The sequence below is a fragment of the Schistocerca serialis genome, chromosome 4 (genome assembly GCF_023864345.2).
Source record: "Schistocerca serialis cubense isolate TAMUIC-IGC-003099 chromosome 4, iqSchSeri2.2, whole genome shotgun sequence".
In the NCBI taxonomy this organism is placed as follows: Eukaryota; Metazoa; Arthropoda; class Insecta; order Orthoptera; family Acrididae; genus Schistocerca; species Schistocerca serialis.
The window spans coordinates 56,871,213-57,122,552 of NC_064641.1; the positions used below are offsets into that span (position 1 = coordinate 56,871,213).

The following is a 251,340-nucleotide window of genomic DNA, read 5'->3' on the forward strand; positions in this document are numbered from 1 at the left end:
GAATGAATGCAGGCCACCTAACAACTGGCACGCACTTCCTCCTTCATGGCAATCCTCAGCCGCAATCTGCAGGGGCAGCGAAGACGCTCCTGCAGCCTTTTCGATGGGAAGTGTTCGATCACCCACAACACAGCCCTTATTGGCTCGTCCTGAGTGTCATCTCTGTTCACATGGGACGCTGGAAACTAAGACAAGACTTGGGCGCAGGATACGCCCTACAGATCAGCGTAGGGAATTATCGGAAAGCACAGGCGGCTGCCTTCCATGATGATGGTGTTGGAAATTTGTTATAACGCTCTGAGAAATGTCTAAGTTGGAGCTGCAACTATGTAGAGAAATATCTGGGAAGTGTAGCTAACTCTTGCAAACAAAATGTTTCTGACTTTCACTGTGGTTTCCATTTGGCCATCGATCGGAACTCACTTTCTGGACAACTCTCGTACCTTGTGCTCGCGGTACTACCGTCATCTGTATATGCACATATCGCTATCCCATGACCTCTTTTTTCACCTCAGTGAGTATTACAGAAACAATGAAACAGTTCCTTGTTTATTCCTCATAGTCGTCATAATAAAGCCAAGCGTCATTTGAATGACGAAAACAACCATTTTTCTTACACCAGGCACACCTGACGGAAGAAAAATTAGTGATATCAAGCACATCACAGTAATTATTAGTTCTATTTAGATAGAATTACGGTAGAGTAGGAGATGGTCCTGGCCTTTGCTCTGCTGAATACCAAGCATACTTACAGCAGTTCGTAAAATGTGTCGATGCAAACTGATAATGCCCAAATGATTGAAATTTAAGAATACTGTTCTAATGAACCTCAAATGACACGGAAATATGGGAAATTATATTTTCCAACAGTTTACTTAAAAATACTTTCCACAGTCGAAAAAATTCTGTATCGAGAGTCACACTTGTTGCTCTGGATGAAATCTGAGTTATATCAACCGTCTTTTCGTCGCCCAGTGAAAGACACAGTTATTATGCCCATGCCAAGAGTCGAACAAAAGCAATGAATTAATTTCTGAAACTCTAGAAACTGTTTGGAATGAAATGGTAAAAATTGTCGTGTTTATTTTTCTAGATTTTGATGGGTAAATTATAAGACTTTTGCTACTAAACAGTTCTCTAAATTTTTGGTTCTAATATCTGAAGACAGATATAAAGCTGTGGAAACAACAATCCATTCATACTTGTCACTTTCATTTTTGTATATGAATGTGTCATAGCATTAATCTATTGCACAACAGAATCTGTTCCTATTCTCCTGGAAACGATAAAGTGTGGTTTGCTCGCAGTTCTTTCACGACACCTGACTGATCGGCGTTAGACGCAGCAGATGTGGGGGACAACGAGGAGCTCCGTCTTCACGTCAGCTACGAATTAATGGCATCTCTTCTACACTTTTGCTTTATATAAATTTCGTGGTTTTTCGACCTCCTATACTGTATGATTTCTTCAATCTGCTTAACCAGGTCGAAGAAGACCAGAAATTAGCAATGTTCAACTCAGCTGCAATTCGGGGGGTCCAGTCTCGTAGCTCTCCATCGGTAACGGTGCATTGTCTCTCACGAGCTGCTCTACATGGATCATATCTAAATAAAACTCCTCTAAAGAGCTACAGTTCTTATTTATTCGAGTTTAGGCGTTTATGTTGGTTATGAATTTTGGGGGGGTGGGGGGGGGGGGTAACGGGACTTCTTAGCCAGCCTGTATAGTAAATATTTATGATAGTTTTACTTTTACAGTCATTTTAGCATGCATTTATTACTCTGTCTAAGACATTCTTCCATTTGCACAGATTGCTGTCAGATTTTATGAAGCAAAACAGGATTCACGCATTGCTTAACGTTAAACGTAGTGAATAATAATTCAATTTTGTATCCATCGTTAACACTTATGCTGCAGCAAAAGCAACTTGTAATTGTTATGAACGCTACATGAGTTGCAAATTGGAGTGAAACGTAACTATAGACAATTCTTTCAGAGGAACTGTTAACGAAAACTGAAATTAACTTTAGAAATTACGATTGCGCCGAGTCTTGTTATCTGTTTTGCGACGCACCGTCAACCAAGGATGTGCACCTGCTTAAGTTGCACAGTCATCTACAGCTCCGGTAGGGGTGTACATTTCTCCAGCCGCCTGGTGAGATATGAATTTGACAGCATTTAACATGTTTAAAAAAAAATTCTTGCAGGTCGTCTTAGAAGCTGAAATTTTGAGAGAGCTTTTCTTTTGGTGTATTTTTCCTGCATAAAAGAATTCAGGGCATGTTTTGACATGTCGGATTGGCCTACTCCCTTGTAAGACACATAGAATGAACATGGGGACATTTTGGCCTAACTAACGTGGAAAAATAGCATTTTAGAGCAATTTTAGAGTTAAAATTCTATAATGTAGCATGTAAAGGTCAATATGTAATTGAATAAAATTTTACGTTAAAATTTATGATTTAATGTATTGCTGAAACTAAAAAAAAGAAAGTGTTCACTTTTAAATGCCCCCTTTTTTATAGCAATTAGTTTATAACTTACGCCAGTCAACAGTAATACATGACACGGAAAAGTAAAAAAGTTTTATTACAGTGAGACCATTACTTTGCTAACAGATTATTGTTATTCGTCTGTAATCAAAGGAACAGCCACAGTTACGGGTAAAAACGTCATAATGTTGTAGTATGGATGTTGGAAATTTGTGGAATCACTCATAATTGGTAATAGTGTAACTATTATGATTTTTGGCAACTTTTTGGCAAACGGCGATCTTGTAAGCTACGTAAAATCAATGAAAAAACAGTTCAAATCGCTATGACTAGGCCATCTTCAAAACAGCACCGTCAGCTGAAGTTGCTGATGTCTAGAAAACTCGGTTGATCTCTGTCGCTGAAACTGCTGAGCACATTCAGTGACTGAGATCAACTGACTGTTATAAACATCGTTAACTTCAGCTGATGGTGCTGTTCTGAAGATGGCCAAAGACTAGGCCGAAACCGGTCATTTAATAAAATAACCACCGCGATCTGGACTGTTTTTTCACCGATTTAATTATTAAGATCCACAAAACGAATTTATATAAATACATAGATTCATTTGACTTTTGAATGTAAGGATACCTCTAAAACGATCACGTAGAGATAGTGACCTTTCAGTGGCTTAACGAGTTTTTAAGCTGTCTGTTAAACGCTATGGACATTAAGACCGCTCGTACGTTTCCTACAACATCTCGTTAAAGAACAAAGTGACTTGGAACAAGTCTTACCTGTTTTGACAACCAAAGTAGCACTTGCTTAATCGGCTTCCACTGGGAATTTTGGGCGAGAGGGCGTGAGATATGAGAGGCGAACGCTGACTTGTCTGTGTCGTCCATTTGAAAAGTCAGTCAAATATTAATTACGTCCATGTCTTACGATTACAAGAGATTTGCAGTAAACACGTTTTGATTCTAAACTTTCGTTGCGCGGGCGCCTGGCTAGCCTGCTAGTAAATGCGACGCCGACACCCGCCACATCCTGTTGTTATTCGATGATTCTGTGACGCCTGCGGTATGTCACATCAACCATTTCCTTCTTCTAGTCATGTTACGTCATAACGGTCTTTTCTTCCCGGTTGGATACAGTATCTCTTCATTAATTACTCCAGTCTGCCCAATCTGTCCACCTAATTTTGAGCACACTTCTGTGCGACATTTCAAAAATTTTTAGTCGCGTGTTGTCTGGATCGATTATTATCCTGAGATTTCACTAATAGGTAACTCTACGCTCCAACTTCACTCCACTTAAATTTACATTCGACGTTAAAAGATTTCTATTGTTTAGATAATATTTCCTTGCTATTGGAAGTCTACCTTTTTAAATCGTGTTTACTTCCACCCCTAAGTTATCTTGCTGCCCAAATGGCACAATTTATTTACTTCTTTAACTGCCTCAGCGTCAACTGATTTATTTGGAATACATTGCGCTACCCTTGTTTTACTTATCTTATAACCTCTTTTCTACACACAATGCATTGCGTTCAGCTCATGTTCCAAGTCCTTATCCGTCTCTGATGGAATCTAAATGTCATTGGCAATCCCACAAGGGTTTATTTCCTCTCCCATAATATTAGATTTTCAAATTTCTCATTCGTTTCATATTCTACTTGCCCGTTGTACAGGTTGTGCCGACCTTAGGTTGTTACTTACATTTCTACGTGTGCCTCGGCAATACAATATATCGATATCTATAAGCATCGATATATCGATAAAACTATCAGACCATCGTGGAAGAAATATCGACATACCTGCCGATAAAAATTTCAGCTGCACATTGTAAATATACCGTCGGTTTTAGAGCTGCATATTGAAGTACTGATTTATTGTTAGATATTCTGTAAATCAACAAACTGGCAGCCTGCCTACCCCCCCCCCTCCCCCCCCCCCCTTACAGCAAAAATTAAAACGAAAACGATGCACATTCACACTTTGCGATAACCACTTTGCTAACAATGTTAACTGGATGTAAGTGGCACAGTAAAAAGTATAATAAACTTTTTTCACTAACAGTGTTTTTAAGGGATTTTGTATCCTTTAATGTTGCATGGGTTATTTCCTCATCACCGTTACTTTACATAATATTATCTATTATATGAATTTATAACCATATCGTGTTTAACACAAGATGTGACGGAGCTCTGTATAGCTAAAACCTTATGCTGCCCTTTGTATCTATGTTCCTTCCTACATATTACGCAAGATTGCTTGTTAAATAACGCCCCATGTTTCGCTATTCTGCCTTTCATATTACTATGAATAATCTTTAACGACTATTATATTCACTACTATATTTTCTATTTATTTTTGATGTGTCACATCGATAGAGGACGCCATCCTTACGGCAACCCTTAACATCTACATACATCGTCCTTGCTGTCGTTACAGCACTAGCTTTTCAGAATGTCGCACCGATAGAGGACGCCGTTTCTACGGAAACCCTTCAACGTCTATATAGATTATCTTTGCTAGTAGCTTCTCTATCGCTTTAGCAACCTGTGGCAGCTATTCCGTATATCTTTGCCAACAGCACGTATTTTACGGAACGGATAACAGAGGGCAACCTAGACTAGTTTATTTTAAGGTAATTATTTACTACAGTTTATATTTTTGACGAATAGCTGTTTCATACCAACTTCACGATGTATTTTAACTATAACTTATTTCTGTATCCCGCCTGGAAGGCGGCATGTGGGTCTGCTCCTGTAAACTGGAGGTTGGCCGAATGAAGGAAGCGAGTAGGAGCAGGTGAGGTAAAACATGTCGGTACTGCAAGTAAGTAAAAGTTGTGCATGAATATATGCAGAGGCATACATAACCTCCCTTTAGAAAAATTTATGAATGCTTGTGCTTATAAACCTCTACGTTACTTGATTTTCAAACAGCTGAGCAAAACTGAACGTGCACCTACATTTCTCTCTTTGCTTATTCAGATCAATAAACTGACACACAATATTTTTAGCACAACGAAGTCAGACTTTCAATAATCCCTACAAAAGAATGGCCCTCACTAACAGTAACTTATACCTTTCATGAATCACTTACCTCACAAAAATCTTCGTTAGTCAAACTACTGCAATACAGCGAGCTCCAATACTGCCAGCTAAATACAAGATTCTAACTACGTAAGTCACTAAGTACTGATAGGCATAGTTAGCAAATTAAAGATTTTGATAGAGAACAAACAATGTATTTACCTTACTAGTGTTCAAAAGTCATAATATATATATAGAGGGTGAGTCACCTAACGTTACCGCTGGATATATTTCGTAAACCACATCAAATCGTGACGAATCGATTCCACAGACCGAACGTGAGGAGAGGGGCTAGTGTAATTGGTTAGTACAAACCGTAAAAAAAATGCACAGAAGTATATTTTTTTAACACAAACCTACGTTTTTTTAAATAGAACCCCGTTAGTTTTGTTAGCACATCTGAACATATAAACAAATACGTAATCAGTGCCGTTTGTTGCTATGTAAAATGTTAATTACATCCGGAGATATTGTAACCTAAAGTTGACGCTTGAGTGCCACTCCTCCGCTGTTCGATCGTGTGTTTTGGAGAGCACCGAATTACGTAGGCATCCAAAGGGAACGGTGATGGACCTTAGGTACAGAAGAGACTGGAATAGCACAACGGAAACCACGTGTGTACCTTTACCTCACCCCTCATGGTAATGTACATGTGCGTCAGTGAAAAAGACCAATAAAAAGGTGTTAGCATGTGGACGTAATGTGCTGTTCCAGTCTCTTCTGTACCTAAGGTCCATCACCGTTCCCTTTGGATGCCTACGTAATTCGGTGCTCTCCGAAACACACGATCGAACAGCGGAGGAGTGGTACTCAAGCGTCAACTTTAGGTTACAATATCTCCGGATGTAATTAACATTTTACATAGCAACAAACGGCACTGATTACGTATTTGTTTATATGTTCAGATGTGCTAACAAAACTAACGGGGTTCCATTTTAAAAAAACGTAGGTTTGTGTTAAAAAACATACTTCCGTGCATTTTTGTATGGTTTGTATTAACCTCTCCTCACGTTCGGTCTGTGGAATCGATTCGCCAGTATTTGATGTGGTTTACGAAATATATCCAGCGGTAATGTTAGGTGACTCACCCTGTATATATCAGTTCATGACATCGAGTCTTACAATTTTGCTGTCTCTGATGGACACAGATCCAGATCATCCGCTCTAAAAACTCCGCCATCTCTCCCCCGTCATACACCACTGCTGGCGGCTCACCTCCAACTGCGCAACGCTACGCGCTGTTAACAGCCAACAGCCCGACACTACAATAGCAAACCCCAACAATGCAAACAAGCCACAGACTGCACACAGCACAGTCAGTGATTTTCATATAGAGCGCTACATGGCGTTACCAACATAAAAACCTAAACAGCCCACTTACAGTAACTTTGTACAGATGAGCATGTAGGTGCGGAGCCTTAGACCCGTCGTAAGTAGTGCAAAGAGTGTACAGTGTGTAAACTTTTAGATGGCAGACCTCTCCCTAGTCCTGAATCGGTAGAAGTCGGTAAACGTCGGGAGGCTTCGGTAGGCACGCAGTTTCGACTGCTACCAACATTACGTAGCTGACTAGAGATGGGTCGAACTCGTTCATTCCCGTGAAGTACTTCATTCATTTCACTCTTTGCCGTGAAGCGTTCAAATGAAGTAGTTCATTCATGAAGTACGGAAGCCTGGCGAAGTTGCCCAGTTCGCCGTTCAGCCGCGGCTACGCTCGCTTCGCCTCGCTCGTACAATAAAGCTTCGTAATACTTTATATTTTTACCAACAGATGGCCGAACTATGCAGTAAAGTGCACGCAACGTTTTGCGTCTTACGGCGTCTGAGTTAACTTAAATACAGGATGGTCGAAGGGGACAAAGGAAAGAGAAACAGAGAAGCCTGTCACATATAAAGGAGGTATTACGTTTAATCTTGCTCGACATTTTCTCATGAAGCGCCAAAAAGAGTCTTCATCTTCCAAGTGAAACCTTATTTGTTGTATTTATGGACTGAAAACTAGGGCTACCAACGAAATGCAGTCCAAGTTTATGTTCCTTTTAAAATTTAATCCAAAATAGAATGAGTATGTTTACCACTGTCACAAAGTCTATATACCTACGTTAACTAATTATTCAGAAGTTTTCCTGGAGATTTTATTTTTATTGAGAATAATAACCTTCTGAATTCAAAACATAAACTGTCACCTGTAGTCATTGGTACGATTTCAGGTAAAATCCCTCTTTATTTTATTCGAAAGCAGTTTTTGTGTCTGTTCACGCTTATACAATGGCTAGCAACACGCGATCACGTAAAAGTAGTGAAATTTGGGGTTTCTTCGCCGATTTAGGTTATGTGAAAGGAAAGTGCAACTGCTGTTCTAAGTGTATTTCACCGCGCGATTCGTCGACAGGCAGTACAGGGAGGATTGAAGTGAAGGGAGAATGAGTGACGTAGCGCCAATGTAGTGGGAGAGGGAGAGGGGAAGAGAGTGAGTGAGTGAACGAACGAACTAGAAAAAAAGTGTGGAGTGTACTATCTGTGGAGAGTTTGAAGTACCAGTTCATTGAAATTGAGTGGTTAGTTCACACTTCACTGGAGTGAAGCGTTCATTTAAACGACTCATTCACGAGCTCCCCATCACTATAGCTGACTGTGTTGTACAAGGTAGCCATTGTCGTCTGCTCCGTTATTGTTTTGCGCTGTACTGTTCTGCGTGTTTTTGTTGTGCAGTTGTGCTAAACATTATCAAAATGAGTGAAGAGGCAGTTGCTGGCCCATCTCGGGAGTCGCCAGCAAACCCTACGGGTAGGCCTACGGTTAGCAGGAAACCAGTATTACGTAGCGATGCTCGCAAAATTATATTGCGTGTGATTGAATCTTCAGTGAGAGCTGCTACATACACAGGACAAAGCATTCGTAGCATTGGAAGATTCAAACAGTTTTCCAAGAATCATCCTGGCGTATCACCACAAACGCCTGGGATGAAAAGGTTAGTTTCCATTTCAGATATTTTGTTCGCGATCACTTTGAAGGAGCCCCCTATTTCGTCCGAATTACCTTATATTTCATTTTTCCTTGCTACTGTATTGCTTTGTATGGAAACACCACTGGTTACTGTATTATTTCGAAACACATTCATATTAGTACAGTTCCAAATTCAAAAAAATACATGCAGTGCAGAAGGCCTTTTTCTTATAAATATTTCTCTCTCTTTTAACTTAGGAAAAGAAGTGGAGTAATCGAAGTAATGATCGATGATTTCAACCAGCGTGTCATTCGCGACACGACAGCGGAATTTTATTCAGTGCGGAAAATTGTGCCGAGCCTGCGAACACTGCTTCCAGTTTTGCACGACAAAATAGGCTGGAAGTGAAGTATTGTCTCGCTGAGAAAAGTACTTTTGTCTATGGGATTCACGTGGCGTAAGGTGGAACACAAGTGGAATGTGTTGTTAAAACGTCCAGACATTGTGCACTGGCGATCTCGTTTCATTGTTGACATGAACTTCAGGGAAGCACGCAGAGAAATATTTTATCTCGATGAATCGTGGATCGATAATAACGTAACGTTTAATAAATGTTGGCAGAGGAAGGGTGACTTACGTGAAGAGAGTGTCGGTGTCACTACATGGGGGAGCGCATAGTAGACAAACATACATGCATTCATTTTTGTATGTATAGATTTTAATGTACATGACGATTTCAGTTTAGTTTACGAACAACATTTAAAGCGAGTTTTACTTCCAAGCATTCCGTCTGCTTTCGTGTGAGCATGACGTGCAATTTGTAGTGCCAGCACTGCAACTGGTAGGCGTGCCGCCCCCAACGGCTCCTCTCACCTCGCCAGCCAATGCTTGCTTCCACCTCTCCCCGCACTCCCCTCAACTCTGCCGTCTTACAGTAAACACACTGTATATGAAGCAAACCTGAAGCAAAGTGTCCTGGCCGTCTGCTCTTGATCGAATGGGGTGAATCCTGAGCGACGCTCGCAGAGCTCTACAGCGCCAGCTAGAGGGTGCTGTCATCTGTGTCTCTTGTAGTGCCAACCTAAGAACTTTCACCTGTGCCGCGGCATCGTTGCTATCGATACCACATCCCTCCCCCCTGAAACGACGCACCGTCGCTGAGTATGGCTTCCGACGGCGGGTGGAGTGACTCAGGGGCGGCGCAGCTGAGGGGGTGTACAGCCGAACTGCCAGGGCACGCTGTCCACCCGCGACTCTGAATTGCTCTCGAGGGGGCGAGGAAAACGCCCCATGGAAAACCTGCCCAGGCCGTGCACCACCACCAGGTATGCTAGGATGAGGTGGAGCAACGACCTCCATGGGCGGCGGTGGCGGCATCCTCAGCGTCCATCGGTTCCGGCACTGCGGTGTAACACGGCGGCGGCTGCTGGAGATGGGGCCGTGGCAGCGGCGAGAGACGCCTGTCCGGTGCAGGTGACCAGACCGGCGGCGGCGACGACGACGGCAGGCGCGCCCGCGGCGGAGGCGCGAGCGGTGGGGGCGCTATCGGTGGAGCCGTGGGCTGAGGCGGCGGAAGCCGCGAAGCCTCCAGTTCTGCTGGAAAACAACCAGCGGCAGAAAACCGAGGACGGCACATACGGATCTGGTTCCGGTGTCGCTTGACGGGGCCTGGGGCTACCAGAAATGAGAAATAAGGTGCGGCCAAGCTGGCGAAGAATGCGGCCCTGGTCCCAGCGCCGCCTGCCAGAGAAAACGCGATGGAACACCAAATCGTGCGGCGCCAAGCCAGAACGAGGCGAATCAGCGGGAGCGCGTGGCGGTGGGTGCGATAGCAGCAGGAGCGACCGATGGGCGCGGCCATGTAGCAGTTCTGCGAGGGAATGGGTGCCGCGTGGCTGAGAGCGATAGGAAGCAAGGAAAGTCCAGAGCGCGCGCTCGCGACAGTGAGTGGTGTGCAACATGCTTGAAAGTACGCACAAAGCGTTCAGCCTCGCCGTTCGATTGGGGGTGGAACGGGTAAATGGCGAATGTCATTAGCAGCACAGAACGCTTCAAACTCTGAGGACACGAATTGGGGGCCATTGTCAGAGACAATAACTCCAAGACGTCACCCAATAAAAAAATAGACATCAAAGCCCGAATAGTACTGGCAGATATAGTAGAAAATATAGGTACAACAAAAGGAAAGTTGCTGTACGCATCAATGAGTATCAACCAGAAAGGACCAGCAAAATCAATATGAACGCGCTGCCAAGGGGCGGCAGGAGTCGGCCACGCAAAGAAGCGCTGGCGGGGAGCAGATTGATGCTCCGCGCAAGTGCGACAGTTAGCAAGCAAATTCTCAATTTGTTTATCAATGCCGACCCAAGTGCAGTGACGACGCGCCAATTGCTTCGTCCACACTGTACCCCAATGACCAGCGTGCAGCAATCGGAGGATTTCCGACCGCAACGCACGAGGTACAACCACACGAGACTGAACGTTGTCAGTTCGTAACAAGACAACACTGGTGTACAGACAAGTTGTGACGTTGCGTAAAGTAATGTCTAACAAGTGGATCACGAATCTGTGTAGCAGATGGAGGCCATTTAGTACGAATATACTGCAAAAGAATCTGCAAAGAAGCATCGGTGGCTGTCGCGGAAGCAATGCGACGAAAATCCACTGGAAAACCATCAGCTAATTCCTTATCTTGCGAATCAATAAACACGCAGTTCAGTTCTGAAGAATCAAACACATAGTCAGGATCGATAGGTAGGCGAGACAAAGCATCAGCCTTGCCATGCTGGGCCGTAGGCTGAAACAAGATTTCGTAATTGCAGTTAGACAAAAACAAGGACCAACGTTGCAACTTTTGTGCAGTACGGGCCGGAACTGGCTTTGACGGGTGGAACAACGACGTCAAAGGCTAATGGTCGGTGGCCAAATAGAACTTTCGACCATACAAAAAAATCATGAAAGTCACACCATAAACAATAGCTGAAGCTTCTTTCTCGATTTGAGAGTAGTTTTGCTGGGCAGAATTGGGCAACTTAGAGGCAAAAGCGATTGGGCGATCTGCAGAATCAATGCGGTGCGAGAGAACCGCTCCAATGCCGTGAGAAGATGCATCGACAGGCAAAAGAACTGGTTTGGAAGGATCGAAAGGAATCAAACAGCGATCACTCAACAAAGCAGATTTGAGCTTGTCGAAAGGAGCGTCACATTCCGAAGACCAAACAAAAGGAACGTTCTTACGCCGAAGGCGATGCAAAGGCGCTGCAATCTGTGCTGCATAAATAAACCGAATATAATATGAAATTTTACCCAACACAGACTGAAGTTCTTTCAGGTTCCTGGGTGCTGGCAAGTCCTAATCGCAATGAGATGTGACGGTTAGGGGTGGATACCCTCTCCGTTAATCATATGTCCTAAATACTGAATCTCAGTTTGAAGAAATTTGCACTTGCCTCTCTTACACTTTAGTCCTGCCTGCAAACGTACAGTAAATAAGCCACGCAAAAAAATGTTCAAATGTGTGTGAAATCTTATGGGACTTTGATGCTAAGGTCATCAGTCACTAAGCTTACACACTACTTAACCTAAATTATCCTAAGAACAAACACACCCACCCATGCCCTTGGGAGGACTCGAACCACCGCCGAGACCAGCCGCACAGTCCATGACTGCAGCGCCTCAGACCGCTCGGCTAATCCTGCGCGGCTAAGGGACGCCAATTCTGCAAATGTTCGTCAGGGGTGCGACCTGATACGACTATATCGTCCAGATAGTTGGAACAACCAGGGACAGTGACACAACTTCTGCAAGTAAGACTGAAAAATAGCAGGAGCTGAAGCACAACCGAACGGAAGACGGCGAAACTTGAACAATCCAAAGTGGGCGTTGATCACAAAATAGTGCTGCGACTGTTCGTCGGGGGAAAATCAGAAAGTATGCGTCCAGCAAGTCAATCGTGGAAAAGATTTTTCGCGCAGACTTAAAGTCAGCACAAATACGGAGACGACCGTTTGGTGTCTTCACACACACTATAGGTGAAGGCCATGGCGAAGCAGAAACAGGTTCAATGACACCACTGTCTTCCAAATGTTCAGTAGCTACGGCGCGCCAGAAAATAAGCATGGCATTGTCTAACTCAGGGTTTCCCAACCTTTTCAGCTGGCAGACCCCTTTTTCAGTCGAAAATCCACGGCGGACCCCTAGTCAGTCAAGAGCACAGTAACTTTAAATTTTAGAGCTAAACCCATGGGAACTGAAAGCTTCTTAATGCAAGTGCCATGTTCCCAATGACCTCCCCTCCCCCCCCCCCCCCCTCCCTGAAGTATCAATAGTCTTTGGTTTAGAGATGAATGAAAACAACTTGAAATTAACGATCCAATTTGAATTCCCACAGTATCCAGACACTTACTAGTGGATTTACTCCCTTTGTTCAACACACTATAGCTTGATTAAAATTACTTGGTAATTGACATTTCACACGTTGGAGCTGGCTTCCTCCAAGAGCAATCAACGTCACGTCCAAACTGTTCGCTGTTGACAAGCTGCCACTTGTGGTCTGTTCGCTCCCACTGTTTGGCTACTGTTGTGTAAGGAGCGTGCATATTTCGTAACAGGTGTGTGTGTGTGTGTGTGTGTGTGTGTGTGTGTGTGTGTGTGTGTGTGTGTGTGTGTTTGTGTGTGTGTGTTTGTGTGTGTTTGTGAGACAACAGAGACAACACAGAAACTCGCACGTTTCTGTATGGAAATGTGTTGATACACACTGAAGACTTAATAGTTTCATTATTTATTCACGAACTGTGTGTGACACTTTGAGTCAGCTAATGTGTACTGAACTATGTGTGCTGAACTGAACTATGTGTACTGAACTGAACTAGCGGAATAATCAAAGTTACAACAGTTAACTATGCGGCTATTTGTCGCCGAGACATCAAATTACAATCGAACCAGAGAGTTTCACGTGCTGGAGACGGAGATCCTAAGTCTTCGAGACTACACACCAAGTCCCTCGCGTTCTCGTGTCCACGAGTCTGGACACCAAACAACTTACTATACTTTCATCCATTATTTGCGAGTTTAAAGGCCTGACGGGATCTTGGCCAGGTATGGTAGATCAGAGTAGCTGCGAGATAGCCCGGTTACAAGTGGCTAGCGCTGCCAGCGGCAGGTAATGATAGATAAAGCCCAGGTTCTCGGAACTCATTTTTCGACCCTCAGTAGTGCTGTATACATAAAGCTGGCGAATGAAGAGCTGTGTGCCGGCATTGTGCGGCTTTACGCTAACGCTCTCATGTTCCGATACTCTGACGGACATATAGGGAATGTTGTGATTGATCACGCTCGTTTTGGGCTCCGAACGTTGCTGCTTTTCGAATATACGTTTGATGTACTGTCGGGCTATCTGGTGGCCGCCTCGAAACCTTAGGGAAACATACCGTGTCCTCAGTGATGTCATTCAGATAAAAACTGAACAACGGAAACACGTGCCTTCCTACTTGCTTATTGCTGTCGACGTGTACGATGGCCAACCGCTCACTGTTCAGGATGTGGCCGGGAAGTCTATGTTCGTTCTGAATGTCTGCGACGTAGACTGGTTCAGATGCAGGTCGGAGACGGCGCTCTTTCTGTGGCGTCCACTGTGTTACCTCTATCTTATGCTTCTGCGCCCCCTCTGAGTCAGTCGGTACAGGCGTCGATTCCTCTCGACGACGCGATGGACATTTTGTCTCTCTCCTACGTTCCTGCCGGAAGCAATACAAATGAATGATGATCGTCAGCAGGCACAAGCTGTCTGTTCCGTCCCCATGATCAAAGAGCTGTACCGTTCTCTTCTTTTCTGCCATTTGGCCAGGTGTCGGACGATAGCCGCCCGCCATCCGACAGGGAACAGCATGTTATGAAGCAAAGGTCGCCGCAGAAACAGAAGAGACAACGCTTTAACACTTCTGATGGCTGCCTCCATCGGACGTGTGCACAGGGTGACGACCCTGCTACTGATGGTGCGCTGTCCCCTGGCACCCTGACACCCACCTTCATTTCCAGTTAGCGCCCACCTCCGGACACTGATCTTCCCCAGCCAGCGTCTGATGTGTTGCCTCCCTTTCTGTGTCTGACGCTACCTGTGGGCGCACCTCTGATAGTGTTCCACTGAACCAGTCCAGTGAAACGCCTGTCTCCTGGGTGGACGACGTCCATGCTGAGGATGGACATTGTGGAGGTGTACATAGTTCCAGTCACATTGATGTACCCTTCAATAGGGGCCTAACAGGGAGTCCCCAGTGCTTCCCCAATGTTCCAGTCACCAATCCTTCTGGCGGTGGCAGCTTTCCAGACTTATCACATAGCCATGGTCTATGTCAATACCATTTGTGTACACTACAAACTGGCTTTATTCCATGACATGCTGTAAGCTGCTCTCCTTCAGGAGGCGCATGTGGGAACTTTCTGTGCTCCCCATGGTTTTACAGCACAAGTCGCTCATGCTTCACCCACTGGTAGTGGGGTGACGAGGTATCCCCGCTGATGCAGTTACCTATCTCCCTGATGCCAGAGGTATGGCTCTCACATTCAGTGGCGTCAGGATTGTCGATGTCTATACGCCATTTGGTTCGGGTCACCGCCATGAAAGTTCCACTTTCTTCTCAGAGGTAGTCACGCCTATTTTCCTGGGTCTGCAGGATGCATTGGTCATGGGAGGCGACTTCAACTGCATCCAGGCAACCGAAGAGCAACTGCCACTTTACTCTCCGTGCGCCGCGATAGCGACAATTCTCCAGCACCTCAGTCTCGTGGATTCTTGGGAGCATGTTCATGGCGATCGTCTGGGGTTTACACATTTCACTAGCTATTCTTCCGCGATACTGTCTGTAGGGTACATGCTGCTGAAGTTTGGTATGGTGCGTTCTCTGACTATTACGCATATATCCGCACCATCACTCTCTGCTGCCAAGGGGTGTGGTGCAGCCTTGGGCTATGGAAACTGAACACGAACCACCTTACTTCACCTGACTGCGAACAGCTGATCAAGACCACGTGGACAGCTTGTCTTCGACACCATGATGCCAATCAGTTTGTTCTGTCTTGGTGGGTGGTCTGTGAAAATCCTGCCCTCTGGAGGGCCTTGATAGGTTAGGGAAGGGAGGTTGCGACATGGCGGCGTCGAACCCAGTAGTTCTATTTCACCATTCTCTGGGAATGCACTTGGTGCCATATTCGCCAGAGCGCCAGGCTTTGGTGAATCGTGTTAAGACAATGTTCACATCCCTCTCTCGCCTCCATGTTGAAGGAGCTATGGTCAGGGCACACACACATGCAGAGTTAGTACATGAACGTACATCTATGTATCATGTCACAGTGGAACGACTTAGATATATTTTCTTACGACCAATCGATGGGCGACGATTTGATACCCAACAGGATATGGGGGTCTGCCCTACATGCACATTATTTTATGCTGCACTCTGAACGACGTCACCACCCTGCCAACATTACGGCCGTCTCCGGACTCTCCTTTGGCTCGGCTCCTGTGGATGCGACGATGGATCTTCTTGCTAACGTCGCAGAGGACGAAGTCCATGATGCTAGCCAGACGGGTTCCGCGAACACCTCGCCTGGCCCTGACGACCTCCCACTGGAGTTTTATCGGACATTTCGTCCCCTTCTGGCGCCAGTGTGAACGGAAATTTCTCAGGACCTTATGTCAACTTTCGTGCCGATTTCAGATGGTTTACTCGATGGTTTCCTCATTCCCCTCCGCAAGCCTCGGGGTACCTCACGGATATGCGACTATTACCCCTTGACGTTAGTCAACAGTGACACGAAGGTCTTTACCCGGCTGTTGGCTACGCGGCTTAAACAGAGTGTTCGATACGTGGTTCCTCCGATAGAACTTCTTTGAGAGGGGCCAATAACACCCGCACCGCCGTCTGCCACTATAGGGACATAATCGCTCTTGCTCACCCTCGTCGTATGCCTGGACTTTTGGCAGGACTGGACTTCAGCCAGGCTTTCGATCGAGTCGATCACGACTTCCTGGAAGGGGTGCTCCGGAATACGGGCTACTCAGACACTACTGTTGACGTCGTAGAGCGTCTCCTTCGTCGAGCTACGTCCCTACAATGGCCGTCTCACTCTTCCCGATCTTTCGACCAGTGTGTCAAGGTTGCCCACTCTCTGCACTGTTGTATGCTTTCGCCATGGATGCGTTGCTCTGCGACGTCCGTCAGTGCCTCTCTGGGATGTCTCTCGGTGACCATGTATCCAGCTGCACTGCATATCCAGACGATCTCGTCGTCATTCCTAGTAGTGGTTCCGAGGTCAGGGAGTCACTGATATGTGTTACTATCTACGTCGAAGCTTCTGGTAGCCGACTTAACGTCTGCAAATTGAGTCCCATGGCCGTAGGTGCGGGCCTTCGTGCAGATGGCGTTGCTCTTTTGCGTGTAGCTGATACTATCCGATGCTTTGGACTCGATTTTGCAAGTGATATGCGTCGCACGATTGCCCTCAACTGCTAACGCATACTTTCCCAACTACGAGCTGGGCTCTTAGATCACTGTTTACGAGCGCTCGATCTTCTGCAACGGACACAATATGTAAATTTATATTTGACGTCACGTATCTCCCACGTAGCACAGACACTTCCTATTCCATGTAAACTGAAGGGGGATCACTGCTGTCAGCTGTAGCGTGACATTAAGCGGAATCAGCGGCAAGGAGCGTAAATGTGCACCGGACCAAGATTCAAACCTGGGAGCTCCTGCTTATTAGGTAGGAGTGGTAACCACTGCGCCATGCGGGACACGGCGTTACCGTAACTGCACGAACTACCCCGGCACGCCTCATGGCCGATCCACACCCCCACCGAGCGCCACACATCCTCAGTCCCTGTCCATTATACTCCCGTTCGCTACCCAGAGATTCCCACAGGAGGTCGGACGTATTTGTGCATTTACATTGGAGAACATCTGACTTCCTATTAAGCCATTCGTGGCTCGCTGCATGCTAGTGGAATTGGGTTCATTTGTTGTCGACGCTTTGCTGTTCAAGATAAGGTACGAGACCCTCAACCTCCCGCTTTGCAGGGGCGTATTAGGTCTGTATCATGTGTCTAACAGAGCGATAGCCCTTTTCATTGGCTCTTACCTGGCGTTGTGGCGCCGTTGTCCCACGTGCGTTACCAGGCTATTGCTGGAGGCCCTTGCACCTCAATCTCTCTCTCTGCACCGGTTCCGCTTTCGAACGTCCCTCCACCCTTCTTTCACTTCCGCCACTTTCTCGTCGACCAGAGTTGCATCCGTACTGCCATAATGCCAGAGCACTTGACATCAACGAAGGTGATCTACGGCTTTCTTAAGCAGCGCAAGTCACCGAATGTGGTTGAGGGTTAGCATCCCCACGTCGACTGTCAATGAGAAGCAAGTATGTCTGTCAAACCTTCACGGAAGTCACCCCGCAGACACCCCTTTGTGTGTCGCTTGTGATGTTTCAGACACAGACGAGTACCCGAGAGCTGGGCTGTTCCTGTTATGAAGAGTTGATCCCCGCCTCTTCCACACTGATGTATTATCTGCTCATCAGAATGTTCTTCTCGGGAAAACTATATGTCGATAGCCTTGCTCTACCCTTCTCCTCGCGAAGCCCGTTTCCTGTTATTCTCGATGGTATTAATGTTACTTTAAAAAAAGGAAACATAAATAAATCAATCGTTGATGTTCATTGTACCTCTACTGCACGTTCCGTGCGCTTTCCTTGGTTCTTGGAGCGTGGGAACGGGATATGGTGGCCAGGCCTCGGGTTGCGGCCCCTGTCCACTTTGCTCCCACCCCTCCCTTTGGGAGCCAGGAAGGTTCCTATAAAAACTGGTAAGGCGAGCTTTCGCAAATGCGGAGAAAAAAGCGGTGAAGGTGACCTCACGCATAAAGCGAACAACCCGGGTTGGAGTCCCGGTCTAGGACAAATTTTCAGTTGTCGTCATTGAATTCTATCTGAACCCTCATACGACTGGTGTCGGTATTTTTCTTTGATCATGATAGCGAGGCTGAAATTTGGCACATACATTTCTCACAGGGCGACTACCAAACATAGAGAACTAAATTTTCAAACGGTTTGTTTAAGATAAATATATAGATAAAGATGCTGAAATTCCTGTATTGTTTCATACCAAAAACGTTTGTTGTTGTTGTGGTCTTCAGTCCTGGGACTGGTTTGATGCAGCTCTCCACGCTACTCTATCCTGTGCAAGCCTCTTCATCTCCCAGTACCTACCGCAGCCTACATCCTTCTGAATCTGCTTAGTGTATTCATCTCTTGGTCTCCTTCTACGATTTTTACCCTCCATGCTACCCTCCAGTACTAAATTGGTGATCCCTTGATGCCTCAGAACATGTCCTACCAACCGATCCCTTCTTCTGATCAAATTGTGTCACAAACTTCTCTTCTCCCCAATCCTATTCAATACTTCCTCATTAGTTATGTGATCTACCCATCTAGTCTTCAGCATTCTTCTGTAGCACCACATTTCGAAAGCTTCTATTCTCTTCTTGTCCAAACTAGTTATCGTCCATGTTTCACTTTCATACATGGCTACACTCCATACAAATACTTTCAGAAACGACTTCCTGACACTTAAATCTATACACGATGTTAACAAATTTCTCTTTTTCAGAAACGCTTTACTTACCATTGCCAGTCTACATTTTATATCCTCTCTACTTCTGCCATCATCAGTTATTATGCTGCCCTAATAGTAAAACTCATCTACTGCTTAAAGTGTCTCGTTTCCTAATCTAATTCCCTCAGTATGACCTGATTTAATTCGACTACATTCCATTATCCTCGTTTTGCTTTTCTTGCTGTCCATCTTAAATCCTCCTTTCAAGACACTGTTCATTCCTTTCAACTGCTCTTCCAAGTCCTTTGCCGTCTCTGAAAAAAATGCTAAATCATCGGCAAATCTCAAAGTTTTTATTTTTTCTCCCTCAATATTAATTACTACTCCAAATTTTTCTGTGGTTTCCTTCATTGCTTGATCATTATACAGACTGAATAAGATTCAACATAGGCTACAACCCTGTCTTACTTCCTTCTCAACCACTACTTTCTTTTTATGCACCTTGACTCTTAAAACTGCTGTCTGTCTTCTGTACAAGTTGCAAATAGCCTTTTGGTCACTGTATTTTACCGCTGCTACCTGCAGAATTTGAAAGAGAATACTCCAGTCAACATTGTTAAAATCTTTCTCTATATCTACAAAAGCTATAAATGTAGGTTTGCCTTTGCTTAACCTATCTTCTGTGGTAAGTCACAGGGTCAGTATTGCCTCGCATGTTTGTATATTTCTCCGGAATCCTAACTGATGTTCCCCAAGGTTTGCTTCTACCAGTTTTTCTATCCTTCTATAAAGAATTCGTGTTAGTATTATGGAACCATAAAATTTAACTGCTTGTTCGGTAATTTTCACACCTGTCAGCAACTGCTTTCTTTGGAGTTGGAATTACTACAGTCTTCTTGAAGTCTGAGGGTATTTCGCCTGTCTCATACATCTTGCACACCAGATGGAAGAGTTTTGTCGTGGTTGGCTCTCCCAAGGCGATCAGCAGTTCTGACGGAATATAGACTACTCCCGTGGCCTTGTTTCGGCGGAAACCTTTCAGAGCTTTGTCAGATTCTTCCCGCAGTATCATATCTCCCATCTCATCTTCATCTATGTCCACTTCTCTTTCTATAGTATTGCTTTCAAGTTCATCATCCTTTTATAGACTCTCTATATACTCCTTAACTTTCACCATTCCCGTCTCTGCTTAGGACTGGTTTACGATCTGAGCTCTTGATATTCATATAGCTACTTCTCTTTTCTCTAATGGTCTCTTTAACTTTCCTGTAGGGGATATTTATCTTTCCATTAGTGAAATATGCTTCTAAATCCCTACATTTCTCCTCCAGCTATTCCTGCTTCGCAATTTTGCATTTCCTGTCAATCTCATTTTTAAACTTTTGTACTCTCTTTCGTCTGCTGCATTTAATTTTTCTCGTCTCATCAGTTAAATTCAATATCTCCTGAGTAGTCCGAGGATTCCTATTAGGCCTTGTCTTGTTACCTGTTCGATCCTCTACTGCCTTCACTATTTTATCTCTTAAAGCTACCCACTCGTTTTCTACTCTATTCCTTGTCAACCTGTAAGGTGTCAGGCAAATCCAACACCTTCCATGAAAACCCTGACACGATAAGCAAATTCGGCAGTATGTCACATAGCTCCGAATAAATCTTGACATTAAATTAACCAAAGTACTACGATCAACGAGTGAGCAAATGGATACCACAGACTAACACAAGAACGCCTAAATGCATGTCATACCTTCCCACCGTGAAACAGACGCAGTTCCGAGGGGAGAAACGAGAACAGAAGCCGAGAGCAGAATCGTGTAGGCTAGGAGGCCCTACAATAAGGGACGGACACCCACGTCGCCAGCTGACCGCCAAAACCACCCCCCAGCCCATGTTAAAAGATAGAGCCCTCCAGAAGAACAGTATAGATCTTACGATAGCACTAAAAGGGCCACACCAGCTGGAAGTTTTAGCGTTAGACTTTTTCGCGTCTCTGTTACGTTGCAAACGTTAAAAACATTGCCCCACCACGAAAAGTATAACGTTTCTCATTGGATAGACAGAAGTTTTGTAGGTGGAGCTTAAGGTTAACATTGAGACCCTGATTGGTCAGTTGAAAACACAACCAGATAGCTTTTTTTAAACCAACTTCGGAAAATTGTAGTAAGGAGAAGTTAGGTGAGAGTTGCTTCCGAGACGGCGAGATGTGAGGAGCTGCGCCGCCTGCCGCCCCCTGACGCTGCCTAAACACCGTCAAGGTAATGAACGCACGCGATGCCGCATTTTTGAGCGCATGAGGCTTCACTCAGAACTGCAGAAGTCTCATCTGTTACATCCCATTTTTGCGTAATACTAGTGCCGATCGTCAATTAAAGCTCATTTCTTTTATCTCGACATACAATTCTTCGGTCTCCTCCTCATTTGCGGAGCTAGTTGGCATGTAAACTTGTATACTATGGCAGGCGTGTCTATCTCGGCTATGATAATGCTTTCACTATGTTGTTCATAGTAGCTTATCTGCATTCCTATTTTCTTATTCATTATTAAACCTACTCCTGCATTAGCCCTATTTGATTTTGTATTTATAACCCTGTACTCATCTGACGTGAATTCCTGTTTCTCCCGCCACCGAACTTCATTAATTCCCCTATATCTAACTTCAACACATACAGTTTGCTTTTTAACTTTTCTAACCTACCTGCCCGATTAAGGGATCTGACATTCCACGCTCCGATCCGTAGATCACCAATTTTGTTTCTCCTGGTGACGACATCCTCCTGAGCAGTCCCCGCCTTGAGATCCGAATGAGGGACTATTTTACGTCCGGAGTATTTTACGCAAGAGGACGCGATCACCATGTAACCATATAGTAGAGCTGCTGTCCTCGGAAAAATTACCTCTATAGTTTCCCCTTGCTTTCAGCCATTCGCAATACCAATGCAGCAAGGCCGTTTTAGTTAACGTTACAAGGTCAGATCTGTCAATCACCCACTACTGAAAAGATTGCTTGTCTGGCCTCTCAACAGACACCCCTCCGTTGTGGCTGCTCCTTCGGTACGGCTATCTGTATCGCTGAGGCACGCAAGCTACCCCACCTATGGTAAGGTCCATGCTTCATGGGGGTAGGATTTTTGTGTAACTCATAAAAAGTTTAGTAAAGAAAATGAATCAAGAAGGCAAAGACTACTGATAAATGAAGGAAAAATTTCCACGATTGAGTCAATCAGTAGTCAAAGAGGATGTCTTCTTTGGCTCAAAGATATGAGAGCTTTTCAGAAACAAGAAATTTGACAATTTGTTAAATGGCGATGGGGAGATTACTTTGGAAAGTTTTAAAAACGTTTGTTTCAGTTTCTTAGGAAATAAGAGACAAAAAAATATTATAAGGGGGGATGTGGGTGAACTGTTGTCGTGTTATGAAAAGCGTGACCATAACATGTCTTGAAATAAACTTATTTCGTGACCACCTAGTCTTCTTTTTTGAAAATTACAAATCTGTTTCTGTCGAACTGGCGAGCGATTTCACAAGGTTTTTCAGTCATGGAGCAGAGGTATGTGGGCAAGCAGTCTTCTCCTGTTTGGCAGGCAGCTACTAGACAATTGTTAGCAATGTGTAGAGCGTTGTACTCGTAGAGAATTTGAAAGCAATGTGTTCTGCTGTTACCGCCTCCCCTATTGTCAGGTTAATCCTTTGTTCCCTGGACCGTGGTGGTATCGATCTTTTCGTAGAGATCAGATTTCGATTTCTGATTATAATTAGTTGATTAATGCACGGAGCAAGGGGTGACTGCAGATCAGCAACAGTAATACAGCTCAACTGAAACCAGATATATTTTTGAAAATGCATATAGATGTAGGCAGTCTCGTTACACAATAAATGCGGGAACCTGGCAGTCCACGAAATTGCTGCGCGCCAAACCAACTCCGTGAGAAATAATTATAACTAGTCAAGTCCCTAGGGAGAGTATTGGTGGAGTATATTGGAGATGAATCTCCAGGATTTGAACCACAAACGAAGGTAATAAGCCATAAATAGACACTTGTTGTGAGCATGCAAACGGGTACAGCTCGTCAATAACAACAGCTCTAGCATTGTAGTTACCGTGAAGCTAATAATTGGCGTTGCATATCGCGCTTCTGCAGCTTAGTCACGGACGAATGTGCTACGAGCATTCTACCGCGAACGTCTTGGCTAAAGCTGAATGGCGTTGTGCCTATTTTCTTCCAAGGTGATGGAAACTAACACATTTATCGAGAACATGGCGGCAACTACCGCACTTCTGCTGTTCACAAAGTAAAGCCAGCCAATAACTGGTAGGAGCTGAGAGCGAAAGGGTCTGGCTCTCAGCAGTTTTGTTACCTCGGACTTTATGCTTCCTCCGACGGAAGAAGGCTCCTACAGCCAACTTAACTGGGAGTGGACATACCGACGGATACTTAGACTGTCTGCTGAGAGCCATTTCGGACCACCCATTCACAATTTGCGTTGCTGGATGCGGTGCCAGCTTTCTGACCGCAGCAAGCTTTGGTGTTACTGCGCACAACAGTTACCTTCTCTTGAATTTGAAGCTAACGGACAGTGGGACCTCGGCAGGTATACATCACTTTAAGTGTTTCATGCATTAAATGACTGGTGATCACGAAAATCGCTCCGCTCCCGTGCAATTCGATAATCCTCTGCTTAGGAAAGCTATTGGTGGCTTCAGTTGGTTTGGGAAAATTACTTTTAATGTATAAATAAGCAGGTTAGATTCGTTGACATTTTAATTGAAACGTGTACAACCCCCATACCTCCTACCACTCAGGTCATAATTCCTTAAGCAGTCTGAGTCTATGACTGGAAACGTGGTTTTAAATTTATTTTACACTCATTCCTTATAATGGGACTGCTCTGGACAGCTACAAAGAATCTGACACGTGATCTAAACGTCCCTGAAAAGTCCCTGTGTTACAGATGCTACAGATGTAACTTAAAACGGATAAGTTAAGCGGAAATGTGCAGATGATTTATACTTTGATCGAAAATTCTTCACAGTGTCAGGTCACAGCGATGATGATGGTAAAACTTCTTGCAGTACTGAACGTGACGTATTCCAGCAGTACCACCTGTTATTTTCTTTATAAATTATAAAGTAATGGATTGTTTGCGCATGTCTGATAACTTCTATAACAAACTGTAAAAACCACAGAAAATGTTTCACTTCCTTTCGGTTTAATTTAGTAATTTTGTAAGTAATTTTTAATTGGATGTAATCAGTCCATGTGTTTCATATTCCCTGAGTGAATCTTCATAACAATTATCTTATACCAAACATTTCATAGGTATATTGCTATGTTGATGCCGCAAAAGATGACACATATTTCTGAAACTAGTGGTAAATATTTGATTTAATAGATTTTTTTAATAATATCATGTCTAAATAAATTACAAGTTCAAAATACAAAAATTTACAAGTTTTCCATGAAAATTTGCTGCACAGTGATATTCGATATTTTAAATAATGTACACATCAGTCGGTGCTACTAAAAAATTTGTCAGTGAAGTAAAAAGAATTGGCTGCCAACAAATCTCTTAGTTTCCTATAAAATTCAGCTTTGTTAGTAGTCAAAAGTTTAATGGGTGCTGGGAAGTTACTGAAAATGTGTATTCCTGAATAATGGACATCATTCTGAGGCAAAGTAAGTGACTTTCAACCAAATGAAGATTATTTTTACTTTTAGTGTTGATTCCATGTGCTAGGTTTCTGTTTTGTAAAAGCAATGTACCATTTATTACAAATTACATAGGGAATATTCGTATTGGGATGCAGTACTTACTATATCCACTACTGAGAACACACCTCTGCAGAACGTTGTTTATTTACACTATAAATTATTCGTATTACACACTTTTGGACTTGGGGAGTTTTAGGTTGGCGTGATAAATTATGATAAAGAATTGTACTGTATCACATTAGGGTGTGAAAGTAGGAAAAGGGTGCTAACTTTTTGTTTTTCTGTCACCTTTCTCAGACAACACTGACATTTCAAATAAATATATGAAGATGGTATCTGTTCTTCTGGACATGTCCGAAAGATTTTGCAGCTCTCAAAGAATGAAATTAAAATGGGATCCAGACCATTAGCTGCTTACAGGTATTGATAGATATCAATGGGGACAGTTTTAAATGTGTGCCCCGATGGGGACTCAAACCTGGGATCTCCTGCTTACATGGTAGCCATTCCATCTGACAGAGCCACTGAGAACACAGAGGGCAGGGCGACTGGAGTAACTTATCTCTGGCATGCTCCCTGTGACACCCACATTTCCAGCTTACTGTCCACACACTACATGTTTAGTGCCCCTGCCCACTATACTCATTACTCACGGCAGAGAATCTACTGATTACCGTAAGAGTTTGAGCAATGTGAGTGCATCCGCACTAAAGAAGATCATTGGCCAGTAAGCCTTATCTGTATGAAGATGGTATCTGTTCCTCCAGACATGTCCAACTTTGGGAGTGTGGGCCTCATGGGGAGCGTGCCAGAGATAAGTCCCTGCAGTCATACTGTCCTCTGTGTCCTCAGTGGCGCAGTCGGATAGTGTCTGCCTTGTAAGCAGGAGTCGTTAAGGCTGTTTCTGACGGCCCCCAACATAGCACACTTGGCGACTGAGGACATGCCACTGTGCGATGGCCACCACGTGGCGCCACATGGCAGCTGAATCTTCGTGTCGTTCCTGCTGATACACCGCCGACCAGACCTGTTCCCTGAGCCCGACCTGTTCGACCCCGGCCGCTTCCTGCCCGGAGGCAGCGCCACCTGCAGGCAGCCGGGCAGCTACCTGCCGTTTGGCACAGGACCTCGCAAGTGCGTGGGCGCGCGCTTCGCCGACCTGGAGATGCGGGTTGTGCTGGTTGCCGTGCTGTGCAGGTTCTGCATCCAGCCCAGTTCCACCAGGCAGCAGCTGGAGCAGTTACTGATCTCCCTCACAGCACGTCCACTCACAGGCTACAGAGTGGCTTGTGTTCCATGGGATAATGTCCTGGCATCTTCCTCGTAAGATTCAACAACACTTTTATTTTATGAATGGCTCAGCATGACGAAATGGGGTGTTCAGCAAATGGTAGTTGGCAGAAGGTCTTGTAATAACTCTTAAATGGTTAATATTCGTGTAAATACTGTAACTGCTGTCAAATGCACACAGTTGGCTGTTATGAGAGAATATTGTTCGCAGGTGCACTGTGTGATCTTCCAACACTTGGACCTACAGAATTTGCAGAGGGTGACAACTTCACTCAGACTCAGTTCATTAAAGTCGCTCACCATTATCTTCATTCACAATCCAGAAACACACCACACCATTTTCGATCAGCCCCTGCAGTTCCATTACACGTAAAAGTGGACAGCATGCTAAGTAAAGGTCAACAAGTTGCAAACATTCTTGCATATATCCTAAAAGTGCTTAATGCAAAGCACTTGGTTCCATTTCACACAGTTCTATTCATATTGATTTACTAGTGACCATAGCAGATTACTGGGAGATCATTACTGTAATTATATGCCCTGGATATTACCTGGTGGTCACATGAGGTTCCATTTCTCGTTACCAAATCGTACAATCTATTGTTCAGTCTCGAATCAGACGAATGCATTCTTCTTTATATGATCATATTAGGAAAACATGTAAAGAGTCTATGTTATTGTTGGCCTGGGAATAACAAACGAGTCAGTATGTATTGATCCCATAATCATTCACTTTCTTTTGAGCAGATATTATTAGTTTCTACTTTCTTGAAATAAATCACACGCTATTACACTTTAATAAGGCATTACACTCCCTTCGCACTTAATAGTAGTGCCACAGTTTGCGTATGCTGTGGCTGCCCATCCTTATGATACATACATCGAGTCACTCCTACCCCTGCTAGTGGGTAGCTGGCGACATGACAATACCAAGAACACGACGACAGTACTCAGCTGCACTTAGCAGTTGAAATGTTCAAAGGCATTGTGAAACAAGTGTCTTTTCCTGTGCTTTTTCAACGTCTGTAATAAGTTTTTAAGAAGATTACTGATTACTGCCATAATAATGACAATAATCACAGTCATAATAATTATTATTATTGCTATTTCTTGTATGAGAAACTACATTATTGGGTGTACTCAAGTCTGTTCTACGTTACTTTGAGGTTCTTCAGGCGTAGACCTGGCGACTTGAGTGGTGTTACAATACTATACATAGGATATTGAATTTCACCGTCTTGACTAAATCATGTGGTTCTGTGCAGAATTGCTCTTAGAGACATGTAGTACTGATCGCATTATACCAATGACAACAGGGATCACATTGGTTTCAACATTTCGCCATCAACTAATCTTGATAATCAGAGGTTTGTACTTCAGTTTCCTCTGAGCTGCCCTGTCATTAATGTTCCAATCACACTCAACTCAGACGCTTTTTGAGAGGCACGATCCTGTGCACGACTGACGTATGATGATCTCGAGCTTGCTAATAACAACATATTGGTCTGTTTATATTTATTGGTCATAGAGGGTAGTGTTAAATCCTGACCGCTCTATGTGTGTTGTAAAGGGCTCATGTTATTGTATTGTACATCTGCTACTACTAACAATATATATATATATATATATATATATATATATATATATATATATATATATATATATATATATATATATATATATATATATATATAGTGTTTTTCTTCTCTTTTCTCCATTAAGATGGTTATCCTGTATTGCAATGACTTTGTTTGAGCAGATGCAATGTAATGTATTAAAAAGAATCAATTTTCTTATTTATTATGTGATGTTAATTGAATATATGTCTATAATTTTAGGAGCTTGAACACATTAAGAATGGTAATATTTATGAATAATTTTATGGAGAGACAGTTGAGGAGCGATGGTAGCTATGATGTGTTGCAACTAGGAATTAAGTTAAATGTTACGACTGAAACAGATTGTCTTTGTTTTGGGGCAGTGAACTCTCTATGATCAGGGTTGGTATGCTCAAAACAGCATTACAATCTATGAGAGGACCGAGCTTCTGAGTCGTTTAAGTTTGATGAAGTGAAAAATAAAGAGGCGGACTGCGTATCGCTGTTGGTGCTCAGTTGGCTGTCCGCTGTTGTTTTTGCAAATCTGCTTTCTTGGTAATAAATTAACTCTTTTGGTCTTGTCCAATTCCGCTTTTGAACCAGTGGAATTTTATTTAGTGTATTCTGATGGACCAGCGATTGGCGAGACAGCAGAGCGTGGGCACCAGAGATATTGCAACAGTTGTCTCAGGTAGGAAGCTGGTGAACGCTCATCTCTGCAATCAAGCTGTTGACTGTCAGCTGACATTTCATAGCTGCTGGGAATCAGTACAAACAGACTACTATAACCAAATGTTAGGAAAGTGTGTTACATACAATGAAGTCAGTTTTCAGTTTCAACAGTACTCCTTGAGTAACATCTCAACTTAAAATTACATTTGTGCTGCCAAGGGCAATTTCAGTGTCATAACTTCACGTAGTTGTCACACAAAATGGTTCAAATGGCTCTGAGCACTATGGGACTTAACTTCTGAGGTCATCAGTCCCCTAGAACTTAGAACTACTTAAACCTAACTAACCTAAGGACATCACACACATCCATGCCCGAGGCAGGATTCGAACCTGCGACCGTAGTGGTCGCGCGGCTCCAGACTGCAGCGCCCAGAACCGCTCGGCCACCCTGGCCGGCAGTTGTCACACAACAAAGTATGTTGACCTAACTGTCATAGTTCAGCTAACGGTATTTTGAAGATGCTATGGTTAAAGATTGAACAATTTCGTTCTATTGATGCTGTTAACCAACATTATTGAAGATAGTGCTTCTGAAACAAGAGACATTTATAATCAGTTACCAATGACTTGAAATCGAAAATGTTGCCAGCTGCGTCATTTCAATGCAGCTCATTACTCACTCTTCAGTGCTGACAGAAACTTTATTCTAGTCAGGGATCATTTACTTGTTTGTTTATTTCACTGCTTAATAATTAAAGTTTGACATTAAGGACATTCTGAAATCTATCAGATCTGAAATGTTTTCAGTAATATGACAATACATATCAAATTTACTAGTCTTGTTAAAGAAATTTTCATGTATCAAGATTGTACTGCCTAACCACACATCCAGCTTCAACAGGAAACAGTAACCCAGAGTTATTTATTGTTACAGCGGTTCTTGCTAAATAATGTTTTGTACTATGTTACCACTACATCTTTAGGTAATTAATCTGAATCAGTATGTAGATGCCCAATGTAGACTGTTAATTGTCATTTGTTGTGCAAGATTTTTTAGTAATGTTAGATTATGGCCCTACAGACTTCGAATGATGGCAGTATGAGGACACTTTTGGTATCAAGTTGATTTGCAAATTGATTAAACTGGTCAATTAATTACATGGCCAACTGCAGTCATATGTCCAACCAGTCCATCCAGTCAACGCTATCAATTTCAACAAAAGTTACAGATACACAATAGGTCGCGAAGCTGGGACCACACAAAAAGGCGAGATAAATGACAGCTTCCCTGGTGACGTGTTATTTGTCTAAAAGTGCAGCTGTGGAACCCTATAAGACATGCCCCCACGCCGCCAGCATCCCGCTCCTACAAGCACTAGCCATTATGAGAGGAAAAAAACTTTACTCTAATAATTGTAAGTAACATTGCATGACACAGGGTAGACCTGAGTTAGTATTCGAATGTGGATCCACCCCATAGTCTATCTGGAATGGTGACTAGAGGATTTCACATCTGGAATAGCATTCGAAAATGAATCCTCCAGTGGGAGAACTGGGTCAGGTTTGTGGTAGCCATCCACAACCCAAGCCTATACTCAGAAATACAGAAAATAGAGAAAATGCACTGCATATATATGGTAGAATATATGGTTGTAAAAGCATGGGTGCATTCAAGTACAGTGATACACTATACCGTCCTATTAAAGTGCAGTTCTAACTTGTACATAAGAATAATACTCATGAAGGACTGTCCCCTCCATCCAAAAGACATTTAGTGTACAAAACTGTGGAATTGGGATGATCATGTGTTGTCTTTAGGAGTATAAAGGGAGGTGTGATAGGCGCATCAGGATGCCTTGGTTTGTTTTCATTATTGGATTATCTAGATAATATTGTTACAAAATGTTAGTAATATAAGTTGCATCAAAGATGTTATGCTCTTTAGCAGGAGGAATTGTGCAAAAAGTTGAAATCGAGAAGTCGCCATTGGTAATAGGCATGCATAGTATCTCTGTATATATGTGTAGGGCTGTCAGTGGCAGACAGTTACAGTTCGAATGCATAACTTGCTAATAGATTGACTATAAATTACGTTGCTGGGGAGACACAATCTGTAGGTAGGGAGAATGGAAACTATTAGTGTCCAGGATGCTAAGTGCAGTCGACACACTGTTAACTAACAACTAACTTATTACTAGGGTAAAACAAAATGCCCGAAATCTACAGTTTGTAGATGTCCAACAGGATTTTGGGGACGTAACAGAGAGTTGGAAGGCATAAATAAAAGTAGCAAAGCTCATCTGGTAAGCAATAAGAGCATATAGGCCCATTTAGGGGAAAAATATCAGAGCAGCAACAGAAATCAACTCTGTACACATATCATCTCCCTGTTGCAGATCCCTACACGACAGATTGGAAGCCAAATGAACATGTAGAAATGTTTCCAGACTTTGAGTTTCCATAAAATGCATCACTACTGGAGCCTACCGACAAGCTCTCTAATGTGTCGTAGCAGTGCATGGAATTGTTTCCAGACTTAGAGTTTCCAATGCATCCATGATCTGCATCACTCGTTGAGCCTCATCTAGGTATGAAGCGAGTGTTACTATATGTTTCATGATCGTCCTATCCAAAATGCTGGTTAGTAGATTATCGGGAAAAGGAGAATTCTTAGGATTTTTTAGTAGGCTGGTATAAACACGCAAATATTCTCGTATAAAATCAAACAACGCATGGGTATGTCAGCAATATGACCATATACATATAGAAAACTATCGAAAAAATATGAAAAATGACATAAAATTGGTAAAAATCGAGGAAAACCTGATTTGATTGCGACAAATTGATGGGAACTACGTAGAATTGAGATAAATACGAGGACATATTGAAAGTCGCGAAAACATTGCAAAATTATGTAAATTGACTTGGCATACATAAAAACAGAGAAAAAATACCAAGAAATTCGTGGATTGTGTGGTTTGGGGGTACCCAGGCACTCAAGACCTAGAAAAGCTTAAAAATTATGCTCTGGTTGGATTCAGTTTTAACCTCACCCCTCCCCTCGTAAACTACGTGGGTTTTCGTCACAGATACTGTGACAAAGGGGGTATAAGTATTACAAAGAAGCGCTGTACTAAAGCAAGCAAAACATGTGAATCCCAATCCACGACAGTGTTCTCACACATGCAGTCCAATATAGATACTACCAAATTACGGTTAGTTCTCTCAAGAAATGTCATTCCGTAAGTACTAAGGAGAAAACCCAAGGTGTTTAACAGGCTTAAGCCATTCCCTAGCGTGTTCTGTTGGACAGTAGACTGATGACACATATATCTGCCTTAATAGTGTGAGGAGAGTGTAATCTAGAGACGTGGTATTAGGACGAGCTACTATCACGTGTGGACATGTATGTCTTGCATTAGATTATTCAGAGCGTTGCATTGCGCAAGTCTAATACTTAGGAAATCATACGGCTTTAATATTATGGCGTTTTTAGATGCAGAATCATGTATCCTTAGGAGCGTGTGTGCTTCACTCTCTCCTGTTGCAACTCCCGTTGCAACTGCTGGATTTCTTCGCCAACAATTTCGCCGCGTCTTCCTTGACTACGAAGAATAACGCATGGGCGACTGTAATCTCTGTTCGTGAACTACTTGCATTGCGGGTCACCAACTGTGTAGGCAAATTACACTACACATATATAAGATATTTCGACTTTGTTATCAACAAGAAGCCATTCCGAACAACATCACAATCAAAGAACAATTAAAGTTCACTGATCGCACATTGCAAAATGTACGAGGGCTGTTCAAAAAGTAAGGTCCGATCGGTCGAGAAATGAGAACCACAGTGAAAATCATAAATTTTTTATTCGCAACAGTTAGCCACACCTCCCAGCTACCTCTCTAAATAGTCGCTGCTCCGACTTAGACATCTATCGTGCGTTGTACAAACTTTCCAGTTCCCTCGTCACAGAAAGCACCTGTCTGTGCTTTCCGCCAATTCTCTACGCTGGTCTGCCTTTCGTTGATTGTGCCAAAATGTAGCCTTCGTAGACAGCGGTTCATGTGTGCAGAGATGAACAGTGGAGGCAGCCAGTGAAGGGCTATATTGTGGGTGATCAGACACTTCCCTTCGAATACGCTGCAGGATCGTCTTCATTGCCCTTGAAATGTCTTGAAGAAGGAAACGCGTGACGTTTATGTTATGTGGGCTGCATAACTTCAGGCAAAATCTGTCACCATATCCAGATACTAGGCTAGAGACACAGTTGTTTTAGGCATTTCTACGTGATCACTTTGCGCTCTCAACTGAAATGAGCGACGTGAAGCAATCGACAGACACACTAAAGTTACTGCCCAACACATCTGTCAAAAGTTCCATCGGATTTTCACAGTGGTTTCCATTTCGCGCCTAATCGGACCTTACTTTTGGGATATGGCTCGTGTCTATCGCACTCCGGGAGACACCTATTCCCACACATGTATAGCTACTATGCACGTTATCCAGTATTTTGAGAACGATAGCGTTTAGTGACTTGCAACAAACTTTACACATAATTTAGAACCTTTACGAAAATTTTCCTTGCTTGCAATGCCCAAGACAATGAAAGGAAAAATGTTTATCGCTCACTACATTTTCGCTGTTCATGCAGCACAACTGTCGCATCAGCCAAAAAGATTTACTTTATTACTTCTTTACTTCTAACTATATTCACGACACATCTACTGGCGGCGTTCACATATAGCACTGAACGTAAATCTAAAATTATATCGCTGTAGGGCACGTAATTGAGGAGATATGACGTCATGAATACTGAATTTCGCTAAAAACTGCTATACCATGGATGACGTTTCAATTTACCACTCCTTTGATACTAACACTGTCCGTAACGCACTTCGCATACAATATCCATATTTGCTGCTGAATGTACGTGCAAAATCATATCATTGTACGGCACAGAGAGAGGGTGAGGCGGAAATGGACAGACAAAGGGAAGATGAGATGGACAGAGAATGAGGAGGTGGTGGGTGGGGAGGAGGTCTAGAGAGAGAGAAGGGAGGAGGACTTTACTAATAGAATTGAAATAACGCATACCAGGGCAATGCTTGTCATAAGCAAACTTACATATTAACATAGTATACACAGTGTACAGGCAAACTATTATTGACAGACAACTGAAAATTACTACTGACAAGTAGTGCTCATATTATAGTGTGTGTTGCTATATACAAGGTGTCTGAGAATTATCCACAACCCTCTCGACTTTGTAGATCTGGGGAGAGAAATAGATGTTTTGTTGGCGGCCATTCCTGAAGGAAGCACTGTAATTGAAGAACAATGGTGAGTAATGCATGACCACATTAAAAATTACTTGGAACTGAAATAATTTTGACCCATCTCTGTGAATGGAATATCTGACGATATGTGACAGGGAATTTCAGCCTGACGTATTTTGTTCACATAATTTGCAAATGCCTTGTCTCGCTCTAGACTCGAAGGTACGATACATCGCAGTTCACCAAGGGCAAATGTGCTTTTCTTGTCTACGGACAGTCTCCATTATGTACAAGACTTGGAAAGTATGGCCCGCTATGTCATCACATATTTTTTTATGAGTACGTGAATGGAAATTCTTATTTACACATGTTGCAAACGTAATTAATGCCTAAGGTTGGAAGCAAGGGTATCACGAATCATGTATGATCACAGCAGGATGGGGCTCCAGTACACTTTGTTACTAAGATACTTGAGATTCTTGACTACCATTTTCGATACCGGTGGGTTGGTTCGGTTCTGTATCTCCAGCCTCTTCGAAATATTCACTATGAAGCCCAGACCTTACCAGGTGAAACAACTGGCGCTACGGTCGTACAAGACCAAGGAACGATTGCCCCAAAGTTTTGAGCAAGCCTTCCCAAGCTTAACTCCTGAGATACTCCAGGGGAGACATGAATACATATAAACCTCTGTTATCATATTGCTTTGACCTATGAGTACGGAGACATTCGGAGCATATTATATGTGCATCGTTTAAATCACTGAACTTGCAGCTGTTCTGTGATTCTGTGCACCTCTTCTCTTAGTTTACTCATTGGCACAGCTGCGCGCAAAACTCTCGTTTCACTGGGCATCTGGCTAATTTTCAAAGAAGGAGAAGTAAAAGTAGTCAGTCTTCTAGTATCGTAACTGACACTGAAAGGAACGCCTTTCTTAGATTGATTGTGCGAGAGTTTTCTTGTTGGAAAGTTCATTTTCAAAAGAAATGTATAGATCACATCCACTCAACTGCAAATGTTATATGGTATCAGAACGGTAATATCTGGGCTCTACAATCCTTACTAGACAACGCCCTATATCAGATACAGCGTAGCAAGTGATGGATAATGACCGTAACTATAGGTTCTGCTCGGGTGGTGTGTCATTGCAGACAGCGCTGAATTGTTCACTAGCATTTATATCATCACAATCACCTGTGTTCTGGAAGCGGTTGGAAAACTTGAAATCGTTCGCAGACTCTTGTTGCTGAACAATGTTGAAGACTAGGCTTACTCATCACTTCCTGCATTAAGAATGAAGATGGTATTATTAAATACGAGTCAGTTGTCACAAAAACCGAGAGAACAACTGTACTGAGGGGAAGCGAAATAGGTCCCCATATTGGGTGTCGTCACAGAAGGGATGAAAAAAATTGACCAAAATATCAAAAAGAAGAGACAGTATAAGAATTAACCAGAAGAGGCTGTATGCTGTCTGTAAAATAAAAAAAAAACTGTATTTCTTAGCAGTGGTCATTAAGTTCCACATGAAATAGCCCTGATTAAAGACGTCCATTCACTACGTGAATAAAGCCCAACAGGATAACATAATTACCCGATCTCACTGCCCTTCAGGAATGATTCGACATAGACACACACAGGATGGTTCAAATGGCTCTAAGCACTATGGGACTTAACATCTGAGGTCATCAGTCCCCTAGACTTAGAACTACTTAAACCTAACTAACCTAAGGGCATCACACACATCCATGCCCGAGGCAGGATTCGAACCTGCGACCGCAGCACAGCGCCGTTCCGGACTGAAGCACCTAGATGGACACACACATATACGCACACTGTGTATAGCAGATATTTCTTTACATCTGAAATCATTGACTGTTGCTAACGGAAAAAAATTCTCATTGCTGAATGTATCCATTGATCTGAAAAGCAACATCTTCGTTACTTCCAGTGGGAAGGATATATACGAGGCTCGTTCCGTAAGTAATGCCCAATGCCTCCTGTTTTTATTTATGGAAACTACAGGAGATATATAAATCAGAACAGCACAGCTGAACAGAGTAATATTTCAGCTACAGACTGTAATTTTTCCACATAGTCACCACCATTCGTCACCCACTTTTCCCAACGGTGAACCAGAGCCGGTATGCCGCGCTTGTAAAGATCAGAACCACTTCCTTTCATGTTTGACAACAGAATCCGAGTCTTGAAAATGTTCGCCACGTATTCCATCTCTCAGATGCTCAAAGAGATGGAAGTCTGTAGGCGCTAAATCAGGTCTCTACGGTGGATGTGGTATGGGAGTCCAGCCGAATTTTGCAGTGAGTTGCGTGGTCTCAAAACTGGCGTCGAGCCTGGCGTTATCATGTTGCAGGTGGAAGTTGGTCGTCTTCTCTGACCTTACCCTGGAAATTCGGGCTTTCAGCTTATGCAGTGTCGTCTTGTAACGTGCTGAATTAACAGTTTCTCTAGGCTCCAGTACATACAAAAGACCCATACTCTGTCTATCCCAGAAGACTGTGCACATCACTTTGCCAGCAGGCGGCTGTGTCTTGAACTTTTCTTTGACGGAGAATTCGCACGTCACCATTCGATGGACTGCCTTTTGGATTCCGGCTCGTAGTGGTGAGACCACGTCTTATCTCTGGTGACGCTGGTATTCAGGAAATTGTCACCTTGAGCTTCATATTGGTCCAATAGGTCCCGACAAATTTCCATTCGCTGAGATTTTTTTCTTATGTACGAATCCGTGGGACCCATTTCGCACAAGCTCTGCGATAACCAAAATGTTCCAACATTGTTTCCTAGGCATTACAGCCGGAATTCAGTGTTACAAACAATTCTCTGGTGGTCAGCACGGACGAGTTGATCAAGACGCTTTGCATTGCGAGGGATGACAGCTGTGCAGGGTCGACCGGGCCGTGGCTTGTCACACACACCCTTTTCACCACCTTGAAAATGCCGTACCATCGCCTCACATTGCTCACGTCTACTGTATGCCTCCATACACCATTAGCAAGCGTCGATGGATTTCAATCTGCGCAGTTTCTTCTGTAGTGAAGAATTCAGTCACACAACTCTGTTTTATACGCGCGTCCGTATCACACTCGATTCTGAAACATGCCTTTGGTGGCGCCAATTATCGCAGAACAACGGAACAAAATGGCTCTGAGCACTATGGGACTCAACATCTTAGGTCATAAGTCCCCTAGAACTTAGAACTACTTAAACCTAACTAACCTAAGGACGTCACACACACCCATGCCCGAGGCAGGATTCGAACCTTCGACCGTAGCAGTCCCGCAACAACAACGGGACCACTTGCAAATGAAAGAGGAAGGTTAAAGCATTAGCACTACACAAACGACATCTGTTGCGGACACCCAAAGTCACCTAAAAAAAAAAATATAAGGCGTGACTTCCGGAAAGACCCTCGCATCATATCGTGGATTCAACTATAGCTGATAACACTTGACTGTTCGTAACTGGTAAAACGGCGTTCTCACAACACATTGTGTTAATACAGGTGGCAACTGCTAGTCTGAAATTCGCACGGAAAACCTACTTTCTGAAGTCTGAAAACATATTGTTAACGTAATAGAACTACTTGCTAGCGGTACAGTTCGTACGATATGAGAAGTGATTATCATTGAACTTATGATTAACCTGAAGACACAAGAGTATTACTCTTGTTGTTACTACGCAAAGCATTAGTGCATGGCCTCATGGCTTCTCAGTAACACCACCATGAAAAGTATACTTCATTTAATCAAACTGACGAAACGAATGAAGTATAAATAAAGATACGAGATTTTATTTTCACTCGGAATTGTATTATGATCTTCGAACAATTGTAAGTATTTTACATAGGCCAATAAGATTAACTCTACATGAGTCACATGGTACACACGTCACTGCCATACCAAGACCTACTCTATCGTTTAGTGGTGAATCATAGAAATCGCAAAAGCCCTTGGTTGAATGAAATACCCAGTTACGAAGAAATACAGCTTGGGAACAGAGTGGAAGTTGCCCCACCACTATGCTATTCATTCTGCTGTGGTAACCATGGAGCATTACTTTTCCAATATGGATTCAAGCGTGCCAACCGGTATACTACAAAAACAGAAAAATTGATGAATTTTAACTCATTCTTCACACATTCCCTTTAAATTATTGAGGTTGAAAATACTTGCAGCCATTAAGATATTCAGGTTTTGACAATGTAGCCCACGGAAGCTTGTCGACAACTGGTTTAGAGGTATGATGCTACAGGCCTATGTCAAAAAGACAAATTAACAATAAATTGGCAGTAACACTCATTCCATATACTGTGATGACACTTTTTGTATGTCATGTAGGTTGAGAATGAGTCGATTAATGATGCGTGTTGAACCTAAAAAAATGCATCAGACTGTGATCTTCTCTCCTGTCGTCCTCTACTATGGAGCGAGCTCACAAACTGTATTTGAAAGGATTCAGGAGAAAATCGAGGTCGACGAATGCAGAACATAAGCGATATTTGTTCATCCATTCCACATGTTACGTATATAGTAACAGTTATCGTACTTTGTATAACCATGTGCCACTAGGATACACGTTAAGTATGATCTATTACTCAATGCACATATGTGCACATTTCACATGTACGTACTGTCTTACACTCCCAGATGCTCCTGCAGCATCCTAGTACATGTCTAAACCAACTTTGTGACGAACAAAGAAAGCAATGCACTCCCACACTCATGCCACAGATTATTCACATGTGTGTTATATACATCCCTCTTATCAATGGGATTGGAAAAATTTTCCTTTTATATGTAGTTGAATGAAACTTAAACTACTAATAAAGCCTAAATAAATAAAAAAATGGAAGGTGACGAATACCCACAAAAACAACAAGGGGTGCAAGCCCGCTCCGTGAAAAACACGACCACTCCATAACACCACCTCCTCCGAGTTTTACTGTTGGCACTAAACACGCTGGCAGATAACGTTCACGGGGCATTCGCCATACCCACACCCTGCCATCGGATCGCCACATTGTGCCCTGTGATTCGTCACTCCACACAACGTTTCTCCACTGTTCAGTCGTCCAATGTTTACGCTACTTACACGAATCGAGGCGTCGTTTTGCATTAACCGGCGTAAAGTGTGGCATACCATAAAATCCAAGTTTCCTCACCTCCCGCGTAACAGTCATAGTGCTTGCAGTGGATCCTGATACAGTTTGGAATTCCTATGTGACGGTCTGGATAGATGTCCGCCTATTACACATTACGACCCTCTTCAGCAGTCGGCGGCCTCTGTCAGTCCACAGACGAGGTCGGCCTGTACGCTTTTGTGCTGTACGTGTCCCTTCACGTTTCCACTTCACTATCACATCGGAAACAGTAAACCTAGGGGTTACGAGTGTGGAAATCTTGCGCATAGACGTACAACACAAGTGACACCCAATCTCCTGAGCACATTCGAAGTCTCTGAGTTCCGCTGAGCTCCCCGTTCTGCTCTCTCAGATGTCTGTGACTATCTGAGGTCACTGACATGGAATACCTGGTAGCAGGTGGCAGTACAATGCACCTAATGTAAAGAACGTATGTTTTGGGGGTGTCGGAATACTTTTGATCACATAGTGTATTTGACGCTCTTGAAACGTTGCAATAATTCATCTAAGCTTTCGGATTCGTCCCTTTGCGATAAAATGGTTTTTTTGACAGCTCTTACGTCTTAGACTAATTTGGCAAGTCCATATTGTTACTCATCGACTCGTATTGGACTAGAGTAATGACCATGTGGTCTTTCAATAATATTCCGTGGCAGCAATCATTTAATTTCAAGCTTCACGCCTTACGGTTGGTGCTGGATATGTTTGCTGCGAAATGAACATTATTTTACTTTCAGCCTTTATTTACAATCTTTAATTAATCCTATACTCTTAGAAAATACCATAGGATAATAATGTACTTGGTTTAATTCTTCTTTTTTAACTTCCGCCAAATTAGACATCTCTTGAATTTTCTTACGAATTTTTCAAAGAACAGCTTCTGCACTTACTTCCCTCTGGGTGCCTTCTTTTTCCCTAATATAATCAATAACATTTATCTGAGCCACAGATCTCTCCTTATCCATATTAATAAGACATCGTAAGTTCAAACATGCGGCGCTTATATCTACCTTATCGAGACATCCACTAAATGCAGCTTCTTTCTTCATTATGCTCTGAATACACTCAAAGACAAAAGGGAAAAAAGTCACCATGGACTACAAAGGAATTGTCCAAATGGAAAGGAAATCGGTAGATGTGATGTACATGTACAGACAAACGAAAGAAAGATTACAATTTCAGGAAAAGAGTTACTCAAGTTGAGCAAGTGAATAACGCGTTGGTCTGCCTCTGTACTTTATGCAAACATTTTTCGGCTTGACATTGATTGGCGGAGTTGTTAGGTGTTCTGTTGAGGGATATCGTGACAATTTCTGTCCAGTTGACGCGTTAGGTTGTCTAAATTCTGAGCTGGTTGGAGGGCCCTTCCCATGACGCTCCAAACTTTCTCAAATGGGGAGAGGTCCGGCAGCCTTGCTGGCAAAGGTGGGTTTTGGCAAGAACCAAGACAAGCAGTAGAAACTCTCGCAGTGTGCGTGTGGGCATTATTCTGCTGAAATGTAAGCCCAGGATGGCTTGCCATAAAGGGCAACAAAATGGGGCGTAGGATATCGCCGATGTACTGCTGAGCCGTGGATGACAATCAAAGGCGTCCTGCTATGAGAAGAAACGGCATCCCAGACCGTCAGTCCTGGTTGTCGGGCTGTATGGTGAGCGATTGTGAAGACAGTATCACACTGCTGTCAGAGGTGACTCCATCCAAGCCCTCGCTGGTCATCGAGGCTCATTTCCAAGTGAGGCTAGTGACTGAAGACAATTCTACCCCAGTCAATGAAATTCCAGGCAGGAGACGTGTCTGGAGACACCCTGGGCAGCAATAAGATACCACTTATGATATATACACTACTCACAGGAAAAAGTGTCCGCCCCGTTAGCTGAGTTGTCAGCGCGGCGGAATGCCACGTCAAGAGGCCCGGCTTCGATTCCCGGATGGGGCAGGAGATTTTCTCCGCTCAGGGACTGGGTGTTGTGTTGTCCTCACCATCATTTCATCTCCATCTCCGACGCGCAAGTCACTCAATGTGGCGTCGAATGCAATAAGTACTTGCCGTCGGCAGCCGAACTTCCCTGAATGGGGGACTCCAAGCCCACAACGCCGTACGCTCACTTCCATTTCCGCGGGAAAAAGTGGGATTTGTGCAACCTCACTTAACTGTAGATAAATTTTATTTGTCAGCGCACAGACCTGATTATCGCTATAGAGAAGACTGTCAGTAAAAATACCTCAAAATTAGTGTCAACAATGGACATTAACACATGTTCAATAATCACTTTCCAATTTCACATGAAGTCGGCTTTTACGTCATAATCCATGTCATATTGGATGTTATTGATGGTATGTGCTGACTTATTTACCATAATTACAGTGTCGGACCGAGTCCAATCCAAAACTTCATCTAGCCTCACTGTGAAGATCGGAAGGGCATGCGTTCGTCATTGCTTTCCGGGTGCAGCGATATGTCTTAAGTTCCCCTATGACTGTACGTGTAATAATTGTCTTCATATTGGTTACAAGCTTCGCTAGGCAGTTTGTCCCAGGAGGTATAGTTAATATTCAGGGACATAACAGGGACGATCATTTGGAAAAAAAACCTTCATATGGACATATGCCCTAGTCCGAATAATTTCGGATGCAGAACTTCTTTAATGTACATTGTTATTTACTTTCTGTATTACTCAGCACAGTGTTAGGCTTACGCACGTACACGTGTACAACAGGTGCTAATGATTACAACATGAATTTTACAAAGTTTATGTCCGATCCAAATTGGCTCATTGAGAACCTGCTGGAGCACATCTGTTTCTTACCCGTTTGTAATGTTTGTCTATAATCCTGCCCTACCTACAGCCACAAATGTAGGCAAAACCCCCTCAGATTAAAGCTGAATTGACTTAAATGTCTGTCGAGTGGTTTATGAATAAGCTATATTCCACTATCGATAAATCACTATACCCTAATGACTACCAGTGTCCTACCATTGCTGTTAAAGATAAACACTTGGTTCTCAATATCTTTCGAAATATTCAGTCATTTGAGCACCCTCGCATCTTCCAACTAGTTAAAAACACCATATTAGGCCATTTATTACCAACTAAATAATACGTACACTACTTAGACGTGGGAAGGGGCTAGAGCATTGTAGTAGTTGTAGAACGCTGAAGTGGACTCAATTTTCATATTTGTGTCCATTCCAGCGTTCAAAAAGTAACCCTGTTTTTTCACATCTTGCCCTCGTGGGCTTGAATTTCTTGCTACGGGGTTTAGCAGTGGCATCTAAAAATTTGAAGACAACATTAATGAAGAAATAACTCAAAATAAATCTCCCGAGACAGGAAACATTCCTTGGAACAGACTTGCTGCAGTGGAATCCAGCAGCACATTACAATCGCTGACTGCATTATAAGAGAAATAACGAAGTATGAATTCGCACATTACTATTTGTTTTACTGGTAATTTCAGTTGTTACGTTGTAACGTTTTGACATTAAACACATATGATGTAAGGCTTTATTGACTTAAAATATACTGTGTGCATTTAGTAGGATGATATGTTGTTGTCTGCGTAACACCGGCACATTTGTTCGGGTTTATGTTCTTCCATCTTACTAGCATAACTCGATCGCCCCACAGCAGTATCATTCTACTTTGCACACGTGTGTTTCCAATTTCGATACATTGCGGCAGTAGCTGGTTTTCCTTGGGCATGAAGCACTTCTTGTGTTTCGTGAGTAGTTCCGACACTGGCTGTTGTACAAGTCCTTTTACCTACTTTCTTCTTACTCTTTCTTTCTTTCTTTCTTCGTTTGGGTCATCTAACGACCACGCACCAATTTTAATGCTTCCTTACTTGTTGTTCTTTCTTTTTCCTCCAGTATTCTTTCATCTTTTCACGAATAAGGTTTGCTAATTTAGATTTGATGCCAAATTCTCCGATCACTTTATCTAGTGTTTCCCTATCAACTGAGTCAAATGCCTTTTTAAAATCTATAAATGCTACAACTATATCTTTGGATTTTGTAAGTCTGTGACGAATTGTGGACTTAAGGTTTTAACCACTTTATTTTTATTCTTTACTGTAAAAATACGGTTTTGTTGTGAAAGAAATAGATTATCGTATTTTATAAGCAAGTGCAGGAAAAAAAACTCAATCCACACTGGATGAGGCGAGGTGAATATGAAATGCCTGTTTAAAAACAGTAATTGGACCATTACAGGCAACAAGAAAGGGGTAAGTATGTTGTATATCGACTGTCAAGAATATGCAAGGATTTTCATTACAAGAACCCAGAAGATAGCGCTATATCTCTTAGAAGAACGAAATGGTTTCCATAAAAGTCACTCATATGCGGTCCTTATTATACAATAGCGAATTGAGAAAAGATCAGAATTTAATCTTATAACGTACGTTGAATTCATCGACTGCACCAACCCATTGAACGGGATGAACGACGTAGGCTGTGGGAAATGCTTGAAAGTAATAACAATGAGGCAAGTTTTTAGAAGCCAATACAAACGTGTTGATAACGTGCCTCCGTGTCGTCTTCCATCTTCCTGATCTTACTGCACGATTTGGATACAGAATACGAGATCAGCGCACCGTCCTCCCAGCGGACGCCGGCTTTCCAAGCCTGGAAGCCGCTGCTTCTCACCCAAGCTGGCCTCACAAGGCTTAGTACACCTCATTCCAGTCCACCCAGCAAGGAAAACAGAATGGAAGATCTTCTCAGTAACAAACAAAACTAAAAAAATAGAAGAATTTGGGCGGCAATGGCTCAATCTTGTCATTCGATTGAGCAATGAGCGGCCACCAAAACAAGTTACTGAACACTGGGCAGTAGCCGAAACATGTCTGAGAAGATCAAGCAAGTGGAGAGCCGGTGATCTGGAAAATCCCTCCAGGTGTAACCCTTGAAACAAATTCTGGTCAGGATCATTCTTAGTATACAGGGTGTCCCATTTATCTTGACCACCCTAAATAACTGTTTGTCCAGATGCAAATTAAAAAGTGCATATGTTCTTTAGCTGTCAGGGGGACAACGATCAGCATGACTGCCTTTGTTGTAGCTTTGTTTTTTACAAAGACATGAACAACGCTATGACTTTTGTAAATGGCATCCTGTATTTTTTATTCGGTAATTCATTTCCTCTCCTAAAGACCTATTCAGAAATGTATCACAGTGTACCATTCACTGAAACACAACATTATTAGTTACATAACACAACATTGACACTCCCAGCGCTTGTGCAGGTACTCGTGGTAATCAAACACATCCACGTGCTGACGTCGACAGAGGACAAATGTAACCATAAGTAGAACGCACACCCATCGTTCCATCAACCATCGTCAGTTGAAGAGTTGTGTGAGCAGAATGTACACCTACGAGGAGAAGGTAGAAATGCTACCCATCTATGGGGAATTTAAGTTAGCAGAACAGTAATTGCAATAATGTTTTCTTATGTACAGGTACATTTAGTACAGTAGTTTAGTCGTTTCAAATACTGTTGTGTAGAGTAGGTATACAGTAAAGGCTGTCCTTCCTACCAACTGCATCGACATAACGTTTCTTTCATTGTTGATGTTGTTGAAGGTATGCGAAATGCTACGCCGGCAGCGGTACTGTACAGAGATCGATATCCTGACAGGAACCCACCTTCCCGACAGATGTTTTCTCGTCTTGTTGCGACGCTTCAGGAAATGGCAAGTTTCAACCCAGGACAACGCAATAGTCGTACCACTCGCACAGACGAAGTTGCCGAAGCTATTGTTCTCGCTTCCGTTGCTATGAATCCACACGTGAGCACACGGCAGCTTGAATTCGAGACTGGCATTCCTAAAACCAGTGTACATCTTATTCTTAAACGTCACCGGTTCCATCCTTACCATGTACACCTACATCAGGAATTGCATGAGAATGATTTCCAGAATCGTGTACAGTTCTGTCAGTGAGCACAGCAGCAAATCCTAACCAACCCGAACTTCTTCTCCAATGTTCTGTTTACCGATGAATGTTCCTTCTCAAACAAAGGACAGGTAAATACAAGGAACATGCATTATTGGTCCAGTGACAACCCACGATGGCTTAGACAGGTGGAACATCAGCGTCAATTGGGAGTTAACGTCTGGTGTGCGATGCTTGGTACTACGATTATTGGCCCTTATTTCATCAATGATAGGCAAAACGGCACACCGTATGCCAACTTCCTCAGACGAATTCTTCCTCCTCTTCTGAATGAAGTGCCGCTAAGGACCAGAATGCTTATTTGGTATCAATACGATGGATGTCCAGCACATAATGGGTGTGCACGTCGTGTTCTGAACCGAAGGTATCCTGCCAGACGGATTGGTCGAGGAGGAACAGTTACTTGGCCTGCTGGGTCTCCTGATTTAAATCCTCGGGGCATTTTTCCTTTGGGGATGCATTAAAGACGTTGTCTATCGCGATGTTCCAACAACGATAAAGGACATGTAGCAACGTATCGTGCTTGCTTGTAATTCTCTTCAGCAGGCAACACTGGAAGCAGTAAATAATTCTTTCATTCAACGAGTGCACCAGTTGTCGGTGTCCAGGGTCACCACTCTGAGCACCTTTGAATGTTCTACTCCTGCGCAATCGTATAGGAGAGTCAAAGTCAATTTTGTGTTATGTTTTTACTTGGCTTTCATTTGTTTTCTGACAACTTCAGCAAGTGGACGAGTTTGTGATCCCGGGCTCATAGTCAACGTTGTGTTATGTAATTAATAACGTTGTGTTTCAGTGAATGGTACACTGTGATACTTTTTGGAATAGCTCTTTAGGAGAGGAAATGAATTACCGAATAAAAAATACAGGGTGACTTTTAAAAAATGTCATATCGCTGTTCATATCTTTGTAAAAATCAAAGCTACAACGAAGGCAATTCTGCTGATTCATGTCCCCCTGAGGGTTAAAGACCATTTGCTTGAAACATTTTGTAATTTGCAACTGGGCAAACAGTTATTTAGGGTGGTGAAGATAAATGGGACAACCTGTATATACACTCCTGGAAATGGAAAAAAGAACACATTGACACCGGTGTGTCAGACCCACCATACTTGCTCCGGACACTGCGAGAGGGCTGTACAAGCAATGATCACACGCACGGCACAGCGGACACACCGGGAACCGCGGTGTTGGCCGTCGAATGGCGCTAGCTGCGCAGCATTTGTGCACCGCCGCCGTCAGTGTCAGCCAGTTTGCCGTGGCATACGGAGCTCCATCGCAGTCTTTAACACTGGTAGCATGCCGCGACAGCGTGGACGTGAACCGTATGTGCAGTTGACGGACTTTGAGCGAGGGCGTATAGTGGGCATGCGGGAGGCCGGGTGGACGTACCGCCGAATTGCTCAACACGTGGGGCGTGAGGTCTCCACAGTACATCGATGTTGTCGCCAGTGGTCGGCGGAAGGTGCACGTGCCCGTCGACCTGGGACCGGACCGCAGCGACGCACGGATGCACGCCAAGACCGTAGGATCCTACGCAGTGCCGTAGGGGACCGCACCGCCACTTCCCAGCAAATTAGGGACACTGTTGCTCCTGGGGTACCGGCGAGGACCATTCGCAACCGTCTCCATGAAGCTGGGCTACGGTCCCGCACACCGTTAGGCCGTCTTCCGCTCACGCCCCAACATCGTGCAGCCCGCCTCCAGTGGTGTCGCGACAGGCGTGAATGGAGGGACGAATGGAGACGTGTCGTCTTCAGCGATGAGAGTCGCTTCTGCCTTGGTGCCAATGATGGTCGTATGCGTGTTTGGCGCCGTGCAGGTGAGCGCCACAATCAGGACTGCATACGACCGAGGCACACAGGGCCAACACCCGGCATCATGGTGTGGGGAGCGATCTCCTACACTGGCCGTACACCACTGGTGATCGTCGAGGGGACACTGAATAGTGCACGGTACATCCAAACCGTCATCGAACCCATCGTTCTACCATTCCTAGACCGGCAAGGGAACTTGCTGTTCCAACAGGACAATGCACGTCCGCATGTATCCCGTGCCACCCAACGTGCTCTAGAAGGTGTAAGTCAACTACCCTGGCCAGCAAGATCTCCGGATCTGTCCCCCATTGAGCATGTTTGGGACTGGATGAAGCGTCGTCTCACGCGGTCTGCACGTCCAGCACGAACGCTGGTCCAACTGAGGCGCCAGGTGGAAATGGCATGGCAAGCCGTTCCACAGGACTACATCCAGCATCTCTACGATCGTCTCCATGGGAGAATAGTAGCCTGCATTGCTGCGAAAGGTGGATATACACTGTACTAGTGCCGACATTGTGCATGCTCTGTTGCCTGTGTCTATGTGCCTGTGGTTCTGTCAGTGTGATCATGTGATGTATCTGACCCCAGGAATGTGTGAATAAAGTTTCCCCTTCCTGGGACAATGAATTCACGGTGTTCTTATTTCAATTTCCAGGAGTGTATTTTGATGCGTTCACTATTGCTGTTGAACTGCGTCATTATTAACGACTGCGGCAGTGTAGCATTCTGGAAGCTAACAAGTTAATAGAAGTACTAGAACTCTTATTTATTTTAATTCACAAAATAACTTGAGTTGAAGTCTGGTTCACAAGTACCCATTACGGGCGAAAACTTAGTCCATAACAAGTTGTCACTTCCAGTAGTAAATATATTCCAGAGACTGAGGTTGTATCTACGAAGCAACAGTACAGCAGTGATGCTCCATGTAACAAGAGTGTTTACTAATAATGCATACTGCAGTACAGTATTATTCAGTAGCCTCTTGTACTTGTGGGTAACTTCATAACTGCGACTGCAGCTCAGCCCGGAATAGAACTACCACTGCGCTTCAGCCTCTTGGCCGTAGATCATCACACCACGCAGATTACTACGTTAGATCCAAGCAACTGACTGCCGCTGTCAGCTTTTTAGCTGTTGGCTCTCCAGACCGGATGATGTAATCAGAGCCTCTGGTTTAGTGTCCGCGGTGGGCGCGGCAAAGTAGTCCATCCGCTGTAACCGACCTCTGTGAGAAACTTATACGGATATGGTGTCTGTTCTTTCGGACATGTCCGAAAGAAGAGACACCATATCCATATAAGTATACAGTTCTGGTAACACCGGCCATGACCTTCTTCTGTGCGGATGCTCACATATTCCCCGAACTCTTACGGGACTTGGAAAGAATGTCTTCCACGAGTAATGAGTGTGTTCGGGTGGGACACTACGAATGTAGTGTGTGGACATACAAGGTGAGAATGTGGGTCTCGCGGGAGGCGTGCGCGAGATAGTCCCTGCAGTCGCGCTATCCTCTGTGCCCTCGGTGGCTCAGATGGATAGAGCATCTGCCATCTAAGCAGGAGATCCCTGGTTCGAGTCCCGGTCGGGGCACACATTTTCAACTGTCACCGTTGATATATATCACCGCCCGTTTTCGGATGAAGGTATTAATATAATTCTAATTTCTATGGGAAATGGCCCAGATTTGTGCTGCTCACGACCTACTAGTGGCATATGCAGCCCGGAATACGAAGCTACTGGAAGGGATGCCTGTTCGGCAGGGGTAGCCGAAGGGCACAGCAATATACAGACTGTATCAAAAAGAATCATCCGATTTGGCACTTCTATGTTTGTGAAGCTAATAAACATATACAATGACTTTTGTTTTTTGATGAACGGGAAGCTCATAAAGTTATTTTTTAATACCTTTTCATAGATGCTCGATGTGCCATCATTGAGATGCACGGCATATTAAACGCGGTAATCAAATTGTTCCCAAACTGCAGCGAACATGTCTTGAGTTATAGTTTCCACAGATGTTGTTATGCGATGTCTCATGTAATTCATTGTTGTTGGTAACGGAGGCATACAAATAGAGTCTTTTATAAGTCTCCACAAGAAATAATCATATTCCGACAGGTCCGGTGATCTTGGAGGCCAGTAATGTAAGACTGAATCATTTGGTCCAGTGCAACCGATCCATCGTTCAGTAATCCTTTGATTTAAACATTTCGGCCTTTCCAGATGCCAGTGTGGTTTGTTGGTAAATGAATTTGTTCGAATCAGTCTCCAGCTGCGGGAAAAGGAAGCTCTCAAGCATATCGAGATATGTCCTTCCTGTAAAGGTGTTCTCGGCAAAGAAAAATGGACCACACACCTTTTTCTGTGAACGGTACAAAACGCATTAAATTTTGGAAAGTCCCACTCATGTTGTACAACTTCGTGTGGTTGTTCCGTAACCCATATTATCACATTATGACGGTTCACCTTTCCATTTAAATGGATTGTTGCCTCGCCACTAAACACTAAGCATGGAAGAAAACCGTCATCCTATACCTTGCCAAGAACGAAATTACAGAACTCCACACGTTGTTGTTTGTTACCTTCACGAATAGCTTGCAGTAGCTGAATTTTGTATGGTTTCATGTGTAAACGTCGACGCAACACTCGCAAGACTAACATCGGGGACGTGTTGAGCTGTCGAGCTGTACGGCGAACGGATTTCTGCGGACTCCTTGTGAAACTGGCGGATGCGTTCCATGTTTGTGTAAGACACTTGGGGACCGTCCAGCGATTTGCCTTTACACAAACAACCTGTTTCTCGGAACTATTCGTGCCACCGTCTAATGCTCTGTGCTGTAGGAGGATCCACGCCATACCTAGTAGGAAAGTGTAGCTGAACAGTTATTACTGACCCGCGCTGCGCAAACCGCAGAACACCAAACGCTGTCTGTTATCCCGACACCATTTTTACTAGAACGGAAATGGGCGCACACTGCTGCTACCTACCGGGAAGCATGTAAAACTCGAGAGTCTGCACTTCCCAACAGTGCGTTGCTCACCCACGTAGTTACGATTTTTTAAAACTGTGTGATTCTTTTTGATACAACTTATATTATACAGATCTGAAGGTCGCTGCACATTCACGAGCACTGGAATAAGAGACGGCTCCCTGGGAGCGGAGGCATCCTCTTTCGCTCTGATGAGCATGGCCGCGTTTCGTGCTAACCCAATGCTACTGTTATCCATTTCATAATGACTGACCCCTGACTTTGAGCTCGTGTGCTCGTTACAAAACATGACAAGCATCCAAGTGTTACACCTTGCCGGAACAGCGGAACTGTTTATTTTTATTTGTGTCTGTATATTACATTTTAGAATGAAAAGAGTGCGACATAAACGATAATATTTAAAAGAACGTGTACTTTCTCTAGCATTTTTTGGTGGGTGTCAACTCTGAGGAGTCATTGAAATCAGACCATAATTATAAGAAAAATTTCCTTTTCCACAGTTTAAAAATAGAACGATTCTCTGTCTACAGGCGGATTTTCGTTGTTTTTCGGTTCGTCATTTTGTTGCAATAATGGCGGATGCAGATTGCCGCAAATCGCCTAGTGCTGATACATATCAACGAGACGAAAAGTGTAAGTTCTATTTCTGTTACTCCATTTCACAATTGTTATGTTTTTATGCACATAAAATCTACATAAAGCGCAAACGTAATGTGTTTAACTAATTCCCCAATCACCAAAAAACGCTCTAAAAATCGCGTTTTCTCTTAAATATCACCTTAAGTATCACCCGCTTTTCTAATTAGAAATTCGTATTCATAAACCAAATAAAAGTAAACATCGTCACAATCCCGGAAAGGTACAACACGTCGATATTCATCATGTGATGCAACCGGAATATGAGCTCAAAGTCACGGGTCAGCCATTATGAAATGGATGGTTCAAATGGCTCTGAGCACGATGGGACTTAACGTCTGAGATCATCAGTCCCCTAGAACTTAGAACTACCTAAACCTAACGAACCTAAGGACGTCACACACATCCATGTCCGAGGCAGGATTCGAACCTGCGACCGTAGTGGTCGCGCGGTTCCAGACTGTAGCGCCTTTAACCGCTCGGCCACTCCGGCCGGCGCGTGGCTGTCAAACGATTTCGAGACCATCAAGGAAACCTTATTAACTGCTACTATTTTATATCAACTAGACATGAAAAAGAATTTTTGCTTATGCATCGACGCGTCTTCACAAGATTTGGGTGCATGCCTTTTTCGAATGGTAGAAGAGGAGGGAAAGCTTGTAACAGCATAATCGATAGTGAGTAGTTTATTGTGTGAAGTATAAAGTGTTTATTCTTTTCTGCTTAATGTCTTTGCATTACTGCAAGGAAGTGAAGTTTAGCAAAATATGTTTCGTGGAATTATAACTGTGTGTTCAAATAATGAAACTTTATTAAATATGTTTTTTTATGTGTGAGAAACTGTAATGTAAAAACTGGTTCATATTTAGGGATTTTGTATTGTATGAACCATGGACCTTGCCTTTGGTGGGGAGGCTTGCGTGCCTCAGCGATACAGATGGCCGTACCGTAGGTGCAACCACGACGGAGGGGTATCTGTTGAGAGGCCAGACAAACATGTGGTTCCTGAAGAGGGGCAGCAGCCTTTTCAGTAGTTGCAGGGGCAACAGTCTGGATGATTGACTGATCTGGCCTTGTAACATTAACCAAAACGGCCTTGCTGTGCTGGTACTGCGAACGGCTGAAAGCAAGGGGAAACTACAATCGTAATTTCTCCCGAGGACATGCAGCTTTACTGTATGATTAAATGATGATGGCGTCCTCTTGGGTAAAATATTCCTGAGGTAAAATAGTCCCCCATTCGGATCTCTGGGCGGGGACTACTCAAGAGGACGTCGTTATCAGAAGAAAGAAAACTGGCATTCTACGGATCGGAGCGTGGAATGTCAGATCTCTTAATCGGGCAGGTAGGTTAGAAAATTTAAAAAGGGAAATGGATAGGTTAAAGTTAGATATAGTGGGAATTAGTGAAGTTCGGTGGCAGGAGGAACAAGACTTTTGGTCAGGTGATTACAGGGTTATAAATACAAAATCAGATAGGGGTAATGCAGGAGTAGGTTTAATAATGAATAAAAAAATAGGAGTGCGGGTTAGCTACTACAAACAGCATAGTGAACGCATTATTGTGGCCAAGATAGACACAAAGCCCATGCCTACTACAGTAGTACAAGTTTATATGCCAACTAGCTCTGCAGATGACGAAGAAATTGATGAAATCTATGACGAGATAAAAGAAATTATTCAGGTAGTGAAGGGAGACAAAAATTTAATAGTCATGGGTGACTGGAATTCGTCAGTAGGAAAAGGGAGAGAAGGAAACATAGTAGGTGAATATGGATTGGGGGGAAGGAATGAAAGAGGAAGCTGCCTTGTAGAATTTTGCACAGAGCATAACATAATCATAGCTAACACTTAGTTCAAGAGTCATGAAAGAAGGTTGTATACCTGGAAGAATCCTGGAGATACTAAAAGGTATCAGATAGATTACATAATGGTAAGACAGTGATTTAGGATCCAGGTATTAAACTGTAAGACATTTCCAGGGGCAGATGTGGACTCTGACCACAATCTATTGGTTATGAACTGCAGATTGAAACTGAAGAAACTGCAAAAAGGCGGGAATTTAAGGAGATGGGACCTGAATAAACTGAAAGAACCAGAGGTTGTACAGAGTTTCAGGGAGAGCATAAGGGAAGAATTGACAGGAATGGGGGAAAGAAATACAGTAGAAGAAGAATGGGTAGCTCTGAGGGATGAAGTAGTGAAGGCAGCAGACGATCAAGTAGGTAAAAAGACGAGGGCTAATAGAAATCCTTGGGTAACAGAAGAAATATTGAATTTAACTGATGAAAGGAGAAAATATAAAAATGCAGTAAATGAAGCAGGCAAAAAGGAATACAAACGTCTCAAAAATGAGATCGACAGGAGGTGCAAAATGGCTAAGCAGGGATGGCTAGAGGACAAATGTAAGGATGTAGAGGCTTGTCTCACTAGGGGTAAGATAGGTACTGCCTACAGGAAAATTAAAGAGACCTTTGGAGAGAAGAGAACCACTTGTATGAATATCAAGAGCTCAGATGGCAACCCAGTTCTAAGCAAAGAAGGGAAGGCAGAAAGGTTGAAGGAGTATATAGAGGATTTATACGAGGGCGATGTACTTGAGGACAATATTATGGAAATGGAAGAGGATGTAGATGAAGATGAAATGGGAGATAAGATACTGCGTGAAGAGTTTGACAGAGCACTGAAAGACCTGAGTCGAAACAAGGCCCCGGGAGTAGACAACATTCCATTAGAACTACTGATGGCCTTGGGAGAGCCAGTCATGACAAAACTCTACCATCTGGTGAGCAAGATGTATGAGACAGGCGAAATACCCACAGACTTCAAGAAGAATATAATAATTCCAATCCCAAAGAAAGCAGATGTTGACAGATGTGAAAATTACCGAACTATCAGTTTAATAAGTCACAGCTGCAAAATACTAACGCGAATTCTTTACAGACGAATGGAAAAACTGGTAGAAGCAGACCTAGGGGGAGATCAGTTTGGATTCCGTAGAAATGTTGGAACACGTGAGGCAATACTAACCTTACGACTTATGTTAGAAGAAAGATTAAGAAAAGGCAAACCTACGTTTCTAGCGTTTGTAGACTTAGAGAAAGCTTTTGACAATGTTAACTGGAATACTCTCTTTCAAATTCTGAAGGTGGCAGGGGTAAAATACAGGGAGCGAAAGACTATTTACAATTTGTACAGAAACCAGATGGCAGTTATAAGAGTCGATGGGCATGAAAGGGAAGCAGAGGTTCGGAAAGGAGTGAGACAGGGTTGTAGCCTCTCCCCGATGTTATTCAATCTGCATATTGAGCAAGCAGTAAAGGAAACAAAAGAAAAATTCGGAGTAGGTATTAAAATTCATGGAGAAGAAGTAAAAACTTTGAGGTTCGCCGATGACATTGTAATTCTGTCGGAGACAGCAAAGGACTTGGAAGAGCAGTTGAACGGAATGGACAGTGTCTTGAAAGGAGGATATAAGATGAACGTCATCAAAAGCAAAACGAGGATAATGGAATGTAGTCAAATTAAATCGGGTGATGCTGATGGGATTAGATTAGGAAATGAGACACATAAAGTAGTAAAGCAGTTTTGCTATTTAGGGAGTAAAATAACTGATGATGGTCGAAGTAGAGAGGATATAAAATGCAGACTGGCAATGGCAAGGAAATCGTTTCTGAAGAAGATAAATTTGTTAACATCGAGTATAGATTTAAGTGTCAGGAAGTCGTTTCTGAAAGTATTTGTATGGAGTGTAGCCATGTATGGAAGTGAAACATGGACGATAACCGATTTGGACAAGAAGAGAATAGAAGCTTTCGAAATGTGGTGCTACAGAAGAATGCTGAAGATAAGGTGGGTAGATCACGTAACTAATGAGAAGGTATTGAATAGGATTGGGGAGAAGAGAAGTTTGTGGCACAACTTGACTAGAAGAAGGGATCGGTTGGTAGGACATGTTTTGAGGCATCAAGGGATCACAAATTTAGCATTGGAGGGCAACGTGGAGGGTAAAAATCGTAGAGGGAGACCAAGAGATGAATACACTAAGCAGATTCAGAAGGATGTAGGTTGCAGTAGGTACTGGGAGATGAAGAAGCTTGCACAATATAGAGTAGCATGGAGAGCTGCATCAAACCAGTCCCAGGACTGAAGACCACGACAACAACAACATAAAATAAAAGACATAGTGATTCCTCTCCACTACGGAAGTGGTTTGGCGAGCAAAGAGAAGGTGGAAGCGGCGAGCAGGCTGAGATGGAAGCAAGTGAGCAGAGTAGGTAGTTGTATAGTCAACAGTGCAGGTGCCAGTAACCAATTTTAGATGGAATGGCCTCGGGTGTGATTGTGACTGTAAAGTGGTGCTCTCACGTTGTAAATGGCTCTAAAAATAATACTCACTTCTCCAAGAAGAGCTAAATAGAGCATATTACTGCCAAAGGAGAGACCAGGTAACCGCCACGTGCTCACCACCACTATTGCGCCACCACTTTACCAGATTCAAGAGGTTAGAATGTATAACGGTATGAACCATAGTGTTTGTGTGAATTAATTTGCAATACTAATTCAAATATTGCAAAAGTTGTGTTTAAAGTTTGAGTCTGCCCTGTGCGTATAACCAAGTAGGATCCTATCCTAAACTTGATAAAGTCGGAGTGTCCCCTGTATAAAGAACTGCGCATTGTCAGATTTATTTACATGTGCCTAAAAGTCAATTGTAAAGTACTAATATGTTGCGAATTAAATTAATTGTTTCATAGACTAAGAGGGGCACTTAATGTCAAATTCATAAAAGGTTCCAATTTACTTTGGGTTGATTCTATCTTACAAGTGTCATTGCTTTAATGTTCAGGAGCATGAAGGTGGTCTGTGAAAACTATTTTCTTCACAAGTAGTAAACAGGACACATCATAGAACTGATAAAAAGTATTGATTTGCTATGACTAGCTACAGTTGGAATGTGCCAGATTTATAGAACTGATGAACAAAATTGCTTCACAAGAGCAGTTATAAAGCAATTAGTTTCGATGTCTAATTACAGTTTGACTTTAACTTGAAATCATTTCTGAAGTTTGTGAATAATTTTGTCAGTGTAAATTGTTTTAAGGTATTACAGGATAAATGATCTTAAACAGGGAAGTAATTCAGCTATTATTATAATGAAAATAGTTACTGAAAAGTATGTATAGTCTGCTCATAAAAGTAGTGACAGTTTGTGCCCCCCCCCCCCCCAATTTCAATCTTTGCCGTTAGGGAAAAGCCAAACTGGAAAGAGTTTTTTCTAGCTAAAAAAATCTGAAGTATCTATTTTAAAAGAGTTTATATAAAAGGGATGTGTATTGTGTTATTTCATCATATTTGTGCTGTGTAAATGTGTGTTGTCCAAACTTGAACTCTGGTCAGGTGTTATTTAGTCTCATGTTGTTTTGAGAACATCCTCTGATAAATAAGTAAACGGCTGAAGTAATGATTGTAGTTAACAGAGATAAAAATCTTTTCCATTTCACTCATTGCTAAACATGCTGTCGATAATTACTGCTACTCACTGAGCAGTTCGTCTAGTTGTAATAGATGTTCATTACACTTTACAAAGAAAGTATTTATGTAAGTCTCCTTTTGCAAGAGTAAATAAAAATCTATTGAGGATAATGTTTTCACATTATTATACCTAATTAGGCTGGTGACCGTATTTTGTTTCATTTACAAAAATTATGTTACATCATTTCTTCCAAAATTTTAGTCTTTCTGTTATCTGCCAGCTACTACCATTAAGAAATTCCTGTTCGATTCCCTCTGTCTATTAGATAACATACAGTCAGATTCAAAATTCCTCCCAAAGGGGAACACTATACGGTGCGTTTTAAACCATAATTGGTATTTATTAGCCTGTAGTTGTGTTATACTTGGCTTCCTTGTGACAGGTCATAAGTTCTTTTATTGGGAAACAGTGTAGTACACGCATCCGAACGCTAGTATTAGAGTTGCACACCTTATCCGAAGCTGAACGTTCATATTCAGTAATGGAGTTGGAGGGTTTGGCTGTAATTTGGTCCTTTAAAAAGTTTGAATGTTTTCTTTAGGGTAAACACACAAACGTATATTGTGAACCTGAGTCCCTGTCGTTTTTGTTAGCTTGTAAATTGCTACACCGTCGGATAGCCAGGTGGTGTATGTATCTTCAAGTATTCGATTTTGAAATAGTGTACATGAAAGGAAATAAGAACATAATAGCTGATGCTCTTTCTCGATTACCACAAGGCTTAGAGGAATTTAACGATCTTTTAGAGCAGGAAGGTGAAATAAGAGCTTTGTTGATGGAAGACAAAACACTCTGACCGTACTATGTCCACATGCGCAAACACATTGAGCAATTACATCAGGAAAACACACGCTGGGGTAAGGTAAGAGCGAAAATTATGCAAAACGGTGATGAAAAGTTACAAAGGTTTTTCACTATCCACAAAGCTGTTCTGTTCCATAGGAATCATCCCGAACAAAAAGAATGCATGCGGGTTTGCCAGATGAATATGTGGATGATTTTATCTTGTACACCCATTATACTTGGGGAGATTATGGTACTGCAAAACGCACTGACAAAATAGGTAAGTACTGTTATTCTCAAACTTTAGACAAAGAGTATTACAGGTGGCAAGAAAGTGTATTGTCTGCCAGAAAACAATACTTTCTAACATCTTCAAACAGACTGAAGTAGATCCCATTGTGGATAAAAAATCTCTTGAAAAGATATATTTGGGTGTAGCTGGACCCTATCCCAGAGAGACAGATGGCCTAAAGTATATAGTAGGTCTAAATGATATTTTCATCAAATACGCAAAATTGTGTGCTGTACAGAACATCATAGCCAGTTCAGTTATCAGACGAATCAAAGAGGATTATTTTGTAAGAGTAGCAAAAGCTAGAAGTCATATTGACAGTTATTGCCTCATATTTTGTTCGATGTAAATGGAAAGAGTTTGTAGATTCTAACCAAATCAAATACATTTTAGTACCCAAATTTCATCCCAAGGCATTTCGCATAGAAAGGGTGCATAAGGAATTCAACAGGTTTGTGAGAACCAATGTACCACGTTAACATACCGAGTGGATTGAATATGTCACTGCCTTCTTACAAGTTGTTAACAAAGTTCCCCATACATCAATTGGATTTAAGCTAATTTTGTTTAAATGTTCAATTGAAATCAAGTAGACGAGGGGGAAAGACCTTTGCCCAAGATACCGGTAGAGAAATTATTACTGGATGATAAAATATAACAAGCAGTAGTCAACTTTGAAATCTGCGCAAAATACAGGAAAGGAATTTATGACATAAAGCTGAAAAGTACAAAACAATTTAATACAGGACAAAAGATGTTACTTAGAACACATCGCAAATTCACAAAAATTGGAAAACTGTACCGTAAGTGGCAACTAGTATACACCAGACCATACATAATTACTAAAATCCCCTACCCGGGAGCATAGAGGTTAATATACGCAAACATGTGTAAAGACTTGAGAACATTTATACATTGAAGAACGGCTGTATGCCCTCTAAGTTGTACATATGTATAATAATATTGGATTTAGGCTGCTGGAAAGACACGTTCCAGAATTTATGTTGTTGGTTGTTAAGGAAACTTTTTGTTTGTATTTTTTCTTATACGCCAAAAGTGTAAACGATAAGATGAGTGGTTGTAACAAGGACGAATTTTATTTTTATACGTGTAGAGACGACGATACTCTAAATACAACGCTTCGCCTTGCGCGTAGCCAGTCGTAAACAAATAAATGAACTTGTGAAACACATGGTAACGTGCAATGATACAACTACGACACAATACAGACACACCCACACCCACCCACACACACACACACACAAAAATAAGCTAGGGTATTATACACACAGGAAAGAGATGCTAAACTACGATACTGAATTAAGGTTGAGAACTACTGAATAATCAATGGATCGAAACCTAATTACCGTGAGCGTCGACTACCTATGAAAGCATCAAACACCTGAGTTACATTGAAATTTTTTATGCATGTTTGTTACTTATGTAAACATTGTTTTATGCTCATTATACGTAGCATATCGTATTGATGAATACAACTCTGTAAACCTCATCACATGAAATGGTCATCCTACATACAGTGACATAACAAGTAACTACTGAGCTGCACTTTTAAACACTGAATAAGTGTTTAATACGATTGTTAACATCAGATTTGAACTGTGATTAGGAACAACAAAATATTTTGCTCTCGGATTTACGGTTAAGTCTATTAACGAGACGTAACTGAGCACATAAATCATTTCCGTGGAATTTCCACAACCCTGTAGTGTGTAGATTCTTCATGGAGAACGCTAGAGAGGGGAGACCATATGTAGTTATCTGAGCGGCGCGTAGTATCTATTGTAGCGACTATTGCTTACTTCTTTGATTCTTTTTGAATTGATAAATACAGGGTGATTATAATTAAAGTTAAACTTTCAAACCGCTGTAGAAATAACACCACTGGTAAGAATGACGTCAAATTGCAACGAAATATTATCGGAAAAGACGGAAAACTTACGACAGAAGGAAAATAAATAGTTTCAAAATGTAGCAACAGATGGCGCTGTAAGCATCATAATTTATAAATGACAAATGAATCATACAACAATGCCTAAGGTGTACGTCTGACGTTAAACAAACTGTACTACTCAGTGTGCATAGGTGTACAGCTGAGATACTGTTAGTTACGTAAGCCCATCCACGAGGGCAAAGACATATTACATCGGATGGGAAAAATCGGTTTTTAATTGTCCTGAGGCCAAAAGCCGCATAAAAAGCATAAATCAAAATCAAATCGGATTATTAATTACCCTCTGACTGCGCAAAACATGTTCAATATGCTATCCGCCGTTTTCTGCAACAAGTTGAAATCGAGAAACAGCACAGCATGTTCCACAACTGATCGAAGAGTTTCCGAGGTCACGTTCAGAATGTGTTGCGCAATGGGTACCTTCAATGCAGCTAAGTTTGCAATTGGTACACTGAACGCAATATATTTAAGGTAGCTCCATAGCCAGGAGTCACATGGTTTAGGATCAGGTGATCTGGACGACCAGGCTGTAAGGAAATGGCAGCTGATAATTCTAGCATTTCCGAAATGGCGCTTCAGCTGCTGCTTAACAGGATTTGCAATGTGCGGAGGTGCGCCATGTTGGTAAAACTGACCCCATCCACACATCCACGCTTTTGGAGAGCTGGAATGACGTGGCTGCGCAAAAGACACTCATAGTGTTTACCAGTGACGGTTCAGGTAACAGGACCGGAAACACGTGTTTCTTCGAAATGATATGGCCCTATGGTAAATGATGCCGTAAACCCGAACCACACATGAATTAGAGCTCTAAAAATGTTGACCCAAATCAATCTGCGGAAACAATTAATATTTGGGTCAACATTTGTAAAATTCTAATTCCTCTCTCTCAAACCCAATCCTATGAGGGAGAGGGAGAGTTTCAGCTTTAGCGAATCAAAATTTATGAAGTAAATAAGTATTTTGTATTTATCCGTAACCATTTTCCACGCAAAAATGAGAACATGGATTTTCTTGAATTACAGCGCCAACTACCAAGAATTAAAACAAATGTATAAGACAAAATGTACGTAGTTTTTTATGTAGAATCTGATTCTGCAATAAAAATGGGGGTTCCCATTTGAAATTTTAAAGTTGCCTACCACCCCACCCTCAGGGGGCTGCGATGGCGGGTTAATTTTAGCACCAACAGATGTCCCCCTCGAAAAAAATCAACTTTGGATTCTACCCTTTTTTTCTTGTGAAGCTTATTTTTCGAGTTATTCTGGTTTATCAACTTAAAATTTACAGGAAAATAAGCACAGCTTGTTCTCCTGCTTATTTGTTTCTCTGAAGACTTGTATATACAACTTAAAATTTACAGGAAAATAAACACGGCTTGTTCTCCTGCTGATTTGTTTCTCTGAAGACTTATATATATATATATATATATATATATATATATATATATATATATATATATATATATATACTACTGGCCATTAAAATTGCTACACCACGAAGATGACGTGCTACAGACGCGAAATTTAAACGACAGGAAGAAGATGTTGTAATATGCAAATGATTAGCTTTTCAGAGCATTCACACAAGGTTGGTGCCGATGGCGACACCTACAACGTGCTGACATGAGGAAAGTTTCCAACCGATTTCTCATACACAAACAACAGCTGACCGGCGTTGCCTGGTGAAAAGTTATTGTGATGCCTCGTGTAAGGAGGAGAACTGCGTACCATCACGTTTCCGACTTTGATAAAGGTCGGATTGTAGCCTATCGCGATTGCCTTTTATCGTATCGCGACATTGCTGCTCGCGTTGGTCGAGATCCAATGACTGTTAGCAGAATATAGAATCCGTGGGTTCAGGAGGGAATACGGAACGCCGTGCTGGATCCCAACGGCCTCGTATCACTAGCAGTCGAAATGACAGGCATCTTATCTGCATGGCTGTAACGGATCGTGCAGCCACGTCTCGATCCCTGAGTCAACAGATGGGGACGTTTGCAAGACAACAACCATCTGCACGAACAGTTCGACGACGTTTGCAGCAGCATGGACTATCAGCTCGGAGACCATGGCTGCGGTTACCGTTGACGCTGCATCACAGACAGAAGCGCCTGCGATGGTGTACTCAACAACGAACCTGGGTGCACGAATGGCAAAACGTCATTTTTTCGGTAGGTTCAGTTTACAGCATAATGATGGCCGCATCCGTGTTTAGCGACATCGCGGTTAGCGCACATTGGAAGCGTGTATTCGTCGTCTCCATACTGGCGTATTACCCGGCATGGTGGTATGGGGTTCCATTGGTTACACGTCTCGATCACCTCTTGTTCGCATTGACGGCACTTTAAACAGCGGACGTTACATTTCAGATGTGTTACGACTCGTGGCTCTACCCTTCATTCGATCCATGCGAAACCCTACATTTCAGCAGGATAATGCACAACCGCATGTTGCAGGTCCTGTACGGGCCTTTCTGGATAAAGAAAGTGTTCGACTGCTGCCCTGGCCAGCACATTCTCCAGATCTCTCCCCAACTGAAAACGTCTGGCCCTGCAACAGGTTCGTCACAATACGCACGTCACTACTCTTGATAAACTGTGGTATCGTGTTGAAGCTGCGTGGGCAGCTGTACCTGTACACGCCATCCAAGCTCTGTCTGACTCAATGCCCGGGCGTATCGAGGCTGTTATTACGGCGAGAGGTGGTTGTTCTGGGTACTGATTTCTCAGGATCTATGCCCCAAATTGCGTGAAAATGTAATCACATGTCAGTTCTAGTATAATACATTTGTCCAATGAATATCCGTTTATGATCTGCATTTCTTCTTGGTGTAGCTATTTTAATGGCCAATAGTGTATATAGCGACTTGTAGCGAAAGCACAACTTCTTCTCTTGCTGATTTGTTTCTCTGAAGAGTTGTAGCGACACGAAATAAGAAAGTCGCTGAACTCACTCGTGCTGGCCAAGGTACCTGCCCTAAGCCTTGTATGCGATCCAGTGCATGCCCCACCGATGGTCGTTATCCTTACCCTCTACGGGGAATCAGTGAACGTTTTACATAGCGAGAAATAGATAAATCCGGAGCGCATACTTATCAGAATATGAAGATGAAATTGGAATTATTCAATTACACTTCAGAGACTGCTGGTTAACGATTTATGAAAACCTACCGCAATTTTCGTAGTCAGTCTAAGCCACTATAAGAAATACTTGTGATCACGACAAGGAAAGTGAAATTAGTACTAAGATAATTGATTAGTTTTACTATTTCACATGTGCTTTCCTCCTTATAACGTGTTAAAAATTAATAAAGTTCTGAATAAAATATATAAAAATAACGAGATAACCTAGAATCTTGCACAGAGCATGACTTAATCATAGCTAACACTTGGTTCAAGAATCATAAAAGAAGGTTGTATACCTGGAAGAATCCTGGAGATACTAAAAGGTATCAGATAGATTATATAATGGTAAGACAGAGATTTAGGAACCAGGTTTTAAATTGTAAGACATTTCCAGGGGCAGATGTGGACTCTGACCACAATCTATTGGTTATGAACTGCAGATTGAAACTGAAGAAACTGCAAAAAGGCGGGAATTTAAGAAGATGGGACCTGGATAAACTGAAAGAACCAGAGATTGTAGAGTGTTTCAGGGAGAGCATAAGGGAAGAATTGACAGGAATGGGGGAAAGAAATACAGTAGAAGAAGAATGGGTAGCTCTGAGGGATGAAGTAGTGAAGGCAGCAGACGATCAAGTAGGTAAAAAGACGAGGGCTAATAGAAATCCTTGGGTAACAGAAGAAATATTGAATTTAATTGATGAAAGGAGGAAATATAAAAATGCAGTAAATGAAGCAGGCAAAAAGGAATACAAACGTCTCAAAAATGAGATTGACAGGAAGTGCAAAATGGCTAAGCAGGGATGGCTAGAGGACAATTGTAAGGATGTAGAGGCTTGTCTCGCTAGGGGTAAGATAGATACTGCCTACAGGAAAATTAAAGAGACCTTTGGAGAGAAGAGAACCACTTGTATGAATATCAAGAGCTCAGATGGCAACCCAGTACTAAGCAAAGAAGGGAAGTCAGAAAGGTGGAAGGAGTATATAGAAGGTTTATACAAGGGCGATGTACTTGAGGACAATATTATGGAAATGGAAGAGGATGTAGATGAAGATGAAATGGGAGATAAGATACTGCGTGAAGAGTTTGACAGAGCACTGAAAGACCTGAGTCGAAACAAGGCCCCGGGAGTAGACAACATTCCATTAGAACCACTCATGGCCTTGGGAGAGCCAGTCATGACAAAGCTCTACCATCTGGTGAGCAAGATGTGTGAGACAGGCGAAATACCCTCAGACTTCAAGAAGAATGTAATAATTCCAATCCTAAAGAAAGCAGGTGTTGACAGATGTGAAAATTACCGAACTATCATTTTAATAAGCCACAGCTGCAAAATACTAACGCGAATTCCTCACAGACGAATAGAAAAACTGGTAGAAGCCGACCTCGGCGAAGGTCAGTTTGGGTTCCGCAGAAATGTTGGAACACGTGAGGCAATACTGACCCTACGACTTATCTTAGAAAATAGATTAAGGAAAGGCAAACCTACGTTTCTAGCATTTGTAGACTTAGAGAAAGCTTTTGACAATGTTAACTGGAATACTCTCTTTCAAATTCTGAAGGTGGCAGGGGTAAAATACAGGGAGCGAAAGGCTATTTACAATTTGTACAGAAACCAGGTGGCAGTTATAAGAGTCGAGGGGCATGAAAGGGAAGCAGTGGTTGGGAAAGGAGTGAGACAGGGTTGTAGCCTCTCCACTATGTTATTCAATCTGTATATTGAGCAAGCAGTAAAGGAAACAAAAGAAAAATTCGGAGTAGGTACTAAAATTCATGGAGAAGAAGTAAAAACTTTGAGGTTCGCCGATGACATTGTAATTCTATCAGAGACAGCAAAGGACTTGGAAGAGCAGTTGAACGGAATGGACAGTGTCCTAAAAGGAGGATATGAGATGAACATCAACAAAAGCAAAACGAGGATAATGGAATGTAGTCAAATTAAATCGGGTGATGCTGAGGGATTTAAATTAGGAAATGAAACACTTAAAGTAGTAAAGGAGTTTTGCTATTTAGGGAGTAAAATAAGTGATGATGGTCGAAGTAGAGAGGATATAAAATGTAGACTGGCAATGGCAAGGAAATCGTTTCTGAAGAAGAGAAATTTGTTAACGTCGAGTATAGATTTAAGTGTCAGGAAGTCGTTGCTGAAAGTATTTGTATGGCGTGTAGCCATGTATGGAAGTGAAACATGGACGATATCTCGTTTGGACAAGAAGAGAATAGAAGCTTTCGAAATGTGGTGCTACAGAAGAATGCTGAAGATAAGGTGGGTAGATCACGTAACTAATGAGGAGGTATTGAATAGGATTGGGGAGAAGAGAAGTTTGTGGCACAACTTGACTAGAAGAAGGGATCGGTTGGTAGGACATGTTTTGAGGCATCAAGGGATCACAAATTTAGCATTGGGGGGCAGCGTGGAGGGTACAAATCGTAGAGGGAGACCAAGAGATGAATACACTAAGCAGATTCAGAAGGATGTAGGTTGCAGTAGGTACTGGGAGATGAAGAAGCTTGCACAGGATAGAGTAGCATGGAGAGCTGCATCAAACCAGTCTCAGGACTGAAGACCACAACAACAACAACAACAACAACCAAGAAACTATGAACATGTTATCAAATTGTAACTGTTAATTACTATTGTTAGTCATCGTTATCAGCAGTCACTACCAATTAATTTCGTTCATCAAAGTTATCAGTAGTCACTTGCGATCCACTGCTCGACAAACTCCGTCTCTAGACTTTTCACCGAGCGAGGCTGCGCAGTGGTTAGTACACTGGACTCGCATTCAATTCAAACCCGTGTCCGTGGGTTCCCTTAATCGCTGCAAGCAAATGCCTGGATGCTTCCTTTGGAAGGGCTGGACCGATTTCCTTCCCCTTCCTTGAAACATCACTAGCTTATGCTCCGTCTCTAATGACCTTGATGTCGACAGGACTATACCCTAATCTTCTTTTCTTCTAGGCTTATCCATTTATTACGGATGGCCTTCATCTCTCAGTAGTGCTCCTACTTGTATTCTAATGTCATCTACAAACATTTGAATGTGTTGCATGCCAACCTGGTACAAGGCAACAAACAGTCAAAATTTTCTAAGTCCTAGAGTGAAGCTATCTCGCTTACATTACGGCGGTGTCGACACGAGGCGGTTGCGATGAATAACACTTCACAACAACGTCGGCGCTTCCGGCGACCCAGACAGCGGACTGTAGCATAAATGAAGTAGCCAGCTTTCACAACCAGTTCTGTGCTACAAGAAACTCGTTAAGCAAGGACGGCAGAGTAACAACCGCTCGCACCTTCGTAGAGGTGAGACCTATGTGGTCATTACAAGCGCCGTCGGGTAGACATTAGCCACTACTTCGCTCCTTAAATACCCCAGCATTTTAGCTCGTTATGTAATCGGTGAGACGGATCGATGACATACATAACGTTCGCACTCGATTCCCGGATTATATGCTCATGCTCATAAATTAAGGATAATTACAGAATGTGGTGCCACACAACGTGGCACTACACAATACTGGCGCTAATAGCATAGGCACATAGGGAACACACACGACACAGATCTCTAAGTCCACGGTATTGGTGATCAGTTGAGAAAACCGTCCCGAAACACATGTGCTACGAAACGCCACTGTTTCTTGCGCATGTAGCCTGACATCAATATGGGATATGATCACCATGCACACGTACACAGGCCGCACAACCGGCCGGCATACTCTGGATCAGGTGGTCGAGCAGCTGCTGGGATACAGCCTTCAATTCTTGCACCAGTGTCTGTCGGAGCCCCTGAAGTGTCCTAGGGGTTTGAAGACTTGCAGTGGTACGTCGACCGAGAGCATCCCAGACGTGCTCGATGGGGTTTAGGTCTGGAGAACAGGCAGGCCACTCCATTCGCCTGATATCTTCTGTTTCGAGGTACTCCTCCACGATGGCGGCTCGGTGGGACCGTGCGTTATCATCCATCAGGAGGAAGGTAGGACCCACTGCACCCCTAAAAATGCGGACATACTGGTGCAAAATAACGTCCCAATACACCTGACCTGTTACAGTTCCTCTGTCAAAGTTATGCAGGGGTGTACGTGCACCAATCATAATCGCACCCCACATCATCAAACCACGACCTCTATACAGGTCCCTTTCAAGAACTTTAAGGGATTGGTATCTGGTTCCTGGTTCACGTTAGATGAAAACCCGGCGAGAATCACTGTTCTGACTATACCTGGACTCGTCCGTGAACATAACCTAGGACCTCTGTTCCAATGACCATGTAGTGTGTTCTTGACACCAGGCTTTACGGGCTCTGCTGTGACCAGGGGTCAGTGGAATGCACCTTGCAGGTCTCCGTGAGGATAAACCATGTCTGTTCAGTCGTCTGTAGGCTGTGTGTCCGGAGACAGCTGTTCCAGTGGCTGCAGTAAGGTCCCGGGCAAGGCTACCTGCAGTATTCCGTGGCCGTCAGCGGGCACTGATGCTGAGATATCGGTCTCCTTGTGGTGTTGTACACTGTTGACGTCCCGTACTGTAGCGCCTGGACACGTTTCCTGTCTGCTGGAATCGTTGCCATAATCTTGAGATCACACTTCGTGGCACACGGAGGGCCCGTGCTACGACCTGCTGTGTTTTACCAGCCTCCAGTCGGCCTAGGATTCTACCCCTCATAACGTCATCAATATGTGTTCTTTGAGCCATTTTCAACACGCAGTGACCATTAGCACGTCTGTAAAAGTCTGCGCACTTGCTGCACCGTACTCTGACATGCGCCAACACACCTCTGCGTATGTGGACTGCTGCCAGCGCCACCGTGCGACGACCGCAGTCAGATGCACGGCATGGTCATACCCCGAGGTGATTTAAACCCGCAAATCACCCACCAGAGCGTTGTTTCACCATGTATCGGCATTATCCTTAATTTATGAGCACGAGTGTAGTAAAGTGACGTCTGTCACAGGTCTGTTCTACATTTCCTGCACGCTGCTGAGCAACAGCAGTCGCTAGACGGCTGCCTCGTCGTAGGCACCAGTCGCAGAGTTCGCTACCAAAGTCTACTGCTGTTGCAGATGGGTGGATCCGGGGTCTTCCTTATCATCTTGATACTTCGGCGGACGAGTCAGGGCCTACCTAATCGGTAAACCAGAATTGTCGTAGTGCGCGGCCACACGACAGCCGCTATCGAGGTTCAACAGACGAAGAAGAACGGCGGTGAGCGGGAGGGGACGGAGCACCTCCCAAAACGACACGTGTCAGACCAACACACACGCCACCTCCAATCACGGGCGCGGTGCTGTGGTACTGTGAGTGGCGAGGCCACAGCGAGCAACAACCGTCATACCGGCAGCAGGCGAGGAACGGGCGTGCAGCGCCAGTTACCTTGAACGGAGCGAAGGCCGCTTACAGCGCAATTCCTCGACGGACATCGACAGTCGATGTTAACTGCGAGTCAAGACAATGCTTATAACTTATGGAAATAAATAAATACATAAGTATTCTGAATCTTCTTTCCCTGCGTTCATCACTCTCCTCTCGAGGAAAACTGTTAACGAGCGAAGAACTATAATACCGCCAGACACAGGATCACCTCTGCTCCCCCCTCCTAACAGCCACCTCGTGCCACTCATTCTTTATCACACGCTATTGTTATCTCTTAGCAGCCAACAATCATTTTCTTGGATTGATCGGTCATCCGATTACGTCTTCCGCTCCAGTCCGTTCTTTCTCTCAATAGCCCTCAGTTTTGAATAGTTCCCGCTTTAAAAGTCCTTCTCTCAGTGCTGGAAATCAAAACTAGAAACACACACTCGTTGCAATCATCGTGACGCATCGGAAGCTTAGCTTTGGAAACCCTAACTACACTCATGATCATAATTAAGGATAATGTTGATTCATGGTGAAACAACGCTCTGGTAGGCAGTTTGCGGGTTTACATCACGTTGGGGTATGACCATGAGGTGCATTTAACCTGCGATCGTCGCACGGTGGCGCTGGCAGCAGTCCACATACGCAGAGGTGTTTTGGTGCATGTCAGAGTACAGTGTAGCGAGTAAGTGCGCAGACGTTTTCAGACGTGCTAATGGTGACTGTGTGTTGAAAAGGGCTCAAAGAACACATATTGATGACGTTATGAGTGGTAGAATACTAGGGCGACCGGAGGTTGGTCAAACACAGCAGGTTGTAGCACGGGCCCTCCATGTGACACAAAGTGTGATCTCGAGATTGTGGCAACGGTTCCAGCAGACACAAAACGTGTCCAGGCGCTACAGTACGGGACGTCAACAGTGTACAACACCACAAGAAGACCGATATCTCACCATCAGTGGCAGCAGACGGCCACGGAGTACTGCAGGTAGCCTTGCTCGGGACCTCACCGCAGCCACTGGAACAGTTGTCTCCAGACACACTGTCTACAGACGACTGAACAGACATGGTTTATTCGCATGGAGACCTGCAAGGTGCATTCCACTGACCCCTGGTCACAGCAGAGCCCGTAAAGCCTGGTGTCAAGAAAACAGTACATGGTCATTGGACAGTGGTCGCAAGTTACGTTCACGGACGAGTCCAGGCACAGTATTAACAGTGATTCTCCCCCGGGTTTTCATCTGGTGTGAACCAGGAACCAGATACCAACCACTTAATGTCCTTGAAAGAGATCTGTATGGAGGTCATGGTTTGATGGTGTGGGGTGGGGTTATGATTGGTGAACGTACACCCCTGCATGTCTTTGACAGAGGAAGTGTAACAGGTCAGGTGTATCGGGACGTCATTTTGCACCAGTATGTCCATCTTTTCAGGTGTACTGTGGGTTCCACCTTCATCCTGATGGACGATAACGAACCGCCCCACCGAGCTGCCATCGTGGAGCAGTACCTTGAAACAGAAGATATCAGGCGAATGAAGTGGCCTGCCAGTTCTCCGGACCTAATTCCCATCGAGCACGTTTTCACGTTTTCACACACCTAGGACACTCCAGAAACTCCGACAGGATCTGTTGCAAGAATGGGAGGCTATACCCCAGCACCTGTTCGACCACCTGCTCCAGAGTATGCCAACCCATTGTGCGTCCTGTGTACGTGTGCATGGTGATCAGATCGCATAATGATGTCGGTGTACGGGGCCTGTTCAGAATGTAAGCTCCGATTGATTGCCAAATTGAAACCACAGTGAACATCAGAAATGTTTTACTTGTAACAATTACCTACACCTTTCAGCTACTTCTCTACGTAGTCGCCGTTCTGACATAGACTTTTGTCATAGCGTTGTACCAACTTTTCAATAGCCTCATCATAGAAGGCAGCCGCCAGTGCTTTCCGCCAATTCTCCACGCTGGCCTACACCTCGTTGTCTGTGTCAAAATGTTGTCTTCAAAGACAGCGGTTCATGTGACCAGAGATGAAACTCAGGGGGAGACAATTGCGGACTGTATTGTGGGTAATCTCACATTTCCATTTGAAAACGATGCAGGAGCATCTTCATTGCTCCTGCAGAATGCGGCTGAGAATTGTCTTGAAGAAGAAACAGCACGACACTTATGTAATGTGAGCTGCATAGCTTCAGGCGAAATTTCTCACCAGGCCCTCGTACTTGGCGGCAGACACTATTTTCTAGACATCTTTACGCACTCACTGCGAGCCCAGAAATGAGAAGAGCGACGTGATGCTAACTGGGGTTATACTAGAGACACTACCCAACACATCTGTGCAAAGCTTTATCGGATTTTCATAGTCGTTTCCATTTCGCGACCGATCGGAGCTTACTTTCTGAACGCCCCTCGTATATGGGAAGGGAACAGTGAAGTTTTGTAGCACATGTATTTCGGGACGGTTTTCTCAACTTATCACCAATACCGTGAACTTACAGATCTGTGTCGTGTGTGTTCCCTGTGTGCCTATACTATTAGCGCCAGTTTTGTGTAGTGCCACACATTCCGCAATTATCCTTAATTTATGAGCATGAGTATAGTTTACAGAAAGCTCTAGAAGTCATTTCTATTCTTTGTTTATCTCTGTTCCTTTCAATCTAGTCGTTGCCCTCAATTGTCCTACACTCATCCACTGACACTGTGACTTGAAAACAAAGGGAGTTCAGGTACTTTCTATTAACACGAGTTTCTTCTACTTTCCCCCGGTTTAAGGATTTGAAAACTGCATCTGGGCTTGCTGAGAATTGGTTTAGTGGTACGAAATATCCACGAAACTCTGCTCTTTCAGTTTTCTACTTTCGCTCTGTGCTGATAAAGTCTAATCGAATCTACAGCAAAGATGAACACCGTCTCCAGTATACTAACTTAGGCTGAATCACCGATTTGTTTCCAAAGGGCTGCTAGTACGCACTTTCTTGACACTGTATCAGAAGCTCTTCCAAAAACTATGAATCCCAGACTATATATTAACTCAAGCTTTTATAATCATTATTTCCTTGGAAGTATGGCTTAAACAACGCGTTCAGTCACAACTTTTTCGCACTTTATTAACTACACGATGCATTTCGGACCCTGTGCGTCCATCGTCAGGTGTAATTTGTCTTAATACATGTTTTATTTCTTCTTCTGAATGAGGTGAAATGCATATTCCTGTCACGAAAAGGTTTAATGTTAGGTTATGAACTTCGTAGGTCGAACGTGGATAATGTGTGCAAAATAGTGGAAAATGAACAGTATAAACTTACCACATAAACTGGTGATCCCTTGATGCCTCAGAACATGTCCTACCAACCGATCCCTTCTTCTAGTCAAGTTGTGCCACAAACTTCTCTTCTCCCCAATACATGTTTTATTTCTTCTCCTGAATGAGGTGAAATGCATATTCCTGTCACGAAAAGGTTTGATGTTAGGTTATGAATTTCGTAGGTCGAGCGCGGATAATGTGTGCAAAATAGTGGAAAATGAACAGTATAAACTTACCACATAATCCAAGGAAGCATTTTTAATGTTTTAGTACCGGCAAACAGTCTTTTCTCTGTCGTTTAAGAACATGTCACTGCATTCAGGATGCACATTTGCACACACATGTTTACGAACACATCATTGATGTTTTTGTACATGGTGTCAAAGATGAACGTATTCGTAGTGCTAAGGATATACCTATTAAACAATTGGCATAAGCAAGAAATAACTTCAGAATACGACTTTAAAATTACTGAAATGACTATGGCTTGCGAAACCTGTTTGTTCATTTAACATAGATTATGGTTTTTTGATTTTGTGGAGGTATACCTCCAGTTGTTCTAAAAGGCTTATGGTTTACCACTGCGTTCATTATGTAGTATTACCATATTGTTTTCTAAACTGTAGATCACACGTTGCGTTTCCAACATATGTTATGCAATGACTGATGTTTCGAAAGCAAGCCATAGTTATTTCAATAATCTTAAAGACCTATTCTAAAGTTATTTCTTGGATATGTCAATTGCCTATTAGTTATATCTTTAGCACTACGAATAAATTCATCTTTGACAACACCATGTAGAAAAACATCTGTGAAGTGTTTATAAACTTGTGTGTGCAAATGTACATCCTGAATGAAGTGACATGTACTAAAACGACAGAGTAAAGAATGTTTGCCGGCACTAAAACATTAAAAATGCTTCCTTGGATTATGTGGTAAGTTTTTACTGTTCATTTTCCACTATTTTGCACATATTTTCCGCGTTCGAGTTAACGAAATTCATAGCCTAGCATTAAACGTTTTCGGGACAGGAATAAGCATTTCACCTCATTCAGGAGGAGAAATAAAACATGTATTAAGACAAATTACATCTGACGATGGACCCACAGGGTCCGAAATGCATCGTGTAGTCAATAAAACGCGAAAAAGTTGTGACTGAAGGCGTTGTTTAATTCATAGTTCCAATGTTTTGAATACAGTCACGTTTTAAGCTGCAAAATCTGGATAAAATTAAAGAAAAAAATTATTTTCTTATATTGAGGAGTTTGGACAGAAGAACACGACCCCCTAACTTCGATTGTTGGTTCAATCATGAATTACCTCTATTTGCTTCCTATTGAATACTTTGTTCGTTTTTGGAATTTGTTTTACGAAACTTGCAAAACCTTTAAAAAAGCTTATCATGGTTGTCGTCTGAACGTAGAATTTTCATTGTCATCGCCATCGTCATTAAGGATTAGACCTTTTTGCCTGTACCACCTCTTGTTCACGCCATCTCTTTAAGCGACATAGTCCGGTGCGAAGTATTCCTCGGATATTTAGGAATTCGGAAGTTCCCTGGCGACGTCCCAAACATTCCCAGGGTAAGAAAAGTGGCGAGGCTGCCGCCTTTAAGCTTCCGTCTCAGCTGATACGTAGTAACGAATCTTTATTAACAGAATTTTCTTGGAACAGTAACATGTAGTTTTTTTTATGTTGCTTTTCCAGAAAATGTAAAATGTATTGCGTATCTTCTGATAATAATCATTCATTACTGTCCTCCTCTCCTGCGATAATTCCTTTTTCCTTGTTTACACCCATCAGGAGACTGAAGGCGATAGCAGTACCTATGAATTATACATGTTTGTCCCTTAAGTCTTCTGAGAAATGTCACCTGCGCTTTGCGATGGGGAAACCAACACGCTCTGCTTATACTGTAGTTTTGTTCTTTTTGCGGCTTGGTACAGCTCTCATGCTACTCTGTCGCGTGCAACGCTTTTTGTCTTTGCATGACTGCTGCAAACTACAATGACGGAAAAAAATCGCAAAACCAAGAAGTACTTGTGCGACTAAACGAATGTTGGTAGACATGTTTCTAAAACTATTAAAATTTGAAGCTGTTATCAATACCTCACTGACTCGAACGAGTTCGTGTAATAGAGCTACGAGAAACCGGATGTTCCTTCTGCGATAATGCAAAAGGATTTGACAGGAATATAGCTACTTCACATCGTAACAACATCGACTCTGTACTATTGTACATATAAGTAATTCTTTTCATCTGATTTTACGATAAAATTGTGTAATTGATGTTCTGATTTCATTTCTTTTTGTTTCATGCCATTATGTTAAGAAAACTGTAAATAAGTTTCAATGTGAATATTAATGTTTATGTCAAATGTAAAGTAATATTGTAATAGAATTGTTATTGTTGTTGTGGTCTTCAGTCCTGAGACTGGTTTGATGCAGCTCTCCAAGCTACTCTATCCTGTGCAAGCTTCTTCATCTCCCAGTACCTACTGCAACCTACATCCTTCTGAATCTGCTTAGTGTATTCATCTCTTGGCCTCCCTATACGATTTTTACCCTCCACGCTGCCCTCCAATACTAAACTGGTGATCCCTTGATGCCTCAGAACATGTCCTACCAACCGATCCCTTCTTCTAGTCAAGTTGTGCCACAAACTTCTCTTCTCCCCAATCCTATTCGATATTTCCTCCTTATTTATGTGATCTACCCATCTAATCTTCAGTATTCTTCTGTAGCACCACATTTCGAAAGCTTCTATTCTCTTCTTGTCCAAACTATTTATCGTCCATGCTTCACTTCCATACATGGCTACACTCCATACAAATACTTTCAGAAACGACTTCCTGACACTTAAATCTATACTCGACGTTAACAAATTTATCTTCTTCAGAAACGCTTTCCTTGCCATTGCCAGTCTACATTTTATATCCTCTCTACATCGACCATCATCAGTTATTTTGCTCCCCAAATATCAAAACTCCTTTACTACTTTAAGTGTCTCATTTCCTAATCTAATTCGCTCAGCGTCACCCGACTTAATTCGACTACATTCCATTATCCACGTTTTGCTTTTGTTGATGTTCATCTTGTATCCTCCTTTCAAGACACTCTCCATTCCGTTCAACTGCTCTTCCAAGTCCTTTGCTGTCTCTGACAGAATTACAATGTCATCGGCGAACCTCAAAGTTTTTATTTCTTCTCCATGGATTTTAATACCTACTCCGAATTTTTCTTTTGATTCCTTCACTGCTTGCTCAATATAGAGATTGAATAACATCGGGGAGAGGCTACAACCCTGTCTCACTCCCTTCCCAACCACTGCTTCCCTTTCATGTCCATCGACTCTTATAACTGCCATCTGGTTTCTGTACAAATTGTAAATAGCTTTTCGTTCCCTGTATTTTACCCCTGCCACCTTCAGAATTTGAAAGAGAGTATTCCAGTTAACATTGCCAAAGCTTTCTCTAAGTCTAAAAATGCTAGAAACGTAGATTTGCCTTTCCTTAATCTAGCTTCTAAGATAAGTCGTAGGGTCAGTACTGCCTCATGTGTTCCCATATTTCTACGGAATCCCCTCTTCAGGAACCACATGTTTGTCTGGCCCCTCAACAGATACCCCTCCGTTGTGGTTGCACCTACGGTACGGCTATCTGTATCGCTGAGGGACGCAAGCCTCCCCGCCAACGGCAAGGTCCATGATTCATGGGGGGAAGGTAATAGAATTGAAATGTAACAAATGTTGATACTTTTGTGAGACGTTTAAAATTGTAACTGTGCGTCTGATCCATACGTAGGCAATGTGTTAGGATATGTAGAATGCAAAACCTCGGGTGAATACCCGGTCTGTCAGGGAGCGGTAAAAAGTGGATGGCGGGCGAGCGCGGGAAAATGCGCACGGCACAACGGGCACAGTAGTAGCTGGAGTTTGGCACTGGGTTGAGGAACACCTTCTGGAGCGAGGAGGCTCTTCTGGAAGACATAGCTTCACTGGGCCTCGAGTATGCCGTTCCAACGGCCAAACAGCATGGCAAGATTCTATAGACACTAAATGGAAAAGTATTGCGACGCTAAGAAGAATTAAAGTGCCGATACGTCAAGAGCCATAGCTGTGGTTGTATGTGTACTGTGTGCCTCGCCATCTTGCCGCCCGCCAACCGCCGCATCGATACTATCAGGTTGAAACTTTTAGTACTGTATTCGTATGGATCAGACTAACCTAGACAGGGTCCTTTCCAAACGTTGTGCAATCCGAGTGTCCCGAAATGAAAATTAAAAATTGTGTTGATAATAATTATTTGCAGAACTAGCTATATCAGAACGGTGGTTAAAGAAATGTTTTGTTAATGAACCAGTAAATGAATAGCGAAGGTCTAACGAAGTCGAAAGATAACTTTAGCATTGATATAGTAATGAAGTTTATTATTTAAATTATTTAAATGAGCAGTAAATAAGATGAAAAGAGTAGTAACTTATATACTGGAAATCTTGAATGAATAATAAATTCAGTAATCATTTTTTTTAAAATACAGCGATCGTAACAGTTTCAGGGTCGCCCCTCGTTCATTTGAATTCTGAAGTCTTCTAAATTGGTTTGAGCAGCAAAAGTTAAAGTCAATATAAAAGTCAAAATTTATCAGAGTTTTATCTTTATCAAAATTGAGATTTTGCGTGTGGCATGAAAGCACAATTTCTAGGGTAACCTATGCCCGATTTTAACCGGATTAATTGACAGTACAAAGTTTTGTAGTAAACATTATAGTGTAGTGTTACGTATTCATGATTTTCCATATCAGTACAGAACGTGAAACTATCAGTTCAATAGATTTTCTGGTTCTAAAATTCTACTATATTATGCAGTTTTACAACTTGTTGTTTTGCATGAATATATACCAACTTGTACAGGGAAGAAACTCAGTTGGTGCCTAATTAGTCTGGCGACCGTATTATTGTCACATTGGTAGCATCTTCTGGTTTGCTTTTGGTCCATCCTGACGTATGATTGCATTTCGAACTTACTTGACGTATCATTGTTATTACAGAGTGGATGTAAGTCTTATTTGTCACCATTCAGGTACACGCGGTCGATATCTATGCGAAAATCCTTTCTCGTAAGGTGAATCCCGCTCACTTACCATAGCACAGGCTTTAACGAGTACTGTGTCAGGGATTACAGCGTGACTGCTGGAAGCATTGGTCACTGGCGCCACCGAAAAGGAAGACCATCGTGTTCGGCGTGTGGTTCTGGCGCATCGTACTGCATCTGCAGCAGTAATTCGAGCAGCAGTTGGCACCGCAGTGACACAACTAACTGTTAACAAATGCGTTACTTCAAGGGCAGCTCCCAGCCAGACGTCCTGTAGAGTACATTTCTCTAACCCAAAACCATTGCCGTTTTTGACTTCAGTGGTGTCGATCGAGTTCTCATTGGATGGCGAAGTGGAGGTCTGTTATGTTTTTTGACGAAAGCCGGTTCTGCCTCGATGCCAGTCACGGCCGTATGTTGGTTAGAAGCAGGCCGGGTGGACGCCTGCAACCAACCCGTCTTTTCGTATGACAGCAGGGGCACTCTCGTGGTTATCCCACACACCCTGACTGCAAATCTGTGCGTCAGTTTGGTGCTTCTACCTGCTATGCTGCTATTTATGAACAGCATTTGAGGGAGCGTCTTCCAATAGGATAACGCTCACCCATATACCGCTGTTGTAACACAACATGGCTCTACAGTGTCGACATGTTTGCCGGCCGCGGTGGCCGAGCGGTTCTAGGTGCTTCAGTCCGGAACCACGCGGCTGCTACGGTCGCAGCTTCGAATCCTGCCTAGGGCATGGATGTGTGTGATGTCCTGAGGTTAGTTAGGTTTAAGTAGTTCTAAGTCTAGGGGAAATGGAAGAGGATGTAGATGAAGATGAAATGGGAGATACGATACTGCGTGAAGAGTTTGACGGAGCACTGAAAGACCTGAGTCGAAACAAGGCCCCTGGAGTAGACAACATTTCATTGGAACTACTGACGGCCTTGGGAGAGCCAGTCCTGACAAAACTCTACCATCTGGTGAGTAAGATGTATGAGACAGGCGAAATACCCTCAGACTTCAAGAAGAATATAATAATTCCAATCCCAAAGAAAGCAGGTGTTGACAGATCTGAAAATTACCGAACTATCATTTTAATAAGTCACAGCTGCAAAATACTAACGCGAATTCCTCACAGACGAATAGAAAAACTGGTAGAAGCCGACCTCGGCGAAGGTCAGTTTGGGTTCAGCAGAAATGTTGGAACACGTGAGGCAATACTGACCCTACGACTTATCTTAGAAAATAGATTAAGGAAAGGCAAACCTACATTTCCAGCATTTGTAGACTTAGAGAAAGCTTTTGACAATGTTGACTGGAATACTCTCTTTCAAATTCTGAAGGTGGCAGGGGTAAAATACAGGGAGCGAAAGGCTATTTACAATTTGTACAGATGGCAGTTATAAGAGTCGAGGGGCATGAAAGGGAAGCAGTGGTTAGGAAGGGAGTGAGACAGGGTTGTAGCCTATCAACGACGTCATTCAATCTGTATATTGAGCGAGCAGTAAAGGAAACAAAAGAAAAATTCGGAGTAGGTATTAAAATCCATGGAGAAGAAATAAAAACGTTGAGGTTCGCCGATGACATTGTAATTCTGTCAGAGACAGCAAAGGACTTGGAAGAGCAGTTGAACGGAATGGAGAGTGTCTTGAAAGGAGGATATAAGATGAACATCAACAAAAGCAAAACGAGGATAATGGAATGTAGTCGAATTAAGTCGGGTGATGCTGAGCGAATTAGATTAGGAATTCAGACACTTAAAGTAGTAAAGGAGTTTTGATATTTGGGGAGCAAAATAACTGATGATGGTCGATGTAGAGAGGATATAAAATGTAGACTGGCAATGGCAAGGAAAGCGTTTCTGAAGAAGATAAATTTGTTAACATCGAGTATAGATTTAAGTGTCAGGAAGTCGTTTCTGAAAGTATTTGTATGGAGTGTAGCCATGTATGGAAGTGAAGCATGGACGATAAATAGTTTCGACAAGAAGAGAATAGAAACTTTCGAAATGTGGTGCTACAGAAGAATACTGAAGATTAGATGGGTAGATCACATAACTAATGTGGAGGTATTGAATAGAATTGGGGAGAAGAGGAGTTTGTGGTCCAACTTGACTAGAAGAAGGGATCGGTTGGTAGGACATGTTCTGAGGCATCAAGGGATCACCAATTTAGTATTGGAGGGGAGCGTGGAGGGTAGAAATCGTAGAGGGAGACCAAGAGATGAATACGTTAAGCAGATTCAGAAGGATGTAGGTTGCAGTAAGTACTAGGCGATGAAGAAGCTTGCACAGGATAGAGCAGCATGGAGAGCTGCATCAAACCAGTCTCAGGACTGAAGACAACAACAACAAACAACAAGTATAGGTGACTGATGACCTCAGATGTTAAGTCCCATAGTACGTAGAGCCATTTGAACCATTTTTGTCGACATGTTGCCTTGGGCAGCTCGATCAGATCTGTCTTCAATCGATCACATAAAGGATATCATCGGACGACAATTCCTGCGTAATCCACAAATAACATTAACCGTCTCTGTATTGACTGACAAAGCGCATAAAACATGACACTCCATCCCACAAATTGACATCGGGCACCTGTGCAACACAGTTCATGCACGTTTGCTTGCTTGCATTCAACATTCTGGCGGTTACATCGGTTATTAATGTACCAGCATTCCACATTTGCAATGGATTATCTGGCGCTTACATTAACCTGTGATGTTGCAATGTTAATCACTTTAATTTGTATTCCCGACAAATGTATTCCCTAAGTTTCATTATTCTACATTAATTGCTTTTTGGTATTGCGATTTTTTCCCGTCAGTGTACATCCATTTGAAACTGCTTACTGTAGTGAAGTCTTGGTTCCCTTCCACAATCTCTACCCCCCCCCCCCCTCGCACTCGCCCCCCACAAACACACACTTCCCCCCGTTACCAAAATGATGATTCCTTGACGCCTTAAGATGTGTATTATTAACTGAACACTATTTTAGTCATTTTTTTCAGTAATACAGAAAGTGATTACAAAACCAATTTAATCTTAATTCAATCTCTCCATTAATTTTCATAATTTCGTTGTACAATATGTTACAGTATATTTATCAGAATGTAATAAATAGGTAATTAACATTTTAGTTAACTATGACAACATATCGTTTGAAACATTACTGGTATAGTCCTGCAGTCACTTTAATTTTAAACGACAGTACACGTTTCGATGGCGTACTATCGTTTTCAGGTTGATAACAGTATTTTTACGCGGTTGAATTTGTTTTTGACACACATGTGCTGTGTATTTGGCAGACATCGCTGTGACAGAGAGGTTACGCGTCGTCTTGCATGAATGTCTGAGCCCATATGATTGCTGAATGCTGACATAGCGAACCTGATGTGTTTGTCACTACACACTTTCCAATGTTACGATATTACGTTATGAGATAAAAGTAAAGGTAACTAAAGTAGTAGTATGTCACATCAACCATACTGCTTATTTGAAAAACTAGAGTTCACGTCATTATTCATTCTTACTCACGCACAGTTAGAATCTGGAATAAGATTAAACGAAGTTAAAGTGCTACTGAAGCACTGGATGAGTTTCATAAGATGTAAAATTTATTTTATTGTGTGAATAGTTCAAGACAGTGGTTTTCAACCTGTGCGCCGCAGAACCCTGATGCGCCATGAATGACAGTCTGGGGCGCAGTCGTTTGTTTTGTGGTGGGAAAATTCATTTCTCGTCTCAACCTGTGTGGCCTAGGAGGAATTCCACTTTAGACGTTGGCTTGTCTGTGTAAGCGCGTCACGCTTATCGTTAGCAGTAACTTTGTTACAATTTTGATAAAGCCAGTAAACTATGCAAAAATTCTTAAATTTGTCAAGTGGGTGTAAAAGGTGAGAACTTGCTGCGAACAAGAAGGAACGTGGTAATGAAGACGGGAAACACAAGTATAGAAAATACGATGATACCTGCTTAGATTTTGTTGTGAAGAACGAAGAGCGTCCACAGTTTTCTGTGTTTGAAAGTACTTTTTCTTAAAATGTCATTAGGAAGTGTCCATGGGAATGACGCAATCAAATCAAAAGAATAATTTTTTAGAAAAGTGAGTGAAATGGAAGAACAAAAATCATTTTCTTAGGGGGCGAAAATCTCGAATAAACCACTTCTAGCGTCCTAAAACGTAGATTACAGAGTAGCAAGATGTAAGAAAGCGCATAGTTTTGCAGTATAACTAACTGTGTCGTGTGCTATTGACATGGAGTCCATGGCAAAACAACTTTTGGACATTCCTTTGTCTGACACTATAACTGGTTGTCGAATTCAGGAATTAGGAGCATACCCTCATGAGAAAATAAAAAAAAAATAGAGGGAGGGATTTTGGTTTGCAGCTTGGTGAGGCCATTCATAGCAACAGAGACGCTAATTTAATTTTCTACTTGCGATTTGTTGAGGAAATAAGTAACGAAATGATGAAAAATTGTTTTATAAGGAAATAAACCCAGATACGACAGGAAAATATTTGTTCGAAATAATGGAAAACTTCGTGACAAAAAATCAGAAAGCACTTATTCGCGGCAGAGCTCCTGATATTACGTAGGTCCATTGCATTATCCATAAAGGAGCCCTTCCTTCGGAACATTTGAGTGTTGGCCTTAATCAACTACCGAAAACTTTAAAAAATATGGTGAACGTTATTAAATCTCCTACTCAGAAATCTAAATATTTCGGATGAGTATGTGACGATATGGTGGCTGAACAAACATTTCTCTCATTTTGTTGCTGCTGTCTTTCTAGGTGAAAAGTGCTATCACGCTTTGTTTGATCTTAACGAGAAGTCTGAAGAATAAAATCGTATCAGCGCTGTTTTCTAGACACTAAGTTTCCATTAAAGGTCACATACTTCTGTTTTATATAATCGAGAAGTTAAACTCACTGAACAAGTGTCTGAAAGGAAGTGAAACTCGTTTCATTCATCTTATTGACGGAGTTTAGCCTCTCAAAAAAAGCTTCTTCTTTACAAGAGAAATATTAACGGCGGAGGAGAAATGGACTACTTTCTATGTTTGTGGCATTTTATAAGCGACTATGACATGGCCTTACTGCAGACATTTTTTCGATAATTGCAGGACATTTATTTGAACTACACGTTCATTTACAAAAATGCTTTCCTGAAAAATGTTGTAGGTTTCAGTCGGTTCAGAATCTCTTCACTACTGATTCTCCTTTTGAGTTCAATACTTAAGACGAGGAAGCGTTGATAGAACTTTCATCAGACAATTCACTAAGAGTGAAGTTTTCATCAATGACATTGCCAAAATTTTGGTATTCAGTAAGAAAAGAGTTTCCAGATTTGAGCAAGGAAGCACTAAATGTATTAATTCCTTTTACAACCTCTTTTCTCTGCGAGACAAGGTTTTCAGCAGTGGCTGCCATTAAAACCAAGTACAGGTCAATACTTTGTGTGGGTAAGGAAATGAGCGCAGCTATACCTCATTTGGTGCCAAGTTGTGTAACAAGAAGAAAGTCAGTGTCCTATTAAGATGAGTAGTATTTTATTCGTAACGTTTTTATTAATTATTTCAGTTTTTACAAGGTATCCTATAGAAGAGCCACGGAAACAACGTAGTTGTTAAAGGCAGCCACTGAAAGGTGGCTACACTGAGTCACAGCGCCAGAGATTGCGCCAAAGAGTATTATTCAGCCGCCTCCACTGGCAGTGCTTGTCGAGAAGTCGACGTGGAGAGTGCTTGTTGAGATGTGGTAGTGGAGAGTGCTTGTCGAGAAGTCGTCGTGGAGAGTGCATATTGAGAAGTGGGCAGTAGGAGTTCTGATGTAGCCGTGACTAGTTGTGAGCATGTTGTATGCAGTTGTTTTGATGGGCTAGACAGCCGATGCTGTTCGATTGCGGATGTTGTAATGATCAGAGTGTATGTTTCGTCAATATATATGAAGGTAAAGAAAATCCTTTATTTTTTTATTTCAGATGTGCTAAATAACAATGCCTCTTGGTCACAGGTTCAGTCGACAAAGCATCTGGCTTGTGTTCATGTATTAGACTGTAATTCGGGTTTCTATGTGCAATTGTAGTATTTCAGTTTTATTTAATTGATTCAGTGTAAATGGTATTTAAAATACCTTGTCTTATTGAGGAAGAACCGTGCCAGATGTGTACGTTGAATCACACTTCCACACACAGAACAGTTACATTTGTGTTTTGTTGTTTCGTAGGTTTTATAGTTGCTGGGGACTTAATTAATTAATTGTGTTAACGGAAGTTTTCTTTCATTCTTTGTTGTTATTCTATGCAGTCAGACTGCGGAGTAATACTAGTCAGGGCCAACCGGTTGCAAGACTGCGTAACCGGACAGATAGCAAAAAAAAAAAAAAAAAAAAAAAAAAAAAAAAAAAAAAAAAAAAAAAAAAAAATTAAAATTACTTGCATTCTTTTTAATTAAGCCCCCATGCACGTGGCGACCGCTGCTTCGGATCGTCCCTTGGAATCTTCTGATAGTAAAAATAGCAGACAGTAGTATTGTTGTAGTAATTTGTAGTAATAGAATATTGCATGTGTAGATTTGGTAATTGAACATTTGTAGTTGTCTTGTTATTCTTTTAATGGTATTTTGGCAGAATTTAATTTTTGATGTCTTGTTTACGGGTTTGACAATTTTGTGCAATTATGAAGATTTCAATTGTTCGTTAATCGTGTTTGTCGGGAAGCATTTCGTGTGAATGGTATTGTTGGAGATAAAGTGTCATTGTGTGTAATTTTCGTATAGTGACGAGTTTTGTATGTTTTGTAAATGATTACGCGATCGATGAAAAAGGCAAAAATGATGAATAGCGAGAATGACGAAATTGTTAACATGGCGAACTCGCCAACGCAGAAGAATAGTATGATGAATAACGAAGTAGAAAGCAATTTAATAAGCAGGGAAAATAGTCCAGAACCAGTTCAAAACTTTTCACAATCAAAAAATTTTCATAATTCGACATTAACGACAGAAGATTCTGAAATAGTATCGAACACAGATAGCTTTACAGCTACGACGAAGGAAGCTGGTTTTGCGGGAAATGTTAGGGGCGAAAAGAATTTCGAACCAGTCAATGTGGAGCAGTTGATGGGTGCTATATTAAATTTGGGATCACGGATGGGAACAATGGAAACACGGTTAGACTCACTGGGATCGCAGTTAGGATCTGAATCAAAAACAGAGATGGGAACTTTGGCAACACGTTTAGAAACTGATATGGGAACAATGGCAACACGGTTAGACTCACAAATAGGAACAATTAAAACAGATATTGGAACAATGGAAACACGGTTAGACTCACGAATAGGGACATGTTTTAAAAAGATGAAAGATGAATTAAAGAAAGAAATTAGAGAAGAAGTACAACCGATTTTGAATGCTCACAATAATAGATTAATTTCAATAGAAATCAGACAATAGGAACAGGATAGAGAACAGGAAGAAAAAGATCGCGTGATAGTACAAAAATTTTCAGAGTTAAATTTACAACGTGCACACGATAAGGAAGAAATATTTGAAAGAATCGAGGAATCCGTGCCAAATGACAGAATAAATAACCTAACACAACAGTATGAATAGTTAACTACTAAATGTGTCAATACTGAAACCCGAGTCGCGACACTTACGGAAGACGTATATAAACAGAAAGAACAAATAGGTGACTTATCGGAAAGAGTTGAGGAGATTGCAGATAAATTGACAAGTCTTAGTTTAAATGGGGACAGAGATTCAGATGATATAGCTCCATTGCCATTTTCAGAAACCGAAGAGTACCAGAACATAAATAAGCATGTTGAAAATCAGGGAAAATTTAATGATCGCGTTAAAAGGGAATTTGAGGCATTACGAAAGCAAGTCAAACAAATTGAAGGCGAAATCGTAGGAAAAGACAGCAGAAGAAATTTAGAATCACAGATAGCAGAAGGGTTTGAAGAAAGTAATTTATTTCATTTACGAGAAGCAACAAGAGAGCGCCAGGAGCGCGAACTTGACAATAATCGACATTGGGACTGGGACAGACGCGGTAGGTCTTTGTCGCCACGAGGCGAAAACTTTGACTATAAACACTTCTTAACTGTTCGGAAATTTAAGATCTTTCGCAATTCTAAGAACGACATACATCCATGTTCATGGTTAGATCAATTTATGTACGCACTTTCACCAAATTGGCCACTAAGTCACAAACTGGAATTTATGTGTGGATATTTAGAAAACGAACCGGCGACGCGCATGAATGCACTTATTAGAGATTGTAGTAATCTAAATGATTTTTATCATGCATTTCTATCGGCATATTGGTCCGAAAACACACAAGACGGAGTCAAACATAGTATTATTATGCAGCACAATTTTAAACAGTCTGAGTTCCGCACGCCAGCAGAATACTTTAAAGACATGATTCGAAAGAATCAATTTCTGTCCAACCCTTATAGCCCGACTGAATTAATTCGCATTTGTTTAACTAAGCTGCCACAATCCATAAGACAAATTGCTTTAGCCGGAAGATATAAAGACGACATTGAGACTATTAAGACGTTGCTACAAGAACTTGAGTATGACAACGACGACGGGACTTCTTGTAATTTTTTCAGTAACAGTTATCACAATAGATTTTCATAGAGAAGGGATAATGATCGGAACGGACGTTATAGCGGTAATTTTGAAAGTGACAGACGTAACAGACAGGACAATAGATACCAGCCTTATGACAATAACAGACGGTCTAACAGAAATTACACAGACAATTATAATAACGGAAATTCCTATCGGAATGATCAATCATACGGAAACAGTAATCGGTATCATCAAGACAGAAATTATTCATACAATAATAGGAATTCTTACTACAGAATTAATCAGGGTAGTAGATATAACAATAATTTCAGAAGTGACAGTCGAAATTACACAAGAAGTAGTCATGCAGACAGCCAGGAAAATAGAAATTTTAACAACAGACGCAACCAAGAAATTACATGTAACAGACAGGAGGGACCTAATTGGCATCCTCCACGTGACAGAAATTCAGAGAGACAAGTGCAAATCGTAGAAATTGATCCGCGAAATGACGGGAATAATCAAAGACGTGACGCGAACAATCGACAATGACTTGTAGCTTCGGCTTCTGGCAGCAATATAGACGGTTCAGAAAGTAATGACACTACGACTTTACACTACGTACGCCTCGAAGACATGAGAGACATTTTGCTAGACGAAAAGGAAAGTAATGTAGACGCATTTTTACATCCTGTTATTGAAGTATGTGTGGGTAAGAATAAGTTCACTGCAGTTTTAGATTCTGAGAGCCCATTGAATGTCATTAGTGAATCAGTTTTTCGTATATGTGTAAGAACTATTGCTTGTCCTGTGTTATCTGTTTCTAAAACTACAATTCGAGGCGCTATTTCTGGAAAAAGTGTGGAAGTCAAAGAACAGACCAACTTAAATTTCATTTGTCAAGGATACGAATTTTCTGCTAATTTTATTATTGTTCCATTACTCAGTACACAAATTATATTAGGTATGGAGTTTCCTAACGCACATAAGGCAATTTTAAACTTTAAAGAAGGAAGTGTGAATTTGACTGTTGCCGGAATGACGAAAAGTTTGAAATTTTTCGAGTGTTTAACAAAATCTGAATCAGACACAAAATGTTTAAGGTTTCTTACTTCTGATGTTTTCGCTGAGCATTTTGACGACAATGTGTTCATTCATGACAACGACAATAGATAAAGAGACGCGATGGATGATATAATTAACAGGGAAGAATTAATTAATGAAAAGGTTAAGAAAGCTGAAGTGCCAGATGACGTTGCGAGAGAAGAACTGCACCAAATTTTGACTTCACATGCTACAGTATTTAGTCATCGCACAGGAACTATACAAGGCTTACAATATTTATTTAAAGTAAAAGAACACACACCATTTCGGGGGAAAACGTACGCTATTCCTTTGGCTTACAGAGACAAGGTTAAGAGTGAACTTCAATACATGTTAGATCAAGGCATTATTGAGCCAGCAGTCAGTCCTTATACCAGCCCATTACACGTCGTTATTAAAAAGGATAGGGCAATTCGTTTGGTTCTGGATTCCAGACAGATAAATAATATCATCATTCCTGAAACTGACCTTCCACAAAATTTAGATGAACTTCTTCAACATTTCCATGCAATTAAAGTTTTATCCACGATTGATATGCGCGCAAGTTTTTGCCAAATAGAACTCCACCCAGATTGTAGAAAATACACTGCCTTTTTAGCCTTTGGTAACTGTTACCAATTTCGGAAATTACCGTTTGGACTTACAGTATCTTCAGCAGCATTCATTCATAGTTTAAACGACATTTTTCCTGTTTATCTTCGTGACAGTATTACTTCATATGTTGACGATATTCATATTGCTAAACGTTCTGGGAGTGAGCATAACAAAATTTTGGATTCATTATTACGTATTTTTGGAAGAGTTGGCATTACAGTGAACTTGGAAAAATCTGAATTTGGTCGTTCTCAGGTGAAATTTCTTGGTCATATTATTTCTACAGAAGGTATTCTTCCTGATCCAGAGAAACTAGACGCTATTCGTAATTATGCTGTTCCTACCACAAAACGTGATGTTCATAGTTTCCTTGGTGTCTGTAATTTTCTTAGACGCTTTGTTAGAGTGGACGATTTGGCCACACCTCGTTTATGTGAACTATCTGGAAAAAATTCTAATTGGTGTTGGGATGAGGAAGCTCAGTCAGAATTTGAACAACTTCGTGATGCTTTAGTTGCTGCTCCACTTGTTTCACATCCGGATTTATCTAAAGATTTTTGTTTGGCGACGGACTCATCATACAAAGGCCTAGGTGCACATTTATTTCAAGAGATAGAAGAAAACGGCGTTGCAGTACAGAAAACTATTGCATTTGGAAGTCGTGTTCTCTCTAAATCAGAAAAGAATTATTCGATTACGGAACTTGAAGCTTTGGCTGTTGTATGGGCTTTCACAAAATTTCGCATATTTTTGTATGGCAGGCATACTAAGGTTTACACCGATCATCGAGCTCTGGAATTTCTTATGTCAACAAAATTAACTCATGGAAGATTGTCACGATGGGCGCTGTATCTACAGGAATTTGACTTTAGTGTTGTTTACATACAGGGTTCTTCAAATATTCCTGCTAATGCTTTATCATGTGCACCTATGGGTTTGAAACAAAGTGCTGAAGAGGACTACAAAGAAAACAATTATTGTTTGATGTATATTCAAGGTGTTGCGTTTGAGAATTTTATATCTTCTTCGCTCCAGGACATCGCTAAGGAGCAAAACAAGGATCCAATCTGGAAGGACATTAAGGAGAAGTGGAGGAGAAAGGAAAGCGTAGCGATTAGACAATATTATTTAGTTCGTAATGATATTCTTTTTAAACGAAAATCGGTCGACAACTCTGTTTGGTTAGTTTGCATTCCTGATGAGTGGGTTAATAAATTGATTTGGTACACACATTTCAGTTATGCACACTTTGGTCCCAGAAAATGCTTTCATAAATTACGAGAAAATTGCTACTTCAGTAATATGGAAAAACGTATTCGATCTGTTCTTGCTAAATGCAAATTATGTCAAAAGGCTAAGCCGCCAACTATTTATCACAGAGCACCGTTGTTTCCTATCATTCCAGCGAAATTTAAGGACATGGCTGCAGTCGATTTGTTCGGTCCAGTGGTTCGTTCTACTAATGGTTTTGCGTACATTTTGGTAGCAGTGGAATTGACATCAAAATATGTGTGTTTTACACCTTTACGCAAAGCAACAGCTCGTTCAGTATCTAATGCCTTCATCAAACATTTTCTTAAAGAAGTGGGTCATGTTGATAAGGTTATATCAGATAATGGATCACAGTTTCGTTCTAAAATTTGGCTTCGTACTCTACGGCGTCGTAAGATTAAACCAATTTTCATTTCACTTTTTCACCCTCAATCTAACGCTTCAGAGAGATGGATGAAGGAAATCAATAAATTGTGTCGACTTTATTGTCATCAGAATCACAGAACATGGGATCAGTATCTTCATATTTTTCAAAACATTCTGAATGAACTCCCTAATGATTCAACTTCTTTACCGCCGATACTGATATTAAAAAATAAAGCACCGACAAATCGCATTTCTGAAATCGTTCCTTTTACGCCTACACGGAAACTGCGGCATTCTGAAGTTGTGAATCTGGCTCTGCAAAATATTGCATCTGCGGCTGCTAGAAGAGAGAAATCAGCTAAACGTCCTGGTCATTTAAAAACCTTGTCAGTTGGTCAAAAGGTGTTAATTAAGTCTCACCGTTTGTCTCACAAAGGATAGGGCTTGTGTCGCAAATTTTTTCTGCTTTATAACGGTCCATATAGGATTCGCAAAATTATTCATGATAAGACTGTTGAAGTACAAACTCTTAAATCTCGGCGCTCTAAGGGATTACATCATATATCGAACGTTAAAATTTTTGTGGAATGACATACTTTAGAGAAACTAACAGTTATACGTAAACACACGGAGAGTACAAGGATACCGCGCCGTGTTCCGGCGGCGGCACATACTCAAAGCAACAGTCAAGTCTGCGCGCCGCACAAGGTAGTCGTTGACCGCAAACAATTACTTCCTACGTCACGCGTACCTACAGCTGATCGAGCGCTCAGTGCGAATGCACTGACAGCCGTAAACAAATACACAGTCTAATTTCTCTGAATATATTCTGTATAAAGCTATAGTGACTTGATAAATTATGATATTAACGTTCAGTATTTTTCAGGATACAGTTGTATAAAATATTTAAGAACTTCAAGTAAATTCTGTGTGTGTCCGACGTTAAGAGGACTTGCTGTCGAGAAAATTTCAGGAAGAATGTAATTTCGAAGAAGAAAGTAATAAACTAAAAAGGTAACTATTAATTGAGTTTATTTTTCAGGTAACATATTTCCCCTTAGGTACGTATTTTAGACATAATTTGCTGCTCGCGATTACGTGATTCATACTTCGTGTTAACTGATTTTGACAATGATTGATTAATGAACAGGGTTGTTACTTATGTATATTATGCATCGCTTGGCTGCACTGCTTTTTCACTGATGTCATATTTTTCTATTATGTGCCTGCTGTGCTTATTTATTTAAATTATAATTGTCACCTGATTAATTGTGCTGATATGGTTATGTATGTAAGTTATACTTTGTGATTTATCTGCTTGCGCCTTCATGTTTACTTATTAAGATTACATATGAACATTTATTTGCTTATGCTGAAATGATGCTAATGACCTGTTTATTATGTAAGATACATATTTGCTGCTTTGCGTATGGATTGCATATTTACACATTTCTGTTTGTTGTCATAACTACTCTTTAATTTGGTGTATAGAAATGCTGATATGCGGTGTACGAACATGGAGTTTAGGTCACTCTATGGTATTAATTATAGATTGTTCGCTTGGCAGAGCCTCGTTGTAGGGATTGTGCTGCATCCACTTGTTGACACTGTTCTCTACTGGTATATTTACTCGCTATTGCATGTTTTGCTTACGCTCAGTGCCTTATATTTTAAGATAAGAAAATGAACTGCTATAATTCTACGAACGACGTTGGTACAAGAAACTTCATTGAAGTCACATGAGCTGGAGGTTTTATGGAAGCTGTATAAATTTATGCTAATAGGAAGGAAGCTAACGACATGACATAGCAACACTAGGTTTAGACTATTGACAGTTATTACACTGCATTCTTCGTGAGCAATTGAAATAGCAAGTGACACTTGACACAAGAAATACTCCACATGTTTGCTTCTGTTTTGCCATGATTTTTGAAGTGGTGTACACACTGTGAAATATTACGATTTATGCATTCAAAGTCTTATGTGATCTTTCATACTACGTACTCGCACCTACTTACTAAAAGTTATCCAAACTGAAGGCTGTCAGAGGTCATGTATGCATTTCTTTTATTTTATGATGGACAAGGTAACCAAAATGTATTTTATAATTCATAATGAGTAGAAGATTTGGCTCAGTTGGACTACACAGAGGTTGTGTGTGGACATTGTGTCTTCGGATTGCATGGGATGATGAATTGAAGTTTGCACTAGGATTTTATCTGTACTTGTTCGAGGAGACTGACTAGAGGAAAGATTTGTTATGGAAGGGAAATGATATTGGTAATAAGGTTTATATGTGTCGACGTATTGAAGAGGTATTATTGAGGTATTGAGATTGTGTGAAGTTGATGATTATTGGAGTTTTGGTGGACAAGAGGTAAGGTAAATGATATTGACGATAAGGTTTATATGTATTGACGTAAGAGGTATTATTGAAGTACTAAGATTATGTGATGATAATGATTATTGGAGTTTTGGTGGATAAGAGGTGAAGTAAGTGAGGAGCATTTTTTGTTTGTTTGTTTGTTGGTCTATATGGAACAAGGAGGATGAAGATGGCAGACTAGAACACTCAAGTGGAAAGAAGATTGTCTACACACACACTTTGTTAAATCACTAAGCAGTATATATATTTTTTTTGGAGAGAGGAAGTATTTGCATATCTTGGCACACTGACAGTTGTTCAGCAACCATACATTTGATTTGGCTTGGCAAACATTGGTCTTGACATGATGACTACGACATTGACTAACTATTATTGACTGTTATACATTGCTGCCACTACTACTTGATACACAAGTTGAACATAAAATTTTGGATAGAATTGCATTTACACAGTTAACACTATTCAATTACACAGTAGTACTTAATGTGGATGAAAGATGAGTGAGTGTGTTTTGTGTGTTTTCCTTTCCTAATCCCAAATAATTGGTACCGACCTATCTCCTAAATATTATTTTACTTGTTTGTTGTGGCTTGCACTGTACCCATAAATATTATAGGTTTACTGATATTTGTGTATTTGTAATATTTAATGTGACAATTATCTGATATCATTTGTGTGTTTATTATAATTTGTATGTTTAGTGTAAGAGCATTGATAATAATTTTGTAAAAGCAATTGTGTGTGCCTTCAAACTGTTGTTCGTGCTTGGACCTATTCAACATTGCTGGTTGCCACTTGGAAATGTTTAATTTCTGCTGATAAACTCTGATGAACTGTCTAATTAGTGATAGTGAATATTATGGACTGTTACCTGCACTTGTTCAACATGATGGGTGCCACTAGGAGATGTTTAATTTCTGCTGATGAACTCTGATGAACTGTCTGATTAGTGATAGTGAATATTATGGACTGTTACTTGCACCTGCTCAACATTACTGGGTGCCACTGATGGACTGCTTCTACTGAAATGATGTCACTTGTTGGTGTCTGCACCTGCTCAACATTACTGGGTGCTACTGATGGAACTACTTATACTGAAATGATGTCACTTGTTGCTGTTTGCACCTGCTCATCATTGCTGGGTGCGACTGTTGGAAATGCTCAACCAGTGATGAGATGTTACTTGTTGCTGTCTGCACCTGCTCAACATTGCTGGGTGTCACTGATGGACTGCTTCTACTGAAATGATGTCATTTGTTGGTGTCTGCACCTTTTCAACATTGCTGGGTGCCACTGATGGAACTGCTTCTACTGAAATGTCACTTGTTGGTGTCTGCACCTGTTCAACAATGCTGGGTGCCACTGATGGACTGTTTCTACTGAAATAATGTCACTTGTTGCTGTTTGCACCTGCTCAACTTTACTGGGTGCCACTGTTGAAGCTTTTTAAATACTGCTGATGAAATGTTATGAGACTGCTATTTGCACCTGTTGATCATTGGTGGGTGCTACTGTTGGAACTGTCAACTACTCTGAGGAGTTCTACTTGTTTATTGAACTATTGAAAGGATTTTATGTGAATATTTGTATAAACTGATTTTTTGTGTGTTTACTGTTTATGAGATTTTATGAGACTCTTACCTGCACCTATTCGTCATTGCTGGCGCTATTGATTGAATTGTTCAACCACATGATACCTGTGTAAACTATTATGTAAAATCATATGTACGCAAGCATCTGTATTCCTTACTGTATTTTATATATTAGGTTATTGAAGGGTCAGTGCAAAGCCAAAATTTATTTAGTTATGTGATATTTACTTATTAATATTACTTTTTAATTTTTGTCTGTATTTTTTTGACGAATTTGGTGGTATTTTCACCACCAAAGCTGGCAAAAATACCATCAAATTCTAGCCTGTGGAGGAGGGGCATATGAAAGGTGGCTACACTGAGTCACAGCGCCAGAGATTGCGCCAAAGAGTATTATTCAGCCGCCTCCACTGGCAGTGCTTGTCGAGAAGTCGACGTGGAGAGTGCTTGTTGAGATGTGGTAGTGGAGAGTGCTTGTCGAGAAGTCGTCGTGGAGAGTGCATATTGAGAAGTGGGCAGTAGGAGTTCTGATGTAGCCGTGACTAGTTGTGAGCATGTTGTATGCAGTTGTTTTGATGGGCTAGACAGCCGATGCTGTTCGATTGCGGATGTTGTAATGATCAGTGTGTATGTTTCGTCAATATATATGAAGGTAAAGAAAATCTTTTATTTTTTTATTTCAAATGTGCTAAATAACAATGCCTCTTGGTCACAGGTTCAGTCAACAAAGCATCTGGCTTGTGTTCATGTATTAGACTGTAATTCGGGTTTCTATGTGCAATTGTAGTATTTCAGTTTTATTTAATTGATTCAGTGTAAATGGTATTTAAAAAAACTTGTCTTATTGAGGAAGAACCGTGCCAGATGTGTACGTTGAATCACACTTCCACACACAGAACAGTTACATTTGTGTTTTGTTGTTTCGTAGGTTTTATAGTTGCTGGGGACTTAATTAATTAATTGTGTTAACGGAAGTTTTCTTTCATTCTTTGTTGTTATTCTATGCAGTCAGACTGCGGAGTAATACTAGTCAGGGTCAACCGGTTACGAGACTGCGTAACCGGACAGACAGCAATAAAAAAAAATTTAAATTATTTGCATTCATTTTAATTAAGCCCCCATGCACCAACAACTCGTAAGGGTTGAAAACCATGGGTTCAAGATATCTAAAGGAGATTTTCGTCGAACGATAATACGAAGAGGGGACGTAATTTCATTGTTAGGTAATCCTTGTAGATATAGTATCAACAAAGATATTGAATGTAACGGAATGGAATTATGTACTTTCCTTCTACAGCTTTCGAAAGCTCTCGAAAAGGTGAGTCAGTGAAATAAGGTTTGTCAATTTTCGCAGGACAACCTGAAAGCAAAAGTAGCCAGAGCCTGATAATGTGGTGTAAACATCGCCAGGGGTGGCGGGCTGTCACGCCGGGTCAATAGCTACGAGCTGCGAGAAGGTCAGAGGTGTTTATATCGTGGAAGCGGATTCGGGCTTTCTTGCCTATGGAGTTCAGTTCATTTCTCACATTATTCTGTCGTCGACAGACAAAACTTGAAGGAGGGAGAGTGATGTCTGAGACTAACAGAAGAAGCGGACTATAATGAAGTTGCGGCGTGGGATTAGCCGAGCAGTCTAAGGCGCTGCAGCCGTGGACTGTGCGGCTGGTCCCGGCGGAGGTTCGAGTTTTCCCTCGGGCATGGGTATGTGTGTTTGTCCTTAGGATAATTTAGGTTAAGTAGTGTGTAAGCTTAGGGACTGATGACCTAGCGGTTAAGTCCCTTAAGATTTCACACAAATTTGAACATTTTTATAATGAAGTTGTTGGATTAGGCAGATATTTGACCCACCGCGTGAGTGATCCGTTAACACGTCATTAATATAGTCTGAGATGGCAAATGGAAAAATGGAAATTTTTAGTAGGCTAACAGTTGTACAAGAAAGCGGTTACAGAATGTAGAAGTTACAAATATCGGCCAATTTCTGTAAAAATGGCATTTAATAGGATACCCACAATAAATTAAAGCAAACGTGGAGGCATAAGTCTATGCGTAGTGAGTAACCAATCCTTTCGGAGATCTGAAAGACTGCGAAGATCAGACGCACATGTGGCTTTAAAAAGGAAGAACGAGTGCAGAGACCAAGGGCCATGTAATATCAGGCTGCTCTATGTTGGCGAAGAATGTGTCCTGTAATTGAAACACTGTCACAATATTCCCCCTTTGGCAAATGATTCCAGATTAGTCTCCCGTTCGGATCTCCGGGAGGGGACTGCCAAGGGGAAGGTGACTATGAGAAAAATATGGAAGAACCAACGACAGGATAACATTCTACCAGTCGTAACACGGACATGAATAGTTCAGGTACGCGTGCCATCGTCTCAAGCAGCAGATGGAGAGAAAGAGTAGGTACATGAGAATACTGGACAGGTAATTCCGTATGTATATGGAGATGAAAATCTAATAGTCATCACGGACAAGATGGAAGAAAGGGTTACGGATGTATACGGGCTTGGAAGTAGGAATGAGAGAGGAGAAGGACTGATTGAGTTATGCAATAAATTTCAGATCGTTATACCAAATATTCTGTTCAAGAATCACAAGAGGAGGAGGTGTACTTGAAAAGACCTGGAGACAAAGAAAGGTTCCAGCTAGATTACTTCATGGTCGGACAGAGATTCCGCAATCAGATTTTGAATTGTAGTGCGTAGCCAAGTGCAAATATGGACTCAGATCACAATTTAGTAATGACGAAAAGCAGACTGAAGTTTAAGAGGCTCGTTCGGAAGAATCAGTGTGGAAGGACGTGTGATACTCAAGACTGAGGAATGATGAGATGCGTCTGAAGTTTTCTAAGGATGTGGATAGTGCGTTAAGGTATACCAGAATCAGCAGTCTTGTTGAAGAGGAGTAGACATCTCTGAAAAGGGCAGATGTGCGACAGTCAAATGTAGGTAGAAGAAAGGTGGCCGCAAAGAAACCTTGGGCAACACACGAAATACTTCAACTGATCTATGAAAGAAGGAAGTACAAAAATATTCATGGAAAGACAGGAATGCAGTAATATAAATCCCTTAGAAATGAATAGGAAGTGCAGGGCAGCCAAGGTGAAATGGCTGCAGGAAAGATGTGAAAAAATCGAAAAAGAAATGATCGTCACGGGCGCTGACTCAGCATATAGATAAGTCATAAGAAACTTCAGTAAAATTAAAAGCAAGGGTGGTGGCGTTAAGAGCGCAATGCCAGTTCTTCTGTTAAACGGTCAAGAGAGAACAGATAGGTGAAAACAGAACAATGAAAGACTGAATGACACGACAGAAGAAGAAATTGGAGTCGATATGGAAGACATAAGGGCATCTGATAACAGGGTCATAATTGAAAAGAACTCAACAAGATTTGAGATTAAATAAGGTAGAAGGGATAGATAAAATTCCATCAGAATTTCTAAAATCGTTGGGAGACTCAGCAACCAACCGACCATTGAAATTGAATGTATGAACATGACAACTTACTATCATACTTTCTGAAAAATATCATCCACACAATTCCGAAGATAGTGAAAACTATGGCACAATCAGCTTAACAGCTTATGCATCCAAGTTACTAACATTAATGATGGAAAAGAGAATTGTGAATCGATTAGATTACGGTCAGTTTGGTTTTAGCAAAGTTGAAGGCACCAGAGAGGCAGTTCTGATTTTGCACTTGATAATGGAGGCAAGGTTGACGAAAATCAAGGCACGCTCATAGGAGTTGTCGACAAAGGAAAAGCGTTCGACAGTGTAAAATTATGAAAGCTTTTCGAAATTCTGAGAAAAGTTGTAGTAGAGCCTACGCTATAGGAAAGACGGGTAATATACAGTATGTACAAGAACCAACAAAAAACAATCAGATTGGTAGGCAGAAACAAAGTACTCGGATTGAAGAGGGTGTAAGTCAGGGATGCCGTCTTTCGCCTCTGTAGGATGAAGTAATGGCAGAAATAAAAGAAACTTTCAAGAGTGTGACTAAAATTCAGAGTGAAAGGATTTCAGTGATAAGATTCACTGGTTACATTGACATTGCTATTCTCAGTGAAAGTGAAGAAGAATTACAGGATCTGGGGGATGGAATGAACAGCACAGTGAGTACAGAATATGGACTGAGCTAACCTGGCAAAATACAAAGGTGGTAGGATGTGGCAGAAACTTGAATAGCAAGCAACATACCGTGAAAATTGGTGATCCCAAAGTAGACGAAGATAAGGAAATCTGAAACTTTGGAAGGAAAATAACCTGTGATAGATAAGGCAAGCAGGACATGAAAAGCAGACTAGCATGGGCAAAGAGCTCATTTCCGGCCAAGGGGAGTCTACTGGCATCAAACATACGCCTTAATTTGAGAAAGAAATTTTTGAGAATATACGTTTGAAGCACATCACTGTGTGGGAATGAATCATGGTCACTGCAAAAACTGGAGTAGAAGACAATCGAAGCGTCTGAAATACCGGGTGATCAAAAGTCAGTATAAATTTGAAAACTTAATAAGCCACCGAATAATGTAGATAGAGGGGTAAAAATTGACACACATGCTTGGAATGACATGGGGTTTTATTAGAACAAAAAAATACAAAAGTTCACAAAATGTCCGACGGATGGCGCTGGACAGCAAAACGTCTGTGACTGCGCATGACAATCGTGTAGAAAAGGAGCTGTAATGAGAGAAAGAATCAGATGCGCCAGCAGTCGCAGCATGTTGACGTTACCTGAAAAGGCGCTTTTAATGAAGCTGTATTATCAGAATGGGGAATGTGCTAGTTCAGCGTCACGATCATATCGCCATAGGAAGGGGATACGAATGGGTAAAGGTCCGTTGACAAATGCAGCTGTGGCGAGAATGATTTCGAAGTTCGAAGCCACGGGTTGTTTAGACGCTAGACCCCGTAGTGGCCGACCGAGCACAAGGCGTAATGCTGCTGAGACAGTTCAGGAAGAAATGGAGACTGTAGCGGATTCGTCTATCCACGGGGAAGTCAGCGCTCGTGCAGTCGCACGTCGCACCGGCATTCCATACACTACTGTTTGGTTGGCACTTAGGCGCACGCTCCGATACTATCCATACAAAATCCATTGGCTTCAAGAACTGTTACCTGCCGATTTAGTGAAGCGGAGGGCATTTGTGGTGTGGGAGTTTCAAGGGATGGCGAAAGATGACAATTAGTTGAGTAACGTGTTGTGGACCGACGAAGATCATTTCACACTCCTAGGGTCAGTCAACGCCCACAACTGCAGAATTTGGGCTACCGAAAATCCTAAACTGTTGTGGAAACTCCATTGCACGACGAGAAAATCACGGTATGGGTTGGATTTACCACATCTACCGTTATCGGGCCTTTTTACATCGAGGAAATGCGTGATTCTGGTTTTGTAACTGATACTGTGACGAGTGAGAGGTACGCCGATATGTTACAGAATCGCATCATCCACAGCCTTGCTGATAAACACCTCCTGGAACGTACAATGTTTATGCACCACCCCATATTGCTAGACGCGTGAAAGATCTCTTGCGCGCGTCGTTTGGTGATGATCGTGTGCTCAGCCGCCACTTCCGTCATGCTTGGCGTCTCAGGTCTCCAGACCTCAGTCCGTGCGATTATTGGCTTTGCGGTTACCTGAAGTCGCAAGTGTATCGTGATCGACCGACATCTCTAGGGATGCTGAAAGACAACACCCGACGCCAATGCCTCACCATAACTCCGGACATGCTTTACAGTGCTGTTCACAACATTATTCTTCGACTACAGCTATTGTTGAGGAATGATGGTGGACATATTGAGCATTTCCTGTAAAGAACATCATCTTTTGTCTTCCTTTGTTATTCTAATTATTGCTATTCTGATCAGATGAAGCGCCATCTGTTGGACATTTTTTGAACTTTTGTATTTTTTTGGTTCTAATAAAACCCCATATCATTCCAAGCATGTGTGTCAATTTGTACCTCTCTATCTGCATTATTCCGTGATTTATTCAGTTTTCAAATTTACACTGACTTTTTGATCACCCGGTATAGTGCCACAGAAGAACGTTGAAATTTAGGTGGACTGATAAGGAAAGGAATGAGGAGGTTCTCGACAGAACAGAATCGGAAAAGAAAGGAGCATATCAAAGACATTGATAAGAAGAAGGGACAGGACGATGGAGCATGTGTTATGACATCAGGGACTAACCTCCATAGTAGTAGAGGAAGCTGTAGAGGGTAAGAGCCGCAGGGGGAGTCAAAGATTGGAATATATCCAGCCATAGCTGTGGACATTGGGTGGAAGTACGACTCTGAGATGGAGACGTTAGTGCAGTAGAGGAATTCGTGGTGGGCCACATCAAAGCAGCAACGAGACTGATGACTCAAAAAAATTGCTCCATCTTCTGAAGAGCTTTGGAAAGGCACTTTTTAGTCGACAAAAAAGAAACATACCTGTTTCAAGATCTTTGTAAACATACTATCTACGAGGATTAGCATAGTGTGTCGTTATCGATGAACATTTCAAGTTATACACTCACACTGTTGACTATAGTTGGACATTGTCTCAGCTTTGTTGCTGACTGACTCTGTGTACTATAACTTGCTGTAATAGTGGGTTCGATATTGAGAAGAATTCATAAATTAAAAGTGTTACGTCTTTCGCGATTCCTCATGACGATGTGAGAATTTTAGGCCACACGTGTCCTGCCACGAAGAAGCTACCGCTACGTTATCCCGCAGAACACAAGAGACTCGATAGCCGGTGAGTGGGTGTGCTGTGATGGAGAAAGGAATCTGCTCCAGCTGCTCCCTGGTGGAGCCGGGTCGGATGCGGAACCTGCGCAGCACTGCAGCCAGCGCAACCCGCATCTCCAGGTCGGCGAAGCGCGCGCCCACGCACTTGCGAGATCCTGTGCCAAACGGCAGGTAGCTGCCCGGCTGCCTGCAGGTGGCGCTGCCTCCGGGCAGGAAGCGGCCGGGGTCGAACAGGTCGGGCTCAGGGAACAGGTCCGGCCGGCGGTGCATCAGCAGGAACGACACAAGCACGCAGCAGCCCCTCGGCGCCAAGTAGCGACCATCGCACAGCGGCGTGTCCTCGGTCACCAGGTGTGACATGTTGGGGATCGTCGGGAACAGCCGCAGTGACTCCTGCAACAGTCAGACCTATCAAGCTGTAGGCTGTTCAGAATGAAGGGGACATTTAGCACCCGTAGCCCTTTTTCGCCCCAAAAACGTAGAAGTACCATATGTCGAAAATTGTCGTGGTTTTGCAGAGGGAACAAGAAAGAGTACGAGATTTCCTAGCCAGAAATTCATTGACAATAAACATTCAAATGAATGGATTTTGCCGAATGTGGGAAACACAGCATAGTGGATGCGTGGGCTCTGAAACAAAAACATCGACGCAGAAATGTGGCCTGGTAGATACCCCTGAACATACACGAGTCATCGGATGCCTCTCAATATCCTGTTGAACCTCCGTTTCCTCTGTGTAGTGCAATGACTCAACGGGCCAAGGACACAAGTCGTTGGAAGTCCCCTGCAGAAATGCTGGTATAGGATTTTCTGCATGAACTGACCTGTCGGTTGAATCCTATAAATGTTCGACAAGATTCACGTTGAGCGATCTGGGTGCTCAAATCATTCTTTGGAACTGTCCAGAATGTTCTTCAAACTAATCACAAACGGTTGTGGTCCAGTGACATGCTCCATTGTCATCCACAAAAACTTCATTGTTGTTTGGACACAGAAGGCCTCCAAGTAAGAGAACATAACCATTTTCGCGTAACGATCGGTTCACTTGCACCAGAGGACCCAATACAATCCATGTGAAAACGTCTCACACCATTGTGGAGTCACTTCCAGCTTGCACGCTGCATTGCTGACAACTTGGTTCCATGGCTTCATGGGGTACGCCCCGCACACGAACCCTACCATCAGCTCTTACCAACTGAAATCGGGACTCATCTGATCCAGCCAGGTTTTTCCAGTCGTCTAGGGTAAACTGATATTGTCACAAGCCCAGGACAGGCACTGCAGGTGATATTGTGCTGCTAGCAAAGGTACTAGCATCGGTCGTCTGATGCCATAGCCCATTAACACCAAATTTCACCACACTGCCAAAACGGATACATTCGTCGTATGTCCCAATTATTGCACATAGTATTGCTTGTCTATCAGCACTCACAACTCTATGCAAGCGCCGTCACAGCATTGTCTGTCGTGAGAGGTAATGCCTATATGTGGTGTTCTCGCCACGCTCTTTACACTGTGGATCCCGGAATACTGAATTCGCTAACTATTCCCCAAATGGAATGTCTCATACTTCTACCTCCAGCTATCATTCCACGTTAAAAATCTGTTAATTCCCGTCCTGCGGCCAGAATCACGTCGGAAACCTTTACACATGAATCATCTGAGTACGAATGAGAGCTATGCAACGTACTGTCCTTTAATACTTTGTGAATGCGATACTACCTCCGTCTGTGTATGTGTGTATCACTATCCCATGATATTTGTCACCTCACTGTACTATGTTTCAATGTGATCAATGCTCAGTTTAGAGAGGCAGCTCATATTCCATATTCCGCAATCAGGAAATGTAGCATGTGGTTGACACTCCAAGAAATAATATATCTAAAGCTAATCTAAATTAATATTAAAATACAAGAAATATGGGGTAGAAATTGAAGTGTGAAGCACACTGGCTATATCATTAGGGGTTACAGATCAGCAAGTATTAAGGACCGCTGCAGATGGAGAAACATCATTAGGAGCTATGACCGGATCAAGATCACGACGTGACCTCTGGTCCAGATTGTGTAACAGTCAGGTTCTTTCCAGAGGATGCTGATACAACAGCTCCCGATTTAGCAATTATATTCAACGGCACGCTCACAGGAGGATCCACACCTAAACACTGGAAAATTGCTCAAATCACACCAATACCGAAAAAGAGAAATAGGAGTATCCCGCGGAATTACAGGCCCATATCACTAACGTCTATCTGTATTAGGGATTTGGAACATATACTGTGTTCGAACGTTATGAATTACCTCGAAGAAAACGATTTATCGACGCATAGTCTCCGCGATATCCTTTATTCCAGCAGTGCTAGTACTGCAAGGTTCGCAGCAGAACTTCTGTGAAGCTTGGAAGGGACGAGACGAGGTACTGGCGGAAGTAAAATTGTGAGGACGGGTCGCGAGTCGTGCTTGGGTAGCTTAGTTGGTAGAGCACATGCCCGTGAAAGGCAAAGGTCCCGAGTTCGAGTCTCGGTCTGGCACACAGTTTTAATCTTCCAGGAAATTTCACTCTAGGGGGTGTCTTCCAACAGTATAACGATCGCCACATACCGCTGTTGTAACCCAACATACTCTATAGAGTGTCAAAATATGTCAATAGGCTTCTCGGTGTATACTGCTGATGGAATCTTCTCGGGCTTCCATCCGGGTAGTTGCGTCGAAAATCCGCGACGTTTTGATGAGTGTCATTTTCATCATCATCTGTCTCCTCCAGCTCGATCACGAGATACGTCTCCAGTCGAGCACATACACTACTGGCCATTAAAATTGCTACAACAAGGAGAAATGCAGATGATAAACGGGTATTCATTGGACAAATATATTATACTAGAACTGACATGTGATTACGTTTTCACGCAATTTGGGTGCATAGATCCTGAGAAATCAGTACCCAGGACAACCACCCCTGGACATAATAACGGCCTTGATACGCCTGGGCATTGAGTCAAACAGAGCTTGGATAGCGTGTACAGGTACAGCTGCCCATGCAGCTTCAACACGATACCACAGTTCATGAAGAGTAGTGACTGGCGTATTGGTGCTCTGCCACCATTGACCAGACGTTTTCAGTTGGTGAGAGATCTGGAGAATGTGCTGGCCAGGGCAGCAGTCGAACATTTTCTGTATCCAGAAAGGCCCGTACAGGACCTGCAACATGCGATCGTGCATTATCCTGCTGAAATGTAGGGTTTCGCAGGGATCGAACGAACGGTAGAGCCACGGGTCGTAACACATCTGAAATGTAACGTCCACTGTTCAAAGTGCCGTCAATGCGAACAAGAGGTGGCCAAGACGTGTCACCAATGGCACACCATACCATCAAGCCGGGTGATATGCCAGTATGGCGATGACGAATACACGCTTCCAATGTGCGTTCACCGCGATGTCGCCAAACACGGATGCGACCATCATGATGCTGTAAACAGAACCTGGATTCATCCGAAAAACTGACGTTTTGCCATTCGTGCACCCAGGTTCGTCGTTGAGTACACCATCACAGGCGCTCCAGTCTATGATGCAGCGTCAAGGGTAACCGCAGCCATACTTTCCGAGCTGATAGTCCATGCTGCTGCAAACGTCATCGAACTGTTCGTGCAGATGGTTGTTGTCTTGCAAACGTCCCCATCTGTTGAATCAGGGATCGAGACGTGGCTGCACGATCCGTTAAAGCCATGCGGATAAGATGTCTGTCATCTCGACTGCTAGTGATAAGAGCCGTTGGGATCCAGCACGGCGTTCCGTATTACACTTCTGAACCCACCGATTCCATATTCTGCTAACAGTGATTGGATCTCGACCAACGTGAGCAGCAATGTCGCGATACGATAAACCGCAATCGCGATAGGCTACAATCTGACCTTTACCAAAGTCGGAAACGTGATGGTACGCATTTCTCCTCCTTATAAGAGGCATCACAACAACATTTCACCAGGCAACGCCGGTCAACTGCTGTTTGTGTATGAGAAATCGGTTGGAAACTTTCCTCATGTGAGCACGTTGTAGGTGTCGCCACTGGCGCCAACCTTGTGTGAATGCTCTGAAAAGCTAATAATTTGCATATCACAGCATCTTCTTCCTGTCGGTTAAATTTCGCGTCTGTAGCACGTCATCTTCGTGGTGTAGCAATTTTAATGGCCAGTAGTATAGTAGACATCATCAAACAACAACTTCAGTGTCATCCATAACCAGTATTGGCCGACCAAGTGCAACAAGCCTGAAACTCCATACTGTAAACTGACATCCGGCACCTGTTCGACACAATTCATGCACGTTTCCATGCTTGCATTCAACATTCTGGTGTTGCACTTATTATTAATGCACAAAAATTTCTCATCGGCTTATCTGGCAACTACCTTAACCTGTGCTCTTGCAATGGTAATCTCTTAAATATGTTACCCAGACCAATATATTCTCGAAAGTCATTATGCTGTATTAATTATTTTTTCCCATTAACGTATGTGCAGCTCTATTGTCACCTAATGCCCTTGTTATCTAGCACAGAGTGAAATAAAATATCTAAGGTGTTCATGAGCAGGTGGATCTATGTGCATTTCGACTGTCGCCTAATGCCCTTATTATCTAGTGCAAAGTGATATGAAATATCTAAAGGGTAGTGTTACAGGCCGTCTGCTGTTCCTTATTTAGGAGACAATCTGAGCAGCCGTCTTACGTTGTTTGCAGATGATGCCGTCGTTTATCGTCTAGTAAAATCAGAACATCAAAACAAATTGCAAAGCGATTTAGAAAAGATATCTGTAGGGTGCGAGAATTGGCAATTGACTCTAAATAATGAAACGTGTGGGGTCATCCACAAGAGTGCTAAAACGAATACTTTAAACATCGGGTACAAGAAAAATCATTTAAATCTAAAGGCCGTAAATTCAACTAAATATCTAGGAATTACAATTAAGAACAACTTAAAATGGAAGGAACACATAGGAAATGTTTTGGGGAAGACAAGAAGACAAACTAATGACTGCGTTTTACTAGCAGAATACTTAGAAGATGCAACAGATCTGCTAAAGAGACTGTCTACAATACGCTTGCCCGTTATCTTTTGGAATATTGGTGCGCGGTGTGTGGTTCTTACCAGATAGGATTAATGGAGTACATTCAGAAAGTACAAGAACGTTATCGAGAAATAGGGGAGATGGTGTAACTGACATGATACAGGATTTGGGATGGACATAATTGAAACGAAGGCATTTTTAGTTGCGGCGGAATCTTCTCACGAAATTTCAATCATCTACTTTCTCCTCCGAACGCGAAAATATTTTGTAGACACCGACCTACACAGGGATAAAATATGGGGAATCAGAGTTCGCACGGAAAAATTTTGGTGTTCGTTTTTTCCACTCGCTGTTCGAGATTGGAATAACAGAGAATTATTGTGAAGGTGGTTCGCTGAACCCTCTTGCAGCCTCTTAAGTGTGATTTGTAGAGTATACATATAGAAGTAGATGAAAAGGGTTCATCAGCAGCTAGCTACACACATGTCTGAACTTTAAATGAAATACCGAACAGTTTTGATCTGCATGTGGATTCAAACCCAGTACCTACTGCCAATGGTATCGAAGCAAATCCTTCGTGGCTGACCGAGAGTCTCAATCGGTACCGATCACCTTTGCTGACTAAGCATAAAGAGACGTAGGGAATCTCACTAACAGGTCTCAAATTGAAACTAAATGACGAAATCCTTGTACTGGACTTGAACTCTCATTCAACTACTACAGTCCTTATTCATTAACTACGAAAGATATTAAATATAGCTTCATTCACAAGCGACAAAGTGTGCACTTGTTTAAAACTTGAAATGATTGTGACGGAAACTTTTGTGTTGGACTGGAAATCGAGCCCAGCACCTAATCGGATTGTTACTAAAGCACAGTCAGATGTTAGATATTGAACTTTTTCACCAGAGTCCCAGTAGGTCGAGACGTGAGTAAGTATTCTTGCTTGTTCAAACGAAATCTACTTATTTAACAGGTTGTGGTCTGCCACCTCTGATTTATCCATATTACTGTATTTAAGCTATTGGCACTCTGTGATGAGGGAAGCAGTTGAAGGCAGTCTTTGTGAAAATGACATCAATAGAGACTCCGGCTATGCACTTGGCAATGCATGGAAGCGTGTTTTTGATGAAGATAAAGCAGGGAGGAAGACTTCTCGCAGTTTATCGCCTGGCGTGAGAGATGGTGCTGCAGGCAACGCTGGAAACGGAGCGGAAACAAAATCTATGGACGTGGAGGACCATTCCGCTGTAGACAGCGTGATGTAATACAGCTAATGAGATGCTTTGCTGTGGGTACAAAAGAAGAAGCGTCAACAGTTGACGACAGTCACTTTTAGCGCCTGACGACGATGATGGAGCTAATCATCGAAAATTTGGAATTTTATTCGAATTTGACGCAGGGAGCAAACAGAGAACTTTTTACGCAAGGACTCCATAGTGAGCAACATCGTAGGCAGAAAGTTATTCTTGGCTGAAAATTTACTTCATTCTATCCTTACACGCATCGAAAGTGATATGGATATAGAAGATTTTCTGGCCGTCACGTGAACAAGGCCTTCCCTTCTAGAAGTTCTCCTAGTACTAGCTGACGGAATTTCATCCACAGTATGAGGAACCCCTTCCTGAAGCTCCAGCGCTTGTACGTTGTGTAGACTCCTTAACGACACCAGTATACGTCACACAGGGTAGGAATTCTTCTATTTCATTTCGTAGAAGTTATTTCGTTATTCTCTGTCATAACTTAGGAAAAATACGAGCAATAGCAGGGCAGTTGTAAAAACCTGTACAATGCAAGCAGTGAGATGATAGAGCCCTGAGGACATGTATGCCATCTAACGGCAGCAGGGTAAAGTATGGCAGCTCGCCGCTGTAAGGTGTTGCCACCAGGCTGCGAAGTACGCAACCAATCTGTAACTGTCTCCAAAATGTATAGCTGTATATAATGGTTTTTCCTATTACTCTCTATATATTGTTAAGTAAATGTTAGTTTTAAAAGTATTATGAACCTTTTTAATTAAAGCTGCAAGGAGTAAAGGCTTAAGTTTCAATCTAAAGGGACTTACCCATGGAAGGGTAAGGGGAGGAATGTTGCGACAGAAAGTTACAGAACAGTTCTCTTTGTTAGTCGGAAGGGTTGTGAAGCAGCTTGTGCGATGCCCACGTACTGAATTGTGGGGTGATTAAAAGGAGCACAATCATTGTCAAATGGCTCAGATGGACGAGAAATTATTGCTAGACATAATTCTACAGTGTGAAGCAGCTGTTTGTCAACCAAGCAGAAGTGGCACTGTTATTACGAGGGCCAGTGGGAAGACGTTGTTTGCTGTGAAGGAGGCAGACATTACGTTGCAGCATTACACACTGTACTGGCCAAATATTACAATGGGAATTACGACTTGGAAGCCAGTGTGTAAAAGCTGCTAAACCATATGTTAGACATTTCACGATTTAAGCTAGCTTCCTACTTCTGCAGAGTAGATATGGATGAATAGGAGTTGCCAAATTTATTAAAAACAGCCATAAATTCAAGAACATTGACATCAATAAATTCTGTTTAGAGCAGCATCTAGAAGCATGTGCAACAGAAGTAGAGTTCCATAACAGATCCTATATAATAGTAACTATCAACCGAGCACTTGCAAGAAATTATAATCTATTCATAAATCATCTAGAAGCTCTCATGGGTTATTTAACAGGTAGAAAAAAAGAAATTTTGATTGATGGTGACTTTAATACAGATTTTCTAATGCAATCTTCCAGTAAACATTTACTGCAGTTAGTAATGTTGTCTTTCAATCTAACTCATACTGTAAACTTTCCAACTAGGATCACTAAATCCTCAAGGACAGCCATTGATAACAATTTTATAGACAAATCAAAGGAACAAAATCATATCATAAAACCTGTAATAAACGGACTATCAGATCATGACATGCAACTCCTTGTTTTAGACGTAAATTCTAAGCAGATTATCAAGACTGCTAAATCTGAGTACAGAAGAGTAGTCAATTAACCAAAATTTGAGTGTTTTAGAAAACTGCTCAAAGATATGAAGTGGAAAGGTGTTTATAGTGCTCCTGACATGAATGAAAAATATAACACATTCATGAACAATGTCAGTACCACGTTTGAAAACTATTTTCCCCTAAAAGTTACTCAAATTAAACAGAAGTCTATTATAAAACCATGGATTACTCAAGGAATAAAGATTTCCTGTAAGACAAAAAGGAAAATGTATCTGTCGACCAAGAATAGCTCCAATGCTGATGATTTAGCTAAGTACAAGGAATACTGTAAAATATTAAAAAACGTAATTCAGACATCTAGACAAATGCACTACCAAAAGAAGACAGCAATGTCAGGGAACAAAATAAAAACAATATGGGATATAGTGAAAGAGGAGACTGGTAGAACTAGAAAGGAACAGGAGCAAATAGCTGGCTCTGAGCACAATGCTTCTGAGGTCATCAGTCGCCTAGAACTTAGAACTAATTAAACCTAACTAACCTAAGGACGTCACACACATTCATGCCCGAGGCAGGATTCGAACCTGCGACCGTAGCGGTCGCTTGATTCCAGACTGTAGCACCTGGAACCGCACGGCCACTCCGGCCAGCAGGAGCAAATAGCATTAAGGATAGAGGACACATTAGTAACCGATGGGCATAGTGTGGCAAATCTATTTAACAAGTACTTTATATCCATTACTGATAGAATGGGATTGTCAGGATCAGTAAATAATGCCCTTGAATGTCTGAAACTAGCATTTACAAATAGCTTCATGTACATGAATATGTCACTCACTTCATCAAAAGAAATAACTTCCATAATAAAATCTTTAAAGACAAAGCATTCTAGTGGTTGTGATGAAATATCAACCAAGTTAATTAAGGCATGTTATTGTGAGTTTAGTACAATTCTAAGTAACTTGTGTAACCAATCGATTACAACTGCGACATTTCCTGACTGGCTAAAATATGCAGACGTTAAGCCTCTATTCAAGAAAGGGGATATAGAGATACCATGAAACTACAGACCGATTTCACTTTTGCCAGCATTCTCAAAAATTTTAGAAAAAGTAATGTACAGGCAGCTTCTCAACCATCTGACCACAAATAACATATTACCAAGAACACAGATTGGATTTCTGAAGGGTTCTGATATTGAGAGGGCTATTTACATCTACAGTGAAAATGTATTTAATTCATTAAGTAACACACTACAAGCAGCAGGTATTTTGCTAATGATATTTTCATGGATATTAATAAATGGTTTAAAGACACTTGTAAGGTGTATGCTTCGCCCGCGATGAGCGAGACATGACAGAATCTCTGACCAGAGAGTAGTTTATTGTTAGTTGTTGCTTGTCGCGTGTCTGCGCTTGTCTGCGCGGGTCTGCAGTAGTAGTCAGTCGGATACAGTAGTAGTCGGTCTGCTTTAGTAGCGAGTGGACAGGAGTAGTCTGCGGGAGTCGGCATGCGTCGGCTGTGTGCTCTGCTCGCGACTCTGGTCAGGACTCTGGAGGATGAGTACTGTTGTAGAAGGTAAAGAAGCAGCATTGCGCATATTTAATAATGTATGTTAATTGTAATTAATTTGTTCAAAAAAATTTGCCCCAATAATAATTTTTTTATAAAGTAACTCTTTTAAAGAAAAGTATTCATTTAAATATAATGAATTTTTCCACTCTTTTGAAGAAAAAGCATTCATTTCAATTTAAAGAATATTTCCTATGCATTCCTTCCAAAAATTAAAAAAAAATATACGCCAGCACTGGACGAAGCTGTGTCGATAAATAAGAGCAGATATAGTTGCAGTTTTTATTGAGGTAAGAATTTTGCTTTTGTTATTCAGAATACAAGGCAGAAGGTCAGCGCTGCTGTCCTTATAAAATTTTCCAGATATTATTATTTCTGTTAGGAGGTTACATTTCGTTCATGGTTCATTATTTAATTAATATTATTGTTGGTTCATGGTCAATTTTCATTCCTTAATTTCGTGTGGAGAGGTTACACTTGGCTCCATTTCAAATTTTCATTTAATTAAAATTTTTGTGGGGAGGTTACAAACTCACTGACATTAAACTTCGAAAAGACTCACTGTATGCAATTCAGAACCTGTAAGAGGTCTCCATCCAGCGTATGCATAAAGTATGAAGAAGAGCAGATAGAAGAGGTTGACAGTCTTAAATTCCTGGGATTACAACTTGATAATAAATTCAGTTGGGAGGAGCACACCACAGAACTGCAGAAACGCTTTAACAAATCTGTATTTGCAATTCGAGTGTTACCAGACACAGGCGACGTAAAAATGAAAAAGCTTGCATACTTTGCCTACTTTAATTCCATAATATCATATAGTATAATATTTTGGGGTAACTCTTCAAGTCAAACAAAAGTTTTCAGAGTCCAAAAGCGTGTAATATGTATTATTTGTGGAGTAAATTCACGGACGTCCTGTAGAAACCTCTTCAAAGAACTGGGTATACTAACTACTGCCTCTCAGTATATTTACTCCTTAATGAAATTTGTCCTAAATAATATATCTGTTTTTCCAACAAACAGCTCAGTTCATACATACAATACCAGGAACAAAAATGATCTGCACAAGGACTTAAAAGCACTTACTTTAGCTCAAAAAGGGGTCCACTTCTCTGGAACACTCATCTTCAATAATTTACCAGAAAAATAAAGATCAGTTCAAAAGAAGCCTGAAAGACTTACTAGTGGCCAACTCCTTCTACTCCATTGACGAATTTTTAAATAGAAACAAATGATGTATTGTATATACTCATACTATTAGTACTGCTATTTCAGCTTTAAAAAAAGTGACATGTTCCACATCCACGAGGATCCCCTCAGCACGGATCTATGGAACGAAAAACTAATCTAATCTAATCTCATCAATCGTTAGCAAAATCTCGTCAGAGGCTGCAATACGCGGATCAACACAACAAAGCGATTGAAGTAATTATTTCTGTGGTAAAGTTCAGTAAATTCTATTTTTCCTAGTGACGGACATATTATAAAAATCATGATTCGCCGACCTCTTGTGCAAGTTAAGTAATAAAAATTAAGTGTTTAAAAAAACAACTTTATTACAGTGTTGTTATTTCAGTACACACTTAGTGTGTCCTTTCCACATACCGTGACATCTAACCAGAAACATTTTCATGCACTCCTGGAAATGGAAAAAAGAACACATTGACACCGGTGTGTCAGACCCACCATACTTGCTCCGGACACTGCGAGAGGGCTGTACAAGCAATGATCACACGCACGGCACAGCAGACACACCAGGAACCGCGGTGTTGGCCGTCGAATGGGGCTAGATGCGCAGCATTTGTGCACCGCCGCCGTCAGTGTCAGCCAGTTTGCCGTGGCATACGGAGCTCCATCGCAGTCTTTAACACTGGTAGCATGCCGCGACAGCGTGGACTCACCCGTATGTGCAGTTGACGGACTTTGAGCGAGGGCGTATAGTGGGCATGCGGGAGGCCGGGTGGACGTACCGCCGAATTGCTCAACACGTGGGGCGTGAGGTCTCCACAGTACATCGATGTTGTCGCCAGTGGTCGGCGGAAGGTGCACGTGCCCGTCGACCTGGGACCGGACCGCAGCGACGCACGGATGCACGCCAAGACCGTAGAATCTTACGCAGTGCCGTAGGGGACCGCACCACCACTTCCCAGCAAATTAGGGACACTGTTGCTCCTGGGGTATCGGCGAGGACCATTCGCAACCGTCTCCATGAAGCTGGGCTACGGTCCCGCACACCGTTAGGCCGTCTACCGCTCACGCCCCAACATCGTGCAGCCCGCCTCCAGTGGTGTCGCGACAGGCGTGAATGGAGGGACGAATGGAGACGTGTCGTCTTCAGCGATGAGAGTCGCTTCTGCCTTGGTGCCAATAATGGTCGTATGCGTGTTTGTCGCCGTGCAGGTGAGCGCCACAATCAGGACTGCATACGACCGAGGCACACAGGGCCAACACCCGGCATCATGGTGTGGGGAGCGATCTCCTACACTGGCCGTACACCACTGGTGATCGTCGAGGGGACACTGAATAGTGCACGGTACATCCAAACCGTCATCGAACCCATCATTCTACCATTCCTAGACCGGCAAGGGAACTTGCTGTTCCAACAGGACAATGCATGTCCGCATGTATCCCGTGCCACCCAACGTGCTCTAGAAGGTGTAAGTCAACTACCCTGGCCAGCAAGATCTCCGGATCTGTCCCCCATTGAGCATGTTTGGGACTGGATGAAGCGTCGTCTCACGCGGTCTGCACGTCCAGCATGAACGCTGGTCCAACTGAGGCGCCAGGTGGAAATGGCATGGCAAGCCGTTCCACAGGACTACATCCAGCATCTCTACGATCGTCTCCATGGGAGAATAGCAGCCTGCATTGCTGCGAAAGGTGGATATACACTGTACTAGTGCCGACATTGTGCATGCTCTGTTGCCTGTGTCTATGTGCCTGTGGTTCTGTCAGTGTGATCATGTGATGTATCTGACCCCAGGAATGTGTCAATAAAGTTTCCCCTTCCTGGGACAATGAATTCACGGTGTTCTTATTTCAATTTCCAGGAGTGTATTATAAGCTTGTAATACATAGGTCTATATAAAGTGCTTAAAATTATTAGTGCAATATTAAGCAAAGCATCAGATTTATTACATTGGGAAGCATAATAAAAGCAGTTGCGGAAGAAGACAACAAAAGGTATTGTGTACATTTTCATTACTACAGAAAGGATTATTATGATGTTCAGAACATACGATTTTACTGATTCATGGCATGTGACAAACTAAATTTATGGATCAACAAAAGTCCAGGAAAGTGTTTTTGCTAAGTTGCACTGAAGTATCATCCGTTCAAAAATTCTCCATGTTGAAAATGATCAGGAACAACAGCGTAATAACACATTTTCAGTCAGTGGTCAATTCTGAGTAAAGATAATACTGAAGAAAGATGTTTACTAGTTACAAGAAGTACACATAACACCACCACAATAGCTATGCATCTTCAATTCTCAGCAGGATCTTTTCACTCAACAAGAAGTAGAAGTATCTCGATTTTCAACCGATTTATTCTGCACTGATGAAAGTGTCAGTGGCTGCGGTAACGACAGTAATAAATGTGTAGGATCCATATTGTCAATATGCAGCATATGTCGGTATTTCAAAGTGGTTATGACTTACATTGTGTGCTCTCCTCCTCCACAATTGTTTGTCAATTTACTACACTACTGGCCATTAAAATTGCTACACCACGAAGATGGCGTGCTACAGACGCGAAATTTAACCCACAGGAAGAAGATGCTGTGATATGCAAATGATTAGCTTTTCAGGGCATTCACACAAGGTTGGCGCCGGTGGCGAAACCTACGACGTGCTGAAATGAGGAAAGTTTCTGATTTCTCATACACAAACAGCCGTTGACCGGCGTTGCCTGGTGAAACGTTGTTGTGATGCCTCGTGTAAGGAGGAGAAATGCGTACCATCACGTTTCCGACTTTGATAAAGGTCGGATTGTAGCCTATCGCGATTGCAGTTTGTCGTATTGCGATATTGCTGCTCGCGTTGGTCGAGATCCAATCACTGTTAGCGGAATATGGAATCGGTGGGTTCAAGAGGGTAATACGGAACGCCGTGCTGGAACCCAACGGCCTCGTATCACTAGCAGTCGAGATGACAGGCATCTTATCCGCATGGCTGTAACGGATCGTGCAGCCACGTCTCGATCCTTGAGTCAATAGATGGGGTCGTCTGCAAGACAACAACCATTTGCACGAACAGTTCGATGACGTTTGCAGCAGCATGGACTATCAATTCGGAGACCATGGCTGTGGTTACCCTTGACACTGCATCACAGACAGGAGCGCCTGTTATGGTGTACTCAACGACCAACCTGGGTGCACGAATGTCAAAACGTCATTATTTCGGATGAATCCAGGTTCTGTTTACAGCATCATGATGATTGCATCCGTGTTTGGCGACATCGCGGTGAACACACATTGGAAGCGTGTATTCGTCATCGCCATACTGGCATATCACCCGGCTTGATGGTATGGTGTGCTATTGGTGACACGTCTTGGTCACCTCTTGTTCGCATTGACGGCACTTTGAACACTGGACGTTACATTTCAGATGTGTTACGACCCGTGGCTCTACCGTTAATTCGATCCCTGCGAAACCCTACATTTCAGCAGGATAATGCACGACCGCATGTTGTATGTCCTGTACGGCCCTTTCTGGATACAGAAAATGTTCGACTCATGCCCTGGTCAGCACATTCTCCAGATCTCTCACCAATTGGAAACGTCTGATCAATGGTGGCCGAGCAACTGGCTCGTCACAATACGCCAGTCACCACTCTTGATGAACTGTAGTATTGCGTTGAAGCTGCATGGGCAGCTGTACCTGTACACACCATCCAAGTTCTGTTTGACCCAATGGCCAGGCGTATCAAGGCCGTTATTACGGCCAGGGGTGTTTGTTCTGGGTACTGATTTCTCAGGGTCTATGCACCCAAATTACAAGAAAATGTAATCACATATCAGTTCTAGTATAATATAATTTGTCCAAAGAATACCCGTTTATCATCTGCATTTCTTCTTGGTGTAGCAATTTTAATGGCCAGTAGTGTATATCGATTCCAATTATTCAAAATTAAAGATTGTGTGGTAAGAGCTTGGCTCTGCAGTCCTTAGAGCGATCAGTGAAATCAACTCTGAGGTCTTACTGCATGCGAGTGTCTGCCCAGAATAATTACGAGTCCCATCGCCAAGCACGGTAGTTTATAGGTGAAAACTGGATGCATATAAGGATAGAACTTGGTGGGGCATCGCAACTCCCAACATCTACAACCGTCTTCTCAAATGAATCTTTCTCTCACAAGCGTTAGTGGGGTAAACCAAGGTTCTAGCACCGGTTAACTGCTTCTCAGCATAAAGTTAGCATGTTGCGTCCTCATTTTCATCTGCTGATCTGTACATGTAGTGCATGCCCATCATTTCAGACACTGAATACAGCGTTGTGACATGTCATGATGGAACTTATTCTTAAGAGAACAAACTACGATGAGACAAAACAAAACAAATGCCATGACAACTGTAAACAAGAAAGTGAGAAAAACAACGCATTTGAGGTAAATTGCACACCAGGAGTCAACGAAGGGAATTCCTTTCACACCTTCCTAAGGAAAAGGATTTTTCGACCAATAATCATATGAATTTCTTGTATTGTTTTGAATTCAAGAATCAATCCCTAAAGTTTCGGATCATATTTTATACACCCTGTACAGCATTTAGCTTCAAATGATGACTGTACACAAGTATCTAAAGACTGTTTGCTGCTAGTCTGGCGGCAGAACAGTTTGGATTTCGTGAATAATTTCAGAACAAACGAGACTATATTGGCCTTACAAGTCGTCATACTAGATATGTCGAAGAAAAACACATTCCTATGTTTATGGTACATCATTTGTTCATTTTGAAACACGTTCTAAACAAAAAGGAGAGCAGAAGGTTATCAATAACTTGTACATAAAACGGCAATCATAGCAGGTGAAGGACATGGCAGTGGATCAGTAACAGAGAATGGAGTAAGACACGACTTTCGCCCAGATGGCTGGACTTGGTGCATCTAACGAAAAGAAAATAAAGGGTTTGTACAACATCTATAACAGTAAGTTACGCTGATACGTCATTCTAGTACATACCTTAACAATGGCATCTATGACCGTGAGCCGGGAGAGATCGGCCGCAGTGGCTGGCCTGAGGTAGTCGCCTCCAGAGCCGAACACGTCGTCCAGCTGCCTCTGCGCCGCGTCCTGCCACTCTGGGTGCAGGCCGAGCAGCGCCAGCGTGAAGCCCATGGAGGCTGCCGTCGTCTCCACAGCGCTCAGGGCGAGGGTGCGTATCTGAAGCAACAAGCCGCAACACAGCTGGTACAAATTCTAAAATATTAGAATGTCTAGAGATTGTGCAACACAGGATTGGCTACTGTGAATGACACGAAAACACTTTCATTAAGAGAGGACTCCGTAAAGAGGTTGTGGGGATCAGTTCTGGAATGACAAAACACTTAACACATTTTCTGGCCGCCTTTCAAGATAAAGGTTAAGATGTGGCCAGTAGAAGATACTCTTTCAAACATCTACATATTCATCTATGCTCTGCAAACCACCGTGAGGTGCATAGCTGAGCGTGTGTTCCATTGTACCAGTTTTAAGGTTTCTTCTGTACCATCCACGTATGGAGTACAGGAAGAATGATTGTTTCAATGCCTCTGTGCATGCATTAATTAATCTTATCTTCGTGATCCCCATGTGAGTGATACGTACGTGGTTGTATTATAGTCCTAGAGTAACCATTTAAAACCGGTTCTTGAAAGTTTGTTAATAGACTTTAATGGTGTGGGGCGTGTGCAGTTGGAGTGATATGGGACTTCTGATATGTCTAGATAACACTGTGACTGGTGACGCGTACGTAAGCATCCTGTCTGGTCACCTGCATCCATTCATGTCCATTGTAAATTTCTAAGGACTTGGGCAATTCCAGCAGACAATGCAATACTCCACACTTCCAGAATTGCTAGACTGGCTCCAGCAACACTCTTCTGAGTTTAAACACTTCCGCTGGCGACCAAACACCCCACATATGAACATTATTGAGCATATCTGGGATGCCTTGCAACGTGCCGTTCAGAAGAGACAGTGCTAAAGAGCCAAAGAAACTGGTACAGATGCCTAATATTGTGTAGGGCCCCCTAGAGCACACAGAAGTGCCCCAACACAACGTGGTATGGACTAGACTTGTCTGAAGTAGTGTTGGAGGGAACTGGCACCATGAATCCTGCAGGGCTGCCCATAAACCCTCAAGAGTACGAGGGGCAGAGATATCTACTGAAAAGCACGTTGCATGGCATCCCAGATATGCTCAATAATGTTCATGTCTGGGGAGTTTGGTGGCCAGCGGAAGTGTTTAAACATAGAAGATCGTTCCTGGAGCCACTCTGTAGCAATTCTGGACGTGTGGGGTGTCGCATTGTCCTGCTGGAATTGCCCAAGTCCGTCGAGTATGCACAATGGACATGAATGGATGCAGGTGACCAGACAGGATGCTTTTGTGCTTGTCGTCTATCAAAGTCGTATCTAGACGTATCAGTGGTCCCATACTACTCCAACTGCACATGCCCCACAGCAAAACAGAGCCTGCATAAGGTCGAACAGTACCCTCCTGACATGCATGGTCCTTGGATTCATGTGGTTGTCTCCATACTCATACACGTCCATCCACCTCACATAATTTGAAAAGACACTAGTCCGACCAGGTAACATGTTTCCAGTCATCAACAGTCCATTGTCAGTGTTGAATGCACGAGGCGAGACGTAAAGCTTTGTGTTGTGCAGTTATCAGGGGTACATGAGTCGGTCTTTAGCTTCGGAAGCCCATATTGATGTTGTTTCATTGAATGATTCGCACACTGACAGTTGCTGATGATCCAGCACTGATATCTGCAGCAATTTGCGGAAGGATTGCACACCTGTCATGTTAAACGATTCTCTTCATTCGTCGTTGGTCCCGTTCTTTCAGGATCTTTTTCCGGCCACAGCAATGTCGGAGATTTGACGTTCTACCGGATTCCCGATATTCACTGTACACTCTCGCAGATGCTTTGTCTCATCGGTCGTGCGGCGACTGTAGCACCAAGTTCAAACTGATTTAAATCTTGATAACCTGTCACTGTAGCAGCAGTAAGCGATCTAACAACTGTGGCAAACACGGGTTGCCTTGTACACTGGACCATCGCTAATGTGACCCTCAGTAGTCCGGCCTCTCAGTAATTCGGCTCACATCCAGCCTCCAGTCGCTCAAGCAGAAATGATGACGCATACAATAATGAGTTCTCGTGTGTAGCAAATTTGTTAGTTTAATACAACGTTAAATAATACTACACATGTTTGAATTTGTTACTTTTTTACTGTTCAGTATCAAGGCTTCCAAAAGGAAGCACCATATGTTAGATGTCAAATAGAAACTCGAAATTAGAGATAAAGTGAACTGAGCTTCTTCACAGAAAGCCATTGCTGCCGGCTAAAATGTTGTAGGAGAAACTATTTACGACCAAACTTTAAAAGACGAAAAGATAATCAAAAGTGTGCAGAAAAGTTATGATAAAAGTGATGAAGAAGAGGACATAGGGGGAAATAACGTAAAGATACGTCACACTGCTGGTACTGAAGCTGCAGACATCTAGGTGGAGTGCATTATGCAAATACAACACCGATTTAATGCTTGTTAAGTCGTTGTGTGATAAAGCATACAGCTGACGCGTATCATCAATGTGACAACTAAAAATGTGAGACATGTTTCGTATGGATACTACTGTATAAGTATACGCTCAAGAAGTTAGTTTTCTACGAAAATGAATGTCCCTTTGGATATAATAAAGTATTACGCCTATTTTACACTAAATTTAAGACACTCTCAACAATCCATCACTTCCGCTAATTGTTGACCCATATGTGGAAAGAATGGCCAGATTAGCAAGAGTCCAGTGTATATGCGTTGCCGAGTGCAATATTCTGCCTGTTTACATATATCTGTATTTGAATACGATATCCAGGGTGTTTGAAAAAGAATTTCCTAATTTTAATGTACCCTCGGATCTGTATAAAGTGACATACAATATTCTAGTTCGTCGTGTTTGATTCATCAACTCTCCACATTTGGCTCCCCTGCAGTTGGCACGCCTGCTTGACCTTGAGACGGCACGAGTGCTGTTTTTTTTTCCTCTACGCCCTCAGTTCAGTCCAGGGGTGCACGTAGCGCAGTGCAGAGCAACTCAGCAACAGTGTGTACTCTACACCTGGATGTGCAGTGTGTTCTTTTACTTTCTTTTGGGGCCACATAAAAAATGTTGTGTACAGTGAAAAGACCAGAGACATCAATCATTTATGGGAAAGAATCGTCGCCGTGGTTGGGACGTTACACCTGAAATGTTGGAGAATACGTGGCAAGAAGTGGAATATCATCTTGACATGCGCAGGGTAACAAATGGATACCATGTTGACATCTGCTAACGTAACAAAACTTGAAGGAATTCTCATTGACGTAATTTTTCATTAATTTCCTCATTAAATTTATACTTAAAACTAGGGTGTTCTTTTTCAAACAGCCTTTATATACATATATATATATAAAAAAACTTGTAAACACAGCTATGTGCTGTTTTGATTTCTTCCTCGCAGTCATATTTAACAGTAAATAGGAAAGTCGTAATTGTGGCTTAAGGTCGTATGATTAGATTGTCTCTAACGGAATCTGAATCGCCACAACTTAGTATTAATACACGTGTGCAGATTAAAATGAGCTAATTACTGTCTGTGAAGCTGCTGTCCTCACAGACCCAGCAGCAGGAGAGCTCTCACACCTCAGATACCAATGATACCAACCAATTTACCCATTTATTTTAAGTAACTTCAACTCTCATCCAGATTTCGTTGGCAGTAACAATAAACAAGGCTTAATGTAAGAGAGGGGGGAAATAGATACGCAGATGGAAGGGGGGGCGAGGAAATGGACGCAGAGAGGGGAAGGAGAAGATGAACCAACAGAGAGCGGTGGAGGAGATGGAGGTGGAGAGAAATAGGGAGAGGAGGGGACGGTCAGAGAGATGGAAAAGGAGGTAAGGGACAAAGAGAGGGGAAGGAGTAGGAGACGGACAGAGAGACTGGGGAAACGAGAGTAGGACGTATATCCAATTCGCATACGTAATTAGCAATTGCAAAGCTTTTCCGTGTTTGCTATTGCAATTATGATATGAGAAAAAGGGACCCAACACGTCGTGCTGAAAATTTTCGCCTTATATATATATATACACTCCTGGAAATGGAAAAAAGAACACATTGACACCGGTGTGTCAGACCCACCATACTTGCTCCGGACACTGCGAGAGGGCTGTACAAGCAATGATCACACGCACGGCACAGCGGACACACCAGGAACCGCGGTGTTGGCCGTCGAATGGCAAATGCTGCGCAGCATTTGTGCACCGCCGCCGTCAGTGTCAGCCAGTTTGCCGTGGCATACGAAGCTCCATCGCAGTCTTTAACACTGGTAGCATGCCGCGACAGCGTGGACGTGAACCGTATGTGCAGTTGACGGACTTTGAGCGAGGGCGTATGGTGGGCATGCGGGAGGCCGGGAGGACGTACCGCCGAATTGCTCAACACGTGGGGCGTGAGGTCTCCACAGTACATCGATGTTGTCGCCAGTGGTCGGCGGAAGGTGCACGTGCCCGTCGACCTGGGACCGGACCGCAGCGACGCACGGATGCACGCCAAGACCGTAGGATCCTACGCAGTGCCGTAGGGGACCGCACCGCCACTTCCCAGCAAATTAGGGACACTGTTGCTCCTGGGGTATCGGCGAGGACCATTCGCAACCGTCTCCATGAAGCTGGGCTACGATCCCGAACACCGTTAGGCCGTCTTCCTCTCACGCCCCAACATCGTGCAGCCCGCCTCCAGTGGTGTCGCGACAGGCGTGAATGGAGGGACGAATGGAGACGTGTCGTCTTCAGCGATGAGAGTCGCTTCTGCCTTGGTGCCAATGATGGTCGTATGCGTGTTTGGCGCCGTGCAGGTGAGCGCCACAATCAGGACTGCATACGACCGAGGCACACAGGGCCAACACCCGGCATCATGGTGTGGGGAGCGATCTCCTACACTGGCCGTACACCACTGGTGATCGTCGAGGGGACACTGAATAGTGCACGGTACATCCAAACCGTCATCGAACCCATCGTTCTACCATTCGTAGACCGGCAAGGGAACTTGCTGTTCCAACAGGACAATGCTCGTCCGCATGTATCCCGTGCCACCCAACGTGCTCTAGAAGGAGTAAGTCAACTACCCTGGCCAGCAAGATCTCCGGATCTGTCCCCCATTGAGCATGTTTGGGACTGGATGAAGTGTCGTCTCACGCGGTCTGCACGTCCAGCACGAACGCTGGTCCAACTGAGGCGCCAGGTGGAAATGGCATGGCAAGCCGTTCCACAGGACTACATCCAGCATCTCTACGATCGTCTCCATGGGAGAATAGCAGCCTGCATTGCTGCGAAAGGTGGATATACACTGTACTAGTGCCGACATTGTGCATGCTCTGTTGCCTGTGTCTATGTGCCTGTGGTTCTGTCAGTGTGATCATGTGAAGTATCTGACCCCAGCAATGTGTCAATAAAGTTTCCCCTTCCTGGGACAACGAATTCACGGTGTTCTTATTTCAATTTCCAGGAGTGTATATATATATATATATATATATATATATATATATATATATATATATATATATATATATATGTGTGTGTGTGTGTGTGTGTGTGTGTGTGTGTGTGTGTGTGGCGAATATATATATATGGCGAAAATGTAAACAAATACGGCCCCTCTAACGATTTTCGGCACGATATGTTGTCCAATAGATACGTGACATTCGCGTTGCGGCTCTTCTGCGCGCTCGCGGGCAAATCAGTAGATGTGATGTACCTTTGTACAGAAACGATTACAGTTTGAGAAAAATTAGATCGTTTATTTAAAATAAAGAGATTCATGAATTGAGCAAATCAAGAATGCGTTGGTTCTCCTTTGGTCATTAGGCAAGCAGTTTTTTGGTACGGCAGTGATTGATAAAGTTGTAGGATATCTTCCTGACGGATAGCGACCCAAATTCTGTTCGACTGGAGCGTTAGATCGTCAAAATCTGGAGATGGTTGGAGGGTCTTGCCCATAATGCTACTAATTTTCTGAATTGGGGGAGATGCATTGACCTTGCTGACCACAGTGGAGTATGGCTAGCGCAAAGACAAGCAGTAAAATCTGTCGACGTGTACGATCGGGCGTTATCTTGCTGAAATGCAAGCCGAGGACTGTTTGCCATGGACTGCAACAGGACTCGATGTACAGTATCGTCGACTTACCGCTGTGGTGTAAGGGTTCTGCGGATGACAACCAAAAGATATCTGCTATGAAAGGAAATGGCGCTCCACTTGTGGTTGCCTGACCTTATTGCGGGCGACAGGTTAGTATCCCCCGCTGTCCATAGCGTGTCCAGACACGCCTTTGCTGGCCATCGGGGACAGTTCGAATCGGGATTCATCACTGAAGACAACTCTACTCCACTCAATGAAATTTCAGACCGAAGACGTGTCTGGAGGCTCGCCAGACACTGGTGGGATACTAACCTGACTGTTTCCCGCCATACGGCCCGATATCCAGGAGTGGTGGTCTGCAGTGTCATTTCGTTTCACAGCGGGACCCCATTGGTTGTCGTCCATGGCAGCCTTAGAGTGATATTCTACGCTCCGTTTCGTTGCCTTTCATGGCAAGGCATCCTGGGCTCACATTTCAGCAAGATAATGTCCACCCGCAGACGGCGGGAGTTTCTACAGCTTGTCTTCGTGCTTGCCAAACCCTGTCTTGGCTAGGCAGTGCCCTCCAACCATTTCGGGATTCTGACGATCTAACTCTCCAGTTGGACAGAATTTGGGACGATATCCCTCAGGAGGGCCGGCCGCGTGGACGAGCGATTCTAGGCGCTTCAGTCCTGAACCGCGCTGCTGCTACAGTGGCAGGTTCGAATCCTGCCTCGGGCATGGATGTGTGTGATGTCCTTAGGTTTAAGTAGTTCTGAGTCTTAGGGACTGATGACCTCAGACGTTAAGTCCAATCGTGCTTAGACCCATTTGAACCATTTGAATCCAGCAGTTCTATAAGGCACTGCAAAGAAGCCCAATAACAGCTTAAATACGGACCAGAGATTGAACAACACGTTATTAACTTGCTCGATTAGTGTAGCTCCTCCTCTTGGACAAATCATCAAATCATTCTGGAAGTGTAATGTACATCATACAAAGCTATAAGGATTATTAATCAGATCAGGAGAAACTGCTTTAACAAAAAGGAACTGATGTGGGATGGAGTATGTATAGCAAACCATGCTGATGAGAAATTCAATTAAATTCATAGTAAATTTGTGTCAAGTAGTAGCTGACGAAATATAGCCAAAAGAGTAGTAGAAAAATTTAATTATTTCGTTCCAGTGAAATTCATGTCAATTACAGTTACCTGTAGATGGAAATATGATGAAAGTTATCAAAAACGAATACTCACCTCATTGTACATTTCTTCTTCAGTCATATGCTGCCCAGGCTTCTGCTCTGAGAGGAAGTGGACCAACGGAGTCACGCCGTCAGCCTTCCTGCCGTCTCTTGCAATGGCGAGGCCACGCTTCACTAGGCTTCTGAACTCCGCAATGTTCCTCTTCACTGCCCTACCTTCTGCACTCAGCCACATGGCGCCAGTAATCGTCTTCCAGGGTCGGACAACTATTGCCTGTCAAATACACATCATCAGCTGTAAGAGCTGAGTGTCTATGTTTTATCTATAAAACAAGTTTTTAATCAAACTGACAGTCACATTACGGCCTTTTATACAATGTCTTCCGATTTTTGCATTCTATCCACGAGTAATCCTCGCTTAGCTTTCTGTAAGAAACTTTTTCAGTATGTAATATTTAATGCATTAGACTGAAAAGAAATGTCCATTCGTTTTAGTTGTGAAACTGTGTAACTGGCTTAATAAGAGAATGTTGTTGGTTTATTGTAGTCCTCAGTTCAAAGGCAGGTTTGCCGCAGCTTTCGACGCTGGTCCGACTTGAGCAAGTCTTTCCTTCACTACGTACGTACTGCACGCTACATCCATTTGAATCTGTATATTGTATCCAAGCCTGGGACACCATCAACAGTTTTTACTCCACTCCAACACTCCTCCCCATACACATACTTTCCCTACCATTAGGTAATATGTATTTCTTATTGCCTTCTACACTGAAGGGCAAAATAAACTGGTGTAGGCATACGTATTCAAATACAAACATATGTAAACAGGAGGAATACGGCGCTGCGGTCGACAACGCCTATATAAGACAACAAGTGTCTGGCGCAGTTGTTAGATCGCTAACTGCTGCTACAATTGCAAGTTATCAACATTTAAGTGAGATTCGACGTGGTGTTGTACTCGGTGCACGAGCGATGGGACACAGCATCTCCGAGGTAGCAAGGAAGTGGGGATTTTCCAGTATGACAATTTCATGAGTGTACCGTGAATATCAGGAATCCGGCAAGACATCAAATCTCCGACATCGCTGCAGCCGGAAAAAAGATCCTGCAAGCACGGGACCAACAACGACTGAAGAAAATTGTTCAACGTGACCGAAGTGCAACCCATCATCGATGTGGGCTTTCGGAACGGAGCCGGCCGAAGTTACCGAGGGGTTCTAGGCGATAGAGTCTGGAACCGCGCGACCGCTACGGTCGCATGTTCGAATCCTGCCTCGGGCATGGATGTGTGTGATGCCCTTAGGTTAGTTAGGTTTAAGTAGTTCTAAGTTCTAGGGGTCTGTTGACCTCAGAAGTTAAGTCCCGTAGTGCTCAGAGCCATTTGAACCATTTTTTCGGAGCCGAAGGCCGACTCATGTACCCTTGATGACTGCACGACACAATGCTTTACGCCTCGCCTCGTGCCGCCAACACCGACATTAGATTGTTGATGACCGGAAACTTGTTGCCTGGTCGGACATCTCGTTTCAAATTGTATCGAGCGGATGGTGGTGTACGGGTATGGAGACAACCTCATGAATCCATGGACTCAGCATCTTAGCAGAGCAGTGTTCGAGTAAGTGGAAGCTCTGTAATGGTGTGGGGTGTGTGCAGTTGGAGTGATATGTGACCCCTGATACGTCTAGATAATTCTATGACGAGTAACGTGTATGTAAGCATCCTGTCTGATCACGTGCATCCGTTCATTTCCACTGTGCATTCACACACACTTGGGAAATTCCAGCAGGACAACGCGACACCCCAGACGTCCAGGATTTCTACAGAGTGGCTCTAGGAACATCCTTCTGAGTTCAAACACTTCCGCTCCTCACCAAACTACCCAGACATGAACATTATTGACTGTATCTGGGATGCCTTGCAACGTGCTGTTCAGAAGAGATCTCCACTCCCTCGTACTCTTACAGATTTATGGACGGCCCTGCAGGATTCATGGTGTCAGTTCCCTCCATCGCCACTTCAGACATTAGTGTAGTCCATCCTACATGGTGTTGCGGCTCTCTGTGCGCTCACGGGGGCTCTACACGGTATTAGGCAGGTGCACCAGTATCTTTGGCGCTTCAGTGTATCAGCGTAGCTCTTCTTTTCGCGAATTTGAGTAACTTTCCCAGAAAATTTCACGCCCCTTGGGACTGGCGATGAGCGCCTGTGTCCGACAGATCTGTGACATTCGACTTTTTGATCATGTTTCTCCGCCTAGAGCACAGCTGTTCTGGGCATGTGCAGAGAGCGCATAGATCTTCACTGACACTCATGAACATTATATTGCTGCTTATCTCCCTCCTCAATCTTAACTCTCTTTTCTGAGCAACACAGCAGAAACACTCGTTCCCAGTAGAACAAAATCCTTTCCGACCCACTCGGATTCTTTCTCCAAGTCCCTCCTTACAGCAGGAACCCGAATCTAAAATGATTTCCCTCACGCCGTTAGTAACAGTCTTCAGATTCAGAAGACATTTAATGACTTGTCCACTAAAAAAATAATAATATCTGATTGTCTTGCAATCAACACTTACGCCATTACAATTAGGTACCTTTCTTCCCAACCATGTCATTTTGAATTCCAGAAGCGCGTAACTGGTGCAGTCGACCCTAAATGTATCCTACTTAGAATACGTTATGTACATTTATAAACATAGCTGTAGTGGTTGTGGAGAAATGATTTTTTGTGAAGTTCGCCATCGCATCGTGGTGGTTACAAAACATCTGAAGTCTCTTTTTCATCGATCTACCGTATTTTTCGAAGGAAAAAAATCGAGATTGTTGTAATATGTTCTCGTGCGTCTAAGAATTTTCTTGAATGTTAACGAATGGTTTAGAACGTCTTAGAATGTTCACGAATGTTCTAAAATACAATCTGCAAACAGCACCTATAGCATTTATACACACATTGGCAAAATCGTCTTAATCGATGAGTTGTGTAAAGTAGTAAATACAGAGGAACAACTCGTCGAAAAAGCGTATCCGCTTGTAGAGAGAAATTACATTACGTAAACTAAGAGTGGTTGTGACAGCGAATAATTGTAGCTGTTACAATGGCGTTGCCTAACACACAAATCAGAGAACGGAGAATATGATACCAGAGGCAGAAAAGTATTTAAATCCACTGATACGGTGATGATCCGAAATGAAACCAGTAACTTCCCAAGTGAATTTTTAAATTCGATCAGTGTTCCCGGTATTTCCTCGCAAGAGAACTTCTAAGCATGATAGAAGCGGAAATATTAACTGGAAAAGAAAAAAGACGAGTCAGTTTTCGTATCACTAATTCCACTCATTTTAACCAACTTACCGTTCAGTTTTAAAAGCATCAAATTTTCGGTATGATTACGACTGTCTGGTAAGTTTATCAATAAAGCATAAGGGCTGACATTCAGATGCTGCAGCGTGCACTGAAAAGAGTTGTGTTTCTCCGATGTTTCCCGTATGTATCATGATTGCATGCATGAGAACCACAATACATGTTCGTCTCTGCACATGAAAGAAAAACAGCAAATGCAGTCACTATGAATACAAATAAATTAGGTGGTATAGTAATGAGATGATTAATTGCACGTTTTTTCAGTTCAGAAACGAAATGAAAAAAAAACATAAAGTGAATTGGGTAGTTTTCAGCAAGTAAATAAATAAAATAAATTTTTTTCGCAATTAGATTGGGTATCTTTTTTACAGTTAGTACGTTTAGCATTCACGTTTAGCATTCGTCACGCCCCAAAAGTTCCTGTGCTCTTCATATCTGTGTTGTTTGCTGTGCACGCGCCATTTCCAAATACACTCCTGGAAATTGAAATAAGAACACCGTGAATTCATTGTCCCAGGAAGGGGAAACTTTATTGACACATTCCTGGGGTCAGATACATCACATGATCACACTGACAGAACCACAGGCACATAGACACAGGCAACAGAGCATGCACAATGTCGGCACTAGTACAGTGTATATCCACCTTTCGCAGCAATGCAGGCTGCTATTCTCCCATGGAGACGATCGTAGAGATGCTGGACGTAGTCCTGTGGAACGGCTTGCCATGCCATTTCCACCTGGCGCCTCAGTTGGACCAGCGTTCGTGCTGGACGTGCAGACCGCGTGAGACGACGCTTCATCCAGTCCCAAACATGCTCAATGGGGGACAGATCCGGAGATCTTGCTGGCCAGGGTAGTTGACTTACACCTTCTAGAGCACGTTGGGTGGCACGGGATACATGCGGACGTGCATTGTCCTGTTGGAACAGCAAGTTCCCTTGCCGGTCTAGGAATGGTAGAACGATGGGTTCGATGACGGTTTGGATGTACCGTGCACTATTCAGTGTCCCCTCGACGATCACCAGTGGTGTACGGCCAGTGTAGGAGATCGCTCCCCACACCATGATGCCGGGTGTTGGCCCTGTGTGCCTCGGTCGTATGCAGACCTGATTGTGGCGCTCACCTGCACGGCGCCAAACACGCATACGACCATCATTGGCACCAAGGCAGAAGCGACTCTCATCGCTGAAGACGACACGTCTCCGTTCGTCCTTCCATTCACGCCTGTCGCGACACCACTGGAGGCGGGCTGCACGATGTTGGGGCGTGAGCGGAAGACGGCCTAACGGTGTGCGGGACCGTAGCCCAGCTTCATGGAGACGGTTGCGAATGGTCCTCGCCCATACCCCAGGAGCAACAGTGTCCCTAATTTGCTGGGAAGTGGCGGTGCGGTCCCCTACGGCACTGCGTAGGATCCTACGGTCTTGGCGTGCATCCGTGCGTCGCTGCGGTCCGGTCCCAGGTCGACGGGCACGTGCACCTTCCGCCGACCACTGGCGACAACATCGATGTACTGTGAAGACCTCACGCCCCACGTGTTGAGCAATTCGGCGGTACGTCCACCCGGCCTCCCGCATGCCCACTATACGCCCTCGCTCAAAGTCCGTCAACTGCACATACGGTTCACGTCTACGCTGTCGCGGCATGCTACCAGTGTTAAAGACTGCGATGGAGCTCCGTATGCCACGGCAAACTGGCTGACACTGACGGCGGCGGTGCACAAATGCTGCGCAGCTAGCGCCATTCGACGGCCAACACCGCGGTTCCTGGTGAGTCCGCTGTGCCGTGCGTGTGATCATTGCTTGTACAGCCCTCTCGCAGTGTCCGGAGCAAGTATGGTGGGTCTGACACATCGGTGTCAATGTGTTCTTTTTTCCATTTCCAGGAGTGTAAATAAATTAAGAGCAGGCTTCCCAACACTGAAATTTATATTCGCTGCTAAAATATTTCTCCTTTTCAAACCAGTTTTTCTTCGTATTGCCGTTCCACATTTTATAATCTCTGTACTTCTGCGGTCGTCTGTTATGTTTGTGGCCCCTTCTTCGAAAAAAGGGAAACCAAAAATGAAAGAAAAACGCTTTCTCTGACATTTAGCCTCTCTCCGAAACACCGAAAAGCGCTATCTTTCATGATCAACGACTCGTTCTCCCGCCGCTCCCAGCTCCCTGATATTGGTTGGAGCTGGTTGCAAGGGGCGCAGATCTCACTCGATACTGTTCCAGATGAGATCTACAGGGATGACGTCATGCGACCTGGAGGCTCACACGAGTACCCTCACGTCCGTCAATTGTTTTTCATATGATTGCGTAGTGTCTGTTCTTTCGGACATTTCCGAAAGAACAGAAATCCACAGATGTATATCTACAGCTATATTCTGCAAACTATTGTGAAGTGCATGGCAGATGATACTTTCCATTGACCAGGTATGACGTTTTCCTCCCGTTCTATTCGCCTATGGAATGAGGGAAGAAATAAAAGCTTAAACGCTTCTGTTCGAGCTGCAGTGAGTCTACTTTTGGCTTCCACATTCCTACTGGACCGTTACATAGGGCGCTGTAGTATATTCTTAGATTCCTTCTTGTTCCTGAGAGTTTGGCGTAGGATTTTGAGGGACAGTTCACATCTATCTTCAACCATCTGCCAGTTCAGGTTTTTCAGAATTTCCGTGAGGCTCTCCGTGAGCCAAACGAACCTGTGACCATTCGTGCTGTCCTCCTTTGTATAGTATCCTGTGTTATTCCTATTACGAATTCCCGCCCTGAAAACTGCACTACTCGTTAACACGCCACTTCCGGGATTCGGGGAACCAAGACATATAGGGGTGCGTAAATTCCGTCCCGGGGGGAGAGGGCCGGCCAGAGTGGCCGAGCGGTTAAAGGCGCTACAGTCTGGAACCGCACGACCGCTATGGTCGCAGGTTCGAATCCTGCCTCGGGCATGGATGTGTGTGATGTCCTTAGGTTAGTTAGGTTTAAGTAGTTCTAAGTTCTAGGGGACTTATGACCACAGCAGTTGAGTCCCATAGTGCTCAGAGCCATTTGAACCATTTTTGGGGGGAGAGGGGGGGGAGTGCAGGGGGGGGGGGAGGTGAAGGGCAGGGGTGCTGACAGGAAGGAGCATCCGCCCACCCTCTACTACTAACACTCATTGCCAAATACAGTAATTAACATGCCGACACCGAGAAGACCGGGGTGAACAGCAGGGAAAAAAGGAGAAATCCTATTAGGAATGGGCTCTGCACGCTTCAGCAATACGGGCCGAAAGAATATTTTGTATGAAATGCACTTCTTGGAAGGACCGCAAGAATTTTTGTATGATATACCCTTTTTAGACTGAATGTATTTTCGTAGTGTGCTACCAGTGAACTGAAGCCTGCCACATGCTTTATCCACTACTCAGTCTACGTAATAATTCCATTTCATATCCGCACAAATTACACGGGAGTAATTGCGTAAGTAGGCTGGCTATATTTGTGACTTACTGATATTTCGTCATAGGGGATACTGCATTATTTTCTCGTGTAGTTTCTTTCTGACAATACTTCATCAGCAACAAAAATTCCGTGGTCGATATTCATATTTCCCTGCCAGCTTACTAACATACAACATGAACATATGGGATCCCTTAAATGTTCCTTGGTACACCTGAAGTTCCTTGTACATCTGTAGAGGTATATTGTGTTTATGATGACACAGGACACATGCGGCGTATTTAGGCGAATGAACAGATGCACATGTTCAGACAAGAGGAAACAGACAGTAATTTGTAGAGATATGAATGAAGGTTTCTTAAAAGATTGTGACAGAAAAAATTAACTCGCGTCATTATTTGGCTGTTTTAATCTGATTTCAGTAATGAATTTTCCAACTAGCGTGCAGAAAGATAGCATGGATCTAACCGGTATCATTTTTATAGTCACTGCTCAAACTGAAAAAAACAACGTGTATTCAACAGTTAATGGACTGTCTGCTCATGATGCACAGTTAAAAGGAAAAAGCAATGTAGCACCTTACAACTGTGAGGCGTGTTCATACAGAGCTATAAGGTTTATTAATTAGATCACGATAAAATGCTTTAACAAAAAGGAACCGACATGTGATGGAGTATGTATAGAAAAGCAGGCTGATGTGAAATTCAATAAAATTCATAGTAAATTTGTGTCAAGTAGTAGCTTTCCTAAAAATTTATCCAGAAAGTTCATTAAAAAGAAAACAGAAAAGCCACAGGAAACGAAACAGATTATATTCTCTTGTAAGAGGAAAAGATAAATTTATGTAAAGACCAGAGCAAGTCGAGATCCAACGTTACTTGCATTCTGCAAAAAATACTGTGATATTTTAAAGAAAATTATTAAAAGTTGAGATATATGCATGTTCTGATATAAATTAATAATGCAGGTAACGAGATTGAAACTACAATACATCTACATCTAATAGATTAAAACTATACAGCCTATTGAGAAGAAGGAGGGAGGGCAACCAGACGGTGCACAAGATACCATTACAATTAAATTAAAAGACAATGTTGTTACACTCAGTCAGCATAGCTCTCACACTCCTCTTCGAAAGTAAAGTTTCTTCCCTCGTTAACATCCCACACACATGAACTGGCTAGAAAGAATTTTTACAATTGGCTGTGTCGGCAAGTTGGACGTGCCGAATGATGTGATTTCCCCACTGCTTTGTACCAAACTGTACCGTACCTTACTAGTCGGGATGACCTTTGTCCATGCTTGTACAATTCCACGGCAGGATTTATTGCGCCAATTTTCTGTGAAGTGGGATGAACAGAGATTCACCTTGGCGGCGATGGCTTCCCTACCTCATGCAGTGGTAGTGGTTCGGGGGGTGTGGCTATTTACTGTTTGTCATTGTCTAACATTTAGTCAGACAGTGGTTTACTGCATGCTAGCGCTTCTAGCTGCTGTCACATTCCCCGATACTCAATAACGGTCGCTTGCTATCAATGCATTGTTACCATCTGTGGCGGTGGTTTGCTCCTAGGCCAGTTCTCGCGGCAAACTCTTGACGTGGTGTAATTTTATTGACTAGTGCTTCTTAGATCCTGGAGATGTGAAGACTCTCAGCTGTCGGGCTCTGTCGGTCTGGCCACGATGAAATGCATTGACGTGACAATTGTCTCCCATCCCATGCTTCACTGTCTTCTCATACTCGTAGGTCAGTACGGTATTTGCCAATCGGTATCCCCGTCACGGTTCCGTTTTCATCGACTGCCTGAGCAACAAAGTAGCTACTGGCAGTGTTTCTTTCATGATTATTCAGATTTCTCAGATAAAGGAGAAGGGCCAATCTATCACTTGGAGATTGCAACTGCCGGTCTGGAAACAACTGACAAGGTAAGCACCCCAGCTTCAACGGCTAAAAGCGAATAAAAATAATGTTGAAGTATAGAGATTGTCAGTTCTACCACTAATTCAGGTTATTTTCTGTAAAAGTTTGCATTTGTTAGCGAACGTGGAGGGCACAGCAAAGAACTCCGCTAAGGAAATGACAATGTGCAACAGACAGTTATAACCAGCACAGTCATAAGATCTGTAAACGAGACATTATTTAACGAAAAGCTAACATTTCTTTTGGAAAAAAATATGGTAACAAATGCACTAGTTACTGTGTCGTATTTGACAAAAGAGAAGTTGCTGTGTCGTCTTATGTTCCTCCCGTATTTGACACTGAACTGCAAATGTGGAATCTCAGCAATACTGAAACACGTCTGAGTGGAAGAATATGCAAACCAGACGAGGAAAAGGAGTGGACATTCTCGGTGTATCTGTACTGTAAAAGTCCAGTTCTAAAAGGTAGGGTGGCCTCTGCTGTACCGAGGCTTGTAACGCCTGGAGTGTCAGCACCCAACATCACATCAGTGCTTCAAAGATGCTTAACACACAGGGGACAACTTTGCTGAAGACAGACGGCCATGCTTCGATCGTCCACCAGGAAGCAACCCAAATGCCACCAGAGGCCGCACGTCGCACGAACCTATTCTCTTCAGCACGAACGTGATCGAAAATAGTCCCACCTGCATCCTAGCGCAGAGTAATATTTAGTGCAGTGCTCTGTCGGTAACAGACATGTTTGCTCTGAGTATTTCTGCGCCAGGCGCTGATCCTGTAAGGATTCCATGAAGCAGGGGTCTCACCATTGAGTCGCCACCACGACGTCACTGGCATTGGCGTCTGACTTTGGGAGCAGCCAGCTATGGAGTTGAGAGTGTTTGTCACCTGTTCACCAAAGAAGATGGGGACTCTGTCGTCGTGGAAGACTTGTCGGCTTGTAAATTTGCTCCTGTTCATCGTTCAAATGGCTACATGTCAGACTTAGACAATGTTGCTCCCTACGTGACTTAAGCTTTGTTCATGCTGTTTGCACTTTAAAAATAAGCATCCTAAGGGACTTTCATTTTTATAAGGAGTGTGTTTAATGAACGTAGTCGCAATCTAACCGGCCTAAAGTTGCCAGAAGTATTATTTTTCTATTAAAGAAATTTACTTTCAATATTCTTTATTTCAGTCCACATCACTTCGACAAATAAACATGTTCATTCATTCCTATCTGGATAGTTTTTATGCTGCCATTGGTGGACATATCGGTATCATTAACTAGATCTTTAATATAACCTGTCCCATTCCCCTGTCTTAATCACTGCATGGAAACTCCATGTAAGCACATGGCTTTTGTGATGTGTTTTGGCATTTGAAAAAATAATGGAAATGGCCAGTGACCCACTACATGACCTCCTAAAAACGGAGAGGAAATAAGTACTCCATTCAAACCAATGAGTATTCTGTTACATTTATGTCTAAACAGCGAGGACTGTAAGAGGAAAACGAACATTGAAAGGAAATTCAATCACCTGAGGGAAGCAATACTGTTTGGTGGGTCAGGGATGTGGGGAATATCAAATTATGATCAGCACATTTGAAGCAGCACTGCAGATGACTCGTACCTAAAAATATCACCTACTTAAAATGATAATGACTGCTGTTTTAAATAACTAAATTGCGTAGTCATCACTTCCCTTTTCCAGTTTAAGAGCAGAAAAACAAAACACTACGTATGGTAAAAGTATCTTTACGCAAAACAGTGCTTAAATAGTGTCAGGGTAAAGAAACTCAATGTGATGGACTTTGGACAATAATTTTGAGTTAGAAAAGTGGAAAGATAGATGAAACAGTCAACAAATATATGGGTAGTCACAAATGGTACGGGAAAGAGAAACATTGTTCTATAGCCACCAAAAAATTAATTCCAGTACAATGAATAAATATGCATCAAACAGAAGTCCTAGAATTATGTCAAGATCATTCAAAGAAACTGAAGTAGACATGTAGACGCTGAACATATACCCATACAGGCTCCTCCACTCGTAAATACGAAAAAATTGTATAGTTCTGTTGTTTGGGGGAGGAGACCAGACAGCGAGGTCATCGGTCTCATCGGATTACGGAAGGATGGGGAAGGAAGTCGGCCGTGCCCTTTCAAAGGAATCATCCCAGTATTTGCCTGGAGCGATTTAGGGTAATTCCGGAAAAACCTAAATTAGGATGGCAGGGCGCGGGAGTGAACCGTCGTCCTCCCGAATGCGAGTCCAGTGTGCTAGCCACTGCGCCACCTCGCTGGGTAAAGACGTATAGATTTAGATTACTTGTTCGTTGCTATGTAAAGAAGACCGTTCCTAAAGCCAAGGCTTTTACAGATAAAGTAACAAGGGTGCAGTAAAAGTAAAAGAGTTTGAGCGGTTTAGTGGACTCACCGACATTTTTCTGATGGCCGCTATACGGGAATGCTTGCGCCGATCCGGCTCCAGGCGGTCCAGCTCGACGCCAAACATTGCCTTCATGATGGTGCGCAGCGCACACACCATCAGCATGGGGTACACGTCGACGGTGGCCTCCGCAGTCTCTGCCAGCTTCTCACACAGGGAGAGCCCGCTGCCGTTGAACGTTCCCATCAACTTCGTGAGCACCTGCGACATGGCAGGAGCACTCCTGATATATAGCACATGTCTTCTTTAGGAATTAAGATACATTATTAAGTGTTTGCCTATACCCTTGTCATACTACTTTTCATTACACGTAGAACTATGGCAAAAGCTAGTCGAAAGTATAAGTAGAATAATAACAAATGAAGTGATCACAGGATGGAAAAGGAACAATAATTTCGAAGGCACCTGTACCTGATAGAGTCTCCTTTGTATTCTACATGTTATGAAGTATGACCTGTAGTTATATGTTGAAAATAGAAGAAAGTAATCTAGTCCAGTGACAGTTAGTGTTAGTGACTACACTGTGACTGGAGGAAGTGGTTGGCAGAGAGAGTGGGGGGAGTAAGCAGACGATACTAACAACTGTTGTTAGATTTATTCCTGTCTCGTACATATGAATTAGTATGAGTCTATCATGCCACTTTTCAAGAATGATTAACGCTCTCTGTCGTTCCATTACACTTAAAAATTAGCTGTGTTAAATCTGGGTTTACTGGGATAATCGGATGGGGTGCCCTTCGACCTTCACAATCGGAGACTGTAGTAAAACAAAACAAAAACAAAAAACTGTTTAAGTACTATGCGGGACTACCTGGCTCAATTTGCACCTGAACGCAGTATTGAACCTTAAAAGACCACTGACTTCAAGTGCATGAACTAGCGCAGGTCGCCTGCATGTGGGGACAAAAACTTCACAATCCAAGATAAGGACAGCTCCCAGCCGCCTATCAATATCATCATAATGTGACACCCCAAACCTCTCCCTTCCACCACCCAGTCTCCCTACACACTTCCCTCTCCAGCAATTAACAGCACAGTAAGAAAATGAAAAGTCACTCGCAATGCAATATTTTAGCTGGCACTGAAATGTAACGGAGAATCACAATGTAGCCCTAAAGCTGTCACCGAAACATCATAAAGAAATTAATGAGGCAGGTTTGTCCTTTGCATCCATATTTTGTGTTTAATACATCATGGAAGAAACTACAGAAACTCTGAAGGGAAAACAGTAAAGAAAGATTTGGGTCATCGTCCCACCGACAAACTCATCAGAGGCGAAGCACAAACTCTGAATGGGGAAGGCTAGAGAGTGAAATCGGTTGTGCCCTTTTCCAAGGAACCATCCCAGCATTTGCCTCTCGCAGTTTAGGGAAACCACATAAAATCTAAATTTCAATGGATGAAGGTTATGTTATCCGCTGCCCTCCATAATGTGAGCCCTGGATCTTATCTCTGTGCCCCCTATCTCAATATAAAGACAGAAACAAAAAGAGAATTACAATCGATGATGAAACAAGCTGCTGCATCAGATTTGGTGACAACACAGCAACATTTACAGATCCATAGAAAGAAATGAACGATACGTTGCAAATTTGATCAAATGAATTGAAAAAAAAAGAAATCTGAAAGCAAATAAATTGAAAAAAGAAATACTGTAACTTAGGAACAGCAAAAAACTGATCGACATGGGGATAAGGACTGACAGTACTGAAATCAACCAAGTGAAGTAGTTTCTCTTCACTGGAATTATAGCACACTATTGATGTACAAGAGAAGTGAAGAATAGCTCTAGGAAACTTTTGTGAACCAAACAATAGGTTCACTACTGATACCACGAGAGGCGGCCACCACTCGCCTGGTGGCCCTCTGGTCCGTACAGCAGCCTCCAGATGGCGCTCACAAACCCGGACCACTTCCTGCCTCTGTGCCGCTTCTAGAATGTGTTATGTACATCCACTGATTGCGTGGATAGACGCCACAACGGATGCTTGCGCTGGGGGGGACGCAGAAATAACTTCTGCCAAGGGGCACCAAAACATGGTGCACCATCGAAACTCGGACAGTTGTGAGCCATCAGCCAGACAGATCAGTTCAGTGCCTGCAGCCAACTCAGAAAAGTTCTCTGTAAGGCTACATTCCAACATAGTAGTCGGTATTTACAGAACAACAAGACAAGCAAGAGTGTCTGCAAATCATATCAGTTATGAGCCGTACCCAGCCATGCTTTGGTATGGCTTAGTCTGCTTGAACGGAAAAGAATGAAAAACGATAGCTCACGTTTCTGATGTATACGGCAATTCGGTATACATCCTAATCCTCTTCTCTGTCCATCTCCTCCTCACTCTATCTTTGCCCATCTCCTACACCTCCCCCCCCCCTCACTCTGTCCACCTCCTCCTCCCCCCCTTCTGTCTTTCCATCTCTCCCTCCATCTCCTCTTACACCTTCTCTCTCTCCTCTCTCAGTCTGTCCCCTCCTCCTCCTTTCTCTGTCCATCTTCTCCTCCACTTCTGTCTCTCCCCTTCCTCCAGCTCCTCATCCTTTCCATGTTCTATGTGCATTTCCTCCCACCCCAATGTCCATTGTTCTTGCACCCTCTCTCTCACCTTGAGCATTGTTTATTGTTACTGCAAATTCAGATTCTAATTATAAACCAATAACCTATAAATACAACTTTTCTGATTGCAAACAAAGTTTCATATATACACTCCTGGAAATTGAAATAAGAACACCGTGAATTCATTGTCCCAGGAAGGGGAAACTTTATTGACACATTCCTGGGGTCAGATACATCACATGATCACACTGACAGAACCACAGGCACACAGACGCAGGCAACAGAGCATGCACAATGTCGGCACTAGTACAGTGTATATCCACCTTTCGCAGCAATGCAGGCTGCTGTTCTCCCATGGAGACGATCGTAGAGATGCTGGATGTAGTCCTGTGGAACGGCTCGCCATGCCATTTCCACCTGGCGCCTCAGTTGGACCAGCGTTAGTGCTGGACGTGCAGACCGCGTGAGACGACGCTTCATCCAGTCCCAAACATGCTCAATGGGGGACAGATCCGGAGATCTTGCTGGCCAGGGTAGTTGACTTACACCCTCTAGAGCACGTTGGGTGGCACGGGATACATGCGGACGTGCATTGTCCTGTTGGAACAGCAAGTTCCCTTGCCGGTCTAGGAATGGTAGAACGATGGGTTCGATGACGGTTTGGATGTACCGTGCACTATTCAGTGTCCCCTCGACGATCACCAGTGGTGTACGGCCAGTGTAGGAGATCGCTCCCCACACCATGATGCCGGGTGTTGGCCCTGTGTGCCTCGGTCGTATGCAGTCCTGATTGTGGCGCTCACCTGCACGGCGCCAAACACGCATACGACCATCATTGGCACCAAGGCAGAAGCGACTCTCATCGCTGAAGACGACACGTCTCCATTCGTCCCTCCATTCACGCCTGTCGCGACACCACTGGAGGCGGGCTGCACGATGTTGGGGCGTGAGCGGAAGACGGCCTAACGGTGTGCGGGACCGTAGCCCAGCTTCATGGAGACGGTTGCGAATGGTCCTCGCCGATACCCCAGGAGCAACAGTGCCCCTAATTTGCTGGGAAGTGGCGGTGCGGTCCCCTACGGCACTGCGTAGGATCCTACGGTCTTGGCGTGCATCCGTGCGTCGCTGCGGTCCGGTCCCAGGTCGACGGGCACGTGCACCTTCCGCCGACCACTGGCGACAACATCGATGTACTGTGGAGACCTCACGCCCCACGTGTTGAGCAATTCGGCGGTACGTCCACCCGGCCTCCTGCATGCCCACTATACTCCCTCGCTCAAAGTCCGTCAACTGCACATACGGTTCACGTCCACGCTGTCGCGGCGTGCTACCAGTGTTAAAGACTGCGATGGAGCTCCGTATGCCACGGCAAACTGGCTGACACTGACGGCGGCGGTGTACAAATGCTGCGCAGCTAGCGCCATTCGACGGCCAACACCGCGGTTCCTGGTGTGTCCGCTGTGCCGTGCGTATGATCATTGCTTGTACAGCCCACTCGCAGTGTCCGGAGCAAGTATGGTGGGTCTGACACCGGTGTCAATGTGTTCTTTTTTCCATTTCCAGGAGTGTATATATATATATATAACTTCAAGTGGACATATGCCCTATTGCAAATGGTTTCTGAGACAGAACACGTTTAATACCACTTTTGTACGTTTTCCTTTAATAACTCGAAAACCGCACACTCCAACGTAAACGTGTGTCGATCCACATTTCAACTAAACTAAACTTGCTACAAAAATGGTCCTATTTATTTTTTGACTAGAACTAACAGTTTGCCTGGAGAGATCGCGAGAATACTGAAAATCTCGCACGACGCGCGTGCGCTGTAGCTTAAGTGTTTTTTGTGGCCCCGTTTGAGGTAGTTTCCCAACTTGATAGACCACAAGCGGCCTGTATCTAAACTTTCGTCTCAACTTCCTCTATATTAATGTAGTACGTTGTAAACGATGACAATGAATGACACAGAAAATAAATAGAAATGTACATGAAAAGTGTTCTGTCTCGGAAACCATTCGGAATAGGGCATACATCCACATCAAGTTTTTTGTTCAGAATCACTAATGCTATTACCAGTCAAAACACGTACCTTTCCTCCTGACTTACCCTTTATATACAGGGTGGTCCATCTGAAGTTTCGGATGAAATTATCTCGAAGACTATACATCGGGTAAAAATAGTGGGTAAGATAGGTTCGTAAGCTCAGAGGGGGACATCAAATGATACTACACGTGACCCCAGCCCCCGCTCCCTTGTGGGCAACTTTTAAATCTTAAATGGAAACCCTCATTTTTTATTGCAGATTCGGATTCTCCATAAAAAAGTAATCAAGTTTTGTCTGAAACATTTTTTAACCCATTGACAACCGGCGCTGAAATCGAGAAAAAAGTAAAATTGGTGAATAACTCTGATTTATTTAGAATGATCCGAGAAAGGTGCTTTAAATCATTAAAAAATGTGCAACAATTCTATAGTTCATCCAAATTAAGCTATTTTTGTACAGAACGTACTGTATCCTACTTCTAGCGTTACCCAGCAACAACCACATGGACGTAGTAGAACGATGTTCCCATGGCGTGCGTCATTAGTGTGAGTCACCTTGCCTCTCACATGTTGGGGTGCTTAATTAATGAAATTAGCCCCGAATAAATTGTTCAAAACTATCCCCATTTGTTTCAACGCATGAAGTCGATCGTCTGCGAAAGTTGTCCACAGTTTTGAACAGCACACATCCCGTGGTATGGTTGCACATGCTCTTCGAATGCGTTGCACCATATCGTTTCGGCTTGTGGGCTGTCTTTCATAAATAATTTTTTTCTATATAACCCCACAAGAAAAAATCAGGAGATGTTAGGTCTGGTGAACGTGGAGGCCACCGAATTGGTCCGCCGCGTCCTATCCACCGACCAGGGTACCGTAAATTTAAAATGTTCCGCACATTTTTAGCACAATGGGGAACTGCTCTGTCCTGTTGCAACCACATTCGTTGCCTAGTTTCTAAATCAATATCTTCCATTAGCTCCAACAAATCATCTCGGAGAACTTGTAAATAGGATTCCCCAGTAACATTTCGGTCAAAAAAATACGGTTCTATCAAGTAACCGTTTAAAATTTCACACTAGGCCATTAACGACCAGCTGTGTTGATTGTCAACGGGTCTGTGGCAGTGTGGATTGATAGGGGACCAATAATGACAATCATGACGATTTTATTCGCCATTGTTTTCCAATGTGGCTTCAGCGATGAACACAACGCATCTAAAAAACTCATTGTCCTCTCTTATCATTTCCAAGGCCCATCGGCAGAAAAGCACGCCTATTTGTATATCTTTCGGCGTTAATGCCTGTGTCAGTGTGATACGATACGCATGATATTTGTGTGCCTTCAAAATCCTCAGAACAGTTGATTTCGGTATCCCAGTTTGTCTCTGAATCGCACGACTACTCATTTCGTGATCCAATTGAACACAGGCGAGAACGGTAAGGGTATAGGCGTCATTTTCATTGTATTCGCGATGACAAGGTGGACGGTGCATGTATCCATTTCGAGTTCAATGAGTGCAATTTCGAATAATATTTTCGGTTGGATGTTGTCTGTTTTGGAAACGATCCGCATACAATTGCGCAGCTGCAGCTTAATTATTATGGCCTTCACATAAAATTAACATAATATCAACAATCTCTGTAGGAGGATAGTGCCGGCCGCGGTGGCCATGCGGTTCTAGGCGCTGTAGTCCGGAACCGCGCGACTGCTACTGTCGCAGGTTCGAATCCTGCCTCGGACATGGATGTGTGTGGTGTCCTTAGTTCTAAGTTCTAAGGGACTGATGACCTCATTTCGCCAGTTGATGTTTACGGTTCACAATCTGAAGTGAAGTGACGTCTGATCGCATTGCACCGACATTTATACTGTGCCGTAGTTCGCAGTTTGGCCACGGCAGCACCACAGTCGGGTGAGTAACGCAATTGTGAAGAGTTCCCTAACGGGATTTCAATACCATTCCGCCTCCCTCCATCAAAAACTGTGGCGGGTAGGATACATTTTGTAAAAAAATAGCTTAATTTGGTGTAATGAAAGAATTGGTGCACATTTTGTATCGATTTGATGCGTCCTTCTCGGATCATTCTGAATAAATTGGAGTTCTTCCACAATTTTAATTTTTCTCGATTTCAGCGCCATCTGTCAATGGTTTAAAAAAATGTTTCAGACAAAACTTGATTACTGTTTTATGGAGAATCCGAATCTGCAATAAAAAATGGGGGTTTCCATTTAAGGTTTAAAAGTTGGCCTCAAAGGGGGCAGGGGCTGGGGGTCACGTGTAGTATCATTTGATGTCTCTCTTTGAGCTTACAAACTTGTCTTACCCATTATTTTTACCCGATGTATAGTTTTCGAGATAATCTCATCCGAAATTTCAGATGGATATATATATATACGAGGGGCGTTCAGAAAGTAAGCTCCGATCGGTCGCGAAATGGAAACGACTATGAAAATCCGATAAAGCTTTGAACAGATGTGTTGGGTAGTGTCTCTAGTATAACCCCAGTTAGCATCACGTCGCTCTTCTCATTTCTGAGCTCGCAGTGAGTGCGTAAAGATGTCTAGAAAATAGTGTCTGCCGCCAAGTACGAGGGCCTGGTGAGAAATTTCGCCTGAAGCTATGCAGCTAACATTACATAACTGTCCTGCTGTTTCTTCTTCAAGACAATTCTCAGCCGCATTCTGCAGGGGCAATGAAGATGCTCCTGCATCGTTTTCAAATGGAAATGTTAGATTACCCACAATACAGTCCGCAATTGTCTCCCCCTGAGTTTCATCTCTGGTCACATGAACCGCTGTCTTTGAAGACAACATTTTGACACAGACAACGAGGTGTAGGCCAGCGTGGAGAATTGGCGGAAAGCACTGGCGGCTGTCTTCTATGATGACGCTATTGAAAAGTTGGTACAACGCTATGACAAAACTCTAAGTCAGAACGGCGACTACGTAGAGAAGTAGCTGAAAGGTGTAGCTAATTGTTAGAAGTAAAACATTTCTGATGTTCACTGTGGTTCCAATTTGGCAATCAATCGGAGCTTACTTTCTGAACAGGCCTCGTATATCAGTGAGAGTGTGTGTGTGTATTAAAAATATACATAAATGTGTAATATGTGGGTATTCGAATGCAATGTTGTGTCCAAATTTCAAAGCAATCTGTGAATAACTTTTGGAGATTAGACGTTTTGAGGAAAGAAACATGTATGTTTGTACTCATACTGAAACTGCAAATGTTCCTAATCGTAAATCTCGCAAAATTTTTGACCGAATGCTTTGGAATTTTGGTACAACATTGCATTCGAATACATGTATGTGTTTTTGTATACCTATTTTGGAATACACTTAATACATAATTTTTATTAATAAACATTAAGATTTTTATTCGTATAGGTTTGTGAAGTATAGAGTGCCAAGATTTCATTACATTAGATATAGGATATCAAATACTATGGATCAAAATGTATCAAAGTTAGCATATGGTTACGTACCATTTATTGTAACATACTATTAGTTGTTTCTTGTTGTGTTGCCATATCTCTGTTATAGCACCGTCTTGTCCAACAAGTATTTAATTAGTAAGCGTGCAATCAGCGCCTATAAATAACTGTTGCAGTAATTCATTTTTCTGCTAGAGTGCGTATTTAACTTGAATTAATAGTGCATTCAGTTAAAACACTGACAATATTTTGGTGACGATGTAAAATTTTGTAGTATGTTCACATTGTTTCGCCAAGTTTCAACATTTTGATGATGAGGAAAAGCTTTAAAGATGTTGACAATTTTTCACGACTACTCAACATTTTAACAATGAGAAAAACTGGAAATTGTTGACAACGAATTTCATCAGTGCAAACCCACAGCATTATCGTCGACATTGGGGCGACAAATAGACGAATAAAGAGGAAAGTTACTAAGCTGGACAATTTATTATTTTCATTTGTTCCTTAGAGTGCGTGATTAAAAATGTGTGAACTCTTATGGAGCTTAACTACTAAGGTCATCAGTCCCTAGAGTGCGTGATTAATTTCATTGATTTCTGTGATAACAGCAGGTGGCTTTATTCTGTGATAGTTACATCCCAGGGTTGCTAATCCATTTCCTTACCAGGAAAATTTTTGTGAATTTTGTAAACTGTTCTGAGCATAGTTTTTAGACATGACCCAATCGGAATTCGTCGTTCAGCCGATGCTAAGGGAGCTCATAGTGGAATGTTTCGCCCGACTTGAAGACAGCGAGAACGACGGCCAACAGCAACAATCACTTAATTTAAAAATGCTGCCTCTACTTTTTCCGGCATTCAGTAGGAAAGTTGAGTCCTGGAACAATTACATCCGGTGAGTGGAGCAGGACTACATCATTCATGAGATCCCACGTGATGTGGGACGAAAATCATTTTTATCGGTGCATGTAGACACCACCGTGCTTGAACTTCTTCAGAAATAGTCAGCTACTTACGAACCCGTGATGCTCTCTTATTCTGAAATTAAAGAAATGCTTTCGAAATATTATGTCTCTGAAGCCCATGTTGTTTTTGCCAGACACTGATTTTTTTCAATGTTTCAAGAAGTCGAGTCAGAGCTATAAAGAGTGGATTGCACAATTGCAGGACCTAACACGGAGGTGTAAATTTCATATTGAAAATCACCAATGTAAGAAATCTTACATAGACTCGCTAATTTCCGAGATGCTTTTCCAGCACTCTCCTAACAACAAAACTAAAGAAGGGCCTACTTAGTCTAATAAAGCCTTCTTTGCAAGACTGTCTGCCATTGATCTGGATGTACCAACAAGGCCTTGTATCTACAGAGGCAACGCATTGTGAAGACGCTGACGTGTTTACCACAAGGAAACATCCAGCAAGGCCAAGCGACTAGCGAGCCAGATCCAGGAAAAACAATGCACGCTTACTACCCTATGGATGTAGTCAGTAAACAAGTTAAGAAATACTAAGTTACGATCATGTTCACTCAATGTCGTAAACCACCCAAGAGACTATTCTTTTAGTCAGAGAGGCCTTATGTTGTTTTTGTGGTATTCAGTCTGAAGACGGGTGAGATGCAGCTCTCTATCCTACTACATCCTGTACAAGCCTCTTCATTTCCGAACAGCTACTGCAAACTTACATCCTTCTGAATCTCCTTACTGTAGGCTCTCCTATTCTTGGCCTCCCTTTACAACTTTTGTCCCCCCACACTTCCCTCCAGTGTTAAATGTGTGATCACTTGACGTCTCAGAATGTGTCCTGTCAACCGATCCCTTCTTCTAGTCGGGTTGCGGCACAAAATCCTTTCTGCCCAATTCTATTCACTAACTCCTAGTTGTTTACGTGATATACCCATCTAATCTTCAGCATTTATCTGTATTTATTAAGCTTCAGTTGCCTTCTTGTCCAAACTGTTTATCTTCAATGTTTCACTTTCCATATATGGTTACACACTAGACAAGTACTAAATGAATTTTATCCATAGTGGATGCTGGTGAACTCCGTCACTGTTCCTTTATAGGGTGTAGAAAATTTTCCACTACCAGCCACAATAAAAGGTTATTTATTTGTCACACGACCGGTTTCGGGCTTGTGCCCATCCTCAGGTGTTTATACATTCTCCAGCAACATAAACATGTTCATGAGTGTATAAACACCTGAGGAAAACGGTCGTGTGACAAATAAATTACCTTTTATTGTGTCTGGCACCGGAAATTTTTCTACACCCAATAGACAAGTACTTTCAGAAAAGACTTCCTAACACTTAGACCCGTATTCGATGCTAACAAATTTCTCTTCTTCAGAAACGCTTTTTTGGTCACGGACAGTCTACATTCTACATCCTCTCTACTAGGGGAGTGCCTCAAGGAAGGCCGCTGTCAATGACTTTGTTTGTGTTGTCTCTGGAGCCCCTACTTCGGATGCTAGCATCCCAGCTGACAGGTTGGACACTTTCCGGCGGGATTTGTTCGTGTATACGAGGATGACGTGATGGTTCTACTTCGCAATCCTGCTGAGATACCTCGACTGAAGGCTGTAATCGATTACTGGTGCAAAACTTAATGGGAGTAAAAGCAAGTTTCTTCCCTTGCGAGGTTTTGATGAAGCGGTTGTTCCATGGGCTACTGCGGTGCATCGGTATACGTCTCTCGGTATCATCATTGATCGTTGCCCACCTAAAATAGCGACGCTAAACTGGAAGTCCGTTACGTCAAAAATTCAGGGAGCGGTACTACAGCATTAAAGGCGTTCTCTTACTCTGTTCCAGAAAGTCCGAGTACTGGATACATATGTATTACGCAAAGCTTATTCCGTGGCCCAAGTTAATCCGCTTCCCTCGATGATGGCGAAGAAATTGTCAGGTCGCTTCTTATGGAAGAGACATTTATTTCGCTTACGGTATGATGTGGTCACGAAGCCTCGTTCCTTTGAGGGGTTGGGCTTGACTGATACACGAAGGAAGACGCAGATGCTATATGTGCGACTTACTGTTTTGATGCAGACTCAAGAAACTCACACATTCACGTCTCATTTATTTCTCTGTGTCCTTCCTGCTAGTCTTGAACCCCCTATTGATGTTGGTCCAATAAATTATAAGTTAAAACACATTTGTGAGTTCTATCTCGCGGTGAGCTGTTTATTGGCTGAAATCTTATGGAGACCTGTCCTCACCATGAAATTCCTAAAGACTCGTTGGGAAGCAGTCCCTTGCCCGAACCTCACTGAAAGAGAATCACCTCATACAATTTGGACGATAGTTTGGTTCAATATCAATCTTCTCATTTTGTCGATGCGCGTGGCGTCCTCGTGGTGTAAGGTATTAAATAACTTGGTTCCAACGAACCAGTGACTTTTCCGTATTGGGCTTAGTGCAACGGATTTATGTAGTCGCTGTACGTCTCCCAATACGATACGGCATCGCTCTACTTGTGGAGGTCATGTGGCAAACTGGTCTTGCATCAGGACCCAACTGGCCTTCCTTATTCGATCTTCTGAGGCTGCATACACTACGGGCATCATATTGTGCCCAGATTCTTCTTTCCTGCCACGGTCGAAAACCCATACAGTTATGTGGTTGCTGGGACACTTCGACCATTATGTTGTACAAGGCGAGGTGGAATACCACATGAACTTCATGCAGTACATGATCACTGCCTGTTGGACATGTTTGCGAATGCTTTGATATCGAGACCTCTTCGGCCGCATGTTGAATCTTGCTTTTCATCAGCAAGGTGTTGGTTAATTTAATTTTTCTGATAAGTGTTTTTCTTTGTTATGTATGTTCCCATGTGATTTGCATCGGCTTGTCCTCTCTGGTTTACCTGTTTCCTTTTGTTTTGTGTGTTGACTCAGCATCGCTCCAGTTCTATTGTAAAACGTGCGTAGAAGAAGTGTAGATAGACATGAGCGTCTACAATTCTTGCAATCAAATTGGATTTATCTTAGTTTGCTATTTCGAATGTAATCTGATTTCGTTTAACTTCTACTTTAAGATTCTATTACAAACTATAAAAATAAATAAAAAATACAAAAAACTACGAAAAGCCATATATATATATATATATATATATATATATATATATATATATATATATATAATGTGAGCCTGTTGGTGGTATGTCGGTTACGTTTTCGTTTTTTGTTATCATAATTAATTTTTTCTCCCATTTGCAGGTGATATTACATGATGATTCGACTATGGTCTTCTGAAGTGTCATGATAGTACCAAGTCATTCTGATAATACAAAAAAAAAAGGTGGCGCAGTGTTTACGCATTTGCCTAGGAAGCAGGAGATCCCGAGTTCGAATCCCAGTTCGGTACACATTTCCACTCCTCGCCACTGATCCCGTGTAATGTTCCAATGCAGCTGACAGCAATGATCCCCTCCACGTTCAATTTACTTATAACAGTTCGTATATTGTTGCAAAGCGAATAATCAAAAAGTTCTGGTCTGTTAAACGAACAACCTTCAAGTTTGAGAAAACATTTTCATGAAACATTTGAGCATATATGGCTCTTATGTCTCAATTTTCCTGTCACAGATACATGTTATAAAGTTTGTGTGTAGTGAGTTGACAATATGAGGAAGACGTTCTGTACAAGGTGGCAGCCAGTCGAGGAATATTATTTCAAAGGCCCTGTGAAATTTTTATACAAGTCTACTCCCAGAGCAACTTACGCTGTGCCCACGTGACTCAAGTTGCCTGCCTTTCAGAACCGAGGCAGTTCTGTCCAGTCAAAGCTGTTGGCAAGAGACGCCCTCAGTCCTCTGCTGAAACTACTAACGAATTCACTCCATTGGTTTCAGCCAATAGCGAGGGTGGGATACAGCTCACATGTGTGCCTCTCTCTCTTGTGAGCCATACCTCGAGCAGAACATATGTCTTTTTGGAAGGCAGAGCCTCTGGCTCTACATTCCATTTCCGACCACCAACATCAATTAACATGAACTGCTGTCCCTTCCTCAGCCATGCATGGCTCATGTTTCTGCCATCATGTATTTTACACCCTGTTTTTAACCTACTTCCACCTCGCTACGTTAGTTTAAATTACTACTGTCATTGAGTTGCTGCTTTGTCTGATCATGAGCTACACTAGCAGTGCGTATCGATATATCCCCTCTCGTAGTATCTTTGCTGGACTGCTATTACTCCCCAGTCGTTGTCTGTCATAGGGGAGTTCGCGTCGCGACTTCGGGTTGCGAGTTCGGGTCTGCCAGTAGGTTGAAACGTGTCTCGATGCAGTCCGGACCTGCCAGTCGGGAGTTGCAATGCGGCACCAGTGCAGTCGGGTTGGAGCAGTGAGGTCTGCGTCGACATGGATCGCCCAACCATTGCCGCCACGCATCACTTGAGCCGGGCCACAGTCTTGGTGGACCGGCGGTCGGTCGTCCTACCGGACGACGCGTTTTGGCTCGCCGATCGTTAATGAGTTGGCTGTGTGTGTGTGCATCAACTCCCGATCTGTCTTCGCGTGTGGTTAGTTACTGTTGAGTATCGTTCAGGTCTTCGTGCAGTGTTTGTCAGGTTGTGTGCGTAGTTGGTATGTTTGTGATTGACAAGTTATTTTAAATGTTTTCGGCGCTTTGGCTCTAAGAGGTGGGTCGTATCATCGGGCGACGTGTAACTGGTTCTCTGAGCGCTACTGGGCCCCTTCAGTTACCATCTTGTGGAACTTGGGTGCAGGGAACCTGGTGCAGGGATGTCGCTTAGCCAGTGGGCGTGTTTCCTCTCCATCGTTGGGTCAGAGCCATATTTCCACCGTCGTGTGTCTGGAAGTGAGCGGGAGACGCACCGGCAATGCAGTCGCGACGGAGCAATAGGCGGTCGGTCGGTTGTTGCCGACGAGGGAAGTCATCGCCACGCGGTGCAGCCGGCTGGGGCCGCTGGCAGCCCCTGTGCACTGTCGAAGCGTGTGTGGAGCTGTCCGATTGCTAAGAGCTTTGTGGTTCACCGACCCAGGACGTCAAAGTTGAGTAGTGGTTTCAACTGGCCAAGCCACGTCCATTCATGTTGTGGTGGTTAGTTTCAGTGGTTTGCTGTTGGGGAGGTTTTCCTGTGAGCAACACCAAGTGTTTCTACTGCTGAAATTAAGCCGCCATGCGGTGCAATTAACTATTTTGGTCGACTACAATTTGAATGCACCAGTGGAATTTTCTGTCTTGTTGCCGTTAGTGTTCTGGTTACCTGCCCTGGGCACTGAAGTTAGTTCAGGCAGTGTTCTTTTGAGTGAAGTTAACTACATTGCCGTGTTTCAAATTCAAGTGTACCAGCAGAGTTTTGTGCCTAGTGGCCGTTAGTGGTCCAGTTACCAGCCCTGGCCACTAACGTAATTTCAGGCAGCGTCCTTTCCTCACCTGTTGTCGCTGTCCAACATGGTGTAATTTTGACAGCTAAAACAAAAATGTTTTAAATGGCTGTGAACACTATGGGACGTGACTTCCGAGGTCATCAGTCCCCTAGAACTTAGAACTACTTAAACCTAACTAACCTAAGGACATCACAGACACACATGCCCGAGGCAGGATTCAAGCCTGCGACCATAGCGGTCGCGCGGTTCCAGACTGCAGCGCCTAGAACCGCTGGGCCACCCCGGCCGGCAGGCTAATCCACACTCCATTGTGGATTATCACGTTGGTAACCTTTCCGGTTTGAGTTCTCATGTACTGATTGATAGGAGGAAGTCGTTGTGTCGGTCGGTCCGTGGCTGTCCCGTGGTTGAGTTCCGACGGATCAAGTATGGTTGGGTTCACCACCTGTCTCTCGCCTAAGTGAACGAGGGCAGACCGACCACCTTGGAGGCTTCTGAGTGCCACCAGTGTTTAATTATTTGCGGTCAGCTACTTTAAATTCAAGGCTTATGGTTATTTTTTATCTTCTTAAAAATTTGGCAAATGTTTTTTTTTAAATTTATCTTTCAAGCTTAAACATTGCGGCCTTCTACCTTAAAAAGATTATGGCAATGTATTTTAAAATTTAGAAACGTAATTGAGGCCTTCAGCCATTGGTATTGCACCTTGCATATTTATGTTCTACCTGCTTAGCCTTAAGGCTTTCCACGTAGCCATGATACGTTTCTTTATTTATTTGATTTGCCTCTTTAATTGAATTTTAATCTAGTTGATTTTTAAGATTTCTTGTTGTTAAACATTCTAGCCTTCTGCCTTTAAAAGTCTGTGGTAATATATTCTAAAATTTTGAAGTTTAATTGGGACCCTCAGCCATTTGTATTGCACTTTGCACAAGTTTTTTTTAATTATTTTATTGCTACCTTAAATGGATTTTTGTCTTGTTGATTTGTTAAGATTTCTTGTTTGGAGGCCTTCAGCCGTGAAAGAGTTGCATTCGATAAAGTTCCGCTTTGGTTGTAAAGGTTATTGAACTACAATAAATGACAATTGGAAAGAGAAACTGACCTCAATCTGTGGCCCTTTCCACAATCCTATTACCTGTTCTGCCCAGTGGGTTTAGCGGGCGTATCACTTCCGTTGCTCATTTCAATTTGTCGAGCGTCTTATATAGAGTATAAATATTAAGTAGTGTAAACCTGGGAACTTCCGTCCTTAGGCGCGCCCTTTGTATACCGTACAGTGAAATATATTCTCTTTATTTTACCTACTTTTCTTTTCGGTCATTTTACGGCATCCCTGGATGCCCACTCACAAGTCCTGAACGCTCGAAATCCTGGACATTGTCGTCGTAAGCAAAATCCAACCACCTTTTCCTCGCTTTCCCTGCCCATGTAAATTGGTGTCAGAAGTGGGATTCGTTCTCACCCTTCGATCCGCAGGGCGGCCGTTTACTTTTGGTTCCTGTTTGATGTCGTGTGGTCGGTCAGTATTCGCCGCTCTTAACTCCGCTACGAGCCGAGCCCGGGTGCTGAAGCGCGTCGGCTACGATGCCGCGCCAGATGCTGCGTCCGCACATACCAGCGCTCAGGGCAAAGACTTCCTGCCTCTCGCAGCGCGCCGCACCAACACGTGCTCGCTGAGTGCAGTGATCTGCGACTCACAGCCTGTGTGCGTACTGCCTGCGCTCTGGCCCCATTTGACGGTCACAGCTGGCCCAACTTCTCAGTCGCAGCCCGCTACCTCCAAGTCGGGCGATTTGCAGCTTGCAAAATGTGTTTGGCAACAACAGAGTCTCCCAGCCGTTCATGACATTTCCTTCCATTTCGTTTTCGTGTCCTGATCCGTCTTACTTTCTTTCATATTTCCTATGAGCATCATTTCTGCGCCCTCTGATGAAAGTACAAGGGTCACTCCAAAAGAAACACACACTATTTTTTTAAAATCTATCTTTTATTTTACATGTTTGAAAGTTTTACAGTGTGTAGATACATCCTTTAGGAACAATATTTTCATCTCTCCACATAATTTGCATTCCTCTCAACTGCCTTACGCCATCTTGGAACCAACGCCTGTATACTCGCACGGTAAAATTCTGACCAACCTGTTGGAGCCACTGTGGCAGCGTGCACAAGGGAGTCATCATCTTCAAATCTTGTTCCACGAAGAGAGTCTTTCAGTTTACCAAAGAGATGATAGTCACATGGAGCCTGGTCAGGACTGTAAGGCGGGTGTTTCAGTGTTGTCCATCCGAGTTTTGTGACCGCTTCCATGGTTTTTTGACTGACAGGTGGCCGTGCATTGTGGTGCAACAGCAAAACATCCTGTTTTTGCCGATGTGGTCGAACACGACTCAGTCGAGCTTGAAGTTTCTTCAGTGTCGTCACATATGCATCAGAATTTATGGTGGTTCCACTTGGCACGATGTCCACCAGCAAGAGTCTTTCGGAATCGAAAAACACCGTAGCCGTAACTTTTCCAGCAGAAGGTGTGGTTTTGATTTTTTTTTTCTTGGGTGAATTTGCATGATGCCACTCCATTGATTGCCTCTTCGTCTCTGGTGAAAAATGAGGGAGCCATGTTTCATCATCTGTCACAATTATTCAAAGAAATTCATCTCCACCATTCTCGTACTGTTCCCAAAGTTTGCTGCATACCGTTTTTCTTGTTTCTATGTGAGCCACTGTCAACATCCTGGGAACCCACCTGGCAAAAACCTTTTTTAACGTCAACACTTTCAGTATTCTGCAAACACTTCCTTCCCCTATCCCAACGTAGCGTGACAATTCGTTCCCTGTGATGTGTCTGTCAGCAGTCACCAATTCGTTAACTCTCTGCACATTGTCTGGAGTGTGTGCAGTACCAGGCCTGCCGCTGCGAGGACAATCCTCAACATTGCCGTGCCCGCTTTCATCACGTAATCTGCTTGTCCACCGACTAACTGTAATGCGATCGACAGCAGCACCTCCACACATCTTTTTCAACCTCTTGTGGATGTTTCCCACTGTCTCGTTTTCACAGCACAGGAATTCTATGACGGCACGTTGCTTCTGACAGACGTCAAGTGTAGCAGCCATCTTGAAGACATGCTGTGAGGGCACCACTCACGGGAACAAGTTGAATCAAGTTTGAAGACAAGTGGGAAGGATGTATCTACACACTGTAAAACTTTCACACATGTAAAATGAAAACTGTATTTTTACAAAAATAGTGTGCATTTCTTTTGGAGTGACCCTCGTAGATTCCTACCGCTTGCTCCACAGGCGTGAACGCTTTAACGGCTCTGTAGCCCCCTATATCTCCATACCGCGACTGCAAAGTTGCCAAAACCTTTGGCACACTAAATCACTTTACACTGATGCGAGTTAGTATCTATTGCAAGACCAGGCACAGACTCGAAATCAGCGTTTAGGCCTTGTAAGAAAAGCGACAAACGATTGGATTCTGAAGATTAAGGTAATGTTCATAGTTTATTACTGGTACTAGGCGACTTTAGGTTCCAAGCGCATAAACAGTCATAGTCCCACGATTAGCACTTCTGTTGCCGAAACCGATAGGACGGTGTGTGCAATGCCGGATTGTGGAACGAAAGCACCGAACTTTTTCTTCCTTCTCTTTCCTTTCTTTCTGTGTCTCTCTACACTCTCTTTCCCGACCTTCTATTCTTATTCAGCCCATGCCTTCTGTTCTTCGTAACTGGTAGTTGTTTAACTGGTTAGCTCAATGCACGAAGTTACGATGTGTTCTGTTATTTACCGTAATAAGAGTTATAACGAAAGATGAAAGAAACTGATCTGTTGTACCCCTGTAAGTTGTTAATTGAGGATATGATGGCTTTCGGCTGTTATCCCCCAGAGGGTAGCGAAGTCTTTTTGATTTGAAGATATATACGACAATGTTTTATTGAAGTTATTTGTAAGCAGGCAATAGGTCCCGTCATTCATGTGGTTGAAGATAATTATGCGCAGGAAAGTGTTCTTGTGTCAATTGTTTTAATTGATGTTATTTCTGTTGTACACATAATGTTTTGTTGTGGAAGCTGAGGAGGATACAATGAATGCTAATTATGTTGCTAATTGTATGACGATGTAGCCAGCCCCGGTGGCCGAGCGATTCTAGGTGCTACAGTCTGGAACCGCACGACCGCTACGGTCGCAGGTTCGAATCCTGCCTCGGGCATGGATGTGTGTGATGTCCTCAGGTTAGTTAGGTTTAAGTAGTTCTAAGTTGTAGAGGACTGATGACCTCAGAACATAAGTCCCATAACGCTCAGAGCCAATTGAACCACTAATTGTATGAGAGAAGATGATTCAGTGATGTTAAATGGTCTGTTTTATGCTGTCGGCCCAGCGGTCAGAGCAGAACCGTTAACCAGCGAGTTTCGAATTGAGACAACGTTTTTGCAGGTGTTTAAAATGCAGACTATGTTACCAGTGAACACATACTAAAGCAGAGACCGCATGGTGTAGACACGTGGACAGGCACAGCTGTCGCCTTGTGATAAGCCAGCCACGCCCCAACACGCTGCTACTTCTCTCCCTATTCTTAGTCTGGACTGTCATAAATTACTTCATGATTTATGTCATCTACTGCATGAGTTTTGAATGACGATGTACTGACAGTATTATATAGAGTATAAATATTAAGTAATTGTAAGTAATCGTTAACATTTTTGTGAGAATGATGGCCTAGGTGCACTCCTATTTGTATTACGTAGAATTTTTACGTATTTTGTGGTGTTTAAAGGTACCCTCTCTCATCTACTGTAGAGGTCTTTGTCAAGTGATGCATTTAGCTACCTGCATTATTCAGCTTTGTTACAAAATGTTAGTGTTGTTCTGTATTTCACTTGTAGCTCTCTTTCATTGATGGGGTTTTGTTTTGTCTTTCGAAACAATGCATCAAGTTTATGTCACTAAATTTTTTCTACAATGTTACCTCTTACAAGACTGCTTCGTTGAATATTTTGTTTTGTTGTCAAACCTAGAATGTGGAGCCGCTCTTTGCGGTATCTATTCTATCTGTCTTTTATTGACAATAGATTGCGATACTTCGAATGTTCATCTAATTTTTGCAACTGATGTTTCACTGCTTTGTGGATGAGCTAAGTCCACTGTCCGTTTAGAAGCATTTATTTCCTTTTTTCTTTTTTTAAGCTGTCGCTAAGATTTAAAAATGATAGCACGTTTTTAGTTCTCATCGCCGCCGAACTGAAAAAATTAGAGTATATGAGCTGCTAGTGTGTTTAAATGATCTCAAAAATAAGAATGAGTTTGATATACTTAGTCTGTCTGAACACCATCTACCTGTGCGATTGGAAAGTGTCAATGTAAATCGGTATAATGTAGCATTTCACACTTGCAGATCTAGCATGAATAAAGGAGGAGTTGCCATTTACACAAAACAAGGGTATCAGTACAAAACAGTAAAAGTAAGCAAATTTTGTGTTGATCAGCAGTTTGAAATTTATGCATGTGAACTACAGCTAGAAATTTAGTGTTGATATTAGCAACAGTGTACAGGTTCCCATTAGGAGATTGGGAGCCATGCATAAAAATGTTTGACTCCCTGTTATGCTGCCCATCAGACAAAAAGAAGAAGTCATTAATCTGTGATGATTTCAATGTAAACTTTCTAGGCAAGTCTGATAGGAAAAGTGAACTACAAGTGTTATTAATGACATATAACTTAGAGTCAGTGATCAACTTCCCTACACATATAACTCAACACAGTAGCACTGTAATAGATAATGTATTTCTACAGCAAGAGGATGTAAAACTAACGCATGCTTTCCCTGTGATAAAGGGATTATCAGACCAAGATGCACTATTGATTAACTAACAAAACCTAGCTCGCTGAGCCCAGGCTCCTTGCCGCTAACGAAGTGATTGCTTTTTCTGACATCATTTGCAATAGCGACTGCGCGAATTGACGGTACCTCGTACGGAAAGAAAGAGTAGCTGATGCTACTGAGGACTCGGCCGCGAGCATTTCCGACGCCTTCTTGGGCTCTTATTCGTGATGGCATTCAGACAGGCAAGGGTGCTGTCGATTGTTGCATACGAATGCGAAATAGCTGCACTGTGCGTTTCCCCAAAGCGATTTTTACGCCAAAATTGCAATCGTCCTACAAGTTGCGTCAGATGTGCAGCGCAGAGCGTAGCAGTTGCCGTGGTGTAGCGGTTATCACGTCTACCTAACACGCAGAAGGTCCCCCGTTCGATTCCGGGCGGAAACACTTTTTCGTCACACTCAACAAGACACTTGCTTCAGAAACCATTAAGTAAAAGTGAATGGCTGGTCAACCCAATATCTATAGATCACTTCAGAGAAAGTTTAAGTAACCTTTATTGGGGAGAAGTATATAATGAGGCCAAATGCTAATGATAAATGCTACATATTTCTTGATAAATTTATATCCCTTTTTGAACAGCGTTGCCCCAAAAAATTGTTAAATGTAACACCAAACAGTTTTCAAAGGACCTTGGATTACTATAGGCATTAAATTGTCTATAGAAAGAAAAAGAAAATTGTATGAGACAGCAAGAATTAGTAAAGAACCAGCAGTAATTTTACATTATAAAAATTATATATATATATATATATATATATATATATATATATATATATATATATATATTAGAGATGAAATTAACAACTCGGGCAATAAAATCAAATCAATATGGAATGTTGTTAGAAGAGACACAGGGAAAGTAGCCACTATTACTATTAAAAAGAATAAGACCTCCTTAACCAACAGTATACAAGTAGCTAATGTATTTAACAACCATTTCTTAAGTGTAGGTGAAAAAATTGGTGAGAATAGTTCAAAACAAAAAGCCCAGCAGTACATGGAAAAGTCAGTTTTGAGAAGTCCTTGTCAAATTAATCTTCATCTAACAACCTCTTCTGAAATAAAGAAGATCATTAAATTTTTGAAAAATCAATGTTCAGTTGGAGTAGATGACATCTCTAACAAGATATTAAAACAATGTGGAGCAGGTGCGGCTGATGTTCCGAGTAACGTTTGTAATGCATCACTAATTCAAGGTATTTTCCGATACAGGATAAAATATGCCATTTGCTATCCTCTCTACAAAAAAGCAGTCACCACAGATGTAAATAATTACTGGTCAGTAATTTTGCTTACAGCATTTTAAAAATCGTCAACAAAGTAATATACTCAATAGTGGTTAGCCTTCTCCACAGTAATGGGATACTTAGTAAATCACAATTAGGATTTCAAAAGTGCTGTGCTACTGAAACAGCAATATACAATACCACTGCGAACGTAATGTATTGTTTAAATAGTAAAATGTCACCAACAGGAATTTTCTGTGGCTTATCCAAAGCATATGATTGTGTGAGCTGTGGAATTATGTTATTGAAATTACAATTCTACAGTGTAAATGGAATGGCATATGAGTGGTTTGTCATATGTGCAGAACAGGAAGCAAAAAGTTTCTTTATATGGTTTAAATGATATAAGGAAGTTATCCACTTCATCTAACTGGGGTGAAATAACATTAAGTATTCCACAGGCTTTGATCATGTGTCCCTTGCTGTTCTTGATATATGTGAATAACCTCACTTCTTATTTGAAACAACAAGCTAAACCTGCACTGTTTGCTGATGGTACAAGCATAATTATTAATACAGTAAAAGAAACCCCAATAGAAAATGACACAAAGAATGTCTTTGGAAAAGTTATTGATTGGTTTTCTGTGGATGGTCTTGCTCTGAACTTTGGAAAAACACAGGACATCCAATTTTCTACTGCAAGGAGTACTGTTCCAATATAACACATAAACAGAAATCAGTCGCCAGGGTATAGCATATTAAGTTTTTGGGTGTACATATAGCTGAGAATTTTAATTGGGAAATTCATATTTTGGATCTCCTAAAGCGAATAGGTTCAGCAACTTTCGCAATCAGAATAATTGCTAATTTTGAGGATGTAGAAATTAGCAAGCTAACATACTTTGCATATTTTCACTCTATCATGTCATAGAGAATAATATTTTGGATAACTCAACACTTAGGCAAAAAGTATTCAATGTTCAAAAGAAAGGGGTTAGAATAATGTGTGGGGCTCGTAGTCGCACGTCTTGTGGGCATCTGTTTAAAAGGTTAGCAATTCTTACAACAGCCTCACAGTACATTTATTCAGTAATAAAATTTTTTCTCAACAACATGGACCACTTTAAAAACAACAGTGACATTCATGATTGTAATACCAGAAGAAAGAAAGACTTACACTATCCTCTACTTAACCTATCTTTGGCAGAGGAAGGAGTAAAATATGCTGCTGTAAAACTTTTCGATAAATTACCAGATGAAACAAAATATCTGACAGACAGCAGTAATAGTTTCAAAAATAAACGTCCTTTACAACTTCTTCCATACCATGGATGAATTCTTGAATAGGAGTAAATAAATCAATAGGTATAATATTGCATTTTGTGCCATTTAAGGGAATGGGGTTGGTAATAAATAAAAATTGCGACCTTAAAAAAATAACAACCTAGATTAATGTGTGCATTTCAGGAACTCAGCTGATTTTTTACGTCGTTTGGAGCGACTGCGGTTGAATGACTATGATATTTTAGTGAGTTTCCATGTGGTCTCTCTCTTCACTCGTGTTCCTCTGTCTGATTCGTTGCGGTTTGGTGCTGAATTAACTAATCTCTTTCGGCATGTGTTGACATCCACTTACTTTTTAGTCAATGACCAGTATTACGAGCAGACAGATGGAATTGCGATGGGTAGTCCGTTGTCTCCTGTGATCGCAAATTTGTTTATGGAGGACATGGAGGAACGTGCATTGGAGTCGGTGCCTTTGAAACCCGCCTGTTTCTTCAGATATGTTGACGATACCTTCGTTGTTTGGCCGCATGGTAGGAAGAATTTGGATGCCTTTCTAGAACATCTGAACTCGATCCACCTGAATATTCGTTTTACGATGGAGGTGGAAGAGGATGGTTGCCTTCCCTTTCTTGACGTGTTGGTTAGGACGAAGGATGATGGATCATTGGGACATGCAGTCTACAGGAAACGTACTTACACCGACTTGTACTTACAGGCTAATAGTTGCCACCATCCGGCTCAGCGTGAAGGGGTACATCGTACCTTGGTACACAGGACACATGTCGTTTCCGAAAATGAGGCTTCATCAGCTGAGCTGTCCCATCTTGAAGTTACGTTTCGTCAAAATGGTTATAATGATAGAGAGATTGAACGTGCGTTGCGTTATCGACCAACTGTACATCGGGTGACTGATGATAATTCTGAGTCGAGATCTAAGTCTACTGCCTTTTTGCCTTACGTAGGAAACACTTACAACAAGATCGGTCGTATTTTACGGTAATACGGTGTGAAATGTGTTTTCCGACCTCCATCTAAAATTAGAGTGCTTTTGAGTTCCGTTAAGGATGATCTTGGTCTGCGTAAGGCGGGTGTATATCGCACTCCTTCTAGCTGCGGCATTGGTCAAACTATCAGGACCGTGGAGGACCGATGTACTGAGCATAAACGGCACACATGATTACAGCAGCAAAACAGATCTGCTATTGCCGAACATTGCTTGGATACTGGTCACCCCGTGTTATATAATAACACCGAGATATTGGCATGCACGTCCAGCTATTGGGACAGTGTTATTAAGGAGGCAGTTGAGATTAAATTAGCGAGCAACCTCGTTAACAGGGATGGAGGTTTTTGTTTAAACTCTGTTTGGAATCCGGCTCTCTCCCTTGTCAAAAACCAGAGGGACAGAGTCAATGCTACCTCACCTGCGAGTTCGCAGTCTCACTATCGATAGCTATGACTGGTCATCTAGTTGTTCAGTGTGTGTGTTATCTTTCTTGCTTCAGTCCGAGAGCCGAGGTTTTAAATTTTCATGTACGTCGCCTGTCCGTTGCAGTTTGCCTTGAAAATGGAGGGGCGTTCTCCCGCTGAAATATCAGCAGTCGCTGAAAGTGTTACCTGGCTGAATTCCCGGAAGTTATTTGAAAGTTGTATACGCCAGGAGAAACTCAGGTTTGACAGTTCACATCTGTTCACATGTCGCAAACATCACATCATTTTACATTCGGCAACAAGAAGCTATAATTGAAGAGTACGTTTTGTTTTGCACTTTTCAGTGCAATGGTATTTTTTGCTGGCCTTTACGAAACATAAAAACCAAATCGTGGGCGTAGGCCTTGTAACAGAACCTTCTAACATCATGCAGAAGAGGACCCTATTTCTCTGATACATCGAAAACAAATACCATCTGCGTGCTGACATATGACACTTTTGTTCTTTAACTCGCCTCTACCGACTTGTGTATAAAGTTTCTTTCACCCATACTTGTAGAAGAAGTCGACATCCAGCAGACTATCATTTGCAATAGCAGCAGATTTCTTTGTTGCAGTTTCGTAAGCAATTTGGTTATCGCAGAAGAGCCTGTTTCAAGCAATTTACTCAAATGTTGGGAAAAACACTATCATCTCTAGGTTCCACTATGAGATATATTTCAATTGGTGTCTATAATTAGAGGTTATGATATATGAAATAATGCAGGACTTGCGTTAGCATATATTTTTAAACACACACTTATGAGGTTAATAATAAAAACATTCATGATTTCACGAGAAAATATACAGTTGATTTCTATTAGTTGTATGAACAAATCGGTGTAATGTGAGAGCATCTCACATAGGGGTGAGGGTTAAAACTGAATGCTGACACAGCATAATTTTTAAGCTTTTCTTGGTCTTAAGTGTCTGGATACCCCAAAATCACCTCAATTAACCGCATTTCGTGGTATCTTTTCTCTAATTTCATGTACTCTGTCAGTTTATGTAATTTTGTTAATTTTAGGAGATTTTACATATTTCGTCGTATTCCCTCAGTTTTACGAATTTACCATCAATTTTTTGTGATTATGTGAAGTTTTATTCGTTTTTTTATCGATTTCATGTCTTTTTCATATTTTTTTCCATATGAATATGGTCATATTGCTGACATACCCATGCGTTGTTTGAATTTAAATGAGGATATTTGCGTGTCTTGTACTACAAAATTCTAAGAATCCCTTTCTTCCCGATGATCTACATGCGTAGATTTGGACTGGTAAGACGATCATGAAAAGCATTCACTTCGTACCTAGGTGAGGCTCAACGAAAGGTGCAGGTGATGGGCACATTGAAAACTCGAAGCCTGGAAACAATTCCATGTACTGCTACGACACATCAGAGAGCTTATCTGCGGACTTATTTAGTGATTTACTTGATGGAAACTCAAAGTCTGGAAACACTTCTACATGTGCATTTGACCTACACTCTATCGTGTAGGAGTCTGCAATAGTGAGTTGACATATGTACAGAGTCGATTTCTGTTGCTGCTCGGATGTTTTCCCCATAAATATACGCTGTTATAACTTGCCAGGTGAGCTTTTATTTATACCCTCCAACTCTGATACTTTTCCACAACCCTGTCGGACATATAAAAATTAGATTGTTTTTTACCCTAGTAATAAGTTATTCGTTAGTCAATTTCTCACAAACAGCCATTGATAATATCTTTATAGAAAAGTCCAGTGAATAAAATTATATTACAAAACCGATAGTCAATGGCCTTTCAGACCAGTGTCGGAAGTTCCATGCGGCTTTTCGCGGATGATGCTGTAGTATACAGAGAAGTTGCAGCATTAGAAAATTGTAGCGAAATGCAGGAAGATCTGCAGCGGATAGGCACTTGGTGCAGGGAGTGGCAACTGACCCTTAACATAGACAAATGTAATGTATTGCGAATACATAGAAAGAAGGATCCTTTATTGTATGATTATATGATAGCGGAACAAACACTGGTAACAGTTACTTCTGTAAAATATCTGGGAGTATGCGTGCGGAACGATTTGAAGTGGAATGATCACATAAAATTAATTGTTGGTAAGGCGTTTACCAGGTTGAGATTCATTGGGAGAGTGCTTAGAAAATGTAGTCCATCAACAAAGGAGGTGGCTTACAAAACACTCGTTCGACCCATACTTGAGTATTGCTCATCAGTGTGGGATCCGTACCAGATCGGTCTGACGGAGGAGATAGAGAAGATCCAAAGAAGAGCGGCGCGTTTCGTCACAGGGTTATTTGGTAACCGTGATAGCGTTACGGAGATGTTTAATAAACTCAAGTGGCAGTCTCTGCAAGAGAGGCGCTCTGCATCGCGGTGTAGCTTGCTCGCCAGGTTTCGAGAGGGTGCGTTTCTGGATGAGGTATCGAATATATTGCTTCTCCCTACTTATACCTCCCGAGGAGATCACGAATGTAAAATTAGAGAGATTAGAGCGCGCACGGAGGCTTTCAGACAGTCGTTCTTCCCGCGAACCATACGCGACTGGAACAGGAAAGGGAGGTAATGACAGTGGCACGTAAAGTGCCCTCCGCCACACACCGTTGGGTGGCTTGCGGAGTATAAATGTAGATGTAGATGAATGTAGATGAATGTAGACATGCAGTTCCTTCTGCTAAATGTTAATACTGAACAGGATATAATATCTGTTAAATCTGAGCTCAAGAGGGTAATCAATAAGCCAAAGATTGATTATTTTAGGACACTCCTCAGAGACATTCACTGGACTGATGTTTACAGTTCTCATGGCATGAATGAAAAATATAACACTTTTGCTAATAAAGTGCTTACCTTATTCGAACACTGTTTCCCCCCAAAACCTACCAAGGTTAGAGCAAAGTCTACAAAGAAGCCATGGATTACTCAAGGAATAGGGGTACTTTGTAAAACAAAAAGAAAACTGTGTCTGTCAATCTGAAACAGTTCCGATGTTGATGCTATAGCACATTACAAGAAATACTGCGAAATATTAAAGGCTGTAATACGGACATCAAAGCAAATATATTACAAGGAAAAGTCATATCAGATAACAAAATAAAGAACCAGACATGAAGAGGGACACATAGCATTAAGAGTAAATGGTACATTGATGACAGATGTGTATAGTGTGACAGAACTTCTTAACAAACATTTTATAACTGTTACTGACAAGATGGGGTTGTCAGGTTCTGTAGATGCTGCTATGGAACACCTCAGACCAGACATTTCAACTTACATAATTAATTAGGAGTCTGACACTGCATGTTCGCTGTACGTTCAGAAAAATTTGGTGTATAGCTGGAACACGCTATTGTTAATGCATCATCTAAACGTGAGTCTGTCAGGCTGGACTGGTATTTATTATTGATGTTCATAGATGAAAATGCGATCTCCCAAAGATATGTCGAGCCAAATCAAGAATAAGTTTTCAAAGCAACACTAGCGATCAAAGAATATTTGTTGCTATCCACCAGAGTCCAGAAATTGTCTGAAGTTGCAAAACATAGTTTCAAAGACGTATTTTCATGAAAGTCTAAAACTTCCATTTCTAAGGCTTCAAGATTACAAATTCCGAAGATCTCACACATCTTGTCTCCAAGTTCAGCAATGTCAGCTGGAAAAAATAGATTACTAACAAATTAAATCTCTAAATCAAATGCTGAAAACAGGATAAACGTATTTATAAATTGTGTCTAGGATTTCAAGACGTTTGGCATAGATAAATAATCACATTAGCCGACATTTGCGGTTCCATAATTGAAGTCGAAGCTAGTAAGTGTTACGGGGAATTTCTTTTTAAATGTGCAATCCATAATTGTAGTTTTCTCTGGAACGCATTTACTGTACGTAGCACAGCTGAAACATTTCAATTTTCTCCCTTGCAACTGTAGGTTTAGCTCAGTTAAATTTTAGGTGATATCTGACAAGAAAACTAATTCCAATGGCCATGATATCTTGTCACGTTTTTGACGATGTTACCCACAAGATGATTTCCAAAAATCTCTTATCTCATCCAGAAAATAGTTATTAAGCTACCTGACATCTGCATGAAAAATTGTATCACCTTGCTCAGAATCTGATAGATTTAAAAGATTTATGAACAATCGGTTTCGTGTAGAGGATGGTCAGATACAATTTGCTACACGAGTTACAATTTTCATGACTTGGTTAACCCCAGCAATACCTAGGCATTTTCCATAACGCGCAGTACCAAGGAGGATTGCTTTACGGCCACACAAAAAATAAAAAATAAAACAAAATTCCTTAATTGTTGTTGAGTTATATTAACAATTTTTAAAGAGCTACTGATGTGTAATTAGGGTTCAAAACATGAAAATATATTTTATCACTCACTTACCAGTATTAATGCGCTTTCAGTATCGTGTGCTACCGACTTTGACAACCATAAAAATTAAAAAACGCACATTTCGTTTATTGTTGTTGACCTTTAATCTCAAAATACTTTTTAAAGATATATTCTCGTGTATATTAGGTCCCGAGCCTGGACATACTAAGTTTACTGTGGGAAGTGACATCTGCCACTGAGATTTAAATTTTTTGGTTACGTTTAACGAAAACTTTAAAACAGACGTGGAATCCGCTGGAATAATTAATTAAAAACGATGAATATTTTTTCAAAATTTTAAAATAAAAAGTAAGCGACAGAACTAAAAATTATCGGGAGATGAGCTTAAGCTAACCCCCCCCCCCCTCCCATGGTGTTGCAAGGGTTTATAACTTCAGAATTTTTGCACGTAAAAGCTTCCTGGTGCATAATACAGTGAGAAGAAAGAAATTTTGAAAATGAGTCATCTTTAGCACAAAGAGCGAGAATTTTGGCCACTGAAGGCATCCCACCAGTTGTTACAGCAAGTGGCATCAAATAAAAGCACTTGAACTGCGTGGCCGAACAATCCGAGACGGGGTCTTCCGGCCAAAAATACCATACGACCTAAAAGTTTGGTACAGTCGCAGGTTCGAGTCTTGCCTCTGGCATGGATGTGTGAGATGTCCTTAGGTTAGTTAGGTTTAAGTATTTCTCTAAGTCTAGGGGACTGATGACCTAAGATGTTAAGTCCCATACCGCTTAGAGCCATTTGAACCTAAAAGTTTTTGTTTTCCTCTACTTTTTGTAGTACTTATAAATTTATTTTTCCTTTCATCGGGCTTGTTCTGAAGATTCGGTGACACATCCACACCTCTATTCCCTCCACATAGATTCTATCGCGTTTCCTCATGCTCCACTTTTGTATAACCGAAGTTCACTCCCTACAGTTGATTTTACAAATAGTTTCCGTATGTCTACTTTGATCTTCGTACTCGAAGAAATGTTTCTCTTGGCCCTATTGCTTGTTTTGTGTTGTGGATGCATACTGACTACTACTATTAATCCAGACCAAACTTTCACAACCAGTAGCATGAAAGGGTATTACTGCTACTTTTCTGTAAATGTGGCTAATTGCACACTTATTAATTAAACACATGTTGGATGGGGTGGCACTGTAACAGGAATATGGCAAAGAAATAAAACATAAACAATAACATTGATTAAGAGTATGTTACAAAATGGTACTTAACTTTGGTACACTTTGATGCGTGGGACTTGATGTCCTACACATAATACAATGAAATCTAATAACTTTGCTGTCTCTTGGCGGTTTATGATATTACATCTATAACAGTTATGTTTTAGGCACTTTTGGTTGTCCTTTTAATCCTTAAATAGTTTCTGCTAAGTGGGAAGGTAGTCTTGTGTTGGTCTGGCTTCAGGCACTCATCTGAACTGTAAAATAGCGCCGTTCAACGGGTTCGAATCTTGCCTCGGGCATGGATGTGTGTGATGTCCTTAGGTTAGTTAGGTTTAAGTAGTTCTCTAAGTCTAGGGCACCCCAGGTGCCATGATGTCCATGGTATATTCTCCTGGCGCCCTTCGCAAGCAAATTTCTTATCCGACTATTTCTGATATTAAATCAAATTTCAGAAAAAGTCTGGTTTTTTAAAGCAGTACTCATTATTTTTCTTAGAGTTTTTTTTTTTACACTCAAAGCAGTACTAATTATCTCCCTACACAAATATTACACCTCAGTTGCTGGGAACTGGAGGTTACAAGCTTAATCCCAACAAAACTTTGCCACAAACAACAACTCTGCTCTTTTCAAACACTGTTGCTTGTAGCGATAGCTTCTTCCTGTGCAATATTTTTGGCGCAATCCAGTGTAACTTGGGGGGGGGGGGGGACGGGGTGGGAGGGGTAGGGGGGGAGGGGGAGGAGTTGTGTGTGGACGATTATTCTTAATACAATACGACTAACAGAGAAAGAATATACAGTTTTGATAGTGATTGGGAGAAGCACTGTTGTTTGGTCGAATTCGGAGGAAAATCTGTGTGTTTATTGCTTAACAGTAGTGCGTAGGTACTCAAGGAAAGTAATGTAGAACGTCAGTTTTCGACAAATCACACAAAGTTTAACAGTGAGTTTCCTGTTGATTCTGAGTTACGAAAACAAAGTTACAGCCTTAAAATCTAAGTTAACGTAACAGCAAAGAGTGTTTAAAAAGCCAGCTCAGCAAAATATTAATGCGTTAACAGCCTCTTATAAAGTATGTTATGCTTTAGCGAAAAGGAAGAAAAACTTCTCAGCGATGGATAAGTAGTTAAAGAAGCAATGATCAGTGCCATTTGCTCGTCGATGATGATGATGAAATGAAGATGAGCGCAGTACAATACCCAGGCCCCAGGCGGATCATATTGCTGACCTGGCCTTAGACGAGATGTAGCCCCAAACGACAATATCAAAGCGCTCAGTGATCGTTCCTTTTACCACACAGTTTGGGTGAAACGCTTTTTTCCATGGGCGGTAAGCCTAGTAACATCGAAATATATGTTCTGTTAAAGCAAGTGTTCCTAATTCCATTTGCTTAACAGATGGAGGATGAAAACAATGTAAGTGTACTGGAAAGGAAATATAAACCTACAAAATACGAAATAATTTTCTAATTCAAATGGATTTAAACAAATTTGTATGATAATTTCCTTCTTGTCTCTCCTGGGGCGTTTTAAGCGTTAGAAGACACTAGTTCATTCGCCAAGATGAATCGTCCAGTCAGAATCTTTCTTTCTTTCTTTTCCCTTTTTTTTTTTTTTAAAGACATGTTTTCGATCTTTAGATGTGCAATCGAAGGGTTTTTGGATCTCGGACTTTATAGTCTCTTCCTGCAGTTCAGTTCATGTACTATACATAACCGCTCCCAGAGGATAGCTATCGAGGAAAGCATTCGCTTTTAAGTTTATCTGAGAGACATTGTCCATCTCTTTCACTAGACAAACAGGATCGAACGCTTTCACCATTTCCCTCGATAAACCCATTTCTCAAGTAACATTTCGGCCTATGTCTAGCTGTGTGCATCGGTCCCTTGTCCTTTGGAAGAACGGCATTTCTCACTGACGATCAGCATGATTTTTCAAGTTTTTCTCGACTGGCTCTACTGCGAATGCGTTATCAGTTGTCACCTATCTTGTGTGAATCGCCATTTATACACAAATTCATCTACTATTAAAAGGAAGAACACGAGAATAATAAAAGGAAGACAAAGAGCCTACGGATTATGTAAAAAACATCCTACCAAAAAATGCGTGAGGGACCTCCAACTGTAACTTTCCACTACTTTTCAGCTACAGCTGTTCCTCTTATTTACACTTGTCCACAATTTAGCCTTTAAATCGGAAAGGTGGCAAGAACAATTGTAAAATAAAGTACTTGCATTTACTTGTCATCTTCATCTGCAACTTTGTAATCTTTTCCGATAACGTTTTCAACTCGTTTCCGGGTGTTAATAACGTTTCAGGTAAATTTAGGCAGTACAGTTAAATATAGTATAGAAAACGTTCGAATTTTATGCATCCTCTGTTTATTAAATTAGTCAGCCCACCGACCTCTGTTTACACAACAGTTTTTAATTCATACAGCTTTTTACTGATATTATCAACTATCATTATTCAGTGAGGCATTACTAAACATTCTGCTCCATGACCTTTTCCATTGAATTTCCGACGAGCCGCCCATCACTTTGTTGTACAAAGATGCAACAGCACTGACTGCTCAAAAATGAAGGAAAGTAATACAAAACAACACTTAATATTTGAATTGTGTAGGCTTTTAAGATTTTTTGTAATCCAACTTTTCAAACATGTTTATAACAATTTTACTTTTGATGATAGGATTCTAAAAAGCTTCTAATAAATTTTAAAGTCCGAAATTTCACCTTTACTGACAACATCTCACAATTCTATGTCAATTAAAAATTTCTAAGTAAATAATTTGGATAATGAATGCTGGAAAGGATTACTACACAAAATGACCTAAATTGAAACACCTATCTCACAAACATAAAAAAATGATTATCCTTCACAGAAGTCTGCCAGCTCATATACCTGCTGAAGAGTAATGAACTGTGACAACACTGAATTACATTAATAGAACCACATCTTGCCGATCTATACTCAACCGTCTGATATTCCTGATAACATCGCACACAACAAAGACAAAACAGTTTAAATTGATATTTGAGGAAGTAGTACAGTAATTGTTGTTAATTACAAAATCGTCCGCCCCCGGTAGCTGAGTGCTCAGCGCGACAGACTGTCAATCCTAAGGGCCCAGGTTCTATTCCCGGCTGGGTCGGAGATTTTCTCCGCTCAGGGACTGGGTGTTGTGTTGTCCTAATCATCATCATTTCATCCCCATCAACGCGCACGTCGCCGAAGTGGCGTCAAATCGAAAGACTTCCACCAGGTGAGCGGTCTACCCGACGGGAGGCCCTCGTCACACGATTGCATGCATTACAAAATCAGTTTTGATACAGACTCCTGTATGGCTTACTTGTTTAAATAGATGTTTGGCTTATTATGTGAGTAATACATTAAGCATACACGTTTAGACACTGCTACATTGTAAAACTGACGCGCTAGACGGCGTGAAAAGATATTGTGGTGTTACGTTGACTGTACGAGGAAGTCCAGGGCAGCCATGTCTCTGAAAGAATTGTTCAGTCAGTTGCTCAGCTGAACATTATTCCTCTGCTCAGAGACCCAGTCCCTGCTCGCAAGTGAAATAAGCGTTTTGTAGTAAGAACATTTGTGGATCCATTACTATAAATTCGTCCCAAGAAACACGGAAGATTTTCAAAATGTCATATGAGACGGCAACAATATTGTCCTACCTCGTAGTGGAAAGCTGGTTCGATGGCCTTCCGGTGCCTCCTCCAGGTGTCACCCGTACAGGTGATGAGCCCGTCGCTTATGAGAGTCCGGAGCACGTGCATGAAGTAGGGGTCCCGCTCGCGCGTCTTGGTCGACGCCAGGACCTTCCGCACGTCTTCTGGTCGCGATATCACAATGAACAGCTTGGGACCCACGTAGTACCTGCAACACAGTGTCTTGAAACTGTACAAGCGCAGTGCGTTTCCATGAAACTTTGATAAAGCACTTACAGCACTGCAATCAGGCTCAAGCAAACGACGTAACAAAGTTAACACTTCTGCTAACTATCCATGAAACAAATAACGCTTTCGAAAGCATCGGCCCTTCGAAATTCTAGAATTTTGGAGTCACGTGCTGCCACAAGCTATACGCCGAATAAGAAACCATATTCAAAACCGACAAAATGGACTGAAAAGAACAGACCCATTCTCTAATGAAATCGAGGTACTACACGTACCAATTAGTTTCTGCCGTTCAACATTAACATTCTTGTTGTCACCATAACGTCTCTCTGGAGTGCATCAAGCTGCCGCCTTAAGTAAGAGTAAGTATATTTTTTCTAGCCTCGAAATGAATTAGTAAAGTTTGTAATTGTCTGCACTACAAAATTGATTTTACTGTATAATATCTTCAAAAAAGCTATGTTCTTTTCATAAATAAGTACTGTACAGCACCATATACTGGACCTCCTACAATCCGTAATAATTTTTTATATCCCTTTTTTCATTTTCTCACCACTGAAGGGCTAGGCTGTACTGGCAGCGATGTTATTTGGTATCACGGCGAGTTTTGTCTATGCTGTAGACTTGTGAGATACTAAATGGCTCAGGAATCAGCCGAGACTGCGAGCCAGGTTTCTGACTGTGTGTGGGGAGCATACGAAGGTTTCTTGCATCAGGCGACTGTCCATCCACTCATTATAGTGATAGCTATCCGAGACCCAAATTAGTGCCACTCACGGACGAGACCATTAAGATCCCAGGCATCAGTTGCCGAAGCGTTCGCAACAAAGTCCCCGAGTTTGAAGCACTCCCAACAAGTCAATGGAGCTCGTGCTTGGAAAGAGAAGGGCAGCTAAAACCCGATATGATACAGGTGAAATATTTGAAGCAAACCCAAGTGTATATCTAAACGCTAACTCCGTCTTCAGGCCACAAGTGGCCCATCGGGATCATCCGACCGCCGTGTCGTCCTCAATAAGGATGCAGATAGGAGGGGCATATGGTCAGCACACTGCTCTCCCGGTCGTTACGATGGTTTTCTGACCGGACCCGCTACTATTCGGTCGAGTAGCTCCTCAAGTGGGATCGCGAGGCTCAGTTCACCCGGAAAAATGGCAACAGCGCATGGCGGTCCAGATGGTCAATCATCAAAGTGCCGGTCACGCCCGACAGCGCTTAACTTCGGTGATCTGACTGGAACTGGTGTATCCACTGCCTAACTAATAGCTAATGGTGGTGTTGTATTTGTTACAGCAGGAAATAAAGTCATACTCACCGACATACGAGGATCACTCAAAAAGTAATGTCTCCTGTTTGCTTTATTAGTCAAGAATTTCAGATGCAAGTACATTGGTTGAAAACCACAACACTGACGATTAATTTATGACTTTATATTTATAACTTCCTATTTCCCTCCATTTCCACAGTTTTGGTCCTCTTTTAACAAGGTATGTATTCCACTGTGGTGAAACGCTCGGTACTGCTTCCGAAGTCTTGACACTCGGACATTTTCATAGCGTGCTCATTTTAAAAGTGAATCCCACGATGAGCCCGAACAGATGGAAGTCTGTTGATGCCATGTCAGAGCTGTATGGGGGATGACGCAATACTTCTCATTCAATTTCCCAATATATTTGGTGGTGTGATAACTGGTGTGCGGTCGTGGATTGTCACCCAAAATAGCTTTCGTTGGGAGAGCTTGCTGAAGAGGTACTTTAAGCTGTCTGGGGGTTCTGACTTACTGCACAGAATTTGTTGTGGACCCCTACATCAAAATATTAACCATAATCAAACCCTCTGTGACACAAAATACTGTATCCGTAACTTTCTGATCCGATCGCACAGTTTTCAACCTTTTTTCCCCCTCGGTGAGTTTCTGTGATGCCATGTCATTGGATGCCCCTTTTCTTCTGGTTTAAAAAAATAGTTCATGTTCCTGGTCACATTTTTTTCCAGAAAATCCTTTTCCTCCAAACGGGAGCGCTGAAGGAGTTGGGAGGCAACTGTATTTCTTTCCTCTTTATTATGGTCGGTTAGTATTCTTGATAACCAAGATGCACAAACCTTTGAGTATCCTAGTTGTTGAATAATCGGTATCACGCTGCTTTTACTGAGGAAGCCAACGTGACACTAATCGCCTGCAGTCATCCGACGGTCACCACGAACGATCTCATCGAATCGCTGAATGCTGTGTGGAGTTACTGCCGTCACTAGGTTGCCGCTTCGCGTTTCGTCAGCCAACGGTGTTTGCCCTTCAGTTTCGTTACACCGACGAACCCATCGTCTATCCTCTGATGCATCACCGTGCATATTTCCCAGTCTTTCACGAATATGAGTGGGCGTTTCATTTTCTATATTCAAGAGTTCATCACAGGACCCTATCTAATACGAACATCGATATCGGCCATTTTGCAGGCGACTCCAGTTCTGGCATCTGTTGACACAGAAAACTACTTCTGCAGTGGGTTGAAGAAGAAGCATTGCGGAGTAACAGCTAATTCAAATTTTTCGCTTAACAAACTTTATTTAAGGAGGCTTTTTGACTGGCCATCGTATTTCATGAACTACATACCGAACAGTGATAAAATTAAGCTGCATTCAAGGTCGTCCGCGCAAGACCCTAGTCAGTGGATACACTGGATATAATGAGTGATTCAAAATTGTTACTTTGGTCATGAAATGTGCATGTGCATAAAAGACGCCCTAATCTGCAGATAATGTAGTGGTCTCAGACGTGCTCACCATCATTTGTAACAGACAGAAGCTATGCTAGACTAAAGTTGAATACCGTACGTGTTTGGTCAACATTCAATAGATAGATATCCATCCCATTTCAGTGGCAACATAGGTCTGAACATAATTTTGAATAATCCTGTATATTAGATCTGATTGCATCACACAGACCTTACGTCTTTGAAGACGTCCACCCCGAAAGTGACAACAGTGGCCGTAAGCAGCTGTAACAACAATGATAACCAGAGTACAATGGGCAGTCAAAGTTGTAGAAAGATTTACATCAGTAATCTAGGTAAAGAAGTAATAGAGTCTTATGTCAACGAGGAACTCGAAAATTTAGCTCTAGGCAGGAGCCTGCAGAAGAACTGCAGCTGAAACTTAGGAAACAGCTGACCCAGTAAATACTGGAAACCGATTTTCACTACCAAGTTCACACGTTAGGCCTTGAATCGGTTTTACAACCCTATCAGATATCGGATTTGCAAGCTTCAGTTGCTTATCGTGGGAAGTCTGTGTAAATCGCCTGCTCCGATTCCGCCGAGGCAATGTATTAAGGTTACCAGTATCTTCGTAATATTTTTGTAGAAGCGAGAATAAGGATGCTCCGTGAACTCATAAGGAGGAAGAGAGGGAGATTTTTCAAGAAAAGATGCTTGAAAAGTGTAATCTACGCTAGTTAGAGTGTGCGAAACTGGATTATCACACGTAAATAGATAACGTGCTTTTGAACAAAATGCAAAGTTATCACTGGTGGAATGTTATTGCACTCCAAAAACTTGGAGAGTCGGAATGGCTGGAAAACTCCCTAATGAGTAAAGACACATTCTTAACCCTGCACACAGAATGAGCGAAAATTTAGCCAGCCGGTGTGGCCGAGCGGTTCTAGGCGCTTCAGTCTGGAACCACGCGACCGCTACTGTCGCAGGTTCGAATACTGCCTCGGGCATGGATGTGTGTGATGTCCTTAGGTTAGTTAGGTTTAAGTAGTTCTAAGTTCTAGGGGACTGATGACCTCAGATGTTAAGTCCAATAGTGCTCAGAGCCATTTGAACCATTTTTTGAGGGAAAAATTAGTCATGAGCCCTTCATTCCGTGGGAGACCCTTTGCCACCAAACGAGCGTCAGTACAGAAGTTTATAAATTAGCCAGCTATGCGTATACAGAGTTGCATGAAAAATTATTACGTCAAAATCGCTTAGACATATACAAAATTACGTAACCGGTTTTGGCAAGTAGTTGATATCTTCAGATGTGATTAATCCACTAAAAAGCTTCATATAGTTATATAAACAAATATAGTTGGGCACCTGTTACCAACATTATTTTAACATTTCAATGAATGTACAGCACATCATCACAAGATAAAAGACTTGAAATTAGATATCGTCTTGCGTTACTGTACATAGGGATATCGGAGAAAGGGTACAGGAAAAATGGGGGAAGGGAGTAAGAGGGGGGGGGGGATAGCAGTCGAAACGAGAGGATTACAGCGTACTCTACATCTGATTATGTCTTTTGTGGTCTATCATGCAAAAGTGATAGTTTCTTTAAAAAAAAAAAAAAAGGGGCCAAGGGCGCAAAGTACTACGTTAAAATCATAAAACTTCTAAAAAAACTTAAAATTAAAAAAATTCAAATAACATGAAAAATTAGTAACATATGCATACGGCTGCAACTGTCGTATATTAAAATCATATAAAAGTATAGATTTCTTTACGTCTAATCCAACATTTAATAAACTTCTTTACGTCTAATCCAACATTTAAAACAAATTTTCTAAAAAATTGTTTTAGTGAAGGAAGAGCTCATATTAAATCACTTACATGTGTATAACGAAACGACTGAAAAAACCATGATGAAATGTATTTTGTAAGAATATGTTGTTAATGGAAGAGGTAAGAACGCTAAGGTCATTATTAAAAAAATTGCAAGCGTTATGTGTACGATAAAATGAGTGAAAACTCATATACAAGCTGTTACAATGAAATAAAAATAAAACACCATGATCTTAGGATAGCAAAGTCCTCCACTGGGTTGTTTTGTAGTGTTGCATTGCAGGTGCCCGCGCCGTTGTTTTCTTTATAGTTGTTATCTTATTTTTTGAAATTTATTTATTGTGTTTCGGCGTTAACCACTTAGCCAGAAATTTGAGTAGTTACATATATGGTATACAATATCTTATCTACAGCATATGAATTAGGAATTACATTAACAGCAGTCAACGTTCATGGTACAATTTGTACATTCACATATTCAACACAGTTCGTATATCACAATTTCTGATGTGTCTGACTTGCAAACTAGGTATCAGCTTCTTGCAGAAACAGGCCAGTACTGACGTAGCCAGTTGTTGACAACTGCCGACGTGTTTTCAGTAGCGCGTGGTAGGCCCGGTGTGGTCACCTCGACCGACATAGTTGCTGCGTCCGTCACCTGCTACCTATCTCAAGGTCTGGCCTTCTACGTTCCACCGGAGGATCAACTCCTCAAAAACATTTCAAAAGGAACTCCGACAAAAACCGTAGTGATCGTTCAGCAGATTTACGGGATCCAGCATGTTATGTGAGTGAATTGCAAGCTCCCCCCATATATCTAGTGCCTGTCCCTGATCTGTTCTATGTAAATTTTTAAGCGTCCTTTGTAGTCATTCGACAGCATGTATATTCAACCAAGTGAGGACCGAAAGTTGTCTTATAGCTATAGAGCCGTAAGCGTTCCTCAAATCTAATCTCAGAATGTCGTCTCGCCAGCTCTACGTATATTTTTTTAGCAATTAATACGCTTTGTCCAGTATACTCCCGAAATTGCAAACGGATTCTTGTTATTTTCAGTGTTGTGCTGTAGTTGTATTTTAAACAGTTGCGACCGGAAACATTTGTTAACTTTCATGTCACGAAAACGTTTTGAAACCTTATCGTTCACCTGATCATAATGTCATAGGTGCACGTCACGTTTTCATCGTTACAAGGGAACCTCCCCATCGCACCCCCCTCAGATTTAGTTATAAGTTGGTACAGTGGATAGGCCTTCAAAAACTGAACACAGATCAATCGAGAAAACAGGAAGAAGTTGTGTGGAACTATGAATAAAATAATCATAATATACAAACTGAGTAGTCCATGTGCAAGATAGGCAATATATTGGACAATGTGAGCCCAGGAGCACCGTGGTCCCGTGGTTAGCGTGAGCAGCTGCGGAATGTGAGGTCCTTGGTTCAAGTCTTCCCTCGAGTGAAAATTTTACTTTCTTTATTTTCGCAAAGTTATGATCTGTCCGTTCGTTCATTGACGTCTCTGTTCACTGTAATAAGTTTAGTGTCTCTGTTTTGCGACCGCACCGCAAAACCGTGCGATTAGTAGACGAAAGGACGTGCCTCTCCAATGGGAACCGAAAACATTTGATCGCAAGGTCATAGGTCAACCGATTCTTCCAAAGTAAAACACGTCTGATATATTCTATACGACACTCGTGGCGGCATGTGCGTCACATGATGGGAATATGTTGTCGACCCACCTAACTTGTACACTTAGCGAATGGGCAAAAAGATTTTTCTACCTTGCCCGATTATGGTTTTCTTGTGGATGTGATAATCACTCCCAAAAGACGAACAGATAATAATTATCTGAAAATAAAAAATTAAAATTTTCACTCGAGGGAAAACTGGAACCAAGGACCTCTCTTTCCGCAGCTGCTCACGCTAACCACAGGACCACGGCGCTCCTGTGTTCACACTCTACTAAATGTTGCTTATCTTCCCATGGACTACTCAGTTTGTATATTTTGCTTATTTTTTTCATAGTTCCACATAACTTCTTCCTGTTTTCTCGATTGATCTGTGTTCAGTTTTTGAAGGCCTATCCACTGTGCCAACTTATTACTAAATCTGAGGGGGATGCGATGGGGAGGTTCCCTTGTTAGTATAAAATATATTCCTCTGCTTCCTATTGGTGATGTTTGCCTCACGATGTAGTTTTGCTTTTTTGTTTCTCTTCTTGTATCGTAATTCCACTGCCACTAAATGAGATAGCAGTAATCAAACGGTACTTAAGGAGTCATGTGGCATGACTGTGCAAGAAGAGAAAAGAAAAAGAAGAACTGCAGCATATGGCAAACACCACCAGTAGAAAGCAGAGGAAAGTCTAGACTAAGGATGAAAAAACGACATACGTACAAATGAGGTGACCGACAACATTGCAAAATATATTCGTAACAATAAAGTTAACATATGTTTCCGGACAGACACAACTGCTTAAAATACAACTACGCCACAACACTGATAATGACAAGAATCCGTTAGTTTGAGACTAGATTGAAGAACGCTCACCATAGCTACAATTCGTTGGATGTAAACACTCTCTTAGAGTGTCCACAAAGAAATCTTAAAATTTTACATAGAGCAGTTAAGAGGTGGGCATGAGATATGTTGGAAGAACGTTGTAGGCACGATGTGGTGGATCCAGCACATGTGCTCAATGATTAGAATGGTTCATCCTGGAATTAGTTAGTCAGCGTTTTCCACGATCTGATCCTCCAGCGAAACGCACAGAGACAGGCTTGGAGAGAAGTGACACCAGGCGAACGTAGCGACTACGTGGGACGAGGCGATCAAGCTTAGCCTGTCGTGCGCTGCTGAAAACACGGAATGAACACAGCGCCGGGGCTGGCGCAAGCAATGCACCACTAGCCAAGGGTCCAGTGTAGGCCACTGCCATCCTAACGTCATTCTATTTTACTGTAATTTCATTTTAACAGTTTTTAATAACCAGTAGTTGCAGTTTTTTTATCGTAGAGGTAAGGTTTTTCAGTAAATGCGATAGTGTGATTAATTTTTTAAGTTAATGACACGTTTTGATAAAATGTATTCCATCATGGTTCTTCCAATGACTTACTTATGCACATGTAATACGAGAGTTTTCTTTAATACAACACATTTGTGGAAAACTAGCCTTGAATGATAAATTAGGCGTAAGTAGTCTGTTCATTTCTAAGATTCTCATATATTGTCTGTCACTGTAAATATGTCACCTTTACTGTAATGAGACTAAGATTTACGAGTGCTCTGCACGGGTAGTGGATAAGATCCCTGACTCTGTGTTTAATGTAATCTATGGTGCGCCTGGTCGACAGTCAGTTGTGGAGCGCTGGGGCATTCTTATCACAGGCACAGTAGAGAGCAGCTGAGTCCTAGAGAAGGAGATCTGATATTTGTAAATCTGGGAGAAATTATCCGGTATAATTTATTACGGAGATGAAAATTTATGTGCAAAGATATTTGCTTCACTTTGCCTATGGTGTAGTCTTTGGAGGAATATTTCAAGGAAACCAATGCAAGCGCAAGAATGAAATGTTTGTTTGTCAGGAATATTAACCCAACGAAATCTTCGTCCCTTAGATAACTAATAACATTAATGATTATTGTTAATTTTATCTCTTTGTTTTCATCATGTCACAAATAACTCAATTATTTCAAATGTCTGTAATTTTTGGAATGGGTGAATTTCGTAGTTGTTAGAGTCTTCTTACGTTGTACAATCTTTTCCTGACAATAATCAGAGTTTACTTTCTCAGTAATGATATCCTTTAAAGTAAAATCTTCCTCCATTGTTCTTAGTAATGTTTTAAATATTTTCTGGGGGTGCGCATTGCATTTTACGCCACACGCAGCCACAGACATTTTCTGACAAGCAAAGAATCATTTGATAATAGGTTATTTTTCTATAGCTGCTACATTTAGCGATTTTAATTTGTTTTCGGCAACATCGGTACGTCAGACATGAAATGGCATACTTTCATTTCAGCGCAGATATCACTTCTCATTGTTGTGGGCAAACAGTACGCAGCCAGAATTTTCAGCTTTTCTGCCGAGCAAACAAATTAATTTACAGTGAACAGCGTCGCTTATCTTAAACAGTAATTTTCTTCAGAGTTGAGCAGTATTTTGCTTTGTGGATGTTTCAATATCTGCACTTGATGTTACATAACTTTCATAACGTACTTCAGTCTTAAGTTTCAATTATATTTTTCCACTGAATGCACAATTAGTTTCTTTTGGGATTTCATTAGTTCACTTTCATTATTTCAAATTCAGTATTTCACTAAGATAGAAGTTTTGTTTGACGACACTCTTTACAAGCGGAATACAGGGCCAACCAACAATAAGTACTGCTCAGCAGCTGAATACGACATCTAAAGTACACGTTACACGACAAGCAAGTTTTCGAAAAAGAATATTCGGATTTTCATATACAGGTAGATTACACAGAAAGCTTACACATTTTACGCGACTTCAACATACGACAGTCACAGAAGTGAGCATATGTTATTAATTTTTCATATTACTTTTAAAAAAATATAGCAGTTTTACATGCCTGACCACAGAAAACGCAAGTAGGTACAGAGTACAGTTTTGGACGCACGCAAATCCGTGGCCACAGTAGTGACGCTTTGACCGGCAAAGTGTTGTACAACTGTTGGTCCACGATTGTAAGCACTCAAATGACGTCTGATACACATGTTGCCCTATCACCCGGAATGTCGCACACCGTACTGCATGAAGCGTGGAATGCATACAGAGCGTTCATGCACGGGCTTCGCTGCAGTCAACACGTCCCGCCCTCTACATTTCACAATCGTCGGTTGGTCCCTAGCAATTCGCAGTTGTTCCTTAACAATTGTCAACCAGTGTAATTGGCAGATGAGCTCGTATTTCCAGATTAGAATGCGGAGAGTTTACACGAATAAAGAGAAGCAGGACTGGGAAATGCTTTACGAATCATTTGAACCTATTGACATTAATGCCTCTTTTGTCTGTTGCGGGATTCACTGCCCCATGCCCGAACCGATCGTCTACATCTACATCTACCTCTGCATGGTTACTCTGCAATTCACACTTAAGTGCCTGGCACAGCGTTCATCGAACCATATTCATACTACTTCTCTACCATTCCACTCTCGAATGGCGCGTGGGAAACAGAAACACCTAAGTCTTTCCGTTCCAGCTCTGATTTCTCTTATTGTGTTATGATGATCATTTCTCCCTACGTGGGTGTCAACAAGCATCCGGAAGAGAAAGTTGGTGATTGAAATTTCGTAAATAGATCTCGCCACAAAGAAAACCGCCTTTGTTTCAGTGACTGTCACCCCAGCTCGCGTATTATATCATTGACACTCTCACCCCTATTGCACTATAACACGAAAGTAGCTGCCCTTCTTTGCACCCGCTCGATGTCCTCCGCCAATCTTACCTGGCAAGGATCCCATACCGCGCAGCAATACTCCAGCATAGTACGGACAAGTGTAATGTAGGCTGTCTCTTTAGTGGGTTTGTCGCATCTTCTAAGGGCTCTGCCAACATAGCGCAGTCTTTGTTTCGTCTTCCCCACAATGTTATCTATGTGGTCTTTACAGTTTTAGTTGCTCGTAATTGTAATTCATAGGTATTTAGCCGAATTTACAGCCCTTAGATTTGTGCGACTTATCGTATACCCAAACATTTATCTGATTGCTTTTAGTACTCATGTGGATAACCTCGCACTTTTCTTTGTTTAGTATTAATTGCTACTTTTCGCACCATACAGAAATTCTCTCTAGATTATTTTGTAATTGGAACTGACTGTCTGATGATTTTACTATACGGTAAATTACAGCATCATCTGCAAAAAATCTATGGGGGCTGCTCAGATTATCACCTAGATCATTTATATAAATCAGGAACAGCAGAGGGCCTATGACACTACCTTGCGGAACGCCAGATATCACTTCTGTTCTACTCGATGATTTACAGTCCATTACTACGAACTATGACCTCTCTGAGAGGAAATCACGAATCCAGTCACACAACTGAGGCGTTACTCCACACGCACGCAATTTGATTAATAGTCGCTTGTGAGGAACGGTATCAAAAGCCTTCTGGAAATCTAGGTATATGGAATCGATCTGAGCTCCCTTGTCGACAGCACTCATTACTTCATAGGAATAAAGAGCTAGCAGTGTTGCACAAGAACGATATTTTGTGAATCCGTGTTGGTTATGTATCAATAAGTCATTTTCTTCATGGTGATTCATGATGTTCGAGTATAGTATGTGCTCCAAAATCCCACTGCAAATTGAGGTAAGTGATATGGGTCTGTAATCCAGTGCGTTACTCCTATTTCTTTTCTTGAATATTGGTGTGACCTGTGCTACTTTCCAGTCTTTAGGAACAGACCTTCCGTCAAGTGAGCGGTTGTAGTCTATGTGATTGCTAAGAAAGGCGCTGTTGTGTCGGCATGCTCTGAGAGGAACCTCATTGGTATACCATTTGTCATATTCTCGTGAAATTAGAAACAACGGTGAACGGGTACAAGCAAGGACCCTAGAAATTACAGACTAATATTCCTAACGTCTGTCTGCTCGATAAACGGCAGCAGGAAGATTCCGTAGTCCTAGATTTCCGGAATGGCGGCCCGGAAGAGCCGGCCACTCCCGCTCCAGAGTATTAACGAACGTCCGAGTAAACAGGATAGATTCTCAGATACGAGGGTTGTCCAGAAAGTAAGTGCCTTTCGGTCACGAAATGGAAACCACTGGGAAAATCCGGAAAAGCTTTTGCGCATGTGTTGGGCAGTGTGTGCAGTATGCCCGTCGATCGTGTCGCGTCGCTCTTTTCAGTTTTGAGTGAACAGTGAGCACGTGAAGATGCGTAGGGAATAGCGTCTCCCGCCAAGTATGAGGGCCTGGTTAGAGATTTCGCCTGTGTCGTGCAGCCCACATAACACAACTGTCGAGCAGTTCCTTCTTCAAGCCAAGTCTCGGCCGCACACTGCAAAGGCAATGAAGACGCTCCTGCAGAGCTTCCGATGAGAAGTGTCTGGTCACCCACAATACAGTCCGTAATTGACTCCCCCTGAGTCTCATCTCTGCTCACAAGAACCGCAGGCTACGAAGACACACTTTTTCCACAGACAACGAGCTGCAGACCAGTGCAGATAATTGGCCAAAAGCACAGGCGGATGCTTTCTATGACGAGGATATTGGAAAGTTCATACAACACTACGACAAGACTCGAGGTTGGAGCGACGACTATGTAGACAAGTAGGTGGAAGGTGTATCTATCTGTTGCAAATAAAACGTTTCTGATTTTCACTGCCGTTTTCATATCCCGACCGATCGGAACTTAATTTCTGGACAATCCTAGTATCTGAGTGGCTCGAAGACTTGTTAAGTGAACCAAATACGTCGTCTGGATGGCGATTATTTATTAGAGGTAAAAGTGTCGTCAAGAGTGCCACAGGGAAGTGTGATACATAAAGCATAAGGTGGATAGTATGAGCAACACGAAGCTGTAGTGTATGGGTAAGTGCCGTCATTGAGAGACTGGAGCGCGACGCAGGATGGCTAGGACAGATTTTCTATTCGATGTGATGAATGGCTGTTTGCCCTAAATGTGGAGAAACGTAAGTTAATGCAGATAAGTAGGAAAAACAATTATTTCAAAAATGGCTCAAATGGCTCTGAGCACTGTGGGACTTAACATCTGAGGGCATCAGTCCCCTAGAACTTAGAACTACTTAAACCTAACTAACCTAAGGACATCACACACATCCATGCCCGAGGCAGGATTCGAACCTGCGACCGTAGTGGTAGCGCAGTTCCAGACTGAAGCGCCTAGAACCGCTCGGCCACTACGGCCGGCCCCAATTATTTAATGTTAGAATGCAGTATTAGTAGTTTGCTACCTGACACAGTCACGTCATTTAAATACACTCCTGGAAATGGAAAAAAGAACACATTGACACCGGTGTGTCAGACCCACCATACTTGCTCCGGACACTGCGAGAGGGCTGTACAAGCAATGATCACACGCACGGCACAGCGGACACACCAGGAACCGCGGTGTTGGCCGTCGAATGGCGCTAGCTGCGCAGCATTTGTGCACCGCCGCCGTCAGTGTCAGCCAGTTTGCCGTGGCATACGGAGCTCCATCGCAGTCTTTAACACTGGTAGCATGCCGCGACAGCGTGGACGTGAACCGTATGTGCAGTTGACGGACTTTGAGCGAGGGCGTATAGTGGGCATGCGGGAGGCCGGGTGGACGTACCGCCGAATTGCTCAACACGTGGGGCGTGAGGTCTCCACAGTACATAGATGTTGTCGCCAGTGGTCGGCGGAAGGTGCACGTGCCCGTCGACCTGGGACCGGACCGCAGCGACGCACGGATGCACGCCAAGACCGTAGGATCCTACGCAGTGCCGTAGGGGACCGCACCGCCACTTCCCAGCAAATTAGGGACACTGTTGCTCCTGGGGTATCGGCGAGGACCATTCGCAACCGTCTCCATGAAGCTGGGCTACGGTCCCGCACACCGTTAGGCCGTCTTCCGCTCACGCCCCAACATCGTGCAGCCCGCCTCCAGTGGTGTCGCGACAGGCGTGAATGGAGGGACGAATGGAGACGTGTCGTCTTCAGCGATGAGAGTCGCTTCTGCCTTGGTGCCAATGAGGGTCGTATGCGTGTTTGGCGCCGTGCAGGTGAGCGCCACAATCAGGACTGCATACAACCGAGGCACACAGGGCCAACACCCGGCATCATGGTGTGGGGAGCGATCTCCTACACTGGCCGTACACCACTGGTGATCGTCGAGGGGACACTGAATAGTGCACGGTACATCCAAACCGTCATCGAACCCATCGTTCTACCATTCCTAGACCGGCAAGGGAACTTGCTGCTCCAACAGGACAATGCACGTCCGCATGTATCCCGTGCCACCCAACGTGCTCTAGAAGGTGTAAGTCAACTACCCTGGCCAGCAAGATCTCCGGATCTGTCCCCCATTGAGCATGTTTGGGACTGGATGAAGCGTCGTCTCACGCGGTCTGCACGTCCAGCACGAACGCTGGTCCAACTGAGGCGCCAGGTGGAAATGGCATGGCAAGCCGTTCCACAGGACTACATCCAGCATCTCTACGATCGTCTCCATGGGAGAACAGCAGCCTGCATTGCTGCGAAAGGTGGATATACACTGTACTAGTGCCGACATTGTGCATGCTCTGTTGCCTGTGTCTATGTGCCTGTGGTTCTGTCAGTGTGATCATGTGATGTATCTGACCCCAGGAATGTGTCAATACAGTTTCCCCTTCCTGGGACAATGAATTCATGGTGTTCTTATTTCAATTTCCAGGAGTGTATGTAGACGTTATGATGCAAAGGAACATGATATTTAAGGAGCACGTAAAGTTGCTAGCAGGGAAGGCAAATGATCGATGTCGATTTATTGGGAGAAATCTACGAAAATGTAGCTCATCTATAAAGCAGACCGCATATAGCAAATTACTACGACCCGGTCTTGCGAGCTACTCGAGTGTTTGGGATCCCCACAAGGTCGGAATAAAGGAAAACATCGAACGAATTCAGAAATATGCTGCTAGATTCATTACTGGTAGGTTCCATCAACATCTTAGTATTGCCTAAATGTTCTGTGAACTCAGATGGGATGTTTTTTTTAGTGAAAAACTACTCATATATAATTTTTGAAATCATCATCAGCGATCTTATATTAATACGATGCTGCATGGAAGTTCACCTGCCGTTCAGGAGTCTGAAGATGATCCTTAAGGATTGGAACCGGTCACTTCGCCTAAAAGAAATTTGCGATCAAGACTGTTTCTTAATTATCACTGCCCATATAGTTTAGAGAGGCAACGGCCTTGCCGCAGTGGACACACCGGTTCCCGTCAGATCACCGAAGTTAAGCGCTGTCGGGAGTGGCCGGCTCTTCCGGGCCGCCATGTGCTGTTGCTATTTTTCGGAGTGCACTCAGTCTCGTGATGCCAGCTGAGGAGCTACTCGACCGAATAGTGGCGGCTCCGGTCAAAGAAAACCATCATAACGACCGGGAGAGCGGTCTGCTGACCACACACCCCTCCTATCCGCTTCCTCATCTGAGGATGACACGGCGGTCGGATGGTCCCGATGGGCCACTTGTTGTCTGACCATGGAGTGCTTATATAGTTTAGAGAACCGAAATTCTCGACAGACTGCAGAACGATTCTACTGCCACCAACGTATATCTCGCGTAAGGTCCGCGAAGGCAAGATAAGCGAAATAGGGATTGGAATGGATGAATACGGATAGTTGTCATTCTCTCGCTCCTTTTGCAAATGGAACAGAAAAGGGAATGACTATCGGTGCTACAGTGTACCCTCCACCATGCACAGTTCAGTGGCTTTTGGAGTAGGTATGTGGATGTAGATGTATAAGTCTACACAGTGGTACATAGACACTGACTTCCCACAGCGTCACACGCCGTACGGTGCAATCAGTTTATATAAATTATCTGCGAACAACGAAACCACTTATATTCAAATAGCTTACGGGTATGCTACCGGACGATATCTTCGACACGTCGATATTTCGACAGGTGAACACCCGCGTCATTTTCAAGGCAAAGTGGCAACGAGAGGTCCGTGCACGAAAATTTAGATCTCCAGTAGATAGGCCGTTGCCGACCAAGAACCGTAATACGGCATACACGGAAAGACAACACACACGCACATACACAAACTGTAAACTAGCGCCATCACACAACGACAGATGGCCAACGTTAGGAGTTATCGATAGTGAATATTAACTACCAACGGAGACCAAGTAGCATGAACTCTGTACCCCTACTGTTTGACCGTTTGGAGAGCAGGATTACAGGCAGAAGTGAACATATAAATAGAAACGGAGGTTTTGCTTAAGATGCTTGGAGGCGCTAGTTGTTTACGGTGTGTTTGTGTGTGTGTGTGTGTGTTTGTGTGTGTGTGTGTGTCCTTTACTCCCGAGGTGTCATATAAGGTATCTCCAGGTTTAATCTTTTTCTCGGGTGCGTACGCAGTTGAACCTTTTTCTGGCTTGTGGTATCATGTGCGATACACATCATGTTTGCCACAGCCCCTTGTTCGTTCTTTCGCCGAGCACGACGGGGCGGCAACAGTGATGGCAGATTTCGGATTCTGCAACTGCACAGCATGTCTCAGAGAAATAACGGTGAAAACATATTTGTTTGTAATTACAGGTGTTTTCACACACACGTTAATAATTTATTGAAGCTGTAAACAGCTAACTGTAAATTAATATTATAACGAATTTATAACATTTAAACTTTTGGGTAGTATATGTTGCTATGGTAGTTTTGTTTAAGCCCTTAAGGGACTCTCACGCTGCGAGTACTAGGGTATACAGACCGCGGAGTCCAGGGCTGTGTTTGGCATTATTTTCACTTACTGGTGTAAAACTCCTTCTATTTCCTTTCCTCTAAGCCTCTCTTGGCCAGCTGTAGTTTTTTAAATTCCAGTGGTATTAGGTTTCGAGGCCCGAGGGAGTCTTTCGTTTTCCGTCCTCAACTCAGATATTCAAAGCTGCTGCCTTGTAGAATAGAGTGTTGGATCACCAAAGACTGAGGGAAGAAAAGCCTAAGAAAAACCCAGCACATCCCGCTGCCTTGCAGGACTAAAAGTGTGGCAGCATTCAAGGCTAGGATACGCTCCGTAATAAGGGCTGGTTGGGCAGGTTGGGCTTCTAAGCAGTGGTGAAGGCAGCCAGCCTAGGGAAAGGAAAATATCAAAAATAAATCCACCGAAAACATGGCCAACGGCCTACTGAAGGTGTAATTTCACTGCTCAGGGTATCAGTACTGGTCCTCGGAAAGGACGAACTACACATATGACGACCGAGGTCAGGAACGAGTCTAAGAGATGGAAAAATAAAAATGTTCTGAGAAACGGATCATGGAATATAAAATCATTTAATATAAAACTCGATATGCAATTGTGAAAATCATAAGACATTAATTACTAGTTGGTAAAAGAAATATTAGCATTCCAAGGGAAAAAAAATGGTTCAAATGGCTATAAGCACTATGGGACCTAACATCTGAGGTCATCAGTCCAATAGACTTAGAACTACTTAACCCTAACTAACCTAAGGACATCACACACATCCATGCCAGAGGCAGGATTCGAACCTGCGACCTCAGCAGCAGCGCGGTTCCGGACTGAAGCGCCCAGAACCGCTCGGTCACAGCGGCCGGCCGTCCAAGGAAAAGTTGGTGCGACAACCTCAGACTGAGGGTTAGTGAAGGAAACAGGCAATTTTGAATTGTTTTCTTACAGTTATTGAAAGTGTTGATACCAAATGTGTATTTTGCCGTATCTTGAAATCTACAGAAAATATGAGGAATATGTGCAATGTTCCTTTAAAGAATCTTGAAGCTACAAAGTTGTGTGCGTAATTGTCATGTTTAAGTCCTGTACCACATACAAGAAATTCACTACCGTATCAAAAAATTTTTGAGGGTCCTTCATTGTTAAATAGCATTCACACAACGCAATTAACACAATAATAGCTCACATATACTTTTAACATGGACTCGCGACTGAAGAAGGTATGTTCTTGGTCGTGAGAGACCACATACCAAGCATTTAAATTTTATCGCTCGTTACCCCCTCGTTGCATTTGTGACTTGAAAATGGCGGCTTGTTCACCAACTGAAATATCAGCAGTCGTCGAAATATCTGTTCATTCCCGTAAGTTGTTTGAGCATTTCATATGCTCGGAGAAACCAAAGTTTGAAAAGTCATTTATGAACCATACGCAGAGCGTGTAATAACTGAAGTGGGACAAATTTCAGTCCAAGTCAGACTGGGTGCTACTGGCACCCTAGTTACTTAACCAGTCCCAAATAACGTTAAATTTACTGCACTATGGGGGGAATTGTACTCCAGAATAAATATCAATATTAATTTCTACACAATGGTGACTTACACTGAAGAAACAAAGAAATTGGTACACCTGCCTAATAACGTCTAGGGACCCCCGCGAGCTCGCAGAAGTGCTGCAACACTACGTGGCATGGACTCGAATAAAGTCTGAAGTAATGCTGGAGGGAACTGAGACCATGAATCCTGCAGGGCTGTCCATAAATCCGTTGGAGTACGAGGGGGCGGAGATCTATTTTGAACAGCACGTTGCAAGGCATCCCAGATATGCTCAATAAAGTTCATGTCTGGCGGGACTGCTGGACAGCGGAAGTGTTTAAACTCAGAAGAGTGGTCCTGGAGCCTCTCTGTAGCAATTCTGGACGCATCTGGTATTGCATTGTGCTGCTGGAATTGCCCAAGTTCTCGGAATGCACAATGTACATGAACTCATGCAGGTAATCAGACAGGATGCTTGCAAAGTGTCACTTCTCAGAGTCGTATCTAGAGGTATCAGGAGCCCCATATTATTCCAGCTGCACACATGCCCCACACTACCATTACAGAACCTCCAACAGCTTGAACACTCCCCTGTTGACATGCAGAGTCCACGGGATCATGAGGATGTCTCCCTACCCGTTCACGTCCATCTGCTCGATACAATATGAAACGAGATTCGTCCGACCAGGCAACATGTCTCCACTTATCAACAGCACAATGTCAATGTTGCGGGCCCAGGCGAGGCGTATAGCTTTCTGTTGTGCACTCGTAAAGGGTACACGAGTGAGACTTCTCCGAAAGTCGATATCGATGATGTTTCGTTGAATGATTCGCACACTGACGCTTGTTGACGGCCCAGCATTGAAATGTGCGGCAATTTGCGGGAGGGTTGCACTTCTGTCACGTGAACGATTCTCTTCAGTCGTCGTTGGTCCCGTTCTTGCAGGATCTTTTTCCGGCCGCAGCGGTGTCGGAGATTTGATGTTTTACCGGATTCCTGATATTCACGGTATACTCGTGAAATGGTCCTACGGGAAAATCGCCACTTCCTCGCTACCTCCGAGATGCTGTGTCCCATCTGGCGCGCGCCGACTATAACACCACTTTCCAACTCCCTTAAGTCTTGATAACCTGCCATTGTAGCAGCATAACCAACCTAACAACTGCGCCAGACAGTTGTCTTATACATGCGTTGCCGACCGCAGCGCCGTATTCTAGCTGTTTACATATCTCTATATTTGAATACGCAAGCCTACACCAGTTTATTTGGCACTTCAGTGTAGAAACCTAGCTAAGTAACATTTATGACTGAACGGTGTCAAAAGCTAAAGTGATACCCAGATTCAAGAAATGATGACACAATCCTACAGTACTGTCCTGGACGACGTCCTGGTGAAAGCACTTTTCCGCTCCTTCCTCCGGCCTTTTATAAAGTGTAAAGTGTGTATCTGTGTCACTTGGATGTCTGTGAGGTGTAGTGTAGTTGAGAATACTGCTGTGGAAAGGGAGGGAGTGAAGTCTAGTGTCAGCTAATAGCCTACTCCTCTACAATACCACCAAGAGGTTCACCGAGCTTCAAGTGCCATCGGACAACCTGATAATGGACAACAATGTTACATGCGTCGCTCTTTGAGTTCCACATTACAGTTTACTACCTAATGTTCTACAGTAATCCATAGCGTCCATCTGTAATTACACTGCCTGACAAAAAGAGTGAAGCTCCGAGAAGACCCAGTCTGATGTCAATGTTACTCCGTAAGTAAATGATTATTTATTTATTCATTGCTTATTTAAATTGATTAGGTTGACATCTGACTGGGAACGAAATGTACCAAAGATATTATAAAAGAGTCACAATAATAATAATAAAAATAGTAATAAATGACACTAATAACAATAATAATAATAATAACAATGGTAAAAAGCAATAAGATTGGTAAAGACTAGTACAGTATGTTTAAAGCCACGTTTAGTATTATCAGAAGTGGAAGGAAAAACGAAAGTGCTAAAGATTGAAATGACAGTGACAGTGGCTACTAGGAAAGAACAGAATATAAGTAGAGTATTTTTGCCGACAGGCGGAGGGAAAAGTTGTGGGGGAGGGGGATTGACAAGAGTGAGCTGCAGTCTGGTACATACGAGTATATTAAAAACAGTTGTGCATCACCTTTGTTCCAAGAGTTCCAGAATCTGTACAGAAAGCTGGAATAGAGATCAACATAAACATCATTTCCGCCCTTTCCATTGCTCATGAAAACTGGACATTGCATGTTGTACCACCATACAGCGAGACCTACAGAGTACGTGATCCAGATTGCTGTACACACCGGTACCTCTAATATCCAGGATCAGGTCCTCTTGCACGGATGCATGCATTTATTCGCCGTGGCATGCTATCCGCAAGTTCATGAAGGCACTGTTGGTCCAGATCGTCCCACTCCTCAACGGCGATTCGGCGTGGATCCCTCAGAGCGGTCGGTGCGCAACGTCGTCCTTAAACAGCAATATTTAATCTCAGGCATGTTCGATAGGGTTTATGTCTGGAGAAGATCCTGGTCACTCTAGTCGAGCGATTTAGTTATCCTGAAGGAAGTCATTCAGAAGATGTGCACGAAGGGGGTGCGAATTGTCGTCCATGAAGACGAATGCCTCGCCAGTATGCTGCCGATATGGTTGCCTATCGGTCGCAGGATGGCATTCACGTATCGTACAGTCATTATGGTGCCTTCCATGACAACCAGCAGCGAACGTCGGCCCCACACAAAGCCACTTCAAAACATCAGGGAACCTCCACCTTGCTGCACTCTCTAGACAGTGTCTCTAAGTCGTTCAGCCTGACCGCGTTGCCTCCAAACACGTCTCCGACGATTGTCTGAAGGCACATGCGACACTCATCGGTGAAGAGAGTTACAGTGTTACATGCGTCACTCTTTGAGTTCCACATTACAGTTTACTATCTAATGTTCTACAGTAATCCATAGCGGTCCATTCGGCATATTGTTGTGCCCATCTGTACAGCGCTGCAGGTGTCTTGGTTACGAAGATGGACCTCGCCAGGGACGTCGGGAGTGAAGTTGCGCATGATGCAGACTATTGGGCACAGTTTGAGTCGTAACACGACGTCCTGTGGCTGCACGAAAAGCATTATTCAACGTGGGGCGTTGCTGTCAGGGTTCCTCCGAGCCATAATCTGTAGGTAGCGGTCATCCACTGCGGTAGTGGCCCTCGGGCGGCCTGAGCGAGGCATGTCATCTACAGTTCCTGTCTCTCTGTATCTTCTCCATGTCCGAACAACATCGCTTTGATTCACTCCGAGAACCTGGACAATTCCCTTGTTGAGAGCCATTCCTGGCACAAAGTAACAATACGGACGCGATCCAACCGCGGTAATGACCGCCTAGGCATGGTTGAACTATAGACAACACGAGCTGTGTACCTCCATCCTGCTGGAATGACTGGAACTGAACTGATCGGCTGGCGGACCTCCTCCGTCTAACAGGCGCTGCTCCTGCCTGGTTGTTTACATCTTTAGGCGGATTTGGTGACATCTCTGAACAGTCAAAGGGACTGTGTCTGTGATACAATATCCACAGTCAACGTCTGTCTTCAGTAGTTCTGGGAACTGGGGTGATGCAAAACTTTTTTTTGATATGTGTACGTTTTCGCCTCACACTGGATTTTACGTAGATTTTGTGTATGTACATGTTAGGAAGATTGAACCTCCGTGTGTCGGAAACGGATAAAAGTGCCAAGTAAATTTTCAAGGTTACTGAGATGGGGGTCGTAAGAATATACAGTAAAAATTTCAGCCATTTTCTGTGCATTGCCGTCTTGGAATCCGCGGCTCTGCTTTGGTACGAAGAAACGGTAAGAATAATCTTTTTGAGGGTTTGCTAAGGAACAGTTACTGATCTAATGGAGTCTCTATAAGCCCCTTAAGGCCCACCGCAGATCACATACAGTAAAAATTTCAGCCATTTTCTGTGCAGCAAATCGGTTGGTTCTTTTTGCATTTGATGAGGACTTGTCTGGGACTTAAGCAGCGTGTGGGGCCACCAACAGTTCGTGGGTGGTTCCATGAGAAACAAAAAACCAAAACAGGATACTTTACGACTTGTTTGCATTAAAATCGAGCCGCGGATTCCAAGACGGCTGTGCACACCAAATGGCTGAAATTCTTACGATATGGTCCTAAGATCACAATCTCGAATAACTTTACACGTAAAAAACGCACATAAAATCCTGTGCGAGACGAAATCGAAATGATACATAAACGCAGCAAATGTTGAAAGTTTAACGTTATATTCTCTTGGCATTTATCTGGAAGTGCCATCTTCCCCTTTTCAGAAGTGCTTATCTATTACCGAGAAACACCCTAAAAACCTGGTTTTGCGTATCATAAAGAAGCTGCAGATGCCAAGACGGCTATGCGCAGAAAATGAGTGTCATTTTTACGATATTTTCCTAAGATCCCGATGTCGAACAACATTAAAACTTTTCCCTATATCTTTATCCATTTCCGAGATAAAGAGGTTCCAAGTTACATAACCTGTACACGTAAAATACGCACATAAATTCAGGTGTGAGGTGAAAACGTAGTTTATAAAGTGACGATCACTGGCAAGTATGCTGTAAAGTGACTCCGTTATCATCAGAAGGTTCTGGTATCCTCATACTGTAGTAGTACTGAAGCTCATGCAACATTTTTGTACACGAACATACGGACTGAGGCGTTAAATTAGGGTTTGCGTTATTTCAATTTCGCGTAAATAAACTATCAAAATTTTATTGAGCCATGAAGCTCTTTTCATGTGAGTGACATGTGACTCATTCCGCCTTCCACAATATCTTCAAAAATTTCCTCAAAAATTTTCGCGTGCGAACGTAGTAGATAAGGAGACTGTGCCAGCGGGAAATTAACGAAGAAGTAATAGACACTGGACGATTAGTGTACTGTGTCTGTAGTATAGAAAGAGCGAAGGAGACAATTCAGTGTGAGAGAAGGAGAGAGTCGCAGTGGCAGTGGAACATAGTGGACAGTGACGCAGCAGTGCTGGGAAATGAGCGAAGGAGACACTGCCAGTGCGATGAGAATAAAGGGAAGGAGAAAGTGGAAGTGGGTGAGAGCCAGTGATAATGACAGAGTCTATGACAATGACAACGAGGAAGAGAGAGACAGTGAGAGTCAGAAAAGACAACAACTGTGGGAAGAAATGTATGAGGTAGTAGCAGTATGAGTGGTGTAGAGGGAGATGGTGATAGTGAGAGGGTACCGTATTATCAGGATAGAACGAAGGAGACTGTGGCTTTGAGATAGGAGACAGTGACAGTTAGTGAGACACAGTGAGAAACTGACAATGAGTTAGTCTGAATGAGTGAATGAGAATGGGCAAATGGAAGTGGATGGGTATGAGCGACTTACAGAAATGGACTAGCGGTTGTCAGCGAGTTACAGTTAGTGGAGCTTGTGGGGGTGAAAGATGAACTGCGCGTTAAAAAGAGCGCGAATATGTTGGCGTGCCAAAATTTTTAAAGGCGCTGGGGAAGATAGAATGAGGCGTGTGGTACTCTACCTATCAATCAGAGTCTTTTAGAACAGGAACATATTCGCCTTATTTATGCCCCGATAGGAGCAATTTTTCGCAGGTTATTACTTGGCTGAATTTTCCAGTCGACAGTCGATACAAACAAGTCAGCATTCGTCTCTCAAACATCAAGCTCCCTCGCCTCAAATTTCGAGCAGCCTCCAATCTACCACGCCCTTCTTCAGTTGACAAAATCAAGACTTCCAAAAAAATGGCTAAAGGAATTTTGGTACACTTAAGTGAATTGCTTTTCGCGAGAAGTAGACTTGTTCTATATCTTATTACATCCAGTGTGGGAACCGTAAAATATTTCGAAATACCACGGTTGCTGAACCAGATTCGCGGTGGAATGGGAAGAATTCTGCATAAATTAGTTTCTTTCTGTCGTGAGATGCAGATTGTTGAACTCTTGAAGCTGGAGAAAATAATTTTGATGTCACTTTATTGGTAAACGACATACTGCAGGACATGTACAAGAAGTTTTAATATCCATAGCGTCTGACAGCTTACCGACTCGTGGTGTCATGGCAAGTTGACGCGCCATCCGTGAGCGTTTTAGAGGGCGGTGTAGAAGTCATATACACTTATGCACGTTTATAAAATTACCATCTGACAAACTCGACAGTGCCCGGACATTCATTTTGCCAGTTTCATAGTTGTTGTTGTTGTTGTTGTTGTTGTTGTTGTGGTCTTCAGTCCTGAGACTGGTTTGCTGCAGCTCTCCATGCTACTCTATCCTGTGCAAACTTCTTCATCTCCCAGTACCTATTGCAACCTACATCCTTCCGAATCTGCTTAGTGTATTCATCTCTTGGTCTCCCTCTACGATTTCTACCATCCACGCTGCACTCCAATACTAAATTGGTGATCCCTTGATGCCTCAGAACATGTCCTACCAACCCAGCCCTTCTTCTAGTCAAGTTGTGCCACAAACTTCTCTTCTCCCCAATCCTATTCAATACCTCCTCATTATTTATGTGATCAACCCATCTAATCTTCATTCTTATGTAGCACCACATTTCGAAAGCTTCTATTCTCTTCTTGTCCAAACTATTTATCGACCATGTTTCACTTCCAAACATGGCTACGCTCTATACAAATACTATCAGAAACGACGTCCTGAGACTTAAATCTCTACTTGATGTTAACAAATTTCTCTTCTTCAGAAACGCTTTCCTTGCCATTGCCAGTCTACATTTTATATCCTCTCTACTTCGAACATCATCAGTTATTTTGCTCCCCAAATAGCAAAACTCCTTTACTACTTTAAGTGTCTCATTTCCTAATCTAATTCCCTCAGCATCACCCGTCTTAATTCGACTACATTCCATTATCCTCGTTTTGCTTTTCTTGATGTTCATCTTATACCCTCCTTTCATGACACTGTCCATTCCGTTCAACTGTTCTTCCAAGTCCTTTGCTGTCTCTGACAAAATTACAATGTCATCGGCGAACCTCAACGTTTTTATTTCTTCTCCATGGATTTTAATACCTATTCCGAATTTTTCTTTTGTTTCCTTCACTGCTTGCTCAGTATACAGATTGAATAACATCGGGGATAGGCTACAACTCCGTCTTACTCCCTTCCCAACCACTGCTTCCCTTTCATGCCCCTCGACTCTTATAACAGCCATCTGCTTTCTGTACAAATTGTAAATAGTCTTTCGCTCCCTGTATTTTACCCCTGCCACCTTCTGAATTTGAAAGAGAGTATTCCAGTCAACATTGTCAAAAGCTTTCTCTAAGTCTACAAATGCTAGAAACGTAGGTTTGCCTTTCCTTAATCTAGCTTCTAAGATAAGTCGTAGGGTCAGTATTGCCTCACGTGTTCCAATATTTCTACGGAATCCAAACTGATCTTCCCCGAGGTCGGCTTCTACCAGTTTTTCCATTCGTCTGTAAGGAATTCGCGTTAGTATTTTGCAGCTGTGACTTATTAAACTGATAGTTCGGTAATTTTCGCATCTGTCAACACCTGCTTTCTTTGGGATTGGAATTATTATATTCTTCTTGAAGTCTGCGGGTATTTCGCCTGTCTCATACATCTTGCTCACCAGATGGTAGAGTTTTGTCAGGACTGGCTCTCCCAAGGCCGTCAGTATTTCTAATGGAATGTTGTCTACTCCCGGGGCCTTGTTTCGACTCAGGTCTTTCAGTGCTCTGTCAAACTATTCACGCAGCATCGTATCTCCCATCTCATCTTCATCTATATCCTCTTCCATTTCCATAATATTGTCCTCAAGTACATCGCCCTTGTATATACCCTGTATATACTCCTTCCACCTTTCTGCTTTCCCTTCTTTGCTTAGAACTGGCTTTCCATATTCATACAAGTGGTTCTCTTTTTTCCAAAGATCTCTTTAATTTTCCTGTTGGCCGTGTCTATCTTACCCCTAGTGAGATAAGCCTCTATATCCTTACATTTGTCCTGTAGCCATACCTGCTTAGCCATTTTGCACTTCCTGTCGATCTTATTTTTAAGACGTTTGTATTCCTTTTTGCCTGCTTCACTTACTGCATTTTTATATTTTCTCCTGTCATCAATTAAATTCAATATTTCTTCTATTCCCATAGGATTTCTACTAGCCCTCGTCTTTTTACCTACTAGATCCTCTGCTGCCTTCACTGCTTCATCTCTCAAAACTACCCATTCTTCTTCTACTATATTTCTTTCCCCCATTCCTGTCAATGGTTCCCTTATGCTCTCCCTGAAACTCTGTAAAACCTCTGGTTTAGTCAGTTTATCGAGGTCCCATCTCCTTAAATTCTCACCTTTTTGCAGTTTATTCAGATTTAATCTACAGTTCATAACCAATAGATTGTGGTCAGAGTCCACATCTGCCCCTGGAAATGTCTTACAATTTAAAACCTGGTTCCTAAATCTCTGTCTTACCATTATATAATCTATCTGGAACTTGTCAGTATCTCCAGGCTTCTTCCATGAATACAACCTTCTTTTATGATTCTTGAACCAAGTATTAGCTATGATTAAGTTGTGCTCTGTGCAAAATTCTGTCAGGCGGCTTCCTCTTTCATTTCTTATCCCCAATCCATATTCACCTACTACGTTTCCTTCTCTTCCTTTTCCTACTATCGAATTCCAGTCACCCATGACTATTAAATTTTCGTATCGCTTCACTATCTGAATAATTCCTTTTATCTCATTTCATCATTTTTTCGTCATCTGCAGAGGCTGTTGGCATATAAACTTGTACTACTGTAGTAGGCGTGGGCTTCGTGTCACTTTCATGCATTCGTCAAAACAGCTTTCAAATAAATAAACAGTCTTACAAAGAATTATGCATAATGCTCAAATGGTAAGTATAGTCTCCATCGCAACACCTCTTCATAGCCCTATAGTCGGGAATCATTTTCACCTGTTGTCAGTAATTTCCTAAGTTGACTAAACTGTGGGTATGTCTTCGTAGCAAAGAATAAATCTTTAAAAACTTCGTGCACGATCCTGCATTTTATCACGAATCACAGTGTTTATGAACTCATATCTTTTAATCTGTGTGTCGTAAAATGATATATTTGTGCAGATGTATTCAGCAGCAACGTGCATACTGTCTGCGAAATATGTTGTAAATAGAGTTAGTAGCAAAGAAATAATAAATTTAAACGTCATGCTTTGAGCGGCTGTTTTTCTCGCATCTCAGTGTTTATAACGCCATATCTCCTAATCCGTGTGTCATCCATTTATATTACCAATATGGGCGTATGTTTATATGTATGTACCACATTTCCTCCTAAATCACAGGACCGGTTTCAACCATAATTAGCACACACATCCATTACTGTCAAGCAACAATCGTTGTGGGGTAGAAACCACCTACCTGTAATAATTCAGGAGACATGAAGTCTTAAAAAAATGAGATGCCGCATAACGGATGACGTTTAAATTTATTATTTCTTTGCTACTTGCTCTATTTGCAACATATTTCTCAGACAGTATCCACGAATGTTGTTCAATGCACGTACAAAATTATGTTATGGTAACACACATAGTTCACGAGATATGACGTCATGAAGATGGAAGTGCGTGAAAAACTGCAATGTTGTGCATTACGTTTAAATTTATTACTTCATTGCAACTGATTCTATTCGTAACACATTTTGCAGACTGTATCCATGTGTATCTTTGAATGTACCTCCACAAATATATTATTTTATGACTCATAGTTCAAGAGATATGACGTGACAAACAATGAAGTGCGTGGTGCGTGAAGAAAATAAATGCCGCATAATGCTCGAATTTTTAATACATTTATTCTTTACTACTCTGACACTCTAATAGTCGAGTCAACTTCCGGAAATCCCTGATACCTGTCAGCGTTTTTGACAGCTTTCAACTGTGAATCGCAAATGGCTGTATGCAAAAACAATAGCCGTCTATAGAGCTGTGAAGAGATGTTGCCATAGAGACATTTGCAAATTCGCATTGTAGATATGCACAGCAGTTGCGTCCGGCGTATAGAAACTGTTAAGGATACTGTATTTGCACATTATGCATATTCCTTTGCTCTAGTGATTCACAATTTCGAAGGTGTTCCCACAATACATGGAAATGAAATTTTTTCGTAAATACTTGACATTAGAGCGAGAAGCTGGCAGCCGTGCCAGACACTTGTGCACTTCTTGATGTGGCGATCTTGTATGAATTTCTCTTGCCATGAAGACACAGCTATATTTTAATGTTCTACTGTATTTTTATTGTGAGTCCGTCACAGTGGTATGAATGAATAAAAACGTGTGGTCTTCCGCGCAGAAGGATTTTATAACTTGTACGCTGTAAATCTGAAGATGACAGCTTAGTCATGTCGATACTAGTTATCTAGTGTACATACACGCAGTCAAGGGAATAAGCAGCTTATCAGAAGCTTTCTTTATACTGAAATTTTTTCGATAGTACACTACAAATTCAGTTAATTTTTCTTTTTCTTTTCTAAAAGTAAGTTGGCAAAATGAATAACCGGGCAACGCCGGATTTGTCACCTAGTACAATGACATACACTGAAGCGCCAAGAAACTGGTATAGGCATGTGTATTCAAATACAGAGATATGCAAAGAGGCAGAATATGCAGCTGCGGTCGGCAACGCAGTTGTTAGATCGGTCACTGCTGCTGCAATGGCAGGTCACCAAGATTTCAGTGAGTTTGAACTTGTGTTACACTCGGCGCACGAGCGATGCGACACAGTATCTCCTAGGTATTGATGAAGTGGGGATTTTCCCGTACGAACATTTCACAAATGTACCGTGAATATCAGGAATCCGGTAAAACAAGAAATCTCCGATATCGCTGCCGGATCCTGCAAGAACGGGACCGACGACGACAGAAGAGAATCTTTCAACGTGTCAGAATTGCAACCCTTCCGCAGATTACTGCAGATTTCAATGCTGGGCCATCAACAAGCGTCAGCATGCGAACCATTCAACGAAACATCATCAATGTGGGCTTTCGGAGCCGAAGGCACGTAATTGTAACCTTGATGACTGCATGACACAAAGCTTTACGCTTCGCCTGGGACCGTCAACACCGACAATGGACTGTCGATGACTGGATACATGTTGCCTGGTCGGACGAGTATCTTTTGAAATTGTATCGAGCGGATGGACGTGTATGAGTATCGAGACAACCTCGTGAGTCCATGGACTCTGCACGTCAGCAGAGGACTTTTCAAGCTGGTGGAGACTCTGTAATGATGAAGGGCGTGTGTAGTTGGGTTCGATTCCCGGCTGGGTTGGAGATTTTCCCCACTCAGGGAGTGGGTGCTGTGTTGTCCTTATCATCATCATTTCATCCCCATCGAGACGAAAGTCGCCGAAGTGGCGTCAGCTCGAAAGACTTTCACCAGGCGAACTGTCTACCCGACGGGAGGCCCTAGCCACATGGAATTTCATTTCAGTTGAAGTGATATGGGACAGCTGATACGTCTAGATACGACTCTGACAGGTGACACGCACATAAGCATCCTGTCTCACCACTTGCATCCATTCATGTCCATTGTGCATTCCGACGGACCTGGGCAATTCCAGCAGAACAATGCGACGCCCCACACGTCCACAATTGCTACAGAGTGGCTGCAGGAACTGTCCTTTGAGTTGAAACATTTCCGCTGGCCACCAAAATTCCCAGACATGAACATAATTCAGGACGTCTGGGATGCCTTGCAACGTGCTGTTTAGAAGAGATCTCCGCCATCTCGTACTGTTACGGACATATGGACAGCCCTGCAGGATTCATGGTGTGCATTCCCTCCAGCACTACTTCAGACATTACTGGAGTCCATGCCACTTCTGCGTGCTCGCGGGGGACCATCACGATATTAGGCAGTTTGATGTAAGGAAATATTATTATTATTAATTAAGCATCAGATTGAGAAGGGGAAGCAACATATAATTGCGTGGCTCTCTTTCCCGTTTAGAAAGTGCAGCGTATCATTGCGGAACAGTGAGGCTTTGTGCGAGTGATGTGCGGTTAGAGAAGTTTTCTATGAAATTCCCGGACATCACTCGCACTGAAAATGTACTTAAGGGCCAGTTTGAAACTGAGTTCGAAAAATATTACTAGGGAGAAATAAAAGTAGTACGTTAAGGTCGGCCTCGACTGTTGTGTCCACACTATGACACGTCGGACACGGTTGCCTCTGTAAAAGAAACTTGGCACATAGAAAGTAAATGATTAAGGTTGTCCAACAACGAAAGCAAACACAAATTTAGGGTAATTGACACTATATTTGCAAGCTTGGACTTAACATACGTAAGTGTTAACATGTTATATGTAACAATGACAGAGCTCGAGTGGTTTGAAAAGTTTAGAAATCACATAGAAATGGCCATTCATTAACCAATCTGTGTTTTTCACACATAATAGTCTCACACGCAACAAAATAACAGTATTTATCAATAGATTTAAACAAATTACAAATCTTATAATGACGCCTACGTAACGGTGTGTCCGTATTATACAAGGGATAAAAAGACAGTGATATCGTGCGGCAGTGGACGATGGGTTGCACGCTTGTTTTTTGTAACATTCAGATTGAAAGATTACCGCCAAACCTCCTTGCCTAGGGACGTCCGATGAAAGTTGATGTCGTCAAGCCCTGAATGAAAATTGCGCAACGGATAACTGGGGAGGGGAGCTTGAGAGCGCTACCTAGAGAGCGTGCCCTTTCTGTGCGATACTAGGCAAGGGGCTGGAGGGCTCACACGGTGATGTGTGGGACCCTGCATTCTATATCTTTTATTTTAAATGAATTCCTTTAACTTGACTTCTTTGTGATTTTTAAGGTATGTTAAAGATTGATGACAACTGATTACCTATTTATTTTAAACATTATCACTCGACTTTACAGCGATTGCAGCAATTGTTCCAGTTTACAGATATTACAATTTTACAACTTATAGCTCGAGTATATTATATACTAATCTGCACACACATTTCTACGGGCAAGACGGAATTGCGTTGGCCAAATGTATACCACCAAAGTCTCCCAATATTTTACATGGGACATCCACTATGTGAGGAGGATAACGGGCAAACTAGCGACCAGATACATTAACACCGGGGGTCAAATTTACGAACTTAAACGAGAACATTCATTTCCTTACAGAATCCAAAGCTGGAAATAAAAGAATTAGTGCAAATATTCAAATACCTGTCTCCACGCGTGAACATTGAGACAGACACACTGAGGGCACGTTTGCTCACTTACCCGTCTTCTGTAAAACTCCCCGAATAAGGCGGACACCCGGAGGTCTTCCTGGGCCCCGGTGGAGGGGATGGTCGAACCACATGGCCGTGACCAACCTCTCCACCCCAAATCTTGCGACACTGGAACGTCTTTGACTTTTACCTGCCTGTGACGTCTCTCTGATCCCCTACCCAGGAGTGAGGTTGGCACTACTATACTACAGAACTACTTCCTAACTAAGATTTGGCCACGCTTTACGGAAAGGTGTGAGGAGGATTAGGAAAGTTCATGTGCAGATTCACATACACGTACAAGAAATGCATAATACACGACACATATAAATACGTATTATGAAGCCTGACACATTTCTTTCCACCCGTCCCCATGGGTTCAGTTGCACCCGCGGCCGGCCGCGTCGTGCAATAAAATTGGCGGTGGAGCCGCCTCTGTTTGTATTTCCCCGTGCGAGCGAGCAGCGAAACCTACAGCTTATAGAGCGGAAACTACTGTACCGTTTCAAAATGTCTTCAGAGTCATTCTTTAATATCAATGTTTTTACATGCGCGCTGAATTAGTCTATAGTTTCTTAGGCGCGTCAGTGGCGCTGGATTAATTTCTCCTTGTAAATCGTCAAAATACATCATTACAATGCGTAGTTAAATATTATACATTGGCAAATAAATGGCTCTTGGCCTCTTTCATTACTGAAATCAGTGTTTTATATGACGAGATGTGGCGGTGTCAAAATACAACAGCCAGCCGGGGTGGCCGAGCGGTTCTAGGCGCTACAGTCTGGAACCGCGCGACCTCTACAGTCGCAGGTTCGAATCCTGCCTCGGGCATGGATGTGTGTGATGTCCTTAGGTTAGTTAGGTTTAAGTAGTTCTAAGTTCTAGGGGACTGATGATCTCAGAAGTTAAGTCCCATAGTGCACAGAGCCATTTGAACCATTTTTTTTGAAAATACAACATCTCAGCAGATGTACCAGTTTCTTGGCTCTTCAGTGTAATTTTGTAGGAACATTCAGCGGCATATCTGGACACTGTCTGCAAAATGTGTTGCGAATAGAGTTAGTAGCAAGGAAGTAATGAATTCCAACGTCATGCCCAATTCTGGAGTTTTGTTTCTCAGCGTTCCTGATGTCGTATCTCCTGAACTATATCTGACATCACGTATACTTGTAATTTTGTAGGTGCATTGAATTGTATATGTGGATACCTCATGTAATAACACCTTTTAAATACTGCGTTACAGGATTTTAGTTCTAAAACTGGTCTACATCTATATGGATACTCTGCAAATCACATTTAAGTGCCTGGCAGAAGGTTCATCGAACCACCTTCAAAATTATCTATTATTCCAATCGCGTGTAGCGCGCGGAAAGAATGAACATCTATATCTTTCCGTACGAGCTCTGATATCCCTTATTTTATCGTGGTGATCGTTCCGCCCTATGGAGGTCGGAGTCAACAAAATATTTTCACATTCGGAGGAGAAAGTTGGTGATTGCAATTTCGTGAGAAGATTCCGTCGCAACGAAAAATGCCTTTCTTTTAATGATATCCAGCCCAAATCCTTTATCATTTCTGTGACACTCTCTCCCATATTTCGCGATAATACAAAACGTGCTGCCTTTCTTTGAACTTTTTACATGTACTCCGTCAGTCCCATCTGGTAAGGATCCCACACCGCGCAGCAGTATTCTAAAATAGGACGGACACGTGTAGTGTAGGCAGTCTTCTTAGTAGGACTGTTACATTTTCTAAGTGTCCTGCCAATAAAACTCAGTCTTTGGTTAGCCTTCCCCACAACATTTTCTATGTGGTCTTTCCAATTTAAGTTGTTCGTAATTGTAATACCTAGGTATTTAGTTGAATTTACGGCTTTTAGATTAGACTAATTTATCGTGTAACCGAAGTTTAACGAGTACCTTTTAGTACTCGTGTGGATGACCTCACACTTTTCGTTATTTAGGGTCAACTGCCACTTTTCGCACCATCCATATATTTTTTATAAATCGTTTTGCAGTTTGTTTTGCTCTTCTGATGACTTTATTAGTCGATAAACGACAGCGTCATCTGCAAACAACCGAAGATGGCTGCTCAGATTGTTTCCCAAATCGTTTATGTAGATAAGGAACAGCAAAGGGCCTATAACACTACTTTCGGGAACGCGTGAAATCACTTCTGTTTTACTCTATGACTTAGCGTCAATTACTATGAACTGTGACCTCTCTGACAGGAAATCGCAAATGCAGTCACATAACTGAGACGATATTCCATAAGCAAGCAATTTTACTACGAGCCGCTTGTTTGGTACAGTGTCAAAAGCTTTCCGGAAATCTAAAAATACGGAATCGATCTGAAATCCCTTGTCAATAGCACTCAGCACTTCATGTTGTGTTTCACAGGAACGATGTTTTCTAAACCCATGTTGACTGTGTGTCAATAGACCGTTTCCTCTGTGTTTCATAGGAACGATATTTTCTAAACCCATGTTGACTGTGTGTCAATAGACCGTTTCCTTCGAGGTAATTCATAATGTTCGAACGCAATATATGTTCTAAGATCCTGCTGCATATCGACGTTAACGATATGGGCCTGTAATTTAGTGGATTACTCCTACTACCTTTCTTGAATATTGGTGTGACCTGTGCAACTTTCCAGTCTTTGGGTACGGATCTTTCGTCGAGCGAACGGTTATATATTACTGTTAAGTATGGAACTAATGCATCAGCATACTCCGAAAGGCACCTAATTGGTATACAGTCTGGACGTGAAGACTTGCTTTTATTAAGTGGTTTGAGTTGCTTCACTACTCCGTGGATCTTTACTTCTACGTTACTCATGTTGGCAGCTGTTCTCGATTCGAATTCTGGAATATTTACTTCGTCTTCTTTTGTGAAGGCATTTCGGAATGCTGTGTTTAGAAAATCTGCTTTGGCAGCAGTGTCTTCGATAGTATCTCCATTGTTATCGCGCAGAGAAGGCATTCATTGTTTCTTGCCGCTAACATACTTTCCATACGACCAGAATCTCTTTGAATTTTCTGCCAGGTTTCGAGAGAAAGTTTCGTTGTGGAAACTGTTATAGGCGTCTCGCATTGAATTCCGCGCTAAGTAGCGAGCTTCTGTAAGGTATCACTAATCTTGGGATTTTGCGTCTCTTTAAATTTGGCGTGTTTGTTTCGTTGTTTCTGCAACAGTGTTCTAACCTGTTTTGTGTACCAAGGAGGATCAGCTCCGCCATTTGTTAGTTTATTTGGTGTAAACCTCTCAATTGCTGCCGATACTATTTCTTTGAATTTTAGCCACATCTGGTCTACACTTATATTATTAATTTGGAATGAGTGTAGATTGCCTCTCAGGAAGGTGTCAAGTGAATGTTTATCTGGTTTATTGAATAGGTATATTTTCCCATATTTTTCGTGGATTTGGCGATTACAGATTTTCACTATCGCTACGGCGACCCTGTGTTCACTAATCCCTATATCGGTTTTGATGCTGGTTATTAACTCTGAATTATTTGTTGCTAAGAGGTCAAGTGTGTTTTCACAACCGTTTACTATTGGCGTGGGCTCATGAACTAACTGCTCGAAATAATTTTCAGAGAATGCGTTTAGCACAATTTCGGATGATACACTACTGGCCATTAAAATTGCTACACTAAGAAGAAATGCAGTTGATAAACGGGTATTCATTGGACAGATATATTTTACTAGAACTGACATGTGATTACATTTTCACGCAATTTGGGTGCATAGATCCTGAGAAATCAGTACCCAGAACAACCACCTCTGGCCGTAATAACGTCCTTGATACGCCTGGGCATTGAGTCAAACAGAGCTTGGATGGCGTGTACAGGTGCAACTGCCCATGCAGCTTCAAGACAATACCACAGTTCATCAAGAGTGGTGACTGGCGTATTGTGACGAACCAGTTGTTCGGCCACCATTGACCAGACGTTTTCAATTGGTGAGTGATCTGGAGACTGTGCTGGCCAGGGCAGTAGTCGAACAGTTTCTGTATCCAGAAAGGCCCGTACAGGACCTGCAACATGCGGTCGTGCATTATCCTGCTGAAACGTAGGGTTTTGGAAGGATCGAATGAAGGGTAGAGCCACGGGTCGTAACACATCTGAAATGTTACGTTCACTCTTCAAAGTGCCGTCAATGCGAACAAGAGATGACGGAGGCGTGTAACCAATGGCACCCCATACCAACACGCCGGGTGATACGCCAGTATGGAGACGACGAATACACGCTTCCAATGTGCGTTCGCGGCGATGTCGCCAAACACGGATGCGACCATCATGATGCTGTAAACAGAACCTGGATTCATCCGAAAAAATGACGTTTTGCCTTTCGTGCACCCAGGTTCGTCGTTGAGTACACCATCGCAGGCGCTCCTGTCTGTGACGCAGCGTCAATGGTAGCCGTAGCCATAGTCTCCGAGCTGATAGTGTATGCTGCTGCAAACGCCGTCGAACTGTTCGTGCAGATGGTTTTTGTCTTGCAAACGTCCCCATCTGTTGGCTCAGGGATCGAGAAGTGGCTGCCCGATCCGTTACAGCCATGCGGATAAGATGCCTGTCATCTCGAATGCTAGTGATACGAGGTCGTTGGGATCCAGCACGACGTTGCTAACAGTAATTGGATCTCGACCAACGCGAGCAGCAATGTCGCGATACGATAAACCGCATTCGCGACAGGCTAGAATCCGACCTTTATCAAAGTCGGAAACGTGTTGGTACGCATTTCTTCTCTTTACACGAGGCATCACAACAACGTTTCACCAGGCTACGCCGGTCAACTGCTGTTTGTGTATGAGAAACCGGTTGGAAACTTTCCTCATGTCAGCACGTTGTAGGTGTCGCCACCGGCGCCAACCTTGTGTGAATGGTCTGAAAAGCTAATCATTTGCATATCACAGCATCCTCTTCCTGTCGGTTAAATTTCGCGTCTGTAGTAAGTCATCTTCGTGTTGTAGCAATTTTAATGGCGAGTAGTGTATTTTATGGGTACCTCCGGAATTAAACATGTATTTTCGCCAACATATCGAGGATTAGTTATCACGAAAGTCTCCACAGGTTCAGCGTATGTGTCCTGAGTGCTAAATACATCTCTGGTGAGTGTGTAGACGTAAGACTGGGGGAATGAGACGCCACCAAGCGTGACGCTGATGAGCAGTAGCGAGTAGTTGCAGTCGTCTACACTCAAAAAAAAATGGTTCAAATGGCTCTGAGCACTATGGGACTTAACAGCTGTGGTCATCAGTCCCCTAGAACTTAGAACTACTTAAACCTAACTAACCTAAGGACATCACACACATCCATGCCCGAGGCAGGATTCGAACCTGCGACCGTAGCAGTCGCGCGGTTCCGGACTGCGCGCCTAGAACCGCTAGACCACCGCGGCCGGCCGTCTACACTCACCTGTAGATATCTCCGTAGCGCCTGTGACACTCTCTGACCCCGTGGAGGAGCAGGGGGAATTTGACGGGCGGCCTGACGTTGCCGAGCAGCGGCAGCGTTGGAGGGCCGGGGGCCGAGGTGCGGGGGCGGAAGGCCCACAGCCAGGCGAGCGCCGCGGCCAGCAGCGAGGCGGCCACGGCGAGGAGGCCTGCGCACAGGCAGGCGACCGCTGACACGGATAGAGCCATACTGCGGAGCGCGCGGGCCGGCGCGCCTCTACGAGTGCACTTCGGAGGCCGCTGTCTCACATTACGGCCGAGACCGGTTCTTCCCAGCTGATGCTTACAGGCGTCATTAAGGCTAACGTTTCCGGAGTCGCTCTTGCCGTCATATCAGCGCGTTGCCTCATCTCCCTCACAGATCCCAAGCCTATTAAACAACGAGATCCTCTCCGTTCTTCTCCGAGCCTGTCTGTGACTCGGCCTTGTACCTCTAAGGTGAGTCGCGTGTTTACGTTCTCCTGCATTATCTGCCCTGTCCCAGAAACAAATTAGGATTTTTCCATCAGCATACGCTCAGCACTCCCCTTCAGGAGACACAGCCTTAACGAAACACTGTTTGTGTGGGCAAGAGCCTTTGTCTCGACCAATGAAGTGAGGGCTATACCTTCGGTAGTGTAACTGCCGGCAGGCTTTCCCAAGCCAGCCACGTCTCCACAGAGGATCCAGACAAAGGGATCTCACAACATCCTATCCTAGACTAGTGAGTCAGGCTAACGCTGCCAACAGTATGAACTTTCCAATTGTTGGACCAAACCACACACGTTATAAAAATGGACGTGTATGTGTGTGTGTGTGTGTGGCACATCTCCTTCTAAACCACTGTACTGATTATAATCAGACTTGGTACACATACCAGGCGTGTTTTTTAAGTAAGTACCGTTTTGAAATAAAAAAACACGTGCTAATACACTCCTGGAAATTGAAATAAGAACACCATGAATTCATTGTCCCAGGAAGGGGAAACTTTATTGACACATTCCTGGGGTCAGATACATCACATGATCACACTGACAGAACCACAGGCACATAGACACAGGCAACAGAGCATGCACAATGTCGGCACTAGTACAGTGTATATCCACCTTTCGCAGCAATGCAGGCTGCTATTCTCCCATGGAGACGATGGTAGAGATGCTGGATGTAGTCCTGTGGAACGGCTTGCCATGCCATTTCCACCTGGCGCCTCAGTTGGACCAGCGTTCGTGCTGGACGTGCAGACCGCGTGAGACGACGCTTCATCCAGTCCCAAACATGCTCAATGGGGGACAGATCCGGAGATCTTGCTGGCCAGGGTAGTTGACTTACACCTTCTAGAGCACGTTGGGTGGCACGGGATACATGCGGACGTGCATTGTCCTGTTGGAACAGCAAGTTCCCTTGCCGGTCTAGGAATGGTAGAACGATGGGTTCGATGACGGTTTGGATGTACCGTGCACTATTCAGTGTCCCCTAGACGATCACCAGTGGTGTACGGCCAGTGTAGGAGATCGCTCCCCACACCATGATGCCGGGTGTTGGCCCTGTGTGCCTCGGTCGTATGCAGTCCTGATTGTGGCGCTCACCTGCACGGCGCCAAACACGCATACGACCATCATTGGCACCAAGGCAGAAGCGACTCTCATCGCTGAAGACGACACGTCTCCATTCGTCCCTCCATTCACGCCTGTCGCGACACCACCGGAGGCGGGCTGCACGGTGTTGGGGCGTGAGCGGAAGACGGCCTAACGGTGTGCGAGACCGTAGCCCAGCTTCATGGAGGCGGTTGCGAATGGTCCTCGCCGATACCCCAGGAGCAACAGTGTCCCTAATTTGCTGGGAAGTGGCGGTGCGGTCCCCTACGGCACTGCGTAGGATCCTACGGTCTTGGCGTGCATCCGTGCGTCGCTGCGGTCCGGTCCCAGGTCGACGGGCACGTGCACCTTCCGCCGACCACTGGCGACAACATGGATGTACTGTGGAGACCTCACGCCCCACGTGTTGAGCAATTCGGCGGTACGTCCACCCGGCCTCCCGCATGCCCACTATACGCCCTCGCTCAAAGTCCGTCAACTGCACATACGGTTCACGTGCACGCTGTCGCGGCATGCTACCAGTGTTAAAGACTGCGATGGAGCTCCGTATGCCACGGCAAACTGGCTGACACTGACGGCGGCGGTGCACAAATGCAGCGCAGCTAGCGCCATTCGACGGCCAACACCGCGGTTCCTGGTGTGTCCGCTGTGCCGTGCGTGTGATCATTGCTTGTACAGCCCTCTCGCAGTGTCCGGAGCAAGTATGGTGGGTCTGACACACCGGTGTCAATGTGTTCTTTTTTCCATTTCCAGGAGTGTACATCTCAATAATTTTATTTTTACATAAAAGCCTGTACCTTAATCACGTACCAGCTTTTTCTTTCTGAAGACGACTTATTGTACCGGTGCGTGGGAGGAAACACACAAAATTCAAATGAAAGTTTGAACGCGTGTGTTTGGAAGTTAGCCCCCAAGCATTTGCTTTCTGGTGGGAAGACTGTGGAGACTGCGAATTTCCTGGCAGTGAGCAGCTGCAACGAAAGGTATTCAGCAATTCTGAAGACTATGACAACGATGGACGTCACCCTGGGACTCTATTCGGCGCAGTTCGGCAAGCATTCGGACGAACACCGGATTCAAGCGGCAAAAAACCGCTTGTCACCGGCCGTACGAGCGGGTCTGGAGCAGCCCAGGATGGCCCAGATCGAGCAGAAAGACCTCAGTGAGGAAGAGGAAGGACGAGTTTATGGACCCAGAATAGCAGATTGAACGTAAGTTGCATTATATTGCATTTATATGTAGTCAAAACTTCAAACGCGTTTTTCTCGAAATGACTTTTTTTTTTTTTATCGCGCGGTATGGTAACTTCAAATCTACTGAACCGATTCGCATCATTCTTTGTTTCCGACGAAGCTAACTAAACTGTCTAGGAGTTGCACCACTTTTTTCCCGATCCATCAACTATAAATATTTTTACTAGGCCGACGAAGTTGAAAAATCGATGAAGAAAACCCTATTTTTCTTCAAATGGCCGCCATTTTGTTTCCTGTAGTCCAAATAACTTAAGCGAGGTACAACTCCTAAAGAATCTTGTATACTTCGCTAACGTCAACTCAATTTTGATTTCAGACGAGCCGGCTGACCTGTGACATACCGCGCGTGGATGTAGGTCTACATCGAAATTTTGTTTCGTTCCGACGGCACTTCCGCCTTTGCCCTTCGACATTTTCGGTCGAAAAAATTCCAGTTTGTAGAGGAAATATAAATAAATATTTTGACCACATTTGACATTGATATCTATAACACATCCCGAGAAAAAATTCTCGAAGAACATGCCTTTTTCGGGCCAAAGATAGTAAACCTCCTCTAATATCGCTATCTCGTTACTTTTGTCACCTAAGTATACTTCACGCTTATTTTCTATAGTAGTTATGTTCCACTAGTCATGATTTCTTTATTGGTGAACAGGATAGCTTCAATTCCTTTGATGCAATTTACTGAGCAGCGTGAATGATCACGAAGAATGAGACAACGCTACTAGGGGTCTCGACAAAATTTGAAACGGACGTCATTGTGGGTCTCTGTGTCGGCGGTCGGTGGAATTGTGCAATATCCTGGCTGAACGATAATATGAAAGAAACCAACGCATCGTCATGGTTCGTCGACTATATCAAACAATAACAAAAGACTGTCGTTAGTGTCCACCAAGCATAACGTCACTCCTTCGCAGCTGCACTCAACTCGATTTTGCTACAACCTCCTAACATTTCTGGATGGAACCCTCACCGGAAACTAGCGGAGCATCTGGATCCACCCGCTCATTTGTCGAGTCATGTCTTGCATTGGACAGGAAAAGGAAAGAAGTCTCGGCACAGTGTAAAAACAAATTTGGCTAAGTTAAACAAATTATAAAGTACAAAGTGTACAACTTTGTTTCCGCCGTTTGCCGATGGGTAACGACAACGGTAAGTAACGGTCGAAAGAAACAGATCGCAGACGTCAGGAAATTAGCTTGGGACTCGGTCAACATAACCTCATTCAAACATTACTCGATTTGTCTCTTCATGATATTGTTGATTGAAAATGTCACTTTACGAGCCTAATTCTCGTCATTTGCGGGAGATGTTACGGTTTATTTTCAGTATGAAGAAAACAGCGGCTGAGTGCCATCGAATGCTCTCAGGTACGTATGGTAAGGACGCTATTAGTGAAAGAGCGTGTCGTGAGTGGTTTCAACCCTTCAAGATCGGTGATGTTAACGTCGTAGACCGGCATAGTGGTGGAAGAGAGAATGTTTTCGAAGATGCAGAGTTGGAGACATTGCTGAGTGAAGACTCGCGTCAAACTCAAGAAAAATTGGCACGATTAGTGGGAGTGACACAGCGAGCCATTTCAAAACGTCTCAAGGCTATGGGCATGATTCAGAAAGAAGGAACTTGGGTCCCTGTGTGAGCTGAAACCAAGAGAGGTCGAACAGCATTTGTGTGCTTGCGAATAGTTGCTTCAGAGGCAAAAACGGAAGGGATTTCTGCATCGCATTGTGACCGGGGACGAAAAAGGGTTCATTACGATAATACTAAACGCAAAAAAATTATGGGGATATTCCGGCCATGCTTCCACGTCGAGGGGCAAACCGAATACTCACGGCGCCAAGATCATGCATGCTCTGCATTTGGTGGGACCAGCTCGGCGTCGTGTACTATTAAGTGTTAAAACCAAGTGAAACAATCACAGGTGCTCGTTATCGAACGCAATTAATGCGTTTGAGCAGAGCATTAAAAGACAAACGGACGCAATACAGCGAGAGGCACGATAAAGTGATATTGCAGGACGACAACGCTCGACCCCACGTTGCAAAAGAGGTTCGAGTCCTCCCTGGGGCATGGGTGTGTGTGTTGCCCTTAGAGAAAGTTGGTTTAAGTTAGATTAAGTAGTGTGTAAGCTTAGGGACCGATAACCTCAGCAGTTTGGTCCAACAAGACCTTACCACAAATTTCCAATTTTCTAAAACGGGAATATATATCTGTTCAATAGCAGTCTGTTCCGAGAAATTGACTTCTTGTCCTGTCAACTGACAGGCCGAACACTGATGGTGAAACACCAACTCTCACTCATTCATCACTAGAATGATCCTTTTCCTACTCCCCCCAGTTTCAATAATGTGGACATTCAGGCAATGCCTTAGAGATCTAAACTTACCCTACCAGTTTTTATGCCATAAGAAATATGGCATTACCCAAAGTCTGCTGGCAAGGAAATGAGAAAATCGAAGTCGCAAAATTAAAAAAATTCTCAATTTACACAGACACTCCTGACTGAGAAGCTGTCAACCAAGAATTTGAAGGGAAACAAAGAGGATAAAAGGCCAAGGAGATGAGGAAAAAATCATTAAAGATTTCATCGAAGAAAAAAGGCAAAGAAAAAACAACGAAAAGCAAAATACCTCCAACATCAATAGAAAATGAGAAATTTTTCTGTTTTGTTTCTCCGGCACAATACGCTGAAAGTAGGCCAGCAAAATATGGATTCTGATCTCGCTTAGAGTGTACAGATGATGGTCACTATTATATTTACCATAACCTTGATGAGCCTGGTTACCGATTTGATCGCACTGAATTGTTTATTTTGAGTTTGTAAAGTAATGAAACTAACCTCCTTTTTTTTCTCTCTTATGTCAAATCCTTATTTTCTACGAAATCTTTATTTGCTACGTTATGGATTCACATCTGTAATGTGATTGTATTTGGCTTTCAGTTAGTTTTAATATGGATATATTTGCTGTTTTTGTTCAATTTGTTACTGATTACAGATAGTTGTTAATGATGAGTCTTAAAATAAGTATTTTCGACTGACTGTAATGATGAAAACTGTAATATGATAATTATAAAAACGTTGACAAAGTGCCTTAGCAATAAAAATGGAGATACCTCTGAATTCAAATCATATTTAAGTTTTCTCCATCTACGTCGCTACCGATGCCAAGTGCTGTGACAACCGCCCCTGGCATGGGGTCGGTTGTGACGAAAGAATACATTACGTGAACTGCTCCTGTGAAATAACTATTCCGTCTAGGAATAAACTTTTTGTATTTATATGAAAACAGATATATACATTAAGGTAATCAGCATCTTTCTTCCACCCAACTGACATACAGGTGAAACTGCGAAAGGACAAAACATAACTATCATAACCGCTTCTTGTCTACCCTACCCTACGCCAACACGCCATCACTGTGTCGTGCTGGCCCACACAGTTACTGACTTTTCGTAACTCGCCACTGCGAGTCGAGACAGATTGACCCCACCGATCCACGGCCGGGAGTTAACAGCTTTTCCGCTGACAGTTTACGACTTGAAGGCATACAACGGCTAGGCACGTCGAAGCATTCTGTGGCGGACGTTCGCCTGCGTTGCTGAGAGCATTATGTCAGCGTTTCTGGGGCGGTCGAAGCTGCAGGTTTCCTCACGTAATGCTGCGTGCGTGCATTTGGACCTTACAGTGGGTGACCATACGTCCGCATTTGTTCGGACATGTCAACTTTTTTCAACGTTTAATATGGCGCTCGCTTCCTTTTTTACGCTATCTGCTAATGTCTCCATTTTTGACAGTTAGGATCTTTTGATACTTGTTTTCGTCTCGTATCGTCAACAATGTACATACTTTTTACTTTGATTATTGAATTACATCATTTGTTATTTGCTTACATTGATCGCATTCTATCAGAACGGAAAACATCGACTTATACTGCTCGCAACCGATTTTTCGGTCATTATAGCTCAGAGATAGCTGTGGTGTGTACTATACTTGATATTATAGTTCCCCTTTTTAGCGAATATTGTGTTCATCCAGCTCCATCTTCTTTGAATTACGAATTTCTCACCCAATAAATCATATTATTAATTATACAGAAACAACAGTTTCATAGTTTTCAAACTGTAGCCTACGGCACAGAAAAATTGTTTCGTTTGATAAATTTACGGTCTTCTATAGTTGAACAGTTCGTTTTCCTTATTCTTTGTTTCGTTTTTAAGAGAGTTTTATAATTTTTCTTCATGTCCAAGCGGAAACGCTCATTTACGGATAAATACCGAGAAAACTATTGAAGCTTTCGTGTCGGAACAATATATTGGGAAGCAGAAATTGCGGTTTGTTGACCTATGTACCAATATCGATTCATGGCGCTCGCGATCTGGAACTGAAAACAGAGGGACATACGAAGTGTGTTAGGGATGACTGACTAAAAAAAAGAAAACCAACAGAGAATTGGAAACTCAAATAAGTGTTGCTGAAGCCACTCTTCGGTATCATTCTGTGTTACATCACAGTAGAAATAAATCTATGGATTGTACCCCTGAACTACTGAGAAAAATTTTCCCTGACTCATTCATATCGTCGACAATCTTGAGTGGACGGACAAAAACTGGAGTATAGCAAATACAGTACTAGCACTTCATCCAAAAGAATGCGCCATGAAAGATCTAGAATGCGTTCTTTTTGTTGGTGTCCCGACAGATGCTAGCAACTATAAATATTTAAAATGATCCCCATTACGGTTCATTACTTTGACCACAAGAATGGAGGATTGAAAATTACGATTTTAATATTGAAAGTAGACCAAATGGAACTGCAGAAACTATTTCAGCTTATATCTTATATCAATGATACCCTTAACCTGTGAAAATTAAGGATAAATGTGTGTCGTTTTGTGTGTTGATAATTCTAACACGATATTAGGTGGTAATAAACGAAGTGTGTGCCCACTTCTAGAGGGTGCTTAACAAGGTGTCTTACAAGGTTTAATGATGAAAAGACACTGAAGAGCCAAAGAACCTGGATCACCTGCCTACTATCGTGTGGGGTGCCCGCGAACACGACGTGGCATAGACTTCACTAATGTCTGAATAGTGCTGGAGGGAACTTACATCGTGAATACTGCAGGGCTGTCCATAAATCAGTAAGAGTACAAGGGAGTCTATTCTGAGCAGCACGTTGCAAGGCACCCCATTTATGCTCAATAATGTTCATGTCTGGCGAGTCTGCTGGACAGCGGAAGTATTTAAACTGAGAAGAGTGTTCCAATTCTGGATGCAATTCTGGACGCGTGGGGTGTCGCATTGTGCACATGTACATAAACTGATACAGGTAATCAGAGAGAATGCTTACATAATGTCACCTGTCAGATTCGTATCTAGATGTATCAGGAGTCCCATATTACTCCAGCTGCACACACGCCCCACACCACCATTACAGAAGCTCCAACAGCTTGAGCACTCCCCTGCTGACATGCAGGGTCCACGGATTCATGAGGATGTCTCCTTACCCGCACAGGTCCATCTGCTCGATACAATTTGAAACGAAACTCATCCGACCAGGCAACATGTCTCCAGTTATCAACAGCACAATATCGGTGTTGACGGGCCCAGGCGAGGCGTAAAACTTTTTGTCGCGCACTCGTCAACGGTACACGAGTGAACCTTCGTCTCCGAAAGTCCATATCGCTGATGTTTCGTTGAATGGTTCGCACGCTGGCACTACTTGACGGCCCAGCACTGAAATCTGCAGCAATTTGCAGAAGGGCTGCACTTGCGTCACGCTGAACGATTCTCTTCAGTTGTCGTTGGTCCCGTTCTTGCAGGGTCTTTTTCCGGCCGCAGCGATGTCGGAGATTTGACGTTTTACCGGATTCCTAATATTGACGGTACGCTCGTGAAATGGTCGTACTGGAAAATCCCCACTTCCTCGCTACCTCCGAGATGCTGTGTCCCATCCGTCGCTCGCTGACTATAACACCACTTTCATACTAACTTAAGTTTTGATAAACTGCCATAGTAGCAGCAGTAACCGATCTAACAACTGCGTCAGACACTTGTTGTTTGTACAGGCGTTGCCGACCGCAGCGCCATAATTTGGCTGTTTACATATTTCTTCATTTGAATACGCATGCCTATACCAGTTTGTTTGAAACTTTTCCACTATGTACTATCACTATTTCCAGCCGTTCAGAGACTTGCTGACTTGCTGAGACGTTTCCTGTTCTGAAATCCTTCTTCCTGTCACCCCCCGCTCCCCTCTCCGCGCCACCCAACAGGAAAAAACACTCTAGTAGCCCTCAATAACTTTTTTATAGTCTCTGTCAATGAGATAAATTTAGGACATATCCAGTCTTTAATTGCTGTTTCCATAATTATATGAGCCACTTTGTTATTTATCTACTACATTCCCTTCACGATGCTTTTCGACACAGAAAAAATGATAATTTTATGTCTTTGAGGGTAAAAGAAAGATTAGCTCAGATGGAAAATGATGGTTATACATCGAAGGCGAAAGAGTTTAAGTACCATGTTCTGAGTATCTCATCATCATCATCATCAGTGTTCTGCCAAAAGGCAGGTTTTCAAATGGTAATTCTCCAAGCTGTCCGGTCTTCTGCCGTCCTCTTCAGGTCTACGTAATTTCATCTTCCCTTTATGCCGTCTATCACCTTGTATCTCCTTCTTCCTCTCAGTCTTCTCCAACAAACCATTCCTTCCAAAGCATCTGCTAGTAAGCACTTCCTTCTCAATGAACGTGCCAACCAGTTCTTTTTCCTTTCTCTTACAACATTCAGCAGACATCTTCTCTCACCAACCCTTTCCAATACTCTTTCATTATTCGCTCTTTCCATCCAGCTTATTCTCTCCATTCTCCTCCACATCCATATCTCAAATGCTTCCAACCTTTTTTCATCCTCTCGTCGTCAGCGTCCATGTTTCTGCCCCATATAGTGCCACACTCCAGACAAAACATTTGCCAAGCCTTTTCCTTAGTCCTTTATCTAATTTTCCACATAAGAGTCTCGCCTTTCTGTTGAATGCCTCTTTCGCTATGGCAATTCGAGTTTTCACCTCCTGGTGACATCTCAAGTCTTCAATTATTGTGATTCCAAGAAATGTTGGAACACGTGAGGCAATACTGACCCTACGACGTATCTTAGAAGAAAGATTAAGGAAAGGCAAACCCACGTTTCTAGCATTTGTAGTCTTAGAGAAAGCTTTTGACAATGTTGACTGGACTACTCTGTTTCAAATTCTGAAGGTGGCAGGGGTAAAATGCAGGGACCGAAAGGCTATTTACAATTTGTACAGAAACCAAATGGCAGTTATAAGAGTCGAGGGACATGAAAGGGAAGCAGTGGCTGGGAAGGGAGTGAGACAGGGTTGTAGCCTCTCCCCGATGTTATTCAATCTGTATATTGAGCAAGCAGTAAAGGAAACAAAAGAAAAGTTCGGAGTAGGTATTAAAATCCATGCAGAAGAAATAAAAACTTCGAGGTTCACCCATGACATTGTAATTCTGTCAGAGACAGCAAAGGACTTGGAAGAGCAGTTGAACGGAATGGACAGGGTCTTGAAAGGAGGGTATAAGATGAACATCAACAAAAGAAAAACGAGAATAATGGAATGTAGTCGAATTAAGTCGGGTGATGCTGAGGGAATTAGATTAGGAAATGAGACACTTAAAGTAGTAAAGGAGTTTTGCTATTTGGGGAGCAAAATTACTGATGATGGTCGAAGTAGAGAGGATATAAAATGTAGACTGGCAATGGGAAGGAAAGCGTTTCTGAAGAAGAGAAATTTGTTAACATCGAGTATAGATTTAAGTGTCAGTAATTCGTTTCTGAGAGTATTTGTATGGAGTGTAGCCATGTATGGAAGTGAAACGTGGACGGTAAATAGTTTGGACAAGAAGAGAATAGAAGCTTTCGAAATGTGATGCTACAGAAGAATGCTGAAGATTAGATGGGTAGATCACATAACTAATGAGGAGGTATTGAATAGAATTGGGGAGAGGAGGAGTTTGTGGCACAACTTGACTAGAAGAATGGATTGGTTGGTAGGACATGTTCTGAGGCATCAAGAGATCACCAATTTAGTATTGGAGGGCAGCGTGGAGGGTAAAAATCTTAGAGGGAGACCGAGAGATGAATACACTAAGCAGATTCAGAAGGATGTAGGCAGCAGTAGGCATTGGGAGATGAAGAAGCTTGCACAGGATAGAGCAGCACGGAGAACTGCATCAAACCAGTCTCTGGACTGAAGACCACAACAACAAGATATATAAATGCAATTACTTGGCTAATGGTAGATTGTCCTATTTTAATATTGGACAGTCTGCGTCTTGTACTGATGACCATACTGTTTGTTTTTGCTGTGTTTATTTGCTTTCCACATTCCACACAAGCTTATTCTGATCTTTCAGCATGTTATTCACTGTCCGCTCACTTTCTGTCACTAATACCATGTCATCAGCAAATCTAATACATTCAATTCTCTTTCCACCAATACATATTCCTGTTTTGCCATCTTCTGAGTATCTGAACACATGAATTTACTTGTCTTAGTTAGGGCTACAATATCCATCACCCCAAGTCCACCACTATCATCCCTTCTGCCTTCCCCACTCTCGTAACTTGGGTGTCACCTTCACCTAAAGATCTTCATTAAATCTGAAATTATGTTCACCGAAATAACTTTCTCTAGTCAAATCACAAAATGAACTGAAAGCTAAAATGAAAGCCAATAGAAGAAAACACCACAAATTATTTGTAAAATAGTTTTTAACTATCTTCAATTTTCAACTGAATTTCAAAAGAATAAAAGGATGCGAGGTGTATCATGTTTACAGTAGAGCTGCAGTAACAGCAAAACGGGTCAGTAAGGCGAGGTCAGTGACTTCGAACGCGGGCTAGTCACTGAAAGACAAGAAAACCGTCTGGGACGTTTTAGCTCTTCTAAAACTGCCGAGTCAGTTGTTGGTGCTGTGGTCGGGTAGAAGAAACGCGAAGGAACAACCACAGAGAAGCGAAGACCAGGTAGACGTCTTGCACCCTGAGTGTTAGATCCGATTAGATTAGATTTACTTTCATTCCAATTGATCCGTAATGAGGAGGTCCACCAGGATGTAGAACATGTCAGAAAAACAATAATACGTGACAAATAGTTACAACTCAAGCAAATAAGCTAATGTACCATTCCACACGTCCCAAATGGAATGATCGTCATTTTTTTAATGAACACTATATGAAAGAATCATTATACAAATACTAATGCACTGAATTTAAAATAAAAACAGTTTTGACTTATGTATAAGGTAATAAACGTGTTATACAACTACTACACTGCAAAGGGGAGGTGGCTGAATAACCAACGAAATGGTAACGTTCTAAGAATCGGGCAGTGTAATGTCAGAAGCTGAACATGGTAGGAAAGCTAGAAAATCTGGAAAGATAATTGCTAAGGTTCAGTCTAGATGCAGTGGAGGTCAGTGATGTGAAATGTAAAGGAAACAAGGATTTCTGGACCGTAAAGTATAGAATAATGTCAAAACAAACAGAAAATAGTGTAACGGGAATAGGCTTCGCTACTAACAGGGAGGTAGAGCAAGAGTGAGTGTCTGTAAACAGTTCAGTGATAGGATTGTTCTCATGACAATCGACACCAACACCAACAACAATAGCTCAGTCGTACATTCCAACGTCGTGAGGAGCAGATGAAGAGATATAGACTGTACATGAGGAACGTAAACGGGCAATATAGTACATAAATGGAGATGAGAACCTAATAATCATCCGGGATTGGAATGCGGTTGTAGGGGAAGGTGTGGAAGAATGGGTTACGGGAGAATATGACCTTGGTACTAGGAATGACAGAGGAGACGGACTAATCGAGTTCTGCAATAAACTGTAGCAAATAACAGCGAATAATCCGTTCAAAAATCACAAGAGGAGGATTTATACCTGTAAAACGCCGGAAGATACTAGAAGATTCCAGTTACATTACATCATGGTCAGGCAGAGATTCCTAAATCAGATACTGGACTGTAAGGTGTGCCTAAGAGTAGATATACACTCAGATCATGATTTAGTACTGATGAAGAGTAAGCTGAAGCGTAAGAGGTAAGTAAAGAAGAATCAATAAGCAAAGAAGTGATGTACGGAAGTATTGAGGAACGAAGAGATACGCTCGGGGTCCTCTGAGGTTCAGTAGGAAGTTCAGTTGAAGAGAACTGGACATATCTGAAAAGAGCAGTCATAGAAGTTGGAAAGAAAAACATAAATACAAGGAAGGTAACTGTGAAGAAACCACGGGTAACAGACGAATCAGTTTAGTTGATCGACGAAAGAAGGAAGTACAAATGTATTCAGGGATATTCAGCAATACAGAAATACAAGTCACTTAGGAATGAAATAAGTAGGAGCGCAAAGAAGCTCAAGACTAAATAACTGTTTGGAAGATTTGAAGAAATAAAAAAAAGCATGATTGTTGGAAGGACTGATTCAGCATACAGAAAAGTCAAAACAACCTTTGGTGAAATTAAAAGGAAGAGCAGTAACATTGAGAGGACAATGGGAATTCCACTGTTAAATGCAGACGAGAGAGCGGATAGGCGGAGGGCGTACATTGTAGACCTCTATGAGGGGGAGTACATGTATGATGACGTCATGGAAGATAAAACAGGAGTCGACAGCAAAGACATAGGCGCTATAGTATTTGAATCAGAATTTAAAATAGCTTTGATCAACTTAAGATCGAATAAAGCAGAAGCGATAGATAACATTTCAATGGAATTTCTAAAATAATTGGGAAAAGTGGCAACAAAACGACTATTTGCGTTGGTATGTAGAATTTATGAGACAGCCGATATACCATCAGACTTTCGGAAAAACATCCACACGATTCCGAATGTAGCAAGAGCGTAGGTCATGAGTCCAAAGATAATATACAGAAGAATAGAAAAGAAAACTGAGGTTGTGTTAGAAGACGATAGGTTTGGTTTTAGGCACCAGAGACGTTCAAATGGCTCTGAGCACTATGGGACTTAACGTCTGAGGTCATCAGTCCCCTAGACTTATAACTACTTAAACCTAACTAACGTCTGGTCCCTTCAATCCCACAAACCAACCAACCTAACTAACCTTAGGACATCACACACATCCCTGCCCGAGGCAGGATTCGAACCTGCGACCGTAGCAGTAGCGCGGTTCCGGATTGAAGCCCATAGAATCGCTCGGCCACGACGGCCGGCCACAAGAGAGGATAATGGAAGCAAGACTAAAGAAAAATTAGGACTTCCATAGGATTTGTCGACGTGGACAAGCGCACAGCATTATTAAATGGAGGAAATTTGTCCGAAATTGTGAGAAAAATAGGGGCACGTCATAGGGAAAGACTGCTAATATACAATATATACAAGAACCAACAAGGAACAAGACTTGAAGGTTACACATGAAGTGGTCGGATTAAAAAAGGTCTAAGACAGAGACGTAGTCTTTCGTCTCTATTTTCCTGTCTGTACATCAAACACACAATTATGGAAATAAAAGAAAGGTTCAAGAGTGGGATTAAAATTGAAGATGAAAGGATATCGACAATAAGATTAGCTGTGACTCTACTATCCTCAGTGAACGTGAAGAAGACATACAGGATCTGTTGAATGGAATGAACAGTCTAATCAATACAGAGTAAACCAGAGAAAGGCGACACTAACAAGAAGCAGCTGAACTGCGAACAGCGAGAAACCTAAAGTCAGAATTAGTGTTCACGAAGGAGTCGAAGGTAAGGAATTCTGCTACCTAGGTAGGAGCAACCAGTGGAGGACGCAGCAAGGAGAACATAAAACCCAAACTAGCATTGGCAAAAAGGGCATTCCTGGCCAAGAGAAGTCTACTAGTGTCAAACATAGGTCTTGATTTATGGAAGAAATTTCTGAGCATGTACATTGTCGCATAGCACTGAATGGTAGTCAAACATGGACTGCGGTAAAGTCGGAAAAAGAGGAAATCGAAGCGTTTGAGATGTGGTGCTGCAGATGAAAGTTGAGAAATCGGTGCACTTATAAGGTAAAGAGTGAGGAGGTTTTCCAGAGAACCAGCGAGAAAAGGATTACATGGAAAACACTGCCAAGGAGCAGGAGCAGGGGCAGGATGATAGGACACCTGTTAAGACGTCAACGAATAACTTCCATGGTACTTGTGGTGTCACCGCCAGACACCACACTTGCTAGGTGGTAGCCTTTAAATCGGCCGCGGTCCGTTAGTATACGTCGGACCCGCGTGTCGCCACTATCAGTGATTGCAGACCGAGCGCCGCCACACGGCAGGTCTAGTCTAGAGAGACTCCCTAGCACTCGCCCCAGTTGTACAGCCGACTTTGCTAGCGATGGTTCACTGTCTACATACGCTCGCATTTGCAGAGACGACAGTTTAGCATAGCCTTCAGCTACGTCATTTTCTACGACCTAGCAAGGCGCCATATTCAGTTACTATAAGTAATAACTTCAAGAATGTATTCTGAACAGGTAATATTGTGAATCATGTACCGTCAAGAGCGACGTTCATCATTAATAGATTAAAGTTAAGTATCAAACCAAATACGTCCGCTTTCTAAATTCTCATTCCTTGTCATGTTCCAGACCTCACGTCAGTATAGTTCTTCCCTCCTCACGCCAGCCTGCATGAGCTAAAACGCGTGCATTTCGGCCTCCACTCGTAACACGGTGTTGGCTCTTCTGCTAACAGAAAGGTACTGGAGGGAGCTATAGAGAACAAAAACTGCAGAGGAAGCTAAAGATCAGAATGCAGCCAGCAAATAGTTGAGAACATAGGTTCCAAGTGCTACTCTGAGATGAAGAGTTGGTTAAGGAGAAGATTCGCGGTGGGCCGCATCAAACAAGTCAGAAGATGGATGACAAAAAAGAATATAGTTTAACGGGAAGTATGTTATACAGGGCGGTCTATTGACAGTGACCGGCCAAATATCTCACGAAATAAGCATCAAACGAAAAAACTACAAAGGACGAAAGTCGTCTAGCTTGAAGGGGGAAACCAGATGGCGCCATGGTTGGCCCGCTAGAAGGCGCTGCCATAGGTCAAAAGCATATGAACTGCGTTTTTTAAAATATGAACCCCCATTTTTTATTACATAGTCGTGTAGTACGTAAAGAAATATGAATGTTTTAGTTGGACCACTTTTTTCGTTTTGTGATAGATGGCGCTGTAATAGTCACAAACGTATAAGTAGTGGTATCACGTAACATTCCACCAGTGCGGACGGTATTCGTTTCGTGATACATTACCCGTGTTAAAATGGACCGTTTACCAGTTGCGGAAAAGGTCGATAAAGTGTTGATGTATGGCTATTATGATCAAAATACCCAACGGGCGTGTGCTATGTATGCTGCTCGGTATCCTGGGCGACATCATCCAAGTGTCCGGACCGTTCGCCGGACAGTTACGTTATTTAAGGAAACAGGAAGTGGTTGAGAGGAATGTCGTTACACGTATTGCCAAATGCATTGAGGATGACGGACATCATTTTGAGCATTTATTGCATTAATGTGGTATTTACAGGTAATCACGCTGTAACAGCATGCGTTCTCAGAAATGATAAGTTCACAAAGGTACATGTATCACATTGGAACAACCGAAGTAAAATGTTCAAATGTACCTACGTTCTGTATTATAATTTAAAAAAACCTACCTGTCACCAACTGTTCGTCTAAAATTGTGTGCCATATGTTTGTGACTATTGCAGGCCATCTATCACAAAGCGAAAAAAGTGGTCCAACTGAAACAATCATATTTCTTTACGTACTACACGAATATGTAATAAAAAATGGGGGTTCGTATTTAAAAAAAACGCATTTGATATCCGTTTGACCTATGGCAGCGACATCTAGCGGGCCAACAAAAGTGTCATCTGGTTTCCTCCTTCAAAGTTGTCAAGTTTCGTTCTTTGTAGTTTTTTCGTTTGACGCTTATTTCGTGAGATATTTGGCCCGGTCACGATCATTGGACCACCCTATATAGGTTTTGCTTTGATGAGTGAGTTTGCAAATATCGAAATATATGACATACATACCCATATCTTTGGATTGGTTTCACTTAGAAGTTCAAATTCTTCACACTACCAAGCAGCTATAGATCTTAGAATGTGGCATAAATTTTTGGTCTTAACAGACAGACACGAACCTAAAAATCGCATACAATCAGCGGAGGGAATCACCCGCGAATTACAGAGTTGTGTTAACAGTCCAGCTAGCACAATAATTGTGTTTAAAGAATTGAAAATAATGGGTTACAACGATCGAGGAGCCCCTCATAAGCTCCACGTTTCTGCAGTCAGTGCCGAACGGCACTTGAGGTGGTGAAAAGAACGACGACATTGCACACTGGATGACTGGAAACGAGTGAAGTGGTGAATCACGCTGTACTCTGTGGCAACCCGATGGAAGAGTTTGGGTTTGGCCAACATCGAGATATTTCTCATGCTAATAAACAATGTTTTTAACGCATTCTGTCTCCATGCCATGTCAGAGGTTCGGTGAAATATCCATTGGGTTGTAGGCGAGGGTGGATGGTGGTTGATTGAGAATGATCATATACAGCAGATGGTGCGCCATGTGAAGAATAGCTTACAATTGCATTGCTATATTGAGGTCGTAAGAAATATACAGCGTGCTCCATTGATAGTGGCCGGGCCAAATATCTCACGAAATAAGCATCAAACGAAAAAACTACAAAGAACGAATTCGTCTAGCTAGTAGGGGGAAACCAGATGGCGCTATGGTTGGCCCACTAGATGGCGCTGCCATAGGTCAAGAGCTTATCAACTGCTTTTTTTAAAAATAGGAACCCCCATTTTTTATTACATATTCGTGTAGTACGTAAAGAAATATGAATGTTTCAGTTGGGCCACTTTTTTCGCTTTGTGATAGATGGCGCTGTAATAGCCACAAACGTATAGGTAGTGGTATCACGTAACATTCCGCCAGTGCGGACGGTATTTGAATCGTGATACATTACCCGTGTTAAAATGGACCGTTTACCCCCCCCCCCCCCTCTTTTCCGTCCTGTTTTTCTCCCCACTAAACCTCTCCCTACCTCCCTTCTCCCCCCCCCCCCAGTCCATTTGTATTCCCCTCCTCTGCCTACCCCACTCCCTGTCGCGTCTGCCCCCCACCCCTCTTATGGGTCCTCATCCTCCTTCAGCTCCCTTCCCGGCTCCCCCCTTCGCTTTTACTCTCCTTTCCCCCCTTTTTTGTTTTCCCATCTTCTGTCCAGTTTCCCCCCACCTGCTCTCGACTGTGGTGTCACATTTGCCAACTTTTTAGTGCAGTGTTCCAGTGACTAATCAGTGTTGTTTGTCTTTCTCGTGTTGCGAACAGAAACCATGCTGTCGCTAGGTGTGAATTTTATGCCCTTTGCGAACAGAATCCAGACTGTCGCCGTGTTTTTTTAATTGTCTATTGTTTTCCCTGTCTGCTTCGTATGTATTTTTATTAGCGTCATCATCCCTGTGTTGTTGATTTAAGTTCCACGATTTCTTTTCGCCTTGTTACTCTCTAAGTCTCCGATTTTATCGCCTGTTTTTTATTATTTGTTCTCTTGATCTTTGTCACAAAATCTGTCGGCTGAAGAGCGGCATACTAAGCTGCTGCCAGCCCGCCCCCTTCGGGGGGAATTGAAATTCAACAAATGAAAAAAAAAGGAGGGACCGTTTACCAATTACGGAAAAGGTCGATATCGTGTTGATGTATGGCTATTGTGATCAAAATGACCAACGGGCGTGTACTATGTATGCTGCTCGGTATCCTGGACGACATCATCCAAGTGTCCGGACCGTTCGCTGGATAGTTACGTTATTTATGGAGACACGAAGTGTTCAGCCACATGTGAAACGTCAACCACGACCTGCAACAAATGATGATGCTCAAGTAGGTGTTTTAGCTGCTGTCGCGGCTCATCTGCACATCAGTAGCAGACAAATAGCGCGAGAATCGGGAATCTCAAAAACGTCGGTGACGAGAATGCTACATCACCATCGATTGCCTCCGTACCATATTTCTAGGCACCAGGAATTGCATGGCGACGACTTTGAAGGTCGTGTACAGTTCTGCCACTGGGCACAAGAGAAATTAGAGGAGGATGACAGATTTTTTGCACGCGTTCTATTCAGCGACGAAGCGTCATTCACCAACAGCGGTAACGTAAACCGGCAAAATATGCCCTATTTGGCAACGGAAAATCCACGATGGCTGCGACAAGTGGGACATCAGCGACCTCGGCGGGTTAATGTATGGTGCGGCATTATGGGAGGAAGGATAATTGGCCCCCATTTTATCGATGGCAATCTAATGGTGCAATGTATGCTGATTTCCTACGTAATGTTCTACCGATGTTACTACAAGATGTTTCACTGCATGACAGAATGGCGATGTACTTCCAACGTGATGGATGTCCGGCACATAGCTCGCGTGCGGTTGAAACGGTATTGATAACGTATTTCATGACAGGTGGATTGTTCGTCGAAACACCATACCATGGCCCGCACGTTCACCGGATCTGACGTCCCCGGATTTCTTTCAGTGGGGAAAGTTGAAGGATATTAGCTATCGTGATCCACCGACAACGCCTGACAACATGCGTCAGCGCATTGTCAATGATGTGCGAACATTACGGAAGGCGAACTACTCGCTGCTGAGAGGAATGTCGTTACACGTATTCCCAAATGCATTGAGGATGACGGACATCATTTTGAGCATTTATTGCATTAAGGTGGTATTTACAGGTAATCACGCTGTAACAGCATGCGTTCTCAGAAATGATAAGTTCACCAAGGTACATGTATCACATTGGAACAACCGAAATAAAATGTTCAAACGTACCTACGTTCTGTATTTTAATTTAAAAAAACCTACCTGTTACCAAATGTTCGTCTAAAATTGTGAGCCATATGTTTGTGACTATTACAGGCCATCTATCACAAAGCGAAAAAAGTGGTCCAACGAAACATTCATATTTCTTTACGTACTACACGAATATGTAATAAAACTGGGGGTTCCTACTTAAAAAAAACGCAGTTTATATACGTTTGACCCATGGCAGCGACATATAGCGGGCCAACCACAGCACCGTTTGATTTCTCCCTTCAAGCTAGACAAGTTTCGTTCTTTGTAGTTTTTTCGTTTGACGCTTATTTCGTGAGATATTTGGCCCGGTCACGATCAATGGACCACCCTGTATAAAATCCTATGACCAGTGCACTGGCTTTCAGATCTATAGTATTACGCTTTCCGGTAGATATGCTATCTGTGATTTGGAATCAAGTCTTTCCATTCAACCACATACGTGCGTCTGATCCAGTGAAGATGTCTTTTAATGATTAGAGTCTCTGCTGAATTATATTCGTATCACTCTCATATTTCGAAATGAATTACGTTTTTTTAACCTATCTGCTAAGGATCCCATACAGTAAAACTCCAAAGTGGTTTTAGACAGTTCCTCTGCATCTCAGTATCTACTCTGCCATCCCTGCAGCTTTGTTCACTGTTATCGTTTCAAATTAAGTCGGAACTGAGCAGAAGTCGGGGAACGCTATATCTACCACCTTCTGCAACAAATGGGGAAATAGGGTGAGCAGAGGTAATGCAAAAGGACCATGCTTTTTGACGACTCAGTGGAAATGGGAACGTGTTGTTATAGCTCCACCAGCCACATACGTTGTGTAAGACCAGAGCCAAATGGAGCTTTCCCCTGTATAACGAGTTAGTAGAAAAGACAGTACGAGCAGTTACAGGAACAGGTAGAAGGATGAGGAATTTTCTACTGCATTATCGTGTGTTTGCAAACTACATACTGGTACACTAGTCCAAATGAGATCTGCATCCCTCAGGGTGCATTGACATCTGTCACCCAAAGATTCTATCAACATAATTTTGTACCATACAACAGAGAAAAACTACAACCTGCAAAAATTCTGCTAATGTCATCTGACAGAAATTCAATAAGATTTTTACTGAATCTCTCTCTTCTTGTATATTGGGAAACAAATTTCGCCTGTAGGGTGGCATCGAGCATATGTGGCGATCCTATTAAATATACAGACATTGATCCATTGGAGCAGGTGCCAGTGATCGAAGCAACCTGCACAGACCAGTGTAAAATTTCCACACCTTTACTGCTTGAGGACCATATCCCATAGACTGTCAGTTGCAAGGGAGTGTCTCTGTGTTGTTGTTTGATACGTTGTTTCTTCTGCCGTAACACATCCAAGCAATGTATGACTACAGCTTTGTACACCACCATACATTTTGTTTCTTCCACTATGACTTTGAGGTGTGTGTCAGTTTCTAAACTGACACTGAACATTTCGATCCACTGGCTCTCACAGAAAACTGAACATCATATGGTGTCAATTTTGCTTCTGCCACAACACACAGGACGACTGAAATAAAAGACAGAGGCGGTATTTTTTGTTGACAGAAATGTCGAAGAGATTACAACAGATGGCATCCGGAAGAGTTTTGTGGCATAGTGGAGTGTTTCCAAACACCAGTCCAAGGATGATTGATGATCTCTACATTTAACCTGATCTTTCACAGTGAAGGGGTAGCAGATATCTCAGTATTCCATTTCAATTGATTCCTCACATTGCAATCATGTATGCAATTACTGTTTCAGTGCTGGCCATCCCCAGGTGTTGCTCCCACCAAGACTCTGTCTCCTTCTCAAGCAAGTGATGTCCATCATTCATTACGTGGTAATCACAAGTATACCAGTATACAGATGGGATGGAAAAGACACCATTGCTATGGGACTCTATTTTTTGTTTTGTTTTGAAATCCAGTGCCTTTCGAAAAAAACCACTGATGCTGTTTTCAAGACAGAGGCACTTACAGGTACATTGAGGTACTTCTGTGACAGTAATGCACTGTAGCAGTCATTCACTTTGTTCAGAGTGCATTGATTATGAGATGTGTACTGCCTTTATGAGTGGCTTCGAAATGAAAGTACTGGAACAGTATGTACCATTGATATAAATTTGGTAACTCTTATGCTCATTTCTGCTTGTTATTTAGAATTATAATTTATTTTAGCCTTTACGAGTTCATGGAAGTTTCGAGATGTCGGATTGTGTCTAGAAAAAAATGCAAAATTTCTTTCAAATACACTTCCAGAAAAAAAAATTAATGAACCTGGAAAGATGACACCGGTTTTGATCGAATGATTCCACATGGCACCTGGGGTATAGTAGATATACTGGTAATAGTTTCAGTGTAGTAGATAGCATAGTGCCATAGATACTAGAGCTCTATCTGGGGAAATACTCTATTTTACCCATTAAACTTTACAGTAGAGTTCTACGGCGTCGCGAAATACGCACTAACAAGAAAAGACTCACCACGAAGGAACTATCTGAACAGGGCGGAAACCGCTCTATGCACACGTACAGACAAACAAATCATTACAGTTTCACAAAAACTGTATGATTTATTCATGAGAAAGAGCTTCACAAATTGAGAAACGTTATAACACGTTGGTCTACCTCTGGCCCTTACCACGACTCACCACGAAGGAATTATCTGAACAGGACGGAAACCGGTCTATGCACACGTACAGACGAACATATCATTACAGCTTCACAAAAACTGTATGATTTATTCATGAGAAGGAGCTTCACAAATTGAGCAAGTGAATAACACGTTGGTCTACCTCTGGCCCTCACGTAAACAGTAATTAAGCTTGTCATTGATTGATAAAGTTGTTGAATGTCCTTCTGAGAGGTACCGTGCCAAATTCTGTCCATTTGGTGCATCATGTCGTCAAAATCCCGAGCTGGTTGGAGGGTCCCAACCGTAACGCTCCAAGCGTTCTCAATCTGGGAGAGACTCGGCGACCTTGCAGACCAAGGTAGCGATTGGCGAGGACGAAGACAAGCGGTAGAAACGTGTGCGGGCGAGCACTACTTTTGCTGAAATGTAAGACCAGGATGGCTTTCCATGAAGGGCAATAAAACGAGGCATAGAATATCGTCGAAGTACCACTGTGCTGTAATTGTGCCGCGGTTGAAGACCAAAGGAGTCCTGGTATGATTTGAAATGGCACCTCAGACCATCACACCCGGTTCTATGACCGTATGGCGGTCGACAGTCGGATTGGTATCCGAAGGTTCACTGGGACGTCTGCAGACACGTGTTCGCTGGGTATCGGGGCTCATTTCGAATCGGGACTGATCACTGAAGATAATTCTAGACTGTTCAATTCAGGTGCACACTAACTTAAAAAATAAAGGAACCGAACCTGTCTCGTAGAAGTTTACGTTCAAATACAATAGGTGAATTAGCTCGAAGGCTCCCAGCGCCACAGTGCAGATTACCAATGAATCAACGTTCCAGTTAGTAGTACTGTACCAAGGTCCTCAGTGAATGGCTGGATATTTTTTTAAAATCTGGCTTAGCTTAAGTCAAGGTGGGTAACCAATCTCTCGTCGCATTCGCCCCAAAATCCTCAACTAAAATAAAGGAAACTTTCACTTGAATGCAAGCAAGAATTGCCGGCCCGCTGTGGCCGATGGGTTCTAGGCGCTTCAGTCTGGAACCGAGCTGCTGCTACGGTCGCAGGTTCGAATCCTGCCTCGGGCATGGATGTGTGTGGTGTCATTAGGTTAGCTAGGTTTAAGTAGCTCTAAGTCTAGGGGACTGATGACCTCAGATGTTAAGTCCCATAGCGCTCAGAGCCACTTGAGCCATTTTGAACCAAGCAAGAATTTGCGTAAAGAGAGTTCACTACACTCACGTATAGAAGTTTATGAGAAAATTTTTATTTATTTCTTGTTTCTCTCACGGTGACAAGTTTATGAATGGCCTATACTGAATGTTATTACGCCAATACGTGGTTTTTTTTTTTTTTTTTTTTTTTTTTTTTTTTAAAAAAAAAGCTCAGTGTCTCGCAGACTCCAGAATCTCGCAACACTTCTGTGACTCTCAATTTAAGTTTTTAAGTTACTGCTCAGTTACGAAGTGGCAAAATTACAAGTCCCAAAAAAACCATTCGCTAAGATTGTCAATGAAATTTCAAAATCTGTAGTGGTTCCTTGGCGAAATATCTTGAGAGTTCACAGTACGAACATGTTTTTAAGTGTTTGCTGGTGACACACGCGTAAATTTTATAGGTCCATGTTTAGACACTTAAAAAAATCAATACTTCCGCGAAGCGACTATTTTGCAGCGCGTGCAAAATTCACTAGGACGGCTGCCTCCAAATACTGCCAGGAGCCGACCGTTCACCTTCTAGCGCCGGCAAAATCAGACTGTCCGCGCCAAGATAGCTGCTGGGTATTTATATCTTCACTTTGTAACATGAGTCAAAACATAAATTTCCTTCTTCCTGAGCATATAAAAATTAAACCGCTATACGCTTATATTACACGTGTACTTGCATGCAAATTTTCTCAGCTTTACGTTGTTGCTTTCTAATTCTGTCATGAAAAACGTTCTTTGTTGTTATAGTGTCGTTACTAGACACAAAAAACAATAATTATGTTCATACTTCCCTAAATATGTTTATTTTACAATACTGCCACGACTTTCAACATATTAATTAATCTTATGGCTAAAATTCACAATTTTCCGACCGGAATACGCATCCCCGCCTTTACTTCAAAACTGGTAAGGTTTATAACAATTCTCTTTTGATTATCTGATAGATGTCTACGAGATCTATTCTTAGGCACTTCGATTTAAAAAAATCGACGGCGATGACGCCAAGTTTCTAATGAAGTTTATACTGTTCACATAGTATTTAACATCAAATAACTTAGAAACTCTACATGGCACTGAGGGGCCGTCTGAACCACCACACTCGTCATAATTTTCTCCTTTTATTTGTGGTACTGGATTCCCAGTATCTTACTGGGTTCACGTTTTTATTGAGATATATTCAGCAGTTCAGCTGGGCCCTCTGGCCACTCGTGGAGGTCTTTCACTCCATTCCTTGAGAACAACGGCCAGCGGACATGGGAAATCCCAACCAGGTGTTTTCAGAGCCTCCTAAACGTCTGCTTGTCACCGGGACTTTTCATACTTCCAGAAAGATCTAACAACAGACGCTCAAAGAGCGCTGACATATAGCGGTGGAGCTTCGAAGTTGGTACCACTGTGGGCAGCTCATCTCAGCCCCCAATATTTGCAACTCCCTCATGCCGCCGCTAGATATTTCTCACGCTAACAAACAGTATTTATAACACATTCCACCTTGATGCCATCTCAAGAGAGATCACATGGACAAAAGTGCAGGGAGTATCAGGCATAGACTGAGGAACAGTTACAAGATGCACAGGGACTGTCTAAAAGCATGCTGGAGTTTTACTGTATGGGAATAATACCAATTCCCGTGCCTTCTACCCTATTGCAGCTGTGCTCCTGTGCTCCTTTTTTTTATCCTCTCCTATATCTCCTATACACCGCTGATATTCCCAAACCACCCCTACCCGTCCATCTCCTTCAATATAATGATGATACCGCCTTCCTTGCCCTCTATCCTACCCTTCAACGGTCCCAGCTCTTCCTCCAAACCCACCTAAACCAATTTACCACTTCGTGCAACCAGTGGCTCCTTCGAATCAATCATTCCAAAACCCAGGTAATCATTGTAGGACGTACCACCACCTCCTTCCGGCTCTATGATTTATATATCACCATCTATGACTGCCCTAACCAAGTTACCCCCACCCTGAAATACCTTGACCTCACTCTTGAGCGTCACCTCACCAGGACTCCCCATCTCCCTAATATTCAACACAAAGCTCACTACAGAATTCGGCTCCTGAAACTCCTGTCTGGTTGGGCACGGGGATTGCACCCTTCCACCATCCCTTGTACCTACAAATCCTTGATCCATCCCATCTTTTGTTATGCCAACGTTGCCTGGACCTCCATACCTCATCAACTCTACTAAATTCTGTAAGGCCTTCCAAATCCTTGAACCCTCTGCCTCACTTTCTGTATCCGTTTCCCGTCCCCCACGAGGATCCTCTATGACCTCATCCCCTTCACACCTCTCCTCCTTTTCCTTGAACACATCTGTATCCTCTACACCACCTGCTGCCTCGATCCCCCTCACGCCATAGTGTCTCCTTTCCTCTCGACTACTCACTTGCTGCCACACCTTTACTGATCCCACCTTCTTTCCATCTCCACACAGTACACCTCCTCTCACAAGGTAACGTCCAACGTCTCCCTGTCGTGGATGACGTGCTTCGCCCTGATATTTATCCTTCCTTCCAACTCTGAACCTCCTCTTCTTCTACCCTCCTCTCTTGTGCTCCCCTTCCTTCCCCTTCCCAATCTGCTGCTTCCTCCCTCCTCCTCCTGTGCTTCTCACTTCTTGTTTCCTAGTCCTTGTGCTCCCTGCCCATACCCTGCCCCTTGGTGTGCTACCGACTCCACCCCTTCCTGCCTCCTCCGCCCTCCTCCATCAAACCCACATTCTTTCTTCTCTCCCTCCTCTCCAACCGCCCCACTACCCCCCTCCCCCATCCCTTGGCAAGCCCTGAAAGTTTTAATCCAGTTACTTGTTGTGCTTTGTTGCTCGCTAACATAAGTGCAGCGTGTGTTCAGTGTCGTCCTCCCATACTATGAACGCCGTTTTTAATTGTGCTATTCGTGATGCCAGTGTTTATGTCCTACATATTCATCGAGTGCCATTTTAACTGTATGTGGATTTTATGTAAACGTGCCTCGACAAATTACCCATTTCTTGTATATTTTATCTCTAGTTGTTTCCCCTTCTCATGCATAAATTTCATCCTTTATCACCATATTTTAAAAGTGTACTGTTCTCCTGTGATATTTTATGTAGTCTCTTGGCAGAAGAGCGGCGAACTGTGCCGCTGCCAGCAGGGCACGGTAGGGCAGGGGGAGGGAGTGGGGCAGGGGAGTGAAATGACAATAAAGGAAAAAACATTACTGTATGGAATCCTTAGCAGATAGGTTGGCAAAAGGTAACTCATTTCGAGAGATGAGAGTGCCACGATTATGATTTATCTGTGCCTGCAGACATCTACATAGCATCCAACGCACGTAAATGGTTGAATGGAAAGACTTCATTCCAAATCACAGACAGCATAACTACTGGAAAGTGTAACACTATAGATCTGAAAAGCTGGTGTATTGGTCACAGGATCTGTACATTTATTACGAGCTCAATCTAGTGTTGCACTTGGTTTTGGTTGTTTGTCACATAGCATACCATCTACTACATCTGATCATTCTCAATCAACCACCATCCTCCCTCGAATATAGCCCAGTGGAAATATCACTTAACTTCTGGAAAGGCCTCAAGACAGAATATGTTACAAATACTGCTTGTTAAAGTGAAACATATCTAGCGGCAGAATGAGGGAGTTGCAAATATTGGCTTAATACCACGTTACGTATTTTTTTCTTTATTGTTATTTTGAAACCTGTAGTACAGGTAGGCCAGCAGCAGCATACGACGCCGCTCTTTGGCCGCAGAGAAACACAGATATACAAATTAAGACATTTAGAGAAAAAACATGGTGGACATATAAACGGAGACAAACACTTTTTAAAATACAAGGTGCCGTTCACGGGCGTAGAGTCCAAGATAAAATTGTTCAGACACTTGGACAGAGACAGAAACGAACATTGTCACACGTGAATGTAGGTGCACAAAACGAATAACACTGAACCACATAAGCACAAAACGACGGCACACACAGAACACGAGGCGTTGATCTCTGGCGCGCGAATGTTCACTAACTGTGTACGAGTCCGGGGACCTGCCAAGAGAGGAGGAGTGGGGGAGGGAGGGAGATGGGAGAGCAGATGCCATGGGCAGGGGAGACAGGGGGAAGGGAGGAAGAGCGAGGGGAAGCCCAGGGGAAGAGGGGTGGAGGGAGGGCATGGGGGAAAAGGAAAAGGAAGGGAGGGAGGGTGCCTAAAGGAAAGGACACAGGAAGTGGGGGGGCGAGGATCAAAGTTGATAGGAAGGGTAGATGGAGGGGAGGAGGACATCATCAGGGAGGGGGAGCTTGCGGAAGCCACCTTGGGAGAGGGTAAGGAGGGTGGAGAGATGGAGACCGGGTGGGACATGGGAATACAGGTGCGGCAGCGGTCGGGGGTGGGAGAGGATGAGTGAGACAAACGGATGAGGAGGATCAAGTTTGCAGGAGGTGTACAGGATCCGTATCCTTTCAAGGAAAAGGAGGAGGTGGGGGAAGGGGATGAGATCGTACAGGATCCGCGTGGGGGAGGGGAGACGGATGCGATAGGCGATGCGGAGAGCATGGCGTTCAAGGATTTGGACGGATTTATAAAAGGTATGGGGGGGGGGGGGCGTGGAGATCCAGGCCGGAAAGGAGCTTGAGGAGACGGAGTCGGGAGCATGCCTTGGCTTGGATTGTCCGCAGATGGGGAGTCCAGGAGAGGCGACGGTCGAGGGTGACGCCAAGGTATTTAAGGGTGGGAGTGAGGGCGATAGGATGGCCATAGATGGTGAGATAGAAATCAAGGAGACGGAAGGAAGGGGTGGTTTTGCCTACAATGATCGCCTGGGTTTTGGAGGGATTGACCTTGAGCAACCACTGGTTGCACCAAGCGGTGAACCGGTCAAGATGGGATTGGAGAAGGTGTTGGGAGCGCTGCAGGGTGGGGCAAGGGCAAGGAAGGCGGTGTCATCGGCAAACTGGAGAAGGTGAACGGGGGGTGACGGCGGCGGCATGTCCGCCGTGTACAAAAGGTACAGAAGGGGGAAGAGGACGGAGCCTTGGGGCACACTGGCGGAGGGGAAAAAGGTGTAGGAATCTGTGTTATGGATGGTGACATAGGAAGGACGGCGGAAGAGAAAGGAGCCGATCAGACGGACGTAGTTAATAGGAAGGGCGAAGGTTTGGAGCTTGAAGAGGAGACCGGAATGCCATACGCAGTCATAGGCACGTTCGAGGTAAGGCTGATGGGACGGTAGGAGGAGATGGCGGACGGCGGTTTGCCGGGTTTAAGGAACATTAGGATATGGGAGGTTTTCCACAGGTCGGGGTAGTAACCGGTGGACAGGACTACATTGTAGAGCCTGGCCAGGGTGGAGAGGAAAGAGATAGGAGCTTCACGAAGGTGACGGTAGGTGACACGATCGTGACCAGGAGCGGTGTTGCGTTTCGTGCGAAGTGTAGCAATGAGATCCTGTGTAGTGATAGGGGCATTGAGTTCCGTGTGTGCAATGTTGTCCAAGTACTGGAAACCAGGAGCGAGGGGAGGGACAGAGGTGTCAGTTCGATCGCGGATATCCGGGAAGAGGGAGTAATCGAACTGGGGATCATCAGGGATGGAAAAGTCATCAGAGAGGTAACAGGCAAAGTGATTGGCCTTACTAAGGGAGTCAGGGAAGAGGCGATCATCATGGAGAAGAGGATAGCAGGGGGGGGGGGGGGGTTTAGTGCCGGTAAGGCGACGGAAGGCTAACCAGAACTTGGACGAGTTGATAGGTAGGGTAGCATTTAAACGGGTGCATGTCTGTCGCCAGTCCCGGAGTTTCTTAGCCGCCACGTTACGTAGCCGAATCACTCCCTAAATTCGATGAGAAGGGTGATTTTATTACGAGCTTACACCGCCGGCGACATGCACCCGTCCTTTCGGTCTGTTAATACACACCCCAGCGATCACCATCTGCAGCGTGGTCCACTGATAGTAACCAGGCCAAATATCTCACGAAATAAGCAGCGAACGAAAAAACTACAAAGAATTAAACTCGTCTATCTTGAAGGGGGAAACCAGATGGCGCTATGTTTGGTCCGCTAGATGGCGCTGCTACAGGTCAAACGGATATTAACTGCGTTTGTAAAAATAGGAACCCCAGTTTTTATTACATATTCGTGTAGTACGTAAAGAAATATGAATGTTTTAGTTGGACCACTTTTTTCGCTTTGTGATAGATGGCGCTGTAATAGTCACAAACGTATAAGTACGTAGTATCACGTAACTTTCCGCCAGTGCGGACGGTACTTGCTTGGTGATACATCACCCGTGTTAAAATGGACCGTTTACCAATTGCGGAAAAGGTCGATATCGTGTCGTCCTGGACGACATCATCCCAGTGTCCGGACCGTTCGCTGGATAGTTACGTTATTTAAGGAGACAGGAAGTGCTTAGCCACATGTGTTACGTCAACCACGACCTGCAACAAATGATGATGCCGAAGTAGGTGTTTTAGCTGCTGTCGCGGCTAATCCGCACATCAGTAGCAGACAAATAGCGCGAGAATCGGGAATCTCAAAAACGTCGGATGAGAATGCTACATCAACATCGATAGCACTCGTACCATATTTCTATGCATCAGGAATTGCATGGCGACGATTCTGAACGTCGTGTACAGTTCTGCCACTGGGCACAAGAGAAATTACAGGACGATGACAGATTTTTTGCACGCGTTCTATTTAGCGACGAAGCGTCATTCACCAACAGCGGTAACGTAAACCTGCATAATATGCACTATCGGGCAACGGAAAATACACGATGGCTGCGACAAGTGGAACATCAGCGACCTCGGCGGGTTAATGTATGGTGCGGCATTATGGGAGGAAGGATAATTGGCCCCCATTTTATCGATGGCATTCTAATTGGTGCAATGTATGCTGATTTCCTACGTAACGTTCTATTGATGTTACTACAAGATGCTTCACTGCATGACAGAATGGCGATGTACTTCCAACGTGATGGATGTCCGGCACATAGCTCGCGTGCGGTTGAAACGGTATTGATAACGTATTTCATGACAGGTGGATTGTTCGTCGAAACACCATACCATGGCCCGCTCGTTCACCGGATCTGACGTTCCCGGATTTCTTTCTGTGGGGAAAGTTGAAGGATATTAGCTATCGTGATCCACCGACAACGCCTGATAACATGCGTCAGCGCATTGTCAATGATGTGCGAACATTACGGAAGGCGAACTACTCGCTGTTGAGAGGAATGTCGTTACACGTATTGCCAAATGCATTGAGGTTGATGGAAATCGTTTTGAGCATTTATTGCATTAATGTGGTATTTACAGGTAATCACGCTGTAACAGCATGCGTTCTCAGAAATGATAAGTTCACAAAGGTACATGTATCACATTGGAACAACCGAAACAAAATGTTCAAACGTACCTACGTTCTGTATTTTAATTTAAAAAACCTACTTGTTACCAACTGTTCATCTAAAATTGTGTGCCATATGTTTGTGACTATTACAGGCCATCTACCACAAAGCGAAAAAAGTGGTCCAACTGAAACATTCACATTTCTTTACGTACTACACGAATATATAATAAAAAATGATTTCCCCCTTCAAGCTAGACAAGTTGCGTTCTTTGTAGTTTTGTCGTTTGACCGTTAGTTCGTGAGATATTTGGTCCGGTCATGATCAATGGACCACCCTGTACATCATCGCGGTATTTGTGTGGAAGACCACTTCATTCTGAAGCAGTACCATCTCTCGATTTATAAAGGTTGTATAGTTTTTAACATGGATATCGTAAGAGATACTTGTGTGCGTCTATAGAAACAAGAGCGCTTTTTTATGCAGGACATAGTCATAGTCATAGCAATCGTGTTTTAAGTAGCTGGTCGCTTATAAAATGATTACGTCTCTCTTCCTAAGGCACAATGGTGCCCCTCGCAAGAAAAACAAATGAGACATGTCCATCCATCGTGGATTTTCGCTCAGTATTCTTTGGTGTTACCAGCATTCAGTTATTGGCAATGTATTTTACTTAGTAGTGATCATCAGGCTTATAAAGTATGTGTTGGGACGTAAAATTACTGTGGCCAGTGTTCTGACATGTGCAAAGAAAATGAACATTTCCTGTTGTTAGGGGAGGTATAGATTTGACGTGGAGAAATGCGATTTCAACGCGTCGGTGACTGTAAGGGGGGTGAAAGATTTTACTTGGAAAATTATGTCCAGTCGTAAGAAGAATATAGATTTTCATATTTCAGTAATCACAGCCTTAAGATGGGGGGGAGGGGGGGGGTTATTTCTGATACTGCTCATTGTCGAATGTCGCCATATTGACTCTACGAGCGTAATATTGTAATTACGCTGTTAAATATGTGGCTAGTTTCCTAGGACGATTGTGTCTGGCGCGCGGGGCGCGTGGCAGAGGTAGCCGGTGGCCGGAACGAACTGACTTTTTCGGCTTGTCCAACCATTCTGTACATTTCCCACCTTTATTCGCTTGAGGGAACATCGGTTCAGATGTGTGTTGTGTGCATTTGGTGGTTCTCTGGACATGAGAAACAAATACGATGATAAGTATTAAAGCCTTATTTGACTTTGTAAAGTGCCGGTATAATTTGGGCTCTATTATATTGTTGTTTTTGTTGTGGTCTTCAGTCCTGAGACTGGTTTGATGCAGCTCTCCATGTTAGTCTATCCTGTGCAAGCTTCTTCACCTCCCAGTACCTACTGCAACCTACATCCTTCTGAATCTGCTTAGTGTATTCATTTCTTGGTCTCCCTCTACGATTTTTACCCTCCACGCTGCCCTCCAATGCTAAATTGGTGATCCCTTGATCCCTCAGAACATGTCCTACCAACCGATCCCTTCTTCTGGTCAAATTGTGTGACAAACTTCTCTTCTCCCCAATCCTTCCTCATTAGTTATGTGATCTACCCATCTAATCTTCAGCATTCTTCTGTAGCACCACATTTCGAAAGCTTCTATTCTCTTCTTGTCCAAACTATTTATCGTCCATGTTTCACTTCCGTACATGGCTACAGTCCATACAAATACTTTCAGAAATGACTTCCTGACACTTAAATCTATACTCGATGTTAACAAATTTCTCTTCTTCAGAAACGCTTTCCTTGCCATTGCCAGTGTATATTTTATATCCTCTCTACTTCGACCATCATCAGTTATTTTGCTCCGCAAATAGCAAAACTCCTTTACTACTTTACGTGTCTCATTTCCTCTATTATATTGGTTTTCGTGAAAAAAATACGAGTGAAACTACCAACTTGCTCTGTTTTTCAGTTTTCACGTATAGATGTTCGCATACGCGAGAAGTTTCTAGTTACTCAGTGGTTTGCAGCAGGCCTCACATAATGACCTCGCTGAAGTGTCGGATTTCTAGAGATTGAAACACGTATGTAACATAGCAGCGATGGCGAGGCATTGTAGCATCTGTGACCAGAGAGTATGCGCTTGACCGCGCGAGTGTTGCGAGCGGTTCTCAGTCTGTCAGTAGTCGTTGCGAGTCTGTAGCTCTGTTTAGTTGCAGAGCAGTACTCAGTCAGTAGTCGTCATGCAGAGCGGTCGGTCAGTAGTAGCAGCCCAGTGCGGTTGTGTGATGTAGGCGGTCGGCAACACTGGTCAAGATGCTGAATGAGGTATACTGTTAATTAATATAATCATTAGACAATGTAAAACTTATTTATTGTAATCAATCTCCAACAAGTCCCCCCAATAACAATTTTGATTTCAAAAGCATTTTTCAAAAAAATTTATTTTTTATTGAACTAAAGATTTCGTTGCACTTCCCATTTCATTCCACTTCTTTTGAAGAAAAATTTCAGTAAATTCACAGAGAAAAAGGAATATTATTATTTGCAATGCAGTTCCTCCAAGCCGTGCGCAGAAATAAGAGCAGAAATTTGACATCCAGTTATTCTGAGGTAAGACTTTAATTCTGATTGTTTTACACAGGGCCAAAGACCGATATTTCGGTTTAATTGAATTTTCTTATCACTGAATGGACTTTAATTTTTTGTGAAGAATTTATATTTGAGTCAGATTGCGATTATCAGTTTTATTGTCATTAAATTTAATTGCAGGGAGGTTACGTTTGGACGTTTGGCTCCTATTCATTTATTATTTCTGTCAATAAAATTTTTGTGGGGAGGTTACAAGATATAATTTCCACTCTTTATCTTCGGAATTAGACTGTGCAAGCCATCAGTAGCATACTGCTATATGCTAGATATAGAGAACTATCTCATAAATCGTATGGTATGCTGGTAAACCAATGTGAAATTTCACTTGTTCTTGCAACCCCAGAGTCTGGAGATTTTTGCAACTGGTTGAAGAACCACAACAGCAAGCAGGCCAGAACCGAAACAGTACCATTAGTGGATGCCTTTGTGCCAGGGATACCAGCCCAGCCTTTGTACACCAGTTCAGAGAGTGGCCTCCGTCTGTGGAAGGCTCTCTTATCGCTCACCAGGCCAGTGTGTGCAGGGGGCAGTTGACTCATGACCATGGGCCGCGGTGGATGACCGACCGACCTCGCGGTAAAATACACTATGTGTTCAAAAGCATCCGGACACGTGGCTGAAAATGACTTACAAGTTCGTGGCGCCCTCCATCGGTAATGCTGGGATTCAGTATGGTGTTGGCCCAACCTTAGCCTTGATGACAGCTTCTACTCTCGCAGGCATACGTTCGATCAGGTGCTGGAAGGTTTCTTGGGGAATGGCAACCGATTCTTCACGGAGTGCTGCACTGAGGAGAGGTATCGATGTCGGCCGGTGAGGCTTGGCACGAGGTCGGCTTTGCAAAACATCCCAAAGTTGTTCTATAGGATTCAGGTCAATTCCCTGTGCAGGTCAGTCCATTACAGGGATGTTATTATCGTGTAACCATTCCGTCACAGGCCGTGCATTGTGAACTGGTTCAAATGGTTGAAATGGCTCTGACCGCTATGGGACTTAACTTCTGAGGTCATCAGTCCCATAGAACCAGAGCTACTTAAACCTAACTAACCTAAGGACAGCACACACATCCATGCCCGAGGCAGGATTCGAACCTGCGCCCGTAGAGGTCGCGCGGTTCCTGACTGCAGCGCCTAGAACCGCTCGGCCACCCCGGCCGGCTATGAACTGGTGCTCGATCGTGTTGAAAGATGCAATCGCCATCACCGAATGCTCTTCAAGAGTGGGAAGCCAGAAGGTGCATGAAACATCATTGTAGGTCTGTTCTGTGATAGAGGCACGGAAAACAACAAGGGGTGCAAGCCCCCGCCATGAAAAACACGACCACACCGTAACACCGCCGCCTCTGAATTTTACTGTTGGCACTACACACACTGGCGGATGACATTCACCGTACATTCGCCATACCCACACCCTGCCATCAGATCGCCACATAGTGTACCGTCATTCATCACTCCACACAACGTTTTCCCACTGTTCAATCGTCCAATGTTTACGCTTCTTACACCAAGCGAGGCGTCGGTTGGCATTTACCGGCGTGATGTGTGTCTTAAGAGTAGCCACTCGACCATGAAATCCAAGTTTTATCATCTCTCGCCTAACTGTCATAGTACTTGCAATTGACCCTGATGTAGTTTGGAATTCCTGTGTGATTGTCAGGATAGATGTCTGCGTATTACACATTACGACCCTCTTCAACTGTCAACGGTCTCTGCCAGTCAACAGACGAGGTCGGCGTGAATGCTTTTGTGCTGTACATGTCGCTTCACGTTTCCACTTCACTATCAAATAGGAAACAGTGGACCTAGGGATGTTTAGGAACTTGAAAATCTCGCGTACAGACGTTATGACACAAGTGACGTCCTATCACCTGACCAAGTTCAAAGTCGGTGAGTTCAGTGGAGCTTCCCTTCTGCTCTCTCACGATGTCTAATGACTACTGAGGTCGCTGATATGGAGTACCTGGCAGTAGGTGACAGCACAATGCATCTAATCTGAAAAACGTATGTTTTTGGGGGTGTCCGGATACTTTTGGTCATATACTGTATCTAGTGCTGCGACTATTGATGGTGCATGTGATTATGTTTTCTGGGTCCTGTCTGACTTTGTGGTATACGTACGAGAGTCTGACAGGGAACAGCTGTGTGCAGGACGCAGAAGCGATGATTTTATATGGTGCACGATACGAATTCTATTTACTGCATCGATATGATATGGCGGTACAGCCGTTTGTGGTGATATAGCCCGGTTGGAGAAAGATTTCACACCGAAAACTTCAAGCTTTCCTCGATAGTAACAGAGTGTTGTAACTGAGGAAGTGTCTTTGCCAGTAGTTTCCATTACTTAATCTGTTGACCCTTTTTGCAGGCTTTCACTGTCAGTCCAATATAACTACTGTATGTTTTTCAACCTGTAAGAAATAGTTTGCCTCTGAAATTCTAGTAATTTGCCCTTCTGCACATAGCGGCGGACAGTGATCTCACACCGGCAGCAGCAATTTGGCCCGTAAATTCAGTAACAACCAATCAGAATACTCCATTCACAGAGATTTCATGACGTAAGCGAGTGGAATGATATCTTTTGTGTGCGGCATAGGAGCCTGTAAGGACTGGTTCGGACAAGACATCTACGGAAAGTTCTGTCATGTGTGAGAGTCGCATGATGTCTTTTTTGTTCGAGCGTACAGAGACAAATCCAAGCAGACCATCGTCGTCTGGTTTTGACAGTTGGATCCTGTGCCCCACTTGCCATTGCGGTTTTGAGCATCTCCAGACCGACAGGTGTAGGACATCGAAACTTCGCCGAAAATTACAGCCATATTTCTCGTCTGTAGGACAGTTCCCTGAATTCTGTTTGTGTTTTTCTTTTCTTTTTTCTTTATTTTTAGGATGTATTGTGTGGTTCTAAATTGTCACGAACTTTTAGATACATAATTGTTCTGATTTTCGCGTCTGTGTTTAGACAGTAGCGTGTTTCAAAAAGTGATGTAAAGAAAAAATAACAGCCTTAATGTCCCTGACTCTAGCAGCAAATATAAACCAAGTCCACTGAGTGTTTCAGAAAAGTGATGAACACTACAGTAGTTGTAGGACTCAGAAATTTTTTCTCTCTCTGGCAGTGTCTTCAAACAAGCAACTAAAACTCGGATATTGCAGTTGATATGGGTTTCAGGATTTATTACCTATAAAAGCGCGTGAAGTGTCTCAGGGAGGAAGGCTGGATGAAGACTGAGAGGTTTCACAACTGTATGCCAGAACTTGCCGCGATCTTTTTAGTCTGTGTTCAGTGTGGCGAAGTTCCTCGGAAGAAGTGTAATTACATCTCAAATTGTTTGAATATTCTTGCGTCATACACAAAGCTCTCTCTCTCTCTTTTTACATTGGTACATTTTGTTCAGTGATATCTACAAGATACAAATGTGACAATATTCCTCATATTGCTTAAACAGCAGATTTAACAATATTCCTGAAGCAGTTCATGTTCAACAACTAGGAGTATCCATGTGGCACAGAGCAGGAAAATGTGCCAGGGATGAGGAGTACGGATGTGAGTATTTCCAATGTGACAAGATGTGCTTACCATGGCCACCCTGTGGTTACTGGTGGCTGGTGACTGATGTGGATTGGCCTGGTGCACAGAATGTGTACGAGAAGGTTTTTCAGGTATGTTTAGCGCGATGTGTGAACATATAACTTCGTGATTCCTTTTGCTATCGAAATAATAAAATAGAGTACTGCAGTTGTTTAACATTGTCTAAATTTTTTTAAATACAGTGTCAATTTCGAGGTATATTGCTATTTCAGAAATAAATAAGCAGTATACTTAAACTGTTTAAACAATGTATTGTGCACACCATATTAGCCTACGGTCGTGAGGTCTTCGCAGTCCAGCAGCTAGACACAGACTAAACGAATTTCTCGCCATTTTTTTCCCCGTGCCTCCCTCTTTAATCGCGTCAAGGGAGGGGGAGGGGGCACTGTCAGCAGTGCTCTCTGGTGGTCTCTGGACCTCAAGGTGAACACACTGGATGGAGCTGCTGTCTAGTGCTCATTAAACAATATACCACACTGTATGCAAAATAAAGACTTCTGTCCATCCTATGCAGCAGCCCAGCACAGACTGAGTCCTTTTGCCACGAATTTCCATGTGGGCTGGGGCAGTGAGTGTAGGGGGAGAGGGCAGGGGGGAGGGGAGGGCTTGTGGAGTTAGGTTAGTGGAAGTAGTCCAGTTGACCTATTTTCCTGTCAAAATTTGAATTTCCCACCACGATGCCAGTGAGATTTTGCCACATCTATGGCCGCCATCTTGGATCCGCCATCTTGAATAAATTTGGCAACAGTGCAGGGAGAAGCGATACAGTCTTTGCTCTACTACTATAGTAGTGCCTGTATTGTTCATAAGTATGATCAAAAGTTGTCACATGCATGTCTGAAGGAGCTTTGCACCCTACTTATGAACAATATGGGCACTGCAATATCGGATTTATCTGCCCACACTGGGAAAGCGACTTTCAGTTAAAGAATGTCTCCCCTGTACAGGAATGTGTATAATGGATATACGAGTGTAGGTTGTAGACACAAGGATCATAACATAAGGAAGTTTGGCCCTGGCCATGAGGTGTGTTCGGATACCCTAATTGTAAGGCAACTGCTCGCAATAAGCGGGAAATTCTGGTTCAGGGCCCTGTCCAGTACAAGTATCTATCGTCCTCATTCCATTATATACTTAGTTGTAGTTCATAGTCAACTTCTAAGACATAGGGACATATGGCCGAAAAAGTGTTCCAAGGATGGTACACCCACTTGAAGTGAAGATAAAAGGTCTTTGACAGTGACCCCAGTATCAGTACGGCTTGAATAATTTTGGGTTCATAAACATTTTATTCGATCTGTTATTACATCTATGTGGTAATTTCATGTACTGACGCGTTGAATGACCTTGGAGATTTGCTCCTACGGAACTTGACATGTAAAAAAAAAAAAAAAAAAATTTACCGGGCTGGTGGCCTGTCAGTATGGAGTAAAACAGGCGCCTGTGTGGAACATTCTTCATGGCAAGTGCATCTACCCGTACACCTGTACCACTTCCAAACGTGCAGACCCTATTACCTACGGACTTTCCTCCATGTCAGCAACGGTTTTGTCGATGGTATGTTGCACAGGCTAACATGTTGCTGGAATTTCTTTCATCCTTTTCACAGATGAGGCTACCTTTATGGGGGGACAGCGTTGTTAACCATCACGGTATTCACCTGTGGGTTACAGAGCATGCAGACCCCATCATGGAACTAGGCATGCTTCCACAACGCCTAATAGGCGTAAGTCTACCACAAAAGGTGTGAGAGAAAGGTAATGACAGTTTTTATTTTTTTCAATCAACAGTATTGTCCTCTTCAAAGTAGTTCCCTTTCGGCAGCTATGCACTGGCGGAGTCGTTGGTCCTGGTCTTGGTAGGTGCACTGAAAGACTTCAGCTTGTAGGTCCTTCAACATGTCGCTCACATTCTTTCAGTGCTGTACAGACTCGCAAAACGACGTCCTTTTAAGACTTTTTCAATTTCTGGAAAAGAAAAGAGTTAAAAGAGCTCAGATCACGTGAACAGGAGGTTTGTGTAACAACAGGTATGTCTTTTGAGGTCAAAAATCCCGTGATGGAAGTGGTCGTGTGACAGGGGGCGTTATCATGATGCAGCATCCACTTGTCTACAGTGTCTGGTCTCACTCGAGTCAACGTTTTCATGAGTCTTTCAAGGACATATTTTTAAAACACTTGTTTGACAGATTGTCCTAGAGGAAGAAATTCGATATGATGTCACAAGAGCAGGTACACGTTCGGCGTTTCCGTCGGTTTCTGAAGTTGAAGGTCCTCCTGAGCGAGGTTAACCTTCCCCGTGTTCTCGGCCTCCAAAAATGATATGTGCCAGCGAAAAACTTGTGCTCTTGAAAAGGAATGTACCCCATGGACGTGCATCAACTTTTCAAAGGTCACATTCGCGGATTCCACAAGTTTAACGTTAAACTCGATGGCGTAACATTGATCTAAACTTCCGCTGTTCCATTTTCATAACACACAACAAAAACACAACTTCACTGATGGTGCTCTCAAAAATTACGTGGTGGCTCTACAGAGCTGAAACTCGGACTGAGCTGATGGAAGGGATGAAGGGGATACAATTAGACCAACACAGCGTTGCCAGATTGCTCCCTGTATTGTCAGTCTCATTAAATTTCTCACACACCTCGTATCTGCATGTCCTGTGTGTAACCGTCCCTCTGCTGCTGGAAGACGTGCCCTTGGTGCTACGAAGGGTAAGGTGGCTACTATATGCTTGTGCTCCAGGTTACTGCTGTCTTGAGTATACAGCTGGAACTATTACAGACAGGACGTTCTCACTTACGTAGTGTGTAAAGCACTCTGCCTTCAGGCCACGAGTGGCCTACCGGGACCATCCGACCGCCGAGTCATCCTCAGTGGAGGATGTGGATAGGAGAGGCGTGGGTTCATCACATCGCTCTCCCGGTTGTTATGTTGGTATTCTTGACCGAAGCCGCTACTAATCTGTCGAGTAGCTCCTCAATTGGCATCACGAGGCTGAGTGCACCCCGAAAAATGGCAACAGCGCATGGTGGCCTGGATGGTCACCCATCCAAGTGCAGACCACACCCGACAGCGCTTAACTTCGGTGATCTCACGGGAACTGGTGTGTCCACTGTGGCAACTTACGTAGTGTGTGCGGTCAATAAATGAAAACTACACTGTCACATATGTTTTATTTCCACCTTCAAATAGTTGCACCTAGTTTGCCCCCATTTACCAAAGTTTCCTTGTATTTCTAAGACTGCGACTGAATGCAAAAATTCCTGACAGTCAAGACATTGCATGTTATCCTGAATGGAGAGTCATGTGAAGATACTGCACCAATATATGGTATGCCTATGCCGAGTGTAAAAGGACCGCTGTCGAGCATAGTATATATTAATGATTTCTTTTTGAGTCATTAGTCTTCTAATTGGTTTGATGCGGCCCGCTGCGAGTTCCTTTCCTGTGCCAACCTCTTCATCGCAGAGAAGCACTTCCAACCTATGTGCTCAATTATTTGCTAGATGTTTTCCAATCTCTCTCATCCTTTACAGTTTTTGCCCTTTATAACTCCCTCTAGTGCAACGGAAGTCATTCCCTGATGTCTTATTAGATGTCCTGTTTCCTGACCCTTCTCCTTGGCAGTGTTTCCCACATACTCCTTTCCAGTTCTGCGCAGAACCTCCTCATTCCTTACTTTATCAGTCCAACTAATTTTCAACATTTGTCTGTAGCTCCACATCTCAAATGCTTCGATTCTGTTCTGTTCTGGTTTTCCGACAGTCCATATTTCACTATCATACAAAGCCATGCTCCAAACGACCATTCTCAGAAATTTCTTCCGCAAATCAAGGCCTATGTTTGATACTAATAGACTTTTCTTGGGGAATCCCCTTTTTTCAGCGCTAATCTGTTTTTGATGTCCTCCTTGCTCTGTTATTGGTTATTTTGCTGCCTAGGTAGCACAATTCCTTAACTTTATCTATTTAGTGACCATCAATCCTAATGTTCTCGCTGTTCTCGTTTCTACTACTTCTCATTACTTCCGTATTTCTTCCTCTCAATCCATATTCTGTACTCATTAAACTGTTCACTCCATTTAGTAGATCATGTAATTCTTCTTCAGTTTCACTCAGGATAGCAATGTCATCAGCAAATCGTGTCACTGATATCCTTTCACCTTGAATTTTGATTCCACGCCTGAACCCTTTTTTTATTTCTATCATTGCTTATTCTATGTACAAATTGAACAACAGGAGCGAAAGACTACATCCCTGTCTTACAACATTTTTAATCTGAGCACTTCATTCTTTGTCATCCACTCTTATTATTCTCCATTGGTTCTTGTATTTATTGTATATTATCCATCTCTCCTTGTAGTTTATTCCTATTTCTCTCGGAATTTCGAACATCTTGCACCATTTTACATATCGAACGCTTTTTCTAGGTCGACAAATCCTATGATTATATCTTCATTCTTCTGTAGTCTTGCTTCCATTATCAACCATAACTCCAGAATTGCCTATCTGGTGCCTTTACCTTTTCCTAAAGCCAAACTGATCGTTATCTAACACATCCTCAATTTCTTTTCCAATCTTCTGTATATTATCTTGCCAGCAACTTGGATGCATGAACTGTTAAGCTTATTGTGCGATAATTCTCGTACTTGTCAGCTTTGCAGTCATTGGAATTGTGTGCACGATATTTTTCCGAAAGTCAGATGATACGTCGCCAGACTCATACATTCTACACACCAACGTGAATAGTCGTTTTGTTGCCACTTCCCCAGTAATTTTAAAATTTTTGAAGGAATGTTATGTATCTTATCTATCCCTCCTGCCTTATTTGACCTCCAGTCCTACGAAGGTCTAAAATTCTGATTCTTCTGTTACATCAGACATATCTGCCCCCTCTTATAGGCTTTCAGTGTACTTCATCCACCTATCCACACTCTCCTCTGCATTTAACAGTGGAATTTCCGTTGCAGTCTTACCACCCTTGCTTTTAATTTCACATAATGTTGTTTTGACTTTCCTATAGGCTGAGTCAGTCATTCCGAGAATCATTTCTTTTTGCATTTCTTCACTTTTTCTTGCAGCCATTTCTTGTTAACTTCCCTGCACTTCCTTTTTATTTCATTTCTCAGCGACTTGTATTCCTGTGTTCCTGAATTTCCCTGAACATTTTTGTAATTCCTTCTTTCTGCGATCAACTGTATATTTCTTGTGGTGCCCATGGTTTCTTCGCAGTTACCTTCCTTGTACCTATGTTTTCTTTTAGAACTTCTGTGTTTGCCATTTTTAGAGATTTCCATTCCTCTTCAAATGTATTGCCTACTAAGGTATTCCCTATTTCTGTACCTCTATCCGTACAGAACTTCAAGTGTATCCCGTCTTTCCTTAGTACTTCCGTATCCCACTTCTTTGCTTATTGTTTCTTCCTGACTAATTTCTTAAACTTTAGCCTACTCTACATTACTACTAGGTTGTGATCTGAGTCAATTTATACTCCTGGGTACGCCTTACAACCGGGCAACTGATTTCGGAATCTCTTTCTAACCATGATGTTGGTTGTTTTTGGGGAAGGAGACCAGACGGCGAGGTCATCGGTCTCATCGGATTAGGGAAGGATGGGGAAGGAAGTCGTCCGTGCCCTTTCAGAGGAACCATCCCGGCATTTGCCTGGAGTGATTCAGGGAAATCACGGAAAACGTAAATCAGGACGGCCGGACGCGGGATTGAACCGTCGTCCTCCCGAATGCGAGTCCAGTGTCTAACCACTGCGCCACCTCGCTCGGTAAACCATGATGTAATGTAACTGATATCTTCCCTTGTCATCCGGCCTTTTCCAATTATACCTCCTCCTCTTGTGGTTATTGATCAGAGTATTCACCGTTACTAGCTGAAATTTATTACAGAACTCAATTAGTCTTTCTCTTCTCTCACTCATTTTTGCAGTCCCCTTCCGGAGATCCTAGTGGGAGACTAGTCCTGAATCTATTGCCAATGGATAGGTCATCATGATACTTTTTCAGTTACAGGGCACATGTCCTGTGGATAAATGTTACGTGACTTTAATGCAGTGGTTTCCATTGCCTTCTGCACCTTCATGCCGATGCTCGTTGCTGTTAGCGGCAGTTTACCGCCCCAAGGACAAGAGAGTGCCGTGCACCTCTGTCTGCTCCTCCTACATCTTTGACAAGGCCGTTAGCAGAATGAGGGTGACATCTTATGCCGGACGTCTTCGGACGCCAATGCTGATTATTAATCAGAATTTAAGGGGTAGCGGTTTTTGAACCTAGGGCCGAGGACGTATTGATTACTGATCAAAGTCGCTATCCAAGTCTCACACGTGCACCGTGCAACTTAATGACTTACCTAGTAGTATTTTTTGAAATCTCAGGCGCTTCGTGCATGATATAATTCTACATCTACATCACTACTCTGCAATTCACACTTAAGTGGCTGACAGAGAGTTGCTCAAACAACTTTTAGACCATTTCTCTAGCGTTCCACTCTCTAACAGCATGTGGGACGAATGATCATTTAAATTTTTCTTCACGAGTTCTGGTTTCTAGTATTTTATTACGATGATCGTTTCTTCATACGTAGGTTGGCCACAAAAAAATTTCCGTATTCAGAGGAGAAAATTGGTGTCAAATGATCTCGGGGCGACGCAAAACGCCTATGTTTTAATGATTGTCACCTCAACTCTCTTATTATATCCATGACACTATCTCCACAATTTCGCAATAACTCACAACGAGTTGCCCTTCTTTCGACTTTTTCGATGTCCTCCGCCAGTCCTATTTGATACGGATCTCACAGCACTCAGCAGTACTCCAGTAGAGGGCGGACAAACGTAGTGTAGGTAGACCTGTTGCATTTCCTTTCTGCCAAAAGATCGCATTCTTTTGTTCGCTTACCCCACAACATTATGTGTGCGATCATTCCAATTTAGCCGGCCGAAGTGGCCGTGCGGTTCTAGGCGCTGCAGTCTGGAACCGCGAGACCGCTACGGTCGCAGGTTCGAATCCTGCCTCGGGCATGGATGTGTGTGCTGTCTTTAGGTTAGTTAGGTTTAACTAGTTCTAAGTTCTAGGGGACTAATGACCTCAGAAGTTGAGTCCCATAGTGCTCAGAGCCATTTGAACCATTCCAATTTAAGTTGTTTGTAATTTTAATTTCTAGGTATTTAGTTCAGCTGACAGCCTGTAGATTTATCGTGTAACCGAAAATTTGAAGGTTTCTTTTCGTTCTCGTGTGGATGACTTACAGCTTTTCCCTATTCAGAGACAATATTCATCTTTCAGATGATGCAGATAGCGTGACTAAGTAATTTTGTAATTGATTTTTATCTTCTGATGACTTTACTAAACAGCAAATGACAGCATCATCTGCAAACAATATAAGAGGGCATCTCAGATTGTCTCCTAAGTCGCTTATATAGATTAGAAACACCAGAGGGCCTATAAAGCATCCACGTTTAGTGGCGTCAGAATGGTCAATGTCTATGGGCCATCTGGTTTGGGTCGCTGAGTTGAAAGTTTCACCTTCTTTTCAGAGACAGTCACGCCTCTTTTTCATTGATGATGGGAGGCGATTTAAACAGCACAAAGGCACCCAAAGACCAACTACCAAGTCACTCTCCATGCGCAGCGCTAGTGACAATTTTCCTGCACTTTTTAGCAATGTGGATTCTTACAAGGGAACCTCCCCATCGCACCCCCCTCAGATTTAGTTATAAGTTGGCACAGTGGATAGGCCTTGAAAAACTGAACACAGATCATTCGAGAAAACAGGAAGAAGTTGTGTGGAACTATGAAAAAATAAGCAAAATATACAAACTGATTAGTCCATGTGTAAGATATGCAACATCAAGGATAACCTGTGCTGAGAAGTGCCGTGGTCCCGTGGTTAGCGTGAGCAACTGCGGAGCAAGAGGTCCTGGGTTCAAACCTCCCCTCATCTGAAAATGTTTCTTCCTTTATTTTCGCAAAGTTATGATACGTCCTTTCTTTCATTGACGTCTCTGTTCACTGTAATAAGTTTAGTGTGTATGTTTTGCAACCGCACCGCAAACATACAGTTCGGAAAACATTCATTGACCTTGTTATTGAAGTCGCGAGCTATATTTGCTGGATTCATATTGCCCACGGAATACATCTCACGTATTTAATGCACTCCCGTCCAAAGTAGCGAACAGTCAACTGCCAGCCAGGGAGCCTCGTTAGCAGGAATACTCCTCTTCCGTGCGCTGTTGTCGACTGACGTCGTGTGTTTCGATGTTTCGCAGTTATCTCGCATCGGACGGACGGAGGGCCAGATAATAATTGTCTGAAAATAAACTCTTCCCTCGAGGGTAGATTTGAACCAAGGACCTCTTGAAGCGCAGCTGCTCACGCTGACCACCGGACCACGACGCTCCTGAGCTCACTTCCTCCTTGATGTTGCCTATCTTGCACAGGGACTACTCAGTTTGTATATTTTGCTATTTTTTTCATAGTTCCACACAACTTCTTCCTGTTTTCTCGATTGATCTGTGTTCAGTTTTTCAAGGCCTATCCACTGTGCCAACTTATAACTAAATCTGAGGCGGGTGCGATGGGGAGGTTCCCTTGTTAGTAGCAAGTTCATGGGGATCATCCTGGGTTTACACATTTCACTAGCCACTCTTCAAGCCACATCGATCGTGTTTACTTATCCCATGATATTGTCAGTGGGGTACAGGCTGCTGAAGTCTGGCCCATTGCGTTCTCTGACCATTACACATACATCCGCCCCACCAATCTCTGCGGTCAAGGGTGTGGCGCGGCCGTGGACCGTGGATACTGAACACGATCCGTCTTATTTCAATCGACTGCTGGCAGCTCATTGAGACCACGTGGACAGCTTGTCGTCGGCGCTGTGATGACCATCGGTCTGCCCTGTCTTGGTGGGTGCTCTGTGCAAAGCCTGCCCTCTGCAAGGCCTTGATTGGTTCTGGAAGCCCACATCTCTCTCTGGCCGCCTCCTTGAAGTAGCTATGGTCAGTGCGCGCACACACTGTGGGCTAGTGCAGGAGTGTCCAGCTATGTATCATGTCATAGTGGAACGGCGCCACTGTCGGAAGACATTGATTAATGTTCTTGCGACAGATGATGGGCGGCGTTTTGATACCCAACTGCATGTAGGGTTTGCCCTCCATGCACATTATGTTATGCTGTACTCTGAACAGTGTCACCATTCTGCCAACATCACAACGCTTTCCAGACTATCCTCTCTCTCTGTTCCTGTGGATGCAAGCATGAAGTCCATCTTGCTATCGAGGCGGATTCTACAAACACGTCGCCTGGCACTGACGGCTTCCCAATGGAGTTTTATCGGACATTTCGTTCCCTTCTGGCGCCAGTGTGGAAGGAAATTTGTCAGGACCTTACGTCACCTTTCGGACCGATACCAGACAATTTTCTTGATGGTTTTCTCATCTCAGCTTTTGACTTCAGCCAGGCGCTCCATAGGGTCGATCACGAATGCCTGGGAGGGGTGCTCCGTAGTATGGGACACCCTTATACTACCGCTGACGTCGAAATGCGTCTCCTTCGTGGAACTACGTCTCGTGTACTCTACAATGGCCGTCTCACTCCTCCCATTTCGATCCGTCGATCTGTGCGTCAGGCTGCCCACTCTCTACACTGTTGTATGCTTTCGCCACAGAACTATTGCTCCGCGGCCCCCGTCATTGCCCCTCTGGGATGTCTCTCGGTGACCATGTATTTAGCTGTAATGCTTATTCAGACGATCCTGTCATTGTTCTTCGTAGCGGTGCTGAGGGCAGGGTGTCAAACTGGCGTGGGTTACCACCTACAGCGAAGTCTGTGGTAGCTGCCTTAATGTCCATGGCTGTAGGTATAAGACTTCCTGCGTACAGCGGTGCTCCTTTGCGTGTAGCTGATTTTATTCGATTTCGCAAATGAGATGTGTTGCACAGTTGCTCTCAACTACCGACGCCTACTTTCCCAACTACGAGCTGGGTTCTTAGATGACCTTTTACGAGCAATCGATCTCCTGCAACGGACACAATATGTAAATTTATATTTGGCATCTTGCGTCCCCCGTATGGCACAGACATTTCCCGTTCCGCCTTCCATGGCCCGCAGCATGCTAGCGGCATTGGGTTCATTTATTTACCATGGCTTGCTGTTCAGGATACGGTATGAGTCCCTCATTCTCCCGCGGTGCAGGCGAAGTTTAGGTCTGTATCAAGTGCCTGACAGAGCGATAGCCCTTTTTATTGGCTCTTACATAGCGTTGTGGCACCGTTGCTCTACGTGCTTTATCAGCCTATTGCTGGAGGCCCTCGTACCACTTTCTCTCTCAGCTCCTATTCCACCGCCCTTCTTTTACTTCCGCCACTTTTTCCTCGACCTGAGCTACGTCCGTACTGCACTAATGTCAGCGCACTTGTCACCCACGAAGGCGATCTATAGCTTTCTTCAGCAGCACATGTTACCGAATGTGGTTCAGGGAAAGCATTGGTTCAGGGGAAGCTTCCCCAATTCGACTGGCGTGCCGTTTCGCGATCGGTGTGCGCTCCTTATCTTAATACTGTCGTCAACTCTGAATGCTACCCTACTGGGAAGCAAGTATGCCAGTCACGCATTCATGAGATTCACTTTACAGGCACCCCGTTGTGTGTCGCCTGTGATGTTTTGGACACAGACGAGCGTGGCGTGGTGTGCAGATTGGCAAGAGGTGTCTGCCACACCAATAATCAAACACCCATGCGACTCCTCATTACATGCCTATCCAACTGCTCCTCTTTCCGCATTGGTACTTCCCAGAAGGGAAGACGAACTCTGTAAGCGGATTTGTAAACACGCAGCTAATTACTTATTTGCTGATGGTGGGAAAAGTATCCTTGATTTTTGGCAGTTCCTTAATGAACGTCATTGTGCAGTTGTCCACAATCCAAATTACAAACAATTTTTCTCTAATTACCTTTGCAGTCCAGAATGAGAGTCACTCTACAGTGGAGTGGGCGCTGATATGAAACTTCCTGGCAGATAAAAACTGCGTGCTGGGCTTTGATACGAACTCGGTACCTTCGCCTTTCGCAGGCAAGTGTTCTACCAACAAAACTACCCAACCACGACTCACGATCGGTCCTCAGTACATCGTCTCCTTGCAGAGACATGGCTTAGCCACAGCCTGGGGGATGTTTCCAGAATGAGATTTTCACTTTGCAGCGGAGTGTGCACTGATATGAAACTTCCTGGTAGTTTAAAACTGAGAGCCACACCCAGACTCTAACTTGGGACATTTGCCTTTCGCGTCCTCACAGCTTCAGTTCAGCCAGTACCTCGTCTTCTACCTTCCAAACTTCATGGAAGCTCTTCTGTGAACTTGCAGAGCTAGCTCTCCTGGAAGAAAGGAAGTTTTAATCTGCGAGGAAGTTTCATACCTTTGCAGTGTCTTCCTTAATCCCCCCCCCCTCCCCCTCCAGAGCTGGAGTGATTCCTGTCATGCAGAGTTGATCCCCACCTCTTCCACACTTATAACCGATATATTCTCTGGTCATCAGAA

General features: G+C 43.0%; 1 protein-coding gene and 1 non-coding gene across 2 annotated transcripts; one reads left to right on the forward strand and one right to left on the reverse strand.

Annotated features, from left to right (window-relative positions):
• Nucleotides 1–98,236: 98,236 nt before the first annotated feature.
• On the reverse strand, nt 98,237–202,842 carry LOC126474228 (cytochrome P450 4C1-like). The gene is made up of 6 exons (XM_050101693.1): nt 202,616–202,842; nt 166,186–166,387; nt 132,658–132,870; nt 121,579–121,800; nt 114,127–114,327; nt 98,237–98,734 (listed from the first exon to the last, which is right to left on the reverse strand). The coding sequence occupies exons 1-6, from the start codon at nt 202,840–202,842 to the stop codon at nt 98,237–98,239; spliced, it is 1,563 nt and encodes a 520-aa protein (XP_049957650.1).
• On the forward strand, nt 153,260–153,332 carry Trnav-aac (transfer RNA valine (anticodon AAC)). Its single transcript has one exon. It is a non-coding gene; the product is annotated as a tRNA-Val (tRNA).
• Nucleotides 202,843–251,340: the final 48,498 nt, after the last annotated feature.

Coding starts and splice junctions, on each gene's coding strand:
- LOC126474228 (XM_050101693.1), bottom strand. CDS start 202,842: ATGGCTCTATCCGTGTCAGCGGTCGCCTGCCTGTGCGCAGGCCTCCTC. Junction 121,801..132,657: donor CGGCCATCAGAAAAATGTCG/GTGAGTCCACTA, acceptor TGTATTTGACAG/GCAATAGTTGTCCGACCCTG. Junction 98,735..114,126: donor TCATAGATGCCATTGTTAAG/GTATGTACTAGA, acceptor TGACTGTTGCAG/GAGTCACTGCGGCTGTTCCC.